Source organism: Geotrypetes seraphini, chromosome 8, assembly GCF_902459505.1.
Source record: "Geotrypetes seraphini chromosome 8, aGeoSer1.1, whole genome shotgun sequence".
NCBI classification, from domain to species: Eukaryota; Metazoa; Chordata; class Amphibia; order Gymnophiona; family Dermophiidae; genus Geotrypetes; species Geotrypetes seraphini.
The window spans coordinates 135,044,436-135,263,019 of NC_047091.1; the positions used below are offsets into that span (position 1 = coordinate 135,044,436).

The following is a 218,584-nucleotide window of genomic DNA, read 5'->3' on the forward strand; positions in this document are numbered from 1 at the left end:
AAGGGGCAAACCAAGGTGGGCAGAATGTGAGGAAGAAGGTAGAGAAGAAGAAAAACATAAAACCTAGTGAGGGAAATTCTAAGGCTGAAAAAGTACTTTAGATGTCGAAAGCATCTTGGAATTAACAGGTTTTAGGCCTGATTTAAACTAGAAGGCAGAGTGCTCTTGTCTTAAGTTGATAGAGAGGGAATTCCACAGTAATGGTGCTACAACTGAAAAGATGGTATTACGAGTGGTGTCATAAAGTATTTGGTGCATAGAGGGAATTGTAAGAAGAAACTGTTGAGGTCGTATATGGTGTCAATATCAATGAAAGCTGGAGAGTGATCAGACTGTACCTTAAACGTGAGTAATAATGTTGTAAATGTGATTCGGTGTGCTACTGGCAACCAATGTGCGTCTTTTAAGAGAGGTGTCACATGATCATATTTTTTGGCCTTATAGATGATTTTAACTGCCGTATTTTGTATAATTTGAAGCCTTCTGATTTCTTTTTGTGTGATGCCCTGGTAGAGCAAGTTATAGTAATCTAAATGAGAGATCACTAACTAATGAATAAGAATTGTAAGAGATTTGGGTGTCTAGAAGAAAATGTAAGGAATGGATCATTTTAAGCTTGCAGGGGGGGTCGGACTGCCCCGGGCACCATTTTTGATGGGGGCGCTGGCACCCCTCCAAGCCCTCATGCCAATCCCTCCCTTCCCTGCCCCCCTACCTCTTTAAAATCTTCGCCAGTGTGAGCAACTACTCTACTCTAGCCTGGCCTGGCCCCTTCTGAAATCACTTCTGGATCATGGGGCTAGGAATGGCATCATAGGAAAAACCAACACTAGCGTGAGCAGCAGGCTGGAGAAGCTGCTCACACTGGTGAATATTTAAAGAGGTACGGGGTCACAACTGTTCCACATACCGTGTTTCTACAAAAATAAGGCAGTGTCTTATATTAATTTGGGGCCCAAAAAACGCACTAGGTCTTATTTTCGGAGTAGGGCTTTCTTTTTATATACATGATCATCTCTCCCTTCCTCTCCTTCACCCCAATTCTTCCTCTTTCCTTTCTCTCCCCATGTGCTGCATCTTTCCTCCCTTCCCATCCATCCCCTTGTGCCTTCACTCTACAGCATCTTTCTATCCCTCCCTCCCTCCCTCCCAGCCCTCGTGCAGCAGAACCCTTGCTCAGCTTCCATCCCTTGTGCAGCAGAACCCTTGAGCACCTGCCCCTGCCATGAAGCCAAACCCCCGCTGACCCTCCATCCTTTCCTCCCATCCATATACCACCGACCGTGAGCCCTTTTCATGCCGTCTCTTCCTCGGGGCGGCAGCACTCAAAACATGCTGCTTCACGGCCTTCTTTTGTCGGGGCTTTTCGTGTACCGCGCTACTGATGACATCATCAGTGATGCAGCAGAGGGTATTCCCCGACAAGAGAAGGCCGCGAAACAGCCTGTTTAGAGTGTTGCCGGCCTGATGCTGTTCTAGAGGGAGGTATGTAGAGCTTGCGGTCCATGAAGTTCAGATGGGACGAAAGGATGGAGGGTCAGCAGAGGTTCAGTTGCGCAGCGGGGCAGGGTGGCCGGCAAATCCAGGGACTAGGGCTTATTTTGGGGATAGGGCTTATATTAAGACCTACCCCGAAAATCATGCTAGGGTTTATTTTCAGGGTAGGTCTTATTTTCGTGGAAACACGGTAGGAGGTATCCCCTCCACCACATGCATTAAATGTGAATCCTCCACCAACACGTTGGCTCATGCTTTGTGGGCCTGTCTTATTATAGCAAATTTTGGGGTTGCCATTTATGGATTCCTGAACAGGATTCTGCAGACATTCCTATACCCTACACCATTGGAGGTCATATTTGGGACACTCTCTGATAGGGAGAGGCGACTTAAGAAGTGGGACCTTTTACTCCAAAAAGCATGTATAGTGGGGAAGAAATGTATTATGCAGCAGTGGGTTCAATCAGTTCCCCCCCCTTCATTTTGGCAATGGAAGAATCAGATGCACCAACTATTGGTTTGGGAGGCCAAAGATGCAAGTTTTACCTACAAGCGAAAAAAGAGGTTCTGGTCAATTTGGGAGTGATATGTTATGGCTCTTCGAGCTTGGATCAGGGGTCTGGTTCTTGCCCAAGCGAATTTATAACCTATGCTCTTTCTACAGTTTAGATTCGATAACGCTACCCATCTCATTCACACAAGCTCCAGAGGAGGGAGGGGGGTGGGGGACGGGATTTGGGAACATCGGGATGACTCGGAGATTTGATAGATATTATAAGTTGGGTTCCTAGTGGTTTGGCTTTATTAATCTGGTATAGTTTGAGGTCCATAGGAGTCTGTTTTCTTCTTTATTTGGGGGATGCAGAGGGGTGGTAGATAATGTTCTCCAGGGCTCCTAAGAACCCAGGGCCTTGGAACTCTACATCTTTTATTTACAAAGTGGTTTTGTATAGGGATGGGGTGATACAAAAGAGTTGATGTTCCAATTATATTTGTTTTAACAGCTGATAACTTTCTTGAAATGACCATAATGTGGATCCATAATTTGATCACTGTGTGCTGCTACTGTATATTATATTGATCCTTCTGGTTATACTGTTTTATATGATCCTCAATTAATTATTTGAATGTCAACAGATAGCACTTAAAGGAGGGGGGAAGAGAGAAAATTGGAATATGACACTAGCTGTCATATTCTGTGCCTTCACATTTTCTGTCTTTTATATTTCTGCTGTCATCAATAAAATTGATCACTGTTATGTGGGTGGGAGGAGGGAGTTCATGCAGGATAATGCAAAAATGGATGATGAGATATACTGTTATACAGTAAACCCCTGCAAATTCATGGTTCGCAAATCGCGGACTCAGTAATTTGCGGTATTTTCCGACCGCCTCTTCCTGGTACTAAAGTTATGGTTAAATTAATCAGGATCTGCTTTGACACACTATCTGGCGTATCAAAGCAGCTCCTGATTGGTGTAACCATGACTTTAGTACCAGGAAGAGGTGGTCGGAAAATGTGCCCGGCTTCGTAAGTACAATTTAAGCACTCGCCGGCACCCCAGCTGCCCTCTCCTGCCTTCGATCAGCTGAAAAACCGTATTCGTAGGCCCACAAATTTCGGGGAGTACTGTATTCTGTTAATTGCTGTATTTTTGTGAAGTAATCAATAAAAAACTGTTGAACATTAAAGTTACGAGGTGGGAAGGGAGGACGTGAGTGTGGGGTGGGGAATGGAAGGAGCAGGGGGGGTGAGGGGAGAGAACGGCACAGGAAGGTGGCATGGAAAGAGCAGTGGGGCAGAGAAGTGGGCGCGGGGGAGGGGGGCACCTCCTACCCTCACTACACCACTGCCAGATCTGTTAAGGTAAATGTGGAAAGGTGGGAGAAGATTGGCAATGGGAAAGAAAGCAATGCTGAGCAACAGAAGGGAGATAAAATTTTCATCAGATTTAAACAATTTTAATTATAGTTAATATTTTAACAAATTAATGGAGTTACTGCACAAAGGCCCTTATTCTTTAAACGCCACCTAACTTCTAGGCGCTGTTGATTGCAATTGTCAATCATCTGCTAGGCGCCATTTATAAAATCACGCCCAGCAGTACTTAAATAGTCTTAGACATTGGTGGGCATTGAAAACCTTAGGCACACTCCATTTATGTCAGAGTGCACCTAAGTAAAGTGCCTTCAAAGCCTAAGTCAATCCACAGCCCAAAAAATCACCCCTACTTTCTGGTAGGCAACTCAGAGTATACACCTGCCTCAACATTGTAGGCAAGTGGAGAAGTGGCCTATTGGTTAGAGCAGTGTTTTTCAACCTTTTTTGGGCAAAGGCACACTTGTTTCATGAAAAAAATCACGAGGCACACCACCATTAGAAAATGTTAAAAAATTTAACTCTCTGCCTATATTGACTATATATAAAGTAATTCTCTTGAATAGGAATCAAATAAACACAAAGAAAGTATTTTATAATTACTTTATTACGAAATAAAAATTATAAAATACTTTATTCAGTGCGAAACCTGGGCCTGTTTGGCTGAACACAAAGCTGATATTCTGGCTGGAATCGAAGAAAGACACACACGTAGCTCTTCGTCAACAGCTCTCAGTCTCTCTCTGTATTTGGATTTTATAGCATACAAAAATAGACAAATATACCCTCCATCCTTTTTATTAAACCACAATAGCAGTTTTTAGCGCAGGGAGCTGCGCTGAATGCCCAGCGCTGCTCTTGACACTCATAGGCTCCCTGCGCTAAAAACCACTATTGCGGTTTAGTAAAAGGTGACCATATTGTAAAATATAGACAGCAGATATAAATTCAGAACTGTGCATAGTAAGTGAAGGGAAGTTTTCATCTCTGGGAATTTACCCAGTTAACTATTAAGTTATTTGGGCAAATTCCTTTGAAAACTGTGGTAATACTGCCTCCACTTTGCTAAATTTAAAATAAAATCATTTTTCCTACCTTGTCTGGTGATTTCTGGTTGCACTTTCTTCTTCTGACTGTGCATCCAATCTTTCTTCCCTTCTATCAGCCTGTATGCTTTCTCTCCTCCACACCTCATTCCCTCCCCCAACTTTTTCTTCCTCTCTCCCTGACCTTTCTTTCTTTTTTTCTGTTTCTCTTCTTTCCTTCTGTTTCCCTGCCTGCCCCCTTTCTTTCTTTCTCCCTGCCGTTCCCCAAGCCACTGCCACTTCCGCTGCCATCGGGGAACAGGACCCACCAATGGATAACAGGCCCCAAAGCCGACGCCGACGCATGCTCTCCCTGACGTCAATTCTACAATCGGAAAGGAAGTTCCGCCCAGCCAGGCAGCGATTGGCTGGCCCGAACTTCCTCTCCGACTGTAGAATTGACGTTGGGGAGAAGAAGACTTATCGGCTCGATAGATTAGATCGCCAAGACAAAGTGAGTCCTGGGTGATCGACTCACTTTGCCTTGGCGAGCTACTGGCGCCCCTGCCTCGGGCCCCCTGTCAGCTCCGGGCCCGGCGGCCCTGCGGCACACCAGGCAACATCTCGCGGCACACTAGTGTGCCGCGGAACAGCGGTTGAAAAACACTGGGTTAGAGCACCCTGAGCTTGTGAGTTTGATTCCTACTGTAGCTCCTTGTGACACTGGGCAAGTCACTTAACAATTCATTGACCATGTACAAAATAGGTACCTGTCTAAAATATGTACACCACTTTGACTATAACCACACAGAAAAAAGCAGTATATCAAGTCCCATCCCATCCCCTTTAATGTCACTAATTCAAAAAATTGAAATTAAGTATCCACATCAGCTAGGTGCACCATTTACAGAATCTAGGCTTAAATGCTCACACCTTATATAAATATATATATAAACTAGTGTTAAAGCCCGTTATATTAATGGGTGCTAGAAAGCAGCCCCCTTTCCCTCTCCCCCTCCAGTTTATCCCTGACTGTCTATCTGTGGCCCCCTTCTGTCTCCCCTCCCCCAAGCAAAGCTGTCTGCCTCTCAGCATACCCCTTCCCCAAAGCAGCCCCCTTTCCCTCTCCCCCTCCAGTTCCTCCCTGTGTCTCCGTGGCCCCCCTTCTGTCTTCCCGCCCCCCAAAGCAGCCCCCTTTCCCTCTCCCCCTCCAGTTCCTCCCTGACTGTCTCTCCGTGGCCCCCTTCTGTCTTCCCCCCCAAGCAAAGCTGTCTGCCTCCCAGCACACCCCTCCCCCAAAGCAGCCCCCTTTCCCTCCAATCCGACCCTCCCTTCCCATGGTGTGGCCGGCTCCCTTAGTCCCTTGCTGCCCCCTTCCTGCGGTCCCGACAAACGTCCTGACTCCAGCAGCGGCCGCAGCACTCTAAACATGCTGCTTCACGGCCTGCTACTGGCCTGATTTGCTCTGCCGTGTCGGGCAGAGCAAATCAGGGCAGTAGCAGGCCGCGAAGCAGCATGTTTAGAGTACTGCGGCCACTGCTTGAGTCAGGACGTTTGTCGGGACCACGGGAAGAGAAGAGGAGCGGCGGCAAGGGACTAAGGGAGCCGAAGGGAGGGTCGGATGGGAGGCTGGACGGGGGTTCGGGTGTGCTGGGGAGAGGGGCAAAGACGACGACGACGACGACCATTACAATTGGGGCCTTGACTCCCTTAGTTCTGACCAAAGTTAGTTTTAAGTTGTAAGCCACGGCAGCGGCTTCTCTCACGATCCCTGCCTGCATCGGAAGCCTTCTCCGACGCAGGTGCGGCTCGTGTGAGGAGCCGCGGCAGTGGCTTAGAACTTAAAACTAACTTCGGTCAGAACATTACCTTGGGTTCTGCGATCGGGTCCTGTTTGGTCTGCCACTGCCTGGAGGAGCTGAAGAGCAGGGAATCCCGCGTACAGATTCTCTGCCTGTCACTGTCACAGCTAGGCACACATGCGCACTCCTGCAGCCACAGACCTACTGATCATGGAACACGCAGATAGGAGTGCGCATGCGCGGCTAGTGTTTTATTATATAGGATTTTCCTTGTCATTTGATCATTAATATCACATTGTCTTTACTTAGAATCCTGCAGAGAAACTAGCTACACCTGTAACTGGGTTTTTTTTTCATATATGCTAGTGCTGTAATGAGGAACAATAGATTCCAAGCACCTGACTGTTTCCTCCTTTTTTCTTGTCTTGCACTCTCATTATTGTTAGGTATTGTAAACCCTCTCTTATATGTACAAAGGCAGTATAGCAAATAAGAAAATAAGCATTCACATAAACCAACATGTCCCTCTCTAAGAAACTGGGTTTTTTTTGGGGGGGTTGCATCTGCAGAACCCCCACCTATGTAATCTAGGAGCTCATATTTGCCTACTGCTGGTTCATTAAAAAAATAAAAAAATAGACCTGACATTAAACTTACATAATCACAATCAAGCAGGACAAATAGATCAAATGAAGAATCACACAGGCAGCTACAGCAAAGCATGCACAAGAAAACCAAAATCCACGCTGCTGAGTATGGCCTCCAAGAGATCATACCAAGATTTCTCCTGTCAAAACCTCATTTCAAGGCATTAGGTGACACCCTAAGAGACCTAATCTTGAATTCACCAACATATCACAAATTCAGAAAATCACTAAAAACACACTTATTCGACAAATTTGTCTGAACCGCCGAAATAGTTCAACACCTACCTCTTATTACACATTCCCCCTCCCACCCCCTATGCTGTCCAACCACATAATCGCCCACTTACCCCTTCCCAATTCCAACCGATGTTAACTCGCTGTTATTAGCACCTCTTATTGTACACCGTCTTGAAATGAAAAGTATGACGGGATATAAATAAAGCTATTATTATTATTTCTAGGACTGGTGCACAGACAGTTTCTTTTAACAATTTGAGAGTTTAGTGAATGTGCAAGGATTTAAATGTACTTTACAAGATGTAGGCTGAGCTTCTCTTCAGAGCCTACTCTCACCAGGGTACGGACTACGGAGAGAAAGATGTCGTTTCTCCTGCACATAACAAGCTCTTAAGAGACAAACCTCTGGAAATTTGAGGCAGAAGGGAAAACAAAGCAGGGAGGCCTTGTTCCTGAAAAGAGCTTTCTTCCTGGCCCCATTTGTGGGCGTTTAAGGCCTGAGTAATAGATTTGGGTATATCTTAAGAGCCTCTTCCCTGCCCCCTTTGATTGATTAATTCCACTTTCCTCAGATCTTTGCCAGTTCCCACAAACCCAGAATCCCAGGACTGTTTAATTAAGCCATGGTTACAAAGACAATACAAAGACCTCTGGCCAGCCTGACCTTTCACTGGACTCAGTGCAGGGACTTACTCTCTCGGGCCATTCTTCTAGAAATGACCAGTTCCTGCAAGCAGCAAACGGTTTTATTGTTGCCCACCGAAAGCAGTGTCACCCCCGGACAACATTTCTGTGATCCTCCAAATCTGTTAAACCGTTTGCTGATAGAGAGCACTAGATGGGAAGTGTCACTGACATATCGAGCTGTTTGACAACATATGAAGGGACTAATGTCGCCTTTGAAATAGTGCTGAAGTGAGGCAGGTCAGGGACAATGGACAGCGACATTCAGGAAAAATATTACATTTGTACCTGCAAATGAAATTAATTCCATCAGTTGGTGAAAATGTCTGGTGATTTCATTGAAATCATGACATGTCCCATTTGCAAAATATTTGTAATCCTCCTCCTTGTCCTCTTCCTGGTAACATAGTAACATAGTAGATGACGGCAGATAAAGACCTGAATGGTCCATCCAGTCTGCCCAACCTGATTCAATTTAAATTTTTTTTTTTTAAATTTAATTTTTTTTAATTTTTCTTCTTAGCTATTTCTAGGCAAGAATCCAAAGCTTTACCCGGTGCTGTGCTTGGGTTCCAACTGCCAAAATCTCTGTTAAGACTTACTCCAGCCCATCTACACCCTCCCAGCCATTGAAGCCCTCCCCTGCCCATCCTCCACCAAACGGCCATACACAGACACAGACCGTGCAAGTCTGCCCAGTAACTGGTAGTATCAGTTTAAGGCTATACCAGTCAATGTGACTACATCATTCCTGGGAGACCCAAATGGGACAAATGCTCTTTATTTAAATCCCAGAAGCTCACCTTCCTTGTGATTATGTGGAATATTCTGGTATTGTGACCAACAGAGCAGGGAAGCTGTTACATTGGAAGCTGCTCCCAAACTGTAGTGGTCCCTAAATCTGATATTGCATTGAGCCTAAATATTTCTTAACCTGCTCCTCAAATGTTGACATTAAACTGAAATATTGTTAGTTATTTTCTGGCCCTTCTGCTCTTGAACTGATTATATCCTTGTTTGGTTCTGAATTAGTTAATTTGGCCTCTCCTCATGTTCTCTTCAGACTGATGAATAATTTCTGGACTGACAACGGAATCTTTTCTAGGAATCTGCAGCCTGAAAATGTTAATTCTGCCTCATTTCCTACTTTATTTATGGGAATTGTCATTTTGTTTGCAGGGATTTTTGGTGGTAATTGTTTAATCACAGACGCCATATCGTTAGAAGTGTGCACTCTTTGCAAGATGTGCACACTGGAGGTGGAGCATGAATGGGGTTGGGGAGGAGCTTGGACCCCCCAAACAAAAAGGCATTCTGCTGCACCTGCTAAATTCTATCAATTTTTGTCCAGTGGTGATACCAGATATTTATGTTATCAAACCTTTTAATTTTTGTCCAGCGGTGGAACTAGATATTTATAGAGCAATTATCTTGTAAATGTTGACAATGCATGGCATTAATCTACTAAATCCATTGATAATAACCTACTCTCATTTATGGAAGTATATGCATCAAGCTGGGTAAAGTTAGCAGGCCTAAAATGAGTCACAAGAAACTGCAAACTCTCAGGACTTAAGATGAACAGACTAAGCTGGGGTGGAGAACCATTTCATGTTGAAAGACTGCATTAATTTAGTTTTAATCAAATAAGGCCGCATTCAAGAAACTTAAATTAGATATACTTAAAATTGTACATTATTTTGCAAAAATCTAACTACTATGAACTTAATAATTTTTTTTAAAAAAGAAAACTATTTGTTAATTTTAAAGTTAACAAACCTTTTAATGACTTTGTTGTGTCTGCTTTTTGTTGGAAAGCATTTGAATATTTGGTTGCAGCATGGAGGTCCATAGTTTCAGTTGATCCTCTAATAGGGTATCAGTCATTTTTGACCTTAAAGGCATCATGATGTGGGTTAGGTAGGAGAACATAGATTCATAGCAATAAGTGGTTGAAAAGCAATAAAGCATTTTTTGGGCATGTTGCCAAAGGCGTGGGTATTGTACTGCATTTCTCCATATTTCAACTGGATCTTTCTTAGCATCAAACAACAACTTTAAAATGTCATCTAATGACAGCTCAATCAATTCCATCTTTAGGTGCCTTGGTGATATCAACTAGGTGAGGCTGAAAGGCTAATTTAAGTGTGATGTCATGATTCTCAAAGTCAGTGAACCTTTCATTGTATTCTCCAATTAATAATGTCTATAAAAACTGCTTATTCTTCAAATGATTCGTATATATCATCCCACTTATCAATGACCTTTGCTAATTGGGGAAAACGTTAATCTGAAATTTCCTTTTGAAGAAGTGTTTTGATAAAAGATAGCTTTTTTTGAAATGCTTGGATTTTTTTGCCACGTATCATATATAGACTTAGGGCTCCTTTTACTAAGGTGCGATAGCGTTTTTAGCGCACGCAGCAGATTATCACGCACTAACCCTGCGCTACGCAGCTAGAACTAACGCAAGCTCAATACTGGCATTAGCGTCTAGCGCGCGGCATTGTAGTGCGTGCTATTCAACGCGTTAATGCCCTAACGCAGCTTAGTAAAAGGAGCCCATAGTTTTACCTTGCAAAGAAATATTCAAGGAAACCAAAAATACTCTGTGGAGTGATGATGTTCCTAAATGGACTTTATTTGAAAGTGTCAAAGTTCCAAAGGTACACGGAAATCATCCACATAAAAATAAATCATCTACATAAGAGCCTTAAAGGAGTCCGCTAGGGATACAGGACCCAACACGGTCTGCGTTTCGACAAAAAGTCTTCTTCAGGAGTCCCTGGGGGTCCTATAAAGGTGAGCACATGGGAAACAATTGTGTGGTGATCTGGAAGTGAGACACTGCTTGCATTTTGATTTGACTTGATATCATACTGAAATGCAGCATTCCTATAGAAATTTTTGATTCTTTTCTTCATAAAATTTAACTATCTGTTCTTGCAGAGATAAAATTTTGGCTAACACCTGTCCCTGCGATAGCCAAAACACTTTAGAATGATATGGCAAATCCACACTGAATACCTCATCGTTCAACTTTAGCATATTACAAAACTGACGATGCTGTGTTGCATTTGCATGAATATAGTTAACAATACTTATAGCCAGTTGCAAAGTGTCACTTAAAATGGTAACTTTAGCACAAGACATTTTGCTGATGCGATATACAAAGAAAAGAAATGAGAACATCTCTTAATACGTTGGATCTGTTAATACATTTTATCTGTGCAATAAACCCTTCATGTTTTCCTGCCATGGAAGGTGCTCCATCTGTACATACATACACTCACTAACTTCACCATATTCAGTCCAACTTCATGACATTTATCTTGAAAGTTGTTGAAGATATCTATTCCCCATGTTCTGTTTGCAAGCATGCCCAAAGCGACTAACTCTTCATAGCAAAGAAAATCTGTTATGACCCGAATGAAATATAAAACCTGCACTTAGTAGTATCAGTTGATTCATCCAAAGTGATTTAATAATATATATTTTCCTTTTGAAGTATTGCCTGAAGTTCTGTTAAGTTCAAGACTAATTCATACTACCAAATAGTTACGGTTCTCCTTGAAAGGGGCAGTTGATTGTACTTTGAAACATTATGGGGGTCTAAGCATCCTACAATTTCAACAATGCATTTTTTCACAATTTCTGCTTCACTGAATGGCTTCCCTTTTTTTCTGGAATATATAAGCTACTTTATAAGTTGCTTCGGTGGCATTATTTCCAAGTCTTATTGCTGCTTGAAAGAATTGTCTTTGCTTTTGCTTTTCACCTTTTAATTTCTGCAATACAGCCTTTTGTGCCTCTCTCTCTAATTTATTGTTTATTCAAAGTATTTGATTAAACGCTTATCCAGCAGTACAAAGCGTTGAACAAAGTATTTAAAAATTACAGGAAGACAAACATGTCTGCATTGTAAACTTATATGTATTAAATTATTGGACAAACCAGGACTAAACAGACAAACTCAAGCCATTAAAACAATAGGAGAAGGGGGCAGAAATACAATTTTTTATAGAAAGAATACATAAAAGGAAAATACAATAGGAAATGGGAAATAAAATAAAAAAATAATTAAGAATTGATGGAATGGAAATGAGAAACAGTTGAAATTGTTAAAGTAGATATATAGCACAGTTACTTACCGTAACAGGTGTTATCCAGGGACAGCAGGCATATATTCTCACATGTGGGTGACGTCATCTACGGAGCCCCGATGCGGAAGCATTTTCAAGCAAACTTGATTGAAGATTTAAGTTTGCTTTGCTGCTCCACGCATGCGTGCCTTCCTGCTCCACTAGGGGCGCATCCCCTCGTGGTCTCCAGTTCACTTAACTAGCAAAGAAGCCAACCTCGGGGAGGTGGGCGGGTTGTGAGAATATGGCAGCCTTGCAGATTTCCTCGATGGGTGTGGACCTGAGGAACGCTACGGAGGCTGCCATCGCTCGGACCTTGTGTCCCGTTACTCGACCATGCAGCGCGAGACCAGCCTGAGCGTAGCAGAAGGAGATGCAATCGGCCAACCAGTTGGACAAGGTGCGCTTGGAAACTGGGTGACCTAACCGGTTTGGGTCAAATGACAAAAACAATTGCGGGACTTTCCGGTGTGGCTGAGTGAGTGGGGCTTGGGAAAAAACACAGGCAAGACAATGGACTGATTGAGGTGAAAATCAGACACTACTTTAGGCAAGAACTTTGGATGAGTGCGGAGTACCACCTTGTCGTGATGGAATACCGTGAAGGGTGGGTCCGCTACCAGAGCCTGTAACTCACTAACCCGCCGAGCGGAAGTGAGCGCAAGCAGGAAAATTACCTTCCAAGTGAGGAATTTTGGATGGCATTTGTCTAGGGGCTCAAATGGAGGTTTCATTAGTTGAGCCAGAACCACGTTGAGGTCCCAAACCACCGGAGGAGGTTTGAGAGGAGGGTGGACATTCAGGAGACCCTTCATGAAGCGAGAGACTAAGGGATGGAGCGAGAGGGCTTTCCCTTCCAGGGGCTGGTGAAAGGCCGCAATCGCACTGAGGTGTACTCGAATGGAGTTGGTCTTTAGGCCGGAGTGAGATAATTGATGTAAATAGTCAAGGACCAGAGGGACAGGGACCGACACCGGGTCCTGGCTGTGGGAGGAGCACCAGGTTGAGAATCTGGTCCACTTTTGGGAGTAGCAGGTTCTCGTCGAGGTCTTTCTAGAGGCCTCCAATATCTCCTTGACTGATTGAGACACGGGGAGAGAAGTCAGGGGGAAAGAAACCAAGCATTCAGATGAAGAGATTGAAGATTGGGATGTAACAGCGAACCCTGACCCTGTGGTAGTAGAGAGGGAAACCGAGGCAGAGGCAGTGGATCTCTGACACTGAGTTGAAGTAGAAGGGAAAACCAAGGCTGGCGTGGCCAGCGAGGAGCAATCAGGATCAGGGTGGCTTGTACTGTTTTCAGGTGGACAAGCGTCCGCAGGATCAGAGGAAATGGTGGAAACGCGTACAGGAACCTTCCCTCCCAGTCGAGGAGGAAGGCGTCGGCCTCGAGCCGGTCCGGGGAGTACATCCGGGAGCAGAAGAGAGGCAGTTTGTGATTGTGGGGGGATGCGAACAGATCTATTTGAGGTGTCCCCCACTGTTCGAACACCCGTCGTAAGGTCTGAGAGTGCAGTGACCACTCGTGTGGCTGGAGGAGGCGGCTGAGACTGTCCACCAGACAGTTTTGTTCTCCTTGTATGTACACCGCTCGAAGGAAGGTATTGTTGGAGATTGCCCATTTCCAGAGGCGCAGGGCTTCCCGGCAGAGGGGCCAAGACCCTGTTCCCCCTTGTTTGTTTACGTAGTACATTGCTACCTGGTTGTTGGTTCGGATGAGAACCACCCGGTCGTGGAGCAGATGTTGAAAAGCTACAGCTGCGAGGTAGATGGCCCGAAGCTCTAGCACGTTGATGTGGCAGCGACGGTCCTCTGCTGACCACATCCCTTGAGTGCGTAGGCCATCCAGATGGGCTCCCCAAGCGTACTCCGATGAGTCCGTGGTGAGCACCTTGTTGTGTGGGGGGGCGAGGAAGAGCAAACCTTTGGATAGATTTGAAGAGTCGGCCCACCAGCGGAGCGATCGTTGCAAGGAAGGAGTCACTGTCACGGGGCGATCGATCGAGTCCCGATCTTGACGCCATTGGGAGGCTAGGTTCCATTGAGGGATTCTCAGGTGGAGCCGGGCGAATGGTGTGACGTGGACGGTGGAGGCCATGTGGCCTAGTAGAGTCATCATCTGTCGAGCTGATACCGAGGGTAGCAGTGAGATCCTTTGACTCAGATTTACTAATGCCTCTAGACGTGGAGGGGGGAGGAAGGAACGGAGGCGAACCGTGTCCAGCGTGGCCCCGATGAACTGCAGGGACTGTGAGGGGCTCAGATGGGATTTTGGGAAGTTTACCTCGAACCCCAGACTCTGTAGGTAGGTAATAGTCTGTTGGGTCGCTGAGATAACCCCTTCCCTGGATGGGGCTTTGATCAGCCAGTCGTCCAGGTAGGGGAATACCTGAAGGCCCTGGGAGCGTAAGGCAGCTGCGACCACCACGAGGCACTTGGTGAAGACCCGGGGTGACGATGCTAGGCCGAAGGGGAGAACTCGGTATTGTAGGTGCAGGTCCCCTACTTGGAAACGCAAGAACTTGCGGTGAGCGGGGTGCACTGCAACATGTGTGTACGCCTCCTTCAGATCGAGGGAGCAGAGCCAATCGCCTTTTTCGATCAGGGGGTAGAGGATCGGTAGGGAAAGCATCCAAAATTTTTCCCGTACCAGAAATTTGTTGAGTCGTCTCAAGTCTAGTATTGGACGTAGGTCTCCCGTTTTCTTCGGTACCAGGAACTAACGGGAGTAGAAGCCCTTCCCCCGTTGGTCGGGGGGAACCTCCTCCACTGCTCGCAGGCGAAGCAGATCTCGAGCTTCTGAGAGGAGTAGGGGTAGTAACGTTCGGTTGGGAGGGCACTTCCCTGGGGGGCTGTCGGGGGAATGGCTCGAAAGTTGAGAGAGTATCCTGATGAGATCACGCCAAGGACCCATGCGTCCGACGTGAGTTGTTCCCAGTGAGGGTAAAAAGCTCTGAGGCGGCCCCCGATAGGCAGGGAGCTTGGAACTCTGGCGGAAGGGGTCAGCCCCCTTCCGCGTATCCTGTCAAAAGGACGGTGATGGTTTGGTAGTTGCAGGCGGTTGGGATTTGGGTGGGGCCCGGTGGTGGGCTTGCGGACGCCTGGGCGGAGGCTGGGAGAAGGCAGGGGTGGATTTTTGCGGGTAGCGGCGCGGAGGGGCCCTGAATGGCCTGGACGCAGGCGGTTTTGGCTTTTGACGGACAAGGGAGGCAAATGAGCGTTCGTGTTCAGAGAGGCGTTTTGTAGCCGCCTCGATAGTGTCGTCAAACAGCTCTTTTCCCACGCAGGGGAGGTTAGCCAACCGGTCCTGTAAGTTGGGGTCCATGTCGACCAGGCGCAGCCAAGCTAGTTGGCGCATGGCGATAGCAAAGGCTGCCTCTCTGGAGGAGAGTTCGAAGCCATCGTAGGCCGCTTGGAATAGATGGAGGCGTAGGTTGGAGAGGGACTCTACAAGCAGGCTAAATGCTCCTTGACGAGAGGCTGGTAAGTCAGTCTCAAAGGCTCTCAGTAGTCCGATGAGGTGTTTGAGGTAGGATGTGAAGGTGAAAGTGTAGCTTTGCACCCTAGAGGCCATCATCGCATTTTGATATAGTCTCCTGCCGAACTTGTCCAGGGTTCGGCCTTCCCGACCTGGGGGGACTGTGGCTGAGACCCGGGAGGGGTGAGCCTTTTTCAGGGACGATTCTACCAACAGCGACTGGTGGGAGAGCTGCGGTTGTTCAAACCCTGGGTAGGGTACCGTACGGTACTTGGCCTCCATTTTGGAGGGGACGGCTGTGACCATATAGGGGGTCTCCAGGTTCCTGAAGAAAGCCTGTTGGAGTACCGGATTCGGTGGTAAGCGAAGGGACTCTCTGGGCAGTGATGGCATGTCCAGCTCTGCTAGGTACTCCTTTGAGTATCTGGAGTATCTGGAGGTCTAAGTCCAAAGCGTGGCCCATGTCCTGGACAAAGCGAGTGAAGGATGGGCGGGATGTTCCCGAGGCCCCGTGTGGGGTCGGTGAACGAGACATCCGTCGGGTGGAGAAGGATGGGGAGGCTTCCCTCGAGTATCGAGGTTCCCGCTCCGATCCACGTTCCGAGCCCGGGGAAGCACTGTGAAAGTATTCCGGGGTCGGGGATCTCCGACGTCTCGAGGAGCCCCTCGGAGACGATGCCGGGGTTCGGGGTACCGATCGATGTCGAATCGGTGACCTCGACCCGGACTCCCTCGGTGAAAGCCTGACACCTCGGATCGGAGCCCCGGTCCGAGGGGGAGTTCGGAGGATGCGTGGGTTGGAGAGTGATAACTCCGCCACCCTGAGCGGTCCCGTACGAGGTGTAGGGGAACGGCCTTGTAAAGTGGGGGAACTCCGGGCCTTCTTGGAGGTACGGCGGTTCGAGGTTTCTGTCGGTTTAGCACAATGTTTTGCCCTGTGGCGGTCTGTGGAGGGAGAGCGCCTCGGGTGCCCCGGTGAGGAGTCAGAGGAGGATGAGATGCGGCGAAGCTTGCGCACTTTTCCCCGAGGTTGCTCGATGCGAGGCTCAGGCTGGTCTGGCACATGCGGGGTCGAGGTCGAGGCCGGTTGTAGATGGGCCATTGCAGCGGACAGCTCCGACGAGATCATTGCTCGGAGTAGGTCCTGGAAGACAGGCACGGACAGCATCGAAGGCATGTCCACTGCCTCAGTGCACTCCACCGGGGGCGACCTCGTATCAGAGTATTCCCGTGTGGTGGAGGCACGGCCCGAAGGCTTGGAGGGCTTCGCCGGGGCTTTAAGCATGGGGCTTCCGCCATGCGTCGCTGGTGTCCCCGAGGTTGGTTTCTTTGCTAGTAAAGAACCTGAAGAGGGAAGAGGGGACTTACCCGGAGCCGAGGTTTTCTGTTGACTTCGGAGTCGAGTCTCGAGGCGATGCCGAGGTAATCGGGGCCGAGGTCAAGGCCGGGGCCGACCTCGAGGCCGAGGTAGAGGGTTGGTCTGGGGCGAAAAGAACCGCCAGCGGGCTTTCCTTCGACGGAGGGCCCGGTTCTGGAAAGTAGCGCACTGGGGGCAAGAGTCGGTTGGATGAGCGGCCCCCAGGCAAAGGATGCACCGGCGATGCGGGTCTGTGATAGAAAGAAGCCGCTCGCACCGGGTGCACTTTTTAAAGCCGGTCAAAGGCTGGGACATAGAATCGAAAGTGGCTGCGGCTCGAGTAGCCACGCGGCCACGGGGACCCGGAAGCCTCCGGGTCGGTGAAAAACAAAGCAGGAATCAAGTTGAAAAAGAAAAAATTCGCGCATAGCGACTTAATCGAGAAAAACAAGAAAAAATTGCGGTGCTAGAAGGCAGTTGGGGCAGAGCCTGAAAAAACACGACTTCTAGGCTCAGCGGAAAATTTTGAACTGGAGACCATGAGGGGATGCGCCCCTAGTGGAGCAGGAAGGCACGCATGCGTGGAGCAGCAGAGCAAACTTAAATCTTCAATCAAGTTTGCTTGAAAATGCTTCCGCATCGGGGCTCCGTAGATGACGTCACCCACATGTGAGAATATCATGCCTGCTTGTCCTGGGATAAAACTAATTTGAGAAAACACTTTAAACTGCTCTTGAACTTCTGCATGTTTCTTTCGGCTCTTACATATAGAGGAAGAGAGTTCCAGATCAAAGGAGCAGTTACTGAAAAAATAAGGGTGCGACGAGTGCTGATTATCTTCAGGGATGGGACATTAAAGGTATACTGGGAGAATGATCTTAAGGCTCTAGGGGATCATAAGGGATCAAGAGTCTATCTATAAATGCCGGAGCATTGGTTTGTAAAGTTTTAAAAGTCAGGAGGGCGATTTTATATGTTATCCTATGTAAAACGGGCAACCAATGAGCTTTTTGCAATAATGGAGTGACATGGTCAAATTTATTTGAACCCAAAATAATTTTTATAGCAGTGTTTTGAATAAGTTGAAGATGTTTTATATCTTTTAGGCATATCCCTTTTAATAGTGAATTACAATAGTCTATTTTGGATATTACGAGCGAATGAATTAACACGTTCAGGGATTTAGCATCAATTTAGCACTAATTTGGGGACGGAATGAAAGTTTATTATCAATGAGAATACCTAGTATTTTTATTGTAGTAGTTTGTTCAAGAGGAACAGTATCGACGGAAACTGGAGCTATTAACTGTAACCCTTCTTTCCATGGAAAGAGCACTGTACTGGTTTTAGTAATGCTTAATGAAAGCATGTTGGCATTTAGCCAATCATGGATTTTGGCTAATTTAAGATTGATGATGGAAATATCATTTTGGCAGGTGGGGTTGAGGGTGTGCAAAAGTTGTAGATCATCAGCATAAGCGTATACTGTAAATCCTATCGATTGGCAGAGAGTTAAGAGGGGGGCCAGATAGACATTAAAAAGTAAGGGGGATAATATAGAACCTTGTGGAATTCCGAAGTTCGAATTGAAAGACTTGGAGATTGAGTTGTTGAAATGTACGGTAGAAAACCGATCAGAAAAGTACAATTTAAACCATTGAAGGACTTGATCTGATATACCGATGGATGTGAGTCGTTGAAGAAGGCAATGATGATCTATTGTGTCGAAAGCGACAGTGAGATCTAATGAGATAAGTAGAACAGTCTTATGTTGATCAAGGTAGTAGTGAATAGTTGTGGTAAACATAGAAACATAGAAGATGACGGCAGAAAAGGGCTATAGCCCATCTAGTCTGCCCACTCTAACAACCCCACCCCCTTGAATTTATCCCCCTAGAGATACCCCATGTGTATCCCCTCTACATTTTTTTACCTCCCTAGAGATCCCACATGTGTATCCCATTTCCTTTTAAAATCCGGCACGCTGCTGGCCTGAATCACCTGAAGCGGAAGTTCATTCCAATGATCGACCACTCTTTCGGTGAAGAAGAACTTCCTGGTGTCACCATGAAATTTCCCACCCCTGATTTTCAGCGGATGTCCTCTTGTGGCCGAGGGACCTCTAAAAAAGAAGATATCATCCTCCACCTCAATACGGCCGGTGATATATTTAAACGTTTCTATCATGTCTCCTCTCTCTCTACGTTCTTCGAGTGAGTATAGCTGCAATCTATTCAGCCTTTCCTCATACGGGAGGTCTTTGAGTCCCGAGACCATCCTGATGGCCATTTTCTGAACCGACTCAACTCTCAGCACATCTTTTTGGTAATGTGGCCTCCAGAATTGTACACAATATTCCAGATGAGGCCTCACCATGGATCTGTACAACGGCATAATAACTTAAGGCTTCTGGCTGATAAAGCTTCTTCGGATACAACCCATCATTTGTCTTGCCTTTGATGAAGCCTTCTCCACTTGATTGGCTAATGATCACCCCCAAATCACGTTCCGCCTTGGTCCTAACTAAGGTTTCACCATTAAGTGTATAAGTTTTGCATGGATTCCTGCTGCCGAGGTGCATGACCTTACATTTTCTAGCATTAAAGTTTAGCTGCCAAGTTGAGGACCAGTGTTCCAATAGAAGTAGGTCCTGCGTCATACTATCTGGTAAAGTGTTCTCACTTACAATGTTGCATAGTTTGGCATCATCGGCAAATAATGTGATTTTACCCTGAAGCCCCTGAGTCAGATCTCCCACAAATATGTTGAAGAGGATCGGGCCCAAGACCGAGCCCTGCGGCACTCCACTGATCACCTCTGACGTTTTTGAAGGGGCACCATTCACCACCACTCTCTGAAGTCTACCTTTTAGCCAATCACTGACCCATGTAGTTAATGTCTCTCCCAGTCCCATTGATTTCATCTTGTTCAATAGTCTGCGGTGCGGGACGCTATCAAAAGCTTTACTAAAGTCCAAGTAAACGACGTCTAGGGACTCACCCACATCCAGTTTCCTTGTTATCCAGTCAAAGAAACTAATTAGATTGGATTGTCAGGACCTGCCCTTGGTAAATCCATGTTGGCGGGGATCCCTTAGATTCTTCTCGTCCAGGATCGTATCTAATTTATGCTTAATTAGTGTTTCCATGAGTTTACTCACTATGGATGTGAGACTCACCGGTCTGTAATTCTCAGCCTCTGTCCTGCAGCCCTTTTTGTGGAGTGGGATTACATTGGCTGTTTTCCAGTCCAAGGGGACTCTTCCCGCCCTCAAGGAAAGATTGAAGAGCACAGACAATGGCTCCGCCAGGACATCACACAGCTCTCTAAGCACCCTGGGGTGTAGATTGTCCGGTCCCATGGCTTTGTTCACTTTGAGTCTTGATAGTTCGCAGTAGACGCTGCTGGGTGTAATCTCGAAATTCCAGAACGGGTCTTCTGAGATTTGCCTTGCTTACAATTGTGGACCGGACCCTGGCGCCTCGCAAGTAAAGACTGAGCAGAAGTATTCGTTTAGTAGTTTGGCTTTCTCGGAATCTGATTCTGCATAAGTCCCGTCTGCTTTCCTAAGGCGTACTATCCCATTTGTGTTTCTTTTCCTATCACTGATGTACCTGAAGAAGGATTTATCCCCTTTCTTAATGTCCTTTGCTAGATTCTCTTCTATTCGAAGCTTGGCCTCTCTGACTGCCGTTTTGACAGCTTTGGACCTGGCCAGATAGTCTTCTTTGACTGCTCCTCTTCCTGATTGTTTGTAGGAAACAAATGCTTTTTTCTTTTTCTTAACGAGGTCCGAGATTTCTGTAGTGAACCACTGGGGTCTGTTATTCCTCCGTCGTTTGCTTACTGTTTTTATATAGCGATTTGTTGCTTCATGTAGGGTAGATTTCAGGTTTGCCCACATAGCCTCTACATTATTGGTTTCGGCATGGTCTTGCAGTGCCCGACGGACAAAATCTCCCATGCATGGAATGATTTTTGCGAAAACCAGCTTGATTAGGATGTAGAGCCTGTGTTTTGTCAATGAAATCTGATAACTGTTGATAAACGATCTTTTCTGTTAATTTGTCTAAAAATGGTAGATTAGCTTTTGGGCGGTAATTGGAACTGTCCTTTAAGGTATTTTTTGGGTCTTTAGTAATAGGGTGGAGGATTGAATGTTTCCAGTCAGCTGGAAGGGTTGCGGTAGAAAGACTTTTGTGAATCATTTGAAGAATATAGGACCCGAATACAGAGAAGTATCGTTTTAAAAGAAAAGGAGGAAGGGGCTCAGCTTTAGAAGCCTTTATATTAATAGAGTGAAGCATATTTTCAATTTCGTTTAATGAGGGTAACAAGAAATTGGAACATTTGGTAGTTAAGGAATTATTCAAAATTTCTTCTTTTTTGTTTTTTTAATTATTTATTTATTGTTTTCAACTTAAATTTCAAGTATAACACTTGTACAGAAAGCAAGAATAGAATAGAATTAAAATACAATAGTAATATAATTCCTAAATTAAACAAATATACTATTTATGCTCAAGTCCACAATTAAGATCCAAGAATTAAAGAAAATTGGCGAAATTATCAAAAAAGAAAGTTATAATATTAAGAAACTGAGAGCTATAGCACTGAGATGGGGTCACAATATCCCAAATATAGGGCTCAAGGATTGTTAACATTCAGACGAGACATAGCCACGAAATTTGTCAATTGTAATGGTTCAAAAAACACATATTTAAGAGTACGGTGATATACAATACATTTACACGGATGTCTCAAATAAAAAGTTGCCCCCAAAGATAAAACCCCAGGTTTCAACAGAAGAAATTCACGGCGGTGCCTTTGCGTCTCCCGTGCCAAATCTGGGAACATTTGTATTTTATACCCAAGGAAGCTTTTTTGTCTATTTTTAAAGAAAAGTTTTAACAACCATGTTTTATCAATTGGCAAAGCTAAAGTAATAATCATAGTGGCTGGTGATGCTAAATCCTTCTCAGATGTTTCTAAAATCTGTGATATATTTAAGGGTTCTTGATCTGAAGATTTTTCTTTTGGTTGTTGATTTTGTTCTTTATCAGGCAAATAATAAACCCGTGAAAATGGTGGTAATGAATCTTCGGGTATCTCTAAGTTCTCTACTAGATATCTCTTAAGCATATCTCTAGGTGTTACTAACTCAAGTCTTGGAAAGTTAATTAACCTTAAGTTATTACTGTGTGAATTGTTCTCAAGCATTTCAGTCTTCTTCCTTAGGTTAATATTGTCTTTGACTAAGGCCTCTTGAATTTGTTTCAATGATACAATTTATTTTTCCATTTTTAGAACAGATGAGTTAGAAGTATTCGTTTCTTTTCTTAAATCCTTCAATTCCTTATCATGTTCCTTAATTTTTCCTTCAATTTGTTGAAGTGTAGGAGTAATTTTTTTAACAAAACCAGCCAATAAGTCCCAGATAGAGTCTAAAGTCACTTCTGCAGGTTTAATCAATTCAATTGAGGTTTGTGTAAATGTAGAGTGCTCACCGTTCTGAAGTCCTTCGGGGGATGTCTTCAGCCCTTCCCCCTCATGTTGAGATGATATTCCCCCAGATACCTCCATAGGGGCCCTGAAAAAGTGGGCCCCAGCCTCCAAACTCTCCAGTGAATCTTTCCTTGCCTCTGGAGAGGAGAAAACCAGTGAATCCGGGGTTTCCCCGCCCCTGGGAGAGCTGGTCGTCTGGGGTTGCGGGGGCAGTGCCCTAACGTCGGGGCTCAGTGTGGTATCGGGCCCAGGAGCATCCACGATGGTTTTGCCTCCCTGTGTTCTCCGCGGGCCGCCATCCGACGTCGCTGCGACCTCCTGCATGCGCCACAAGAGTTCTTGAATATTTCCGAGACCCGGGGCTCCAGGACGCCGCGAGGCAGAAGCGGCACTCCAGCCCCGTCTCTTCGGCATCGCGGTAAGTAATTACCGTTAGAAAAGTTGAAAAAGCACAATCCTGGGACACGCAGCTCAGCGAGTCCTGTCTCAGATCGCAATCTTGGATCAAGGGGGCTCAGTCTCCATCTCTTCTTTTTTGTTGTAGCTGGAGCAATTAACACCCGGAGAATTAGTAACTTTACTGACAATGTTTGATCTTATTAATTTAATTTTTGTCTGAAAGAAATCAGCTAAGCTTTGGGCTGAAGGGGATTCTTCCATAAAGGTGGCTGGTTTATGTTTAAAATAAGTTAGTTGTTTGAGAATTTTGAAAAGAGCTGAAGAATTCCTTACTTTAGAGATCTTTTTAATATAAAATTGTTTCTTTACTGCATTAATCGATTGACAATAAAATTGGGATTGTTTCTTGTAATATTCTAAATTGTTTTGGGTAGGTTTAGAATGCCATTTGCGTTCAGCAGAACGCAATTGTCGTTTTAGTAATAGGAGAGAAGAATTAAACCAAGGGCTGCATTGTTTTTTAGGGAAAATTGTTCGAGTAGATATTGGTGCTATATTATCCAAAAGGGACCGGCAGGTGTTGTTCCAGATGATTATTTGTTCATTTATAGTAGCTTAGTTGAATTCTTTGGGATCGTTTGATAATGTGGCAGAGATAAGGGAGTCATTGATATTTTGGAAGACTCTTGAGGAGACAGTTTTAGGTAATTGTGGAATGACTGATGGAGACTGTAATGTATAGCCTGATTGAATGAAACTATGATCGGACCAGGGAACCTTATGTGTGATAGGTTTTGAAAAATGTAAAAGCGATTCACTGGGGACAAAATTCATATCTAAAGTGTAACCCTTTATGTGAGTAGGGCCGGAATTTAATGCTACAAAATTAAGATCGTTAACATGGGTTATAAATGTGGATGTAAATGGATTAAGAATCTCATCGAAATGAAGATTGAAATCCCCAAGAAGAGGGAATTGTGAAGTAGTAGAGAAGCCAGAAATAATAGATAACACCTGGGTAACTAAGGACTGATTGATAGGAGGAGGGATATATAATAACAATAGGTCAATAATTGGGTTCGTTTTAATTTTGAGTTGAATATGTTCAATGAGACTTTTAGCTTGCGTGATTTCTACAACTACGGATAAGGAAGATTTGTAAATGATGGCAAGGCCGCCTCCCTTCTTAACGGTGCGATGATTAAAGCAGAAATTATAGCCTGGAGGGCTAGCGTAAATGAGGTAAGCCTCATCGCCTTCAGAAAGACAGGTTTCTACGATGCAAAGAAGAGCCAAAGAATGATTGGTTATAAGGTCTTTAATGGCATGATGTTTGCTACGTAGAGATCTAGCGTTGATGAGACCCAAATTAAGTGTATTTGGTGAAAGGGGAATTGAAGGATTATAGACTTCCTCAAGAGTATTAGGGGATAACTTAATCAAATTAGAAGAATTAGTAATGGCTGAAATAGGTATGGGGGCATGTCTATGGCCCCATAGAACTGGGATCTGAGATGGGGCAGATTCCATTAAGAATTGATTATGTCCAAATAGCAGAAAGTGCAGTATTAAACAAACGTAAGTTTTGATGTAAGTTTTACCGAGAGACAGCTGAAAAGTAGTTTTAGAAGAAATTAATAACGGAGAGGAACAAAAGAAAAACCTAAGGAGTGTACAAAGTTGTGCACAAAGGAGCGCATTAAGGAGCAGGAGCAGGAGTCTGTCCTCTCTCGCCCCCCATCCAGGGTCTGGCCCCTCCCACATCCAAGTTTATTTATAATTTGGTATACCGACCATCAACAAGTATCTGGCTGGTTTACAATATTAAAATTTATGAAATATAAAAGTAAAAATAGTATAAGGCAAATTTAAGACTGGACAAGGACATGGACAAGTTGGATACGATAGGAACTGGGGGTAGCGGGAGATTTTAAATTACATTAAAAAATAAACATTAAAGGGCAGGAAGAGGGGAAGGGAAAAAACATTGTGTTTGTCCTCTTTCTCTCCCCCCCAATCCAGCATCTCCCTCCTCTCTTCCCTTCATCCAGCGTCTGTCCTCTTTCTCCCTCCTCCCTCATCTGTCCCCTCTCCCTCTAATCAAGCGTTTGTCCCCTCTCTCTTCCCCCCTGCAGCCACTGCCTACAGCCTTTCTTCTCTCACATCTAGCATCTGTCCCCTCTCCTCATCCAACGTCTCTCCCCTTATTGTAATACATTCTCTAGTCATATCAAAAATTGACTATTGCAACGCGCTATATAAGGGTTCTACCTTAAAAGAAATACGTAGACTGCAAATTCTTCAAAATACCTCAATAAAAATAATTACGAAAAGAAAAAAATGTGATCATGTAACTCCCCTTCTAAAGGATAAGCATTGATTACCTGTAAATCACAGTCATATATAAAATAGCATTACTCACACATAAAATATTAGTAAACAAAGCTCCTGCATTCTTAGAAAGATTTCTAATACCATATATTCCCATAAAATCTTTAAGATCTGAAAAAAAATCTTTGTTAGTAGTCCCCTCATTAAAATTCATTTATTCAAGGAGGGATGTTATTTTTTTCTGTTACAGCCCCTCAAATTTGGAATTTGCTCCGGATCAACATAAGAGAAGAAAAATTACTCAGCAAGTTTAAAAGCCTACTAAAAAGTTGGCATTTTAAGGACGCTTTTAACTGATTTATTTAAATTGTATGATTTTACAATGGACTAGGAATACTGCCAAATGAAAATTAGTGGGTAACTTTCCCCAACCTCTTGTTTCATTACCTATCCCTTTTCATTTGTTTTTGAATTGTATTTAAGCAACTTTTTTTCCGCCTCCCTCTTTCAAACGTATTATTTTATTATAATTAGTGTTAGTTGTCCTGTTTGTTTGATTTTTATTTTAACCTAATTTTTAACCAAATGTAAATCGCATTGGATTTGGATTTGACGATCAAATCAAATATTTTAAATAAACTTGAAACTTTGTTCTCCCCACTGCCACACATTCAGCATCTGTCCTCAGCCTTTCTTTCCCCTCCTATATCCCGCATCAGTCCCCTCTCCTCCTAATCCAGCGACTGCCCTTTTCCTTTCCCCTCTCTCCTCCGAATCCAGCATCTGTCTCTCTCTACCCCTCTCCCATCTGACCTGCTGCTACCATTAGCATGTAGTGCAATGGTCTCAAACTCAAACCCTTTGCAGGGCCACATTTTGGATTTGTAGGTACTTGGAGGGCCTCAGAAAAAAAATAGTTAATATCTTATTAAAGAAATGACAATTTTGCATGAAGTAAAACTCTTTATAGTTTATAAATCTTTCCTTTTGGCTAAGTCTTAATAATAATATTGTCATTTATAGCTAAAGAGACATATGATCAAGAAACTGTTTTATTTCACTTTTGTGATTATGATAAACATACTGAGGGCCTCCAAATAGTACCTGGCGGGCCGCATGTGGCCCCCGGGCCACCAGTTTGAGACCACTGATGTAGTGTGTAGAACAGCAGCAGCAAAACAAAGACCGAGCACAGGTCCGCACTGCTCCTCCTCGCGGCTCTCGGTTCTGCCCACCTTTGACCTCACTTCTTGTTCCGGGGGCAGAGCTGGCAGCCGCGAGGAGGTCGGTCTCGTCGTCCTTTTTCAACAACGGCGGCGTCAGTGTGTGTCGCGGGGGGGGGGATCTTGCGGATATTTGGGGGGGTGCTATGGTCCCCGTAGCTCCTCCCCCCCGTGCCGACGCTACATGTACTCGAAACGTACAACAAGATCTCTTGAATGCAGCTGAACCAATTTAGAGGTGAATCTTAAGAGTGGGCGTAGGAGGATGTTTTCGGGGCAGTTTCTCCAGGCAGTGAGAACACGCACGTTCTTTAGTCTCGTGCCTATTTGCGGTTGGTTTTGACCTGGCAGTTGCCTGACTGCGTTGGTGCCGAGAGTTGTCTCACGCCTGCGTACCCCCAGCAAGCATGGCATCTGTGTCGAGAAAGAAAACGGGCTGCATGTCAAAGGAAGCCGACGAGGCCTCGCGCTTCCTATATTTATTCCTGCAGGAATTTCCAGGCCCGCTGGACCCAGAGGATCCTCTGCCCCAGACGCCCCAGAACAGCCTTCTAAGCCAAGATGAGGTGCTGGGGGAGATGTCGGAAGTGGCGGTGAGGCTACTTCAGAACAGGTGAGTGCACACAGACAGGCAAGGGAGGACTCTGAAGCAACTAGGTGTATGGCGAAACTGTCCTTTGGCAGAGAGGGAGAGTTAATGTGGGGAGGGGGGGAAGCCAAAGCGTCATAAATGTTATGGACTTATAGAGTGGGAATCGAAGACATACAAACTGAATTGCGTGTAAGTAACAATGAACAGGGAGGAGTCGGAGTCTGCTGTGCAAAGAAGTCTGTAGAATGGAAAAAAGTATAAACAGTTTTGTTGCAAGCCCAGGCTAGGTCAGCAAGTGACTGCACCTCTCTGGTTCTTTGCCTTTAGGGGTATTTATCCAAAAACGAGTCCTCGCATGATTGCTGCATTCTTCACATAATTGCTTCTGGGCCCAAATTGCCGCTCCTACATAAAAACCACAATCTTCCCCACAAATGTGTTGGAGCAAATGGGAATGAAATATGCAAGAGAGTAGCAATATGGAATTCTCTTCTCTCTCTTGTCTTTATCTAACCCATTGTTTTAACATGCACATACTTGCTCTTTCAGCACATTTTCAGATTAACCTTAAGAGTTAAGGATCAATCACTTAACCAGGCCCAAACATCAAGTAAGTATGCCTGTGCAGTGCTGACCAGAGCTCCTGGTTGGTACCTCTGAAAAGGAGTGTCTCTGTACTCAGAATACTGGAGACATGGCAGCAAGATTCAGCCTGCAAGGCCTGGGGGCTCTGGTCACTGGTACTTCTCTCAGGTCTCCTGTGCCTCTCACCCCTTCAATCCATTCAAAATGCTGCTGCACTACTCATATTCTGTGAGAACTGCTATGCTCACATTACCCCTCTCCTTGAGTCACTTCATTGGCTCTCCATCTGTTTCTGAATACAATTCAAACTTCTCTTACTGATTTACAAGTGCATTCACTCTGTTGCCCCTCAATATCTCTCCTCACTTATCTCCCCCATGAACTCTGTTCATCAGACTTACCGTACTCGATGAACAAAGTCCCTCTTATCTGTACCCTTCTCCTCCACTGCCAACTCCAGACTCTTTCCCTTCTTTCTAGTCATACCAAAAGCCTGGAGCTGGCTGCCTGAATCAATACGTCATGCTTCGTCTCTAGCAGTATTCAAATCCAAGCAAAAGCCCACTTTTTTGAAACTGCTTTCAACTCTTAACTCCCACTCGCTGTCAGATACCTATACCCACTGTATCATTCCTTCTGCCAGAATCTTCCCAATCCTGAAATGTCCTGTCTGTCCAAATTAAATTGTAAACTTTTCTGAGCAGGGACCGTCTGTTGAATGTTAAATGTACAGCGCTGCATACACCTTTCAGCACTATAGAAATGATAAATAGTAGTAGTAGTCTTTACAGATTGTGTCTGTGTTCTTGAATGTCATGGTTAACATACAGGATCAATTCAATAATTAGGCAAAACTAGGTGGTTTCTTGGGGCAGCAAAGACTAGTTGTATTCAAAGCAAAACAATAGGTACTGACAGCTACAGAAACTTAAAGAACTATCCTTGATTACTTGAGTTTAATTATTAAAATCATGTGGAGGGGGGACTTCAGGTTAGATGCATAAAAGTTAATGGAGGGAGGGGCTAAGACTTAAAGTTTCCGTAGGGCTCCCATCACTCTTATACAGATTCTGATGTTCTCTTAGGCCTCCATGGCTGGCGTCATGACTGTTGCAGTTTTCCGGGTCTCACTGTGTTTGTCCCAGATGCAGTGAAACCAAGAAAACTGCAACAGTCTGATGATATACTTCAGCTGTAATGCAAGGCTACAGCAGGCTTCCTGTTGGAAGCTTTGATGTAACAATGGCTGTCTTGCTTGTAGCTTACCACTTCCTGACCAATCCTACTTTCACTTCCTCTCTCCTTCCTTGCTCTTGCCTTCTAAATTCTTTGTGCCATTGTTGCCTCTGAATTCCCTCCCACTCCTGAATTAAAACGGAAGAGCAGTGACAAGCTACTTCTGCTTGAAATCAAATATCGGTAATAAGTTCTAGTAACTGAGTTATGAGGGTCACAGGGCAGTATCCTTCTCATCTCTGTTTTATCTGTTTGTCGCTTATTCCAGGAAGTGAAATATCTTTCTTATCCTGTGCAGTTCTGACTGCTGTTACTCAATCAGGCCCTGTGTCCCATAGCGCATCATATCTAGTAACATAGTAACTTAGTAAATGACGGCAGATAAAGACCCAAATAACATAACATAACATAACAACTCACTTGTATATCAAATAGTCCATCCAATCTGCCCAAACATACACTTTGTAATTTAATGATTTAATTTAAATTGTTATTTTTCTTAAATATATCTGGGCCAGAAATCCAAAGCTGTACCCGGTACTGTGCATAGGTTCCATCTACTGGAGTCTCCGTCAAAGCTCACTCCAGCCCATCTAAATCATCCCAGCCTATCCTCAACTGATTTATTTTGTAAAAACTCTATTTTTCCCTTATTGCATATCCAATTTTTCTATTCCTAAAGCTTAAAAAAAGGAATAAGATGCTTAATTCAAAAGGAGTGAACAGAACAAAACCGAAAATCCAAAGTAAATATTTAGTATAGAATTAATGCAGGAAGCCCCATATTTTCTTACCAAAGGCAATTTATTCACAAAAATAGCAGAGAAATTTGTTTTGATTTGGTACTTATATAATTGGTTAGAAAAAATTCCACATTTGTCATACTGTGTCTAGAAACAATCATTTAAAAAAAGTTGCAATACATTTCTCAATTGATATAGAAATATGACTGCAGATAAAAGCCAAATGGCCCATCTAGTCTGCCCATCCACAGTAACCATTATCTCTTTCTCTCTCTGAGAGATCCCACGTGCCTATCTCAGGCCCTCTTGAATTCAGACACAGTCTCTGCTTCCACCACCTCTTCTGGGAGACTATTCCACGCATCTACCACCCTTTCCGTAGAAAAGTATTTCCTCAGATTACTCCGGAGCCTATCACCTCTTAACTTCATCCTATGCTCTCTCATTGCAGAGTTTCCTTTCAAATGAAAGAGACTCGATTCATGCACATTTATATTACGTAGGTATTTAAACATCTCTCAAGAACAAAAATCTAAATAACAATTAATTCAAAAATCTAAAGAAAATGTTATCCCAGGACAAGCAGGCATGATATTCTCACATGTGGGGTGACGTCATCTACGGAGCCCCGGCGCGGACAGCTTTTCAAGCAAACTTGATTAAAGTTTCAAGTTTGCACACTGCACCACGCATGTGCGTGCCTTCTCGCCCACTAGAGGGCGCATCCCACCTCGTGGTCCTCAGTTCAAATTTTTCCGCGGAGCAAGAAAGCCCTGTGGATCTGAGCTCCAGTGTTTTTGCCTTCTAGCTGCCGCGTTTAGTTTGTTTTTCCCTTCGAATTAGTTCGCGGTGCTGTTTTCCTTTCGTTTCTTTTCAAAAAAAAAAAAAAAAAAAAGTCTTTCGTTTTTCGTCGGCCTCCGGGGGCTCCCGGAAGCCGTGGCCGCGGGACGTTGGTACGTTCCCGGCCTTCTTCTTTTTCTTCGTGGATGTCCCGTCCTGTTACGGGATTCAAAAAGTGCAGCCGGTGTGAGAGGTTGCTTTCCATCACTGACCCTCACCGGTGGTGCATCGTTTGTCTTGGGCCCGAACATCCGACAGACTCGTGTGATCGCTGTGCTACCTTCCAAAACAGGGCCCTCCGTCGCCGTAAGGCAAGAATGGCCGAATTGTTCGCCGTCGACGCGCCGTCTAAGGCCTCGACGTCGGCCTTGGCTTCGGCCCCGGCCTTGACCTCGGCCTCGGCGTCCTCGGGGGCCTCGGCCTCGCCTCGGCCCTCTTCCTCGAAGGCGTCGTCAGTGAAGCAAGCTTCGGGTAAGTCCTCTGTTCCATCCCCTTCAGCAAAGAAGCCATCCTCGAGTCAGGCCAAGGCGGGTGGGTCGACCCCGGCCCCACATCGGACCTCGACTCCGCACACCCCGAGGGAATACTCGAGACCGAGGTCGCCCTCCAGGGAGTGTGCCCCGGACTCGGAACTCCCCACCTTCGTGGGGATTCCGGCCTTCCAGGATCTCCTCCGAGCTCTGATCTCATCGGAGCTGTCGGGAGCCCTGGAAGTGTTGCAGCGTGCTACGGTTCCGGCGACCTCGACCTCGGCCTGGGCGCCTTCGGTCTCGGAGGCCCCGGCCTCGGCTCCCTCGGGAGCCCCGGCCTCGGCGACCTCGGTCTCGGGTACTGTGGCCCCGTTCACCTCGGTCTCGGCCCCGCCCCGGACCTCGACCTCGGGGGAACCCCCTGAGCACAGTGTAAGGCCCAAAGAAAAGTTGCGCAGAGTGCGCCGCCTTTCCTCCTCTTCCTCCGGGTCTTCCAGACACGCCTCGCCCTCGACGCGACCTCGGACGGGGCGTCGATCGAGGAAGTCCAAGCGGCCCCGAGGCTCGCCTCGGCGCGACCGTTCCTCGTCGTTCGGGGGCGAGGCGCTGCAGGTGTCGGAGCTGCGCCTCGACAACCCGAGGCTCCTCCGCTCACCCCATGGGAAGTCTTCCCGGGCCGCCTCGCCGAGGAAACGGGAGAGTGTCCCACGAACCCCGGGGTCCTCACCCAAGGGTTCTGCGAGGAGGATAACTTCCCCTTCCCCCTCGAGGGCCCTCGAGAGGGGATCCTGGGATTCGGGATCGGTTGTGTGGGGTCCGAGTTATTCGACGAGTCATTGGACGCGGCGACCAAGCGCTTGTCGGAACAGGAGCGCTCTCTAGCATCCCTGGTCCGCCCCAAACCTAGGCCCCCGCCGCAGAAACCCTTTCGGCCTCCGCCGCGCCGATACCCTCAGAAGTCGACCCCGGCTTTCTCGAGACCGCCTCCGAGACGTCCGTCTCAGCGAGGCAGAGGGGGACAACCCCAAGCCCCGGCGCAGGGCCCTTCTAAGCCGGCGCCTTCCTTTTGACGGGCTGAGCGGACGGGGCGGGTTCCCCTCCGCACTTTCACAAGAACCCCTTCCTATCGGGGGCCGTCTTCGGTCCTTCCGGGAGGCATGGACCGGGATTACCTCAGACGCTTGGGTGCTCCGGATCGTCTCCGAGGGCTACTCGCTCAACTTTGTGTCCTCGCCGCCGGACAGTCCCCCAAGTTTAGTCCCCTGCAACCGTTCGCAGCTACCGACCCTTATAACCGAAGCCAAAGCCCTCTTGAAGCTTCGGGCGGTCGAGCCGGTCCCCAGGGACCAGTGGGGCACGGGGTTTTACTCCCGCTACTTCTTGGTCCCAAAAAAGACCGGGGACCTGCGCCCCATACTGGACCTCAGGAAGCTCAACAAATTCCTGGCCCGGGAGAAGTTTCGAATGCTGTCTCTCCCGGTTCTGTATCCCCTCTTGGAGGAAGGGGACTGGATGTGCTCCCTCGACCTGAAGGAAGCATACACCCATGTTCCGGTGCACCCCGCCTGTCGAAGATTCTTACGATTCCAGGTGGGGGACCTCCACCTCCAGTACAGGGTACTGCCCTTCGGCCTGGCCGCGTCCCCACGAGTATTCACGAAGTGCATGGTGGTGGTTGCGGCAGCCCTCAGGTCGCGTGGACTTCACGTGTTCCCCTACCTGGACGATTGGCTCATCAAAGCCCCGACCAGGGAGGGGGTTATCTCAGCGACCCGACAGTCTATTGCCTTCCTGCAAACTCTCGGGTTCGAGATAAACTTTCCAAAGTCTCAGTTGAGGCCGTCGCAGTCTCTTCAATTCATAGGTGCGGTGCTGGACACGGTGCGCCTACGCTCCTACCTGCCGACCCAGCGGTTGGAAGCCCTGGTACGGATGAGCCACCAGGTCTCTCAACTGTCGAAGGTGTCGGCCAAGCGCATGATGATGCTGCTGGGCCATATGGCCTCGACGGTACATGTCACACCGTTTGCGAGGCTACATCTGAGGATCCCTCAGTGGACCCTCGCGTCCCAGTGGCGTCAGGAGTGCGATCCGGTGTCTCGCCTCATTTCGGTAACTCCGCCCTTGCGGAAATCGCTGCGTTGGTGGACAGACTCTTCAAATCTGTCCATGGGGCTATTGTTTCGCACTCCGCCCTTTCGCAAGGTCCTGACCACGGACTCCTCGGAGTACGCGTGGGGAGCCCATCTCGACGGTCTTCGCACGCAGGGCCTGTGGTCGGCAGAAGACCGTCAGTGTCACATCAACGTGCTAGAGCTGCGAGCCATCTTCCTAGCACTTCGAGCCTTCGTTCACATATTGCAGGACCAGGTGGTCCTCGTCCGCACGGACAATCAGGTGGCAATGTATTATGTGAACAAGCAGGGAGGAACGGGGTCATGGCCCCTCTGCTCCGAAGCTCTTCGCCTCTGGGAGTGGGCGGCCTCCCGGAACATCTTCCTCCGGGCGGTCTACATCCAAGGAGAACGGAATTGCCTGGCGGACAAACTGAGTCGACTTCTGCAACCGCACGAGTGGACTCTACACTCAGCTGTTCTACGCGAGGTTTTCGCTCGCTGGGGAACGCCACAGGTGGATCTGTTTGCCTCTCCGGAGACACACAAACTACCACTATATTGTTCTCGGATGTACTCGCAGGACCGTCTGGAAGCGGATGCCTTCCTACTCGACTGGGAAGGGAGGTTCCTGTATGCATTCCCTCCGTTCCCTCTGATCATGCGAACGTTGGTACACCTAAAATCGTCCACGGCCACGATGATTCTCATAGCACCTCGATGGCCGCGTCAGCACTGGTTCTCCCTGCTGCTCCAGCTCAGTGCCAGAGAGCCTCTTCCCCTGCCTGTCTCTCCTTCTCTGCTGTCTCAGAGTCAAGGATCCATGTTACATCCCAATCTGCAGTCATTGCACCTGACAGCCTGGTTTCTTGTTCCCTGACTCCTCCGGACCTGTCTCAATCGGTGAAGGAGGTGTTGGAAGCCTCCCGCAAGATCTCGACGAGGCTTTGTTATGCGCAGAAATGGACCAGGTTTTCCACCTGGTGTTCGTCTTTTCACCTGGATCCGGTATCAGTTCCGGTATCCTCGGTTTTAGAATATTTATTTCATTTGTCGCGCTCCGGCTTGAAAACCACTTCGGTGCGGGTTCATCTCAGTGCGATTTCCGCTTTCCACCAACCTCTGGAGGGACGCCCTCTGTCACTCCATCCCTTGGTGACACGCTTCATGAAAGGGTTACTCAGGGTTTGCCCCCCTCTTAAGCCTCCGGCTGTCGTGTGGAATTTGAATGTAGTTCTGGCTCAACTGATGAAACCCCCTTTTGAGCCACTCAACAAGTCCCTCTTGAAATTTCTGACTTGGAAGGCGGTGTTTCTGATTGCCCTCACCTCCGCCAGGCGGATTGGGGAGTTGCAAGCCTTGGTTGCGGACCCTCCTTTCACTGTCTTTCATCACGACAAGGTGGTCCTCCGCACCCATCCTAAGTTTTTACCTAAAGTTGTTTCGGACTTCCACCTCAATCAGTCCATTGTCCTTCCTGTGTTCTTCCCGAAGCCCCACTCCCATCCGGGCGAGACGGCGCTTCACACGCTTGACTGTAAGAGGGCGTTGGCATTTTATCTTCAACGCACCAGGCCTCATCGGAAGGTTCCTCAATTGTTTTTGTCCTTCGATCCCAATCGATTAGGGCACCCAGTTTCCAAGCGCACTCTGTCTAACTGGTTGGCCGCTTGCATTTCCTTTTGCTACGCTCAGGCCGGCCTTCCTCCCCCGGGTCGAGTCACGGGGCACAAGGTCCGAGCGATGGCAGCTTCGATAGCTTTCCTCCGATCCACTCCGATGGAGGACATATGCAAGGCTGCCACTTGGTCTTCGGTTCATACATTCACCTCTCATTACTGCCTGGACACTTTATCCAGGAGTGACGGCCGGTTTGGCCAGTCAGTTTTGCAAAATCTGTTTTCCTAAATTGCCATCCTCCCACCTGCCCTTTTTTGGTTAGCTTGGAGGTCACCCACATGTGAGAATATCATGCCTGCTTGTCCTGGGATAAAGCACAGTTACTTACCGTAACAGGTGTTATCCAGGGACAGCAGGCATATATTCTCACAACCCGCCCGCCTCCCCGGGGATGGCTTCCTTGCTAGTTATGGAACTGAGGACCACGAGGTGGGATGCGCCCTCTAGTGGGCGAGAAGGCACGCACATGCGTGGTGCAGTGTGCAAACTTGAAACTTTAATCAAGTTTGCTTGAAAAGCTGTCCGCGCCGGGGCTCCGTAGATGACGTCACCCCACATGTGAGAATATATGCCTGCTGTCCCTGGATAACACCTGTTACGGTAAGTAACTGTGCTTTATTTGCCAGAGTGGTGGAAGCACCTACTGAAAACCATTTACTCAAAAGTGGAGAAAAAGCCTCAACCATCAATAATATGCAGACGGCAACCCAGTGAGTTTTTAAGCCGTTCTTATTTTGTATCGTGGGCAAAAAACTCCACTACTATCAAAATGTCATTTTCAAAAACGGAAACATCCCACCACTGTGCACAGGAAAAAGAAACAGAACATGAGAACAAAAAAACTGTACTTGGCTTCACTGATGATCCATTACTCCATCCACTATCATGATGTTCCGATCAATATACCATAGCAGTCAAGATAAGCAGCCAATTATCTCAGCAGGAAGACCCTAGACCCAGAGGGAGTGGTCACTGTTGTATAGGGCATTCAACTGTATAGTACGCCGCTGGGGGCATACAGTGATTGATCTCATGGTGTCGATGAACAACAAAAAGTTAGACCAATTTTTCAGCAGAAGAATCGAGCCGGGAAGTAACAATTAGACACCCTGGTTCAACAGGGTTTGCTTTGTGTTTTTCCCCTGTGGCTCATGAAAGGCCAGGTCAAGATAGCGAACCATCGTGAGCAGGTAGTCCTGGTGGCTCTTGAATGGCCACAGCAACCATGGTATGGGGATCTGGTGTGCCTGCAAAAGGACAGAGGTCTCAAGCTTCCAGTGCATGCAGATCTTCTGTTGCAGGGTCCAGTTCCCATAGAAAGTCCATTTTGGATTTATGGCATGGCTCTTGAATGTGCAGCCCTAGTGCGAAAAGGCTATTAGGAGATGATTATTGCTACCCTTCTTGGAGCCAAGAAGCATACCACAATTGCCGCATATGCCTTGAGGCTGTTTCATCAGTGGTGTGCAAAAGCTCGAAACCCTCAACATCACTGATGTTAGTGGTTTTGACTTTTCTGCAGGCTGGCCTGGAGAAGGAGCTGGCAGTTGGATGTCTTAGACTGCAAGTGGCAGGTCTCTCGTGTTTCAGATCACAGTTGGGCAAAGGATCCTTAGCTTCGCATCCTGACATAGTCAGATTTTTGAAGGGGTGCTCAGGTTGAGGCCTCTGGTAAGAAAACTGTTTCCCTCATGGAACCTTAACATCGTCTTGGATGTGCTCAACAAGGAGCCTTTACAGGAGGTGTTGCTGCTGAATCTATAACAGTGAAGACAGTTTTGTCTCTGTGAGAAGGGTGTCGGAGGTTCAGAGAGCTGTTCTTCAGATTTACAATGGCAGGTATTTCTCTTCGCCCTGTTCCTTCGTTTTTGCCAAAGGAGTGGTATCATCATTCCATGTCAATCAGGAAGTCAGATTGCCTGCTTTTCAGACCACAGGTACCAAAAAGAGGGACAAAGTTTTGCATCTGTTGAGTGTACAGTGAGCTCTCTGATACCTTGAAGTAACCAATGATTTTCGTCTTTCAGATCATTTGTTTGCCTTAACCAGTGCTGCTAGACTGGGCAAACTGGCATCTATGGTGACCATTTCCAGATGTAGCATAATTTAAATATGCTTGGGATAGACAGGGTGAGGATGCAGGAGTAAGTACAGAGCTGACAGGTCATGTTAAAAACATTGATTAAAGTGGGGATGGAGGACTGGTATATGGCTTTAAGTATGGTGAATTTAAATATGCTCATTTATCCAAACTGGTACAAAAGTAGAGATAACATATTTTAACTGGGCAGACTGGATGAACAAACTGGTTTGCCATCATTTATTCTCATAGGGGTGATGCCATAAATTGTTCTAATTACATTGTAGTGATTTACTTGTGGCATGGCAATATTCTATTGTGTGTGTTATGATTACTTTTCATGTAGCAAAGATGGTAACACCCAAAAAATCAATGCAAAACTGCTGAAATATACTGCTGCTCTAACCTTAGAGGCATGGAATGTATGCTAATAATCTGTGTACATGATCACTAATAGGCATGGAATGTGTGTACATGATCACTTGCAATTGCACAGATTGTTCTAAAGATTACCCTAACACTGAATCTTTACTCCACCTCCAGAGGTCAAGTAAAGCTTCCAGTTCCCACTGACTTCAGTGGAAAGAGGGAGGAAAAGGAAAGAAATTCAGCATAGCATGTAAAGATTGGGGACCCACATCTCCCAGGTTCCATGGTCTGAGAGGCCCTTGGACCAGTGTTCCCAAACCACTGCTCTCTCTCCTTTTCTTTATGGACCAATAATACTTCTCTAGTCCCAGGGCTGCTTGGCCATTCTTCTGTTACCTGCCATCTTGGAAAATGGTGGTAATTTGGCTTATGTCAAAGTGAACTGACTAGAAGCAGGTGATTTTGTAGCATTCTGGTTTCAAGGTCCTCCCTGTGTTGGGACCCAGGACCTGAACACCTCTGAAGTTAAAATGGAAGCAAAGTTTTGTTAACTTTCCCTTTTGTTTTAATGCATTGATTCCAGTTTATCAAATTGTTGCATATTATTACAGTAAAGTTAAAACAAAAAAAAAGTTCAAATTTAATGCAGGCATTTAGCGCTGTTAATACATGGGGCTGTTACTATGCTGTGTTTGAAAATCTCCTTTCCTGTAATTAACCTGTGACAGATTTTAGGGAATGCCTTATTTTTATAGGATTTTAGTGTCCTTAAGATCTGAGTCCAACTTAGAGCTCAAGCTCTGGGTTTTTGAGGTCCACCTGGAGTGATGTGATCCCTTCATGTCTGGGCATGTAACAACTGTTTCTTTTTCCTCGTTGTGACTCTCAGGGATGCCACCCCTCTTCTAGCGGCAGCTTTGGCCTATGCTTCTGTTAAGAGTCTGTTACAGGCCGACCTCTCTGACTTCATCAAGAAGCAGGACAGCAAGGAGAGAGAAGAGGAGGATGAAACTACCTGTAAGTATCTCTGAAGGGTTTCTGGGAAGAGTTGAATTGGAAGAGGGCTGCCCACAGATTACCGCACTCTCTCATCACAGTACTGTTCAATTTTTTTTATAAATCATCTTTATTCAGTTTCAAGTAAAAACATCCATAAACAGGCCAAAAAACATTGCAAAAAGTACACAAAAAAACAGCAACAAATGCCAACAGTAAGGTCTGTAGGGTAACAATCATGAGTATTGTTCAATTTTAAGAACATCCCTTGGCAATTCAGTAGTGATAAAGAGGGACATCTTCTGAAGCACCTAGCCCAGTCAGAGGTCTGCAGCTTTTTTTTTAGTTTTGTAAGTAGATGTCTCCTGCTGGTCTGTGATGTCACAACTGATTGTCATGACTACAAATTCAAGCTGAACACTTGTCTTCTCGATTCTCATAACCTCAGTGTAGTAGGGTAACATAATCTTAATCTGGTTCTTTAGACAAGGGTAGAGGAGGGCATTTAGCACATCCCATATCAGCTTTTTAGATGTTCTAATTCAAAAAGTGGATGGCAAAATTAAAACCTCTATTTTTCAAAAGGACATGAACAGAAATACAATGTTAAGATTTGATAGTATGCATCCTGCACACTTGAAAACGATCATTCCTTTTGCTCAGTTTTTGAGATATAGACAAGTGTGTGCAATTCGAACAAAACTTTTTTTCAAGAAGCTAAAACTCTTGAAGAAAAATTAAAAACACGTTTTTATCCCCATTCAGTGGTGAAAAACTTAAAAAAAGAGCATATAATAACCCTAGAGAATCTCTTGGAACATAAACAAGCTCAGGAAGAAGGAGAAGTGATCTCATGTGTATTGAAACAAACCCAAGCATCCCCAAGAAATATTAATAAATATAAAAAGTATCTTCCACTTTTAAAAACACTGCCGTTTTGAAAATAGATTTATTTGCTCAATCAAGGAATAAAAATCTAGGCGATTGGCTTTGTCACACATCCAAAGAATCATTTGAAACACAAGAAAGATCGCAGATCACATGACATAGCCCCTGTGGACAATGTTCTAATTGTAATATTATGACTATGATCAATAACTTTATCAATCCTGGGGATGGCAAAACATATTCTTTAAATGGTCCACCAGCTGTCAATCTACAAATGTTATATATGTTTTGAAATGTTCCTGTGATATGTTATATATAGGACAGACATCTAGAGCGTTAACAGTAAGAATGACGGAACATAAAAGTTGTGTTAACACCCAAAAAAATGTCAGCTCCTGTAGTGTCACAATAAAAAAAAACTTGTGGAATACACTATTCCCTTCCAAAAAATAGGCTAATGTTGGATCTAAACGTTCATACACCTGATTTAAATTGAATATATTTGATATATTAGGATCTCAAGCGCTCGCAGTTAAGAGCTCTTATAGTGTCACACTGTGTAGAATTACAACATAAATTTGAGAATCTGATGTGTTGGGTAATTGACATGCTACCTACGTTATTGAGACACGGAGATATAAGGAAACAACTCTGGCAGAAAGAACAATGGAATAATCGATTGCAGACTGTATACCCTTTAGGGTTAAATACTGCCTTAGAGTGGCAACCGTTTTACTGATGACAGGTGGTGCCTTTTTATGAAGAACATAAGAATTCTGCTTCACATTTCGTGTGGATGTTGTATTTTTTGCAAGTATGCTTATTTTAAATTTGAAAGTACCTCTTCCTTGCTACGAGGAGGAACATGCGGATATTTTTGAAAAGGATGTTTGACATATGCTGAGGGTTACATCTGAAGACTAGCTGCTTACACACTCGTAGGAATTTAACCTTTTGTCCGTACCTTTCTTGATCTTGAAGGATTATTTCTATTTACAACAACTGTTTGCTTTTTAATACAGTTTTTTCGACTGAGGTGCCTAGTGAATCACGCATCATGTTCGTGATGATGTCATGACGCCCAGCTCGTTTTGAATGAGTTGAGCACGTCTCTCGGTCCCATGGTCATTTTGGAACTGCCTAAGTCGGTGCTGTGCAGCGTGGATGTTTGTGAAAACAACTTTGGATGAATTATAAAATTTTTCCCATGATGCAGCTTCTTTAATGAAGCAAAACAGAAGTACTTTCTGTCAGGAGCCTGTGAATAAGATATGTAGAAATAGACTACCATAGTAAAACAACCTCCAAATAAGTTCTGTTGTATTCACGCAGTACTGTTTGAAAATATACAAATTTTTGTGTGTGTGTACCTGTCAGGAAGGTTCACACTTTAATTCTAACTGTAGCCATTAAGAGATTGTCTTATGCAGTGAAATTTGAATTATCATCCTTTTGATGAAGATAAGTGAAAAGTCTTTCTGAAAACTTGAAAGACTGGTGAAAGATATTTGTGTGGAGTTTTTTTCAAGCCAGTGATGATACAAATGACTTAGGATACAGTATTGTCCTGGCTGTCTGTGGATGAGGTTTTCTCCACATTTTTGTATTTATAATTTATTGTTACACTTCTCCCTCCAAATCCGCGGATTCAGTTATTCGTGATTTTTTTTTTTTTCCCAAACAACCTATCTTCATTTTTTGCCTATTTTTAAGCCATCCAAGCCTCCCCGGAACCTTACCTGGTGGTCTAGCGGTGAAGCGGGGCAGGAGCGATCGTCCTATGCTCCTGCCCCGTGCAGAGCCATCATCAGAATGGCTGCCGGGAATTCCCATTGTAGTCTTGAAACTACAATGGGAACTTCCGGCAGCCATTCTGATGACGGCTCTGCACGGGGCAGGAACATAGGAAGATTGCTCCTGCCCCACTTCACCGCTAGACCACCAGGTAAGGTTCCAGGGACGCAGCAGGGAGGCGGGGGTGAGTCAGAGCCAGCCAAGAAATTATTCTTGATTTTTCACACTTCGCGGTCTGGCTCTGCACCTAACCCCCGCAAATACCGAGGGAGAAGTGTATTTTTTTTCTGCCTTTTTGGAATGGATGATTGAAATTACCTGCAGAGCTTATTCACAGTGCGTTTTCTCTTTTTTTGTGTGCTTACCTATACGGCTGTGTTTTCCTAGATATTTATTGGTTTTTTTGTGCATAAGAATAGCCATACTGGGTCTAACCAATGGTCCATGTAGCCCAGTATCTTGTTTCAAATAGTGGCCAATCCAAGTCACAAGTACTTGCAGAAACCCAAATAGTAGCAACAGTCCATGCTACTGATCCCAGGGCAAGCAGTGGCTTCCCCATATCTATCTCAATAGCAGACTAGATTTTTCCTCCAGAAACTGGTCCAAACCTTTTATTAAACTCAGACACGCTAACTGCTGTTACCACATCCTCCAGCAACAAGATCCAGATCTTAACTATATTTTGAGTAAAATATTACTAGGCTAGTGTGTTGTAAATGCTAGGGTCGATTCTTAGTCCTTAATTGTTGCAGGGTAGAGATGGGCTAGATGTATTCAAGTCCAAAATGGGTGTCTGATCACACTGCATCTATTGTATATTTGCTGGACTTCCATATTGTTTGTAGAATTATAATATTCATCTTCTGATGCTGGTGCAAAGCAGAAGTGGCCACTAGCATTATAGCAGTGGTGTTTCTAGCTCTTAGTAAAAAGTGACATAGGACAGCCTCTAGAGCAGTATCTCGCAAGCTTTCCGGCCAGTGGCAAACTAAATCCAGTGCCCTGGCCAGAAGGCACCCGGAAGTGCGTGGAGGCCCATCTGGCTGCGACTGCTTCGGTGGAGGGTTCTGGAAGGTGCGGGGAGAGGAGGGGAGACGCCAGCCAGGAGGAAAGTCATCTGCGCCAACTGAGGCATGTCCTGTAGGCTGGTGTGGACGACTCTCCTCGCTAATGTGTTGAGGCACACAGTTTGCGATACACTGCTCTAGAGTCATCCAGAGCTGGCATGGTCTAAAATTGCTGTAGGCTGTTAACTTTTTATGTGATGATTGTCTTGTCTGCTGCTTGTGGTTTGAAGGTGAGGCATAGTCCTCTCTGATGTTTGTCTCTCTCACTTCTGGGCTCTCAGTCTTAGATGCAGCTGCTCTGCAGTACAGTTGGTGGAACAAACTCTGGGAAATATGTGGTGTATGGCAAAAGCAGCTACCACTTCTGAACCCCCAGAAGTGCTATCTTCTGGTGTCCATCCATGCCATTCGTAACACGCGCAGGAAGATGGAGGACCGGCATGTGTCCCTCCCAGAGTTCAATCACCTCTTTGGATTTACGGTAAATCTTAGTCCTTCAATGCTACTATTAGTCTCCTGCTGGCCAGGAGCTCTCCCCAGTATGACAATTAATAGACATGTGCACCACAAACTTCTAAGTAGAAATCTATCCTGGTGCTTCACGTCATGACTTTGGCCTCATTTCTGATATATAAAGGAACCTCTCCTAACAGACCTTCTAACATCAACCTGTTCAGTGCTAGAAAGAGAGTCTTGTTTGTCATGGAATTCTGTTCACCAGTTTTTTAGCAGTGACACAAATAAGATAAACAGAATGCCATTCTGTCCCTTTAAAAAAAAATTAAAATGATCCATGGAGGATCTTGCCTTCTCTGTATCTTTGGATGCGGAGAAGGCATTTGATCGTGTAGAATGGACTTTTATGTACCAAGCAATGGATTGGTTTGGAGTGGGCTCTGAATTTATACAAATGATCAAAGCTTTGTTTAACTCCCCTTTGGCCAGATTGTATATAAATAATTCCTTTTCAGATGGTTTTCGTCTTGAGAGGGGAGTCAGGCAGGGATGTCCCTTATCTCCTCTGTTTGATATTGTATTGGAACCTTTATTATTGGCTATTTAACCAGCAGATGAGATTCAGGGTATTCCTTATGCTGGTCAGGAATACAAAGTTTCTGCATATGCAGATGATATTTTGCTTCATTTGAGAAATCCTGAATCTACTATTCCACATTTACTATTCCACATTATGGGAAAGATTTGAAAAGTTTTCAGGATATAAAATAAATTTGAAAAATTTTCAGGATATAAAATAAATTGGAATAAATCAGAAGTCCTTCCGCTTAATATACATTCTCAAAAAGAATTGTTTGATCAGTTCTCTTTTCTTTGGAAAGAAGAGAGTATAAAATATTTAGGAATATGGATTTATAAGACATTGGAAGAAACAATGAAAATAAATATTGTTAAAGGTACAGAAATGTGTAAGAAATGAAATCCGTTATATTTATCTTGGTGGGGGAGAGTTCAAACAGTGAAAATGATGATTTTGCCTGTGGTGTGTTACCAAATGGGAATGTTACCAATATATTTTCAAAGTTCTTTTTACAAAAAATTGAATAGTATTCTTATTAAATTTATTTGGCTGGGCAAAACTGCTAGAATAGCTTTAGTATCTTTACAAAAATCAATAGAGGGAGTGGTAAATTTTCCAAATTTCTATAGGTATCATCAGGCCTATATTCTGCGTCAGGGTATGTACTGGATCCTGCCTGTTCTCATGGAACACTATCCTGATGGTTAATCTTGGAATGGAAAATTATGTCCCCAATGCATTTGTCTCGTGTATTAGACATTAAACTACCCAGTTATGCTAAAGATAATAACATCATTTTGGATACTTGGAAGACCCTGAGATGTATAAATAAATTAACTGAAATTCCTATAGAACAGTCTTTATGTCAATCCTTATGGTTGAACTCCAAGATACAAATAGGCGGGTCAAAAATTGCCTGGAAAGATTGGATGCAAGTAGGCATAAGAACATTAGAGGATGTTACTTCAAATGGAAAATTGCTTGATTTTTCACGGTTACAACAATCTTATGGTATGTCAAAATTTCAATTTTATAAATGGTTGAAACTAAAGAAGGCTATTCAGAAAGGGTTCCCTGAGTGGCGTAATTTAAAAATTTTTTTTAGCCTTCAATTCCTTTGTTTCCAGGCAGATATGCTAGGACATCAAGCCGCCAAGTGGTAAAAATTAATATCTGAACTTATGAATAAGAAACCCAAAAACGCTTTTAGAGATATTTGGAGCATTGAGATTAAGCAGTATATTTCAGCATCTCGATGGCCACATATTTGGTCTTGGAGGATGAGGTGTACAGCGTCAGCATCTATGAAACAAACTTGGTTCTTTTTGTTACATCGTTCTTTTTGGACCCCAGTTAGATTGAATAAGTTAGATAATTCTAGATCTAATAGATGCTGGCACTGTCTCCTAGATATAGGAACATTAGACCATCTACTGTTCTGTTGCCCTAAAATTCTAATCTTTTGGAAATCAATTTTGGGACATATTAATAATATTTTAAATTCTGAGATTCCTTTAACTTATGAAATAGTAATTTGTGGTACCATTTTGCACATCAAAGATCCCCTAGATAAACATAAGATGTCTCTTTTTAATTAAGACAAGTACAGCTATACAATTGATTACATGAAACTGGAAAAACTGGGATCGTCTGAACTTTACATTCTGGTGGGCAAGTTTATGTCTAATTTATAAATATGAGAAAATGAACGCTGTTATGTTAGGGAACAATGAAAATTTTAAATTAATTTGGGGCCCATTGGCATCCTTTGTAGAATCTCTATAGTTATGGTTAGTTATTAGATAATATGCACATCCAGGGAGGGGGGTGGGGAGGGAGGTATACAATGGCTTTAATTGATTATTCTTATAGATGGAAATAGGGGGGAAGGATGATAAATTTTGTGGTTTGATGACTAAGTCTGAATAGATAGAGATGTTTAAAATATGTATAATATAGGACTAAAATTATGGAAAAATTTTATAATTACTTAATGGAAAAATTGGGTTGGGTTGGGGGAAAAATGAATATGTATGAATCTTGAAAAATTTAAGTGATTAACGTGTAAAATGATTGATATATTCTATATTTCACTTATTGAATATATTTTAAAAATGAATAAAGAATATATAAAAAAAATTAAAATGAAATACATACCTGATCAAGAATGGGTGAAAATTCCCCAACCTCTCTTTAACTACAGTGTCCCTCTGTTTTAGGGATAGCAGAAAAGTTCCTATTCTTGGTTAGGGTATACAAAAGATTTTTTTATTTTTTACAATTTTGTTTTAGCATGCACCAATAGTGCATACTAAATTAATTGGTGTACATTAAAATGATCCTCCGAAACCTTGTGAAACACACTGAAATACTAGAAAACTAGGCAATAACACAAGTCCATATGGACTTGTGTTATAGCCTAGTTTTCTAGTATTTCAGTACATTAAAATGAAACAGGTGACCAAAACAAAAATGCGCATCCCTGTTGCTTGGGACCCATGTATCTATGTGTGTCTACTACTGCTATTTCATGTGTGCATGTGCTCACACAAGTGATACTGAGACAGAGCATGCTTGCAGTACCCTTTTGGGAGCTGTTTGTTATGAGCGTCTTTATTGTCTGTGTGTTTCTTTGTAAAGGATGGACTTGATCGTGCATACTTTGCAGTATTTGATGGCCATGGTGGGCTGGACGCTGCCAACTATGCAGCAACACACCTTCACATAAATGTCGGCCGGCACGAAGAGCTACTGGCAAACCCAGCAGAAGCATTGAGGGGCTCATTCCAGCGCACTGATAACATGTTCCTGAGACGAGCTAGGAGAGAGGTGAGAGAACGCATGGGCCAGAGCAATAACTTTGAAAAGACAAGTGGCATAGGAATGACTTGGGAGAGAGGTGGGTGATGCACAGGATACAGGTGGTTGGGGAGTGGGAGCACAGAGGCACACAGGACCTGACTGAGGGCTAGATGCACTAAAGTGTCTGATCGTTTAATGATGGTTGCGACCAATTGGATTTGCCGACTCTATGCACAAAACAGCTCACCATGTGGTTTTCTGTGCAGCCATGCATTCTCTGATTCTGGTGTGCAAACGAGGTTATTTAATATTAAAACCAGACATCCGATTGATGCCCTAATCTTGCATGCCAGAATTGGATCGGTATTACTGACCCGGAACACCCAACAGGTCTACCTGTCCATAACTGAGCTAATCAGGGCCTTAGGCCCCTCCCATACATCCCAGGATGCACCAGGAAGGAGAAGGCCTGCCATTTTTGAGTGGGCATCTCTCTTTCTGTCATTTTTGAGGTACTGGGGAGGTTGAAGGGGTGGTTTAGTGGGGGGGGGATTATCCGGTGGCAGGAGGTAATGGGCATCCCTCCTGTTGTTTTCTTTTTTAGGAAGGGGTGTGGGGAAGTAGAGAGGTTGGTTGGGAGGGGGATCATTCGTCAGGGGGAGGGGGCAACATCTGTGCCATTAAAAAGAAAAAAGTCTTGCCCGGGCACTCAGCTGATCGGGCTTCCCCAAACCAACTCTGCACGAGTCAAAGTCGCTCTTACGGCGACTGATCAGACGAGATTATAGTGAATCTCTTCAAATCATTTGCATGCACACTTTTGGAACATCAGTCGCTATTCCAGAGTTTGCAAAAAAATCGTCCAACAGTGACTTACATGGACTTGATGACCATGTTTTGTGCATCTAGCTCTGAGTTAATTACTTTAAGGAAAGGTGAGTTCTGGTGCTTTGTTCCTTGCTGTATTATTGACATTACTGTGTGATCAAATTCTACTGTCTATTATTTAAAATCATAAACGGCGAAAGCCCAACCTACCTGAACAACCGCCTCATCCAAACTACATCAACTAGACACAGGTAAACCCATAGTCCATTCATGCACTCTCCAATCAAAGTAGTCAAATAGAAAAAACTATATGATGGCCTCCTAGCCACACAAGCAGCAAAACTTGACAACCAAATCTCCAGTCTACTACTTATGACCCCAGACTATAAAACATTCAGAAAAGAAGTAAAGACACTACTTTTCAAGAAATTCCTGCAAACGACTTAATCACTAGCTCCTTCCTACTTCCCAATACCCTCCTGACTCCCCAAAGCAACATCATCTACTCTTTATCTCCTCTAGAAATTACCAGATATCTTCTTCTTATAATATTTTTTTTGTAATTCTTTTATAATCCGCCTTGAACGCAAGGCAATGGCGGAATAGAAATCTCTAATGTAATGTAATCTTAAGAACATAAGAATAGCCATTCTCCAGAGACAAGCAGGGGATATGCAGACACACTTGTTGGTGAAGTCCTCTAATTGAACCTCTGTGTCGGTGTTCTTCCCTAGTTATAGTAAGCTTTGAGCTTACTGAGCATGTGCAGGATGCCCTACACCTGGAGCCCCTCCCCTTGTTCTGTCAGTTTTTTCTTGAACTGCTCCTGTTTAGTCGCAGCTCTCCCTTTTCTTTCCTCACAGAAAAAAAAAAATTAAAGAAGAATATAGAAAAGAAAACCTAATGGCTTTTTAAATAAATAATAACGGGACAGTCTGTTACATCCTCAAAAAAAGAAGAAGGGATAACAACAAAATGTATAGACAAAGAACTGTGAGCAGGTAAACCGGCTCTCATTAGTTTTCTCTTCAAACACTGTGGGCTTTAGAACCGCAAAGACTCTTTGAGGCTGAGAACATGGATAGTCGCTGTCTCACAGTGCTACTTCCTGCAGGGGAGGGAAGTGCATTGCCGCCAATGCCAAAAGATAAAACTGGCAACGGCAACAGCTCAGAAGAAACTTCCGGTGTTGCAGAGATATGACACTCCCTTTCCACCGGCATCAGTAGATACAGGGATTGTTCCGTTGAATGCGGATACTTCAGAGAAGGCTCCCACGGGCTCAGTTTCGGCCTCGCAGTCCTCTCCTCTCATTAGACTTAAGGATCTACCTTCAACGTTAGGAGCCTCGATGAAACAGGCAAAAACCCAGCCTAAGACCAAACGGGTTGCCTCTCCAGCATCGCTGAACCCAGAACAGGTACCACCTAAATGCCATGCTCTTCCTGTCTTAGTGCCAAAGCCTCCTCCAGCTCCTGATTCTTTTCAGTCAGTATCTAATTTTTTCTGCCTTTTACAAAAGTTTATGCAAGATATTGCTGATTTACTGCAGCCTTCTCCTACTTCTACTATTCCTCTTCTAGAGGTCCAACAGTATCTTAGCTGTGTAGAACAACTTCCATCAAACTGCCTGGGAGATATTCCACAGGACTTAATTTGGGGGCCCTGCACCACCATATGCTCCTCTCCAGCTCAGGGACCAGACTTTCCCAAAGATTGGTCAGACCATGATGTTGTGATTATTGCAGACCTCGACCAGCCTTCACTGCCTCTTCTGTAGCCAGTTCTAACAGGAATATTCCTATCCTAAATTCTTGCAAAAGGTATCTTCTCTTCTGAGTCTGCATCAGGCCGCAACACCCATTGGCAGTAAGGATTTTCAAACTATCCTTCAATCCTGAAAGACTCCAGTGAAGGAGATTATTTCCTTACCAGTACATCAGATCCTGTAAGATCTGCAACTGGCTAATTGGCAGAAAACTCTTCTAAGCATCTTGAACTGAAATATAAAGTACAGAAAGTGCCTGGTCATAACTCTCTTCAACTCCCTCACCATTCTATGGTCTCCGAGTCAGCTATCAAGAGGTCCAAGGCATTAAAATGTAATAATGTACCTCCAGGTAAGGATTGCCATCTCCTAGATTCTACCGGCCGTAAGGTGTACCAGAGTTTCATGCTTTCATCTAAGATCATGGCTCATCATCTTCAAATCTTTCATTTTCCTCATTCAATTCTACAGCAACTTGATATGGGCTTGCCTGAGACCATTCCAAATCTTCATGTGGCACTACAAGAATCCACTTATCACTTAATTAAAACCAATTATAACACTTACAATATGATGACTAGGATGGTGGCAGTGGCTTTAGCCACCAGACGTATGGCATGGCTTAGGGTATCAGACCTCAAGGAGGATCTTCATGATAGACTGGCAGATGCTCCCTATTTAGGAGACAGCCTGTTTGGAGAAAAAATACAAGCTACCGTCTCACAAGTTAAGAAGGATTCCTCAGCTAGTTGTGAGCTTTCAGCGCATCCTTTGGATCAAACTCAACAATTTTGTCATCCTTCCTTTACATTTTCTTATCATAGAGCAAATCGGCAACTATTTTTTCAGCAATATTATCCTTGGCGACGGTTTGCTCCTTACAACAGAACCAGCTAGCAATGAGAACAGACATGTATTTTATCTGAGCACAGACTTTTACTTACGGGCCAAAACAACATCCTAGAAGACCGTAAGCAACCCTCTGCTTCTCAGCTTCCTGCGCTTCAACCTTCGCCTAGTTTTTGACCATCTGCCAGTGGGAGGACGGCTAACCCAGTTCTTTTCAGCTTGTCAGGACATCAGAACAGATCAATCGATCCTTAGCATCATTTCTCAAGGGTATTTACTAAATTTTCTACCCCATATTCTACCCTCTCAACCACCACCATCATCCACGGTGCCTCATCAGCACATTCCTCAATTTGCAGCAGAGTTATCTCTTCTTCATAACAATGCTATAGAAAAGGTGCCACTCCTTCAAATAAATCAGGGGTTTTATTCAAAATTTTTCCTAATTCCCAAGAAGACGCAAAGTCTCCGCCTGATACTCAATCTCAGACCTCTCAATGCCTGCCTCAAGAAGAAAGAGTTCAGAATTATTTCCCTTCCAGCAATTCTTCACTTACTGAAACAACACGATTGGTTAGCCACCTTAAACCTCAAGGATACATATACTTGTATTCCCATTCATCCTTCCCACTGGCACTTTTTACGCTTCAAGTTTCTCAACTTCCAGTACAAAGTCCTGCCTTTTGGCCTATCGTCAGCACCATGGGTGTTCACAAAGTGCCTGTCTGTGGTAGTGGCACATTTGGAAAAACAGCACCATATGGGTTTCCTTACCTAGACGATTGGCTACTGGTCGCCAATTCCAAAGACTGTCTGCTACTCACCGTCCAAACCACTGTGCTTACCTTGGAAACCCTAAGATTCATCATCAACTTTGAGAAGTCCAAGCTTACTCCATTTTGATCCCTCACATTCATTGGAGCACTTTTAGACACAATCTCTGCATAGGCCTATCTTCCTCAGGAAAGACATCAAGCCATAATCACTATAGCAGACCAAGTAAAGCAATCTTCTTCCCTACCAACTCGAACTATACTATGCCTATTAGGCCACATGGCAGCATTGCTTTCGCTTGTGCCACATGCCAAACTCCACATGTGTCCACTACAGTGGCACCTGAAGTTACACTAGAATCAACAACTCCATCCACTTTCAAAGATGATTCCTCTGCCTTCAAAGATCAAAAATTCTCTTCTGTGATGGATTCATTCCACCTTCCTGCAAAAAGGATGTCCATTGCAGCATCTACCTCTGCTAGTTACCATAACAACCAATGCTTCCAACCAAGGCTGGGAAGCGCACTTCAACAGCCTCAAAACTCAGGGTCAGTGGTCAACAAACGAAAAGACCCTACATATCAATCACTTAGAGCTCTGTGTAGTTTATTACACTATTGAAGAGGCCTTCCGTCCGTGAATTTCCAAAAGAAACATTCTCATTCAGATGGACAATCAAGTGGCTATGCTTTATGTAAACAAGCAGGGGGGCTCAGGATCCCTCTGTCTCTGCAGGGAAGCTTACCACCTCTGGAACTACGCTCTTTCTCTTCAAGTAGACCTTCATGCAGTCTATATTCCAGGGGAACACAATCTGGCAGACTCCCTCAGCAGGCAATTCAGTCCTCACGAGTGAACCCTAAATCCTACTGTCCTACATGACATTTTCCAACAATGGAGGACTCTCCAAGTGGATCTCTTCACTTCTCAAATCAATGCAGCCTCTTTTGCTCTCTACGTCCAACTCCATGAGCAATAGCAAGAGATGTTTTTTCCATTCCATGGGGGCACAATCTTCTCTATGCTTTCCCACCGTTTCCTCTTATTTCCTAGGTGCAACTCATAATCATTGCATCCTGGTGGTCCAGACAGACATGGTATCCACTAGTGCTGCCCGATTCACAATTCGAATCGATTCACCGATTCACTTTGGGTGAATCGATTCGAATCGATTTACCAGGAGAAAAAATCGGCCTCCCGATTCGTTGACTGACCCTCCCCCCCCCCCTAAAGCAGGAGCAGCAGCGCTGCTTCTTGCTGGCCTGCTGCTCCTGCTTTAGAGGGCGAATGGGGAGGGTCAGTCGGGAAGTTGTTTACCTGCTGGCCTCCCGCTGCGGTGTTGTCCGTCTTCCCCACTGGCCTCCCGGAATCAATTCTCCTAATTTCAGCAGCCTGCAATAAGATCGCTGGCACTAGCGATCTTTGCTAGCTGTCATACGGCTTCAGAGTATCTTCTCTCTGCTGTGGTCCTGCCCCTCCTCTGACGTCAGAGAAGGGGCGGGACCGCGGCAGAGAGAAGAGAGCTCCTAAGCCGTATGGCAGCTTGCAAAGATCGCTAGCGCCAGTGATCTTTATTGCAGGCTGCTGAAATTAGGAGAATTGATTCCGGAGGCCAGGGGGAACATGCAGGCCTTCCGAGGGGGGGGGGGGTGCAGTCCTTCGGGGGGTGTAGCCTTCGGGAGGGGGGTAGAGGCTTTCAGAGGAGACAGGCAGGCCTTCAGGGGTGGAGTGTAGGCCTTCAGGGGTGGGTTGTAGATCTACAGGGGGGGGACAGGCAGGCAGGCCTTCAGGGGGATGTAGGCCTTCAAGGGGGGACAGGCAGGCAGGCCTTCAGTGTGGGGGGTGGGACAGGCCTTCAGGGGGGACAGGCAGGCAGGCCTTCAGGGAGGATGCAGGCCTTCAAGGGGGGGACAGGCCTTCAGGGGGGAAACAGGCCTTCAGGGATGGTGGCGCAGGCCTTTAGGGGTGGGGTGCAGGCCTTTAGGGGGGGACAGACCAGGAGAGGGGGGCCCTGGTTTAAAAGTACACAGAGGAAGGGAGAGAGGGAAGGGGGGGTTCAAAGATACGTGCATATGCTGGACTTTGGGGGGAAAGAAATAATGGGTCTGAAAATAGAGGAGAGGAAGAGGGATGATGGACAATGGGATTTAGGAAGGGAAGGAACAGAAAGGGAGAGAAGTTGGACACAAGGGATGGTGTAGAGGGGGGGATAGAGATACTAGATAGGAGGGTAGTTGGGAAAAGAAAGGGAGAGATGGTGGACCCTGGGGTGGTGGGAGAGATGCTGAATGAAAGGGTAGTTTAAGAAAAGGTGGATCTGTGGATGGAGACGAAAAAAATAAGAAAGATGCCAGACCTCCGGGGGAGGGAAGGGAATTGGAAGGGGAGGACGGAGAAAGAAGGAGACCTTGGCAAGCAAGTTATCAGAAGACAACCAGAGCTTGGGACCAACAAGATTTGACTAATGACCAGACAACAAAAGGTAGAAAAACTTAATTTTATTTTCCATTTTGTGATTACTATATGTTAGATTTGAAATGTGTATCCTGCCAAAGCTGGTGTTAGACCGCAAACGTGAGCTAGGATTTAACAGAGAGAGGAAAAGTCTTTTTTGTTTGTTTATTTTGTTTACACCACAGCGCCAGTGTGGTTAGGAGAATGCAAAGGGGGTGAAGTGGCTATAAAATAAACCCACCAGGATGTTTGAAAAAAACACCCAATTGGGCAGGAAAATTGAATCGAATCAAAAAACCAATTCAATAGGCTGAATCGAATTGAATCAAAATTTTTTTTCCTGAATCGGGCAGCACTAGTATCCACTGCTCCTGGACCTTCTGGTTGCTCCTCCAATTCCCTTAGGGGACCATCCTTCTCTTCTCTCTCAGCAGAACGGCCAATCTCTGCAGTCTCAGTCTCACGGCTTGGAAATTGAGAGTTCACTCCTAACCAACCTTCCTTTCTCACAATCGGTAAAGACAATTCTGCTTGCAGCAAGAAGTCCTTTCACTAGAAAATCTTATCAAGATAAATGGAAGTGTTTTTCCTTATGGGCACATGCTCAAAGTCAAGATCCTCTTTGTTGCCCACTGGATTATATCTTCACATATCTTCTACACTTGTCAGACTTCGGCCTGAAGACAAATTCTGTCAGACTTCATTTGCCAGCCATCTCAGCATACCACTCATTAGTGCATGGTAAACCAGTTTCACAGCACCCTCTCATTTCTCGCTTTATGAGAGGTCTTACCAGTCTTAGACCTCCACCGAGAGACCCTCCTCCATCCTGGGACCTCAATGTAGTCTTGGAACAATTGATGAAGGATCCTTTTGAGCCGCTGGGATTTGCATGTCTCACTTTCCTTTCCTGAAAAACAGCCTTTCTTACAGTGCTCACATCAGCTAGGAGAATTAGTGAGCTTCAAGCTTTAGTCATGTATTATCCTTATTTACAATTTTTTCCAAATAAAGTGCAATTATGGACTCAATCCTAAATTTCTTACCAAGGTGGTTTCGGATTTCCATCTTAATCAAACCATCACTTTGTCATTGTTTTTTCCACTCCTCTGCAGCAGAAGAGCACCTCCATACATTAGATTGCAGAAGAGCATTTCTTTTTTACCTCAAGGAAACTTCTCATTTCCACAAATCCAGCCAACTAGTCATTTATGCAAATACAGCTACCCATAGCCAACTAGCAACTAAAAGAGCTATATCATCATGGATTACACGCTGCATCCACTTTTGTTACACAAGAGCTCATATACAACCCCCTAGTTCAATTGGGGCACATAAACTATGAACTATAGGTGGTTTAATAACAAACTTGAAATCAATCCCAATTCAGGATATCTACAGAGCAGCAACCTGGACTTCAGTGCATATGTTTACAAAGCACTATTGTTTAGACCAAAGCTTAGCACAAGACGTTCATTTTGGACAGTCAGTCTTGTGTAACTTATTTGCATTGTAATTTATATCCACCGCCCGTCTGCTTTTTCAGCTTGGGACTCACCAACAAGTGTGCCTGAATATCCCCTGCTTTTGTCCGGAGAAAGCAAAGTTGCTTACCTGTAACAGGTGTTCTCCGTATACATCAGGGGAATGCAGCACATGTGCCTGCTCTCCATCCCCTCATTGCTATATTGCTAGAGCCAAAACCAACAGGATGAGGGGAGGGGCTCCAGGTGTAGGGCATCCTGCACATGTTCAGTAAGCTCAAAGCTTACAATAGCTAGGGGAGAGCACCAGCACACAGGCTTCAGTCAGAGGACTTCACCAACAAGTGTGGCAGCATTCCCCTGCTGTCTATGGAGAACACCTGTTACAGGTAAGCAACTTTGCTTATTGGGTCAGACCTATGGTATTCTGTTTCCAATAATGGCCAATCCAGGTCACAAGTACCTGGCAAAAACTCAAATAGTAGCAATAATTCATGCTACCAACATATTCCAGGGCAAACAGTGGCTTTCCCCGTGTTTGTCTCAATATCAGACTATGGACTTTTCCTCCAAGAACCTGTCCAAACCTTTTTTAAACCCAGATCTTATAAATGGCATTGCCTTTCTGGGCCTCAGTTTTATCCAGTACAGCTGTAGTGTTTTTTGTAGCCCAAATAAATTATTCTGCACACCGCTGTAGGAATACCACACAGGAAACATACACACGCAGTCTTAGAGTCGGGAAGAAGGCGCTTCCTAATGGATGCTCTCTCACCCTTTTATTGAGAATCTTACCTCCCTTAATTACATGGCTAATGCTTTACAAGGTTATTATTTCATAATGATTTACAGTGAGGATTAGACCAAAGTAATTAATTGTTTACATATTTCATGTTATTCTCAAAGTTACTATCTCACGTGACATATGAATACATAATAACAGTTACAATAAAATAATTCCCAATGTTTACATTTCTGATATATCTCAAATCTTACTTTAGCATGTGACAGTCCAAAGGTTATAATGCATGCTTCTTAAGCTCTCTTGATTAGCCTTAAACTCAGGGCCTGCTTTGGCACATAGGTAAAGTCTGATTGTTGCCCATATAAGGGATTCTTTGCGGATGGAAGATAAGGGGACATGTGATTTGGGGAAGCTGTCCTGGATCAGAACTTATCAGACCTCCATCCCTACACACCGTATGACCAATTAGAGATCTAGACCACCTTGATATCTAATTTTTAATCAAAGTTGTTGAAAGGTTGTCTTGTGCAGCTAGAGCCAAAAATCCTTCCCTGGGTTTCTACTAAGAGTTTTTGAATTACAGCCCCAAAGACTAGAAGCTCGAACATTTTAATTATCAGTGTCTCTCTCATTTATGTCAGTATGTGTCCTCTTAGCATGTATCTAAAGCTCATATCAGGGCGTAGTCTCCGAGGGTCTTTACATAGTGCTTCCTAGCAGAAGACAGCCTCTTGGAGGATGTGGCTTTGATGCTCTCATGTATTCTTGTCCCTATGAAGAGTGACTGCTAATTTACTGATGCTGTTCTTTGTCTCTGTAGAGACTGCGCAGTGGTACTACTGGTGTGTCAGCTCTAATTGTGGGGAAGTGGCTACATGTAGCCTGGCTGGGAGATTCCCAGATCATGTTGGTGCGGCAGGGTAAAACGCTGATGCTGGTGGACCCCCACAAGCCGGAGCGAGAGGTAGGGGAGCAAGTTACTGTGGTACTACTGTGGCTGCCTGTACTTTACAGAGATACTGGGTATTGGCAGAGCCCAGCCCTGTTTGTGGCTGCAATCAGAATTTGACTGTTAGCTGGTTGCTTTTAAGATGGTTTACATTTTTGTTCATCCCACTTCCTGTATTTATGTATGAAACTCTATTACTTGCCAATTCAAGAATATATTTCCCTTGGCAAGGTACAAACAATGTAAATAACAGCATAAAATATGACAGGGATACCCCAAAGCACTTTCTGCTGGTCAACAACCTCATTGACCAAAAACTTTAACAAAAAAAGTATTAAGAACAACCATTTGTAATGTGGTAGAATTCATTTCTTGCTCAAGAAATGTGCATTTAGGGGCCAGATATTTAAAAGACTGAGGTGCTTAACTGAAGGAATCATACAGTCAGGGGTGTCCAACCTGTGGCCTGAGGGCTGCATGTGGCCCAGTGAAGTATTTTGTGCAGCCCCGGTCGAGGGTGATGCAGTGTTTTCCTCTGCTGCTCCTGGGTGTTTACCATCTTGCCAGCTCCCTCCTCTGTCTTGCTGCAGGGTTTGCACATTTGTGCGGCCCCAGAAACATTTTTTTCGGCCAATGCGGCCCAGGGAAGCCAAAAGATTGGACACCCCTGACTAGATCTTCCCCACTGAGCACCTGTGATCAGGTGTTTTAAAAGCGAGTTGGGTTGGGGCGTGGCTTGGAGCGCGCACGATATGGCAGCTTAACCGCAGCGCTCCTCGTATCCAGGCAACAAACGGAAAAAAATAAAACTTTCACTTTGTCTGTTCGATATAAAAATAACATAAAACAACGTCGGAAATGGCAAGTATGAAGCAGGGAAAATCTGAAAAGCCTTCAACATCGGGTATATCAGCAAAAAGAACAAAAGTAACTCCCCTGTCACCATCGAGTGTGCCGTTCCCGATGGAAGCTGAAGAACTCACTGAAAAGTCCGATATTATGACTGAACTGTTCAAAATAAAACTGATGCTGACTGAAAATGCTAATAAAATCTCTGAAGTTAAAGAAGAACTTCTCAACATGAAACAAGAGATTCAAACCGAAAGACAGAGAATGGCAGTGATGGAAGAAAAAATGGAGCAATTTGAATCCTTCACACAAGAGTATGATAAAGATAAAAAAGAAGTAGCAGCTTTAAAAAATCAATTGGTGGATATGGAAAACCGAGGAAAAAGAAAGAACATCAGAATTTTAGGTCTGGCTGAAAATATTGAAGGGGGAGATCCTGTACAATTCTTGGAAAATCTTTTACCTAAACTGCTACAGCTCAATTCAAAATGGCCGTTAGAGATAGAAAGAGCCCACAGAATCCCCATAAGAAAGCCAGTAAACCAGGCTGCTCCAAGACCTTTGATATTCAAGGTATTAAGGTACCAACATGCTCAGGAAATATTAAAAATGGCAAAAGCAAATAAAAACTTAAATTATAAAGGATCAAAACTGATTTTAGTTCCTGATTTTGCTAAATATACTGCAAATATAAGAAAACAATTCCTCACATTCAGACAGCAGTTAAAAGAAAAAGGCTACATATATGGAATATATTATCCGTCCACTATGAGAGTATCCAGTGGAAATAAATCCATATATTTTCAAGATCCTGCAAAACTGAAAGAATTTTTGACACAAGAAGAACCTATGTTTACATAAAAAACAGAATAAAAGGAACAATTCAGCTGAAGAAAGAAGATGGAAAAAAGGGAAAAATAAAGAAGATTATTAATAAAAAAAAAAAATAAGACATAAGAAATGTTTACTAACTGAAAAGATATTTTATTGATATATTGGATGCAATAATATAAAATTATTTTATCAAATTAATTATTAATAAAATATTTGCATCCACATTCATTAATACTAGTGGGAAAAAAAAAAAAATTTTAATTATTAAAATATAAATTAATTATAAAATTAAATTATTTATATAAAATATATATTTTAATTAGAATAGAGAGTTTATTCAACTATTTAAGCATATTAACTTATTATGATTAATGAATAATGGAAATGATTTACAATGAATTTATTATTAATATTATTGAAAGGAAAATTTGTTATATTGAGAATAAGACTTAAAAATGAAATATATTAATTTATTATAAAAACAATATTTTAATTCTATGTAAGAAAATTGTAATTTTATGAAATATATATAAGATAAGAATTTGATTTATTGAAGGGATTAATTAATAAAATAGGTGTCTATTATAAAATTTATATTTTATTCAATTATTTAGTCATATTAACTTATTATGAAAAAATAAGGAATTGATTAATTGATTGGTAGATAATTAATAAAATAGGAGTTCATTATAAAATTTATTTATTGATATAAAATATATTTTATTCAAGTATTCATTTCAATTAATTCATTATGAAGATGATCTATGAAAATGATTGAAATGCATTTATTATTAATATTAATATTTTTATAAAAATGGGTATATTTAATTTACATGATGAATAATAGATATATAGAGAATAAGAGCTATATTTGTAATATGTTTATTTATTAATAGTATTATATTACATGTATGCATGATATTGAATTTAATTTTATGAATCAACTATATATAATTCTTAGTAATTTTATAAAATTTATAGATTAAATGGATATAATTTTCAATTATATAAGGGTGGAAGTATAAAGAATGTATTGAATTTAGAGATATGTTTTTAAATAATATAATGAATTATTAGTTGCCTGGGGATGGAGATTTAGGTTTTGCATGACCAATGCGTGTTCCAGATCAGAATATGATAATGGGTGGGGGGGAGGGAAAATAATGGGTGGGATAGGGGATAAATTTTTATTGAATGTGCTAGGATCTAATCTTGTAAATTATCATAGAATATTGGTTAAAACATAATTATTAATTAGATGGATATAAAAATGTATTCGCTGAATGTCAATGGTTTAAATCATCCTATTAAGAAGAAGAAATTATTATCGTTCCTTAAAAATCAAAATGCGGACATTTACTTCATTCAAGAGACGCATCTTTCGGAAATTGAATCAAAAAAATTATCTGGAGGTTGAATTTCTAAATGTTTATTTGCACCGGCTTTAAAGAAAAAAGCTGGAGTGGCTGTTCTGATAAACAAAAAATGTAATGCAGATTTTAAATTAATCAATTATGATCCCTTAGGTAGATGGGTACATATCGAAATGGTTCTGGGAAATACAACCCTGAATTTATTCAATTTATATGCTCCTAATACGAATCAAATGGAGTTTTTTAAACAAATTCAACAATTACTTTTACCACTGGCTACATCTAATTTAATAGTAGCAGGGGATTTCAATGCTGTAATGGATCCGATTTTGGATAAAAAACCAAGTAAAGTTATGAAATCATTAGGCTTAGATAATTTGATACTATCTTGTGATTTAGTAGATATATGGCGAATTCTTCATTTTAATGAACAGGAATTTTCTTTTTGTTCTCAGGTCCATAAATCCTTCTCACGAATTGATTATATATTTGTTTCCAATAATATAGCGCAGCGTGTATTAAAAGCAGTAATTGATCCCATTATAATTTCAGATCATGCTGGTGTGTGGATTAATCTTCAAAATTATGATGTTGAAAACTTTGATTCAATTTGGAGATTTAATAATGATTTACTAGCGGATTCAAAATTTCTTGAAGATTTTAAAATAAAAATGCAAGAATTCTTTCAATTTAATGAATCAGATACTATTAATGCTGAGATCTTATGGGATGCTTTTAAAGCAACTATGAGAGGAAATATTATTTCATATTCAACATTTATTAATAAACAAAAAAAAAAACAATTTCTTGAGATGGGAAAGCAAATTAAATTATTAGAAAATAAATTAATTGAGAAATGGGAAAATAATACATTACAAGAATTATTAAAATTAAAAGTTAAATATAATGAGATTTCTTCTCAAATTGTGAGGAAAGACATTTTCAATAAACAAGTACAATATTATGGAAATTCAAATAAAGCGGGGAAATTATTAGCAAATTTTCTTAAAGTAAAGAAAAGAAAATCTAAGATTATTGCAATTAAAGATACACAAGGTAACACACATACCAACACAAAAGATATTATAACACAATTTCTTGATTTTTACAAAGAATTATACACTTCTAATTCTTATAAAAATAAAGAACAAGACGGATTAACTTTTTTAAATTCATTTATTGGACCAAATATTCCAGATCATATAAAAGGAAGTTTAGAAGAACCTATATCTTTAAAAGAATTAGAAACAGCATTGAAGTCTCTTAGAGTTGGATCCGCTCCAGGTGGAGATGGGTATACTGTTGAATTTTATAAATTTTTCCAAAATATCATATTACCACATCTGTTAAATTTGTATCAATATCAAATAAAGAATGAAAATATTTCTGGTACTATGGCAGAATCGATAATTATAGTCTTACCAAAACCAAACAAAGATCCTACTCTGGTTTCAAATTACAGGCCTATTTCATTATTGAATGTGGATAATAAATTAATGGCTAAAGTATTAGCATTAAGATTGGCAAAAGCTCTTCCTTTCATTATTGATGTACATCAAACAGGATTTATTGCTAAAAGACATTCATCAAATAATACTAGATTAGCATTCCACTCATTAAATTTAGCAAAAAATATAAATGATCCAGCTTTTTTAATATCTTTAGATGCAGAAAAAGCCTTTGATAGAGTGGAATGGAATTTTATATACCAAGCTTTACAATGGTTTGGTATAGGATCCGGTTTTATTAAAATGATTCAGATATTGTATAGCTCTCCTGGAGCAAGATTATATATTAACAATAATTTATCAAATAGATTTAACTTGCATAGGGGAGTTAGACAAGGATGCCCTCTGTCTCCTTTACTTTTTGATATTGTCCTAGAACCTTTATTAATTGCAATAAACAAAACTAGGGAGATAAAGGGAATATCATTTACCAGTTTTGAATTTAAATTATCTGCATATGCAGATGATATATTATTATATTTAAGAGAACCGGAAACTACTATTCCATGTATACTTAATTTAATAGAAAAATATGGTACTTTTTCTGGATATAAAATTAATTGGAACAAATCTGAAATTCTCCCAATTAATGTTCATTGTACCAAAGGATTATTTGATCCATATTCATTTATTTGGAAAGAAGATGGAATTAAATACTTAGGAATTATGATCAAAAATACAATTGAAGATACAGTCAAAGAGAATGAAAAACTTTTATTAAAAAAAATAACAGAAATGTGTGAGCAATGGAATCCGTTACATCTTTCTTGGTGGGGAAGAATTCAAACAATTAAAATGATGGTATTGCCTGTGGTTTGTTACCAAATGAGTATGATTCCAATATTTTTTCAGGGGTCATTTTATAAAAAACTTAACAATATTCTTACAAAATTTGTTTGGTGTGGGAAAAGACCAAGAATCGCTTTAGTATCATTACAAAGACCAATTATGGAAGGGGGGGTAAATTTTCCAAATTTTTATAGGTATCATCAAGCCTATATTTTAAGACAGGGTATGTATTGGATCCTCCCAGATCTTTTAGAAAATGTACCAGATTGGCTGTATTTAGAATGGCGGCTCCTGTTCCCTTTATATCCAGAACAGTTAATAACTATAACAATGCCTAAAAGATACAAAGACCACAGAATTTTATTTGATACTTGGAAAACATTGAGATACATCAGTAATCTGTCACCAGAACCTATTGCTAAATCTCTAAATCAATCAATATGGGTAAACTCCAGGATCAGAATTGGCGGATTTAAAATCGTCTGGAAACAATGGATAAATGCAGGAATACGAACATTGAATGATGTCATTTCAGAAGGTTCACTGCTTAGTTTTTCACAATTGCAAAATAAATTTGGATTAAATAAAACACAATATTTTAAATGGATGCAATTGAAGCAGGCCATTCAGGTAGGGTTCCCTGAATGGAAAAATCTTAATAATCAATATAGTCTACAGGTTCTATGTTTCCAGGCGGATTTTTTGGGTCACCAAGCCGCAAAATGGTACAAATTGATATACGGATTTTTAAATAAAAAAAAAGAAAACAGGTCTTAGGGATATTTGGAGTATTGAGATTGGTCAGACAATTTCTGAGTCTCAATGGCCACGATTTTGGTCCTGGAGATTAAGATCTACAAAGTCAGCATCTATGAATCAAACATGGTTGTTCTTATTACATAGAGTGTTCTGGACCCCAACGCGCCTGCAAAAGATAGATAGTACTAGATCTAATAGATGCTGGCATTGTAAATTGGAAGTAGGGACGTTAGATCATTTAATTTTTTTCTGTCCCTGTGTAAACGCATTTTGGAATTCAATTTGGCCCCAAATTAATAAGTTACTAGAGAATTATGTAGGACTCTCATATGATACCATATTATTTGGCACTGCAATGAGAACTAAGAGTCCGATTTCAGCAAATAATAACAAGCTATTATTAATATTGACAGGAGTCGCCATGCAACAAATTACTCAAAATTGGAAAGATTATACCAAATTAAATTATACGTTCTGGTGGAATTCTGTCTGTCATATTTATAAAATGGAAAAAGTATTAGCGTTACAACAAGGGAATCTTCTTAATTTCAAGAAAATTTGGCAACCATTGACTAATTATTCTAATGATTAGATTTCTTAGCACATTGATAAAAATTATATATGACTGGGGTGGGATTTGATTAATTATTGGAAACATGTTATATAAAAAGGGGGAGGGAATTATATTTTTATGTTAAAGTATAATCTTTACCATATTATATTTTAAAAGCTATGATTTAGTAATGATAGTATACTAGATATGTAATATATTAATTATATTTACTATGATTCAGATGTTGTAAGAATGGAAAATCTATAAATAAAAATTTAAAAAAAAAAAAAAAAAGCGAGTTGGGTCAGGACAGGGAAAGTAACACTAGATGCCTAAATGTGGACAAATGAATGGCAGGCACAAAATTATGGACTTAAGTTTTGGGGCCTAATATTCAGCTGAAATATCACTTAACTTGAGGTTCCTGTGCCAGGCAGTGAGCAGTACTGTCTTCTTGGTAAGTAACTGGTAAGCACCTTGGAGAAAGGGGACATTTGCTTATATATTAGCCTAGTCATTAGGGGAGTGATAAAACAGTTTGCAGAAAGAATCTGGGCTTAATAAAATTGCATGGGTGATCTGCACATAACCTTTCCTGGGGTTGAAATTGTATGATGTACACACACATAACTGTATCTGTCTTGGAGTATTTGTGCTACAGAGATATTCTAGAAGCTTCTTTAGAAAGGAACATTTAGCCCTATGTTAACCTTTATAAAATAGTTTGTTCAAACTTTTTAAAGGCCTCCTACCTAAGGAGAAGGTGGGTAGTAATAGTCTAGTGCAGGGGTGGGCAATTCTGGTCCTCAAGAGCCAGAGCCAGGTCAGGTTTTTAGGATATCCACAATGAATATGTATGAGATGGATTTGCATGCACTGCCTCCTTGAGAGGCAAATCTATCTCATGCATATATATTATGGATATCCTGAAAACCTGACCTGGCTCCGGCTCTCGTGGATTGGAATTGCCTACCCCTGATCTAGTGCTCTTTAGAAGAGTTGAGACAGGTTGACAAGTGGCAGGATCTTGTGGTATTGACATGCTTGCCTTGTCTGTGGGGGTAGAGAAGTTTACCCGTCAAGGTATTCAGCAGGAAACCAGAGAATCTGTCAGGTATGAGCATTTCCAGTATCTGATCAGTGCCAGCAGTGGCTGCTTGAGTAGGGGGGAGCATTAGACATGTCTTTCAAAAGTGTGATCCAGGTTTGACAGCATGCTGATGTATTGTAGGATGAAAGAAAGAGGATTGAGGCACTCGGTGGCTGCATTACATACATGGGGTGTTGGAGAGTGAATGGAACTCTAGCTGTCTCCAGAGCCATTGGTAAGTGATCCCTCACCAAAGATGAATGAACTTTGGAGTAGGATTTTCATATAGTTCTTGTCTTTGGTGCAAGGAATGATGGGACTTGTAGTTCGAGTTTCAAAGTGAGAAATCCAGTTATTAGCTGGAGTAAAGAACCATATCAAATCCCATTATTCCTTACCTCCCTTACATGTATTTATTTTACACTCTCTTCCCATTTTTAACTCTTTCTAATAGCAGCCCCTTATGGTAGAGGTATGATCTGGTGTTGGTTTTTTGGCCTAGGATTGGTTGATATTTGATTATTTAATTTACATCTAGAATGGATGAAGGCAAATAATCAGATCTCTGTTTACAGAACATGCTAGCATAGTTTCTTCTTCACTCTTAACCCCTCCTTATTTAATGTCCCCTCCTTCAAGAAATGCAAAAATTACTTTCTTATGCAACAGGACTGGTAGTTTTGACCATCGGGTTAAACCTTCATTAGTTCTGAGGGTTGTAAAGATCCCACTATTTGTTTTTCATGCTCCACCTCCCATCAGTCTGGGATGAGCTCCACCTACTCAGTCTTTCTCTCTACAATTGAGGAATAGGGAGCCTGCCTGTTCTGCTCAAATTTAATCTTTATTATTTTCAGGTTTTTTATTATCCGGTTGGAAACTGTCGATGCTGCAGAGGATCCTAGTCACCCCGAGGCATCTCTGTCTGCAAGAAGATACAGACTCTCGGGGATGAGGTCTGTAGCCTACAGGCACATGTCTCACATGATTCCTGTGTGGACAGTCTGCATCAATAGTTCTCTGAGCTCAGGGTCCATACCCTTGGGAACAATCTTGTCCTAGGTTCTGTCTGCATTGGGCTTGAGCGCAGACTGAACAGTTCCCGTGGTAATTTATCCAGGATTGGAGCCAACTGCATTTCTCCCCCCACGACTTCACATGGCTTCGGTGGGGTACTGAGGTCCAGTCCCACGGAGACTGGATGGGCAGTCCGAAGAAACAAGCCATCAGTTGGACTCCAGGTTTGTCTCAGGCAAAAATCCTCTCTCGCCTCTGATCTGAGGTTTCCCTGTGCAGCTCCAGCACAGCTGCATGGCACAGTGAGTAAAGCTACTGTATTTGTTGTGAGTTTTTCTCCATGGGTCATTTTAGGCGCCGGAATTGCTATTGCAACAATCATCTTGGATTCCACAATTTTATTTGAAGAGCTTACATCTGCCTCAATACCCCTTATTTTTTATAGAAAACAGCATAGATGGACTCCCCAGATGGAGATACATTGTATTCATGTCAGATTTGTGGGGAATGACTATCTGAAGGGGGTCATTCCATGTGCGGCATGTGAGGAGGGTGGGAGCTTCAGGCTTTGCCTCCCCTTCTGCTTCTGGTGGCTTAGAGGCTCAGTTGGAGCATTTTCTGGACCAGAAATTTTGGCAGGAGCTGGAGAAAGTGGACTTGGTGTCCCTGGCAAAGCATAGCTGCATGCTGGTGGACAAACACCAAATGCAAGTGCAGGAGACCCTGCCAGGACTGTCTGGGCAACCTGGGCAGTGGTTTGCTCCTGAATTCATACACATGATGTATGAAGACTTTTTAGGTTTCAAAAGCTGGGCTTTGGCGGAGGTAGTGCTATGCAGATTTCACAGAGACCCAAGCTCTGGTGGATTCAGAGGATGAAGGTTCAGAGTCCATGCCTTTAATTTCTCATTCAGGATCCTCAGCTCTTACAGATTCAGCATCTCAGCTGGGAGAGTCTGATCATGATCAGGTGGTTGCCCTGGATCTTGGTGAGGATCTGAGTGTGCAAAGGTTATTCAAACCCTCTGGCCTGCAAGGTTTGATTGCGGAGGTGCTCCAGGAGGTAAAGTTGGAGCTGCCTCAAGCCTTCATGGCTCAGTGCTCGCTCACGAGCAGCACCAAAGAACAGAGATGACAACCAGAGATTACTAAGATGTTAACAGATCACTGGAATGTTCCTGAGGGACCTTAGGGGTAATTAAGTCCGTGGCTAAGTTTTACCTGATGGATGCTGAGTTTCAGCAGTGGTTTGCTACACCTAAAGTGGATGTGCTGGTTGCACAGGTTATGTAGCACACTTCACTCCCTAATGAAGGGGGTATAGTTCTTAAGGATATATTTTGTCCTCAAAAGACAATTTGAGGCTGCTGCACTGGGTCTGAAAGCAGCAACAGTGGTGTCTTATCTGGTGAAAGATATAAGAAGACTTGAAGCGGTCCAGTGAAAGGCGACAAAGAAGGTAGGAGGTTTGAACCAAAAGCGTACAAGGAGAGACTGGAAGACCTGAATATGTATATTCTAGAGCAGTGGTTCCTAACCCTGTCCTGGAGGACCACCAAGCCAATCGAGTTTTCAGGCTAGCCCTAATGAATATGCTTGGAGCATATTTGAATGCCTGTCACCTCCATTAGGGCTAGCCTGAAAACCCGATTGGCCTAGTGGTCCTCCAAGACAGGGTTGAGAACCACTGCTCTAGTGGACAGGAGGGACAGGGGAGATATGATACAGACGTTTAAATACTTAAAAGGTATTAAAATAGAACCAAATCTTTTCTGGAGAAAGGAAAATGGTAACACGAGAGGAAATAATTTGAGGTTGCGCGGTGGTAGACTTAGGAGTAATATTAGGAAATTCTTTTTCACAGAGAGTGTGGTGGATGCGTGGAATGCCCTACTGAGGGAGATGGTGGTGAAGAAAACAGTGACAGAATGCAAAAGAGCATGGAGCAAACACAGAGGATCTCTAATCAGAACACGAAGGGTATAATTTGGAAGAACTAAGGCTGGTACTGGGCAGACTTGTTCGGTTTGTGTCCTGTATATGGCTATTCGGCTTAAGATAGGCCGGGGAGGGCTTTGATGGGAACTCCAGTAATTTGGAATGATCTAGATTGGCTGGAGTGAGCATTACAAATCCATGATTAAGTTCAATTGTCTTTGTTCATTAATATTTCTGGGTGATAAGACCATAGAAGTCAGCCCAGTAATGTGCTTAGGTTCCAACTACTGGAGTTTCTGAACCCATTTTTAAAAGAATTCGATTCTGCTTTTTCTTAAGAATTATGTTTCCCCTACCTATTGTATTCCTTTTTTGTTCTTTCTTTCCTATCAGTAATGTAGTTCTACCCTAATTCCTTTTGTTCCTGTTTTTTGTTTTGTCCTGTTATGAGTCTGTGTTTATTTTTTGTTTTTAGCCTTGTTACTTATATTATGTAATCCCTTTTAATGTTCTGCAAACCACTAAGAAGTTTGGATTTGGCGGTATAACAAATTTTAATAAACTTGGAAATTTGGAGAAAGTGGTCCAGCTCTTACAGACGGTGGGCTGGGTAATCAACTTCATGAAGATTTGATTGATCCCTGGAATACCTGGGAATCCATTTTGAGATGGCGTAGAACAGGGTCTTCCTTCTGGAAGCACGCAAAATGAAGCTCATGAGGCAAATTCGGGAGATTCGTGGCCTGCCGTCCCCACAGCTTGGCAGTATCTTCAACTGCTGGGATCCATGCTGGCCACAATAGATGTGATTCCCTGGGCAAGAGCGCAGGAGTTGATCCTCGCAAGGTGGTCTCTGCAAATGAATACCCTGGACCTCCCGCTGCCATGGTGGGGCAAGGCATGGAGCAGCCTGGACTGGTGGCAGGAGCCACAGTCCTTGAACAGAGGAATACTGCTATGCATCTCCCAGTGGACAGTTCTGACAACAGATGCCATTCTATTTGACTGGGGAGTGCATTATAAAGGACATCCGCAGCAAGGGCAGTGGTCCACATCTCAGAGGAAATGGATCAAATGCATGGCGTTGAGAGTAATAACAGCTCTGCGAGCCCTGGGCAGTGCCCTAGAAGGGCAGTTCGAGACTTCTCAGACAATGCAACCATGTAGTCTTATGTAAACAAGCAGTGAGACACCAAGAGTGCACTGCTGAGCTTAGAAGCTTGCCTGTTCCTTTGGTGGGCAGAAGCCCATTTCTTGGCAATCTCGGCAGCTCACATAGCCAGGGTGGACAATGTGCAGGCCGACTTCCCAGGGAGTGATCTCTCAGAGGGCCTTTGACTGCATTGTCAGATGATAGGGGCCCCCGATGTTTGACCTCATGGCCTCAGCATCCAACAAAAAGGTGACTCGTTTCTTCAGCCGAAGTGTTGGGCTAGACAATGTAATCCAAACCTGGACTGCGGAGGAGCACCCATATGTGTTCCTCCCCATGGGCAATGATAGGCAAGTGTTTCAGTGGGTTAGAACATATCCAGGTCAAGTGATCCTTTTAGCTCCAGATTGGTCGAGACAACCATGCTACGCAGACTTAATATGTCTGCAGAAGGAAGAAGCTCTCAGGCTTTCTTGTCGTGCAAATCTTCTCTCACAGGGTCCCATTGCCCTAGAGATGGTTAAGACAGTCTTCTTAGTGGCTATGACGTCAGCGAGAAGAGTGTCGGAGCTGCAGGCTCTATCCTGCAGAGAATTCTTTCTTTGCATCTTGGAGTGTAGCGTCTCAGTTTGAATGGTCCCTTCCTATTGAAGGTCATGTCCAGTTTTCACATAAACCAGGAATTGTGACTCCCAGCCTTCACACCTAACAGGAATGAAGAAAGCAGATAGGATGTTGAAAATTCTGGATGTGCAACGAATTTTGATTCGTTACTTGGAGGTAACCAACAAGTTCATCTGTCTGATCACCTTTTTGCGCTTACGAATGCAGCACATCAGGGGAGATCGGCATCTAAAGTGACCATTTCCAGGTGGATCAGGATGGCCATATCTTCTGCTTATATTGGCAGTGGAAAGCAGTCTCCAGTGGAAGTGAATGTGCATTCCACTCACAGTGTTGCATCCTCTTGGACAGAATCTTGAGGAGTCTCACCTGTAGAAATTTGCAGGATGGCCACTTGGTCCAATCTCCACACATGGTTCAGTAACTAAAGTGTACCGGATATTGTCACGCCGACAATTGCGTGCAGGGTGTATGTGCGCCGCCAGTCCCGCCACTTTAAACTGGTAATGTTACCTCTGTGAGGGGGGTATGGGGGGATGCCCCCAGTACATGTAGAAGTCCTCAGGCTCCCGTGGGGGGGGGGGGTTTGGAGGGGTGAATCCCTCAAAGTACACTTAAAACTTCTGTTTTCTGTTGAGTTTTCGGAGTTTGGGAGTTTTTCAGTGTCATGGGGGATTCTCCCCCCTCCAATGGGAGTGCGAGGACTCGTACATGTCAAAGCGCTAACATAACGGGTTTAAAGCGGTGGGACCGGCGGCGCACATTAGTCCTGTGCGCGATTGTCAGCATGTCTTTGTTGGAGCGCTTTTGTCCTGCGCTCAGTTGACGGGTCACCCTACACTTTCACTAAATTTTACAGGGTGGATGTGGTCCTTAGTACTGGCAGCAGTTTCATCTGTCCCACCCTAGGAACCAGGGACTGCTCTGAAATGGTCAAGACTACAAGGAAAGATATTAGGTTCTTACCTTGCTAATTTTATTTCTTGTAAACAGGAATGGTAGTCTTGATGCTCGCTCTGTCAGATATGCTAGCCTGCTTTCAGCTTCAGACATGCCTACATGCCTGTTTAGTCAGATGTCTTGTTTCTATTGCCTACCTGGTAGGGTCAGAAAAGAAGCTCATAAGAGTTACAGAACTTTTGGTGCAGAAGGCACATAGGTAGGTGGTTCCTTTTTATTACCCCCTTGTTTGTTTCATTTAGTTTTGGTTAAGTAGTATTGTTCTTTATTGTTTGCATTTTGAGCAGAACAGATTAGGGAGTTTCCTGCACCCCTCTCTTCTGTTTGCATTCTAGGACTGTCTAGAAGCTTTGGTACCTGAGTGAGTGGAGCTCATCCCAGAGTGATGGAAGGTGGAGCATGAAAATGGGCTCTCTACAACCCTCGCAACTAATGAGGGTTTTACCCAATGGTCATGATTACTAGTCCCATTTACAAGAAAGTTAGCAAGGTAAGAGCCTAATCTTTCCATATTTTGTTACTTATTGTGAAGTTAAACAATCTACAAAACAGAAATTAAATTAAATTTCTAACATAGTCAATTTAATTTTATATTAAAACCATTTTTTAAAAGCCAAAATAACCCAAACAGAATCTCCCATAGTACAATCAGACTAATATAGTGAAACTGATCTCATATCAGACAGTTAAAACAGAAAAACCACTGTTGTCTTATTGCATCTCTCTCTGTCTCCTGTATAAGGTGATATTGATCAGAAGCCCTATATTTCAGCTGTGGCTGATGGGGCTTCCTTCCGGCTGATGGGTTGTGAGGACTATCTGGTCTTGGCCTGTGATGGTTTCTTTGATTCTGTGAAAACATGGATGGTGGCAGAACTGGTTCTGGAGTACTTAAGGGAGAATGGAGGAGATGGCGCCAGGACTGCAGAGAGACTGGTTGCTGCAGCCAAAGAGGGAGGATCCAGTGACAACATTACTGTTATGGTAGTGTTCTTCAGGGACCCTCAGACCATCTTGGTTGAAAGTCTGGCTGCTGCTGCTGGGAGCTACAGAACTGTTGGTCACTCTGAGGATTCACTGTTCAATTTCTTCAGCTCGAAAGAAGAGGAGCAGGGCACAAATCATATGAACATCGAGGAAAATCATGACAAAATAGAAGAGAAATGAGGGCTGTAGATCCACCCTAAAGATTAGCTCACCTCTGTGGAGGACAACTCAATTCCTGCCCTTTGGACTCTGACAGTAGGACAGATCATGTAATCCAGTTGTGGATAGTCTTGTTTTCAACATATGTGGCCTTGAAGTTTCCAAGACTGGAGGTTCTGAAAATGAGCTCTTAAATTGTGGATGATTTTCATCCCACACACCCCTTCCCGCCTCTGACCAGTGTTCCTAATGTTAGCATATTGATCCCAAGAGAGAAAATTGATACTTCTCCTATTTTAGGATGTATAGGATTGTCCCTGTCCATGGTATCAGAATCCACAAGCTTTACCATTGGGATAAAAATTAATTTTGTTTAAGAGAGAAAACAAGAAAATATGCATTTAGTTGAATTGGATATAAAGTTATAGGCTTCTATAAGATCCAGAATATGAAAGTGTTGTATTAAGAAAACATGCGGAAGGAGCTCTCTGCACAGTCTTTGTTACAGGACCACGTGAGGGAGCCCTCTGCATGGTCTCTGCTCTTTAATATAATGTGCTTGATAATATCTGAAAACCAGGAGGAGCCAGAAATCTAGAGAGTATTCTATTTGAATACACTTTATTAAAGTTGACTGCTAAATGTCATCTCATCTGGATTTCCCAAGTTTTAAAATGAGTGAAATTAAAAACTCATAAAAATATTATAGAATGCATAGATCAAATGTGTTGTGCAAAGGAGGATTACAGCCTAGTATTTGCTTGGAGAATCCAAACGGAATCCCTACAACTGAGAATCTTAACTGGCTTAAATATTAAAAAGGCCAGAATGCCTCCCTTCAAAAAAAAGTGTAAGGAGAGACCAGAGAGAGCTTGTTCCTCTTTTATTTAGCAGGAATTGTGACACACAGACTGAGTTTGTAGATGAGCGGAACATTCCTGCTGCCTGTCATGAAAAGGCAGAGTGCCTTTCAAGTTCTTGCAGATGAAAAATGCAGAGCGGTAGTCCAAGCCACACGCTGCCAGTAAGGGTGGGAGATTCCTTTTTTGTCTAGGAGAGTAACTTATGATCTGTCCCAGCTGCTGTCTCCTTGAGGATATTATGGAACTGTTTGTACAGGAATGGCTGATTAATTGGGCCCTCCTTCCTACCAAATGTGTTTCAGATTAATTATTTCAGTATTATTGTATCCAGCTTTAAGTTTTGCTACAAGTTACACAGTTTGAAAAACCATTTCAGTGTTACTGGATTGTAATCAGCACTGTATGTAAACTTTTCATCTTTGTGATTTTTCTTTTTATAATTATATATGTAATAGGTCATTTAAATGCCTTATCCAGGGGGATGGGGTGTACTCCTCAGGGCTGTGGTAAACACTGGAATGTGGCATGAAATGTCTTTCTATGTAAGATACATTATGGGTTGTGTTGTCTTTTGCAAAGCTGTGTATACTGTTATAAGTCCCCCCCCCTATTAGTTCAGGGGACATCAGAAATATGCTATATCACAGGTTACTAGTGCCCCTCTCCCTCCTGCATGGCAGCTGCTTGTCTGGCTGCCTTCTTTTTTAGTGAGTTGAGTTCAGGTGTTCTCATTCTCCACAATAACTGCATTTTGTTGTATTGTTCCACTTCCCTCCCCCTCAGAAACAGATATTGACCCAGCCTGAATGCTGTGAGGTGGGTAGTGACAAGAGAGAAAGCTGGTCAAAATAAACTCTAGGGTCTTATGGCAGAGGGTTTCAGTAGCTTAGACAGAACAGGACTTTTTGCAGCCCTGATCCCAAGAGATTTTTCTTCAAAGGTTATGCTGTCCATGGGCTTCTCCAAATCACATGTCCCCTTTTCTTCCATCCGCAAAGAATCCAGCCTGGCTGCAGAGACTGAGAATATATTTTCCTTGGGATTTCTTCAGACCTGCTAGACAAGCATCCTATCCTTTTAGACTTTGTTTGGTGACAAGGGAAGGCAGACAGGTAGAATCCATTCTGGGAGAAAAGACCTCACAGAGCAACAGAAGAGATCCATTTCAGTTTTTAACATTTGTATTTCAGTTATAGTCGCAACAAGTAGTAAACCTCATCCTTTGACAACTAAAACCATTTAACTGTCAGCTCATTGTTTTAAGCTGTTTGTACCATTGGACACAGCCATGTTCAGAACAATGTCCAGATTACATGTGTTGGGTTCTATAGTTTTGTCATTTGACAGCATTACTAATATGAGCCAATCAGACCTGTAAGTAAGACATGGCTACTTCCACCACAGGTTCGGCAGACTTGCCAGGGTAGTAAGTTAAGAACGTAAGATAAGAATTGCCATATTGGAATACACTGAAGGTCCATCAAGCCAAGGATCCTATTTCCAACAGTGGCCAGTCCAGGGCCCAAATGCTCAAAGGTCTGGTGCTAAAGCCAACAGAAATATAGCTCTCCAATGTTTGAATCAAATGGTATTTAAATTATATGCCTGCTATGAGACAGAAAGCAAGGGGGAGGAATGTGCCTGGATTATGCATACATGAGTTTTGTAGTGAGTGCAGCTCTTGTGCACATGTCCAGGCAAGACTGGAAGTGCAAGCACACATTCACACCATTCTTTTCACAAAAATTGTTTTCATTTGAAAGGCCTCATATTTAAGTGCAGAAAACCAGTGCTGATGTGTGCTTGCATTTTGTTTTGCTTGGATTTGTACATGTTTGTTTCTCACTAAAAGCGCTTATAGTTTGCATAGGCTTCTTAAAACCCAGCAGTTTAAAGTGAGAAATTCTGAAAAAAAAATCCTCAATGCCACTTCAAAGCTGGCAATAAGTTTCCACTGCTAAGTGCAGCATTTGTTTCTGCACTGTTCTCTGAGCATTGGGAGAGAATACCAAATGACCTTAGTAATATCTGTTTGAGTACATTTAAATACAATTTGTGACCATCTTTGGTGTGCACAGTGTTTTCCATGCTAGAGCCCTCTGAACTTTCTGAGCACATTAATGTGCACATTAGTCCAACGCTAATTGCCTCTAACACCAACATTAGGCTTTGAGCATCGGTCCCCATGTCACAAGTATCTGGCAAGATCCCAAAAAAGCAAAAAAGATTTGATGTTGCTTATCCTAGTTAAAAGCAGTAGAATTTCCCAAATCAATCTTTAAAATGGCTTATCAACTTAGTCATTATTTCAGGAAATTTTTTAAGTAAAATCAAACAGTTTTAATTGCTACCCTGTTTCCCCGTAAATAAGACCTAGCATGATTTCAGAGTCGGTCTTAATATAAGCCCTACCCCAAAAATAAGCCCTAGTTGAAGCGCTGGATTCGCTGGCAGCAGCGCTTCCCTCTGCCTCCCAGCCGAACCCCCACTGACCTTTCCATCTCTCCCTCCCATCCAAACCCCGCCGACCACAAGACCAACGTACCTTCTTCCGAACAGCAGCAATCTAAACAGGCTGCTTCGTGGCCTTCCTCTGCCGCATCACTGATAATGTCATCAGCGATGCGGCACACAGAACGCTCCAGTGGGAGAAGGCTGCGAATACTGCCGTTTGGAAGAAGGTATGTCAGTTTTGTGGTCGGTGGGGTTTGGATGGGGGGGGAGAGATGGAAGGGTCAGCAGGAGTGCGGCAGGGGGGATGGGAGGAAGGGAGGGATAGAAGCCATGCAAGGGTTCTGCACAGGGGGATGGGAGAGAAGGATAGAAAGATGCTGCAGAGGGAAGGCACAAGGGGATGGGTGAGAGGGGAGGAAAGATGCTGCACATGTGAGGGAGAGAAAGAAAAGAGGAAGAATTGGGGTGGAAGAGAGGAAGGGAGAGATGATTATTGTATGAAAAAAATAAGACCTACTCCAAAAATAAGACCTAGTGCGTTTTTTGGGCCCAAAATGAATAATATAAGACAGTGTCTTATTTTCAGGGAAACACAGTAGTGGTGGCTTACTGTTCATCATGCATGCTTCTTGGATACCTTGCAATATATAGCAAGAATACAAATGGAAGTGTTAAAGTGGAATTTAGTATCAGGATCAGTGAACGAGACTGTGAGGATGATTGCTGTGGCTATTTACAGTGATTGTAAAGATTCTGATGAAAGGAATTCAATGCCAGGAACTGATGTGTCTGATAGAACAGGAAAGGGAGAATGGCACATAGTGCTTGGACTGTTGGCTGTCATGTTTGCTTCTGTTAATTAAAGGTCATTAATGTATTAGAGTTGATATCACTGAGTGATAGTTGGGATAATTAGGATAAAGCTGCTTTGCTGAATTCTCTACTGAACAGTGTTTATCTCAGAAATCATTAGTGACCGTCAATATGTTCTTCCTGCATTCAGATGGCTGAGGGATTACACAGGAGTTTAGTATGGCTGAGAAGCCTAGATATACCAGACTACCTTTAACCTTTTGAAGAGATGCCTTTTCAGTCCTCTTTTGCTAGGAAAAGTGCCTTAATGATAAGCCAAGGACCCAGTTAATGCAGATTTGCAGATTGGAGGAGAGTGGGTAGATAAGACCTCACTAAAGAAAAGTATTACAAACATGTCTGTGTATTTCTATGTTAAAATGTATTTATGCTTTTGATGTATTTGCTTTAATATTGAACTGTACTTTGTACATGAAGAAAATAAATTTGTATTTTTGACTTTTAAAGTGTTTTCTCTATATTGTGTATGTTATTTACTGGCATGGTGGTATTGTCTCATTGACTAGGGAACATGTGGTGTGTCTCTTATGTTCTTGTAATCTTGTCAAAGGTGTGTAGAGGTGGTTTGGAAGGAGATAGTAACTGCGTGGGGAGATTCTAGGGACCTTTGTTATTACAGTTCAGTGTTCTCCCTAGCATCTTTTAGCCAGGTACTCTGCCCAGCTAATTTAGGTGAGCACCCAACTGTCTTCCTCAAATGATACGCTTCCCTCTCAGCGTCCTCCGGATTCCCCTCTAGTCTCACTGTCTCACCTTTAAAACATTTCCCCCTCAGCGTCCTCCGGATTTCTCCCTAGTCTCACCTTTAAAGCTAATTACGGCAGCCTGCAGAGCGAACTTAGCAGGCTGCCGTCAGTCTCCATAGCACGTTCCCTCTGCCGCGGTCCCGCACCTGATATTAGAGGAGGGGGCAGGACCGTGGCAGAGGGAACGTGCTGCAGAGGCCATTGACAACCTGCTAGGTTCGCTCTGCAGGCTGCCGTAATTAGCTTTAAAGGTTGGTCCTCCATAAATGGCGGTCACAGTGTGGAAGATGACCTCTCTCGCTGGGTGCAGGAAGCAGCAAAGGTAAGAACCCCCACCTGTTGCGAGGGGCCCGGCGGGATGGGGATTGCCATAGAGACGCAGGATCTGGACATCGGGGGTGGGGACAGAAAAGGATTTTGAGGAGCAGCAGGAAAGCAGGAGAGTGAAGATAGGGCAGATGCTGAACTAGAGGGGGTAGAGAGGGGAAAAACCCTGAACTGAGGGGAGAGAGATGCCAGGCCCTGGGGAGAGGGAAGACAAAGAGAGTGAGAGAGACAGAAAGACCTCGATCAAAGGTGGAAGGACTCAAAATGTTAGCAAAAGGAAGATAGAGAGAGGGAGAAACCTGAAAAAAAGGGGAGGCAGAAGAGAGGAGGGCAGATGTTGGACTTGGGGGTATATAGAAGGAAGAGAGAGAGAGAGGTGGAAAGATTCTGGACCAGGGAAAGAAGGAGAGAGAGCACGGCCAAGAAAGACCCGGAAGAAAGGAGAACTAATGCTGGGACATGGGGGTGGGGGTGGGGGTGTAAGCAGAAGAAAGACGCTGGACTATGGGAGGTGCAGACAGAAGAGACAGAGGGGGAGAAATCCTGAGGAAGAAAAGAGGGATGCTAAATCATAACAGAGGAGGGAGAGAGAGGGAGACATGTTGCCAATAGGGGTGGAGGAGAGAGGAAGAAAAGTTGAACTCATGGAGGGGATGTTGAACTCAAAGAGAGTTGAACTCAAAGAGAGATGTTGGTTGGGGAGGGGAATGAGGTCTGGAGGAGAGGAAGCATGCAGGAGGCAGAAAGAGAGGAAATGTTAGATGCACAGTCAGAAGGAAGTCCAACCAGAAAAAAATAAAATCACCAGACAACAAAGATAGGAAAAATGATTTTATTTCAATTTAGTGATCGAAATGTCAGTTTTGAGAATTTATAATCTGCTATCTATATTTTGCACTATATTTGTCTATTTTTCTATAGTTGTTACTGAGGTGACATTGCATATTTTAAAGTCATCTGCCTTGACCTCTTTGAAAAATAAAACAAATATAAATGATAATTATTAACATTTTCTCTGCATACATTGTGCTTTGTGGTTTTGTTTTGTTTTTAATTTTCTGGTTACCATTATGAATTAATAAGATTATATTGTGTGTACATGAAAAATGAATGGAAGAAATTGCATTACAATTAGTACTGTTATAATGGGGGTGGGGTACTCGGTTGATATTTGTTAGACTTAGGGGAGGTACTTGGCTTGAAGAAGTTAAGAAACATTGGTCTAGGTCCGTGGTAGGCAAACTAGTCAAAAGAGCCAAAATCAGCAGTAGAACGATTAAGATTTTTTTTGAGAGCCATACCCCCGTGCCCGACTGACACCCCACTTGCCCATAAGTAGTCGAAATTGATTCGTGACAGAGCCTAGAGAATGACACGGGGAAAAAAATTTGTCCCTGTGAGATTGGTCCCCATCCCCCAAACCACATGATCCCATCCACACAAGCCTCAAATAGTTTTATACTGAACTTATTATATTAAAGTATAAAAAGAAACAACATTCTGTACAATTGTTAATTTATAAATCAGCGTCTTCTCCCCACTTTCTCGTCTCCGTTTCCCTTCAGCATCCTCAGCCCTCTCTCTCCACTTCCCTTCAGCGCACGCACATAAAAACAACAAGCAATTTTATATCATTTTCATTCTTAGAAATTAAAGTCTAAATAATGCCAGTCACATAACAAAACATGATTTTACAAAAATAATTCCCTGCACAGTCAAGCCTGCAAGGATTACTAGATGTCTTTCAGCAGCTCCCCTCCCCCTTACTTTCATGGCCAAGTCAAAATGATCTACCAACAATAAAATGTTTAAAAACACAAAGTACACTGTACGCAGAGAAAATGTTAATTATTATTTATATTCCACAGGTTTTCAAAGAGGTCAAGGCAGATGACTTTATGCAATGTCACCTCAGTAACAACTATACAAAAATAGACAAATATACCCCCTCCCTTTTTACTAAACCGCGATAACGGTTTTTAGTGCAGGGAGCTGCGCTGAATGCCCTGCACTGCTCTCGATGCTCATAGGCTCCCTGCGCTAAAAACCGCTATTGCAGTTTAGTAAAATGGGGCCATAGTGTAAAATATAGACAGCAGATATAAATTCTCAAAATGGACACATTTTGATCACTAATTTGAAAATAAAATCATTTTTCCTACCTTTGTTTGGTAATTTCATCAGTCTCTGGTTGCACTTTATTCTTCTGACTGTGCATCCAATATTTTGTCCCTTCTTTCAGCCTCCTGTATGCTTCCTCTCCTCCGGACCTCATTCCCTCCCCCAACTTTTTCTTTCTTTCACCCTGCCCCCTTCTTTCTTTCTCTCTCCGTGCCCCCTTTTTTTTGTATGTATGTCTGTCTTTCTCTCTCTCTCTCAGTGCCCCATTTCTTTCTTTCTTTCTCCCTGCCCTCCCCAAAGCCACTGCTATTGGGGAACATGCTGTCACTGCCGCCATCGAGGAAGAGGCCACCGCCAAGTTCTGAGCACTCCCTGTTTCCCTTCCCTGCTGGGCCGACCAACTTTCGCCACACGACGTCAATTCTAAAGTCGGAGAGGAAGTTCCGGGCCAGACAGGCAGCGATTGGCTGGCCCAGAACATCCTCTCAGACGTCAGAATTAACGTTGGGTGGCGAGAGTTGGTCGGCCCTGTGGGAAAGGGAAGCAGGGAGAGCTCAGAACGTGGCACCAAACCTGTTCCCCGATGGCAGCCTATTCCCCAATGGTGGTGGCTTGGGGGAAGGCAGTGAAAAAGGAAGGGAAGCAGGTTGGGCATCCCTGCTCTAGACGAGCCGCACTCAAGTGGCTAAAGAGCCGTAGATTACCGACCACTAGTCTAGGTGACTATGGAGTTCACTCAGTAAGGGTCCCTTTTACAAAGACACAGTAGCGATTCTCCCATGGTTAATGCACCAAAGTCCATTCAATTCCTGTGGGCTTCAGTGCATTTGCTGTGGCAGAATTGCTTTCACAGCTTTGAATAAGGAGCCCTAAGGCAGGAACTACTGTCTCTCTGCTATTTCTTAAAAAAACAGATTGCTGGGGATGCAAAGCATTAACTGATTCAACATGAATTTGAAGTTAGTTGAATACCACTCTCTCAAGTACGGTAGTTTTGAAAGAAATGGAAAATTTGATACTGGCCAGTAGTTATTTGGAATAAGAGGATCTGCATTACTTTTTTTTCAAGGGTGGCTTACAAGTAAATGCTACTGGAACGCAGTCTTTTTTTTTTTTTTTTTTCAATTAACTTTATTAACAATTGCAAAGGGAACATACAACCAGGAGCAGAGTAAGCATAAAAACAGATCAGCCAGAAAAACAGCACTTGAAAACTATAACAGCAAAAAGTGCACCGTACAAGAACCCAATGGGAGTATGTCCTTCACAATTGACATTTTGAAATATCAAATCCCCCAATCAAATCCACCCATACCTCAAGCATGCGGCATCAAATCCCAACTAACAGACAACAAACACTCCACAAACTTACCTCCAGACAGCCAACCACCCAAATACTCACACCCGCACACACGTGGGGCTGTTGCTCTCTTTTGTTCTTTTTGTTTTTGCTTTTCCAAAGGGTGGTTTAACTGGTGTGTGGAACACAGTCTTAAGTGTCAAACCTTAAAAAAGAAAGTCATATTGAGCATTGGAAAATAATAACAATTAACTAATAATAATAGTGCACATTTAATTTTCCCCACCACCAAATTTTCCCATCCTGCCCCACCCGGCTAGTTTTTCATGTCACCTGGCTGGAAAAAATTTCTGAGAACTCCGACAGTTGTTTATGGAAGGGATTTTCATCCCAGTCCTTGGGACATTAAGCCAGTCTGTTTTAAGGATATCCACAATGAATATGCATGAGATTCGCATTCAATGAAAGCAATGCATGCAAATTTATCTCATGCATATTCATTGTGGGTATCTTGAAAATCTGGCTAGTTGTGTCCTGAGAACAGGGTTAAGAAACCCTATTTAAGATAATTGTTTGTATTAAGGCCCTGTTATATCTCATGAAGGAGGCATACCAAGTACCAATTAAGGGTCCCTTTTACAGAAGTGTGCAAGGCTGTTAATGCAATTTAGTGTGTGATGATAACCAACATAAAAACGCAGTACCCACATTTGCAGTATTTCTGTCATTACCACATACTAAACTATGCATTAACATATTTTGCTAAGGGGTGTAACTAGGTGTGGCACAGACAGAGAACAGGTGTTAAAAGGTTTCAGCAGTTAATGTGCTACACATACCACATGCTGAGAAGTGCACAGATAGCACAGGACCACTAAGGGCATGCGCACACCCTGACAGTAGTGACAGGAGAAGCAGCCTCCTGTCACTGCTGTCAGGGCTCAGCCCAGCCCAGCCCAGATCTCTCTTCCCCGCTCCCGAACTCTCCTGCTCTCTGCCGCCATTCCCTGCAGTGCAAGCCTGTGGTTTTAAAGCGGGCCTGCACTGCGGGTAACAGCGGCAGAGAGCAGGAGAGTCCGGGAGCAGGGAAGAGAAATCGGGCATCGCTGCCTGCTCTCTGCTGCCCTGAAGCTATGCCCCGAATCTCTCCTGCCCTTCCTGCACTGGGAGCCCGTGGTTTTAACCCGCTGATTGTCTATTGCTTTGACCTACCTTAGGCTCAAGGTAGGAGCCTGAGCCAATCAGGGCCTTAGGCCCTGCCCCATGCATCGCATCATGCGCTGGGGCAGGCCCTAAGGCCTCAGAGTCGTCGCTGGAGTCATTGGAGCAGGAGGGGTTAAGCATCCTTCCTGCTCCGTTAAAGGTACGGGGAGGGGGGGTGGCAAGGGGGCTTGGAATGGATATGGGGTGTCTGGGGGGGGTGGCAGGAGGGAGTTGGCATTCCTCCTGCAGTTTGTTTATGGGTGGGTGGGCCTGGCCCAGCCTGGTGGCATGACTTTTGATTTTGAAACAGGGAGGGAGGTGGTCGGGCCCGGCCAGACAAGATCAGGGGGGTAACATGGCAGGAGGGAATAGGCAACCCTCCTGCCTTTTGTGGGGCATCGACGCGGGGGTGGGGGGCATAGCGACTTTTTTAAAAAACTTTTTCTTTTTTTTAACTTTTTTGACAGGCCTGGCCTTTCTTTTTTATTCATATTTTTTTTTATGGGGCAAATATTTTGCGTGTGTAACACACGCAAAATATCTGTGCCATGGAAAAAAAAATGAATAAAAAAGACAGGCAGGCCTGTCAAAAAGCCTGCAGACCTGACAGTAACTCAGTTACCGTCAGGTCCGCAGCAGTCGGGTTTGCCAATAGTAAAACCCGACTCAAAATAGCCAAGCAATTGTTAGTGAATCAATTCCTTGGCTATTTTGCATGGGACAATCGGATTGCTACATGGGTTAGTGAATTGGGTCGGAGGGAAATCTGGTCGCTAAGGGGTCGCAAATCGATTGGTACACGATCGGTTTGCTTAGTGAATTTGGGCCTAAGTGGTTTTGTGTTAACTGTTCTGGCATGACCTGTATTGAAAAATGGCAGGGAATACCCACAATAGGTTCCCAGTTAAATTTGCAGCTATCACATGGTAAAATCCTGTGTTAAGCCATGGTAATTGTGCTATACCTTGGTTTAGTAAAAGGGACTCTAAATAAATAAAACTTAGGGCTCTTTTACTAAACTGCATTAGTTCTAGCCATGTAGCGCGGGGTTAGTGCACGCTAATCGTGCGCTAAAAACGCTAGCGCACCTTAGTAAAAGGAGCCCTTAGTATTAATGTTTGCCTCACCACTGTGAAAGGCATTTTGACTCAATTCATAGTTATTCAGAGTGTGCAAGCAGATAGCAATGTTTCAGTAATTATTAAAAAAATAAAGAAGATAATTTATGTATAGCAGATGCTTTCTATTTTCTCATATGCTTTTCATCTACATAGTCACCTACACACACTCATTTCTCCAGTCTAGGAAATGGAGTCTAAATATATACCTTACAATTTTTAAAATAATATTTCAGTTATAAAAGAGGTGGAAAAGCTAAGCATGGCATATGATTAAAAAAAAAAAAAAAAAAACCAAAACACTGGACATTTCAGATCCAGAGATTAGGATAGAAGTAAGGCTGAAAGGGAACAACTCTCGGAGTCGTATAAAGAAGTATTCTTTCATAGGCTCAGGATGAATGTGAGAAAGAACGTGAAAAATGTTTAGAACTGGAATACTGCATCCCAGTTAGTGGGACATCTGCTCAGGCCTGTACTGAGCTATAATTATGCCCTGTGCAGCTCGCCCACTGGCATCTCCCTACCCCACCATCACCAATGAGAAGACACAGTGGGCTGGAAGCAGATTTTGTACTCCTTCATATTTGTGCCATGCAACCATTCTGCTTGCACAACCCTTGGTATTGTGCTGCCTACCCTGCTGTAATATTACAGATCCCAGTGCAGTCCTCTCTGTGTTAATCATCTGTGATCCCATAATCACAGCTACAGAAAGCACTTGACTTCTGGAGGTGCAGGAAAATGATGTCTCTATGGAAAACCTGGTCAAAGTTACAAGCCCCCAGTTTGCGAAGCTCTGCTTAGTGCATGATAGCTATCATGCTGGCTAAGCCAGTGGTTCTCAAACCTCGTCCTGGGGATACCCCAGCCAGCCAGGTTTTCAGGATATTCACAATGAATATTCATGAGAGAAGATTTGCATGCAGTGGAGATAAGATATGTAAATCTCTCATGAATATTCATTATGCATATCCTGGGGAGCCTCTAGGACCAGGTTTGGGAACCATTGGGCTAAGCAATGAAATTGTTAATTCTGCTGGTTCTAACACAGAGGTGGCCAGCCTCAGTCCTTGAGGGCTGCAGCCTAGTCAGGTGTATAGGATTGCCCTAGCGCATAGGCCTGAGATTTATTTGAACATAAGATCATAAGCAAAGCCTCAGCTGGGTCAGACCTGAGGTCCATCGTGCCCAGCAGTCCGCTCACACGGTGGTCCAACAGGTCCAGGACCTGTGCAGTAATCCTCTATTTATACCCCTCTTCCTATTCCTCTATCTATATCCCTCTATTCCCTTTTTCAGCAGGAAATTGTCCAATCCTTTCTTGAACCCCAGTACTGTACTCTGCCCTATTATGTCCTCTGGAAGCGCATTCCAGGTGTCTACCACACGTTGGGTAAAGAAAAACTTCCTAGAATTTGTTTTGAATCTGTCCCCTTTCAACTTTTCCGAATGCCCTCTCGTTCTTTTATTATTCGAAAGTTTGAAGAATCTGTCCCTCTCTACTCTCTCTATGCCCTTCATGATCTTGTAAGTCTCTATCATATCCCCTCTAAGTCTCCTCTTCTCCAGGGAAAAGAGACCCAGTTTCTCCAATCTCTCAACGTATGAAAGGTTTTCCATCCCTCTTATCAGACATGTCGCTCTTCTGAACTCTCTCGAGTAACACCATGTCCTTCTTTAAGGTACGAGGACCAATACTGGACGCAGTACTCTAGATGCGGACGCACCATTGCCCGCATATTCATTGCTTACAAAAAAACAGAAGAAGCTTACTCATATATGAATTTAATATATAAAGTCTATTTATTAAATATTTCCCCTACTACCTTAAATACTTTTTTAAATTTTAGAAATATGCCTATTTCCCCACTCTTACAATCCATAAAACATCCAACATTTCATCATTCAACAACATACGGCTTCTTAGAAAACCTTGACTATCAGTCCATCAGTATTCAACCCTTCAAAGTCCATTCTTTCACAATGTCATTGCCGTGAAAGAATGGACTTTGAATGCCCAAATCTCGTGCCGTGACCAACTTCAACTAGAGATATGGGGGAAGGGAAGAATGGGACAAGGCGGGGGGCAGAAAGGAGGAGGGGTGTCAGCATCCCCACCAACATGGCGCCCAGGGTGGACTGGCCCCTCCTCCCCTTTCTACACCACTGCTGCCCAGGTTAAAATAAACAGATTTAGAAGATCAAAAATAATCCCAACTTTTGTGGATTCTTTTAATTTCATATGCATGTACTGTCTATAGATTTATCTGCCCCTGATTGATATCCCGCATACAGTAGGTTGGACAGTGTGTGCTCATTGATTTGGGCAAACAGCATTGCCGAGCATGGCCACTAAACAAGACTGGTCAACTGGGGCAGTATGGGGGAAGGGGAGGAGAGCTGAGCCATAATCAAAGTGTTTAAAGTTTCCTAAGTCCTGACGGTCACACTAGCTCAAGAGCCAACAGTGCATACTTTTTGCCTGTAGGAAGGAGGGATAGGCAGTTTTCATAATTTCAATTTTTTAAACAACTTTAGGGAATACCTGTGTGTGACAATAATAATAATAATAAATTTATTCTTATATACCGCCATACCAAAAAAGTTCTAGGCGGTTCACAACAAGGTGAGCTAATACATGGGATACAGATAAAATACAAATTAAAATAATGGACTTAAAAAACAGATAAAGACAGAAAGCATTTACAATATAATGCAGAAAATACCTGCATGACAGGGAAAGAAGTAATACATAGAATAGATAAAATACATCAAGTTGAATATAAGGAACTTGATTGAAAAAAATGAAGCAGAAGAGAATGATAAGTATCAACTTTTCAAAATTATTGGGAATGCTAAATGTAATGGAAATGACCCCTCCTTGAACATAATCAAGGAGTTTGCTCAATATTGAGAGTGCTCAAGTACCCCCCCCCCCCTGAGTTGACTCCTAGGTGTGAGAGAGCAAGAGACAAAGTTTAATATTAAACTAAACCTTAAGCTTATATACCACATCTTCTCTATAAGGATAGAGCTCAGCACGGTTTAGAAGTATGATGTTCAATTACACATTTTTATTTTATTGATATATGATGGCTGTGATAAGACTATGATTATCAAATTATTAGGAGGAAGAACCTATAGGCTAGGGACCATAATTAGAGAGGGGAGGGGGCTAGAAGGCTGAAAATTCTAAGGTGCCCAATATATTTCCACCAGCCAAAGCAATTCAGAAGCAGTAAATATTGTAAAATAATCCAGACCACTTTTAATCCTTAAAATTTAGCTACACTATCTGGCAGGATAATATCCTGGAATACAGACCGCTATGACCACCCACAAAGCGTCTCTCAGAGCAGGGCTGCCAGATACGGTTTGTTTTTTGTTTTTAAATCCTGCCTATTTACCCTGAAAAAGCAGACCAAAACCAGCCAAGAGTAAATAAGATAAATATGTCATAATCAGCTATAATTTAAAGTCAAAACAAACCTTATTTACCTGTAACTACAAAATATTTGTCAGGTAAAACGGATTATAGCAGGGCAAGAGTATAAAGCGCACAGGCAGAGGAGGGAGTGTGTGTGTGGACCGTCCCAGTATTGGAATAACAGGGGATGCTGCAGGGCAGGAGTAAAATGCAGTGACATTGGCGGGGGGAGGGGGGTCCCAGTACTGGAATATGAAGGGGTACAGCAGGAGTAGGGTGAATTGGTACAATTGTGTGTAGGGGGGGGGGAAGATGCTGCAGAGTAGAAGTGATATGAATTGCCTTTCATAAACTCTTTTAAGTCCAAAATTGTTTTAGGAAAAATAAGACAAAGTATCTTCAAGAAGCAACTGCAGTCTTAGCTTAAAAAAAGAAAAGGATTCTTTCCCAGGCAAAGCAGATTGCCGAGAATTTAATAAAAATTTCATGCAACCCAAATTATAGCCACAAAAAAATCAGAAATCAGCTTAAAAAAAAACAACAACCCTGCAACCCGCAACTGCTCAAAATTTCCCGCAACCAACTTTAGAAAGCAGCCCGATTGAAAGACAAAACCGCGACCTGACAACTCTGCCTCGCGCCATTGGGGCGGGGTTTCGTGCGTGCACGCGCCTGAGTGCTGCTATCTCATTTCGCCAGAGGGAGCTCGTGCTACTCTCTCTCCCCCCCCCCTCCCACTCGCGCGCTCTTGTGTCTTAGCAGTGTTGGGTACCGGCGCGTTCTCTTCACCAAGACACGGAGCGGGGACCTTGGACGAATATGGCGGCTGCCGCCAACCCAATTCCCGAGATGGTGCGGGGCCAGGCCTTCGACGTGGGCCCCCGTTACACTAATCTCTCGTACATTGGGGAAGGGGCCTACGGCATGGTGTGGTGAGTAAGAGGAGTCAGTGCACGGGGGGGGGGGGAGGGGTGCAAAATTTCGCCCTCGGGTATCGGGTCCCCTTCCTGAGTGATGGAATGGGGGGTGGGCTCAGGCTTTTGCCGTATAGTCTGGATGAAATGCTAAATTAATAGGTTATAGCTGAATTTTTGATCATTTTTTCACACCATTTTATTAATCTAGCTTAAATTCTGGTAATTGGATGCAGGGTAACGTCATTGCTCTAATATAACTGTGAATGCGTTGAAGTCCAAGACCGGTTGAAAACCGAATAGCAGCGGTTTGCATTCAGTCTTTTCCACTTAAGCTTTCAGCACGGTATCATGCATTGCAAGAAACGCCAGTATTGGGGAGATTAGTAATTATAGATCCAAGAAAAGTACTGGAATGGAAAGTATGTGGCAGACTTTTTGTTGTGCGAGGTTTCTGTCCTGGTAGAGATTGTTTTTACGAATCTTGGATTTTCTGAGAAATATCTTGATTGTCAGAGACAGTAATATCACAGTGTAACAAGGTTTAAAGTGACATGATTGGGAATCTGAAATGGTTTGATTGTGATCTAGTTCGGTGGTTCCCAACCCTGTCCTGGAGGACCCCCAGGCCTGTCGGGCTTTCAGGATAGCCCCAATGAATATGCATGAGAGAGATCTTTATGTAATGGAGGTGCCAGGCATGCAAATCTGCTCGTGCATATTCATTAAGGCTGTCCTGAAAACCCGACTGGCCTGGGGGTCCTCCAGGACAGGGTTGAGAACCACTGATCTAGTTCATTTGTTAATTGACAATAGTAGATAAAAGTACTGTATATTCTTTTTGGTTTCTATGAGTAGTGTGCTGTTTGAAATCAACTGCTGCTTATTATCTACACCAGTGGTCTCAAACTCGTGGCCCACCAGGTACTATTTTGAGGCCCTCAGTATGTTTATAATCACAAAAGTAAAATAAAACAGTTTTTTGATCATATGTCTCTTTAGCTATAAATGACAATATTATTATTAAGACTTAGCCAAAAGGAAAAAATTATAAACTATAAAGAGTTTTACCTCATGCAGAATTGTCATTTCTGTAATAAGACATTAACTTTTTTCTGAGGCCCTCCAAGTACCTACAAATCCAAAATGTGGCCCTGCAAAGGGTTTGAGTTTGAGACCACTGATCTAGACCGTGTGCCTCTTTTTCTACATTTGTTTCCAAAATTATTTTGAAAGTTTCTGTCTCTCTCCTTCCCAGTTCCCACCTGCCCTGCAGCAGTGGGACTGTCTAGAGTGGTTTAGTTATAAACACAAAAGTATCAAAAGCCAAAAATATGTATGTAAACAACTGGAGTTTGGAGAGGTTTTATAAAACCAGGCATATGACTGGAAGTTATTGAAAATATGTATAAAATCTACAAAGTGAGAGAGCACTAATTTGTAGCACAGTGCATCTCAGATTTATATAGAAGAATCGCATAAGCTACAAGCTCAATTGATTGATTGCAGGATCCAAAGCACATTATTAAGCAAGTTAAGGAAAGGGCATTACATAATCCCTGCTTGACGTTAAGATTCATCTTCAGAAGTTGTTCTGTGTGTATTACAGCAAACTTTTAACAGGTAAAATTTCTAAACATAATTTTTCCTTATAGAGAACTTTTGTCTTGTTTTGCAACAAAGAGATTGATCATAGCTTATTGTAGGAATAAAAGCCTGGGAGATATTTTGTGTCATACTTCTAAAGAAAAATTTGACAGAACTAGCAATGTTTTACAAGTAGGTCATAGTTCTTGTATGTAATATTTGGTTTGCAATATTATGATTACCACTTCTGTTTTTCAAGATCTTCAGTCTGGTAATCAGTTATGGTAATCTTCAGTTATCCTCAGTTAATCAATCTGGTAATCCTCAGTTATGATCAGTTACAATTTGTCAATCTTATAATGTAATTTACACCATTATCTGCCCATATGGTTTATGTTATGTTGGGCAGACATCTAGGAAATTGAACACCGGATTAATTGAACATTGCAGTTGTCTTCATTCTATGACAATTGGCTCCTTTGGTTTCCCATTGTGTTAGCATGAGGCATGTTTTTGATGTATTAAAATGTTTAGTTCTGGAACAACTTGTTAAATCCATTCATCGGGGGAATCTTATGAGATTTTAACACCTGAAAGAGCAACAATGGATTTTTCATTTGAAGACTATGCATCCATGCGGTTTAAACACTAGTTGAATGACAAGCGTATTTTTTTAACTAATTACAGATAGTATTGGCTGCTAGCAGCATGCTGAATGATGACATCATGAGGGAGAACTTTAAATATCAGTGTTTTTGTAAGTTCTGGTAGCCATGTTTAGAAGCTATCACAAGTGTGGGATGAAATTCTGCCCTTTATATTTTTTGACTTTTTTTCCTGAAGAAAAATAGAAACATGATGGCAGTTAAACATAATCAAGGAGTTTGCTCAATATTGAGAGTGCTCAAGTACCCCCCCCCCCCCCCGAGTTGACTCCTAGGTGTGAGAGAGCAAGAGACAAAGTTTAATATTAAACTAAACCTTAAGCTTATATACCACATCTTCTCTATAAGGATAGAGCTCAGCACGGTTTAGAAGTATGATGTTCAATTACATATTTTTATTTTATTGATATATGATGGCTGTGATAAGACTATGATTATCAAATTATTAGGAGGAAGAACCTATAGGCTAGGGACCATAATTAGAGAGGGGAGGGGGCTAGAAGGCTGAAAATGACCCATCTAGTCTGCCCATCCATATCTGTGAAGATGTAGAAGAATAATGGCAGTGGTGTAAGGATGTAGAAGAATAATGGCTATGGTGAAGATTTGTAACAAACAGAAGATATTGGATTTCAGATAAGTTGTTTGGATGTACACTGGTGACATAGGATTATGGACTATTGCGGGCATATATAAAGTGATTCCCATGTAATTAGTAATATACAATGAGAGTATATCCTTAGCAAGCAATTGATTGATTCCTTATGAATTTTGAATGAAGTTATATGAATGAAAAGACATGAAAATAACTTTTGGATTATTTTGATGCCTTTATTAGCAAGTGGAAATTTTTTAGACCGATGATAGAATCTTGAGGTTATGCAGTACTGTGACTATTGAGGGGGGGGGGTTCCGCTCTGCTTTTGCCTTCTTGGATTAGGCTTGCTAAGTTTATCTACTGTATTTGTTCATGTAGGAGTGAAGGGCCACTACTCTGACTGGAGGAGGGTCACGAGTAGTGTTCCGCAGGGGTCAGTACTCGGACCGCTGCTGTTCAATGTGTTTATAAATGATCTAGAAACAGGGACAAAGTACGAAGTAATAAAATTCGCAGACACTAAACTATTTAGTGGAGTTGGGACTAAATAAGACTGTGAAGATTTACAAAGGGATCTGAACAAACTAGGAGAGTGGGCGACGAGATGGCAGATGAAGTTTAATGTAGAGAAATGTAAAGTCTTGCATGTAGGAAACAGAAACCCAAAGTACAGCTGGGAGGGTTGGTAATGGATGAAAGTACCCTAGAAAGGGACCTGGGGGTAATAGTGGACAAGACAATGAAGCCGTCAGCATAGTGCGCAACGGCCTCAAAGAAGGTGAATAGAATGCTAGGTATCATCAAAAAAGATATTACAACCAGAACAAAAGAAGTTATCCTGCCGTTGTATCGGGCGATGGTGCGCCTGCATCTGGAGTACTGCGTCCAGTATTGGTCGCCGTACCTTAAGAAAGATATGGCGATACTTGAGAGTGTCCAGAAAAGAGCGACACGATTGATAAAGGTATGGAAAACCTTTCATATGTTGAAAGATAAGAGAAACTGGGGCTCTTTTCCCTGGAAAAGGGGAGACTTAGAGGGGACATGATAAAGACTTACAAGATCATGAAGGGCATAGAAAAAGTGGAGAGGGACAGATTCTTCAAACTTTCAAAAACTACAAGAACGAGAGGGCATTCGGAAAAATTAAGAGAGGACGGATTCAAAACCAATGCTAGGAAGTTCTTCTTCATCGAAAGGGTGGTGAAGACCTGGAATGCGCTTCCAAAGGGTGTGATAGGACAGAGTACGGTATTGGGGTTCAAGAAGGGATTAGATAATTTCCTGAAGGTAAAGGGGATAGAAGGGTATAGATAGAGGATTACTATATAGGTCCTGGACCTGATGGGCTGCCGCGTGAGCGGACTGCTGGGCATGATGGACCTCAAACTCATCCTAGAAAAAGTGTTACATATCTCATTGCTGAATATCACCAAGGTCACCTTTGGGAAGCTATGTACCAACACCAACGCCTAGTCCAGCCTTCAAAGCAATTTTGGAACTTATTTTCTGGAACACCCATCAGAGCTGTCGTCATATTACCCTTGAAGTCCCGAATGTCATAAAAATGTCTTCTTTTCAATATTTCCTTTATATTCGGGTATAGAAAAAAGGCATTGGGGTGCCAGATTAGGTGAATAGGGAGTGTGTTCCAATACAGTTATTTATTTTCTGGCTAAAAACCCCTCACAGACAATCCCTCTGATACCAAAAAGTTAGCAACATAATTTTGACTCTTGCTTTGAACTGGTGGGACTTTTTTGGTCATGGAGAATTTGTTTCAGGGTCGTATTGGTGCACTCATGTTTCATCACCAGTGATAACACTGACAACCCAAAACATCGTCTTGCCTCCAAAAGGTCATAGTGACATAGTAAATGACGGCAGATAAAGACCTGAACGGCTTACGGATAGGAAACAGAGTGTGTGGGGTAAATGGACAATACTCAGACTGGAAAAGCTTCATGATTGTAGTGCCGCAGGGTTCGGTGCTTGGACACGTGCTCTTCAACATATTTATAAACGACCTGGAAATTGGTACGACGAGTGAGGTGATTTGCAGACGATACGAAGTTATTCAGAGTGAAGATGCAGGAGGATTGCGAAGACCTGCAACGTGACATAAACATGCTCAAGAAGTGGGCTGCGGCATGGCAAATGAGGTTTAATGTGGATAAGTGTAAGGTGATGCATGTCGTAACAAAAATCTTATACACGAATACAGGATGTCTGGTGCAGTACTTGGAGACCCCCCCTAGGAAAAAGACTTGGGAGTACTGGTCAACAAGTCAATGAAGCCGTCCGCGCAATGTGCATTGGCGGCGATAAGGGTGAACAGAATGCTAGGATGATTAAGAAGGGGATCACGAACAGATCGGAGAAGGTTATCATGCCGCTGTACCGGGCCATGTTACGCCCTCACCTGGAATACTGCGTCCAGCACTGGTCGCCGTACATGAAGAAGGACACAGTACTACTTGAAAGGGTCCAGAGAAGAGCGACTAAAATGGTTAAGGGGCTGGAGGAGTTGTCGTACAGTGAGAGATTAGAGAAACTGGGCCTCTTCTCCCTTGAAAAGAGACTGAGAGGGGACATGATCAAAACATTCAAGATAATGAAGGGAATAGACTTAGATAAAGACAGGTTGTTCACCCTCTCCAAGGTAGAGAGAATGAGAGGGCACTCTCTAAAGTTAAAAGGGGATAGATTCCGTACAAATGTAAGGAAGTTTTTCTTCTCCCAGAGGGTGGTTGAGAATTGGAATGCTCTTTCGGAGGCTGTTATAGGGGAAAACACCCTCCAGGGATTCAAGACAAAGTTAGACAAGTTCCTGCTGAACCAGAATGTACGCAGGTAAGGCTAGTCTCAGGGCACTGGTTTTTGACCTAAGGGCCGCCGTGTGAGCGGACTGCTGGTCATGATGGACCACTGGTCTGACCCAGCAGCGGCAATTCTTATGTTCTTATGCCCATAAGTTATATCCATTAAAATATACATGATTAGATTAACTTGTCTCTTCTTTGATATTTCTGCGTCTTAGACTGTAAAGTCTGGTATTGTCCTAGGTTCCAAATGCTGAAGTTGCCATCTAAGCTCACTTCAGCCTATCCAACCATCCTGTTGTTTGTAGGATATATACCATAAATCTGGCCAGTAATATCCTCATGTTCCATATTAGTGGAGTTCACATTGATGCACACCCCAGCTCATCCTATACCGAATCACCATATATGGGACACAGACCGTGCAGGTCTGTCCAATACTGGCCTTAGTTCTTTAATTTACATCCTTCGTTTTCTAATTAGAGATCCTCTATTTTTATCCCATGCTTTAAAAAAAAAAAAAATTCCATCACCGTTTTCCTCTCTACCACTTCCCATGGGAGGGCATTCCAGGCATCTACCACCCTCTCCGTGAAGAAGAATTTCCTAACATTGCTCCTAAGTTTTCATTCCTGTAACCTTAAATTATACCCTCTAGTTTTACAATTTTTTCTTCTCTGGAAAAGATTTGGTTCTATATTAATGCCTTTCAAGTATTTAAACATCTGTATCATATCTCCCTTGTCCTTCCTCTCCTCCAGCGTATACATTTTTAGGTCTTCCAGTCTCTTCTCATACTTCTTTTTGTTCAAACCTTGTACCATTTTCGTCGCCTTCCTCTGGACCACTTCAAGTCTTTTTTTATATCCTTCGCCTCCAAAACTGAACACAATACTCCAAGTGTGGCCTCACCAATGACCTATTTAGGGGCATCAACACCTCCCTTCTTCTGCTGGTTACTCCTCTTTCTATACAGCCTAACATCCTTCTGGCTACAGTCACCGCCTTATCACACTGTTTAGATGCCTTTAGATCCTCAGACACAATCACTCCAAGGTCTCTTTCTCTGTCTCTGCTTATCAGCCTCTCACCTCCCAGCACATACAGTTCCCTCTGATTTCTACGCCCCAAATGCATCACTCAGCACTTTTTTGCATTGAATTTTAGTTACCAGATGTTAGACCATTCTTCTAAATTTTGCAGATCCTTTTTCATGTTTTCCACTTCCTCCGGGGTGTCTACTCTGTTACAAATCTTGGTTTCATTCGCAAAAAGGTTAACTTCTAACCCTTCAGCAATGTCACTTACAAACATATTGAACATAATCAGTCCCAGCACCAATCCTTGAGCATTCTACTACTCACCTGACCCTATGAGCGAATTCCATTTACCACCACCCTCTGGCGTCTGTCCGTCAACCAGTTTCTAATTCAAGTTCACCATTTTGGGCCCTAACTTCAGCCCATGGAGTTTATTTAAGAGCCTCCTAGATGAGGAACCATGTCAAAGGCTTTGCTGAAATCTAAGTAGATCACATCTAGAGCACGTACTTGATCCAATTCTCTGGTCACCAAGTCAAAGAATTCAATCAGGTTTGTTTGTCATGGTTTACCTTTAGTAAACCCGTGTTGCCTAGGATCTTGTAATCCATTAGATTCCATGAATTTCACTATCCTTTCCTTCAGCAACAATTCCATTCATTTTCCAATAACTGAAGTGAGGCTTATCTGCCTGTAGTTTTATGCTTGATCTCTGCAACCACTTTTGTGAAGCGGGACCACATCCGCTCTTCTCCAGTCCCGCAGAACCTCTCCCATCTCTAAAGATTTATTTAACAAATCTTTAAGAGGACCCACCAGAACCTCTTGGAGCTCCCTCAATATCCTAGCATGGACCCCATCTGGTCCCATAGCTTTGTCCACCATCAATTTTTCAAGTTGTTCATAAACACTTTCTTCTGTGAACAGTGCAGTATCCATTTCATTTTCAGATGTAACTTGGCTGACCAATTGCGGTCTTCTCCATGTTTTTCTTCTGTGAACACCAAACAGAAGTATTTGTTTAGCCCATTGCTTTTCCCTCATCACTCTCCACAAAGCGGTTCATACCTTTGCTTTTGTTTATCAGTGAGCTCCTTTGGGACTATTTTTTGCACACACCTTTTTTATGCCAAGATTTTCAGTTATATTTTCCTGTTTCTCATTCGATGTTTACTTGGTTTGCTATGCTTCTCACAGTCAGCCGACGATTTTGATGCACAATTTGACAAACTTTTGCAATGTTTTAGTTCTGCTCGTTAATGGCCGCCCTGACCTTTCTTCATCAGTGACACTTTCTCTCCCCTGAAAAAAAGTTTAAACAATTTGTACACTGTCGTTTTCTTCATGGCATTATCCCCATAAACTTGAACTAACATGTCCTTGATTTCACTTCCACTCTTGCCAAGTTTAACAAGAAATGTAATGTTTGTTCATTGTTCTAATTCAAGCTCTGTTTTTTGGCAGAGACAAGGAGTTCAGGTCAGAGGGCCTGGATACTCTCTACAGCCTTGGATGTCGACTGCTCTGCTTTACATCTCTCCCCCATAGCTGCTTATGGGCAGGATTCCCCACAGGATCAGTTGTTGCCTGAGATTTGTACTTCTCATTGTGCTGGATTGACCATGAAGATTATGGTATGCAGATCTGGTTTGTCTTCTAGCAGGCAAGCTGCTGCATTGTCAGAGGTTGTGGTAAGAGTGAATAGTTTAGCTGGTTTTAAGAAAGGTTTGGACAATTTCCTGGAGGAAAAGTCCATAGTCTGTTATTGAGAAAGACATGGGGAAAGCCACTGCTTGCCCTGGATTGGTAGCATGGAATTTTGCTACTCCTTGGGTTTTGGCCAGGTAGTAGGGATCTGGATTGGCCACTGTGGGATTGATGGACCATTGGTCAGACCCAGTAAGGCTATTATGTTCTTTTGCTGGACCTTCTGGTGCAGGGTCTGATTTACATGGACATTGCCCCACTTTGGTCTTATGGCTTGGATCTTGAGAGCACTAGATTGAAGCTCTTCGGATTCCATTATTTCCATGTTGCTCCAGGTGCAGCGGCACTCTACTTTGGTGGCCTGTGCCAAAGGTTGGAAGGCATTTGAGACTTGGTGCACTCAGTGGGCTATTTTACTGATGGGCTCTTTCTTGCCATATATTTTGGTTTTTCATCAGAAGGCTGTGTGAAAAGGCTGGCACACAATTCCCTCAAGGTGCAAGTAGCAGCACTGGCTTGTTTTCAGGGTCGTTTACAGAATTCTTCTTTAGTAATAATAATAATAATAAGTCTCTTCTGTACCGCCACATTCAAACGATTTCTCAGTGGTTTACATCGAAGAGAGCTGGACAATCAGTGAAGTACAAAATACAAATAGCAAAAGTACAATATATTTCTTAAGGATAATCAGAGTAGAATTATTGCAATTAATGTAACTTCTATTTAGGTAATGAATCTATCAAATAGTACAGTCTTAATTTCTTTCCAAAAAGCGCCATAGGTCAGCCTGGCTCCACTAATGTAATTACATAAACAGGACTGCTGTTTACTTGCTTGAAACATAAAAGTTATATCCAAAAATGACCTATATCTGCAACCAGTAATCTTCGGATAGGCAAATAAATTACAATTTCTTGTTATCCCAGGACAAGCAGGCAGCCTATTCTCACATATGGGTGATATCATGGACGGAGCCTCGATGCGGAAGCCTCGCAAGCAGACTTGCTTGTAGAAACTAGAAGTTTCGAGTCAGCCACACCGCGCATGCGCGAGTGCCTTCCCGCCCAGCACAGGGCGCGTCTCCTCAGTTTTCTGCAGAGCCGAGAAGTTCGTCTTTGACTCTCTGCATTTAACTTACTTACTTCGTGCCTTCTCTCACCGCGGTTTGTGTTATTTTTCTTCACGAATTGCTGTATTTACTTTATTTATTTTATTTATAGTTAAAAAAAAAAAAAGAAATTTATTTACTCCGTTCGGCAGCCGGGGCAGGCAGCTCGGCTGCAGCTCAGGGGCTTCGACCTTGCAGCGGCTGTTTTTCCTTCTATTTCCCGGTCAGCTACAGGCTTCAAGAAGTGTAGCCAGTTTTATCTCATGGACCCTCATAGCAGGTGCCTCAAGTGCCTTGGGCCACAACATCACTCAAGTCATGTGAGCGCTGTGCTACTCTTCAACCTCGAGCCCTTAAACGTCGTCTACTTTCAGTGGAGAAGCTCTTCGAGATGGATTCGACCACTTCCTTGACTCCGAACGCAACCTCGATCTTGCCTTCGACCGAGGGCCCTCCTGCCTCCACTGTTTCGACCTCGAGCCTCATCAGACCTTCCTCGTTTGCAGCGGCTCTTTCTTCGACGACTTCTGCTGTATCTTCCCCTCTATCCTCGGGTCAAATAGCTCAGCAGACAGTTCCACCGGTGGTGCTTAAGGTGCCTAAGACTTCTAAGTCGAAGCACATTTCCACTGCCTCGGTGGAACCTCCAGCCAAGGCAAATGGCCCGGTTTCAGACGCGAATCCATCCTTGCCGGCTTCTTTCCAGACCATGTTAGAGTAGCAATTTGTTCAGTTCCTCACCAAAATGGGACCGAAGCTAGCTAGTCTAATCCAGCTTGGGCATTCTGCAGACTCCCGTGAGGTCGAGCCTCTTCCTGTGCCTCAGTCTGAGTCTACACACTCTATGCAGGGAGCAGAGTCTCTGAGAGTATCTGGTCTGGCATCTAAGCACGTAAAGCAAGGAGCAGATTCTTTGCAAGTGCCTCGGCAGGAATCCTCACACTCCATACAAGGAGCAGAGTCTTTGGGAGTGCATCGAGCTTCCTCCATCAAGCCTCTGGAGCTTCAATCCATAGCCTCCAGTCCTATCCATTCTTTGGTAGCACTGGCTGCTTCTCTCTCTGGGGCAAAGTCTCCTCGATCTTTGAGATCTGCTTCCAAGCAACGTTCTCACCGACGATCAAAACCTTCATCGAGGCATCTTTCCAGACATAGTTCTTCTTCTAAAGAGCGTCCTTCTTCAACTAAGCCTCGATCTACACCTACTTCTACTAGACCACCGACTCCTTGATCGAGGTCTCCACTTAAAACCTCGAGGACTCAGCGGTTTCGGTTGCTTTGTCCAAGTCTCCCTATTCTTTTGATGCCTTTTTTCCAGCCGAAGCTTCATCTTCGATCCAGGCTGCCTCAACAACTTTGAGTCCTTCTTGAGGCAAGGCACTACTGGATCAGCTATATTTCTCCTCTTTTCTTCGTCAGATGGCTGTTGACTTGGACCTTCAATTGGATGCTGGTTCTAAATACTCTAAGGAGTATCTCGAAGTCATGCATCTTCCTCAACCTCCGGCAAAGTCACTTAAGCTTCCTCTTCACAAGCTTTTGTCTCAAACTTTTACCAGATGCCTGGAGACTCCTTATGCAATTCCAGCTGTTCCAGGCAAATTAGACTCCAGATATAAAACTCTCCATTGTAAAGGATTTGAGAATTCACAGTTATTTCACCAATCCCTTCTTGTGGAGTCTTCCTTGAAAAGATCCCAACAAGCTACAGACCCGCCTTCCCGACAAATTACAGTAACTCTTTTGTTGAAGCGGTCTCTCCACTGGTGGATGCTCTCTCCCAATCTTTCCAGAGGTTTGCTGTTCCACATTCTTCCTCATCACAAGGTTCTCACAACAGACTCGTCAACCTACGCATGGGGGGCCCATGTGGACGGTCTCCGTACCCAGGGTCTCTGGACTTCGGCGGACCACCTTTGTCATAACAATCTGTTGGAACTCAGAGCGATTCTCAATGTTCTCAAAGCTTTTCAACACCTTCTTCACGACAGAGTGGTACTTGTCTGGACGGACAATCAGGTGGCCATGTATTACGTCAACAAACAGGGGGTTACGGGCTCTCACTCCCTGTGTCAAGAGGCTCTGAATCTGTGGCATTGGGCAATTCATCGGAACATCTATCTCAGAGCTGTCTATATTCAGGGCCAACACAACTGTCTAGCGGACAACTTGAGTCGTCTTCTGCAACCTCACGAATGGACACTCAATTCCCCCACGCTGCGTCAAGTATTTACTCGATGGGGGACTCCACAGATAGACCTTTTTGCGTCCCCCCTCAACCACAAGCTGCCTCAGTTTTGCTCTCGGATGTACTCTCACCAACGTCTGGAGGCGGACGCTTTCCTCTTGGATTGGACGTGTTAGTTTCTCTATGCCTTCCCTCTATTTCCGCTGATTCTCAGGACTCTTGTCAAACTCAAGACTGACCATACCATCATGATTCTGATAGCTCCTCGGTGGCCAAGACAACCGTGGTATTCCCTTCTACTTCAACTCAGCACCAGGGAGCCTCTGCTTCTACCAATTTTTCCCTCTCTGCTTACTCAGAGTGAAGGCTCTTTGCTTCATCTCAATCTGCAGTCTCTACACTTAACAGCTTGGTTCCTTTCTGCCTGACAGTCTCATCACATTTTTCTCAGTCTGTTCAAGATATTTTGGTTGCTTCCAGAAAGCCATCCACTCGACAGTGTTACAGTCAGAAATGGACTAGATTTTCTGCTTGGTGTTCCATCCGTCAGATGGAGCCTATGTCTACATCCTTGGCTTCTGTTTTGGACTACTTACTTCACTTATCGCAATCTGGACTTCAGTCTACATCTATTCGAGTCCATCTTAATGCTATTGCTGCTTTTCATCAGCCTCTCGATGGGAAACCTCTCTCTGCACATCCAGTAGTTTCCCGATTTATGAAAGGACTCTTTATGTTCATCCTCCACTTAAACCGCCTCTGGTGGTTTGGGATCTCAACGTGGTTTTAGCTCAACTAATGAAACCTCCATTTGAACGCTTGATAAAGCTCATCTCAAGTATCTCACTTGGAAGGCGGTTTTCCTCATTGCGCTCAAGTCTGCTCGAAGAGTCAGTGAGTTGCAAGCTTTGGTTGCTGACCCACCTTTCACAGTTTTCCACCATGACAAGGTGGTCCTCCGTACTCTTTTTACCTAAAGTGGTTTCAGAATTTCACATCAATCGATTTATTGTTCTGTCAGTGTTTTTTCCTAAACCTCATACTCACCCTGGAGAAGTGGCGCTTCATACTTTGGACTGCAAGCGTGCTTTGGCTTTCTATTTGCAACGAACTCAACCTCACAGAACAGTTCCTCAACTTTTCATCTCTTTTGATCCAAATAGGTTGGGACGTCCTATCTCGAAGCGAACCATTTCCAACTGGATGGCTGCTTGTATCTCTTTCTGCTATGCTCAGGCTGGTCTACCTCTGCAGGGTCGAGTCATGGGCTATAAAGTTCGAGCTATGGCGGCATCTGTAGCTTTCCTCAGATCAACTCCTATTGAGGAAATCTGCAAAGCTGCCACTTGGTCCTCGGTTCATACATTCACCTCTCATTACTGTCTGGATACCTTATCAAGGAGGGATGACCATTTTGGCCAGTCTGTTTAACAAAATCTTTTTTCTTAAATGCCAACTCTCCCTCCATCCCTTAGCTTGGAGGTCACCCATGTGTGAGAATATGCTGCCTGCTTGTCCTGGGATAAAGCACAGATATTTACCGTAACAGTTGTTATCCAGGGACAGCAGGCAGATATTCTCACAATCCACCCACTTCCCCTGGTTGGCTTCTTAGCTAGGTATCTGAACTGAGAATCCTCACGGGAGATGCGCCCCCTAGTTTGGGTGGGAAGGCATGTGTGCCTGCGCGATGCAACACTCGGAAGCTCTTAATTATCTTCAAGCAAGTCTGCTTTTGAGGCTGTCCGCTGCGGGGCTCCGTCGGTGATGTCACCCATGTGTGAGAATATCTGCCTGCTGTCCCTGGATACCAAATTTTCTTAGTCCTAATTGATCTGATAAACAAATGTGCAGACACCATATGGAATAGTGACCTCTTTTATTAAGATGTATCTTAGGTTTTATCCCAATTTTATATGCAAATCCAAGCTAAAAGCCCACTTTTTTGAAACTGCATTCAACTCTTAACTCCCACTCAACTGCTGTCAGATATCTATACCCACTGTATCATTTCCTCTACCATAATCTCCCCAACCCTGAAATGTCCTATGTAATTAGATTGATAGCTCTTCTGAGCAGGGACTGTCTATTGTATGTTAAATGTACAGCGCTGCGTACGCCTTCCAGAGCTATAGAAATAATAAATATTAGTAGTAGTTTGTAAATCATATGTACAATATTTTTGTGTGCATATATTTTATTTGAGGGCTCAGTAAATTTATTTTTTCTTCTAAATGGTCCTTGTCTTAATTGAAATTTTGAACTGAATGGCACATTGCATTAGCTAGCAACCATCTTGTCCATATTAGATTAAAATGCTACCTATCAATTGGATGGTTATTTTTAGAGCAAGCTATTAAGTCGTTCTTCAAACTATACATGATTGTTTAGATAATTATAGTTCACAAAAAAACCCTCCAGTACTCCAGAGAGAGAAATTAACTTGTCTTTAGACACTAAAGCAGTTTCACTTATCAAAATTAATGTGCTAAACATAGGCATGTAGTTACTCTGTTAATGCAGATCATTAATATAAGAAGCTTCTTGAAATTGAAGATATGGAGCATAAAAATTAATGTCTGTTTCAAATACCCACAATTATTTTCACACTAGCAGTAATACAGTCCATATGCAATTATTTGAATTTTTATACAAAAATGGAATAAACATAATTCAGTCTGTAAAATAAGGTCTCTCAGGCCCCTACTGTACCTGAATGTGTAACATCTTGAGATTGGCTTTGGAAGGGTAAATAATCAAATCCCAAATTTGGATCCAGAAGATAAGGATTTTAGAAATTTAGTATAGCCTTGAGAGGTTCGATATTCAGGAGCCATTCAAGATGATTGTTTTAAAATCAATACATGGTCTGACACTTAAGTACTTGTAGGATTGGTTGCATGGTTATGTTCTAGCCCTTGTATCTTGGAAAAGTAGTCTTTAGTAATTTGTGGTGGCCTGAATTACCTGTAGTCACTGTTCAGAATTCAAGAAGCTTATAAATCTTGCATTCAAATTTGCCTTTACTGAATAACATTTTTAAATATTAAGAGATTTTTAGACTGTAAGGCCCATTAAATCACATATAACTTCTCAACTATGAGATAATCATACATGTGGCATGCAGTGCAGAAAATTGGATTGCACCTCTCTGCTCCTCTGGACTACTGCCTACATCTTACCATTGATTAGTTGTTTAGTTATTCAAACTTGCTAAGGAATACCTAAACTAATATAAAGGGCCTTAAAATTATTTGTTTTTAGATTTTGCTTTTTTTGCTTCTCACGGAACTACAATAAATTGTTTATGGATGAAACTGATGGAAATCTGTTACCACAGAGTATTTCCTTGTGTCTTTTTAAATGGACTAATTGACTGTAAATTAAGAGATGTGCCTGAGATGGGAAGGAGACTACACTTAGGGAAGGGAAATCTAGTCCTGAGAAGCTAATACTTTTTATCGGTCTGGGGATGTAGCAATTACATTTTAAAAACTTATTTAAAAACTTATAAAAAAAAACCCACCAAGGCCAAAAATATTAACTTGGGAGTGTCTAAAATTATTTCAATTCATTTTACCTTACATAATAGTTTTTGTTGGGGTTTAATTCTAAGACCTCCTTTTATGAAGCTGCATTAGGCTTTTTTATCACCAGCTGTGGCGGTATCAGCTCTGACGCTCATAGGAATTCTTTGAGCGTCTGAGCTTTTACTGCCGTGGTCAGTGATAAAAAAGCTTAAAATGCCTTCATAAAAGGGGGAGTAAATGATATGTTCTCAGAACAATAATTGGGAATTTTTTTTAAACCTAATTCAAACTTGTTTCAAAACTACTTCAATATTCACCTGTTCATACAAAAGCTAATAAGTGTTTTTTTTAACTAAATTAAAATAGATTTTATCAATAAACCTACAAATTCTCTCCTATCTTAAACTTTACTACCAAATTTCCCAGCGGCTTCCTCTTCTCTCAGAACTCCTTCAGAAAAGAAGAGGCTGATTGAAGCAGGGTATAATGGACTCCTTAAGTCTTTGAGCTGCCACCTTCCTTTGAGAGTTGTATAAGCTCCTATCTCCCTGGGGAAAATTCCCCTTCTCCCTTATCTTACCCTCTTCCATCCCTCAACACAGGAAAATCTTAGGGCCTAACCAGACTGCCAGTAAAGATGGAATTTGAAAAGAAAATAAGAGAAACATTTCAAGACTGGGAGAACTGCGGGCCAAGAGGATATGGCCTAGTGTGACAGACATGGGGGATAGAGGAGCCAACACTAGGGCAGTGTAGCCAGCTCCTCTTGTCCAACTTGTGATGTAGTTGAGGAAGTAATGATGGCCATTTCTTGCAGCACGGTTCCTTTAGCTTAGGGCCATTCTCAACACTCCACCTCTACCTACTAATACTCAAGGGATCCTCAGAGCACCAGAATGATTCTCTATCACTGCTTCCCTCAAACTTCCTCTGACCTGTACTGCTGGAGTTTATTCTATTCATGCATGGGGTCGTGCACAGGCGCCTAACTTAAAAACACATCCCTGATCCACCCCCTAACCATGCATGCTTTGGACTGGGCACCTCCTCCTTATAGAATCGTGTTTTTCAAGTTAGGCGCCTAACTTTCAATTAAGTCCAATTGATGACAATTATGAGGCATTAAGTGCTAATTACACAGGTCAACACATCATTTTCATCAGAGTTAATGTTGGTTGGGTTTTGTAGTATTTTTCATGCTGATTTCAAATCTGTGTTTAATTTTTCACTAGCATGCCACATTTTTGTAATGAGGCTCATTATATATAATTATAAATGTTAATTGGCCGATATATCATGTATTTATAGGATAAACGTATTAGGAGGGTTAATGACAGATGTCTTTGTTTTTTTATGCTACAGACGGTGATTAATATCAGTCTTTATCATGCCATGACATTGTACTAATCATCCAGATAGTTTGTGTTAACGTCTGTGGTTCATCCACGACGAAAGCACGTCGCCCAATACTGTAGATCTGAAGAAGGTATACAAATTGTACTTTGGCTGTCCACTGGGTGACCAGGCTAAGTCTTGGGCTCCACATATCATCTGTACCAGTTATTCCAACAGACTTCGTGACTGGCTCAATTGATGAAAGGCAGCGATGTCATTTGCAATCCTGATGATATGGAGGGAACCGCGAAACCATATTAAAGATTGCTATTTTTGCCTTGTGAACACAAGTGGATTCTCAGCGAAAACTAAGCACAAAATTATATATCATACTCTGGATTCTGCTATTAGGCCTGATCCTCATGATGACTCATTGCCTGTCCCTGTACCTCCACAAGATGGATTTGCTTCTGTGGAACATGATGAGGAATGCGATGATGGTCACAATTCATTATCTGATCCTGATTATGTGAAAGATGAAGATTCAGAAACAGACCTTTACACAAAGCTGAGCTCAATGATCTTATTCGTGATCTAAATCTTTCAAAAGAAAAAGCAGAACTTCCTTAGCAACAGATGAATCCAGAGACTAGTGTGATAGCACACATTTACCAGCAGGTGGAGATGGAGAAACTGATTAACAGGTGGTCCTATTGGCTGGCACGCCTTCTGTGTCTTCAGTATGCTCTATCTCCAGCAGGCAGAAGGTCGCTGTTCAACTAGCTTCTGGATTCCGGCTGTGACTGGGCAATTATTCTCTCCTGTTGAGGTTTCTTTTCAATAAGATGGCAATTCTATTTCTCCTGTTGAGGTTTCTCTTCAGTGATACAGGGGTGTCCGGCTAAATGGTGCTGGCTTTAGGGGTTACACCTGGGCCTCCCCAGGTCCCTGCCTCACCCTTCCTCTAGTGAAAGAAGGTCTGACTGGGTCTCTAAGTTTCAGGTTTCAAGTTTATTAAATTTTACTATACCGACTATCAGCAAGTATCTAGCCGGTTTACAAGTTAAAATAAGATAAAAGATAAAACTAATACAATATATAAGATAGTTAATAAAAAAAATAAAAAAGGGGATTGTGAACATTTAGACTCTAACTAGACATACTGGAAAGTGATGGTAGAGAATAAACAGAAGGAAGTGAAAAAAAAATTACATAGTTCAAAAAAAAAAAAGGGAATGGAAAAGGGAAGGATGAAACATAAGGAATGGGATCGCTTCTTGAAAGCGGTTGAAGTATTGTAGAATAGATTATACTTAGGAGCAAGAGAACGCGTCTTGAAATAAGAATGTGTTTAATTTAGTCTTAAATTTATCAATTTTTATTTATCAATTTTTCTTCTTTCCCTTAATTGTGTAAAAAAAAATAAAAGGAGACCACAGTTACTCAATTCCATTTCTGCCCTGCTACTGCTGAGTAACCAGTTCATCAAAATGTGCAAATCTTTTCTTGACTTGACTTAACTTCCCAAGAAATCCTCAATTGGTATTTATAGAGCCATCAGAAGCGGCACCCCAAATACACAAAGTATTGATTCCAGGGGCTGTGTTGCCGCTAATGCTTCCTCAAAGGCTCCTATACCAATTCATCATTGTATTTTCTAGTTTATAGTAATTTATAATCGCTAAATCTCTCTTTTTTATGTTTATATCAAATTATGATGCTTGACTAGATAATATTGAAAATTTCATGGAACTTATCTTTTAAAGTCCCGGTTCAGAATTAGCCGATACCAGGAGCAGTTAGCTGCCGCCGCCGACTGCTGAGTAACCGCATCTACTGGCATTTACCGGTATTTACTGGCACTAACAAAGAGCTTGTGAGTATAATTTTTTTGTTGTTGTTGTTTCCTGCACTTTGTGTTTGTTTGGCACAGGACCCTTTTTGGTCGACCTCATGGCGCTTTGGATACAGGCTCAACTAGGTACTCAGATACCCAGTTCCGGTATTTTTCTGCACTGGGTCGGCAGAAAACGTATTGCCGCTGAGTGAGGTTAGCAGCAGGAGAGTACCCTATCCTTTGGATGGGTATATCTTCATCTATTTAGGGGTCCCTGAATGATGAGGCTATGTCTGTTTGAATTTTCTTCTTCTTTGGGCCTCTGGGCAGCACTGCATATATCTGGTAGCGCTATAGGAATAATTCAGAGTACTACAGTGATAACTTTCAAGTTGGGGATGGCCTGGTGGCACATTGCCTTTTCTAGTGGGCAGGACTCGCTTTCTTTATTTCTAGAATGCTGCAGAGTCTCCGTATTTTGCAGCCTGTTGCACAGACTTCTGAGGTGGCCCTCTTCTCATGACATCTGCTAGCAGCCCTCCATATTTTTTCCTGTCCACTTAGCTCGGGTTCCTATCCACAGATCGTTTGCCATGGGGAGATGAATGCAGCTTCTAGAATTTCTCCTAGTGCTTCTTCCCTTGAAGGACAGTTGCTTTTTGGAGAAGCTTGAATAGAGTTCTTTTAAATCTTATCAGTCACGGTCCTGTTTTCACAATTCCAAGCTGCATAGCCAGGTTGGCCGTATTCTACTCCTTCTTTTCATTCTTACACTGCAAACTGCATTTTTCACAGAAGAGTTCCTTTCTTCCATACAGGACTTACAACTCTTGTCCAACCTGTACTTCACCATCTCGTCCTTCAATCGAAAGGGGTCTTGACTTACTCTGATAGCTCAATAGGCTTTCTAGCGGAGGTGGGGGGGAGGAAGGGGGGGAGACGCGATGTTGTCAGATCATTGGCCTTTACATATTATTCAGATGGATTGCAATTTTGAATTCCTCTCTCCTATTCCTGATTCTTTCTTACAGTCACTCTGTAATGAGCAGCCAAAGGTGATGTTGGTGCAAGGTCCCCTTCAAGGGTTTCTGGAACTCAGGACAGTAGTTCCAATTCCTCTAGAACAAAGGGGCAAGAGAAGTTATTCCATTTTCTTCATAGTGCCCAAGAAAAGGGGATCAGTTAGGCAGATGATGGATCTCATACATGTCAATTAGTTTCTCAAAGTTAGAATTTTCTGAAGAGATACTGGGAGATCGGTCATTACAGCTGGTTAATAGGGGGAGTTCTTACAGTGCTCGGTCTCACAGACATGTACTTACATATTCCCATATGACCACAGCATCAGCAGTATCTTCGCTATGACATCCTCGGCCAGCACTATCAGTTTCAGCAAATGCTATTTGATCTAGTCACTACTCCATGAACTAATTCAAAGGTGATGGTAGTAGTGGTCACAAACGGGTATCCCGTCCCATTTATTGAAATATCTGGTGGCATTGTTCATCACGAAGTTTGGGAATGTTTCTGTCTAGAGACCAGGGCGACAGCTTACAGTCTCGGGGCTCGCCTTCTTCCTCTTCTATAGTCAACAGGAAAAAGAGTATGGGATTCTGTACAGATTCTGGGATCCATGGTGATAACTTAATGGGGCATTTAGCTTGTTTTCACGTGAGAACACTGCAGCAGTCGCTTTTGTTCCAGTGATTCCTGGTATTTCCAAGGTTCTAGCATTGTATCCAATCGACTCCTTAAGCATCGCTCACCATAATTTGGTGGCTCAGCGATATCAACCTCTTCAAAGCCATGCCATGATCTTTGCTGAACTGGCTCATAGTCACCAAGCAGGCCAGGCTGTAGGGTTGGGGGGCTCAGTGCCTTCAATTCTTAGAGCAAGGAGTCTGGTCTCACCAGGAGACTCAGTGCTCATTCATTCCTCTAGAGGGCTGCACGATCAGGCTAGCACTTTAGGACTTTCGGATCATTCGGATGATAAGGGTCTTTTAGGACAGTGTCATGGCGGTGGTATTTCTCTTCAGCCAGGGAAGTATGTGAAGTACTCAGTTGGTGAGCAAAGTAATGGTTCTACTTCAATGGGCAGAATCTCATCTTCCTCTTCTGCCGGCGACTCATTTTACGGGACAGGAAAAGGGTTTAGACAGACTTCCTCACCAAAAAGATTTTCTATATCCTGAAAATTGGGAAGTGTTCGCGCAGGCGTTCCAGTTCTTTGTATTAAGGTGAGATCTCCTAGAACTAGACCTCATGGCCTCGTCTCGAAATGCAAAAGCTTCCTACCTTCTTCAGCAGACGCAGGGAGTGGTAGTCAGAGGGGGGTAGGCGTGTTGCTTCTTTCTCGCCTCTGGTTTGTCTTTTTTTAGTGTTTTCACCTGGCCAATGATTGGATGGGTGTTCCATCTCAGGCTCGCTTTCAGGGCACGGTGATCATGGTATCTCCAAATTGTCTGCACTGTACATGGTATGCAGATCTTATGGGTCTTTCGAATGGCCAACTCTTGAGATTCCCGGTTACTCTGAATTTTCTCACCCAGGGTCCGATCAACATGGAAATTCATATCACTCTGATATTACAGCCTAGTTCTTGTAAAGTCACGGCTGAGTTGTAAGGGTTATATGGAGCATGTTATTTCTTCTCTTCTCCAGGCAATACAGACGTCTTCATCTGTGGCTTACACTAGTGTCTGGAGGGTTTTCGATTCTTGGGTCGTTCTCAAGGTATGTTACTCTTCCAGACTTCTATGTTTTGTGTTCTTTCTTTTTTGGCACAAGCATATTGCCAAGGGCTTAGTGTTCAATTCCCTTCAGATTCAAGTGGCAATCTTTGCTTGTTACAAGGGCTACATATCTCGCTCTTTGCTTGTTTCGCAACCTGATGTAGTTCATTTCCTAAAAGGAGTACAGCATGTTTGTATACCTCTTAAGAACCCTGTCCGGAGTACAGTCTTAAGGTAGTTTTTCACAGTTTAAAGAAGGCTCCATTTGATCCTTGTCTAGTGAGACTCTGAATGATGTGACATTGAAAAAGGTATTTCTTGTGACCATGGCTTCAGCTCGGCGGTTTTCTGAGTTGCAGGCCATGTCCTGCAGGGATTCTTTTTTGTGAATTGCAAATTCTGGGGTGTCAGTTTGGACAGTACCACAGATTTTTCCTAAGGTGTGTCATTTTTTCTTCTCTGCCACTCTCACTTTTTCTTCCTGCTTTCTGGGAGGAGAAATGGGGAGGTGACCTTTTCTTCACTACGTTTCTTAAAAGTGCGTAGAATGCTTCTGCACTGTCTGTAGGTTTCTAATGACTTTTGTCATTTAGATCACCTCTTTGTATTATTCAAGAGATGCGACAAAGGTATGGCAGCATCCCAACCCTCCATTGCTTGAGGGGTTAAGGAAGACATTCTTTCCACTCGATGCCAGGGAAGTGGTTAGAGGAAGAACTTCTTATCCATTTAGCCAGAACAATGGCTACTTCTTGGATTCAGTCCAGAAGATTTTTCCTTGGAGGAGAGTTGTCATGTGGCTACTTGGTCTTCTGAGAATACCTTCTCTAAGCATTACAGGTTGGATGTGATGGCGTGTATGGAAGCTGCATTTGGTGCTTTGGTTATTGTGGAGGCGGCGTTTGCTTCCCATCCTGATTGAGGATTGCTTTGCTACATCCCACTAGTCTCTGGATTCATCTGCTGCTGTTGCTAAGGAAGGAAAAATTATGTTCTTACCTGTTATTTTTCTTTCCTTTAGACGCAGCAGATGAATCCAGAACCCCACCCTTTCTGGATATTTGCTATTGGTTTATATTTTGGGACTTTCAGAAAGTTTTTGTTATGGTTGGTAGTTCTATTCGGGGGTTTTACCTTTGAATGATTTGTTAAGGGAAATAAGTTATTTGTATCCTAAGCATATTTCTGGTTCCGGATTCTTGGGCAAGGAGCAATACTGAAGATACAGGAGGTGTGCCAGCCAATAGGACCATCTGTAAATCAGTTTCTCTATCTCCACCTGTTGGTAGATGTGTGCTATCCCACTAGTCTCTGCATTCATCTGCTGCGTCTAAAGGAAAGAAAATTAACAGGTAAAAACATATTTTTATTTATTTATTTATTTAAAAAATATCTTTCCCGCTTGAAACCTAGACAGGTTACAAACCGACATGCAAATATTTGCACATCAAAACACAATACATATAAAACAATTTTAACTTTTCGCAGCCGGCATAGGAGAAATGTAAGAGCAATATTCCAAGCTGGGCTACTGTATAATCAAACAAGGAAGTTCTTCGTGTACGTAAGCAACATAATTAAGCATATACAGAAGTCAACATGATGAGAACAATAGCATTATGTACCCACTGACCAAAATCCAGGAGATCATGCCTCAAAAACTCTGCAGCATCCATCTAATGACAATGTAGTTGATGGGGGTCAGATTTCCTTCTAAAAACTGATCACATATCCTCAGCTTTGGAGACAACTTTTGAGCCTATAGGCCCTGACTCTGACTCATAAATCTGCCCAGATGTAATTGCTACTAGTGTTGTTTCTGAAAGTAACTTGGGAGCTCATTGCTTCAACCACTTTTCTACATGGACAATAAAAAGCTGTAGCTGGATTGCAAGTTATTGCTCATAAAAACGATACTGAGGGCAGATGGAATTTGGTTTCACTCCAATTGACGAGTAATGTAGTTACTATTTTTAACTTATATGCTCCCAATGTTGATGACCCCTCTTTTTTTGATAGACTTACCTCCACTGCACTAGCTGAGAATTCTCATGCATATATTATAGCAGGGGATTTCAATTTAGTTTTGGAACCCTCACTTGATAGGAAATCCACGGTGCCATATAGGATCCCAAGGTCGTGGCATAGCTTACATAATATGATTTCTCAGTTGGACTTAATAGATACTTAGAGACTGTTACATAGCTTGGATTCTCAATTTTCCTTTTATTCACCACCTCACAATTCATATTCCCGCTTAGATTATTTTCTCTTAAGCAAAAGGTTATCACATCATATAATTTCTGCATTGATCAATGAGATTTCAATTTCGGATCATGCGGCTATAGAACTTCACTTAGAACAACTCCTGTTCAGTCAAACTCTGCATTCCTGGAGATTTAATAATACTTTATTAGAAGACCCCCAGTTCGTCATTACTATTGGTGCTGCTCTGAAAGAGTATTTCGAACTCAATTCCCCTGATCATACTAATAGGGTGACGTTATGGGATGCTTGTAAGGCTTATATAAGAGGTCATATAATTGCATACCAGGCTAAGAAAAACAAACAGAATAAACAAATTCTTACAGAACTCGAACACAACATTAAAATGTCAGAGATATCACATCAACAGAATCCTGAGAATATGCATATCTTAACTGAGCTGAGGGAACATAGATTAAAATATAATCTTCTACTGAGTACCCAAGCAGGTAATACATTATTCATGCAATCTGCGGCATATCATAGCTCCAACAACAGGAGCGGTCATCTTTTAGCTCAATACTTAAAAATACGTGAGGAAAAAATCACATTTATGCTATCCTGGATGAAGATGGGAATAAAATTACTGAACCAATGGACATTATTCAGAGTTTCAATTTATTCTATGATTCTTTATATACTACTGAATTAACACATCAAAATCCTACAGAATTCCTGAACCCCTCGACTCAAAGACCTCAATTGACCGAGGAGGATAATATTTCTCTCACAGAAGACATTACTGTTGCTGAAATACTTTCTTCATTGTCCAATATGGCTAAGAAAAAATCCCCAGGCCCTGATGGCTATACAGTCGAGTTTTATACTACTTTTCATGACATTTTGGCACCCCACCTATTGCAGTTATTTAATTACTATAATCTTACCGCTGATGTTGGAGGGACGTTTACGGAAGAGTCCATAATTGTTCTCCCTAAGTCAGGCAAAGATCGGATGAAAATTCAAAATTATAGACTCCTCTCACTTATTAATGTTGACGCAAAAATTTATGCAAAAATTTTAGCAAATAGAATTCAAAAAGTAATGCACCGTTTGATTGGAAAGGAACAAAATGGATTTGTGTCAGGCAGGCTTGCAAGTGATAACACTAGAATGTTCACATCTATTATTCAGCTAGCCCAACACTCGACACACCCATATCTTGCTTTGGCTCTGGATGCAGAAAAGGCGTTCGATAGGGTTGAATGGCAATTTCTGTTCCAGGCTATGGAGTGGTTCGGATTTACAGAAAGGTTTATCTCTATGGTCCGAATACTATATACTAAACCCTCCACCTCTATTAAAATAAATGGTCTTACTTCCACAATTTTCCACCCCACCAGGGGAACGCGCCAAGGATGCCCTCTATCCCCATTATTATTCAATCTGGCATTAGAACCCCTACTTCTTTACATCAGACAATCCTCTGACATAGCTGGTGTTAAATGCGGCCCCACAGAAGTAAAATTATCTGCTTACGCAGATGATGTACTGTTTTACACAGATCCTCTCTCATTACCTCACTTACTGAATTTGATTAATTTGTACTCCCGTTATTCTGGTTACAAATTTAATACATCCAAGACTGAATTGATGCCCCTTAATAAATATACCCTACAGAATTCTCTCAAAGAACATAATTTTCAGTGGTCCAATGGGAAGTTGAAATATCTAGGAGTGCACTTCGGGTCCACGATAGAGGAAACAATTAAATTTGCAGTGGAGGATATACTTCACATGATTTCTACTCTTACTGCTCGATGGAGTCCTTTAAACCTAACTTGGTGGGGTAGAATGTAATCTATTAAAATGGTGTTAGCGCCAAAGATACTATACCCACTTAGTATGCTGCCCGTTCTATTGCCTCATTCATTCTATAAAAGGGTAGACCAACTCCTTACCAAATTCCTTTGGCATAATAAAGTACCTAGAATTGCGTTGAATAGATTGAAACTACCACGTAAGGATGGGGGTACTAATTTCCCGCACTTTTTAGACTACCATTATGCTTTCTTACTTAGACAATGTTCTCGATGGCTACTACATGATGCTAATGATATCTCGACTAGCACATGGATTGCATTGGACGCGAGCCGTTATAGTTGGACCTCTTTAAATCTACTACCTTTCATATCTTCCTCTGGATTTCTCCATCACCAGGATTATATTTTAGAGGCTTCAGTAATAGTAGTTCAGGATATTGATGAACTTCTACCACATAAATGGACCAAATCTTTACATATTCCAATTTGGAATAATCCTAATATTAAAATCCAACATAATACTGTGAACTGGGTGAAATGGAAATCACTAGGTATCTGGAAATTAGGACACCTGTATGATGGTAGTAACTGGATACCATATGACATTCTCTGCTCTCGCTACCGTCTACCACCTTCGGCCTTTTTTCAATGGTTGCAACTCAAACATGCATTTCATGACACGATACATAATGCACTAGATCGATGGGAAGAACCTGATCTCTTAACGTTTTGTAAAATATTTGCCTTTAAGAAAAAAGAAGCCTCGAATTGGTATAAACTGCTTCAATCTTTCAAAGAGTTGCCTCTACATTCCACACAAAATAAATGGCAGATAGATCTCCAGCTTTCTCTTACGGAAGAGGATTGGAACCATATGTGGTCTATAATATATAAAATTACTAGCTCGGCGGCGTTATATCAGACCTTTTTCTTCTTAATCTATCGTGCTTATTGGACACCTAATAAATTATCTAAAATACTGAAGGATGGGCTAGGAGACCTGTGTTGGTCTTGTAAGCTGTCTACAGGCTCATTGAAACATATGCTATATGATTGTCCTATACTACAGCCTTACTGGCACAAGGTTTGGACCCAAATTTGCTCCATGCTAGACATTAAAGAACAGCTGTCATACCCGTTTTTATTTATTAGTTTAACTGCTTCCCATTTGTCATTTTCTCAGGACAAAGTCCCGCTACTACAATTCCTGTTACTGGTTGCAATTCGGATTATATTGGCTAACTGGAAAGATTTCACCAATATCTCCCAAAACGAATGGTGGAATACAGTCTGCCTATTTGCTAAATATGAAAGGGTAGCAGCTGAACATCGTGGCTTCCTGACCAGATTTGAAACTATGTGGGCGCCTCTAATTACACTCCTGAAACTTTCCTAATATGACATGTTTTGCTGTGGTCCCCTGCGATCCTGCTCTATGCGACCCTGTTTACATATCGGTTGTCCATTATTGCTGTTTTGCTCCTAATGTATTATTACCTATAGTATTTTCAACCTGTTAAGTGTACTCATCCTGATGTTGAATTTTCTAGTATCAGTTATACCACGTCTGACCAGAACTACCTATTTTTTCCTGTTCTAGTTTTTTGTAGGATGTTCCTACTGTTTGTTCTGTTCGGGACAGTGTATGACGGACTGTAACATTGTTGTTATCAATGACTAGATTGTGGTCATTATTGTCCAATTGCTGTATTTATTAAAAAAGTCAATAAAGATGATTGAACACACACACAAAAAAAAAGCTGTAGCATACCTCACCCATACTGTGATTTCCTTCCATCAATCAGCTCCATGTCATCACTGGCATCTTTGCACAAAGTTTTCTCAGTAAATAAGCTTGAACTGAGAGCACCATCCTGCACTGCAATGCATACATATGATAAAGGAGTTTAAATGTATCCATATTGGCTTTCCTAAAGAGAGTCCCCCTGTGAAAGTTGAACACTTTAATTGACAAGACTGGACTGCTGAGAGTTGGTGGTTGCCTCATTCACACTGAATTAGTCAAGGGATAAAAACCCTTTTAATCATTCAAGGCCAGCACCTCACAGTATACATTCAGAGCTACAGAATTATGGATCATCAGTAACAACTTGGCACCACAAGGGAACTTCAAAACTAGAGACATCTACAAGCTGACTATTTAGACAGCTTTCCTCATAAAGAGACATGAACTCTGTAGACTACTGTCAACTCCAAAAGTCTGAGACGCACATGCTCTTTCTGTATGCTGTCCAGTTTTGTGTTAATCTGTCTTCAAGAGGTCCTAGACAAGGGATTAGCAGTGGCATCCCATAAGGTGTAGGTTGCAAGCCTGGCTTGCTTTAGAGGCCAAGAGAAGCATGTCTTCCTGGCTGCTCACCCAGACATTTTTAGATTCTTTAGGAGCACTGAGGCTCAGGCCACCGATTCAAGATCCCTTCCCTTCCTGGAATCTCAACATCATGTTGGAGGGTCTTCAGAGGGTCCTGTATGAACCTTTGGAGGAAACTTCCCTCATGGATCTTATAATCAAAGCAGTGTTCCTTGTTTCAATTGCTTCAGCCAGAAGAGTCTCGGAATTGCAAGCTTTGTCATGCAGGGAACCATTTCTGAGGATCTTGGAAACGGGAGTGACCTTATATACAGTACCTTCCTTTTTGCCAATGGTTATTTCAGCATTTCACTTCAACCAGGAAGTCAAGACTACCAGTCTTTCAACCCATGGGTTCCTAAGAAGAAAGACAAGGCTTTAAAGCTGCTGGATGTCCGCAGAGTTCTCTTGCGTTACCTTGAAGTGACTAATGAGTTTCGTCTATCAGATCATCTCTTTGTCCTAACCAAAGAGTCGACCTGAGGTGGGCCAGCCTCCAAGACTACAATTTCCCGGTGGATTCAAACAGTAAATCTTCTTCATCTACATTATCTGCGACAAACAGCCGATGGTGTCGTTTAAAGCACATTCCACCAGAGGAGTACCTTCCTCTTGGGTGGAATTGAGGGCAATACCTCCAGAAGAGATATGTAGATTTGTGACATGGTTTTCCTTACACACTTGTCACTAAATTCTATAGGGTGAATGTGGTAGCGCATTAAGATTCCACTTTGGATCTTCATTACTGAAAGCAGACTTATCTCTCCCACCTGGGACTTTGGGGACTGCTTAGGTACGTCGCTAAGGTTCAGCATACCATTCCTATTCACTGGAAAAAGAGATTAGGTTCTTACCTTGATAATATTTTCCAATAGATAGGAATGGCATGCTTAACTCCCCCGCCCGATAATTTCTGATGCATTTGTTTCTGCCTTATGCTTCATGGTCCTCTCCGTAGCTAAGACTTCTCTGCCAGTTGAACTATTGGTTCAGAATCAGTTTGTAAATACTGTAGAATCTAAAGAGATAATTGAGCTCCACTAATGTTTTTAAGTTGTTGTTTTTATTTGATGTGTTTTATTGTTCTGTGGTAGTATTTGTTTGTTTATACAGTTTCATTTTTGATTGTTACAACGTTAGAACCTTGGTTTCAAGGAGTTCCCCATGTCTCTTCTCCTGTCTTTTACTCTAGAGCTCTTGCATGTTTTGGAATGAACTGAGGGGGAGAAGGAGGAGGTTTCAAAAGCTATGATTGACATCTTTCTGCAGTATGCTTGTGAGAATGGACAGAGTACCCTAAGGTTCGGCTTAACATTCCTATCTACTGGAAAAATATATTATCAAGGTAGGAAGCTAATCTCTTTTTCTTTTTTTCTCTTACAGTTCTGCCTATGACAACATTAATAAAGTTCGAGTAGCTATCAAGAAAATCAGTCCCTTTGAGCACCAAACATATTGCCAGAGAACTCTGAGGGAGATTAAAATCTTATTGCGCTTTAAGCATGAAAACATTATTGGAATCAATGACATCATCAGAGCACCATCCATAGAGCAAATGAAAGATGTGTATCCTTCATTGGCATGGCGATGCAGCATATTAATGGTTTTTTCTTTCCTGTAGTATCTAGACTTTCGTATGTGATTTTTATTTTTTTTTTTAAGTATGGCAAATTGTTACTCTACTATAGCAAAATCAAATATGCATTTTAAAATGTGGTGGGGGAGAATGCCTTGGATCGGGATGAGGAAAAGGCTGTCCCACCTGTGGGGCCCCCTGGAGCTGCCTTGTTTGACACCCCTCCCCTAATGTTGGCCCTGCTCTTAGGCAAAGAAACACAGCTGTGTCTGAGAAGAACTGCTAGGTGTTAATCATGTTAATTATATTTAACACCCAATTCAACAATTAATGTGTTAATTGTTCAGCCCTAATTTTGATTAAAAGTGGAAGATCAAAAAAGCTTCCATGCCTAGTTTAAAAAAAAATCAAAGTGCAACAGTGGATTTTTCTGCTGTCTTATGACTTCTGCTCTTGGCATTCCTGTTCAAATGGAACCAATGCTGGAATCTAGTGCTATGAGCCTTTATTCTGAACTATTGAAGGATTTCTTTCATCTATCTTTATATCCCCTTCTTACTTTAGGTCATTCATTGCTGCAACTGCCCTTGGTCAGGGGTGACGCATTAAATATGGCCATTGTTGCTCTGAAGCAATGTTTTCCCCATAGGCACTGTGAATGCTGCTTGTGCAAAAGCTTAATTCCACCTGTTTCAGGAAGTGGAAGTCTTAAGCTGAGAATCAAACCTATGTCCTCCACATGGTAACTTAATAGCAATGCCAGGTAGTCACTTAGCTTTTGTACTCCTTTTTGTTCATATTTCCTGTACATCAAGTTGATGTTTGTTTGCCCTGTTCATGGCTTACTTCATATTGCTTTGTCCCCATCTTTGCCAAAATTAACAGTAAGGAATAAATGTTAACAGACCTTTAATACATAAACAACAACAACAAAGTTATTTCTTAGTGTCCTTGTAGGCCACTGGTCTTCACTAATTTTTAGGCAACATGTTCCTACTTTGGGCCATGACACCAATAAAACTTCTTGACATTCATTCCTACCAGAACGCCTGGCCTTGATCACAGTGCAGAACACAGATAAACCCTATGCAAATATAGGACCACAGACTAAAAGTCTTAATATATACAAACAAAACCTTAAGATGCCAATCTCTGCATGCAGTACAACACCAAAGAAATAGAAACAAATGCATTTCTTCCTGAACAGTGCAAAATATAGACAGCAGATGTAAATTCTCAAAACTGGGGAATGTGTGGCACAGTGGTTAGAACTACAGCCTCAACACCCTGAGGTTTGGGTTCAAATTCCATGCTGCTCCTTGTGACCCTGGGCAAGTCACTTAATCCCCCATTGCCCCAGGTACATTACAGTGAGCCCACTGGGACAGATAGGGAAAAATGCTTGAGTATACTAAATTGAAAATAAAATCATTTTTCCTACCTTTGTTTGGTGATTTTATTTTTTTTTATCATCTTTTCTCAGTCTCTGGTTACATTTCCTTCTGTCTATACTCTTAACTGTGTTTCCAGGGCCGCTTTATCCTGTTGCTATTTTTCTCTCCTTCACTTTTCTGCCCTACATCCATCTTTAAGCTTTACTCAAGACCAGTAATTTGTATAGATTTGTAACCAACCCACTCCACTAAGTTGTGTGTAGATACAGTAACTAGGTTGTTGTATCAATACAGAAATAGGCTTAATCGAAATACCTCAGCCCCACCACTCCACCGCAATAATAGTTTCTAAAGCGGGAGATTTACGTGGTGCTTCATCACTGGTAAATCTGTACTGAGGACGCCGCCGCCATCTTTCACAGACAGTACACTTGAGAGTCGGATGACTGCGGCTACCTCGGTGAGTCGTGATGAGAGGGGATAGTTACATAGATATTAAGTTTTGAGTGGTGGGCGGTGATATGTTGAGAAATGTCACGTTTACTGCCCTAAGATGTTTCTTATCTTTATACAGGGAGACCCTTGAGACAGCACAACTAGTGCGAAACATGTCGGGTCGGACTCCCAGGTCTAGCTGTGTATAGACGTTAAGTATATAACCTTACACATTTTACAACTCTTTATTTATTGATTGATAAGTTGAAAAATTCTATTAAAAACTAAAAAATTAAAAACTAAATGCAACCATGGCGCTAGAGACGATTTACCAGTGATGAAGCACCACGTAAATCTCCCGCTTTAGAAATTATTATTGCGGTGGAGTGGTGGGGCTGAGGTATTTCGATTAAGCCTATTTCTGTATTGATACAACAACCCAGTTACTGTATCTACACACTACATCCATCTTTGGCATTAACTTTTAATAATGAAATTTCTTCATTTATTCTGCTTCCTTCTCAAATATTTCTACTTTTCCATGTCTTCCTTCCCATCTATCCACCTGCACCATCTCTTCCCTGTCCTTCCCCTCCTCTCCATCCATGTGCACCATCTCCTCCCTCTCTATTCTCCCCTATTCCCATCTTTTCTTAAATAGCATATATTTTCTATCTCTTTTCCTTTCCCCATCCTTCCCATCCCTGTGTACCCTCTCTTTCCTCTCTATCACTTTAGAGCATCTCCCTCTCCCCCTTTGGTGGTCTTGACACCTTTCTCCTCTCCCCCCCCCAGTAGTCTGACATTTCTCTCCCTTTCCTGTGGTCTGGTATCTCTATTCTCTCCTTCCCTTCTTCTCCTTTCCATAGTTTGGCATCTCTCTCTCTCTCTCCTTCCCTGTCCCTCCAGTAGTCTGACATCTCTCTCCTTCCCGTTCCCCCTTCTTGTGGTCTGGTATCTCCTTCCCTTCCCTCCTCCCTACCATGGTCTGGCATCTCTGTCCTCTTCTTCCCTTCCCTCCCCATCCCCATGAAGGAACATCTCTCCAGGAACCTTCTCCCATGACCCTCCATGCGTTCTCCCCTCCACTGGATTTAGTAGTTCCTTCCAGGCAGCTACTCTTGCACTCTTTGGGATGCCGGCAGCGTGAGTGACATAAACTCACCACTGTCAGTGTCCCAGAAGCTTTCCCTCTGCTACTGCTTCCCACCTATGAGGGGATAGGAGCAGTAGCAGAGGGAATGCTTTTGGGCCACTGAATGCAGTGTGTTTACCTTGCTCACACTGCTGGTGGCCCAAAGAGTGAAAGAGCAGCTGCCAAGAATGATGGAGTGGGGGTGGAACCTCAGACTGCAGTGTGGGTCACCTAAAAGGTCTCCGTGGGCCGCCATTGGCTCACGAGCCTTGCAATGAAGACCACTGTTGTAGACAGGGACAGGGATAGGCTGTCCACACCTGCCAGCAAGTGGACATTGAGAATTTTGATTCTTAAGTGAGCTATTAAATACCCTGTACAGTCCCTTTTAGAATCAATATTACTTGGTGTCCAACAGATGGTGAACATGGTGAGTCTCTCACTGTTGGTTGGGGAGTAGGTGGGCTAGGTTTATTTCTTTTCCTTTCTTTGTAAGAACTAGTATTTCCCTTTCAAAAATTTGTAGAAAAGATAATTTATTTTTATTCTTATGTGTTTCTTGGCTTTGATCTGTGTTTCCTTCTCAGTTTCTGGCTACCTAGTTGGACTAAGGCCTGAGGGGGTTCTGTGGTGCACTGGTGGTGCTGCACTTGGGTGGCTTGACCAATCAGGGCTTTAGGCTCCTCCCTCAATATCCTGGATACAGAGGGAGGTGCCTGAGGCCTGATTGGCTCAAACACCTAAGGCCCCACCCCTTGGGAGGGGCCTTAGACATCTGAACCAATCAGGGCCTTTGAACCCCCTCCCCATGAATCGCATGATGCACGGGGAGGGGAAGACCTGTCATTTTCGACTGGCAGGCCTGAAACAGGAGCCTCAGAGCGGTCTTCCTGCTTTCAAAATTTAAAAAAGGTTCGAGGAAGGGGCGTCCAGTGGCAGGAGGGAGTGGGCATCCCTCCTGCCATTATTTTGGGGTTGGGAGGGATGGTGGCTCTGGGGTGCCTAGTGCAGGAGGGGCCAAGGAGCGGGGGTGTTTTGCGTGGAAGGAGGGATTGGGCGTCCCTCCTGCCATTTTGGGGGGTTGGGAGGGACGGTGGCTCGGTGGTGCCTTGCACAAGGTGAACTTTTTTTTTTTTTAATGGGATAGATTGGGCATATGTAACACACACATCTGTGACATTAAAAAAAGAAGAAGCCCTAACAGTAATGAGAGGAGGCTGCTTCCCCTGTGACTGCTGTTAGGGCTCTGCACATGTGTCAATTGCTCACTGAGCGATTGATCAGTTGCGTATGCTTGCAAACAATTTGCACCTCTGTGCAAATCATTTGCATGCAAACTTGATAGTGCATCCATCACTGCTGGAGAATCAGCCAGAGAATCGGTCAACAGCGATCCAGTCGGTATCTTTAGTGCATCTAGCCTACAGTGTCTAAATCCAAGCTGAGTAAGTTTTCTTTAGGTGAGGAGCTGGATAAATTGATTTAAATTTTAGGCAATACTAAGGTGTCCCGTTTGCCAGAATATCATTCAAAATCCCTGGAGCAAGGATTCTTGGCTGCTAGGAATCGTTCTTGAGATGTGTGCCTTTCTGGACTTTTCCTGTCAGTCTTGGGTAAAAGCATAAGAAGTCAGACATGCTAGAAAGATTCATCAGGCTTTGGCCCATATGCCCAGTTCTGCTTTGTGAGGTAGGGACTGAATAATACTGTATTTTATTTTGTGGTGCCTAAGAAGGAAGGAATGTTCTGGCCCATTATACAAAGGATCTCCAAAAAGTTCCCATGCCTTTTATTTTTTAAACACTATTTATTAAATAGCTCAAAAGCAAATTACATCACTTCTCCACATAATCACCCTATTTTGTAATACATTTCTTCCAGCGTCCTACTAACTTCTTAATGTCATCAGAAAAGAATGTTTTCGGTTTAGCACGAAAATATGAAAGTACAGAAATATCTCGAGAGTCAATCGAGCTCTAAGTACTCCAGTTTTTGTATGGAAACTCTTCAATCTGTCATTGTGGTGGTAAGTTTGGGGAAGTTCCTTACGTTTTTGGTATCTCAGAAGTGTATTTTCATATTCTCATTCAACAAGCTAATCAAAGGTTCCTTCACTTTGCTGTTTTGGAAAGTTGTCATCAACTTTGAATACCGTTCTTTGCTTTTGCACAAACACCTTGTAAGTTTTCCAAGGTATGGTGGTAGTAGTGACAGCCTTGTGCAAGGTAGTGATTCTAGTTCATCTGTACCTGGATGATTGGTTGATTTGAGTAGTCATATCAGGAGAGTTGTCAGGTTACAATAAGGTAGTGCAATTCCTTGGAATCTCTAGGTTGTGTGATCAATCCACTCAAGAGTTGCTTGGCGTGCTCTCAGCCTTGGAATACCTCGGGGTCTCTTTTGACATGCATCAGGGCAGAGTTTTCCTGCTGAAATTCTGAATCTGGAAGCCCCAGGGTCAGATTCAGGATCTCCTTTGCAGCAGGTTTCTGAGAGTCAGAGACTGTCTTCGGGTCCTGGGATCCATGCCACACTGGAAGTGGTTCAGTGAGCCAGTTTTCATATGAGGCCTTTACAACAGTCTCTTCTGACCATGTGGTCTCCTCAATCACAGTCCTTGGAAATGAAGTTGCTGCTTTGGGTTCAAGAGCAGAGAAGTCTGTGGTAGTGGCTGCATTCTCACAATCTTTCCAAGAGGTTAATTTAGATTTGTCACTTTGGACTGATGAATATAGATGTCAGCCACAGTGAATGATGGGCCAGTTGTCTGGTTCAGGAACTTTGGGCCAAGGAGGGAAGTGGGTTGGTATATCAACAGGTTGGAGACGAGGGCCATTCTTTTGGCACTTTGGGTTCTGGGATTTTCTTGGGAGCAGGGCTATAAGAGTTCTGTCTGACAATACCATTGCATGGGTTAAAGACTGGCTCAGTGGTAGACATTAGAGGGTGGTGGTAAACGGAACCCCTCTGAAAAGTCGGAAGTGCACAGTGGAATACCCCAGGGCTCGGTCCTGGGCCCAATCCTATTTAATATCTTCATACAAGATCTGCCTCAGGGACTTCGGGGGAAAATTGCATTATTTGCCGATGATGCTAAATTGTGCAACATAGTGAGCGGAGATGCCATGCCCGACGCTATGACACAGGACATACTTGTTCTGGAACACTGGTCTACTCTTTGGCAGCTGAATTTCAATGCCAAAAAGTGTAAGATAATGCACCTTGGTGGCAGAAACCCATGCAGAACCTACACTCTGAATGGTGAGACCTTAACCAGAACTGTGGCAGAACGAGACCTGGGAGTAATCATTAGTGAAGATATGAAGGCAGCCAATCAGGTGGAGAAAGCCTCATCTAAAGCTAGACAAATGCTGGGTTGCATCCGGAGAAGCTTTGTCAGCCGAAGGCCCGAGGTGGTGATGCCGCTGTACAGGTCCATGGTGAGACCACATCTGGAGTACTGTGTACAGTTTTGGAGGCCACACTATCGGAAGGATGTGCTAAGAATGGAATCGGTTCAACGATTGGCCACCAAGATGGTCTCAGGGCTCAAGGATATCCCTTATGAAGAACGACTAGGTAAGTTGCATCTTTACTCTCTCGAGGAACGCAGAGAGAGGGGTGACATGATAGAGACGTTCAAATACGTTACTGGCCGCATTGAGGTGGAAGAAGATATCTTCTTCCTTACAGGCCCTACGGCGACAAGGGGGCATCCGCTGAAAATCAGGGGCGGGAGATTCCATGGTGACACTAGGAAGTACTTCTTCACTGAAAGAGTGGTCGACCGTTGGAATAATCTTCCACTTCAGGTAGTTGAGACCAGTAACGTGACTGATTTTAAGATCAAATGGGATCAACATGTGGGCTCACTTCAAAGAGGAACTTAGAGGGGAGGGTTATTTGAGTGGGCAGACTTGTTGGGCCGTAGGCCCTTTTCTGCCGTCATATTCTATGTTTCTATGTTTCTATTGCAGTGGCCTATGTCAATCATCCAGGTGACGCAAGGAGTCATCAGTTACATAAAGAGACTGCACTTCTCATCACCTGGACAGAGTTACCTGACAGATCTGTTGACATCTCATGTGGAGGAGCGGAACACGTTCAGGCAAACGTTCTAAGCAGGCATGTTTTGAATCCAGAGGGATGGAGTCTTGAGTCATAACATATTCCATCATTTGCCAGTGGGGCACTCTAGTGATGGAGCTCATAGTGACTCATAAGAAGAACCATGATTCTTCAGTTGCAGGAAGGCTCAGAGCTTGAAGGACGTTGATGCCCTGATTCAAGCATGGCTGACCAATCTGCTTTGTGTTTCCATGTGGCCTTTGTTGGGCCAGGTCATTCAGAGGATCAGATTTCATTGTTGGCTGGTGGTGATGGCTCCAGACTGGCCAAAAAGACAATAGTATGCAGATCTTGGTGTTAGAAATGCCACTGCATTTTATTGATTTGAAGGACCTTCTGACCCAGGGGCCAGTGGCAATGACAAACCCAGTTCAATTTTGACTTATGGCTTGGCTCTTGAAAATGTTCAACTGAAGAAAAGAGGTTATTAATCTAAAGTTATTCCCACCATGCTTGCTTTCAATTTTGACTTATGGCTTGGCTCTTGAAAATGTTCAACTGAAGAAAAGAGGTTATTCATCTAAAGTTATTCCCACCATGCTTGCTTTGTGTAAGAGATCTGCTTCCTTAGCTTATGTGTAAATTTGTAAGATTTTCAAAAGTTGGTACAAGGATCATAGTGTTGGTGTCTTTGCATTCTTCAGTTGTGCAGATCCTGGATTTTCTCTAAGACAGCCTGGATAAGAAACTACAAGGGAACATCAACAAACATGTATACCAATTATTGTATATTTTAAAAATGTCAATAAAGATGATTGAACTAAAAAAAAAAAAAAAAAAGACAGCCTGGATAAAGTATTAGCTGTGGTTTTTCTTAAGGTTCAGGTCATGGTGTTGGTGTTTCAGGGCTGAATTAAGGGTAAATTCTTAGATGACCATCCAGATGTACTCTTTGTGTAGATACTTCGCGCCATCCTCCAAGATAGCCACTCTTTCCTTCTTGGAATTTTAATTTGTACTCTCAGTCTTAATGTGGTCTCCTTTTGAACCTCTGTCCTCCTACTTTCTTAAGGTCCTTACTTTGAAAATGGTGTTTCTACTTGCTTATTTCTTCAGTGTTGCATGCTTGCAATCTCTGTCCTGCAGAGAACCCCTTTTGATATTTTTCAAGGAGAAGGTTATGTTGCATTCAGTTCCATTGTTTTTTCCCAAGGTGGTTATGTCATTCCATTTCAATCAGTCAGTGGTTTTGTCTGTTTTAGGTTCTTCTACAGGCTGAGAAGAGCAGTATCAATTGTACAAGCTTGTTGTCAGGAGGGTTTTAAAGGAGTATTTGCACAGAATGGACCAGTTTCAGTGATTGATCATCTCTCCATTCTTCTGGGAGGATGCCATAAAGGACTTACCATGTCCAAGAGTTAACTAAATAGATCAAGGAAGCAACTGTGTCCGCGTACCTCCTTGGTGGCAAGTCTTCTTTGGAGGGTCTCAAAGTGCATCCTATGAGGAGTCAAGTGATTTTCATTTTAGATCCTTGTGACCCTGGGCAAGTCATTTAACCCTTCATTGCCCCAGGTACAGAACAGCAATCAACTTCTACAAATTCTACACAGCCAAAATAAAAAAACAATATTTTGCCACCAAAATAGAGCACAAAATGCTAAATAGTAAGAAATGTTTTGAAATTATGCACTCTTATAACCGCTCTACCTGATTTAAGCCTGTCTGACACCTTAGCCCAACCAAGCACACAAAACCTAATAGTGGTTAAAGCTATAGCCTCAGCACCCTGAGGATGTGGGTTTAAACCCATGCTGCTCCTTGTGACCCTTGGCAAGTCACTTAATCCCCCATTGCCCCAGGTACATTAGATAGATTGTGAGCCAACTGGGACAGACAGGGTAAAATGCTTGAGTACCTGAATAAATTCATGTAAAACTGTTTTCAGCTCCCTTGGGAGAACAGTATAGAAAACTGAATAAATAAATAAAAGAAGGATGAACACTACCCAGCTTATCGCACCTGGAACGAATTTGATACACTCAACAGAAGATATCACCCCACACGAAGCTGTACCCTAGACACACTCCCCTCAAAATTACTTGCAAATGCATCAGAAGCAATTACACACTGACTAACAACTCTCCTTAACACTATCCTCCGCACAGGTCACCTACCACTTCAAATGGTTGTATAGTCTTGGCCCTGATACCCAAAACTCAAGGTTCAGACCGATTGCAGGAATTCATATTCTAACAAAGTTGATCGAAACCCTAGTCTGTAAACAACAAATACATTGAACAACACTCTTGTCTCCACTTAACATGGTATAGATTCAGAGCCCAACACAGCATGGAACTTCTACTACTCACCCTCACAACTATCGCCAGGCAAACACTAAGCAAAGGTCAACAGGCCATTCTACTCCAGCTCGACATCTCTGCAACATTTGACTCTGTAGATCATGACCTTCTCCTGTCAGTGAGATTGACATTTAAGGCCCAGTACTTAGCTGGCTCCATACTTTCCTAAGCAACAGCATATGTAGTAAGGGAAAAACTAAACATACTCTAGAACCTGGAAATCATTCTGCAATGTTCCTCAAGGCTCCCCTCTGTTGCCAATCCTCTTCAATCTCTATATGAGTTCTCTAGGAAATAGCTTCAAAAAAGATGAACACCTACTAACATATGCAGACAGCATCTTTCTTCTCATACAGCTAGATCCCACCTCCACCTATATCCCAAGAAAAATTGAAAGCTGGGCCAAAAAATTATCCAGTCTATTCTCTTTATAATCCCGCTAGCTCCCAAACAATTGGTCCAAAGTGGTTTGCAAAAGAGAAATACATATAATTAGGAGATATAAGCAGAAATTACAACAATATTAATGCAGATTATGATGTCAAATATTTTGCAAAAAGTTGGGTCTTCAAGAGGCCTCGGAACAAATCATATGATTGTTGAAATTGTATTTGGCATGGTAAAGCATGCCATAATGAGGCTACCTGATAATAAAATGAAGACTCAAAACCTTGTAAGATGGTAACATTTCTAAATTTAGGGAATTAAGTGAAAAGCGGTACTTGGTTCCATTTCGCAGCAATACTCTGTCATTAAGCCATAGATCTAAACTAAATAGACAGTGCTGGTGTCCACATTAGCACTATCTCTATATTCAGGACCATTGGCTATTTAGCTAGCAGTGCTGAATATATGGACTATGTTAAATGCTGGTGTTTAGGCCAGTGACCTTGCCGATTTGAAGATTAGGGCTGGTATGTAATGGATCATGTTCAGAAATTTTGTTTCCTACATGTACAGGTTTGTTAGATCCCTTAAATCCTGCTGCAGATATATTGTACAGGACCTTATGGAAACAGATCTGTACAAGTTATTAAAGACACAGCACCTTAGCAATGACCACATCTGTTACTTCCTCTATCAGATTCTGAGAGGTTTAAAATACATCCATTCAGCCAACGTTTTACATCGTGACCTTAAGCCTTCTAATCTGCTGCTGAATACTACATGTGATCTCAAGGTTAGTCTTGCCAAACATGTTTTTACTGGATCTGTATTGACTGTTTTGTATCTTTTTGTGTCTGTATTTGTTTAGTCTTCGAAATTTGTTTCTTATCATGGCATTCAGATTAATGAAGCTTGTGTTGAAGATTTAAGAGATTTTCTGTAATCTCTGCGGAGAAGCTGGGGGATACAAGCATATGTGCCCCTGAAAACAGGCCCTTGGAGATCTGCAGGCAATCTATCCCTGTACAGTTGGTACTGGAAGTTGTGACTCTTGGGTCAGGGAGCTCAAGTCTGGCAGAGATGTGTCTATGACTCTGTTTAGACAAGGTATTTGGGGATTTACCTTGGGGGCAAGTAGGAGGAGTACCTTCAGTTCAACTATTAGGAAAATATTTCCCCTGTGCTGATGTACTTGATATACCGTCTTTTCAGTGGTAAAATCAAAGCGGTTTACATATTACATACTTATACTGAGGTTTTTATCTGTCCCTAGAGGGTTCTTAATCTAAGTCAAGCAATCTCAAGGTGACCACAGTTCAACAAATAAGTGCCAAAAAGGTGCTCAAACTGACCAAATGACTACTGGAGGGATGTAAGCATGACCCCCCTCCCATCCCCCAAAGATGTGAATGAAATTTATATGGCAACTGTTTATATGACAGCTTCAGATATTCTGACCAGTCCTAATAGAGTAGCAGGCAGGATCCTGAAGGAGCCTGTTGGGTGGTGTAATGAAACACAGAAATGGGAACTCAGGCCCATACTCCACTCTATCCACTACACTTACAGTGGAATATGTGAACCTTCCAAACTCAGTCCTAAGCCCACTGTACCCATATATACAGTCATGTGAAAAAATTAGGACATCCCATGAAATATTCAGCTCTTTCTTAAGAAATGTTCACATCTTTTTTAAATTTATCTCTGGAAAAGAAAGTGAGATCTCTCTGAAAGAGATAATGATTACTGCGGATGGGCCGTTTGGCCTTTATCTGCCGTCATGTTTCTAAAGTGATGTAATTGCAGATAAACAACAAAATTTTTTCTTGCTTTACTCATGATGCAAAAGATATCCACAAAAATGTGTATTCTAACTGAGGAATAAATTAGGATACCCTACACCCTAATAGCTAGTGTTACCCCCTTTGACTGAAATAACCTCAGTGAGACACTTCTTGTAGTCATCTACCAGTCTCTGACATCAGTCTGAGGAAAGTTTGGCCCACTCCTCAATGCAGAATTCTTTCAGCTATGAGATATTTGAGGGGTTTCTTGCATATACATCCCATTTCAAATCACCCCACAAAAATCTCAATGGGATTAAGATAAGGGCTTTGACTCGGCCACTCCAGGACTCTCCAGTTCTTAGTTTTCAACCAGTCATGGTGGATTTACTGGTATGTTTTGGGTCATTATTGTGTTGCAGGGTCCAGTTCCACTTCCGCTTTAATTTTCTGATTGTAGAGGTATGCACTTTCACATCAACAGTAGCAAGAGCCTGCTGTAGGTCCCGTGATGACATTTTAGGGTGTTTGGAGACTTTTAATATCTTGCGGTCTTCTCTGGGGTTCTACTTGCTTGGACGGCCAGACCTGGGCACGTTGACAGTTGTTTGGAAAGGCTTCCACTTGTATACTATTTTCCGGACCGTGGAATGGCTAATGTTAAATACTTTCAAGATCTTTCTAAATCCCTTACTAGACATATAAGCTGCTAGAATTTTATTTCTGAAGGCCTCAGACAACTCTTTTGATCTCAGCATGGTGTTCACTCTCACCACAGCAGTCATGAGCACAACAAACTAAATGTCTGAGGTTTAAGTAGGGCAAACCTCCTTCAAAATGCTGAATAACGATGTTCTAATCTTGTGCACCTGTTGTGATGCAGATGTGTGTGATTTGAGTTAGAGAATGACACGGTGACGGTTTACCCGCGGCCACCGCATTTAAGCCGCGGGTCACCGCCGAAAACGGGGAAGAAAACTAGCAGTCGCTGCGGTGACGGGGACAAGGCCATTCACCGACCGCGGAAACGGTGAACAGGTTTGTCCCCGCGGGCCAATGTACCCCCTTCTAGGAACCGCTATTTACCGCCCGACGCCCGATTCACCCCCCCAGCAGGACCGCTCGCACCCCCACCCCGAACGACCGCTCGCACGCGCTCCCACCCGCACCCGCGATCGGAGCAAGAGGGAGCCCAAGCCCTCTTGCCCGGCCGACTCCCCGACGTCCGATACATCCCCCCCCCGGCAGGACCACTCGCACCCCCACCCCGAAGGACCGCCGACTTCCCGACAATATCGGGCCAGAAGGGAGCCCAAACCCTCCTGGCCACGGCGACCCCCTAACCCCACCCCGCACTACATTACGGGCAGGAGGGATCCCAGGCCCTCCTGCCCTCGACGCAAACCCCCCTCCCCCCCAACGACCGCCCCCCCCAAGAACCTCCGACCGCCCCCCCAGCCGACCCGCGATCCCCCTGGCGACCCCCACGACCCCCCCACCCCCCTTCCCCGTACCTTTGGTAGTTGGCCGGACAGACGGGAGCCAAACCCGCCTGTCCGGCAGGCAGCCAACGAAGGAATGAGGCCGGATTGGCCCATCCATCCTAAAGCTCCGCCTACTGGTGGGGCCTAAGGCGCGTGGGCCAATCAGAATAGGCCCTGGAGCCTTAGGTCCCACCTGGGGGCGCGGCCTGAGGCACATGGGCCCAACCCGACCATGTGCCTCAGGCCGCGCCCCCAGGTGGGACCTAAGGCTCCAGGGCCTATTCTGATTGGCCCACGCGCCTTAGGCCCCACCAGTAGGCGGAGCTTTAGGATGGATGGGCCAATCCGGCCTCATTCCTTCGTTGGCTGCCTGCCGGACAGGCGGTTTTGGCTCCCGTCTGTCCGGCCAACTACCAAAGGTACGGGGAAGGGGGGTGGGGGGGTCGTGGGGGTCGCCAGGGGGGTCGCGGGTCGGCTGGGGGGGACGGTCGTTGGGGGGAGGGGGGTTTGCGTCGAGGGCAGGAGGGCCTGGGATCCCTCCTGCCCGTAATGTAGTGCGGGGTGGGGTTAGGGGGTCGCCGTGGCCAGGAGGATTTGGGCTCCCTCCTGGCCCGATATTGTTGGGGAGTCGGCGGTCCTTCGGGGGGAGGGATGTATCAAACGTCGGGGGGGGGGGGCATCAGGCTTTCAGGATGGGGACAGACCTTCAAGGGGGGACAGTGCAGGGAAGTCAGGGAATTTATATTAATTAATTTTTTCTCTGCGTGTTTTGTTTTTGTATAGTTATTAACTAATATTTAACTAAGTTTTAAAGTTTTAAAGAATGTTTCCTTTATACGTAAATAAAGAAAAGTGAATGGGATTGCAGTGGCGGTGACGGGGCGGTGAATGGGGTGGCAGTGGCGGTGACGGGGCGGTGAAGAGGATGGTGAGACGGGGACGGGGCGGTGACGGGGATGGTGAGACGGGGACGGGGCGGTGACGGGGATGGTGAGACGGAGACGGGGCGGTGACGGGGACCAATTTTTTCACCGTGTCATTCTCTAATTTGAGTCACTTTAAGTAGAAGGATATGTGGGGATGTCCTAATTTATTCCTCAGTTAGAATACACATTTTTGTGGATATCTTTTGTTTCATGAGTAAATCAAGGAAAATTTTTGTTGTTTTCCTGCAATTACATCACTTTCTTTTCCAGAGATAAATTTAAAAAAAAAATTTGACATCAATATGTGAACATTTCTTAAGAAAGAACTGAATATTTCATGGGGTGACCTATTTTTTTCCCTTGACTGTATATGTAAGCATGGCAGGAACGAGACTGCTAGCAAACAACGTCAACAGAGGAACAGAGCAGGCTTTAAACTAAGAAGAAGGGGAAAGCCGACAGTTGACCTGACGTCGACGGTTCGGACGAGAGTATCCAAAGAAGATACTAAGCGGGAAAAATGCTGGGTAGAAACAAAAGATGGACTACGGGAGTCAAAGGATCAAGAGAAACTTGAGAACAAAAAGAAGAGCAAACAGCAGGAGCTAGAAGAACGGGTGAAAATGAGGAAACAGGTTGAGGATGAAAAAGACGCGCCAAAGGAAGAAGAAGAAAGAAACAGAAATCAGGGGCTGGCAGCTCATGAGGGGGACGGTAGGAGGAGCAAATCACAAGGAAAAACAGCAGGAAAAAGAAAAAAACAGGACTTAAATTGCTTGTACGCAAATGCAAGGAGCCTAAGGACCAAAATGGGAGAACTGGAAGTCACGGCCAAAAAAGAGGACCTAGACATCATTGGAATCACGGAAACATGGTGGAATGAGGAAAACAAATGGGACATAGTACTGCCAGGGTACAAACTCTATAGAAGAGACAGGACTCACAAGAAGGGTGGAGGAATAGCACTATATATAAAGGACACTATTCACTCAACTAGAGTGGATACGGCAGCAAAGGTGGAAGGATTGAAATCATTATGGGTTAAATTACCAGGAAGAAATGGATTTGACATAAAATTGGGACTGTACTATCGTCCACCTGGACAAACAGAAGCAAACGATAAAGAACTGGAAGCAGAATTGAGGTGGGAATGCAAAAACAGAAATGTGATGGTAATGGGGGATTTTAACTACCCCGGGATAGACTAGAGTATTGGAAACTCCAACTGTGCAAGGGAAACAGAATTCCTAGAGGCTGTGAGGGACTGCTTCATTGAACAGCTCGTCAAGGAACCAACGCGAGGGAATGCCACCCTCAACCTAATCCTCAACGGGCTAGGGGGACCTGCAAAGGAAGTGGAAGTAGTAGGACCACTAGGAAACAGCGATCACAACATGATCCAGTTCAAATTAGAAGTAGGAACAGCAAAAGTGAAGAGAACCACAGCGACAACGCTCAACTTCAAGAAAGGGAACTATGATGCTATGAGAGCAATGGTGAGAAAGAAACTCTGAAATAGCTCAAGACAAACGGAGACCTTAGAGAAAGCCTGGTCCCTATTCAGGGACACGGTGCAAGAAGCACAAAATCTGTACATCCCCAGGTTTAGGAAAGGGTGCAAAAAAAATCGAACAAATGACCCGGTATGAATAACCAATGAAGTGAAGAAAGCGATAGGAGACAAGAAAAAATCGTTCTGAAAATGGAAAAAGGACCAAACTGGGGAAAACTGGAAGGAATACAGGAAACACCAAAAAGAATGTCACCGAGTGGTTAGGAGAGCAAAAAGAGAATACGAAGAGAGGCTGGCTGGGGAAGCAAGAAATTTCAAAACGTTCTTCAGATACATTAAAGGGAAGCAATCGGTGAGGCAGGAAGTAGGACTGTTGGATGATGGAGACAGAAAGGGAGTGGTAAAGGGAAGATCGTGCCAAATGAACTTACTGCACTTCTTTGAAGGGATAAACAGCCAGATGGACAAAGGGGAACCCATAGACATCATTTATCTCGACTTCCAAAAAGCCTTTGACAAGGTACCCCATGAGCGACTACTTAGGAAGCTGTGGAACCACGGGGTGGAAGGGGACATATACAGATGGGTTAAACACTGGTTGGCAGGCAGAAAGCAAAGGGATAGAGTGAAGGGCCACTACTCGGACTGGAGGAGGGTCACGAGCGATGTTCCACAGGGGTCGGTGCTCGGACCGCTGCTGTTCAATGTATCTATAAATGACCTAGAAACAGGGACGAAGTGTGAAATTATAAAATTTGCGGATGACACTAAACTCTGTAGCAGGGTTAAAACCATGGAGGAATGTGAACACCTACAAAGGGACTTAAAAAAACTGGAGGAGTGGGCAAATAAATGGCAAATGAACTTCAATATAGAGAAATGCAAGGTCATGCATATGGGGAAAAAGAACCCAATGTTCAGCTACAAAATGGGGGGATTAGTACTAGGGGAAAATAATCTTGAAAAGGACTTGGGTGTGCTGGTGGATACAACAATGAAGTAAACGGCGCAATACGCAGCAGCCTCGAAGAAAGCAAACAGAATATTGGGTATTATTAAGAAGGGTATTACAACCAGGACGAAGGAAGTCATCATGCCGCTGTATCGTGCGATGGTTCGCCCGCATCTGGAGTACTGTGTCCAATATTGGTCACCGTACCTTAAGAAGGACATGGCGATACTTGAGAGGGTTCAGAGAAGAGCGACAAAAATGATAAAAGGTATGAAAAACCTTTCATACGCAGACAGGTTAGAAAGGCTGGGGCTCTTCTCCCTGGAGAAGCGGAGACTCAGGGGAGACATGATAGAGACTTTCAAGATCTTGAAAGGCATAGAGAAGGTAGATAAGGACAGATTCTTCAGCCTATTGGGAACCACAAGAACAAGGGGGCACTCAGAAGTTTAAAAGGGGACAGGTTTAGAACCAATGCTAGGAAATTTTTTTTCACTCAGAAGGTGGTGGGACCTGGAATGCGCTTCCGGAGGTTGTGATAGGACAGAGTACACTACGGGGTTTCAAAGAAGGATTGGATAAATTCCTGAAGGACACGGGGATTGAGGGATACAGATAGAGGTAGGGATAGGATTATGAAAGGGTATAGATAGAAGGATAAAGGGGATTAAAGGGTTTTAGACAAGGATCACCTTATAGGTCATGGACCTGATGGGCCACCGCGGGAGCGGACTGCTGGGCGAGATGGGCCTCTGGTCTGACCCAGCGGAGGCAACTTCATATGTTCTTATCTTATGTTCTTATTTGAATTGATTTTCCCAATAATTTGTTGTATGCATATTCATTAGGGATATCTTGAAAACCCAACTGGCTTGGGGTCACCCAGGACAGGTTTAACGACCACTGGGCTAAGGGGTATTCCAGGACTGACTTGAGAAGTATTGCTTTAAGGTCTGTTGAATGAAATGGTAGGAACAGATTGAGAGAGCAGATATGGATCTTTAAAGCCCAACTAGTTTGTCTAGACTTTCTTTAAGTCTTAAAGTTTTTTGAGGACAAATAGGATAATAAGTCCTCACAAATGGTACTGATGTCCAGTGGAACTCATGCAGGGAAGAGTCTAATGTTTAGAAGAATCCAGAAGCTTTTAAAAAGCACTACTGAGCATGCATACAGTTTCCTGCTCAGCATAATTGCATGAGACTTGTCTGGATAATGTCATCAATCTGTGAGGACATGTACTCTGCTGACAATGGAGAGCATCTGTTAGTGGTAAGTAACTTGAAGGACTGATGCAAAAAGCAGTGTGTTAGCACTGCTGACCACACACAGGATTCCCACAAAAAATTGCCACAAGTTGCAGTATTCAATGAGCATGCAAATTATTTCTGTGTTAAAATTGTGATGATAATCTGCAACTCTTTGACAGATATCCCTCTTCCTGTCTTTACCCGAGTCATGATTGACAGATAGGGTGACATTTTTAAAATGTCTCCTGTTCCCCCACCCCTACCCCATCAAACAACATCCCTGGTAGTTTAATGGCCCTGCTAACCTTCCCACAGTTTAAAAAAAATGTCTCTAGTATTGTAGTCTAATTTAAAAATTTGTCTAATGACCCTGCCTCCTCCATTAAAAAAATTTAAAATCCCTTTCTGAGCCCCCCCCCTTAGTTTGAAGAGTGATGCCCACTTGCTCCTGCCTCTGATGGTGCCGTAACCTGCGTGAAATTTTTTAAGAGTGAGAGGGTCACTAGAGTACCAGGGATGATGTTCAGAGGAACAGGAGAAAGCAGATGCAGACTGCTGTGAAGTTTGTGTCATTGTGGGGATAGCTAGACAACTAGGGAGGGTAATGCAGACATCTGGAGCAGGATGTTCAAGTGGGGAGGGGGGGGAAGGGGCTGATAGACTCTCAGTCCTCTCCACAAACCCTTCTTTGTTGCCTTGGACCCTGACATACATTTTCTGCAGTAATTGTGTGACCAAAGGTTTTTTCTTTTTTACACACAGTGGAATGGCAAATTCACCGCATTTGCATGCATTAAAATGCAGTTGCAATAAGGGTTTCCATGTGAATTAACACTCATGCTGAAGCCCTTTCAGCATTGCTATCCCTTGGTAAAACTGAGCTCATCGTGCAGGAAGCTGCTTGGTTATACAGTAGTTTGAGTTTTTGCTTTCCTTTTCAATTTAGTACAGAAGAGGCACAACATAACAGGTTTAGTATGAGGAAGCAATGGGTTGCAGTATGCCAAAACCATGCTTTAGTGGAAAGTTTGAGATTCATATTTTGGCATGTCTAAACTCCTAAAATATTGCCTTTGTATTTTTATGTCATTTATTTCCTTCAGTCCTCTGAATTTTTAATTTATACTGGGAAGTGTTTCATACAGCATCAGTTTTCATCCAGTATGCACTTGCTTCAACTGTCATTTCTACCTAGGGAGCCCCATAGTATTTCCCTATCTGTCCCAGTGGGCTCACAATCTATCTAATGTACCGAGGGCAATAGAAGGTTGAGTGACTTGCCCAGGGTCATAAGGAGCTGCGTGGGATTTGAACCCACAACCTCAGTGTGCTGAGGCTATAGCTCTAACCAATAGGCTATTTCTTCCTTTCCCTATTGCCTGGTTAGCATGTTATTTTACTGGTATTAAGTAAATTGTGGGTCAGCATTTTGCCCTATCCTACTGAAAAAAAGGATGAATGCAAATCAGCAAGCAAATCATCCCTGTGTTGCTGTTACTGAACTAGATGATTTTCTGCTAAATGAGTATACATCTGTTAAAACATCATACAGTACGTGCCAGCATCCGAGTATCTGGTAGTCTTGATACTGTTTAAATTTCTATTTTTAGTAGTAATATTTAGAGTTAAGTATCATTAACTTTTTAAAATTTTACTAAGTAAGTAAGTAAGAAAGATGTTGAAGACACAATTGTTTGTGGAGGCTTTTTTTTGAAATTGTGTTGGTAGACATATTTAATAAGAACTCTGGATTGTGATTGTTGCACTTTAATTAATGGGGATGGATAACATGTAAACTCATTTAATTTTCATATTATTTTAAGTGGGTTAAATTACTATGAGATTGGAATGTAATTGAATGCATTTTGTAAATCTACAGTCCTTTGAACTACTGTGAATGTTTTAATTGTTAACCGCTTAGTATAGGGGGTTTAGAAATTTTATAAATAAATAAATAAAATAAATAAAAAAATGGAATAGTATTGGGTTGCTTGCATTTAGGCCCTGATTCTCCAAAGTGCCGTCCCGATTTTAGGCAGCTGTAGGCGTCCTACAGCTGTCTAATCAGCCAATCGGGATGCACGTTTTTTTAAAAAAATGCTCCCCAGGCAGGCCTGAAGGCGCCTCCGGGAGCCTAGGGAGACCCGCAAGATGCCTAAGCTCGCTTAAGGGCCATAGGCGAGCCTTAGGCGTCTCCCTAGTAGAGGAGAAGCTTAAAATGTAGGCCAGCAAAATGCTGGTCTACATTGTAAGTAGACACGGCCGCTATACTTAATCGCGGCAAGGGATCTCTCTGCCGCTATAAGTATAGCGGGCCGCGGCCTGTCCGATCGCTGGCAGGAGGATGCCCAATCCCTCCTGCCCGAAGACGCACCCTCCCCCCCCTGACAATATCGATCGCTGGCAGAAGAGTGCCCAATCCCTCCTGCCCGAAGACGCACCCTCCCCCCCCGGCGCTAACAACCCCCAAACCTCCACCCCACCAAACTTACCTGTTCTTATAAGAACAGGTTAGTTTGGTGGGGTGGAGGTTTGGGGGTTGTTAGCGCCGGGGGGGGAGGGTGCGTCTTCGGGCAGGAGGGATTGGGCACTCTTCTGCCAGCGATCGATATTGTCAGGGGGGGGAGGGTGCGTCTTCGGGCAGGAGGGATTGGGCACCCTCCTGCCAGTGATCGATATTGTTGGGGGGGGGGCATCTTCTGGCAGGAGGGTTTGGGCACCCTCTTGCCAGCGATCGGTAGTGTCTGGGTGGGAGGGAGATCGGTAATGTCGGGGGGGGGGGGGGCGGTTGGTAGTGTCGGGGGGGCATCTTCTGGCAGGAGGGTTTGGGCACCCTCCTGCCAGCGATCGGTCAGGGGGCCACGGCCCGCTATACTTATTGCGGCAGAGAGATCCCTTGCCGCGATAAGTGTAGCGGGCCGTGTCTAATCTAACCCAATTCTCTAACCAGCGTCTGTAACATGGACGCCAGTTACAGAATCGGGGTTTAGTGTAGGCCGATTCTGAATAGGACGCCTCTCCCGGGCGTCCTATACAGAATCAGGGCCTAGGTGTCTTGCGGGCCTCGCCTTCAATATAGGTGGCCTGCCTGGGGAGCATTTTTTTAAAAAAGCGTGAATCCCGATTGGCTGATTAGACAGCTGTAGAACGCCTACAGCTGCCTAAAATCGGGACGCACTTTGGAGAATCAGGCCCTTAGTGTTCACTTTTAATTATTTAAGTAATTAACTATATCTGTTTATACATCCAATGACTTTTAAAGATTTTATCTGTTTGTTCAAGTTGCTTTCCTTGAGGGTGAAGCAAAAACTAGAAACTGAAGATGGTATCTCTAAATGCATTTTGTTAACTAGATCTGTGACTTTGGACTGGCTCGTGTTGTTTATCCAGACCATGATCACACTGGTTTCCTGACAGAATACGTGGCCACTCGCTGGTACAGAGCACCAGAAATCATGTTGAATTCCAAGGTAAGCAATGCAACTTCATCAACATTAGATAACCCACAAAGACTGTGTTGGGCAGGCCTACATAGCCTGGCTAACCCGGTCACTGAAATACAGACTTTGTATTATGGTAGCACTCTAGGTTATAATATCTCTTTTATCTATATTCCCCAAAAAACAAATCCAAACCCCCTGTGCCAATAGGATTACTGACAAGCAAACAAACCAGGCTTGGTATTATCAAAATAGAGAATTTATTTATTTTGCAAGTGGCAAATAATAATAATTAGATATGAGACAGTCTAGTACTTAGATAGGTTAGCATGCATAAGGGATACAATTGCCCACTATCGTTTTAGATTATTTAGAAAGCAAACACACATTTTCCTTATAGGTTAATAATCCTGCCTTCTTCCCACTGTTACACAGAAAAACTGATACGATCTGTACATGCAGGGAAGATCTTTCTTGGACAGCTGGAACTCTGGCAGAATGCAGGAATTACTGGGTCACTACCCAACATGGTCTGTGTGGGAGAGATGCCACTTGGACAGCAGGAACTCTGCAGGTGTTGGGAGGAAGCCCAGCACTTTGAACAGCTGTGGTCTGGTTTCAGCACTCCTTCAGACATCGGTCACATACCTGAAAGGCAGCAGCTCAAGGCATAGCATAGCCAGCAGGTCTCAGGATTAGGAACCACCAGCATGGAGTCCCCTCTGGGAGAGTCTTTGCCAGGAACCATGAGTGTGGGATCCCTTCTTAGAGAGTGATAGCCCAGAACCATTAGCCCTCTTGCGAGTTCATTTATACAATATTTTGGTTCCTGTCTGGAAAGATGATGCTTTCCATGCCTCTTGTTCCAACTTCTTGACTTGAACATCTCCAGAAATATCCTTTAGACATTTTTTTCAGAGAAATTCCAGGAACCTTGGCTCCTGGCTGGTGGCCCCCAGAATGTTTGGGTACTAAGTTATTTAAAAAGGCAGATAAGGCTCCAAGCTGGAACATTGTGGCGGAAACAAGTCTCAGTAACTTGATATACCTTTGGTCTGTCTCAGTATGTTCTTAAGAAATTGCATTTTAGAAAAAGGATATACGTGTGTATTTATAACTGAGCCAAAACAAGATTGTTTAGAATGACTAGGCTAACCAGAAATTGACTAGAAATTCCTAAGCAAATAAAAACTGCAGTGTAGGTTTACATATATTCAGAATTTGAATATTGCGTCAAGTGTTTTGTCGGGGGAGGGGGGGAACCTGTTTATAAATGGAATCCCCAGTGGCAGCAAACATATTGGGTGCGAGGGTGGGGGACTGTTTGACCTGCAATAGGGAGGGAGGGTGGCTGCTAGACTCGCAAGGGGGAGACTGCTGCTGCATCCATGATCACGAGGGAGACTGCTGACCCAGAGGGATGGGAAGGGAGGCAACTCGTGGCAGATCCTTTACTGTGGGGACAAGGCCATTCACTGCTCCATGGGGTAGTGAATGGCTTTGTCTCTGTACCTGTAGCAACCAGTAGATTTTTTTTTTTTCCTGTTCCGGCAAGTTTAGCTGCGGGTAATAGTCACTGTGTCATTCTCTAGTTTGAAGTCCAGTATATCCTGGTGGAAGCGCTCAACTTGCTCCTCTGAGTGTGCTCCCGTGTTCTTCTTGAATATCTCAAGATAAACATCAAAGCATGGACTTTGAGAGACATCCTACAGCCCATTTCTATTATAATTCTTCACCAGATTCTCAACCAATTCCATGTAGTTTTCGGCCTTGTGATTACCTAGGAAGCCTGAACCACTGTGAGAAAGCTGTTCAAGCCACTTTCTCCTTCCTAACTAGTTTCTGCGAAATTTCTTGTACTTCAGGATCTTCTTTATCTGTGGTCCGATGAAGACACTAGCTTTGACGTTTGCCTAAGATAGATTAGGGAAAATGTCTTGAAGGTACTTGAAGGCTGCTGACTCCTTATCTAGAGCTCTGACAAATTGTTTCATTAGGTCCATTCTGATTTTCAATGGTGGCATCATCACCTTCTGAGGGTCCACCAGTGGTTCACTTGTGACGTTTCTCCACACTGAGAACTCGGTCTGCTGTGACCAGTTCCGCCTTTGATAGTGCGCCTTTGTGTCCCTGCTGTCCCAAAGGCAGAGATAGCAGAAACTGAAACTGATGGTCTTGATGAAAAGTTTAATAAAAGTCTTCACAAATAAAAGCAATGCAAGTGAATAATGAATCCATAAAACACACACACAATTTTTTTTACTGTGTGTTTTATGGATTCATTATTCACTTGCATTGCTTTTATTTGTGAAGACTTTTATTAAACTTTTTCATCAAGACCATCGGTTCCACAGTTTTGTTTATGCTTGGTTTCCCCTTTTTCCTGTGGAGCAGTCTGGTGATTTTTTTTGATTTTTGGACTTCCATTAAGAATACCACCATTTTAAAGTCTCCAATGACCTCCAAGCCGTACTCATCCACAGGGATCCCCACTATCCCCTACTCTCTTCAACCTATACACTGCCTCTCTCGGGGCATACCTGGATAACCTAGGCATTACCACCTATAGTTATGCGGATGACATCACCATCCTCATACCATATGATCAGCCAAAGACCACCATGACAAACATAATACACCAAACAATAGAAACAGTTACAACCTGGATGAAAGAACACAAACTAAAACTCAACCCAGATAAAACTAAATTCATCCTCCTCGAAAATGACAAAGTCCCAACTATAACCAATTTAGAACTTAACTCAATCAACTATCCAATCCAAACCACCATAAAACTACTAGGAGTGACAATAGACAGATGCTGCACTATGCAACTGCAAATAAATAAAACCATACAGAAATCCTTTGCAATAATGAGAAACCTGAGACAAGTCCGGAAATTCTTTGAAAGATCACAATTCCAGCTCATAGTGCAATCCCTAATCCTAGGATTGCTAGACTACTGCAACATCCTCTACCTCCCCTGCCCTGCCACGATGACCAAGCAACTACAAACAATCCAAAACACTGCTCTGAGACTCATCTACTCACTGAGGAAACATGATCATATCACAGAAGCCTACATCAACTCACACTGGCTACCAATCCAAGAAAGAATATTATTTAAATTCTACTGCATGATATTCAAAACCCTAAATGGAAACAGCCCAGCCTACCTAAACAATCGCCTCATCCAAGCAACCTCAACCAGACATAGAAAAACGCACTCCCCTTTCACACCTCCCCCGATCAAGGAAGTAAAACGGTCAAAACAATACGACGGCCTCCTAGCCACTCAAGCTGCAAGAATGGATAACCAAATCTCCAACCTACTGTTAACCACCCCAGACTACAAGATTTTCAGAAAACAAATAAAAACTATACTCTTCAAGAAAGCCCTGAAACAGTCCTAACCACACCCACCCTTAAAACCTCTTACTCTTAACAACACTTTTACCTATCAAATACTATCTAAAACCCATAATTTCACCATATTCTTACCTCCTAAAGACCTCCACTTCCCTTTGGTAACTCTTTATCCAATGTTTATTACCTTAAAAATTCTATGTCATCGCTTATTCTACTCCTTTTAATTTGTATGTAATTCCTGTTTTTTAGTTGGAATGTAATCCGCCTTGAACCGCAAGGTAATGGCGGAATAGAAATCACTAATGTAATGTAATGTAATAATACTTCAAAGTGCCTAGTAAGGTCTTGATGCTATTGTAATCCTCTTTGAGGTGCACTGAATGAGCCAGTGGAAGAGATGGGTACTTGTTCCCATTATGGAGCAGCATAGCTTCTGGATGAGCTGTCAATGAAGAGACGCCACTTTTTCAGGATTATAGGTGATTCCAATTACCTCAAACAGACTGGTCACATTGTGGCAGAAGCAGAGCCCATTGTGATGTGTGAAGAACATGGAAAAAGCTTGATGATTCTTCCTCTGATCTGTGACTTGCATACTTTCATCAAAAGTTCCACTGCTTGAGCCTAGACATCAAAAGCTCAGCATTAGACTTGGTGAAACCAAGATCTCTGATCAAGTCATTAAGGTCTTTTTGGTTTGGATAGTATGAGTTTCTCTCTTTAGCTGCACCACTGATAATGTAAACTGGATCTACAACGTCTCCCTCACTCTCTGACTTGCTGCTCTCTTCTGAAGACAGCTTCTCTTTCTCTGGCTGAGTGGGTATGGGGATCTTGGCAATGTGGCACCTGGGTGATGGATGAAGGAATGCCCGGATATATGATTGGAGATGCATGCTTGCCAGTTTGATGTTTGGAAGGGTCCACCATGCAGAAGTAGTAGTTGCTTGAATGATCAGTGGGTTCCCGCCAAATTCTTGGAATAATCTTCATGGCTCTCTTTTCCCCTCTGTACCATCCTATAGAAGAACAAGATGAAAGTGTGGTAATAAAAATAATAAATTAATTTCACTATGACTAATATGTATGAGATTCTCACAACATATTTCATAATGATATGAAAATTCTGCCATCCTGGTAAGAAACAAAATTGTCTTACCTTCCAAAGTTTTTTTGTTGTTTTTTTTTGCAGTGCTCACATCTGAAGTGAGGTGCCCAAAGTGCCTTGTAGGCAGCGAACATCCTATCTGATGCTTTTATGGAGTACTCTTTTCCCCTTTTGTCTTGCTAAATTGGCCACATATATAGTAAAATGCATCTGCCAGATGTTTGCACCTTAGTGAAAGGGCCCCTAAGCTTACTCAGCTTGGAATCAATCTAGAACAATCTGCAAAAAATATAAATTTCAAAATATCAATGTCCTGATTACAAAAACAAAGTTGAGGAGCATGATAGCCAGTTTTTATATTTTTGTGGCATAGGCAATTAAGAAAGAACACTTATTACCAAAGAACAACAAAACAAAATTTTGTTGCATAGTGTTTTAGTCACTTTTTCCCCAGAGATGGTTCTAAGCAAATGAAGACTGCAGTGTAGGTTTACATATATTCATAATTTGAATACTGTGTCAAATATGTCTCTGATATATTAGAAGTTTTGGGCGAAGACAATCAGGGAGCCACACTTAAAGTTGCCACTAGCTCATGAGCCTTACAATAAATAACACTGGTGTAATTGCTTTACATGGAAAAAAAAACAAATATGGCCATCTCTGGGAAAAGGTGACTAAAGTAGCAGATTTAAAGTGTTGAGAGTGGCTGATTTTTTTTTAAGCAGTCTGTGAAAGTTACATGTTTGAACTTCTAAGTGTAGCTATATGTCATGTGTGAACTTCTAAGTGTGGTCAAGGATGGGGTTTGGACAGTTGTATTTACAAATAGTTTGCTGTAACATAATTCATTAAAACCTTTTTGTTGTTGTTAATAGTTTTAGTTACCTTTTTCCAGAGGTGGTCACAATTCTGCTTTGTAAGTCATAAGTGTATAAACAGCCAAATGTAAAATATAATTGTATTTCAGATTTCTTTTTCTTTCCTTCCTCTCAGGGCTATACCAAGTCAATTGACATCTGGTCTGTGGGTTGTATTCTAGCAGAGATGCTTTCCAACAGACCCATTTTTCCAGGAAAACATTACCTTGATCAGCTTAACCATATCCTTGGTAAGGTTCTCTTGTTTGTCCTCATTAATTGTCAGTTTGCTTATTTTCTCAAATCATTCTTTTCTCTCTGGGACTTTTATCAAAATGGACAAGAATAAGAAATGTTAAGTGGGTTTCAAATGCAATTAAGATCTTTATGGCAATCATTACATTACATGAGAATTTATGGCTCACTAATAAGCCTCAGAAGGAGTTCAATTCGATTTACAATTTATAAGAGCCTGGCCATGTCCAGGATTTATAATTTTTCATTAGTGTTCATGACATATAGATATCTTGGATTGTATTCATATAGGTGTATTATTATGATATATAATTTGGAGAGAAGATTGGCCATATTTGGTGCCACTTTCTTGTTTTGTGGGGTGATGGGTATGAAGAAGGAAATATTTCCATCTATATATAATTTTTTTGTCATTAAACTTCTAAATTATGTCTACTGCCCTGCAATGGCAAAAGAAAGCAAATGCTTCAGTAAAATAGGCATTTGCTTCCATTTTGTCATTGCAGATCAGCATAGTATTGGGGGCTAAGGTTTCTTAGAGGGTTTCTTTTTTTTGATAAGCAGTTTCCATCGTATGTGTGGGTGCATCCACATTACCTAGCCAGTAGTGTGGATTGATTTTAAAAGAAGCCAACTTAAATCACTGATGCTACTTTTTCATTTGTATTTTCTGTTTTGTTAAGGAAAAGTACTGGCTATGTTACAAACTGCAGAACAGAACTTATACAGCATTTACATTTAGCTCAGGTTTTTATCTGTAGCATTGTGTATTTATAACTGAGCCAAAACAAGATTGTTTAGAATGTCTAGACTAGCCAGAAATTGACTAGTAATTCCTAAGCAAAAGACTGCAGTGTAACGTAGTAACATGAAGGCAGATAAAAGCCAAATGGTCCATCCAATCTGTCCATCCACAGCATCCACTCTCCTCTCCTCCTCTTCCTAAGAGATCTCACGTTCCTGTCACATGCTTTCTTGAACTCAGACACAGTCTTTGCTTCTGAATGCTCTAAGAAAACTGCATGGACAGATTTCCTACCCCCCCCCCACACACACAGCCCTTTCTTCCATCTCTGAGGGAGGCCAAGGAATAACAACCAGCCACACAAATTCAGGTTAAAACAATAAGGCCTTATGGAGTTCTGCTAACTGGAAGAATCTGAACCACGGGCCACAGGCCATTTTATTAACTTCATGACATCATTTCATTCATTATTATTCATATGTAAGTTAGTACATCTTCCAATGACAATACAATTATTTCATTAAGATCCAATAATAAATTGCATATGACTGCATTTTGCCTCTAGGTCCATATTTGGTTTATTGATTATGTGATTTCTTGTCACTTCATTAGTAATTTTATTTAATGTTAGCAACTGAATAATGGCATATGAATTGTGTGCTCGTAGTTTCACTCCTGTCAGCAATTCAATGCATTGGACATCCTATAGCAATGTGTTAGCTTAGGGCACAGCGACCTGTTTCCTGTTCTAGGACTTAGCTCTTTGGTCAGTAAACATGGCACTTCTGTTACTGGGAAAGGATGTAGCTGGAACAATCATTGTAATCCTTTGAGTAACACTTGCCGGTAATGTACAATATTCTCTTTTCTACTGTAACCCTTAAAGCTTTTTCTCTTTTGTCTATATTGGCTTTCTTCAAGTATCCCAGGCAAGGGATGTCTCACATATTGGGGTTTGCCCCCCCCCCTAATATCCTGCTTAATACTATTATTTCCATTATCCCCACGCTTCCATTTTGCTTTTCTGCTTTTCTGTTTGTTTCCAATTTGTGACAGCCTAGGACAAGAATAGCGACAACTAGTCTTTTAATCTGCTCTCCCTTAAACATCCCTCTTGCCAATGTCCAATCTTCTGTTTCTTCCTACATCTTTCTGCCATTTCCCTCTCTGTTCAGATTCGCCTGCTGCTATGAGGTTGGCTACTATTCATAGCCTCCATACGTATTGTTTTGTTGGTTTCTTCCCTTTCACTCTTGCTGAAGACGGTTGTATACTACATATTAGTTCTCTCTTCATTTCATTCCCTTGCTCTCCACCAGCTCGTATCAGACAATATATCTGATTTGTTGCATGGCACTAACCATTTATGTTTTCTTTGGAGTCCAACTCTCCCTCCATCTCCTTTAGTTAAGCTAGGGAGTCCCATCTTTGAAGATATGCTGTCTGCTTGTCCATTGATAAATTACAGTTACATACCGTTACAGGTGTTATCCGGGGACAGCAGGCAAATATTCTCAAATTCTGGCCACCTCCCCTAGTTGGCTTCTTCACTTGAGCATAGAACTAATGACCTTGCGAGCTGGTGTCGGGTGGGAAAGCACTTGCACATGTGTGGTGTGAGCAGTCTCAAAGCTTCCTAAAGCTTAAAGTGACAGTACACTTTAGCACTGTCCAAACCGGGTTCTGTTTATGATGTCACCAATTTGTGAGGATATCTGGCTGCTATCCTTGGATAACACCTGTTACGGTAAGAAACTGTGCTTTTCCTGAAATGGAAACATTTTTCTTTGTGGTGCCACTCTTCATCAAAACCCACATTCTTGACCAGTTTCAATCATCCTTCAAAATCTTTTATACTTATTTGATTCAGGCCTCAAAATCTTTTATACTTATTTGATTCAGGCCTCAAAATCTCTTCAGTAAGAATTCTCTTAGCAGGCATATCAGCTTTCCACAAAGAGTTGGATAAGAAACCACTATCTTCACACCCCATCATAGCCAGTTTTATCAAAGACTTCTGGAACATTCGACCTTCATTACAACCTCCTGCTCTTTAGTAAGATCTTATGTTTCCACCATTTTCAGCCAATGGATACTACTTCGTTAAAATTCATGACTTTCAAAGCTCTATTTCTGATTGCTAAGGATTAGAGAGTTACAAGCACTGATTCATTATCATACATTCACAAAGTTTTTTTCTCACTAAAGTTATCCTCTGAACACATCCTAAATTTCTTCCTAAAGTGGTTACTTCTTTTCATATTAATCAGGACATTGTTTTATCAGTTTTTTTCCTAAACTATAATTCGCTTCCAGCAGAAGAATCTCTACATACTTTGGCTTGTCGTTGTTAACTTCTTTATTATTTGGACCACACCAAAAATTGAAGGAATTCCAACCATTATTCATCTCATTCCATACACAATCTTTGAGTCATTGAGTAACTAAAATAATTTTATCCAACCGGATAGCAGATTGTATATCCTTCTGTAACCACCAAACTCACCTTAATCCTCCTATTACTGCTCATTGCCATAGAATCATGTTGACCTCCACAGCTCACTTGAGAGAAGTTTCTCTATCAGACATTTATAAAGCTGCCACTTGGTCCACACCATGTACATTTACTAAACATTACTTCTTTAGAAGCTGCAACAAAATCAGATAGCAAATTTGGACACGCTATCCCCCAAAATCTTTTTGCTTGATTGCTTTCTCCACCTTTATCTAACTGGGTTGTCATAAGAGCTACATTTGATATGACAACCTTTAGCTTGGGAGTTACCAAGTATGGCTGCATTATCTATGTTATCCAAGGAGAAAGCGTAGTTGCTTATCTGTTACAGAGATTCTCTGTAACTGGATAATGCAGACACACCTCCGACCCTCCATCCCCTCAAAAAAATAAAAAAAAAGACAACGTGATTTTTTCAGGATTGTTCCATTTAACACTACCTCTTCTTAGCTTGCAATTGACTGATTTTCAACTCTGATGATGTCAGCAAGATGGGGGAGGCATGTGGACTACCAATTGGAAGGAGAAAAGTTTCACCAAGCTAGAGAGGGTCGTTCCGCTTTACAGGCTACCAAAAAAGAAAATACCAAGTATGTCTGCATTATCCAATTATCCACAGAGAAACCCCCATTACAGGTAAGTAACTATACTCTCTTTGCTTGTACAGGCGTATTATTCAGAACTCCGTGATACACCTAGCTCTGATGCTGATCTCATTCATTGCAAGGTTGATATCAAAGCTAGATCTGTTTCTGAGTCTTGAACATGCTGCGCACAGGTACAAAAGGAATGAGCGGTAGCATGATCACCTACAGCCAAAGACAGTATCGCTGCTTTACTGACCCTTAAGTTCTCACACTGGATGTCATCTGGCCGTGGCAGCAGCAGCTGAATGTCATTCTTGGATCATGGCACCAAGGGCAAATTTCAGAGTTATTCAGTTATAGCCAGACAATCCCAAGGGGTTTCCTATTATCAAAATCCAGACACTCTAATACCCTTGTGTTCTCCAACTACATTGCTTGCCATACTGGCTCCCTTCAAATTTTCATTTTGTTCATTTGCACTTATTTTCTAAGCAACCAACACATGTTAGTGGTTTTCACAGTTAGCACAGAAAGATAACCAACAGATTTCTTCCTGGCAGCACAGTGAATGGTGCACTAATGTTCTATGAAGTGTTATCAAAAAGACTGGCAATAAATGTATTGCTTGAAAAAAAAATACGACGACATGTATCCTTTCATTCTGGTTTTGCAGGCAAAATGGAAGTTTAAAGTACATGGCAGATTTCTCTTGACTGAGAATAGTCCACTCCAGTTGTTTGCAGTGACTTTATATGCTAGTTATGTCTAGTAACATATTCAATATAGTACAGGACTTGTTTTAGCTTGTATGTAATGAAACATAGAAAATGTTGACAAATGATGACAGATAAAGTTTCAAGTTTATTTAAATTTGATAAATCGCTTATTACATACTAAGCGAGTAACATTAAAATATAAGATAGATATAGAGTTCATTATACAGCTTTAAAAGGGGTTAAAAACAAACTGACTGAGCAGACATTGTTGTGAAGAAAAGAAAAACCAAATAAGGGAAGAACATATGGAATGGGATTAAGATTGACCATATGGTCTATCCAGCCTGCTCATTCCTTTTTTTTAAAAAAAAATTTATTATATAAAATAGCAACAACAACAGTCCAGCAACACAGAGATTACAACACTGCATACAAATCGAGACGGGCCAGAGAAAACAGTATAAAGTTTAAAACTTCTATGTCACCATCTGCTCCCGTCTCCTATACCTATACAGACAATATAAACAGATAGTGTAAACTCTATACCCAGTCCAAGACAATCCCTACCATCAACAAAAATATCTACAACCTCCATAAAGCAGAATGTACTCCATAGGGTGGTCCCTCTGTTGTTCCTTCAGAGAGGTCCCCCCAGTATCCCTGTCAAACCCCCTCCCCCTCCCCCACATCAGCTCATAGAAAAAATTAAATAACATGAAATATTTTGTTCCAAGTCCTTTCCTGCTGTTCATAATGACCATAATGCTGAGCAGCTAGACATTCCATCTGGGCCATCTTACTTAATTTAAGCAACCAATCTTTCCCTGTAGGAACAACAGTGTTCTTCCAATGCTGGGCAATCAGGCACTTAGCTGCCGCCAGTCCCATATGCACAAGTTTAGTCCGCCATGGATCACCTCTAATATTATGCATCCCCAGTAAACCAACCTGAGGTAAAATCTGGACTGGGTCCTGGATCTACTGTGTTAAAGTATTAGTAACATACAACCAAAATAGCTTAATCGCCGCACAATCCCACCATATATGCAAGAAGGAGCCAGGACCCATACCACACCTCCAACATAAATCAGGCATCTGAGGATACATAATATGTAAGCGCTCCCTTAACAAATGGGCCCAGACCCTCAGAAAGATGAGAATAATAGTGAGATTGAGCGGTATTAGGCCCATAGACATAAATGATGGTAATCACAGTCCCCTAGATCCTCCCCTTTATGGCCAAGCATCTTCCCCCCTCGTCCCTATAGACTTCATCAACCACCAACCCCACACTTTACAGTCTAAGATAGCAATCCCCTCTACCCTCTGTATACTCCTAGCCTGGTGAACCCACAGTTGATCATAAAGAGATGTACGCAAGAACCGCTCATCCCGTGGTCTTAAGTGGGTTTCTTGCAGAAGACAGATATCCCACCGCATCCAATGTAACTCTCGGAATACTATACTATGCTATTTAATCCATTGACATTCCATGAGCCTACACAAGAGAACAATCCCAACCCCCACTATCCCACGCCCCTAGTCCCTCACTCCCACCCATCCATCCCCCCCCCCCACACACACAGTCCAGAAAACCCCGACTGGCCCGCTATCTGGTCAGTCAGAAAGAAGAAGTGAGATTCCCCCTCCCCCAGAAGGCAACTCAAGCCCCTACAATCAGACATCCCTCTCCCCCCCCCACCCCGCAAACATATGTCCCCCACAACCCTGCAGTGTAAACATAACCATTACAACAGAAACAAATGTAAACACACACAAAACAAGGTATCTCAGCCAACATGGCCTGCTGTGGTACCCCAACAAAGGCCCTCCCAAGTCAGAAATCTGGTAGTGCAAAGTCAGTTGTGACCTCTCCATCCGAGGCTGCGAAAACCCCCAGGAACCCACAAGGTCCCCAAGTGTAATCCACCTGAGCCCCAGGCGAAAGGAAAAATAAGAAACACCAAACTCCATCAAGTGTGATCCTACTGTTGCCTTTTACCAGCTTGCTCAACAGTATTGCTCAACAGCGGCCTGTGGACCGCTTCTCCACCTTCTTGGATTCTGTGGCAGCCCAACTCCTTCAGAACAGTCCAAGCTTCCTCCACTTCAGACTATTCACTGACCGTGATCCAAACCCTGAAGGGAAAGAGCCAATGATATCTATAGCCCTCAGCTCACAGCAGTTGCGTGATCTCTGAAGTTTCGACGCTTTTGCAGAGTTGCTCATGCTAGATCTTGAAAAATGGCTACAGATACATTTTGCCACCGATACTCCTGTTTTTATCGAGCTGCCTGAAGCACTCTTTCTTTTATCCTCAAATCTGCAAAGCATGCTTCTCGCTGGCCCCAAACTTCGATGCACCCTCACAATGACAATCTGTCCAGGCGAGGAGCCTTCCACCTCCGTCAGTATGTCAGTACAGATCCTGCACACCAGAGAAGCACAATCTCTGTACTCCTCTTTGTCAGGAAATCCCTTGAACCACAAATTACATCGGTGTGAGCAATTTTCCAGGTCCTGTAATGTAGATACTGTCTGTTCTGCCTCAGCATGCATGGTCACCATATCCTGGGTCAGCCCCGAGACATGCTCTCTGTGGTTCCCACGCGGCCTCCCAACTCAGCCACCTCCGACCGTAGCTCAGCCATAGCAGTTTTTAAATCCTGATAAACTTCTACCATTTTGTCTTTCAAGGCAAGAAACCAGGCATGCAGTGTTTGAGGCGTTACTTCCACTTCACTAGGACTCTCACTCACATTCTCCTTGTCCTCTGACTCCAAGGGCACAAGCGCCATTTTTTTCTTTACTCCCACCTGTGAACTGCCACTCAATTCAGCTGATTCTCCCCCGCCACCATTGGAAATCGATATTTATCCAGCTTCTTGTGGGTCTCCATTCCAGTCTGTTCATTCCTACCGTCCAGTATTTCTTCCTCTCTCGTAGAAATCCTATGTGCTTGTCCCATGCTTTCCTGAATTCAGATACAGATTTCATCTTTACCACCTCTACTGGGAGACTGTTCAGTGCATCCACCACCCTTTTTTCCTTAGATTACTCAAGATCCTTGTTTCCGGTTCTCAAATTCGATTGGTTGGGGCTTGAGGTGAATGAGGCAGTCACTGACTTTCCCACCAAAATTCAAATTAGGGACCAACGGACTTTCCTGCCTCATTTACCTCAAGCCCCAAACAATTGAGTTTGAGGACTTACTATATAAAGACAAACTACAGACCTCACAGCATACCCTGAAGAAAGCCACAGCATGATGGCTGAAGCATCAGTTCTACCTGAAAAGTCTCAGCAAGACCTGGAAACCTGCAATAAGCATGACACCAGCTGTGGAAACCATGAGAGAACATACTCCTATCACCTTTCACCATCATCCTGTGTCCTCTTATGAGCAGCAAGCAAGATAGAAGGGACAGAGTCTTAACTCAAGTATTTAAAAATCTTCTGTGCTTTCAGACTATTTCTCTTTTTTTTTTTTAACTTAGCAATTTCCTTCAGCTCTTTTTGAGTTTACATTTGAATTGGAACTAGAGCTGTATGATATAGCTAATGCAGTTATTGCAGCAACAGCCCTAAATCACATAAGGGGCTGAAATCTGAAAAAAAGGCTGTTGCGGGCCAAATTTTTTTTTAAAAGATACTTAGGGGTCCTTTTATTAAGGTACGCTAACCGATTTAGCGCGCACTAAATGTGCACCTTAATAAAAGGACCCCTTAGTCTTAGTAAAAGTATAGGGTTACAATCTCTCCAGCCCCACTCCAGCTCTGTGATGCAAACGAAATAAATAAAAAGACAAAACTCTGCTGTTTCTGAAACACCAGTATCAGGATTATTAACTGAGCTCAGATAAGTGCATTATTTAATATTGCATAATTACTCACTTTGGGGTAAATGATGAAAAAACTTGTGCTTAACTAATGGTGGATATATAGCCTAATATTCTTCAAAACACCGCCAATATTTCATATAATCCAAAACAAAAAACGGCAGTGAAAATTATTTTAAATTTATCATAAATACAATTTTTTATATATAGTTAATTTAAAGTCTTCAAATCGTGCCAACCACCAGACAGCTTATTCTTAGGCTTATTTCTCGTATTGGCTTATATCTCATCATCAGACATAAATTATAATTTTTAAAGTGCTCTGTGCAATTCATGTGCATAATTCATTGTGAGAATCAATTCCAAAATTTAAATTAATAAATTAAAAACTTTGTATTTAGCTTTTAGTCGTAGTTTTATCAGCTAAGTCTTTGAACATTGGGTAGGACTGAAGAGAGGCTGTCGGGATGCTGTGGAACAAAACAAAATGGGGGACTTGTTCTTGAGAAAGTCTTCGGGCAAAACATGTTGAACCCATAGGTCCTACCCGATGTTCAAAGACTTAGGGGTCCTTTTATCAAGCTGCGCTAGCGGGGTTAGCGCATCAGACATTTCATCACGCGATAACCCCTGCGGCCGGCTAAACAACTAACGCTTGCTCAATGCAGGCGTTAGCGGCTAGCGCGGCAGGTGGTTTAACGCGCGTTAAACCCCTACCGCAGCTTGATAAAAGGACCCCTTAGCTAATAAAACTATGGCTAAAAGCTAAGTACAAAGTTTTTAATTTAATTTAAATTTTGGAATTGATTCTCACAATGAATTATGCACATGAATTGCACAGAGCACTTTAAAAATTATAATTTATGTCTGATGATGAGATATAAGCCAATACGAGAAATAAGCCTAAGAATAAGTTGGCTGGTGGTTGGCACGATCTGAAGACTTTAAATTAACTATATATAAAAAATTGTATTTATGATAAGTTTAAAAGAATTTTCACTGCCATTTTTTGTTTTGGATTATAACTAATGGTGGGAGCACATGAAATAAGTCAAGCTTATTTAATATGATACCCCTAACGCTTTTATATTGAATATTTATATTTAATTTGGTTTGATTTTTGCGTGGCTAAATTATAACTTCCTAAGAATACCATTCCCAAAATACCTTTCCTCAGCTGCAGATCTGCTTGGGACCTGACTCTGCAGGTTCACACCGCATCATCTGTAGGTTCACGCGGCTTGCAGAGGATCATTGGTCGGCAGTAGAGATCCTAGCAGGCCACTGTAGCCTCAGCTGCACGTTCCCTCTGGCGCAGTCCCATATGTCAGAGGAGGGATGGGACCACACCAGAGGGAACGTGCAGCTGAGGCTACAGCGGCCTGCTAGGATAGCTACTGCCGACCAGCGATCCTCTGCAGGCCATGTGAACCTACAGATGATGTGACATGAATCTATAAATGATGCGGTGCTTGTACCGCGGGCCAGCTTTAGGGGAAATTGGAAATTGTCTGGCGGGCCAAAGGGCCAGAGTTCGACATGTCTGCCTTAGGACTAGGCTGCTTCTGGAACTCCACAATCATGGTCCCTAAATCCAACCATTATCTGTTGCCATTGGGCAATGACTTGACTTCTGCCATTCCCATCAAAGGGGTTGTGAATGCTGCCTTCCCAATATCCCCAAAAAGAGAGGCAATATAACTCACACAGTACTAAGCTGTTGAGTCACAAAAGAGAACATAAACAAACAAAAAGTCACTCCCTATGTATTAATCAGAAAAAAAATCTAAAAATGTTCTAGGAACTATGCACAGAGACATGAGGCTATAAAACCGCCTCGACACTCAATCATTGCATAGTTCAATACAGTGTCAGAAAAATGGTATATATCTCTCTAGTTGATTACGCAAAACCAAACAGGTTATGGCTTTATCATTTTGGGTATGAAACTTTAAAGAGAATAAAATTTAGCTTTAGAGAATTGCCGGTTCCGACGTGCATGTTTCGATACTGTGTCAGGGAACCAAAAAGCCACTGCTGAACCCTTCCAAAAAAGTGGGCAATGAAGTCTCGTATATTGTTAGAACTCCGGTGCTAACTGTAAAAATTTGGCCGCTGGATAATAAGGAGGTACAAAATTTTGCAGTTAGCACCGGAGTTCTAACAATATATGAGACTTCATTGCCCACTTTTTAGGAAGGGTTCAGCAGTGGCTTTTCGGTTCCCTGACGCAGTATCAAAACGTGCACATAAGAACCGGCGATTCTCTAAAGCTAAGTTTTATTCTCTTTAGAGTTTCATACCCAAAATGATAAAGCTATAACCTGTTTGGTTTTGCGTAATCAGCTAGTGAGATATATACCATTCTTCTGACACTGTATTGAACTATGCAATGATTGGGTGGTGAGGCGGTTTTATAGCCTTCATGTCTCTGAGCACACAGTTCCTAAAAACAGTAAAGAAGAACATTTTTAGATTTTTTTTTTTGATTAATACATATGGAGTGACTTTTTGTTTATGTTCCCAATATCCCCAGCTGATCTTTCAAATGTTCTATTAAATACAGATTTTATTTTAAATGAATTTTAGTTTTGAAAAAGAAAACCTTAGCTTTTAAAGAATCACTGTTTCTAATGTCATGTTTTAGTCTTTCAGACATGGCTTTTTTAAAGTTTAAAAATGACCTATTTATACAGACTGCTATGCAAAGCTTCCAAAGAACAAAGAAAAACATGATGAAGCAATAATATCTAAGGAGGTTGGTATTTTGGATTTTGTTTTAGAATTGTACACCGCTTTCTCCTGTTGTGACAGTTGAGTGGTATAGTAAGTTTCAATAAATAAATAAAGCTGCGGTAGCATTTTTAGCGCACGCTGAAGATTAGCGTGCGCTAACCTCCACACTACGCGGAAAAAGTAATGCCAGCTCTATGAAGGCATTAGTGACTAGTTCGCGCAGCATTGTAGCGCGCGCTAAGCTTAGTAAAAGGAGCCCTTAGTATTTGAGTGACAAGACGAAGGCAAAAGTAATACCAAGTCACAAAATTTGAAAGCTGCTGTGTTTAATTGCTATTATAAACTTTGTTTATAAACCCCCCGCCCAAAAAATCCCCCAACAAATTCAAACTGCGACTGTGTGGATCTTTACTAACTGCTTACCTCTGTTCTCTTTAGTGTAAACCGCCTAGAACTTTTGGTTATGGCGGTATAAAAGAATAAAGTTATTATTATTAGTAGTAGTAGTCTGACATTCCCATTTTTCTGCAGGCAATTATGCCCAGGTTGCCAGGATTCCTTGGAGGGTTGTCTTCTCCAGTGGCTGTCTATGCTGTTACTGGAGCAAGGAGCAGGAGCAAGACTTCACAGTAAACCAAAGTCAAAATGACCTATTAATTAGGGTTACCAGACATCCGGATTTCTCCAGACATGTCCTCCTTTTGGAACTGGGATGGATCTGAGAGACGGAAAATCTGGTATCCCTACTCTTAATGCCTTGCAAAAGCAGCACAGCGTTATGGGCTGAAATAGAGGCCAACTCTAAACTAAATGTGTTTTTTGAAAACTGACAGTGTCTCTGAAGAATAGGTTACCCAGGAGTTCATGTGTGTTTACTGTAATTGTGCAGCATTCCTTTACGTAGGCTTCAATGCAGAAAGCCATATGTTAAAACACTGCTAAGATCTAGTACACACCATTGTAACTCGGTGCTAAAAAAATATTTTTACTCGTAATGCAGTAAACAATGTCATGCAAATTACCACTGTTAGAAAAAAAAAAAAAAAAGGTGTATGCACTGTCTGAAAAAAATCTGTGCACACTGCAGAGATAAGCTGCTGCATTATGAATAAATATCTCTCTATCAGGAAAACATAAAGCATGCTAGACTCCTATCCTCTACCCCTCCCCAAAAATTGCTATGGTGACTGTGGGCTCTGGACCCCTACCTTCTACCTGGAAGATTTCCCACGGGTCCTATAGCCCTGCATCACCTTCCCCATCCCTGACTAAAAATATGCTGGAAATCCAAGTGCTCTTCCTCAATACCCTTTTGACCCCCTCAGAACTTGCCTGCACACCTTTAATATTGGGAGACAAGAAAAATACCAATTGCCTTTGCCACTGCACAGCCTTCTTGGTAGCTGACTTAGTATTACATCCCAGGATGCACCGTGTGGGGTCTATGTGCTGACTTAAGCAGACTCTGCACTGCAGCTTAGTGCAGCATGCTAACACCTGTTTCCTGCATCAAAACCTAGGAAAGCAAGCATAATTGCTACCCATGAAGATGCCAACTATAGCAAACACACAGGAATCTCCTTGGGAACCTATGCTTTAGAAAGGTGTTGAGCTTTCCAAAATACTTAGGCCATAGAATTGTGTTGCCATTGTAGTGTGTCCGCTGTGCTATTCTTTAAGTTCAAGTTTCAAGTTTATTAGGTTTTTATATACCGCCTATCAAGATTATCTAAGTGGTTTTACAATTGGGTACTCAAGGCATTGGTTTTACTGAAGATTTCCACACATTAGAACTAGTCTTTCTGGATCTGGTATAAGACTAGCATGGGAAAATCTCCAGTAAACTGCTGTGCTAAAGCATAGCACAGTTACCTACTTCAACTGTCTAGTCCAGGGTTGGGCAACTCTGGTCCATGAGGGTTGGAATCCCGTCGGGTTTTCAGGATTTCCCCAATGAATATGCATTGAAAGCAGTGCATGCAAATAGATCTCATGCATATTCATTGGGGAAATCCTGAAAATCCGACTGGGTTCCAGCCTTCAAGGACTGGAGTTACCCACCCCTGGTCTAGTCAGTCAGAAAGTTCTATATCTGAGTGTTCCATATGGTTTCTAGTTTCATTTTGTTTAAGCAAAACTTAACAGCATTTACAAGATGTTATCTGATTTTTTTTTTCACCAATAACTTTGTTTGAAACCATTTGCCAAGCAAATAATGTGCAGCAATCCACAGTATAATGAATGAAATGCCTGTATTTGTCTTGTAGGTATTCTTGGATCTCCATCTCAAGAGGACCTGAATTGTATAATAAATTTAAAAGCAAGAAATTACTTGCTTTCTCTTCCTCACAAAAATAAAGTTCCCTGGAATAGATTGTTCCCAAATGCGGACCCTAAAGGTAGATTTGAATTTAGCTTTTTCTTCCTATACCAGTATTTCCCAGCCCTTTCTGGAAGGCTATTCAGGTTTTAAGAACTGCTACAATGAATGTGTAGAAGAGAGATTTTGAGTCAAAATTGACTACATTGGTACTCCAGTGTGTGAAAGTCTTTCTCCTGCATGTTTGTTATGGTAGTGCTGAAAACCCAACTGGATAGACAATGTCTCCAGGAGAGAGTTGGGAAACATAGATTTCAGACATAGAAGCCCAAACTTATAAATTACTGATTCCCTACACCTCAAATAGATTATTGAGATCAAACGATCAACATTTATTAATAATTCCCTCACTTAAAATTATTTTTTCTGTCACAGCCTCCCAAACATGGAACTCGCTCCCTATCTATTTAAGGGACTTGGACAGATTCAAGAGCAAATTAAAAAGCTTTCTTTTTAAGGATGCACTTGATAATTGGAAAGCATGACTAGTAGCCTTATTTCAATTGCATTTCTTTACTTCTCTGAAGTACATGATTTCTCCCTTCCCAGTGTAGTTTCCCATTTATGTCTTATTTACTATCAAACAACTTGTATTTCTCTTCCCTTTCTTTCCTTTTGTTTTAATATGTTTGTAATATTAGTTTTTAATATGTCTTACAAGATTTAGTTTGTGTCATCTGCTTTGTTGTCCCCTAAATTTTGTAATTTTACTGATTTGTACATCGCTTAGAATTTTGAATAAGCGATCAATCAAATTTATATTAAACTTGAAACTTGATGTGCAAGACAGAGGATTAAGATCACATCCTGCAAGATCAATTCTTAAGTCTCTTCCATCTAAGTGTTGGACTTTGCACAAAGTCCAGTAAATGAATTGTGAATTGTCACATTGCTGAACCAAGACTTCTGTAACTAGGAATAAATGGATTGTATGACTGATGCTACAAGTGCATTGTAGGTTTCATAAATTTACAAAGAAGGTGTTTTCTCTGAGGACAGGCAGGCAGTATATTCTCATGTATGGGTGATGTCATCCAAGGATAGGGTTACCAGAAGTCTGGATTTCCAAGGACATGTCCTCCTTTTTTGAGGACATGTCTGGGGGTACAGACGACTTTGGAATGTTTCTTTTAGTTGATATTTGTACTACTGTTAGATCAGTGCTCTTCAACTGCCGGTCCGCAGAAATTTCCTGCAGGGCTAGATACGTGCATCAGGCCTGAGACAGTATTCTTCAGCTGTCGGTCTGTGGTGTGATCGATGCGACATAATGTTTGGGCCGGCTCCCTCTTCCTCACTGCCACAGTACACAAAGCCACGGGCAGTGGCTCCTACGTGCGTCCCACGCCTCATCCGGAAGCCTTCTCTCTGACATTGCAACATCAGAGGGAAGGTTTCTAGATGAGGCGTGGGACGCGTGAGGAGCCGCTGCCTACGGCTTTGTGCACTTTCAGTGAGGAAGAGGAAGCTGTCCCGATGATAACGCCGGGGGCAGCATAAAACAGCTAGGTGGGAGCAGGCCAAAAGATAAGGGACAGCATGGAGGGAGAAAGACAACAAAGGTAGCGGGAATGATTTTAAATTTAGAGATTGAATTGTGTGAATTTTGAGAATTTACATCTGATGTCTGTATTTTGCACAGTTCTGGAAGAAATGCATTTGTTTCTTTTTCTCTAGGGTTGTATCTTTGGGTTTGTTTGTATATATTAGTACTTTTAGTTTTTGGTCCCGTATTTGCATGGGTTTATCTGTTTTCCAGTAGGAATGGATGTTGAGAAGCATATAGTGTGCTTTGTGTAGTTTAACCATTATGTGTTGTTAATAAGATTATATTGTGTGTGTGTGTGTGTATATATGAAAAATGAATGAAAAAAATTGTTACAATTAGTATTATTATGGGGGCGGGGTCTGGGGTGGCAATTGGGTGGAGATGGGCGGGGTCTGGCCCATGACTTAGCCCAGTGTTCTTCAACCGCCAGTTCGCAGACTGGTGCCGGTCCACAAAATAATTATTTTATTTCAGACGGTCCATAGGTGTCAAAAGGTTGAAGAACACTGTGTTAAATATGTTTGGAAGTATATACTGTAAAATGTAACCTTGTGTCTGTTTGCTCTGCTGTTTATGTTTTCTTTTAAACCACCAAGAACTTTGGATTGTGCAGTATAAGTGTTAAATAAAACTTTAATATTGCCTGTACCGTGCGTATGCCTTCCTGCTCGACACCGGCATGCGAGACCCTCAGTAGTTCGTCTTCCACAGACATAGTGTTTCTTCACACTTTTGTTTGTGGTACTTTTTCAGACCTTTTTGTGCCTTTCCGTTATCTTTTCCCTTCATCTTTTTCTTATTTTCACTTGACCTCCCTCACAATTAAGCCCTTTGACTTAGTGTCTGTAGTTTTTCCATTGATGTCCCAGATGCCTAATGAGTTCAAGAAGTGTTCTTGAAGCAATAAAACCATCTCCGAAGCCAACCCTCACAACTGGTGTGTGCAATGTCTTGACCCAGAGCATCAAGATGTTTTTTGTAACTTTTGCAGTCGTATGCAAAAGAGGGCTGTAATGGAAGATTTAGGTTTATGCCTTCGATAATCTTCTTTCTGTTAGTCCTTGTAGGATTCCATACGGTAGGTGTTCAATCCCAACCCGCAATCCGGGAGTTGGAGAAATCCACAACTTTTATGAGCAAATGCTCCACCCCCTTAGCCTGAGAGCTAGCAAACATCTCCAGTTAAGCCCAAAGCCCAGATTAAAGGGGGGGGGGAGGGATTGGGACTTGTATACCGCCTTTTTTGTAGTTATACAACTACAATCAAAGCGGCTTATATACACGTATGTCAAGCATTTTCCCTAGCTGTTCCGTAGGATCACAATCTATCTAATGTACCTGGGGCAGTGAACCCACAATCTCAGGATGCTGAGGCTGTAGCTCTAACCATTGCTTATTGTATGGGTGAGCAGAGTTTCAGCATTTACATTTGCTTTAGAAACCGTACACTCAGCAATCGACGCATGGCTTTTTGCATTGACACCTCAATAAAACTGGAGAATGGTTTGAGACTCAATAAGGATTCCTGTCATTGTCATCAGAAAGATAATCAAATTGTCAGGGTTCTGGTACTTTTCCCGTTTGTTTACTTGGACCCGTTGCAGTACCATCCCCAGTGAGCTCTCAGAACCACAGTTTAAAGTGTGTGTTTATTTTCAAGTGCATAAGCCTGGTGGAGTGACGGATTATGTGTGTCTTATTGGACTGGCAACTTAGCATTTTCACAAAACTGAACATTTTGTAGTCATTCCATTGTTGGGCCTACAGAGTGATACTGATGCAGGAAAATTCAGTTGGATAGGATATTTGGAGGAAGTTATTGTGTTTTTTTGAGTTGGGTTGTTTTTTTTTTTTTTCCATTTAAGGTTAACGTTTCAATTTGTACTTTTTTTTTTTTTTTTAACTTTATTGATTTTCAAATCTGGAACAGTGCTTTCAAATTATACATACAATTATCAGATATAACACTTATAATCAATCAGAAGTTAATACAAAATAATAATTATCGCCTCCCTCCCTAGTTTGAGAACAAAAAGAAATGCTTTAAATTATACATGAAATTAAAATCCCAGACAACATTTGTTAAGCATATAACCCCCCCTCCCAACCTGGATATGCAATCTCAAAGGAAAAATAAAGGTATACCGTATTTTCACACATATAATGCGCGCGTTATACGTGTTTTTACAAACTTTGCATAGCCTTGCGCAGTATACGCGTGAGCGCGCTATATAAAATTTTTTTTACATAGTTCCCCCCCCCGACGCACCCCCACCCCGAAGGACCGCTCGCACGCACTCCCACCCGCACCCCCACCCCCATAGCCTCCCGACCCCCCCATCATGTAGAAGCTCCTACCGGTGTCCTGCTGCTTCCTCTTCCGGCGGTTCGCCCTTTCTCTAACGTCAAGCCCTCTTGCCCCGCCGACTCCCCGACACGATCGGGGCAAGAGGGAGCTCAAGCTCTCTTGCCCCAGTCAACGGCGGCACCCCCGACACGATCAGGGCAAGAGGGAGCTTAAGCCCTCTTGCCCCTGCCAACCGCGGCACCCCCGACACGATCGGGGCAAGAGGGAGCTCAAGCCCTCTTGCCCCCCCCCGACACGATCTGGGCAAAAGGGAGCCCAAGCCCTCTTGCCCCGCCGACTCCCCAACTCCCTGACAATATCGGGCCAGGAGGGAGCCCAAACCTTCTGACCACGGCGACCCCCTACCCCCACCCCGCACTACATTATGGGCAGGAGGGATCCCAGGCCCTCCTGCCCTCGACGCAAACCCCCCTCCCCCCAACGACTGCTCCCCCCAAAGAACCTCCGACTGCACCCCCCAGCCGACCCGCGACCCCCCTGGCTGACCCCCACGACACCCCCACCCCCCTTCCCCGTACCTTTGTGTAGTTGGCCGGACAGACGGGAGCCAAACCCGCCTGTCCGGCAGGCAGCCAACGACGGAATGAGGCCGGAATGGCCCATCCGTCCCAAAGCTCCGCCTACTGGTGGAGCCTAAGGCGCCTGGGCCAATCAGAATAGGCCCGGGAGCCTTAGGTCCCTCCTGGGGGCGGGGCCTTGGGCACATGGTCGGGTTGGGCCCATATGCCTCAGGCCCCACCCCCAGGAGGGACCTAAGGCTCCCTGGCCTATTCTGATTGGCCCAGGCGCCTTAGGCCCCACCAATAAGCGGAGCTTTGTACGGATGGGCCAATCCGGCCTCATTCCGTCGTTGGCTGCCTGCCGGACAGGCGGATTTGGCTCCCGTCTGTCCGGCCAACTACACAAAGGTACGGGCAAGGGGGGTGGGGATGTCGTGGGGGTCGGCCAGGGGGGTCACGGGTCAGCGGGGGGGTGCGGTCGGAGGTTCTTTGGGGGGAGTGGTCGTTGGGGGGAGGGGGGTTTGCGTCGAGGGCAGGAGGGCCTGGGATCCCTCCTGCTGTAATGTAGTGCGGGGTGGGGGTAGGGGTCGCCGTGGCCAGGAGGGTTTGGGCTCCCTCCTGGCCCGATATTGTAGGGGAGTTGGGGAGTCGGCGGGGCAAGAGGGCTTGGGCTCCCTTTTGCCCAGATCATGTCGGGGGGGGGCAAGACGGCTTGAGCTCCCTCTTGCCCCGATCGTGTCGGGGGTGCCGCGGTTGGCTGGGGCAAGAGGGCTTGAGCTCCCTCTTGCCCCGATCGTGTTGGGGAGTCGGCGGGGCAAGAGGGCTTGGACTCCCTTTTGCCCCGATCGTGTCGGGGGGCAAGAGGGCTTGAGCTCCCTCTTGCCCCGATCGTGTCGGGGGTGCCACGGTTGGCTGGGGCAAGAGGGCTTGAGCTCCCTCTTGCCCCGATCGTGTCGGGGGTGCCGCGGTTGGCTGGGGCAAGAGGGCTTGAGCTCCCTCTTTCCCCGATCGTGTCGGGGAGTCGGGGAGTCGGCGGGGCAAGAGGGATTGACGTTAGAGAAAGGGCGAACCGCTGGAAGAGGAAGCAGCGCAGGCGCAGGGCTCACGGAAGGGCCGGGACCGCCAAGAGAAAGCAGCAGGACACCGGTAGGAGCTTCTACATGATGGGGGGGGGGATCGGGAGGCTGTGGGGGAGCGAGCGGTCCTTCAGGGTGGGGGTGCGGGTGGGAGTGCGTGCGAGCGGTCCTTCGGGGTGGGGGTGCGAGCGGTCCAGTGGGGGGGTGAATCGGACGTCGGGGGGGGCATCAGGCTTTCAGGGTGGGGACAGGACTTCAAGGGGGAGAGGAGAGTCGGGGCGGGCGAAAGGAGAGTCGGGGTGGCCAGAGGAGAGTCGGGGCGGGCGAAAGGAGAGTCGGCCAGCATGCGCGGTATACGGGTGTGCGCGGTATATAAAAATTTCTGTATATAAATTTGTGTTTTCCGCGCGCTATACCCGTGTGCGCGTTTTACACGGGTGCGCGTTATCTACGTGAAAATACGGTAATTCAACTAATCACAATGAACAAAATTTGTCAATGGGCTCCATATTAATTAAAACTGCTTATTATGGCACGATGTTTCCGAATTAATTTTCTCATATTTATAATATAAACATAAAAATTCCCACCAAAATGTAAAATGTTTTCCAGTTTTTTGTGATTATTTGTATGGCTATCCCAGTCATTATCATAAAGAGCCTACACCTACAGTGGTGCCTCACACAACGAACTTAATCCGTTCCAGGAGCAAGTTTGTTATGTGAAACGTTCGTTGTGTGAAACGCGTTTTCCCATAACAATACATGTTAAAAAAAATAATTCGTTCTGTAGCATAAAATATGCTAAGATGACATAAAAAAAGATAAATTTTTGGTTATTATTTTTATTTAGATACATCTAAAAACATAATTGTTTTTTAAAACAACACACATTTTTTAAATTTAAAGACAGACTAAGTAGAGTCTAATTTTACAGTGAGAGGGCAGAGTCTCAGCGGCAAAAACTGGGACTTAACTGTTCATTTTTTTTTTTTTTCTACCGTGTTTCCCCGATGATAAGGCAGGGCCATCAAATAAGACAGCCCCCCCTTTTTAGAAAAAAATGTAAAATAAGGCACCCCCCCGCAAATAAGCCACCCACCGATACCTGCGCTTACCCGAATCGGGTGGTACGGTGGGTGACTCCGTGTGGTCCCTGGCACCCCCGACACGATCGGGGCAAGAGGGAGCTCAAGCCCTCTTGCCCCCCCGACTCCCCGACACGATCGGGGCAAGAGGGAGCTCAAGCCCTCTTGCCCCCCCCCGACTCCCCGACACGATCGGGGCAAGAGGGAGCTCAAGCCCTCTTGCCCCCCCGACTCCCCGACACGATCGGGGCAAGAGGGAGCTCAAGCCCTCTTGCCCCCCCGACTCCCCGACACGATCGGGGCAAGAGGGAGCTCAAGCCCTCTTGCCCCCCCGACTCCCCGACACGATTGGGGCAAAAGGGAGCCCAAGCCCTCTTGCCCTGCCGATTCCCCAACTCCCCGACAATATCGGGCCAGGAGGGAGCCCAAGTCCTCCTGGCCACGGCGACCCCCTAACCCCACCCTGCACTACATTACGGGCAGGAGGGATCCCAGGCCCTCCTGCCCTCGACGCAAACCCCCCCTCCCCCCAACGACCGCCCCCCCCAAGAACCTCCGACCGCCCCCCCAGCCGACCCGCGACCCCCCTGGCCGACCCCCACGACACCCCCAACCCCCTTCCCCGTACCTTTCTGTAGTTGGCCGGACGGACGGGAGCCAAACCCGCCTGTCCGGCAGGCAGCCATCGACGGAATGAGGCCGGATTGGCCCATCCGTCCCAAAGCTCCGCCTACTGGTGGGGCCTAAGGCGCCTGGGCCAATCAGAATAGGCCCGGGAGCCTTAGGTCCCTCCTGGGGGCAGGGCCTGAGGCACATGGTCGGGTTGGGCCCATGTGCCTCAGGCCCCGCCCCCAGGAGGGACCTAAGGCTCCCGGGCCTATTCTGATTGGCCCAGGCGCCTTAGGCCCCACCAGTAGGCGGAGCTTTGGGACGGATGGGCCAATCCGGCCTCATTCCGTCGTTGGCTGCCTGCCGGACAGGCGGGTTTGGCTCCCGTCTGTCCGGCCAACTACAGAAAGGTACGGGGAAGGGGGTTGGGGGGGTCGTGGGGGTCGGCCAGGGGGGGCGCGGGTCGGCTGGGGGGGCGGTCGGAGGTTCTTGGGGGGGGGGCGGTCGTTGGGGGGAGGGGGGGTTTGCGTCGAGGGCAGGAGGGCCTGGGATCCCTCCTGCCCGTAATGTAGTGCAGGGTGGGGTTAGGGGGTCGCCGTGGCCAGGAGGACTTGGGCTCCCTCCTGGCCCGATATTGTGTGGGGAGTTGGGGAATCGGCGGGGCAAGAGGGCTTGGGCTCCTTTTTGCCCCGATCGTGTCGGGGAGTCGGGGGGGGGGCAAGAGGGAACCAGGCGGAGAGAGGGCAGTTAAGCGCAGTGCCTGCGCAGAAGGATGCAGCTCGGGCGACTTCGTTGTGTGAAACGAAGTTCGTTGTACGGATCAAGACATAAAGTTCGTTGTGCGCAGCGTTCGCTGTGCGAGACGTCCGTTATGCGAGGCACCACTGTATGTCTATCTAATGAAGGTTTGGTCTGTAATGATGTCCCACATATTACCATCTCATATGTCAATGGAATTGAGGATTCCAGTATCAAGTTGATTTGTCCACCATATAGATCTCCAAAAATTGAGTATCAAAGGACAACAGAATAATAAATGATCCAGTGTCTCTACGTCAAGATGACAGTGCCAGCATCTATTAGACTTAGAACAGTCCAACTTTTGTAAAAGAACAGGGGTCCAAAAACTTCTATGTAACAAATAAAACCATGTTTGTCTCATAGATGCTGACGCTGTACATCTCATCCTCCAAGTCCAAATCCGTGGCCATTGAGTAGCAGAAATCTGCTGCTTAATTTCAATGCTCCAAATATCTCTCAAGCTTGTTTTTTGTTTTTTATTCATATAGTCAGAAATTAATTTATACCGCTTGGCTGCCTGAGGCCCTAGGACAGGGGTGTCCAAATGGTCGATCGCAAAGGCAACGCGTGTCGATCGTGTTGCCTTTGCGATCTTTTTCTCCCTGCTGCTTCCCCAAGCCAGGCCTGGCGCATACAAGCGCCGGACTTACAAAACTTCACCTCTGACGTCAATTCTGACGTTGGAGAGGAAGTTCTGGGCCAGCCAGTCGCTGCCTGGCTGGCCCGGAACTTCCTCCACGACATTAGAATTGACGTCGGAGGTGAAGTCTTGTGGGCCCAGCACTTGTACACGCCAGGCCTAGCTCGGAGAAGCAGCAGGGAGCAATCGCGTTGGTAGCTTGGGGTGGGGGCAGGGAAAGAATTGGGGAGGTGGAGAAATTGGGATGATGGCTTGGGGGCCAGGGGGAGAGAGAAAGAAAGGCAAAAAGAAAGAGGGGGGCAGGGGTAGAGAGAAAGAAAGACAGGCAGGCAGTAGTAGAGAGAAAGAAAGGCAGAAATAAAGAGGGGGCAGGGAAAGAAAGAAAGGCAGAAAGAAAGAAATATTGGCTTTACAGAAGAAGGAAGTGCAACCAGAGACTCATGAAATCACCAGTCAAAAAGGTAGGAAAAATGATTTTATTTTCAATTTAGTGATCAAAATGTATTCATTTTGAGAATTTTTATCTGCTGTCTATATTTTGCACTATGGCCCCCTTTTACTAAACCGCAACAGCAGTTTTTAGTGCAGGGAGCCTATGAGCATCGAGAGCAGCACAGGGTATTCAGCGCAGCTTCCTGCGCTAAAAACCGCTATCGCAGTTTAGTAAAAGAGGAGGGGGTATATTTGTCTATTTTTGTATAGTTGTTACTGAGGTTGCATATTTTAAAGTTATTTGCTTTAACCTCTGCTAAAAACCCAGAATACAAATGATAATTAACATTTTCTCTGCGTACAGTGTGCTTTGTGTTTTTAAAAATTTTGGTAGATCATTTTATAAAAATGTTGGTAGATCATTTTGACTTGGTCATTTTAAAAGTAGCTCGCAAGCCAAAAAAGTGTGGGTACCCCTGCCCTAGCATATCTGTCTGGAAGCAAAGGCCCAGATACACATTTTTTTAAATTTCAACAATCAGGGAACCCCTTCTGAATGGCCTGCTTCAACTGCAACCATTTATATGCTTGAGACTTTGTAATACCAAATGATTGTTGCAGTTGTGAAAAATCAAGCATTTTCCCATTTAATAACACATCATCTAAAGTACATATGCCTGCCTGCAGCCAATGTTTCCAGAGGATTTTAGACTCGCCAATTTGGATCTTAGAGTTCAACCATAAGGATTGACATGTGGATTGTTGTACTAATATAGAAGTTAAATTATCAATAAATTTTAAGGTTTTCCAGGTGGCCAAAAGAATACTATTGTCCTTGTAGATTTGGGGCAACTTGATACTCAAAATATGGCTTTTAACCATAATGGGATACAACAATAAACTAGGTAGGTAGGATGGGTTCAAGCCAGTGATGCAAGCAGGAATAAGAGAACAATTTGGTTTGTCTCTTTGAAAAAAACCGGAATGGGTGTAACTCCATGATCTGAGGCTTGTTCCCTTATTAATAAAAATCTTTCAGTATCATTTTGGTCACTGGTGGGTTTTGTTTTGTTTTTTTCTTCTTTATTCATTTTATATTTTACATCAAGTGTACAGAAAATATCAAGAATTTAAATATACATCACTTGAATTTCTACAACTATTCTTGAAAATAAAATTTAACCCCATCCCTCCCACCAAATTGATATAAAATAATATATATAACATACTATAATATCGTAGAACATTTCTTTCATATTACTGGTGTTTTTTATATTTTTGATTTAACCATAATGGGGACATAAGTTGCCATTCTAAAATGAGCCAGTCCAGAAGATGCTCTAAGACTTCATAATAAAAGCTTGATGGTATCTATAGAAATTTGGAAAATTTACCCCCCCAGCCAATTGTGGTTTTTGCAAAGATACTAAGGCTATTCTAGCAGTTTTACCCAGCCAAAAATTTTTTATGAGAATTCCATTCAGTTTTTTTATAAAAGGACCCTTGAAAATAAACAGGCAACATACTCATTTGGTAACAAACTACAGGTAAAATCATCATTTTTACAGTTTGGACTCTCCCCCACCAAGAAAGATGTAATGGGTTCCAATTTGTACTTGTAATATGAACATAATACCAGTTAATATCAAAGTCCAAATTAGGGTCAGTCTACTGAAATAAGTTTGAAATGAGGCCTGGGCCTTGAGCAGTTATGATCACTAGTTATGTAAGTCAAGATTTCTGCAATAAAGAATCTATTACTTTTTTCATCATTTTAGCCATATTCAGTCGGTCTTTCAGAGATTGTCAGGATATCCACTGAACGTTAGAATATCTCTGAAAGACAGGCTGTCCCATCTAAACAGAAATGACTTCTAGCTTTTTCTAATAATACTTGCTAATACTGTAGCATAAGCATATTCATTTTGTATGATAAAAGATTTATTTCTTTTCATAGCACTCGACTTGTTGGATAAAATGTTGACCTTTAATCCTCATAAAAGAATTGAAGTGGAGGAAGCTTTGGCACACCCTTACCTGGAGCAGTATTATGACCCAACTGATGAGGTACTTGGATCAATAATTGTTTCATTCTGGTGAGGAGGAGGAGGAGGAGTGTCACAGAGCATGCAAAGTTATATATCATATTAACTGTGGGCCTTTTATATTAAAAAAAAAAAATCCATATGTAAACTACGCAAAAATCTGTTGAGGTCAGTGCAGTGCAAGTGTGGGAGGAAGGGAAATGGAAGGGAAACTAAAAGCTGTACTTAGCCACTCCTGTGGAATACAGTTCCAAAATCATACTTCACACCCTTGGGTTGAGAAGAAAATAAAATTTGTGTGGAACTTCAGTACTGAGGGAAAGATTCTCAACTAAAATATGCCTTTAGCATACTTGCTAAACTGGTTCCAGCCGGTTTAGCATATATGTATTTTAGCGGCGGATTATCAAAAGGCTTACCGTGGTCTTTTCCGAATTTCCTAGCAGTCTCCAATACTGCCTTGCAGATGTAGTACAATGAGGTCATTAATATTAAAATGAGCACTCTGAGCGATTGTCTATCATCGCCGAGTGATTCCCTAACCTTGTTATGCCACATTTGTGGCCAAAATTTGTCAACAGGTCTGAGCTGTCATAGCCTTACTTTCTGATCAGTGCCTGAGTGCTGATTGGCTCAGGCACTGACAGGAAAGTAAGGTTTGACAGCTCAGACACCCCTGCCCCCAACGCCTGCCAGCCGGAGCAGGTGGGCGTCCAGCCAGACTGTGAATAAGGTAGGGATGGATGGGGGAGGTCATCGGGAGCACAGGGGGAGTTGTTGGGGAGGGGGAGGTTGGGCGAAGGTGGGAGGGAGTGGGCATCCCTCCCAATGAGGGGGTAGTGGTGATGATGATGGTGATGAGGTGGGTAGTAATGCCAGGGGATTGTGCGGCGGGAAGGAGTGGGCATCTCTCCCGTTGCAGGTTGGGCGGTTAGTAGTGTTGGGGGATTGTGTGATGCAGCGGGAGAGAGCGGGTATCTCTCCCGCTGCGGGGTGGGAGGGGGTTGTAGTAGTGTTGCGGAATTGTGCAGCAGGAGAGAGTGGGCATCTCTTCTGCTGCAGGATGTGGGGAGGCTGGGTAGTAGTATTGGGGGTTTGTGTGACACATTGAGAGAGAGTGAGCATCTCTCTTGCCAATCTTCAATTTGGTTTGGTGGGTTGGTTTTTTCTAATATGCAGGTATATTCTGCGCATTTGCTGATCACTATCACCAGCGACTCATCTCAAGTAAATCTAGTGAGCCTACGTGAACCTCATTTGTATGTGGGGGGTCTTTTGAGAATGACTCGCCTTTTTGAAATCATTACAATAGTGACCTCGGTAGCAGCCCATCGGATTTTATCGTGAAGTTCTGAGAATCTTCCTTGGATTTCAGTTACTACATTTTTAATCTGCTGTTTTATCTTGTCAAATCTAATTAGCTGTGAACTGTCTGGATGAATTGAACAAAAGAAATTGGAGTGGCTGGAAAGAAACTAATAGTTCTGCCATGGTCACCAAGCACCAGATTATATGGAAAACTAATGAACTTCTGGAAGTCTTGGGCTCTTGTAGCAGCACTGTCTTATCAAGGGACTATTTATCTGAAAGAAGTAAAACATGATGATCTCCTTGTGCTATACATAACTATACTTTTATAAATGGAAGGCAATTTAGTCAGTGAGTGTGTTATTTTAAAGCAGCTACTTACAGCAAAAGTCAGAATTGTGACAAGAAAGATAATCGTCATTCCTACTATAAAGGCCAAATGGCCCATCCTGTCTGTCCATCTGCAATAACTATTATCTCTTCCTCACGCGTCTATCTCACGCTTTCTTGAATTCAGACACAGTCTTTGTCTCCACTACCTCTTCCAGGAGACTGTTCCACACATCTACCATCCTTTAGTAATTCCTTAGATTACTCCTGAGCCTATCACCTCATAACTTCATCCTATGTCCTCTCATTCCAGAGCTTCCTTTCAAATGAAAGACTCAATTCATGTGCATTTACGCTATGTAGATATTTAAACGTCTCTATTACATCTTCCCTCTCTCGCCATTCCTCCAAAATATACATATTGAGATCTTTAAGTCTGTAGCCTTATGACGAAGACCACACACCATTTTAGTAGCCTTCCTCTGGACTGACTCCAATCTGTTTGTCTTTTTGAAGGTGCGGTCTCCAGAATTGCACACAATATTCTAAATGAGATCCCACCAGAATCTTATAAAGGGGCATAAATACCTCCTTTTCCCTACTGGATATACTTTTCCCTATGCATCCTAGTGTCCTAGCTTTCACCGTCACCTTTTCAACCTTTTTGGCCACCTTAAGATCATAGCATACAATCGCACCCAAGTCCCACTCTTCTGTTGTGCACATAAGTTCTTAATACCCTAAACCAGTGTTCTTCAACCTTTTTACACCCGTGGACCGGCAGAAAAAAAAGAATTATTTTGCAGACCGGCAAACTACTAGGACTAAAATTTAAAAACCCCGTTTCCGCCCCATCTCCGCGAGCTCGGTCCCCACAAATCATCTGATCCTATTCACACAAGCCTCAGTTATGATTTTATATTGAATGTATTTTATTAAAGTATAAAAAGAAACAATATTCTGTACAATTGTCATTTTATAAATACAAATAATTCAGAGCAGGATCAACAAAACCCCTGTCTCCCCTCCCCTTCACATATATCCCCTCTACTATCAAGAAAACTGAACAAGCCAAATTATTACAGAATGCTACACAGAAATATCATGCTAACAGAATACTGCAGACGCACATGAGAGGAATAGTTTTAGGGGAGTGCAACTAGGGCAACTGCCCCCTGGTCAGAGAGCGCCCTAAGCCAGCTGGAAGCTAAAGAAGCACTGCCTGGGTTTTGCAGTCCCCAGTTATGTCTAACATCAGCTCTAGCAGGATATATATTTCAAATCTGATATATTCTAATCACAAAATAGAAATAAAATTATTTTTTTCTACCTTTTGTCGTCTCTGGTTTCTGCTTTCAATCTTCTTTTCACTCTCTTCCTTCCACGCCTGCCCTCTCTGTCTCTTCAATCCAGCATCTGCCCTTTCCATCCACTGTCTGTCCTCTCCCCCTTCCATATGGTATCTGTCTTCTTTTTATGCCCCTCTCCCCTTTCCATCCAGCTTGTGCCCCCTCTCTCCTTTTTACATGATTCATTCCAGCTTCACTGCTCTCTTCATTTTTATCTCTCCTACACCAGATCTATCATCGTTGTCCCTCTCTGCTTATTTTTCTGCTGACCCCTTCCTATCATCAATCTCTCTACTTTTTCATGCCTGTGTCTCCCCTTCCCCTCCTCTAATCTCTCTGCCAGCTGTTTCCTTCCTTTTTTCATTCTCCCTTCCCTCCTCCTCCTGTCCAGCAGTAATTCTCTTCCCTTCCTCCTCTCCCAGCAGCATCTCTCCTCCCTCTCCAGTAGCAGCTGTCCCTTTTTTTCCTTGCTCAGCAGCTTCCCAGATTCCTTTCCCTCCTTCCCTCCCAGAAGCATCTCTCCTTCTCCCTCTCCAGTAGCAGCTGTCCCTTTTTTTCCCTTGCCCAGCAGCTTCCCAGATTCATTTTCCTCCTCCCCTCCCAGCAGCATCTCTCCTTCTCCCTCTCCAGTAGCAGCTGTCCCTTTTTTTCCCTGCCCAGCAGCTTCCCAGACTCTGATAGTGGTTTTCTCCCCTCCCAGCAGCTCTTCTTACTTCCCAGCGCAGCGATTCATGAAGGCAGCCTCGGGTCCTTTGTTGGGTCGCGCCGCCTCTGAGGAAAGAGGAAGTTGCATCATCAGAGGCAGCCGCGACTCAGCAAAAGCCCCAAGGCTGCCTTCGTGAATCGCTGCTCTGGGAAGTAAAGGAGAGCTGCAGAGAGGGGAGAAAGCCACTGTCGGAGGCTCCCTAAGATCTCTCCGGCCCAGCGCAGGCTTCAGATGTTGATCTTGCCGGCCCTGCGCGGACTGGCAGGAAGTTGAAGTGAGTCAATCTTGCTGGCCCTGCGCGGACCGGCACCGGTCCGCGGACTGGCGGTTGAAGAACTGTGCCCTAAACTGTACTGTTCCCTCAGGTTTTTACAGCCCAAATGCATGATCTTGCTAAAACAGGGTGCATGTTCAGTAATTCTGGAAGTGCCACCTACCGTGTTTTCCTGAAAATAAGACAGTGTCTTATATTCATTTGGGGCCCAAAAAAGGCACTAGGTCTTATTTTCAGGTAGGGCTTATTTTTTTCATGTTCATGAAAATCTCTCCCTTCCTGTTCTTCACCCCAATTATTCCTCTTTGCTTACCCCAACATATGCAACATCTTTCCTCCCCTCTCACTCATCCACTTGTGCCTTTCCTGTGCAGCATTTTCTATCCCTCCATCCCCCTTTGCAGCAGAACCCTTGCCCAGCTTCCATACTTCCCTTCCTCCCATCCCTTGTGCAGCAGAACCCTTTGCCCAGCTTCTATCCTTCCCTCTCTTCAGTGCCCCTGTGCAGCAGAACCCTTTGCCCAGCTTCCATCCTTCCCTCCCTCCCGTCCCCCTGTGTAATAGAACCCTTGCCCAACTTCCATCTTTCCCTCCCATCTCTTGTGCAGCGGAAACCTTGAACACCTGCTGCTGCCCCCGCTGCACAGCCGAACCGCCGATGACCCTCCATCCTTCCCTCCCACCTGATCCCCGCCGACCGTGATGTCGGTACACAGACAGCCCCAGCGAGAAATCTGCGAAGCAGCCTATGAGTGCTGCTGGCCCAAAGCTCCTCTGCAGCAAGGTATTTATGGTCATGGTTGGTGGGAATCAGTTGAGAAGGATGGAGGGTCAGCGGGGGTTCAGTGGTTTGGCTGTGTGGCGGGGGAGGGGCGGAAGTTTGGCTGCCTACGACTAGGGCTTATTTTCAGGGACTGACTGTTTTGTTGTGAACTGAGGACTTGAAGGACAGCCCAGAGAGATGGGAGGAGGAGCAAAAGAATGCAAATGAAGCTTCCTACAAGAGTTCTTGCGAGAAGAGGTTGACTACCTGAGTTTTCAGGAATAGAGTGTATGTGTACTAGAAAGAAGGTTAATCTTTCTTTAGCTTTATGTTATTTAATTATAGTCTTGTCTAGTTGTGACACATGACTTTTCTGCTCTTTGCATGTTAAATGGGTGGGTGAGTGGGAAAAGAGCAACCTATAATATTCCACAAATAAGTTAATTATTTTTTTTTTTTTTTAATTCTCATAGTCTTTTTCTTTCCTAAGCCTGACCCATGATAGGCCAACTTCTGCATAAGATCGTGGTACACCAGGGAAGAGTGATTCTAGTGGCACTGGACTGGTCGAGAACCTGTGGTTTGAAGACCTAGTCCATCTGCAAAAGGATTAAAGTCTCAAACTTCCCTCTCCTCTCCGGTTACTTTTGCAGGGACTGATTGCCATACAGGATCCAGAATGCTTTATTCTTGGGGAATGGCTCAGGAGTGTGTGAAAGCTGCTCGGATGGAGTGGTCTCCACCATCCTGAGGTGTAGGAAAAAGTTGGCTGTAGCAACGTATACAAAGGTCTGGAACTATTTCCAAACTAGAGGAGTAAAGACTCAAGCTCAGCTCCGATCTTGGTGATGCACACTTTTCTCCAGGAAGTTCTGGAAAAAAGGGCCTATTGGTTGGCTCCCTGTTAGTTCAGATACCAGGTCTCTTCTGTTTTGGGTCTAGAATCAATAAAAGCATCCTTGGCGCACATTCGGATATAGCCAGATTTTTTTTGAAGGGCACGTTATGGCTCTGCCTTCCAGTGTGATGGCCTTTTTCTGATGTGGACTTTTACAGTGATTCTCAGGGTGCTAGCGAGTTTACCCAATGAGCATTTGGACGAAGCTTCCTTGATGGACCTTACAATCAAGATGGAGTTTTTGATGGCATTCATCTCTGGCTGGAGAGTGTCAAAACTTCAGGCTTTGTCCTGCAGAGATTCTTTTCTTGGGATTATGGATTCAGGCGTGACTTTGCACATATTCCCATTTTTCTTGCCAGAAGTGATTTCCAACTTTCACATCAACGAAGAAGTAGGCTTACCTGCCTTCACACCCTCTGATCGGATGTTAAATTCATTGGATGTGCACAGACTCTTACTGAGGTATCTTGAGGTTTATGAACAAATTTTGATTGTCAGATCATCTGTTTGTGCTGGCTAGAGCAGCCCGTAAATGTCAGATAGGTTTGAAAGTGACTATTTCAGGGGTGATCCATATGGCCTTTTCTTCTGCCTGTATTGAAAGTGGGAAGCATACGCCTATATCGTTGAAGGTACAACCAACGAGAAGCATTACTTCCTCATGGGTGGAAACCTCAGCGGTTTCCCCAGGAAAAAAAAAATTCTGCAGAGCCATTACTTCTTCTTTGCATATGTTTATGAAATTTTTACAGAGTAGATGTGTGGCCAGATAGGACTCTGTATTTGGATCTTCAATTCTGGCAGCAGGCTCTTCTGTCTCACCCTAAGTCTCACCCTAAGCTTAAGGGACTCATCTGTTATGTCCCGAGTGTTCAGGAAGGAAGTGTGAATTTGCCTGCTTCTTGCCTCAGTGAGGCCTAACAAATCGGACATCTTGTTTCTTTTGTCCAGCCTTGACAAGGGTAGACCACCATGCTGAAGAATCTAGTGGGTATCCATACGAATCTCCCATACTCTTAGTGCACGTTGCACTCCAGTTGGTGACTTGTTTATTTTTCACCTTGTTATGTATTGCAAATGGTTAAGTTTTGTTTATCTGTAATATGTTTAATGATATGAGCAGAACAAGCATGTTTCTCGGGAAAGTCCCCGTACCCCTCCATCTTTTGTTTCCTTTCCAGGACTGACTGTCTGTTTTGTTGTGAACTGAGGACTTGAAGGACAGCCCAGAGAGATGGGAGGAGGAGCAAAATAATGCAAATGAAGCTTCCTACAAGAGTTCTTGCGAGAAGAGGTTGACTACCTAGGTTTTCAGGAATAGAGTGCATGTCTACTAGAAAGAAGGTTAATCTTTCCTTAGCTTTGTGTTATTTAATTCTAGTCTTGTCTAGTTGTGACACATGAGTTTTCTGCTCTTTGCATGTTAAGTGGGTGGGTGAGTGGGAAAAGAGCAACCTATAATATTCCACAAATAAGTTAATTTTTTTTTTTTTTTTTTAATTCTCATAATCTTTTTCTTTCCTAAGCCTGTAGCTGAAACACCATTCAAGTTCGAAATGGAGTTGGATGACTTGCCAAAGGAAAAATTGAAGGAACTCATTTTTGAGGAAACTGCCCAGTTCCAGACAATATACTGAAGGTAAGGTGCACAGGTATCTAAAATGATGTGAGATAGAATATGGAAAAGCAAGTAGACAATTCCAATGATTATATTTCCACTCTTAAAAATGTCTTCTGCGGTTCGTTTTTCCTTTGTTCATCAGACAATCCAGACCTATGGGCTCTGCCTCCCTACTAGTACATGGATTAAGAGAACAAGCACTTCTTTACCCTGCCCAATACAAAGCATCACGCAACCACACACTTTAGATTTTTTTTCTGTCTCGTGCAGATGGTAGATAGTAGACCATGCAGCATGCATGCACTTAATTCCTGGTATTGGCTTCTGGACCAAGTTAGCACCCGGAGAGATACCTGGAGGGGTCCAAGTTCCTCTTCTGCTCCCTGGCAACCTTCCAGATAGAGGCTCCTCTGTTAGCTAGCCTGAAAGCTGCCTGCTTAATTAGGCTTGTGTTTTTTGTTTTATAAAATTTTATTTAGATTAAAAATAAAAGAAAGGAGTAGAGTTTGGGTTTGACGGGGTAATCTGTGCTAGTAAGCAGGAACATCAAGGGATCCTGGTGCAGTCTGAAACAATGTAGATTTTTCCTGATTTGAGTCAGAAGGTATAGGGCTGCATTTGTCTTTAAGCCAAGGCAGGCCAGAACTCCCATGTTTCAACTGGCAGTACATAAGAACATAAGCAATGCCTCCACTGGGTCAGACCTGAGATCCATCGTGCTCAGCAGTCCGCTCACGCGGCGGCCCCAACAGGTCCAGGACCTTTGCAGTAGCCCTCTATCTATACCCCTCTATCCCTTTTTCTAGCAGGAAATTGTCCAATCTTTTCTTGAACTCCAGTATCGTACTCTGTCCTATTACGCCCTCTGGAAGCGCATTTCAGGTGTCCACCATATGCTGAGTAAAGAAAAACTTCCTTGCATTCGTTTTGAATCTGTCCCCTTCCAACTTTTCCGAATGCCCTCTTGTTCCTTTATGTTTTGAAAGTTTGAAGAATCTGTCCCTCTCTACTCTCTCTATGCCCTTCATGATCTTGTAGGTCTCTATCATGTCTCCTCTGAGTCTCCACTTTTCCAGGGTGAAGAGCCCCAGTCTCTCCAATCTTTCAGTATATGAAAGGTTTTCCATGCCCTTAATCATTCGTGTCGCTCTCCTCTGGACCCTCTCAAGTATTGCCATATTCTTCTTAAGGTACGGTGACCAATACTGAACACAGTACTCCAGGTGTGGGCGCACCATTGCCCGATACAACGGCAGGATGACTTCTTTCGTTCTGGTCATAATACCCTTCTTAAAAATACCCAACATTCTGTTTGCCTTCTTCGCGGCTGCTGCGCATTTTGCCGTTGACTTCATTGTTGTGTCTACCAGTACACCCAAATCTCTTTCAAGGTTACTTCCCTCTAATACTAATTCCCCCATTTGGTAGCTGAACATCGAGTTCTTTCTCCCTATATGCATGACCTTGCATTTCCCTACATTGAAGTTCATCTGCCATTTAATTGCCTACTCCTCCGGTTTGTTCAGGTCCCTTTGTAGGTCCTCACACTCTTCCGCAGTTCTAACCCTTCTACAGAGTTTAGTGTCATCTGCAAATTTTATAACTTCACACTTCGTCCCCGTTTCCAGGTCATTAATAAATACATTAGAAACATAGAAACATAGAAAGATGACGGCAGAAAAGGGCTACAGCCCATCAAGTCTGCCCACTCTTCTGTCCCACCCCATCAAGTCTGAGTGCTAATGACCCAGTTCCTTAGCTCGACCCCCGTAGGGATCCTACGTGGATGTCCCATTTATTTTTAAAGTCGAGTACACTGGTGGCCTTGACCACTTGCACCGGAAGTTTGTTCCAGTGATCTACTACCTGTTCTGTAAAGAAATACTTCCTGGTGTCACCATTAAATTTCCCTCCTCTGAGTTTGAACGGGTGCCCCCTTGTGACCGAGGGTCCCCTGGGGAAGAATATATCGCTTTCCGCCTCGACACGACCTGTGATGTACTTAAACGTCTCAATCATGTCTCCCCTTTCTCTACACTCCTCAAGAGTATAGAGATGCAGTTTGTCCAGTCTTTCCTCGTATGGGAGACTCTTGAGTCCGGAGACCATTCTAGTGGCCATTCGTTGGACTGACTCAGCTCGAAGCACGTCTTTTTGGTAGTGTGGTCTCCAAAACTGCACACAGTATTCCAGGTGAGGTCTCACCATGGCTCTGTAGAGCGGCATAATGACTTCATGTTGACGGCTGACGAAGCCTCTATTGATACATCCCAACATTTGCCTTGCCTTGGATGAGGCTTGCTCCACTTGTTTGGCAGCCTTCATGTCTGAACTGACGATCACACCCAAGTCCCGTTCTTCTGAAGTTCTAGCTAGTGTTTCTCCATTCAAGGTGTAAGTTTTGCATGGATTTCCGCAGCCGAGATGCATGACCTTACATTTCTTAGCGTTGAAGCCCAGCTGCCATGTCGAGGACCAGTTTTCCAGCGTGATCAGATCCTGCGTCATACCATCCTTAAGATTGTTTTCACTTACTATATTACACAGTTTGGCGTCGTCGGCGAACAGTGTTACTTTACCCTGAAGCCCTTGGGTCAAGTCTCTTATGAATATGTTGAAAAGAGATGGTCCCAGGACCGAGCCCTGCGGCACTCCGCTAGTTACCTCCGATGTCTCAGAGAGGGTGCCGTTGACCACCACCCTCTGAAGTCTTCCACTCAGCCAATCATCGACCCATGCAGTTAGCTTCTCGCCTAGACCCATCGACTTCATCTTGTTTAATAGTCTGCGGTGCGGGACACTGTCAAACGCCTTGCTGAAATCCAAGTACACTATGTCCAGAGACTCTCCCAGGTCCAGTTTTCCCGTCACCCAATCGAAGAAGCTGATAAGATTGGATTGGCATGACCTACCCCTAGTGGTCATGCCGAGTACCAGTAGCAGTGAGTTGAGCAGCAATGATGACAGCAGTGGGGGTTGACACTAGGATGTCTAGCTGTGCACAGTTAAGAGCACCAGTGGTACACATCAAGGATGGCAGTGGCTGCGATAGCAGCATCCTGTGAATAATGGGACTCTGCCGATTGCATCCTCTGATGTGGAAGCCACAGATGCAGCAAAAGTCAATGCAATATTTGTGAGCAGTGCCCTTTCAGTTTTAAATTGTTGGGAGCAGTGTTGGCAGGTAGTTCAGAAGATCAGATTTCCCAGTTTTCACCTACTCTGCAAGCTGCCGAGGCAGATAAAAGTTCAGGAATGTATCCCTTACTTGATGGCATTGCAGATAGGTTGGCCTCTCCTGCCCCTCCTCTGACTCTGGAAGGAGGTAAAGAGAGGCAGCTTGGATGCAAAGGAACCCTTTGGGGTAGAGGACCCCAGGTTGTGGCTCCTAGGCCAGGGAATCTTTTTTTTTTTTTCTTCTTCTTCTTCTTCTTTCACATTTGTGCTGCTTCAAACTTACGTTCTTATGTTAAGCGGATTCAGCAGGAGATATAGTCCTAGAGGTTCCCATTCGATCCCTTCTGCAGCTATGGACTCTGACTGGGAGACATGGTCAGAGAAGGGGTCTGTACACTTGGATCGCTTGAACACAGTGAGCCATGTGGCACAAGAAGGGTCCTTCCTGAGTTTGTTGAAGATGACCCTTATGATCACACAAGCTTTGTAAGCCCATACCACTCAAAGGAGTAGAGGTGGGGGTCAAAGTCCTTGAAAGACCGTATTTTAAAGGGGAAACACTGATTGGCTATAGTCTTTTGTGAAACTCTTTAATTAAATCATAGCATTGTATGAACAAAGAGTTGTTAAAGGAATTTTGAGAAGAGGGCACCAATTTATAGGTTACACTGACCCTGCCTGACTGGTGTGACAATACTTCAAGGGTGTCAATATCTGCTTCTCTGATAGAAAAAGGGGTAAATATTTTTTTCTAAGTGATATTTAAACCTAGATAGCCTTAATACTGTTTATATGATGGTAGCTGATACTTGCTGGAGAAAATGTAGATTAAGGACATAGAGTTTAATATCCACTGAGAATGTATGAAGGTTCAAGATTATTGCATTTTTGCTAGGGTTAAGCAGGATATCACTAAGGTTCAGATGAATCTTAGAATCCTTAACTGCTGTTGCATCAGAGCAGTACTCTGTGGCTGCTTGTTTAGAGATTGCATCAGCTTGGGAGAAGGTATGTATCCCAAGAGAAATTATTATACAGCATGTATATACTCCCCCTAGAATGTACTCTGTTTGCAATAGAAAAACTTGTTCCATTAAAAAAAAAAAAATTAAGAAACTCTTTCAGTAGTTTGATGGAGCGTAAGGAATTGATATAAGAGGGTTTATTGAGAATTATGATCAATTGTTTGGAGACAATTGCTTATGAAGACTGTGGAAGAGGGAGGGAAGGGTTAAATGGCAAAATGTTGGAGACCTGATATAGGTATTACTGTTCTGATAGCTGAATGTAACAACACTCAAAAGAAAAATTGAAAAATAAAAGGCCTCTGGCTCAAGTCTCACTTAAACGTGAAATTACTGATCTCCTCTTAAGTGATCTTGTAACCTATTGCTAAAATCATCCATAGCATCTGAAGATTGGAGGGTGGCCACAGTAATGCCAATTTTTAAAAAGGGTTCCAGGGATAATCTGGAAAATTACAGACCAGTAAACCTGACCTCAGTGCCAGGCAAAATAGTGGAAACTATTATAAAAAAAAAAAATAAAATTATGGAAGCATGTAGACCAGGGGTGCCCACCCTTTTTGGGCTTGCTAGATATTTTTAAAATGACCCAAGTCAAAATGATCTACCAACAATAAAATTTTTAAATAACACAAAGCACATGCGGAGAAAATGTTAATTATCATTTATATTCCGCAGGTTTTCAAAGAGATCAAAGCAGATGACTTTATGCAATGTCACCTCAGGTACAACTATACAAAAATAGACCCCCCTCTTTACTAAACCACGATAGCGTTTTTTAGCGCAAGGAGCTACGCTTAAAGCCCTGCGCTGCTCTCGATGCTCGTAGGCTCCCTGCGCTAAAAACTGCTATTGCGGTGTAGTAAAAGGGGGCCATAGTGCAAAATATAGACAGCAGATATAAATTCTCAAAAGGGACACATTTTGATCACTAAATTGAAAATAAATTCATTTTTCCTACCTTTGTTTGGTAATTTCATGAGTCTGGTTGCACTTTATTCTTCTGACTGTGCATCCAATATTTATTCCCTTCTTTCAGCCTGCTGTATGCTTCCAGACCTCATTCCCTCCGCCATTCCTTCTCTCCCTGCCCCCCTCCCCTTTCTTTCTTTCTTTCTGTCTCCCCTTTCTTTCGTTCTGTCTCCCTGCCCCCTTTCTTTCTGTCTGTCTTTCTGTCTCCATGCCCCCTTTCTTTCTGTCTTCCTGTTCCCCCCCCTTTCTTTCTTTTTCCCTTTTTTTTTCTGTCTCCCTGCCTACTCCCGAGCCACTGCTGCCGCCATCGGGGAACAGGCCTCCAAACCATCGCTACCCCAAGCTCTCCCTGCTTCCCCACACAGAAGCGTCAGGCCGACCAGATTTCCTCTCCCCAACGTCATTTCTGAAGTCGGAGAGGAAGTTCCGGGCCAACCAGGCAGTGATTGGCTTGCCCAGAACTTCCTCTCCAACGTCATAATTAACGTTGGGTGGGGGAAATTGGTCGGCTCGGCACTTCTGAGTCAGGAAGCAAGTAGAACATGAAGGCAATGCGATTGACTCACGTTGCCTTCGCGATCTACTGGTCGAACGCAATCGACCTTTTGGGCACCCCTGATGTAGACAAACATGGGTTCAGCTAAAGGAGGACTTGCTTCATCAACTTGCGTGATTTTCTTGGAAAGTGTGAATAAACGTGGATAAAGATGAGCTGGTTGATATAGTATATATAAATTTTCTGAAAGATTTTGATAAAGTTCTTCATGTAAGAGTCATGGAATAGGAGGCAATGTGCTTTTGTAGATTAGGAATTGGTTATTGGCCAGAAAACAGAGGGTAGGGTTAAATGGTCATTTTTCTCAACAGACGAGGGCTAATATTTATTTATGTTTAAATATGTTTATTGATTTTGCAATGAAACCAGAAAATACAAATACAAACATAGTATGCAATGAACTACAACCAGGTCCCACCCCTCATCCCCCCTCCCAATCCCCCTAATATTTATTTATTTATGGGGATTTATTAACCACCTTTATGAAGAAATTCAGCCAAGGTGCAGTATACAGCAGATATAATTAAACATAAAACTTACAATTTTGTTAACAGCATAACAGTAGTAAAAAGACCAAACTGAAACATAAATACAATGAATGATGTAAAGTCAGAATCAGTAAACTGAGACTTATTAATAGGACTACGATGAAACAGTTCAAAAATATACATATTAACAGCACTGAAATTCAAATAAGAAAGATATAATACATACTACTACCACTAATCATTTCTATAGTGCTAATAGACAAGAGACGTAATACTTATGAAGCATGTAATAAGCACACATCGGAACATTCAAATAATATAGACATGGCTAATGTTTTTCTATAATAATTTTAAAATTATAGGGTAATACATAAGATTACCATATGGCTCCAGAAAAAGGAGGATGTCTCAATCCATCCTCCTCTTTTCAGTTAAACAAGGTATAAGGAACTGATTTAGTTAGTGTGTGTGGCAAGCTAGTCCTGGTGCAGAATGAGTGTATAGTCAATCACCCTGAATATTAAAGGCTTGGGTGAAGAGCCAGGCCTTCATCTGCTGTCTAGAGTTAGACATAGCCCTCGTGGGAATAAATTCTAGAGCTTGGGGGCTACTCCTGAGAAGGCTTACTGGCAAATATCACATCATACAATTTCCCCCTCTGGCTCAAGAGATGTGTAAAGGGTTAGTTTGTTCTTTAAGTATTCTGGCCCATTCTGTCTGAGAACCTCGAAAATCAAACGGAGAGATTTAAATTGGTACTGGTAACCAGTGTAACTTGTGCAGGAAGGGTGTGATGTAGTTCTTCTTGCAGCCTTCTATCAGTTGTGTTTCATTCTGAATTAGTTGCAGCTGATACAAACTCTTAGTAGAGTGCCACAGGGATCTGTACTTGGACTGGTGCTATTTAACATATTTATAAATGATCTGGAAATTGGAATGACAAATGAGGCGTTTAAATTTGCAGATAACACAAAACTACTGTATTCCAAATTGTCAAAATACATGAGGACAGTGAAAAATTGCAGGAAGACATTAAGAAATTTGAAGACTGGGCATCCAAATGGCAGATGAAATTTAATGTGGACAAATGTAAAGTGATGCACATTGGGAAGAATAATCCAAATCGCAGTTACCTTATGCTAGGATCTACTTTAGGAATAAGCACTGAAGAAAAAGATCTGGGTGTCATTGTATACACTATGCTGAAATCTTCTGTTGTGGCAAAAAAAAAAGCAAACAGGATGCTAGGAATTATTAGGAAAGGAATGGTAAATAAGAGAGAGAATATTATAATGACTCTGTATCACTCCATAGTGCATCCTCACCTTGATTATTGTGCACAGTTCTGGTTGCCATATCAAAAAAAAAGATATAACAGAATTAGAAAAGGTTCAAAGAAAAGCAACCAAAATGATAAAGGGTATGGAACTCCTCTTGTATGAGGAAAGACTAAAGAGGTTGGGACTCTTCAGCTTGGAAAAGAGACAGTCGAGGGGGGATAGGATTCAAGTTTCCAACTTTATTAGGTTTTTATATACCGCCTATCAAGATTATCTAAGCGGTTTTGCAATCAGGTACTCAAGTATTGAGGTCTACAAAATCCTGAGTGGTGTAGAACAGGTAAGAAAGAATCAATTTTTTCACCCTTTCAAAAAGTACAAAAACCAGGGGACACTCCATGAAATTACATAGTAATACTTTTAAACAAATAGGAGGAAATATATTTTATTTAAAAATAGTTAAGCTCTTAAACTCTTGGCTAGGGGATGTGGTAACAGTGGTTAGCGTAGCAGGGTTTAAGAAAAGTGTGGGCCGGTTTCTGGAAGAAAAGCCCATAATCTGCTATTGAAACAGACATGGGGGAAGTTATTGCTTGCCCTGGATTGGTAGTATGAAATGTTGCTACTATTTGGGTTTCTACCAGGTACTGTGACTAGGATTGACCACTGTTGGAAAGAGGAAACTGGGCTAGATAGACCATTTTTCTGATCCAGTATGGCTGCTGCTAAGCTGTTTAAGAGGGAGGCATTGTATAAAAGGCACTGTTGTGCCTTTGTAAAATAAATTTTGAGAGTCAACCCCAATAGTTTATTATTATTATCAAGTTTATTAGGTTTTTTTTATATACCGTCCAATAGCATGCAAGTGCCAACGGGATGCATATTTACACCTGCTCCAAAAAAGATATAAATGTGTGCATGTGCTCTATGCACCAGTGTATTTTCTAAAATACTTATATGTTGTAGCTCCTACCCTGGGAATACCTATTTAAAGACTAGGTAAAAGTAGGTGCACATATGTAGTCATGCCAATTTTTTTTAAGCTCCTATCATTGTATAAAGCAGGCTTTATATGGGGAAAAAGTTTATAACACCTTATCCTATAGCTTATAATTACCCCTTCAGTATTGGAACAAGAAGAACACAAGGAGCAAGATGGTATATAATAATGAAGACTTCAACAAGAGTGGCAGAATATAACTCAAGAAAATCCTATAATAAGCTTGCCAATTATTCAATGTGGAATCTGGAAAGTGGGTTAGGACTTGATATATCACCTTTCTGTGATTATAATCAAAGTGATTTTATATATAACTTTATTACCTGCTTCCTGAAAGCTCCCCTCTGTCTGCTCACGCTAAAGTTCTGTTTTGAACATCAGGCATTTTTGGAAGCCACCCAGCTGAAATTGGGGGCTTCACTCTTCAAGTGAAAAGCAGACGCAGTGACGTGCGGCCCTTTAGGGCACACTCATTTGGAGCCAAGAGGAGCTAGAGGAGATATTTCAAGGGAAATAAGTTTTCTTTGTGTAAATATTTCTTTAAAATAATGGGTAAATAAAAAGGGAAAACTAGGATATCCACTCCAGTACAATCTGGCCCTATGGACCGCCATTTGACTAATTTAGATCAACAGGGTTTGCAGCTTTGTAAGGTGGCATTCACATCGGGAGCTTCATTGAGCTCTCCAGATAGGACCCCATCTCTCATAAGAACATAAGAATTGCTGCTGCTGGGTCAGACCAGTTGTTTCAAGTTTATTAAAATTTTTGATTAATCGCTTTGTCTTTTTTTCAAAGCGATGAACATACATATATATATAAATAGAAATAGTTAATATTACAATATAAAAATAGAAATTAAAACATTAATTATACATGACCTTAAAAATTAATTTAAAAGAGAAAAAAAAAAAACAAAAAACACCTAAATACATATTTGACAAAACATGAGTAAAGGGAAAAGGGGATAAGAACTACAAAATATAATAAAAAGAAGGTTGGGGAAAAACATAAGGTAGGAATTTTTTTATTTTATTTTATTTTTTTTAAATTATTGAATTATTGAGTTCCAGATTATAAGTTATTAATCAAAAGCGTCTTTAAAAAGGAACGTTTTTAAATTAATCTTGAATTTATCAATATCATGCTCTTTTCTTAGGTAAATTGGCAAGGAGTTCCACATTTGTGGAGCAGTAACAGAAAAGATAAATTGTCTTCTAGTATTTATAATTTTAAGAGATGGAATTGTCAGAAAATGCTGTTCGTTGGACCGCAATATTCTATTTGTGGAATAGGGAATCAGTGTTTTATAAATAAAAGCAGGAGTTTTAAAAAACATTGCTTTAAAGGTAAGTAGACATATTTTATATGTTATTCTATGGGTTACTGGAAGCCAGTGAGCGTTCTTAAGAAGTGGCGTTACGTGATCAAATTTATTTTTTGTTGTTATTAGTTTAATGGCAGTATTTTGTATTATTTGTAACCGTCTTATTTCATTTTGTGCAATTCCCTTAAAAAGGGCATTGCAATAATCGATTTTGGAAATTATTAAAGAATGTGTAAGAATGTTTAATGATTTAGAACAAAGATATTGTGACAGGGAACGAATTTGACGGAGTCTATAGAATGATGCTTTGACGATACTGCCTATATGCTCATGAAAGGTTAATTTGCTGTCAAATATAACTCCTAGGATTTTAATACTGTTAACTAATTGTAAAGGAATATTTTTTATAGTAATGGGTGCACTAATTTTAGGAGTTTCTTTCCATGGAAAAAGTAATGTTTTTGTTTTTTCAATGTTAAGGGCCAACCTATTTATATCTAGCCATTGATGGATTTGTTCAAGTTTATTATTAATTAATATGATGTCTGATGCTTTATTGGGATCTAAAGGATGCAAAAGTTGAATATCATCTGCATATGCATAAACATGAAATCCTATAGATTGACAGACTGTCATCAAAGGTGCAAGAAAAATATTGAAAAGTAATGGAGACAAAATAGATCCTTGAGGAATACCATGGGAAGATAGTGAGCTTTCAGAATTTAAATTATTAAATGCAACTGTGGATGTACGATCTGTAAAATAAGATTTGAACCATGATAATACTTGATCAGTAATGCCGATTGATTGCAGTCTGTCTAATAAAATATGATGGTCTATGGTGTCAAAGGCAGCAGAAAGGTCTATAGATATTAATAAAACTGATTGGTAGTGATCCAAGAAATAATGTATTGAAGAAGTCATTCCTATTAATGAATGTTCTGTGCTATGATGTTGTCGAAATCCTGTTTGATTTGGATGAAGAACATTGATTTTTTCAATAAATTCTGAAATTTGGTTGAACACAATCTTTTCCGTCAGTTTTGCCATAAAAGGGAGATTAGCTATTGGCCTATAATTTGAAGCTTTTTCTGAACTAATCTTATGATCTTTAATGATAGGGCAAATAACAGAAGATTTCCAAGATTTAGGCATAATACTTTGTATTAGACTTTCATTTATTAATTTTAGGACGAAAGGACTGAAGATTTCAAAATATTTTTTTAGAATAAATGGAGGATTAGAATCTGCACTTGAGCTCTTAATATTAATGGATTTTAATGTCAATTCTAATTCGTTAAGACTGGGCAAGTTGAAGTGGGAACATGTTGAATATGGCAAATTTGTAATAGTATGATCATGCTCGATATTGGGCTGCTGTTTTGTTAAAGATTTTCTAATGTTAATTTTTTCAGTGAAATAATCTGAGAGGTCTTGAGCTGTTGGTAAGGAACTATGAGCTTGTGTTTGCTGTATTTTTGTATTTGTTAATGAATTTACTAATGCATAAAGTGCTGATGGATTCTTAGCTTTTAATATTTTTCCTGAGTAAAATTTTGCTTTTGTTTGATTAATTTTTAATTTATATAATTTTGAGTATTCTTTAAATAGTTGAGTATTTTCATGTGTTTTATTTTTTCTCCATTTACGTTCAATAGATCTAAGTTGTTTTTTCATAAGTGCTAGATCTGCTGTGTACCAAGGGTTTTGAATTTTTTTTGCTGAGATTATTTTAGTTTGTAGTGGAGCATGCTCATCTAGTAATGTATTTATAGATGTGGTCCATTGTGTTAATAAAATTTCAATGTCAGTATTTTTTGTATCCGAATAATCAAGCTTAAATGATGACCGAATTAATTCTGTGGTGAGACTACTGAGATCTCTAATATTAAGTGTCCGGTGTTCATAATGAAGCCTCCTGTGTGAAATGGAGAGTAATATCGAAATTAAGAAATGGTCAGACCATGGAACTGGATGTAATGAATTTATAATGTAATTTGAAGTCATGGAAATAGGAACTATTACCATATCCAATATATGACCAGCTTGATGAGTTGGTTCTGTCATTAGAAGATGTAAGTCCAAATTATTAATTTGAGAAAGTATGGTTTTATTATAATTGTTATTAAGATCATCAAAATGGATGTTAAAATCTCCCAAAATTAATGGGTTTAGAGTCGAGGTACCAAAGTCAAAGAGAAGAGATTGTAGGTGATTAAGAATATCAATATTAATTGGGGGCGGTACATATAATAAAAGAATATCAGTTTTTGGCTTTGTTTGAATAGAAAATTGTAGGTATTCAATATGTGTGTTTGTAGAAAAATCAATTTTAGTTATTGAAAGGGAGTCATGATATATAGTTGCTAAACCTCCGCCTTTTTTATTACAACGATGATTAAATATAAATGAAAAACCAGGAGGACATGCATAATTAAGATATGCTTCCTCACCTTCTGAAAGCCACGTTTCAATTAGACATAAGACATCAAAGGAATATTGTATAATGAGATCTTTTAAGATATGATATTTTGATTTGATGGAACGTATATTAATTAAACCTATTTTAAGTTGATCGGTTTTCAAGTCTAAAGAAGATGGATTTAATGTAATTGAAGGTATTTGTTGAGAGGATAAAGGAATTTCTTGACGTTCAGGGTAGCGAGTAATATTTAATTTGTTTTTTAATTTTGCTGGCCTATGTCCCCAAATTACCGGAATGGAAGCAGATGAATGGTCTTGATAAGTAAAAGAGCAGTTATCCATTGAGTGATTAGTATGTGATGTCATAAGAGTCTTAGTAGATTCTTGTGAACAGGAAATTAGACAATTGTTTATAACAAATGGTAGAAGTAAATAAATTACATATAATGTATAAAATGAGTGCTGAAATTGACTATTGAATAAAAATTTTTTTACCTTTAGTATTATTATGGTAGAAATTTTTAAAGCGCACAATAGTAGCGCACAAAGGAGCGCATTAAGGAGCAGGCGCGCGCCTTTGCGGCGTGCGCCGCAAAGTGCTCCAATTTATAAAACATGTACCGGCAAGATAGGGGGGCGGAGTCTTGAACGTGCTGCCGCTGTGCGGCGGCAGAGAAGCCTTCAGGAAGCAACGGCAAGATAGGGGGCGGAGTCTTGAACGTGCCGCCGCTATGCGGCGGCAGAGAAGCCTTCAGGAAGCAACTGGAACAAACAATAATAGCATAAATAAAACAATAAAATTTACCTGAAACTAAATATAAAATAACTTTAAATGCATTAAAATCAATAAGAAAAACTGTGAAATCAGACGCTGTGCTGTGCAATGCAGTGAGGTTCAGAGGTGATCATCGTGCCTAGCAGTCTGCTCCTGTGATGGCCTTCCAGAAAAACCTAGTGGTTCAGGATCAGAAGTCGGTCCTAGAGAGACTTCTTTGGAAGTCTCTGCTTCTCAACCTGACCTGGTTATTTCGTATTCGAAAATGCCACAGTTGATAAATGCTCCAGGTTTAGTTGAAAATCAGCAGGAAGTACCACAGGAAGTTACTTTGAAGGATATATGAATGTTAAATTTGCGGATGGAGAATATGTTAAAAACTAACCAATCAGGTTTAAACATTTTCTGAGGAAGTGGTTGATAAGCTGGTAAATGTTGACTCCAACATTAAAACACTGGATCAGAGAATGATACATAAGAACATAAGAACTGCCATCTCCGGATCAGACCCATGGTCCATCGAGTCTGGCGATCTGCACACGCGGAGGCCCAGTCAGGTATACACCTGATGTAGTTTTAGTCACCCATATCCCTCTATGCCTCTTGTAAGGAGATGTGCATCTAATTTGCCTTTGAATCCTAGCACAGTGGATTCTTTAATAACCTCCTTTGGGAGAGCATTCCAGGTGTCTACCACTCGCTGCGTGAAACAGAACTTCCTGACATTTGTCCTGGACTTGTCCCCCCTTAGCTTCAAACCATGTCCTCTTGTCCGTGTCGGGTTGGACAATGTAAATAATTTATTTTCCTGCTGTTTTATCGATGCCTTTCAGCATTTTGAACGTCTCGATCATGTCCCCTCGCAGCCTCCTCTTCTCAAGGGAGAACAGTCCCAGTTTCTTGAGTCGTTCCTCATATTCCAAGTTCTCCATACCTCTTATTAGCTTCATTGCTCGTCTCTGCACCCTCTCCAGCAGTTTTATATCCTTCTTTAGGTTGGGAGACCAATGTTGGACACAGTATTCCAAGTGTGGTCTGACCATTGCTCTATAAAGCGGCATTATGACTTTCTTCGATCTACTCGTGATTCCTTTCTTTATCATGCCTAACATTCTGTTTGCTTTCTTTGCCGCTGCCGTACATTGTGCCGATGGCTTCAGGGTCCTATCTATCAGTACACCCAGGTCCTTTTCTTGTTCGCTCTTACCCAGAGTTGTGCCTGACATTCTATACTCGTGTTCCTTATTCTTACTACCTAAATGCATTACTTTGCATTTCTCCACGTTGAACTTCATCTGCCATTGCTCTGCCCATTTCTCTAACTGATACAAGTCGCTCTGGAGTTCCTCGCTATCCTCCAGCGATCTGATTGCCCGGCATAGCTTTGTGTCGTCTACAAACTTAATGATCTCACTGGATATTCCGTCTTCCAGGTCATTGATATAAATATTAAATAGGATCGGCCCAAGTACCGAGCCCTGGGGCACACCACTAGTCTCTTTCTCCCAGTCTGAGAACTTCCCATTTATGCCCACTCTCTGCTTTCTGTTTTCCAGCCATTTGCCTATCCACCTTTGTATATCTCCCTCTATTCCATGGCTTTATAGTTTCCTGAGAAGTCTTTCATGTGGAACTTTGTCGAATGCTTTCTGGAAGTCCAAATATATTATGTCCACCGGCATTCCACTATCAATTTGCTTGTTCATGGTCTCAAAAAATTGAAGTAAATTCGTTAAACATGATTTCCCTTTCCTGAACCCATGTTGATTGGGTTTCAGCAAGTCGTGTGTATCTAGGTGCCGGACTATGCTATCCTTGATCAGTGCTTCAACCATCTTTCCAGGGACAGACATAAGGCTCACAGGTCTGTAGTTGCCTGGTTCCCCTCTCGATCCTTTTTTGAAAATTGGCGTGACGTTCGCTATCTTCCAGTCATCTGGTATCTGTCCAGTTCTGATTGTCAGATTGGCAAGTTTTTGCAATAGCTCTCCGATTTCAGCCTTCAATTCCTTTAAAACTCTCGGGTGTATTCCATCCGGTCCAGGGGATTTGTCACTTTTAAGTTTGTCGATCTGGTAGTATATCTGGTCCAACTCCACTTCAACTGTGGTGAGGCTGTCTTCTATTACTCCACTAAACACTTTCACTGCTTCTAGTATTTTTGCGGTATCCTCCTCCGTAAAGACGGACGCAAAGAAGGAATTTAGTTTGTCTGCAATTTGTTTATCTTCCTTGATGTACCCTTTTCTTCCCTGGTCGTCCAGGGGTCCCACCGCCTCTTTTATGGGTTTTTTCCCTTTCACGTATCTAAAGAAGGGTTTGAAGTTTTTGGCCTCTTGCGCTATTTTTTCCTCATAGTCCTTTTTGGCATCCCTCACCGCCTTGTGACATTTCTTCTGATCATCTTTATGTTTTTTCCATGCTTCGGTTGTTTTCATGTGTTTCCATTTTTTGAAAGAGTAGTAGTAGAGAAGCAGATCTTGAACCTACATTCCTTTTCATCATCATCAATTAAAGACTCTCATAATATCTATTTAAAATTAGAGATGATAGAAAATGTGGTTAGGTCTAGGAATCTGTGTCTGATTAACTTTCCAATTACACACTTGATATCACCAGAGATACTTATTCTGAAGTATCTCAAGGAAATATTAAAATTAGCTAATGCGGACACAATCATATTTTCTAATTTCTACTACATACCTCGGGAAAAAAAATAACTGAAGAAGAAGGTGTGGACCAACTTGTTACAACTGATTTTAATCTCAGATTTCATGGAAGATTCTCAAGAGAGGTCCACCCTTCTGGTCTCCTGTATGAATAAATCAGACAAAATACTAATTTTGAAGCTTTATTATAAAAATAAGGAAGCTAAATTTTGTGGTGATAGGATTATGATTTTTCCAGATGTGGCCCAGCCGACACAATTGAGGAGAAAGGCCTTTTTGGTCATGAAACCTAGAGTTGTGAGTCTGGGGGCCACGTTCTTTCTAAAGTATCCATGTAAATGTCTGCTTCATTTACAGAATAAGGATTATGTATTTGTGGAGCCAACACAACTTGAAGCATTTCTTCATGCAAATGAGAAATAATGTAATACTATTTCCTTCGTTCAGTTTTTGACTTAAGTTCATAGATTTATTATTAGTGCCTATTGATATTGGGGATTTATTCCCAATTTTTTCCTTTTCCTGGAGTTTACTTTTAAAAGTTAACACACTTTCTCTCAATGTGGGCTAGATGGACTTTCAAAAATATGGAGGTTATGAAGTATCAAAAGTTATTTTTGTCCTTTTTTGTACCATGACCTTTACTTTGTATAACATTGTTTGAAATATTATAAATAAATTTTTTTAAAAAGTGGTTTTATATATTATATACAGGTACTTAAATTGTACCTGGGGCAGTGGAGGGTTAAGTGACTTCTGAGTCACAAGGAGCTGCAGGGGGGAGTGAACCCAGTTTTTCTAGTTCTCAGGCCATTGCACTAACCTTTAGGCTACCCCTCAAATCACAATAAATCATCACCAAAAAATACCCAAAAAAGTAGAGAAATAGACCTCAGTCAAAACGGAGCACTGTTCTTCAAAACAGACTCTCAATCATCTGGTCAGGAAAAAATCTCCACTTTGATAATTTAGGACTCCTTTTACGAAGCCGCGTTAGCGGTTTAACGCTCATAATAGCGTGCGCTAAACGCTAATGCCAGCATTGAGCGGCGTTAGTTCTAGCTGTGTAGTGCGGGTTTAGCACGTGTTAAAAAGCTGCGTGCGCTAAAACTGCTAATGCAGCTTCGTAAAAGGAGCCCTTAATCTTCAAAAAAATGCAAATCAAAATCACTACAGTGAAAAAATATTAATATATAAACAAGAGTTAGGCCTGGATACACTAAAACCTTTAAAATGGTTATCGATGTTCCAACAAGTTTGCATGCAAATGAGTTTTGCGGAGGTTTGCCGTAATCCCACTCTCACACATATACAGAGCTGGCAGGGGAAGCCCTGAACAGCTGAGCAGCAGGGAAAAGCCCTGAAGCAGCCTCCTGCCACTCAGCTGTTCAGGGCAGGAAGATTTTTTTTTTTTTAATTTATTTATTTTTTAACGGCACAGATGTTCATGTGTTATACACAATACCTGTCCCCATTTTTTAAAAAAAGTTGAGCCTGCCCTTTGTTGCCCTCCTGACAATGGCACCTCCCAAGGATTGCCCTGAATTAAAAAAAAAAATTTATATATATTGTCAGGCGGGAAGATCACTCCATCCTGTCTCAGCCAACCTGGACCCCTCTACCTTTAAATTAAAGAGCAGCAAGAGGGATGCTCACTCCCTCCAGCTGCCAGGTGGCCCCCTGCTAAACTGATGCCCAGTGCCCTGACCCCCACCAATGCCAGGAGGACCTACACCTATGCACCCCATGCCAGGACCCCCCCCTCATCCATCCCTCCCCCCCTCCTGCCTTGGCCACCCTGCACCTCTGGTTCCCCTCCCGCTCTGCCCCCTTACCTTATAATAAGACGACAGCTGGAGGGATACCCAGTCCCTCCTATCTGGCAGGCCTACCTTTCCAAAATGGTGGGCCTTCCCCTTCCTGGTACATCCTGGGATGCAACAGGAGGGGCCTATGGCCCTGATAAGGCTCAAATGCCTAAGGCCTTGCCCAGGGGAGGGGCCTTAGGTATCCCAGGAGGCCTAAGGCCATGATTAGCTCAGATGCCCCCTGGGAGGGGCCTTAAGCATCTGAACCAATCAGGGCCTTAGGTCCCCCAGCCCAGTTTCTGAGGCAGGAGGAATGGGCATCCCTCTTGCCTCTCTCTTTTTTTGGGGCAGCAATATGGCAAACCTGTCAGTTTTTGGGGGGGTCTTTTAAACTAATTTCTGTTTTTGCATAGCAAAGCGATGTTAGGGCATTGTTTGGTGGACTGGTTTTAATATTAATGACCTCATTTTAATACTAATGAGGTCATTTGCATAGTAACATAGAGGCATGATTACAGATAAAGGCCAAATAGCCCGCCTATCACCTCTTAACTTCATCCTATGCCCTCTCATTGCAGAGTTTCCTTTCAAATTAAAGAGACTTGACTCATGTGCATTTACATGATGTAGGTATTTTAAACATCTCTATCATATCTCCCCTCTCCCACCTTTCCTCCAAAGTATATAGATTGTGATCTTTAAGTCTGTCCCTATACGCCTTAGCACGAAGACCACATACCATTTTAGTAGCCTTCCTTAGGACCGACTCCATCCTTTTTATATCTTTTTGAAGGTGCAGCCTCCAGAATTGTAGAGTCGGAGCCTGCAAGGAATGCATGGAGAAGCACACGGTGAGCCGTTGAGTAAATTGGTTGGTTAAATAACGTCAATGCTAAACTGGTTCAACCAGTTTAGCAATGATCATTAGACGCTCTGTGACTTTAGTGCATCTGGGCCTTATTTTCAAGTCACAATCTATAACCCTCACTCTGTTTTATTTAAGAAAATACTTGTAATAACAAAATTAAGGCAGCACTTACCTTCAAGCAATTCTTCAACTGCAACAGTGTAATACACTATCAAACAATACCCTGTTTCACTAATTGCTGTCAGGAAGTGAATGGAGCTGCTTCCTTCAGGGCTTCCAAATTGTATGACTAATGACACCCAGCTATAAAATAGCTTGAAGTTTTGCATTTCAGTACCCAGTACATCAAGGTAAAAAATCTTACATTTTATTCCTCAGGTAATAAAATGAAGTTTAATTAGTGCTGAAGTAAATATGATCTCTGTTCTTAGACCCTGTCATTACTGAAGCTGGATAGCACAGCTGAAGTTGAATAGCACAAATTAGATGTGGAGGAAGATGCAATAGCAGAGACTTAAAATAATCAACCAATACCAATGTTTCTGCTCTCCCAAGGACAGCAGGATATCAGTTCTCATGAAACACTCTTGTCTCCCCAAAAAGTTCCAGGAGTCCAGGACTCAAATGCCACATCTAAGTTGTTGGCTGTATTTTCAAATGAAGGGGAGCCTCACATGACAGGACTGCAAACCTGTAAGGACTAATGCTCCTGTCCTCTGAGAATGTCACAGGTGAACAACTAAATAATTTACTATTAAACAGCAAAATGTTTTGGCATTTGAATTCATTTAAACAGGACATGTTTAGTATTTATAAACTGCAAGGACCAGAGTTTAGAAAGTTCTTCTCAAACACCATATCCCCTCTTACCTATTGTGTAAGTACTAGACAGTGACACGGGGACAAATTTTTCCCTGTCCCCCACGAGTTCTTTTCCTATCCCTGCCCCATTCCTGCAGCTCTGTCTTCATCTGCCCAAACCTCAAACACTTTAAAATCATAAGTGTTCGAGGCTTGGACGGTTAAGGCAGAGCTTACAAGAACGGAGCAGAGACAGAGACAAAGCTCACGATGACAGGACGCGGAAATTATTCTCTAGTCAGTATGACAAGCAATTTTTTTTTATAAATATAAATTTCTTCTTTTGGCTGATTTGAAACCCAGAGTAAAACATTTGTCACATAGCTTTATCATCTGCTGTTCACAGTGTGTGTAGCACAGTTCTTGGCATGCATAAATAAAGAAATCCAATTTTTTTTTTTTTTCCAGTATTTATTTGTGGACACTCGGTGTGTTGCAGCTGATTCTCTTCTCCCTTGTACTTCCTCAGATCACCTAACCCATCTGTTGCCATCATTTTTGATGCCTTAAATCCCTCTGTGACATACAGTAGCCTTTTCTTGAATATGCAAGAACACACTATCCCACTCCTATGGGGGGAAAAAAGCAAGAATTAAAGGTGCTCATATTAAGGTTGCCAGCTGCTCCACAAATGTTTCTGATCCAAGCTAAACTGCCTGCAGGTGTACATACAGTAGCCTTACACAAAAGTGTAGCCAAGCGGAGGGTGCAGAGCTTGGATCACTGAGAGATGGCAGCATAAATCGACCTCACTTCTCCTCTCCTCCTGACTAATACTTTCAAATTTTCAACCAGCTCATCACTGAAATCAGCGCTTATATTCACTTCGCTAAAACCTAAGAATGGCTACCAACAAATAATACAGTAATGGCTTCCCCAGCGCATTGGGGAAACTCGGGGAAAAAGACTGAAACAGGACGCTCCTACCCCACTGAAAATGGCATCAACACATGAAAGCAGAACTCTCAACAATTAAATCGATGATACAAGGTGGCGGCTATCTTGGATTTCCGGATTTGAAATTAAAAGCCTCTGTTGTTGCTAGGTGTCATCAACTCGTGTCTTGAGTCCTAGTGTCTTGATGAATTTCAGATATAAAAAGAAATCGGTTTTGTGCTACTCCAGTAATGTCCTCCAGCATCATTCTCATGATTGTTTTCAGTGTGTCCAGCCATCTGATTGCAGGTCACCCTCTTCACCTGGTTCCTTCGATCTCACCAAACATGATGTCCTTCTCTAGTGACCTCTCTCTTCTAACGGTGTGACCATCATTTGGTCTTTGAGTGACATAAGTTTCCAAATTTCTTTATTCTTTGAAATACCATTTATCAAACTGGTACCTAAATGGTTTACAATAGAATCAATCTAAAAAGTTTAAAATTAAAAATATGACAAATCATAAAATTAAAATAGTATTAATGGCAAAATAAAGGAGGGAGCAAGACAGACTGACATATTGGAAACAAAATGGGAGGATGGGTAGGGTAAGTTAATAAATACATTGAAATTCGAAAGTAAAAAAAATATAGGGTGAAAAGTGGAGGGGAGGAAGATACATAATGATAGGGCTCACTTCAAAAGAAGTGTTTTGGTGAAATTCATCAAAGAGCTATGTGGATTCTGTTTGAAAGGAAGTGGATCGGAGGTTGTAAGCATCCTTAAAAAGAAAAGTCTTAAGTTTGGATTTGAATTTTTCAAAAGAATTTTCTAAGTGACATTACCAGTTAGTTTTTCTGGAGGTCCATGGCACACACAAAATCCTTCTCTAGCACCAAAGTTAAAAAGAGTCAGTCTTCTTTTTATCTTTTTTCTGTAATATCCAGCTTTCACATCCATAATTGACCACAGAGAAAATGAGTGCATGGACAAGTCTGATCTTTCTTTGGAGTGTTATTTTGAAGAGACAGGTCTGGTGGCAGGAGGGGAGTGGGCATCCCTCTTGTCAATCTCCTGAATAAGGTATGAGGGTTGGGAGGACTTTTGGGGGTTATGGGTGGCTGATATTCACAGGGGGGGGGTCCCGGGTGGCCTGCTGATTTTTTATTTTTTTTGGGGGGGGGTTCTTGTTCGTGGGCTCTCATCGGGGAAGGTTTGCAGGCATGACTTTTTTTTAATGGGGACGCATGCACATCATCTATGCCCATAAAAAAAGCTGCTGCTGTTCAGCACTTTTTTTTAAAGCTATTGGCACCTACAGACCTTTCGGATATTTCAGAGCATTAAAAACCAGTTCTTCGTTTTGTGCATCATGTGGGCATCGATCGGAGTGCTCCTTTTAATATTGATGAGCTGCTTGTAATGTATTTGCATATGATTATCAGATGCTGCTACAAACCATTGAAGAGACCACAATTTGCAGTATTGGGCATTGATAGATGTAATTCTTTAAACTAAACCAAAGCTTAACTTTGTATACCGAGTCATCATTCTGAGAAGGCTCGACTCGGTTTACAGCAATTAAATAAACAGGGAACGATTTACAAATGATAAATAGAAGATAATAGCAAAATTTCAAAATAATTAATTTTCAAAATGTTTGGCAAATAGAGTAGTTTTTAAAGATTTACGGAAAAATTGAAATGCACTGGAACTCCTTTTAAAAAAAAAGGGGGGGAAATCATTCCAGAGTTGAGAGAATTTAAAAACCAAAGATTGGCTGAAGATCTTGACTCCTTTAATCCCTTTTTTAGAAGGAAGGGAGAGTTTAAATTGTTGGATACCTCTTGCAAAGGAGAATTGGTAAACATTCTAAAATAAAGGAATAAGAGGATTAAAGATACCATGTAGAATTTTAAAAGAAATACAAGCGCATTTAAATTGAATTCTAAAATAAACCGGGAGCCAATGAAGACTCTGAAGCAAAGGGGTCACATGGTCAAGTTTACGTTTTCCAACGATCAGCTTCGCAGCAGTATTCTGAATTAATTGTAATCTATAAAGACAAATTTTTGTAATGCCGAGGTAGATAGCGTTACAGTAATCAAGATGAGATAATATAATTGATTGAACTAAGATAGAAAAATGACGGTGATGAAAAAGATGTCTAACCTTCCTCAGCATTCGCAAACTAAAGAAGCATTTCTTGACCAAGGAATTTATTTAGGCCTTAAAGGAAAGAGAGGAATCAAAAAGGACTCCCAATATCTTAGCAGAGAACTCAATTGGTAAGGAGGACTCAGATACCAGAGCTACAGCAGGAGGAAGACAGTCCAATCTTGGATCTAACCACAAAAGCTTAGTTTTAGTTGTATTAAGCTTCATCCAGACAGATAAAGCCCAGGCTTGAAGTTTGGAAATGCAAAGATTTACTTTGGAAGCTAGAATGGTAATATCCGGATCAATCTCAATCATTATAAAGATATCATCCACATAAGTGAATAACGTTTCCCAAGCTGACAGCTTAAAGGTGTTCAGTGTGGTCATATGGAGATTGAATAAAATTGGAGAGAGTGGGGAACCTTGAAGAGCCCCATAGGGAGGCTTGCTAGGAATTGGAGATATTGCCTTAAATATTTATTGAATAGGAACGGTACAGAAGAAATTTAGAAAACCAATCCAAAACAACTTTATCGCTAAACTGATTAAAACTGGTTTTGCGATGATTGTTAAACACACAGGGCCAGATTCTCAAAACTTTAACGCCATCGCTAAACTGTATACTGATGGTTTAGACCAGTGGTTCCCAAACCTGTCCTGGAGGACCCCCAGGCCGGTCGGGTTTTCAGGTTAGCCCTAATGAATATGCATGGAGCAGATTTGCATGCCTGGCACCTCCATTATATGCATATCTCTCTCATGCATATTCATTAGGACTATCCTGAAAACCCGACTGGCCTGGGGGTCCTCCAGGACAGGTTTGGGAACCACTGGTTTAGACTGCACGCATTTTAGTGGCGGATTATCTCTTTCAATAGCGAGCTTGCTAACAGTCTCTGACAATGACATGCAAATGGACTCTTCAACATTGAAATGAGCCCTCTGATGAATTCTTTAAAAATGCCGAGCCATTTTCGAAAAGTGGCATCTGCTTTTGGTGACAAAAATAAGCGACTGGTCCAGGGATGCCGGTCACTGTTAGAGACTGCTAGAAAGCCTATGTTGTGATGCAGCGGGATAGATGCTCATTCTCTCACGCTGCATCACAACACCCTTTCCAGAACGGCGGCAACATCCATCCCTGCAATGGGAGAGAACCCCACACTCTCCCGCTGCCCTGAAATCTCAACTATGTGCCATATAACCACTCCCCCACAGAGGGAGAGATGCCCACACTCTCCCACTGCCCTGAAATCGCAGCCACGTGCCACCCCCCCCCCAAGAGCAGGAGAGATGCCAACGCTCTCCCGCTGCCACGAAATCCTGGCCGTGCACCCTCCCCCCGGCAGTGAGAGAGATGCCCACTCTCCCCCGCCATAGAACACCTCCCCTCACGCCTCTGATGCCCCCTCCTCATCTCCAAATTGATGCATGGAGGGACATGGACTCCCTCCTCCCAGAAGTTCTGCATTGTTGAAAATGGGCCTTCCCCTCCCTTGGTGCATCTTGGGATGCATCAGGGAGGGGCCTAAGGCTCTGATCGACCCAAGTTGTTTAAGGCCCCTCCCATGGGCAACACTAATGTAATGAATGGTGAAGTTTACGAAGAAATGTATAAAAACATTTTTTGAATGTTCTTATAAAGTATTCTGTAACTATTGTGAAATAGCGGAAATTTAGAGACAAACTATAAGTAGAAACATTTATATTTGTCTTAATTCTTTTGATGTTGTAATGTATGCTTTTCTAATCAATTTATTGAATAATTTGTGTTTCTGAAAGGAAAAAAATGCAAATAAAATGAAACTGTTTTTGTTTTACCCAAGACACCAAAGAATGCACAGAGTACTTTCTGGAAAGGTTTAGAATTATGCCATTGTCAAAGAACTAGAAAGAATTTTACATATGCATTTTCACACCCTTGCATACTTGTGAGAATTTAGAAACAAATATCTTTGTCCATAAACAACTGAAAGATTGGAAAGGATTTTCTTTCCCATGGGAGGGGTCTTAATCTGGACCCATGAGAGGGGCCTTAATCTGGGCCAATCAGAGCCTCAGGCCCCTCTCCAGATGCCCCTTCTATGGGGCGTCCAGGAAAGAGTAAACAAGTGATTCACATCTACCTTTTCCAATTCACTCAGTATTTTATAGACCTCTATCATAGAAAGAGGGAAGATACTATCAGAAGGGATAGAGGGCAGATAGTCGATGGAAGGGCAGAGAAAAAGAACAGAAGCTGGATGGAAAGGAGAGTGAAGAGAAGGTGAGGGAAGCAGAAACCAGAGATGACAAAAGGTAGAAAAAATTTTTTTGTTGTTGTTGTTGCTTTAGAATAAAATAGTGTTGTAGCTGTATTGATAATCATTTATAAATAGAAAATGGAAATAAGGTAATTTTTTAATTTGACTAATTGTAGTACATTTTTTACTAACTTTCAGAGACCAAAACCCTCTTAGAACAGGATTCCTTAACAGCAATATACTGTACTGACCTGAAGAAGGAGGTTTTGATCTCTGTAAGCTAATTGAAAAATAGATTAGTCCAATAAAATGTTATTTTCTGTTTTCTTTCTACAGTATTTGTTAATTTGTAAAGTGGTGGTATTTTTCAGTTTTTTCACATTTACATCTATTATCTTTATATTTTGCACAGTATTAGGAAACATATCATTGTTTCTGTTTTTGTAGTGTTGCATTGCATGCAGAGTCTGGCTTCTTGGCGGTTCAGTTTAACTTCTATCTACATATTTCTATTTTTAGTTTGTGATTACTTGTTCCATACTGGGCGAGGGAGTAACTGTATTATGTGTATGAAAAAGACATGGTTTTGTGTTAACATTGACTGTGCATGATCAATCTGTATTAATCTGGCTTGTTTAGTTTTACAGTTATATTCTTAAACTCTGCTAGTGAGCACTAGCCTTTTCCTAGGTGCCCTTGTTGTGTGATTCATGGATTATTACTAAAAATCATTTTTTTATATAGTGGAAGGGGTGTTAAAAAATGATCTGCCCCAGGTATCAAATATATTAGGTACAACAAAAGAAAAAGAGATCCAATAAGTCTGCAGTGAGTATTGAGCTGCCAGAAAACCAAAAAGAAACTGCAGAACCTATGTACTAGGTATGCCACTGGTCACAGCCCATTAGACTATTTGGCGGGATGGGGATCGATGGGAGGGAATGATCGGGGATCTTTTTAAAAAAAAATGGGCACAGCTGTTGTGCAAGTATTAACACATGCACAACAGCTGTACCCATCCTGCTCTCCTGCCAGTTCAATTGATCATGGCAAGGGAATCCCCAATCAGCTGAGCTGGCAGGGCTCCCCAAAGCTGTGATCAGCTGAACCTGCAGGGAGAAGCAGCAGGCAAATTGGTTTGTTTGTGGGGGGAGAGGGGTTTGCCTTACAGGAGGGATGGGGAGAGATGAGCTGTGCTAACAATTGCTCTTCTGAGCAAGTGGCAGGCACAGTTCCTCACCCTTTTACCAGGTTTGCTCCACACAAATAGCATGCATATAATTTGTATACTATTTTCAAGTTTCAAGTTTATTAGCAAAATTTGATAAATCGCCTATTAGAATCACTAAGCGATGTACAAATCAAAAATAAAAGAAGTTCACATTTAACAATCTTATGACTTAAACATACAAGAAATTGGGAAGGAATGGATGAAAGTTACAATTTTCAATTAGGGTAGAAAAAGGGAAAGAACAAAAGGAAAAAGGTGGTAAACCACAGCATTTTTAGCAAAACATACTCTGCTTTTAAATATTGAAAGCATCTCTAAATAAATAAGATTTTAAAAGTTTTTTGAATGTTAAAACATCTTTTTCATTACGAATATATTGTGGAAGGGCGTTCCACTATAGGGGACCCGTCACAGAGAATATGTCAGCCCTTCTCGTACCAATGATTTTTAGGGAAGGGACTGAAAGAAGGTTCTGACCAGTAGAACGAAATGAGCGTTGTGAGGTATTAAGAGTCTAGATATGAATTGGGGTTCCTCTGAAGCTAAAGTTTTAAAGATGAGCAGCGTTATTTTTAAGGTGATTCTATGGTGGCTATGCATCATCCAGTAGAAACAAATCGCTCCCACTACAGTATTTTTTACCATGGTGTCGTAGACTTTGTGCATCTGCCCCTGAGTGAGAGATCAGATTTACCTTTCTTGAATGGATGTTACTAATGTTTCTTCTTTTTTTTTTTTTTTTTTTTGTCGACCCGCACACTTCCAGCTAACCTGCTGATATACCTTTTTTTCCTCTCTTTCTCTGTAGGGCAAGGATGCTGAGAACTGGGTCCATACATGCCATTGGTGCTGGTCTCCTTGTGATCTTTCTCGATTTGCTCACCTTACCTCCTCTGAGCCATTTAGGAGGGAAGTTTCTGCTAGTTGTGGCTTTTAATGTATTTAACCTGAAGAGCTGCCATTGACACTTCTTTGTAAAGCTTTTCATTGCTCATCTTCTGCAGGGTAGTACTGCAAGTGTGCCTACTGCCAATCTTTATTATTATTTTTCATTTTGTTAACAGCCTGCTTTTTTATTTGAAAGATGCAGTGGTTCCTTTCCTTTGTGTTCTTAATTGTGCAAAAATGAAAAGTTTACATAGCGAGCCACACTGTGCCATGGTAGCTGGCAGCATTGACTTTGCTTGGGAAAATTACTATTCAGGGCACTTTAAGGCAGTTTATCTGCCATATTTATTGCACATCATGTTCTCAACAGTAGCCTTGTAAATTCAGGTTCTTTAGCTGCAGTGAGCAGTTAGTGCCACTTCGCCAAATCTAGCTCAGGCACTTGCTGGTGACAGAATGCCAGCAGTTTTACATTCTCCATTTCTTCTAGTAGATATCTGAAACTGAGGAATTGTAAATCTGAACCAAGTGTAGACAACACAAATTGATATCTCACTCAATTTTTTTAGAAAATGTCTCCAGAAGGGTGTGCATGCCAGGTACCAAGCATCATCCCTAATATCTGTACACTCAAAGTTCATTGTGTTTAGAAGTGTTTGATACCTTGTGCGTTCATTTATTTATGGGTGGACCATTACAAGTGGAAGGTGGTTATAGAACTGGGCTTGTTTTCTTCTGTAAAAGACAACCATCTGAGTTAGCAAGTGGACAAATGAAAAACTGAGGTGTTAACTGCTGTATCTATGAAAGGATCCAACTAAGGGTAACTGAAGATAATTAAACTCGGTATTAATTTTATAACCATGAATTTGAGAGAATTCTATGAATGGATTTTGGGGAGGGAGATTTTCTCAAAGTCCAGTATTGCCAGTAAGGTGATGACTGCTTTCAGTGGAAACACTGGTTGATGTAGCACTTGATCAGAAAGTATGTAATCATTGTCACATGCCATACCGGGCAGTGGCACAATCCATTGATTCTTAAATGCTTTATAACCTGTCAGGATAAAAGATAGATTTTCACATGTATTTTGTCCTTAAAAAGACTTACAAATTGCTAGGGAGGATGGGCAATAAAACAGATTTAAGTTCCTGAGTTAATTGTTGATGGGAGAGGCTGCAAAGAGGAACAAACTGCATCTTTTGGCTCTTGTAGAATGTCAGCAACACTTCTCTGACCTTGTCACCTGAAGCTTTCTTCTGTCCAGTACTATCAATCACTTTTGGAAGAGCAGTTATTCTGGTTTATTGTCTAGACTGATGAAGTGCCTGCCTGACTGAACACACAGTATCCCTTCTGAATGTGAGGCACCTCTTATCTGCAGCACCTGCTCTAGTGATGTGAACTTCTCTTAACTTCTAATGGGAAGCAGAGGACAAGTTTAGGACATTGGCCAGTCTACAGCTGCTATCCCAGCAGCTGTTGGAGAGAAATACAGTACTAAAGATGGAAGGTTTGGAGACTGGCTTTTGTCAGGAATTTCTTGTGCAGCTGGGCAGCACACCCATCTAGCTAGGCAATATGGTCGTTATCTCTTAAGACAACCATGCAGAGCTAGCACTAAATCATGTTTTTGATGAGTGCATGAATTTCTTTTAATTTTGAGTACCGGTATTTGTTTCTCAAGTTGTATACTATGGAATTTATTAGGCATGTGTATTCCAGTGCTGTGCCTCCTCTTTCCCCACTGCTCTGTGGTGAAGAATTTGCCTTGTTTAAATAATTACTGTGCTCTTGCATGACTGTTAAAGCTTTCTGTGCAAAGATAATTGTCTAAGTGCCACATGCTTATGTTTGATTTAAAAAAAAAAAAAAAAATCTTTGGTTACCTCTGAGTTTTTGTGTTCCACTGAAATGCAGCCCAACAAGTAACTAGCTTAGAAAAAATAGTTCATTTTAACTTCTGTGTCTTTTTTTCCTTCCTTGGTCAGCAATGATACTGACTGGTATAAAGACTTTATCCCAGAACAAGCAGGCAGCATATTCTCACACATGGGTGACATCACCGACGGAGCCCCGTAGCGGACAGCCTCGAAAGCAGACTTGCTTGAAGATCTTTATAAGAGCTTCCGAGTGCTGCATCGCGCATGCGCGAGCGCCTTCCCGCCCGAACTAGTGGGCGCATCTCCTGTGAGGATCCTCAGTTCAACGATTTCCGCGGAGCCAAGAAGACCTTTTTGTCTAAGCTCTGCAGCCTTCGTGTCTTCTCTTCACCGTGGCTTTTTCTTTTAGTCGCTGTGTTCGCATCTCCTTTTTTTCTTTAAAAAAAAAAAAAATTATAATTTAAAAAAAAAAGTTTTTGATTTCTTTCTTTTATTTTCTGGCCGTCCGGTAAGCGGGCTTTGGGCCTAGGCCCAACCCCGCGCCTCACTCGGTACGGACTTTGTTTTTTCTATGTCCCGGCCTCTTACCAGGTTTAAACGTTGTTTTCAGTGCGGCAGGACAGTTTCCATCACCGACCCTCATAGTCGGTTTGTTTAGGTCCCGGACATTGTCCTGAAGATTGTCACCGCTGTTTGACTCTTCAACCTTGGGCCTTTCGTCGCCACTGTGCCCGTTTTGACCACTATTTGGCACTATGGAGCCCGAGAAAACCTCGACCTCGGGGACTACCTCGGTCTCGAAGGCCTCGGCTTCGGGTGTGGCCTCGGTTTTGAAAGCCTCACCTTCGACTTTGACGCAGGCCTCGACCTCATAGACCTTGGCGTCCTCGGTCTTGAAGGCCTCGTCGTCTGAAGTCATCCTCCGTGGGTAAGTCTCCTGTCTCTCTTTCAGGTACCGTCCCTAAGAAGCCACCAGAGTCTCAGGCTCCACAAACCGTACCTCCGGATTTGTCCGCCTCCTCGAGACCTCCAGCTAAGCGTGCCTCCAAGCATCGGGAATACTCATCTTCGAGGTCGCCCTCTTTGGCGCGTACTGCTGCACCTATGAGACCTGATCCTTTTGTCTCGGTGCCGATGTTCGAGGACATGTTAAAGTCCATATTGACCACTCAAATTTCCTCGATAGTGGCTCAACTTGTCCCGTCCTCGACTCTGCTTCCTGTAGACCAGCCTGTGCAGCAGTCTAAGCCTCCTGTCGAGGTACTTCGAGGCAGGTCTCGGAAGCCTCATCGACTCTCTTCTACTGACACTTCACCTGAGCCTCCGTCAATGTCTCCGCTGCCTCGGTCGAAGCATTGCTCGAAGCATTCGAAGCACCTTGCTTCCAAGCTTCATAAGGACACGTCTCTGGTACAGAAGCTTTCAACTTCGATGGATCCCGAGACTTCCTCCAAATCGAAATTAAGGGTCTCGTCTTCGAGGTGCCTCGACTACTTCTCCTCCAAGTCTATCAAGATCGAGGACTCCTCCGTCGAGGCCTGCTTTGCGAGACTCTTCCCCTCGTGCCTCGACACACTCTATGCCTCGAACCCCGAGGACCTCGCCGTCGAGGAGCTTGAAGTGTAGGCACTCGCTGACTCCACCTCAAGCAGATAGTGCAGCTTCTTCAATCACTATGCGCTTGGACTCGGAGCCCTTGTCTCAATATTCTAGAGAGGCTTCTCCATCCTACTCTGTGTTCCTCTGTCTCACTTTCCCTCTCCAGAGGATACCTCGACCTCGAAGTCCACTTCTTTTGCAAAATTTGTCTTCGATATGGGGAAAGCTCTTCAATTGGATCTTCATTCTGATTCCAAGTATACCCTAGAATATTTGGCTGACATGGAGCTGCCTCATCCACCTAAAGAGACCTTGAGACTGCCTATGACTCCAGTTCTCAAACAGACCTTCATGAGGAACATGGAAACTCCTCATTCCATTACGGCCATTCCTTCCAAATTGGAATCCCACTACCGCACTGTACCCTGCAAGGGATTTGAAAAATCTCAATTATCACATCAGTCTTTGGTGGTGGAGTCATCCTTGAAGAAAGCTCATCCTTCTAAACTTTATGCCTCAGTTCCTCCAGGCAGGGAAGGTCGAACCATGGATAAATTTGGGCGCCGATTGTACAGAATTCTTAATTATAATTACGTTTTTACCACCTATTTCAATCATTTTCTGAAATTGTTGCCTTCATTTTATCCGGACCTTTCCAAGCCACGTCTTCAGGAGTTTAAACAAATCCTCAAAACTCTATCTCAATTGAGACTTTTTATGTTACAAGCCTCATATGATGCTTTTGAACTTTCTTCCAGAGTCTCTGCCTTTGCAGTTGCCTTACTTGGCTACGCATTGTTGACATGGATCCCAATCTGCAAGATCATCTAGCCAACTTACCTTGTCAAGGGAATGAACTTTTTGATGACTCCACCAAGCGAGTGCTCTTTTGCTTCTTTAATTCGACCCAAGCCCAAGACTCCTCCTGCTCGGGTATATAAACAGCCACACCGTCGTTATCCTCAGAAAACGACGCTAGCTTTCTCCAGACCTCCACCTTGACGTTCTCAGCAACAACAGTGTCAGCAGAAGGCTCAAACTCCTGCAGCCACTAAACCACCTCAGTCTTTTTGACGTTCCCAGTCTGAGCATTCCAACCTCCCTGCATCAAAATTCTCTTCTGCCCATTGGAGGTCGTCTTTTCCATTTTTATTCCCAGTGGGAAACCGTCACATCAGATCTCTGGGTTCTGACCATTCTGCGACAATGATACTCTCTTCGCTTGCTTCAGGTTCCTCCAGATCACCCTCCAAGAGAGTGTCCTTCCAATTCGTCGCAACGTCCCCTTCTTCAGGAAGCTCAGGCTCTCCTTCACCTTCGAGCTGTCGAGGAGATTCTTCTGTTTCAGCGGAACCTGGGTTTTTATTCCCGTTACTTTCTGGTTCCAAAGAAGACGGGGGACTTGCGACCCATTCTGGACCTCCGAGCCCTCAACAAATTTCTGGTCAAAGAGAAGTTTTGGATGCTATCATTGCCGACCTTGTACTCCCTGATGGCTCAGGGAGATTGGATGTGCTCGCTGGATCTCAAGGAGGCTTACACTCATATTCCCATTCATCCAGCCTCTCACAAATACCTTCGATTCAAGGTGGGGAATCTTCATCTTCAGTATAGAGTTCTTCCTTTCGGACTCGCCTTCTCCCCCAAAGTATTTACGAAATGCCTGGTGGTGGTGGCTGCAGCTCTTTGTTCTTAGGGTCTTCAAGTTTTTCCGTACCTGGATGACTGGCTTATCAAAGCCCTCTCCCCTCAAGGGGTTATTGCAGCGACCCAACAGACTATTATGTTCCTCCAAAGTCTGGGGTTCGAAATCAACTTTCCAAAATCTCAGTTGACCCCATCTCAATCTCTCCAGTTCATTGGGGCCACCCTGGACACCATCCAACTCAGAGCATTTCTATCTCCACTGCGTCGAGATACCCTTATTTGCCTTTGTCATCAGGTATCTTGTCTTCCATCAATTTCTGCAAGACAAATGATGGTTCTGCTCGGCCACATGGCTTCTACGGTCCATGTGACTCCTTTTGCCAGACTTCACCTTCGCATTCCTCAGTGGACCCTGGCATCTCAGTGGCAACAAGCTACAGACCCGCCTTCCCGACAAATTACAGTAACTCCTTTGTTGAAGCGGTCTCTCCACTGGTGGATGCTCTCTTCCAATCTTTCCAGAGGTTTGCTGTTCCACATTCTTCCTCATCACAAGGTTCTCACAACAGACTCGTCAACCTACGCATGGAGGGCCCATGTAGACGGCCTCCGTACCCAGGGTCTGTGGACTTCGGCGGACCGAATTTGTCATATCAATCTGTTGGAACTGAGAACAATCTTTAATGCTCTCAAAGCTTTTCAACACCTTCTTCGCAACAAGGTGGTACTGGTCCGGACAGACAAGCAGGTGGCCATGTATTATGTCAACAAGCAGGGGGGTACGGGTTCTCACTCCCTGTGTCAAGAGGCTCTGAATCTGTGGCATTGGGCAATTCATCGGAACATCTTTCTCAGAGCTGTCTATATTCAGGGTCAACACAACTGTCTGGCGGACAACTTGAGTCGCCTTCTGCAACCTCACGAATGGACACTCAATTCCCCCACGCTGCATCAGGTATTTGCTCGCTGGGGGACCCCGCGGATAGACTTTTTTGCATCCCCCTTCAACAACAAGCTGCCTCAGTTTTGCTCTCGAATGTACTCTCTCCAACATCTGGAGGCGGATGCTTTCCTCCTGGATTGGACGGGTCAATTTCTCTATACCTTCCCTCCATTTCCGCTGATTCTCAGGACTCTTCTCAAACTCAAGACGGAACATGCCACCATGATTCTGATAGCTCCTCGGTGGCCCAGACAACCGTGGTATTCCCTTCTACTTCAACTTAGCACCAGGGAGCCTCTACTTCTACCAGTTTTTCCCTCTCTTCTTACTCAGAGTTAAGGATCTTTACTTCATCCCAATCTGCAGTCTCTACACTTAACAGCTTGGTACCTTTCAGCCTGACAGACTCCTCGCACTCCTCTCAGTCTGTTCAAGATATTTTGGTCACTTCCAGGAAGCCATCCACTCAATAGTGTGTGGCGCTGCCAGTGCCGGTCTGAACGATGGCCTCCGATCAGCGCTCAGAATAGACCGTGCTGGACGTGCCTCCAGGAGAAGCTGGAAGTCCTGCTGGTTCTTGGTCAATCAGAAAAGACAAACAGTCAGGAACAATAAAGTTTCTAATATATCAAAGTCTCAATTTATTGAGTTCATAGCCCCTTAGCCAGGGGTTAGTCCATTTATCTCAAGAAAAAAAAACATGAAAAGAATAACCGGGCTGTAAAACAAAAGCCCACACCTTCCTTACAGGTATTAAGAGGTAAGTACTGTAACAGTTTATAATAGTCCAGTCCTAATAAGCCTGCAGTCCCAAGCAGGGCAGGAATAAGACTGTGCACTCTCTCAGTTGTATGAAAGTGTTCCAATTAGACCTGGCTTGCAACAGGCCTGTCCCAACCAACTCAACAAGCGGTTGGTGGGGGAGGGGAGTAGCCGAATCCACTTCTTCAATAAGCTTGCCACAAATGGCCCCACAATCCCACCCAAGGATCTTGTGTGGATTCTCCCCACTCTACTACCCCTGCACACAGTTCACCATGCAGTCCCAAATCAGCCAAAAAAAAGGCAAAAAGCAAAAATCTTACAAACAAATTAAACCTGGCTTTAATGCTACCAGATCTAGGCACCTTTACAGCCGTGAGCTCAGCACTGCTCACCGGGCTCCAAAACATGTGCAAGCAGGTTTCCCCAAAAACCAGAAAAGAAAAGTCCACAAAAATTAAGCACAGCCAAAAAGTAAAGACATAGTACTCAACTCTCATCCATTGCTGAGGCTTCTGGTTCCATGGTAGTGTCCATAAACTCCATGGGCTCCGGGTTAGCTAGCTGGCTGGCTTCAGGAACAGGGGCTGCATCAACCATTTCAATATCCTGGTTTCTCTGAGGCTCAGGAGACCCGTCCTGAGAACCTCCTTCCTGGGCTGACCTAGGGTAGACTAACTTGGTCTTTCTCAGGGTTGCCTCTAAAGCATTGAGGCGACCACGCCCTGTCCTATAAGGGGGAAGGGCAGCCTGTAGCTTTTGCTGGGTTTTTCCCTGGGCTCTAATTAGGCCCAGCAGCTGTGAATTACCTGAGCTTGTGGTTTTGCTCTGAGGCTGTTCCTTTATATAAGGCTCCAGGCTGTTCTCCCCATATTCCTCACCTCCCCAGGGTTTTATAACATGGGGTTTGAATGGGAATTCAGAGCCTTCCTTTCTATTTGTGTCTAACCTGTCACATTGTGTTCCGCCACTTATTTCTGCCCAATTGGATGATCAGTGACACTCAGAAAAGCACACAGACAATATTAAAGCATAAACAATAACCCTTTATTATACATATATATATATATATAAGAATAAAATAGCATCACCTGGACCCCATACACTGACCACCTTCACAATTGGGAATCCTTGCAATTGATAGGCGGGGGGGACCAAAGGACTGTCCCTTTAGACATCGTGGCTTCTGTCCCTGTAGACGTCTTGGATTCTAAGGTTAGGGGCAGAGTTCTGTTCTTATATAGTTCATAGTAATACATCTGATCCTGCAGTAATCAGAGTCCTTCACTATTATTCAGGCACACTTGGTCCTGGTCTTTTGTTCTGTTGTTTTGACAACACCCAGGTCAGGATGTCAGAAGGAGGTGTTGAAGAAAACCGGCTTCCAGTTCCTTTGATGTTGTTTTGGCAATACTTAAGTCAAGGAGGTCAGAATGTCAGATAATTGTTCGGTTTCTCTGTCCTTTTGATGTTACTGGCCTCTTAGTAAGACAGCTGGTCCTGGTCTTTTGTTATCTGTTTTGACAACACCCAGGTCAAAGAGGTACTTGTTTGGTTTCCCATCTGTCTTTACTGATGTTATTTGAGCGGCACGCATGCAAAGGAAGTCAGGATCTCAAATAAGCAAGCTTTACTGTCCCTTTGAGATCAAGGTAACACTTAGGACAAAGAGGTCAGATAAGCAGACTTGAGGGTACATGTCACGTATTATGCTGATTACCCCCTGGGTATAACACATTGGTTATCCCTCTTCAAGATAAGACTAGGGTTAGGCAGAGCATTCCCTGGCACAAGCCGAGCTTTAGGGCTAGGGTTGTGACAAGTGTTACGGCCAGAAATGGACTAGATTTTCGACTATTTACTTCACTTATCGCAATCTGGACTTCAATCTACATCCATTCGAGTCCATCATAGTGCTATTGCTGCTTTTCATCAGCCTCTTAATGGGAAACCTCTCTCTGCGCATCCCGTGGTTTCCCGATTTATGAAAGGACTCTTTAATGTTCATCCACCTCTTAAACCGCCTCCGGTAGTTTAGGATCTCAATGTTGTTTTAGCTCAACTAATGAAACCTCCATTTGAACCAACTGATAAAGCTCTTCTCAAGTATCTCACTTGGAAAGCGGTTTTCCTCATTGCTCTCATGTCTGCTCGAAGAGTCAGTGAGTTACAAGCTTTGGTTGCAGACCCACCTTTCACAGTTTTCCACCATGACAAGGTGGCCCTCCGTACTCATCCGAAATTCTTGCCTAAAGTGGTTTCAGACTTTCATCTCAATCAATCTATTGTTCTGCCAGTATTTTTTCCAAAGCCTCATTCTCACCCTGGAGAAGTAGCGCTCCATACTTTGGACTGTCACCACTCATTATTGTCTGGTTACTTTCTCCAGAAGGGATGGCCATTTTGGCCAATCTGTTTTTCAAAACCTTTTTTCTTAAATTGCCAACTCTCCCTCCATCCCTTTCTGCTTAGCTTGGAGGCCACCCATGTGTGAGAATATGCTGCCTGCTTGTCCTGGGATAAAGCACCATTACTTACCGTAACAGTTGTTATCCAGGGACAGCAGGCAGATATTCTTTAAACCCACCCACCTCCCCTGGTTGGCTTCTTAGCTAGTATCTGAACTGAGGATCCTCACAGGAGATGAGCCCCCTAGTTCGGGCGGGAAGGCGCTCGCGCATGCGCAATGCAGCACTCGGAAGCTCTTATAAAGATCTTCAAGCAAGTCTGCTTTTGAGGCTGTCCGCTGCGGGGCTCCATCGGTGATGTCACCCATGTGTGAGAATATCTGCCTGCTGTCCCTGGATAACAACTGTTACGGTAAGTAACTGTGCTTTATTGTAATATGAACAACAAATGCACTTGTAATGAAAGGAAATGCATTTAAATCTTGTGTCTTCAGGTTTGTGATAAGAATCTAGTTTTTTGCCCTTTTTTTGCTTGGGCAGTTGGCTGTTTTTTGTTACTGTTGTGAGGGTCTTTGCTGTATCCTCATTCTAGGGGTTCTTGTAGAACTGTTAACTTTATCCCTAGTATCATAAATATATTTAACTTTCCATGTAATGGTGCTTACACGATTTTGCATGAAAGTGTCCCAATCTGTTGGCATTGCCTTGTCTACTAAAATTAGTTTTGTCAACAAGGTTTCCAGTTTTAACTGATATTTCCTTTTAGCAAGATTATACACACCAGGAAACATAATTTTCCACAAGGAATATGATTTGAGTGCTGTAAAAGCTGGTTACATATGTGACTCTTGTACTCATGGTTACATACATGCAATGAATAGTTGGTTATTTTCTATGTATCACATGTATATTTTGTCAGTTAATTTATTTCGGTTTTAGGTGAACAGACAGACTTTGATTCTGTTATGTAATGATTTTCTTTAAAGACAGGTGATATATAACAAACTTGCAGAATTCTAATGGATTAAATTTACTGGTGGGACTTGTAAACAGCAATTAGTCCAAATATACAAACTAAATTGTAAAGAAAGTTAATGAAAATACATAAAGAAGTCTCGAGACTCATTGAAGCATTTGTCTCAAAACTGTCTGAACCCATATATCTCAACTAAATCATATACCCTTCATATAAATGCCATGAGATAGCTGTGTCCATACATAATCCAAACACAAAAAATGTGAATAAGTTTGTCCTTTGAACCATGTATCAATTTCAACCATTTCCTTAAATATATATACAGTATATATATACTGTCATTCTTGTCTCCTTCATATGCTTAAACATGTAATAAGTAAAAGAGAATTAACTTATCTGAAATAGCAGATAAATACATTTAGAATATGCAGATGATTTCACATCAGCCCAACAACCAAGGGCTAAAATCCATCCCTACCCCCCCCAACACACACACATCCCATGTTTCTTAGCTGAAGAATATCAACACCTTCACTTCTAAAATATTGTTCATCTCTGTTGCTAAATTGACTTGAAGATCATTCATAATATCACTATGAGAAACTCGAAATGGTTGAAATTGGCACATAAGCTAAAAGATCAACTGTTTTCACATTTAACTGGTGTTTGAATAATGCATGGATATGGCATTTATATGAAGGTTACGTGATTGAGTTGTGATATATGGGCCAAACAGTTTTGGGCTAATGCTTCAGTGAGTCCCATGACCATTTTATATGAAGTATGATTTGGTACCCTTCTCATCTGCATATATATATTTGTCAATATTTTTTTTTAATATTCAAATTTTTCTCTTTATAATTTAGTTTAGCTATTTGTACCAATTAGTGTTTACAAGTCCACCAGTACATTTGATCTGTTTGTTCTGTTATGTGCCATGGATTCCTTGCATAAAATGTCATTCTGATTTCCTGAGCTAATATCAGGATAATTATGCAAGTCTGATTTTTTTTTTCCTTTTAACATCTAACTTTTCATTTTCTCATCTAGTTTAAGATATTTTGTCAGAGTTAGTCAATTAAACTCTTTGAATGTGGTGTGGCTTTTAATTCTTTTTCAGTGCTGGATTCTAAGCTTCCTTTTGCATTACATCTTGAGAAGCAGGAAGCTCAGGAATTGGCTTCCTGATAGCTTTTTGTTGATGTTGATATGAAATCATAGATGGTGTTCCCTGGATGTTTGTAAGATCTGTAATGAAGAAGTATGGCTGAGGCAGATAGGAGTACATGAAGCACAGTCCTGTGACAGGCATTCTGTTGGAAATTAATTTATTGGTCTGCATGCATATATATATATATATATATATATATATATATATATATAAGGGGGCCAGGGAGAGAGAGAGTGGGAAGGAGAGAGACAGAAAGACAGATAGACCCGTTAATGTAACGGGCTTAATGACTATATATATATACAGTGGTACCTTGGATTACGAGCATAATCCGTTCCAGGAGCATGCTCGTAATCCAAAATGCTCGTTTATCAAAACGAGTTTCCCCATAGGAAATAATGGAAACTCGCTTTGATGCGTTCCCCCTCCCCGCCGAGAACCGGCATTGCTCTCCTCGAAGGCCCCCCCCCCTGCGATCAGGCACCCCCCCTTGCGATCCGGCAACCCCCCCACCACGATCCGACCCCCCCCCCCTGACACGATTGGGCACCCCCCCCCCGACACGATCCGACATCCCCCCCAACACAATTGGGCACCCCCCCCGCCGCTTCTTACCCTCATCTGGGCACTCTTGAAGATCGGCCTACTCGTCTGCTGGGCCTTGAGCATCTGAGCATGCTCAAGGCCTGCGAGTTCACATTCACGTCTTGCAAAACACTCGTAAACCGGTGCACTCGTAAACCGAGGTACCACTGTATATGCATGCAGACCAATGCATGGAGAAGGATAGAAAGACAGAGAAAGGGGGCCAGGGAGAGAGAGAGTTACATTAACGAGTCTGTCTGTCTTTCTGTCTGTCTCCCTCCCACTCTCTCTCTCCCTGGCCCCCTTTCTCTGTCTTTCTATCCCTCTCCATGCCCCTGTGTCTTTCCTCCTTTCTTTCTGTCTCCCTCCCTCCTGCTGTCTGTCTGTCATTCTTTCCCTGCACTTCCCTCTGCAGCAGCAGCGGGTATTTCCCTTCCCCTCCAGATCCCTGTGCAGCAGTAGCAGCATTTTCCCCCACCCCCTTCCCTACTCTTACCACGATGTGGCCTGCTCCTTTTGGCCCCTCCCCCTTCCCTGCCGCGGTCTAGCCTGCGTTTCCCGCAGGCAGGTTCAGCTTCTCCCTGCACGTTACCTTTTTGTTTTCATTCTGTTTCCCTCCCTTGCGTGGCTGCCTGCCTGGTCCCGTTGAGCAGCTCGCGGCTGGAGTCTCTTTTTGCCGGCGCTTCCCTGCCCGGCCCACGGTCTGGCCTGCTCCAGGCCAGACCGTGGCAGTGACTCTTCTCGATCCCTGCCAGCCTTGGAAGCCTTCTCCAATGCTGGTGCGGCTCATGAGAGGAGCCGACACCGCGATCTGGAGAACAGGGAGTCCAACGCTGGCGGCCAGTCCTTTGTAGGTAGGTGCTGGGAAGCTGGGGCTGGGGACTCGCGCATGCACACTCCTACGGCCACAGACCTATATCTCACAGATCAGAGATCATGGAAGCTCGCAGATTTGAGTGCGCATGCGCGGCTAGGGTTTTATTATATAGGATATATATGTGTGTGTGTGTATGATACATAAGTATCTTTAGTATTGATTTGTAACTTGCTAAAATTTCAATATATCCTTCATATGTGAAATAAAAGGGACTGTTTTCTAAAATGTGAGAATTTAGTGGGAGAATGTTGCACTCTCTCCTGATTGATAGTATCTATGCAGTTTAGTCCTGGTGGCTATATCTTATTCATCATATATACACACAGCTAGAGAGGCTTGCTTAAGAGCTCCTAAAACTCCAGAGCCTGCTTGAGCTAAAACCTGTATGTAAACCCATCTATGCACGTGGGAGAGAGCATACAGAGACATAAGAGTGGCTTTCCAACTGTTCTTTGGACCCTGGAATACGACTTTAGGTTTTAGTACAATCCAAGAAATAATTATGCTAATGCATACGATGTGAATTTTGGGGTTTTTTTTCCTGTATTTCTTTACATCTGTATATTCATCAGCATTATAGAAAATGGAAAGTACAAGACACTGGAAAAATAGTGTTTCATAAATAGTAGCAAACTCTCTGCCTGTTCCTGAATAATGTGCTGAACTTGATTTGCAAATCCAAAACAAAGGATGGACCTGATTTCATAACGTTCCTTGCTTTGCCTTTTGTATTATTTATTCACTACACGGTAAAATTGCTTTGTATCTTTGCTTTGTACTATTGGTGCCTTCTTAGTCATGTACCCAACTTTCTTCCCCCTCCCCCAAAGAAAAAGTGCTGCAAAACTAATGTAATAATGAATGGTGAAGTTTATGAAGAAATATATAAAAACATTTTTGAATGTTCTTATAAAGTATTCTGTAACTATTGTGAGATAGCAGAAATTTAGAGACAAACTGTAAGTAGAAACATTTATATTTGTCTTAATTCTTTTGATGTTGTAATGTATGCTTTTCTAATCAATTTATTGAATAATTTGTGTTTCCGGAAGGAAAAAAATGCAAATAAAATGATGAAACTGTTTCTTTTGTTTTACCCAAGACACCAAATAATGCACAGAGCACTTTCTGGAAAGGTTTAGAACTTTGCCATTGTCAAAGAACTAGAAATAATTTTACATATGCATTTTCACATACTTATGAGAATTTAGAAACAAATGTCTTCGTCCGTAAAACAACTGAAAGGTTGGAAAGGATTTTCTCTTAACTGCTCTGAAGTGAGGTTAAACCTCAGTTAACTAGGGTCTCTGCCAATGGCGTACCATTGCTCTCAAGGTAGTAGGAAAAAGGGAGGGGTGGCAAAGATGCACATTTCCTAAAGCTGTCAGATTACAATTAATAAATTCAGAAAAAATGTTTTCCTAATGTTCGCGCCTTTTATGAAGCTGCATTAGGCTTTTTTACCGCTGGCCATGGCTGTATTAGCTCCGATGCCCATAGGAAGTCTATGAGCGTTGGAGCTAATACTGCCACGGCCAGCAATAAAGCCTAACACTGCTTTGTAAAAAGGGGAAGGGGGTTGTTTGAGCATTGCTTTGGTCCTAGTGTCTCTTCTTTTCTTTTTTGAACTTTATTTAGTTTTTAATGCCAACAAAAAGTACAATACAATTTATATACATATAATGATAATCAACCAAGCACGTATAATCAATCAGTATTTCTTTTTTTCTGTTTTATCTTAACTCCAGTGTCTTTTGTGCTTTTGACATAAGAACATAAGAATAGCCATACTGGGTCAGACCAATTTTCCATGTAGCCCTGTAGCCCGTCATCACAGTAGTTAATCCAGGTTACAAGTACCTGGCAAAAACCCAAATAGTAGCAACATTCTATGCTATCGATCCAGGGCAAGCAATGATTTCCCCCATCTGTCTCAATAGCAGACTATGGACTTTTCCTTCAGGAACATGTCCAAACCTGTGTTAACTGCTCTTACCATATCCGCTGGCAACGTGTTCCTGAGCTTAACTATTCTCTGAGTGAAAAAATATTTCTTCCTTTTGGTTTTAAAAGTATTTCCCTGTAACTTCAAATGTTCCCTAGTCTTTGTAATTTTTGATAGAGTAAAAAAATCGATCCACTTGTACCCGTTCTACACCACTCAGGATTTTGTAGATGTTAATCATATTTCCCCTCAGCCATCTCTTTTCCAAGCTGAAGAGCCCTAAACTCTTTAGTCTTTCCTCATACAAGAGGCATCCATCCCCTTATCATTTTGGTTGTTCTTCTTGGATCCTTTTTTAGTTCCACTATATCTTTTTTGAGATAAGGTGACCAGAACTGAATGCAATACTCAAGGTGAGGTCGCACCGCGGAGCGATACAGAGGCATTATAACATCCTTATGGCTCCTTTTACTAAGGTGCACTAACGTTTTTAGTGCATGCTAAATGAAAAATACTAACGCAAGCTCTATGGAGGCATTAGTGTTTAGTGCGTGCAGTATTGTAGCTTGCGCTAAAACCACTAGTGCACCTTAGTAAAAGGAGCCCTTATTCTTGTTTACCATCCCTTTTCTAATAATTCCTAGCATCTTGTTTGTTTTATTGGCCGCCACCACACATTGGGTGGAAGATTTTAGCATATTGTCTACAATGACACTCGGATCTCTTTCTTGGGTGCTAACCCCCAAGATGGACCCTAGCATCTGATAACTATGATTTGGGGTGGGGGGTCACGTGATGCACTCAACCTGAACGGACGTCTCTAGACCTCTCTCCTGATCCCGGCCCTGCTTTATCGGCTATATACCATATACTTTTGGGTTCTGTTTGCTGACACGGTTTCTCTCTGCACGGGTACCTCAGTGGGCTGCCAGCTGGTACCACTTTTGCTGGGGTTTCGAGTTATGCCGACGAGAGCCTCGAAGGCCTCCAAAGCTCAGCACAGCCTTTCAACCCCTGTAAAGATGGCGACAGTACCCTCACCTGCCAAGGTTCAACTTAGCCCGACGATAACGTTACAGGCCGATGCCATTGAGGAACTAAAAAAACATCTCACCGCATTTCTTGATGACAAGCTCACTCGGCTGCAGACCACGGTGGATGGGATGAAGGACACCGTCGAGCGGCAGGCCACTCGTATCCAGCATGTGGAGGATCGAGTGTCGGCACAGGAGGATCAAACAGTGGCTTTAGAAGCGGGGATCCAGTCCTTGGAGGAGAAATGCTGACGCCTGGAAGACCGAGCGGAGGATCTGGAAAATCGCAGCCGGAGGAATAATGTCCGGCTGATTGGAGTGCCAGAATCTCTCCCTGCTGCGGATCTTCCCGCCCTGATCTCCACGTGGCTGCCCAAAGAGCTGGGAATGGACCCTGGCGGCGCTCCCATATTGGTTGAGCGGGCACATCGGCTGGGGAGCTGCCGAGAAGGAGATCTGCGACCAAGACCTGTGATTGCCCGCATCCTCAACTTCGCTGATAAACAACGGCTTCTCAGCGGCTATAAAGCGAAGGGGACTCTCTCTTACGAGGGGAACCGCATCTTGTTGTTTCAAGACTATTCGCCGAGAGTAGCGGAGCAGAGAAGGGCGATGGCTCCCTACTGTACCCAACTTCACCAGCGGCAGATGCGGTTCGTGCTACAATACCCGGCTAAGCTGAGGGTGCACTATGAAAATCGGGCCATCTATTTTACTTCCCCTGCTGAGATCCGCACCTTCCTGGAGGGACTGCCCGGCTGACTATCCTCTGAGGGGGGATCCCTGGACGCTGATGTTGACTTTTACTGTTGCTGACATGGTTCCTGAGAGAGGGCAGGGGCTCTTGACTTTTTTTTTTTTTTTTTTTTCAGCGGGTGTCCGAGCTGTGCTTAATCGGGTGGGGCTGCTCTCCCCCGGGGTCCTTTCTCCTCCCTTTTCCGTTTCCTTTTGTTATGCTCATTGCTTGTACTTTGGCACTTTTCTTTTCCTGAGGACTAGGAGCTTTAGTTGGCCTGCCCGCTGCTTGGGGGGTTGATTCATGTTCGCCCCCGGGGTAAGTAGCGGGCGCTCTGTTGTGCTCCTCCTCGGGCTTTTTCCTTTCTTCCCTTTTCCTTCCCAAGTCACGCTTTCACTTTCTCTTTATTTTCTTCTTTCTTTCGTTCTCTTTTTTGCTCTCTTTTCTCGGTATCTCTTTCTTTCTGTGCTGATTAGGTGCCTTAACGGGGGGGGGGGGGGAATGGGGGGGACGCATGTCTGGGGTTGAGCTTTAGCTCTTTTTTGTTTGTATTCAGCGTTTTCGATAGTACCGTTGTGTATACACTGTTCAGGTAATTTGCTGTACAGCAGTTCAGTTTTATATGTATGATTTCTGCTCCCTGCCTGTTGTTTTTCCTTTACTTCTGTAGGTACTAGGTAGGGGGGGCCTGTCTGTATTTGGGGCTTTCTTTTCTTAGGGCACTTCTACCGCCCCCTGGAGAGGGGGGAAGGGGCTATTACTGGACGCCAGTTCGGGAGGACTGGGGGCCCGGTGGGAGGGCTTTGTCAGATCTAGGTAGTTATTTCCTTTTCTTATCTTTTTTGCTACTTTTCTGCCCGGGATGGGGAGGGGGTGAGGGAGGTTGAGTGCATGCAGCTCTTTTGGGAGATTGGGGTTTGGAAGGTTTGGGGAAAGCTTTCCGGGAGGGGGGTGGGGGTGTGAGTGATGTATGGATGGGGATGCTTGTTGGGTGGCATGTGAGGGTTCAGGGAGATGGGGTATGGTGGGGACTTGGCAGACAGGAGACTGGAGGGAACGTGGGAGCTCTGTTATCCGTGGGAGCCAGGCCTGGCTGGGGGGTCTGGTTTCTAGGACATTTCCTTTTTTGTAGTCTATGGCTGAACTGGTGGCTTTTTATGTTACACAGCTATGGTTAATTTGACTGTAGTTACTCTTAATGTTGATGGTATCCATTCACCTATAAAACGTAAGAAAATTCTTACTTGGCTCCGGCACCATCATGCGGATGTTGCTTTCCTTCAGGAAACTCACCTAACTAGCGCTGAACACGAGAAGCTGCGCCGGGAGTGGGTTGGGGACGTGAGGTATTCCGCATATAATGGCAGACAACGGGGGGTGGCTATTTTAGTTCATAAAAATGTGCCCTTTAACATTCATAAGACCATTCAGGACAAAAATGGTCGTTATGTTCTGGTTTTAGGGGAATTATGAGGTTTCCAGTTTCTCCTCTGTAATTTATATGCCCCAAACGTCTACGACCATAGCTTTTACTCGGGGTTGTTGGGTATTGTAGCTCAATATCCTTCATATCAGTTGGTTGTAGGCGGTGATTTTAATTTTACTGCTGACTCGACTATCGACTGCTCTCCTGCCAGGCCGCGGTTAAAGAACTCAATCCATAGGGGAGTGAACTTCTGTGAACAGCTAGCAGTGGTAGATACCTGGAGAACTCTTCACCTCTTTGAGCGAGAGTATACCTTTTACTCCCATCCTCATTCCATGTATTCTAGATTGGATTATGTTCTAGTTTCCCAGGCTCTGTTCCCCCGGGTGGACAAAGTCTCCATAGAGGAGACCACGCTCTCAGATCATTCGGCGGTCGTGATGGTCCTGGTGGTTACGGACCGACGGAGGGATAGTTCCTGGAGGTTCCCTGCCGCTTTATATTATGATACGAAGTTTCATGAGTATTTGCGAGCCCGGTGGGTGGATTATGACTTGTATAATAATACTTCTGACATTGATCCGGCGGTATTCTGGGAGGCCTCTAAGGCAGTGCTGCGGGGGCATATCATCTAGTATGTGGCTACTGTCCGAAAACAACAAGGGGAGAAGCTTCTTGCCCTTTCTGGGCAGTTGGCGGAGCTCCGTAAACGTCATCAAATAACATTACAGGGAACGGATGGCCAGCAAATTCACTCTCTGCGTTCCCAGATTAATGAGATTCTGGACCACCGTGCCCGTCAGGATATATATTACCAGAAATTTCGTCTTTATCGGTGGGGTGGGAAGGCCAGCAAACTTCTCGCGAATTTGGTCCGGCCTTATCGGAAGAAACAAATCATTCGATTGGTGCGGAATCCCCGAGGAGAGAGTTTCACTCA

The 218,584-nt window shown here is 42.9% G+C and overlaps 2 protein-coding genes across 2 annotated transcripts; both read left to right on the forward strand.

Moving 5' to 3' along the window:
- Window positions 1-26,220: 26,220 nt before the first annotated feature.
- Window positions 26,221-72,103, forward strand: PPM1F (protein phosphatase, Mg2+/Mn2+ dependent 1F). The gene is made up of 7 exons (XM_033956875.1): window positions 26,221-26,819; window positions 37,805-37,932; window positions 41,945-42,144; window positions 45,340-45,528; window positions 55,226-55,369; window positions 63,251-63,344; window positions 69,544-72,103. Exons 1-7 carry the CDS (start codon window positions 26,614-26,616, stop codon window positions 69,966-69,968), a joined length of 1,386 nt encoding a protein of 461 aa, XP_033812766.1. The 5' UTR covers window positions 26,221-26,613; the 3' UTR covers window positions 69,969-72,103.
- A 12,986-nt stretch (window positions 72,104-85,089) lies between these two features.
- Window positions 85,090-201,640, forward strand: MAPK1 (mitogen-activated protein kinase 1). The gene is made up of 9 exons (XM_033956876.1): window positions 85,090-85,314; window positions 114,231-114,413; window positions 124,809-124,998; window positions 135,468-135,584; window positions 141,028-141,142; window positions 154,553-154,684; window positions 165,685-165,794; window positions 172,930-173,042; window positions 199,573-201,640. The coding sequence occupies exons 1-8, from the start codon at window positions 85,202-85,204 to the stop codon at window positions 173,038-173,040; spliced, it is 1,071 nt and encodes a 356-aa protein (XP_033812767.1). The 5' UTR covers window positions 85,090-85,201; the 3' UTR covers window positions 173,041-173,042; window positions 199,573-201,640.
- Window positions 201,641-218,584: the final 16,944 nt, after the last annotated feature.

Bases quoted from the DNA above. Each gene is read 5' to 3' on its own strand.
- MAPK1 (XM_033956876.1), top strand. From the start codon at position 85,202: ATGGCGGCTGCCGCCAACCCAATTCCCGAGATGGTGCGGGGCCAGGCC. The intron at 85,315-114,230 runs GTGAGTAAGAGG...TTTCTCTTACAG, and splicing joins GGGGCCTACGGCATGGTGTG to TTCTGCCTATGACAACATTA. The intron at 124,999-135,467 runs GTTAGTCTTGCC...TTTGTTAACTAG, and splicing joins ATACTACATGTGATCTCAAG to ATCTGTGACTTTGGACTGGC.
- PPM1F (XM_033956875.1), top strand. From the start codon at position 26,614: ATGGCATCTGTGTCGAGAAAGAAAACGGGCTGCATGTCAAAGGAAGCC. The intron at 26,820-37,804 runs GTGAGTGCACAC...TGTGACTCTCAG, and splicing joins GTGAGGCTACTTCAGAACAG to GGATGCCACCCCTCTTCTAG. The intron at 42,145-45,339 runs GTAAATCTTAGT...TTCTTTGTAAAG, and splicing joins ATCACCTCTTTGGATTTACG to GATGGACTTGATCGTGCATA.